The 282,237-nt window shown below is 43.4% G+C and overlaps 11 protein-coding genes across 17 annotated transcripts in view; 5 read left to right on the top strand and 6 right to left on the bottom strand.

Annotated features, from left to right (window-relative positions):
* The first annotated feature begins 48,371 nt into the window (after positions 1–48,371).
* Positions 48,372–50,639, top strand: LOC115055618 (fidgetin-like). The gene has a single exon (XM_029521559.1). The coding sequence runs from the start codon at positions 48,375–48,377 to the stop codon at positions 50,637–50,639; it is 2,265 nt and encodes a 754-aa protein (XP_029377419.1). The 5' UTR covers positions 48,372–48,374.
* A 53,261-nt stretch (positions 50,640–103,900) lies between these two features.
* On the top strand, positions 103,901–156,167 carry LOC115051795 (potassium voltage-gated channel subfamily H member 7-like). 2 transcript variants are annotated; one of them, XM_029515466.1, is made up of 17 exons: positions 103,901–104,030; positions 104,833–105,063; positions 124,658–124,813; positions 129,942–130,415; positions 130,986–131,006; positions 132,993–133,207; positions 136,973–137,398; positions 141,665–141,896; positions 142,006–142,173; positions 142,848–143,047; positions 144,978–145,230; positions 147,474–147,679; positions 148,486–148,570; positions 149,211–149,489; positions 150,529–150,691; positions 153,087–153,276; positions 153,353–156,167. In XM_029515466.1, the coding sequence occupies exons 1-17, from the start codon at positions 103,955–103,957 to the stop codon at positions 153,635–153,637; spliced, it is 3,660 nt and encodes a 1,219-aa protein (XP_029371326.1). In that variant the 5' UTR covers positions 103,901–103,954; the 3' UTR covers positions 153,638–156,167. The 2 variants fall into 2 exon arrangements, with proteins under 2 accessions (XP_029371326.1, XP_029371317.1); XM_029515457.1 differs by lacking the exon at positions 130,986–131,006 and having other exon boundaries at positions 129,936–130,415.
* Positions 156,168–156,248: 81 nt separating this feature from the next.
* Positions 156,249–160,542, bottom strand: LOC115051804 (grancalcin-like). The gene is made up of 8 exons (XM_029515478.1): positions 160,396–160,542; positions 159,487–159,729; positions 158,664–158,733; positions 158,255–158,298; positions 157,943–158,090; positions 157,572–157,685; positions 157,403–157,461; positions 156,249–157,021 (listed from the first exon to the last, which is right to left on the bottom strand). Exons 1-8 carry the CDS (start codon positions 160,417–160,419, stop codon positions 156,995–156,997), a joined length of 729 nt encoding a protein of 242 aa, XP_029371338.1. The 5' UTR covers positions 160,420–160,542; the 3' UTR covers positions 156,249–156,994.
* Positions 160,543–161,977: 1,435 nt separating this feature from the next.
* Positions 161,978–172,046, top strand: LOC115053270 (dipeptidyl peptidase 4-like). The gene is made up of 26 exons (XM_029517858.1): positions 161,978–162,042; positions 165,143–165,230; positions 165,621–165,719; positions 166,552–166,643; positions 166,774–166,848; positions 166,938–166,990; positions 167,073–167,145; positions 167,274–167,394; positions 167,903–168,057; positions 168,170–168,267; positions 168,515–168,644; positions 168,841–168,879; positions 169,005–169,103; positions 169,199–169,269; positions 169,392–169,445; positions 169,539–169,651; positions 169,761–169,808; positions 169,885–169,983; positions 170,285–170,354; positions 170,444–170,638; positions 170,798–170,852; positions 170,956–171,055; positions 171,152–171,210; positions 171,287–171,359; positions 171,579–171,652; positions 171,750–172,046. The coding sequence occupies exons 1-26, from the start codon at positions 162,037–162,039 to the stop codon at positions 171,840–171,842; spliced, it is 2,232 nt and encodes a 743-aa protein (XP_029373718.1). The 5' UTR covers positions 161,978–162,036; the 3' UTR covers positions 171,843–172,046.
* A 1,153-nt stretch (positions 172,047–173,199) lies between these two features.
* LOC115055243 (glucagon-1-like) lies at positions 173,200–175,050 on the top strand. Its single transcript, XM_029520907.1, has 5 exons — positions 173,200–173,297; positions 173,609–173,764; positions 174,210–174,326; positions 174,792–174,935; positions 175,026–175,050. The coding sequence occupies exons 1-5, from the start codon at positions 173,200–173,202 to the stop codon at positions 175,048–175,050; spliced, it is 540 nt and encodes a 179-aa protein (XP_029376767.1).
* A 3,872-nt stretch (positions 175,051–178,922) lies between these two features.
* Positions 178,923–191,594, bottom strand: LOC115052921 (sodium-driven chloride bicarbonate exchanger-like). Its single transcript, XM_029517401.1, has 20 exons — positions 191,406–191,594; positions 189,389–189,477; positions 188,977–189,134; positions 188,798–188,885; positions 187,779–187,925; positions 187,118–187,218; positions 185,611–185,785; positions 185,011–185,144; positions 184,667–184,912; positions 183,931–184,036; positions 183,000–183,161; positions 182,422–182,535; positions 181,986–182,147; positions 181,645–181,896; positions 181,077–181,145; positions 180,818–180,991; positions 180,621–180,743; positions 180,459–180,532; positions 179,241–179,354; positions 178,923–178,942 (listed from the first exon to the last, which is right to left on the bottom strand). Exons 1-20 carry the CDS (start codon positions 191,590–191,592, stop codon positions 178,930–178,932), a joined length of 2,688 nt encoding a protein of 895 aa, XP_029373261.1. The 5' UTR covers positions 191,593–191,594; the 3' UTR covers positions 178,923–178,929.
* Positions 191,595–208,206: 16,612 nt separating this feature from the next.
* stk24b (serine/threonine kinase 24b (STE20 homolog, yeast)) lies at positions 208,207–215,742 on the top strand. Its single transcript, XM_029514562.1, has 11 exons — positions 208,207–208,947; positions 210,931–211,161; positions 211,412–211,468; positions 212,270–212,378; positions 212,911–213,068; positions 213,757–213,942; positions 214,020–214,168; positions 214,341–214,464; positions 214,566–214,634; positions 214,803–214,939; positions 215,026–215,742. Exons 1-11 carry the CDS (start codon positions 208,906–208,908, stop codon positions 215,060–215,062), a joined length of 1,299 nt encoding a protein of 432 aa, XP_029370422.1. The 5' UTR covers positions 208,207–208,905; the 3' UTR covers positions 215,063–215,742.
* Positions 215,743–217,863: 2,121 nt separating this feature from the next.
* slc15a1b (solute carrier family 15 member 1b) lies at positions 217,864–224,956 on the bottom strand. 2 transcript variants are annotated; one of them, XM_029514559.1, is made up of 23 exons: positions 224,516–224,956; positions 224,342–224,376; positions 224,149–224,233; positions 223,604–223,745; positions 223,321–223,440; positions 223,141–223,240; positions 222,488–222,578; positions 222,320–222,403; positions 221,968–222,050; positions 221,758–221,844; positions 221,588–221,677; positions 221,463–221,507; positions 221,336–221,368; positions 221,126–221,214; positions 220,930–221,011; positions 220,701–220,817; positions 220,460–220,600; positions 220,047–220,093; positions 219,644–219,751; positions 219,447–219,561; positions 219,215–219,352; positions 218,944–219,051; positions 217,864–218,741 (listed from the first exon to the last, which is right to left on the bottom strand). In XM_029514559.1, exons 1-23 carry the CDS (start codon positions 224,520–224,522, stop codon positions 218,493–218,495), a joined length of 2,196 nt encoding a protein of 731 aa, XP_029370419.1. In that variant the 5' UTR covers positions 224,523–224,956; the 3' UTR covers positions 217,864–218,492. The 2 variants fall into 2 exon arrangements, with proteins under 2 accessions (XP_029370419.1, XP_029370418.1); XM_029514558.1 differs by lacking the exon at positions 224,516–224,956 and having other exon boundaries at positions 222,320–222,578; positions 224,342–224,483.
* Positions 224,957–225,750: 794 nt separating this feature from the next.
* Positions 225,751–258,030, bottom strand: LOC115050891 (dedicator of cytokinesis protein 9-like). Of its 2 annotated transcripts, XM_029514019.1 has the most exons (53): positions 257,869–258,030; positions 255,674–255,679; positions 250,887–251,003; positions 247,929–248,018; positions 246,502–246,584; positions 245,591–245,660; positions 244,836–244,931; positions 244,521–244,655; positions 244,204–244,378; positions 243,895–243,950; positions 243,418–243,492; positions 243,164–243,304; positions 242,307–242,648; positions 242,130–242,212; positions 241,800–241,922; positions 241,617–241,696; positions 241,327–241,514; positions 240,800–240,865; positions 240,566–240,658; positions 240,172–240,283; positions 239,830–239,948; positions 239,087–239,173; positions 238,568–238,657; positions 238,334–238,449; positions 238,125–238,194; positions 237,895–238,020; positions 237,730–237,801; positions 237,489–237,635; positions 237,234–237,317; positions 237,018–237,129; positions 236,730–236,908; positions 236,543–236,628; positions 236,219–236,361; positions 235,931–236,061; positions 235,011–235,125; positions 234,850–234,916; positions 234,565–234,612; positions 233,499–233,635; positions 233,097–233,212; positions 232,849–232,986; positions 232,584–232,766; positions 232,382–232,495; positions 231,974–232,189; positions 231,821–231,878; positions 230,871–230,977; positions 230,032–230,154; positions 229,211–229,324; positions 228,327–228,473; positions 228,018–228,228; positions 227,492–227,682; positions 227,320–227,420; positions 226,905–227,043; positions 225,751–226,578 (listed from the first exon to the last, which is right to left on the bottom strand). In XM_029514019.1, the coding sequence occupies exons 1-53, from the start codon at positions 258,028–258,030 to the stop codon at positions 226,471–226,473; spliced, it is 6,288 nt and encodes a 2,095-aa protein (XP_029369879.1). In that variant the 3' UTR covers positions 225,751–226,470. The 2 variants fall into 2 exon arrangements, with proteins under 2 accessions (XP_029369879.1, XP_029369887.1); XM_029514027.1 differs by lacking the exons at positions 255,674–255,679; positions 257,869–258,030 and adding an exon at positions 253,441–253,776 and having other exon boundaries at positions 236,219–236,330; positions 236,527–236,628.
* A 9,261-nt stretch (positions 258,031–267,291) lies between these two features.
* LOC115057655 (leucine-rich repeat-containing protein 3-like) lies at positions 267,292–267,987 on the bottom strand. The gene has a single exon (XM_029524845.1). It carries the CDS (start codon positions 267,985–267,987, stop codon positions 267,292–267,294), a length of 696 nt encoding a protein of 231 aa, XP_029380705.1.
* An 8,612-nt stretch (positions 267,988–276,599) lies between these two features.
* LOC115052809 (poly(rC)-binding protein 3-like) overlaps positions 276,600–282,237 on the bottom strand; it is an 8,304-nt gene continuing 2,666 nt past the window's right edge. The window contains exons 7-12 of one of the 4 annotated variants that reach the window (XM_029517161.1): positions 281,721–281,864; positions 279,820–279,861; positions 278,908–278,986; positions 278,319–278,377; positions 277,374–277,543; positions 276,600–276,654 (exon numbers count right to left, since the gene is read on the bottom strand). In XM_029517161.1, the coding sequence (XP_029373021.1) occupies positions 276,600–276,654; positions 277,374–277,543; positions 278,319–278,377; positions 278,908–278,986; positions 279,820–279,861; positions 281,721–281,864 (549 nt within the window). The remainder of the gene's footprint in view (positions 276,655–277,373; positions 277,544–278,318; positions 278,378–278,907; positions 278,987–279,819; positions 279,862–281,720; positions 281,865–282,237) is intronic. The other 3 variants (XM_029517171.1, XM_029517179.1, XM_029517188.1) reach the window with 3 other exon arrangements.

Here is a 282,237-nt window from a genome sequence, read left to right as displayed (position 1 = left end):
TCGTAACAAGTGTTGACTTTGATTAATAGACTCTGCAGTTGCCTTTGTACATGACAAACAATCATTAATCTGTTTTTAAATGATTTTAATCTTAAAACTTGGCTGTTAATGATTTTGACAACATAAATATCTGAGTCGCGTGCCGAAAACGTAACGCAACTGCTTCAGGACGGAAAGATTTATCAGCCAAAAAGACACAAGACACAGATATATCCATCAAAACCTGTATGTTTTCCTACTTGGTGTCAGGCTATTGTGGCCGGGCCGGCACAGGAAGTATGGAGGGGAAAAATAGAGAGAGGGATTTATTATCCTGTATTGAAGTTCACCCCAAAAGAGCTAGCATTTCACAGGAGCCGCACGCTGACCTTTCCGACAGCCAAAAATGTCATTGAAGGTTTAAGGCAAAGAAATCCAGTCGTATTTAACCAAGCCTTCAAAATCTTTGACATTTCTTCTGATGTTGCCACAGGATGGCACCCTGAAGACTAAGAGCTGGCCTTCTCATAGAGACCTATAGCTTTCTACAGATACAGGCTTCACATGGAAGTGGCCCCTGTGCAAACAGCAGACTTTACTATGAAAAGGAGCGGATTTAGAGATATGACATCGAAGCTGATAGAAGATATGATTTGGCCCTTTTTTTTAAAGCTGCTCTTTAGCTGCTTATTCTCACACATGAATGGGTTATTAATTAGGAGAAGGCTCGCAGGTCACATAGCAACAGTTGCTGAAAGATTATAAGGGTGAAATCAAGATATTGCTCAGAAGCTAATGTACCTTTTTTTTCTTCCTTGCACACATATTCGTGCTTAAAATTCATTCACTTTTACATTTTTTTTTTTACCCCTCTCTGTCTCTCTTTGCTGTTCCTCCCCCATTCGGTCAGCCCACAGTGCAGTGCCAGCCCACATCTTCCCCGCCACTCACTAAATTGGAGAGAGAGCCGCTCTGCGCTCAGGCAGAACTAAACTAGGAAGTGCTAAAGCTGGAGGCAGAAAGAAGGGACAAGGATGGGGGTGGGGGTGTGTGGGGGGTTGGATTGTGAAAGGGAGCACAGGGGTGGAGGTAGGGGGGCTGCCTTGTGCATGCACATGTGTGTGTTTGTGTGTACAACGCCACTAGATACCACCGCGGTGGTCCCTCACTGATTCACATTCCCATAATCCCAGTTGGCAAGCCCTTGGTCAGGCACACTCGATCCACACATGCACAGTCACAAACAAATGCGCGCACACACACACACACACACTCACTACCCCCACGCCGCTCTAACTCGCTCACTCTTTTAGAAAATGGACACAATGGTGTGGATGGGTTCGGCTTTAGATGAGGCACAGCCGCAGATTGAAGCCTTTACACTTGCCTAGTCATCTCGGTGGATTGACATCACCTCCAGCAAAGAGGCTGAGCTACTGCAAACATCCACTGAGGAGACAGCAGCTAGCCCACATTCAAGGAAACAACCAAAATCACCAAAGCGAATCATCAACCAACATAAATTATTTCAGGGATATTTAAATAACAGTTGATAACGTCAAACTTTCATAGTTACAAGGGGAAGGATGCGACAGCTACCATGACATATTTATCACAACTGATCTCTGGCTAGCTGGCCTGTAATATTTAAAGCTGAATTAATGGTGTTTTCCACCAGTGTGTGCCTCTTTACTTGCTAAATGCACCACAGTTGCTGGTTCTCTGCTGGTTGTGTCGAGTTAAAAACACTGAAGAAAGTGTTTTTATTGAACCATCATGGTATAGATATTTATTTACCAGTGCTGAAGCATGGACATGTGGTGACGCAGGAATACGTTTTGTTTTTGCCAATATGGAAGTGGTTGCTGGTGGAGGAGAAGAAGTGCAGAAACCTTAAACTGCTCAGGCTGTCTGAAGGCGAGACTCGCATGTCAGCTCAGCAAACCCAAACGGGCAACAAGCACAGAAAAGACAGAGATATATCTTTTTATGTGAAGCCGGTCGGACGTTAGAGGTTAGAGGGATGAAAACACACAATGTGCAGAGATGGCGGTAAAACCTTTCGTATACAAAACGAATGGATGCACGGATCCACACGTGCAAGCACAACCTGTCACGCGCACACACCTGTGTCTCTGGCCAGCTGCCAAAAGTTGTGACATGGAGGCAGACGATCGTTTTGTCCATCTGGCCACGCTTTCACATTTCACTTTTCTTAACATTTACATGTGCATCGTTATTCACACTCTCAAACCTGTGTGATTGTATTCAGGGCCCAGCTGCGTGCGAGCTCTTACCTTGAATCTTGAACAGCATGCTTAATCAGAAACGTCCATATGAGCTTCAGAGGGATATCCGTTGGCCTAAAAAAAAGAAAAGAAAAAGAAAAAATGTTATGATTTCATTTTATGGGGGTTTTTGATGTGTAATTTCATCATGTACCACTTTGGTTTGTGCCTTGCGTCCTTTCACAGAGACAATAGCAGTTACCATTTGCTATAGACTGTTCACAGCCAGTCATTTGGAGAAAGGTGGGAAAGATTTTCTATATGAATTAATTACAAATGCTTCGAAATGTCAAGTATAGATAAAGCTTAATACCCTGTCTCCTCCCTTCTGCAACAGAGAAGCTTTTAAATGGCTCTCTGCCAGCCCCTATCTGCCAAACGACACCAAGGTTACTGGGAGAAGCTGAAATATTCATAATATATGCAAAACCACCGCTGTCCATGGACAGTGTTCATTGGAATTCAAGAGCGAGCTTCAAACCTTTGACAACTGCTTAAGTAATTAGTTGCTGGGAGAGCGACACCCTCCTCCTCTGTCGCTCCCTCCCTCCACATAGCTGCTGAAACAGGCCAGTAAATATTAGAGAATTCTCATTTTGATAATATAATTGAATGTGTTTAGGGGAGGTTGTTAGATATCTTCTAATATTAGTTCATCTAAAAATGGTTTCATGTGCGCCAATAATTGTTGGGGGAGAGTGAATTGCATACATTTCCTCACTTGACTTGAATTATATAAGCGTGCTGCTTGTTTTTCTTCTTTATTGCATTTCACCAAATTTTGCTAAAAGACCTCTTTTTTTTATTTATTTGAATATTTAGGCAAAAGGTTGAATGTCCAAAATTAGCTGAAAATCGAACATCTGCATGTAATTTTCATCAAATGTCTTACATTTTGCTTGGCAGGAAAGTTATGTAACACTCGGTTTGGTGCGTTTTAGGTGTTTTTTTTGTTTGTTTGTTTTTTTTGCACAAGGTGCCTCATGCCTCATTCTGCTGTATTTGACTTACAGATTTTGGCCGATGTATTATTAATAGCAGACAACAAAGAACAGCATGTTTTGTGTTGAAACAAAAGCCCAATTTGGGGTTGGACATAGACCCGAACTGCGTCTCTGCTCCGTCTTCGCTCTCCCCCTCTACCACAGCTACAGCAGTCACTTCGTCAAGGCTGGGAGCTGCTGCACAATGAGAATCATGCCCCGATTGGAGCGGAGCCAAAGCCCATTCAAAGCAACTCCCCATGCCTAACGCATTACCCCGGCTTATTAATCTGAAGAGACCATGTTTTTGTGTTTACTAAGCATGATTCGCTTCTAATTACACTGAAATAATTATACATCAAAGGGACAGGGACGCAGGATAAGTGTTCAAAGACGAGAGCACCTCTCGTCACAGGGAGAAACTGCTTTCCAGAACGTTACAGGACAACCAAATTAATCAAATGGGTTGCAGATACATTCAAGTCTTTTCATATGGTCAGTAATTTTATATCCATAAGAGTTATCAGTTACAGTTACAGCGAAGTTCCAAACACACCAGCACTGCGCTATTCATCATAGCTAAATTATTTCACAGACATACTGTTAAATTTACATACGCCATGAAATATTAATAGCACGTCCTTCGGTTTTTGAAGGAAATTGAACTAATTGAAACTCAATCAGTTGCACGTTGAGCTTGGGAATGTAGTGGAATACCAGCTGACCAACTGGGTGTAATATGAACATTTAAGGCTGACTTCAAGGCTTGGTTTGCAGCCATGGCTGGTGTGAACAATCGGACCACCCCTTTTTTACGAGCACAAGTGTCCTTGTCCATGGTAAGGCGAAGGTCGGTGTGTCCCCCCCCCCACCCCTCCTCTCCCGCTGTGGCTTCCACCAGCCATTCATTTGGGCCTGTGATCGCTCTAATAACGTCTCCATCACATTAAAACCGAACCAGGCTGAAGAGATGTTAATACTCCCCTGCACTCACTGCCGGGAAATTGGTCATGTATTACAACAAGTGCTTTTTAAGAGCCTCTGTGGCCAAGTCTACGGAAACAGCAGATATTCATGGCCGCCTGCATGTGAAGCTCTTAACACGGTGGATTTTCAAGTTGTGACAGTTCAAGGGAAGCAGCGCTGTTAACATATTCAGAATGGTCCTGTAGCAAGGCCAGTCCTCCAATTCCTCTTTGCATCTCCACTGCTCTGCTGACAAGGTTGCCTGTGATTTTTTTTTTTTTTTTTTTTTTTAAAGGCAGAGATTAGAGAGGAATGCAGCAAACACTCAAAAGCAGAGTCTACTGAAGGGATAATACAGAATTTAAAACACCTGGTGAATAGATGGGAATGCAGACATCAGCAACATAGACAGATGTAAACAGGAGTTAGTGTTAGCTATGATATGTATCTATTTTCTTTCAATCCTCCCAAAAAAAAAAAAAAAAAAAAAATAAAATATGTGTCTGCACTGCTCAGTGATCATATAAAATTTTAACCGGGAGCTAGAAGATGAAGTTTTAACAGCTCAATTCAAGTCAGAAGTTGGATTTCCCATAAAATCTCGGAGGTTTGTTTGAATCTAAAATGTCCACGATAAGAACAAAGTTATGGATACATAATTGTGTTTTAATGGCTCACTGGGCCACGCTGTGCATGCAAGTCGGCTCGAATAAAGTCAGACAGAGAAATGAAAATGAATTAAAAAAAAAAAAAAAAGAATAGAAGAATGGTTTGCTTTTCAGCTTGTCAATTCAGTATTGGATCACAAGCACCTTTTTATGTGTGATTATTATTATTATTTAAAAAAAAAAACATGATTACGGTCATGATGTCATTACAGTTCATATTTGGAGAAGAACTCATCAGCAGGGAACAAGAACCTGTTCATTTCCAAATAATGGATTTGTTTACATACTGAATGGAGAAGATAAGATGGATAGATGACGGACAGAGGCAGCGGTCCTCGGCTGGCTGTCACCGCTGGTCACCATGGTGAAGCAGGGATTGATGGCTCCCATTGGCTATTTAAGATGTATACATCATGTTGGTCCAGGGCTGCTGCATCCAGATGGACCTGGGCCATCCATTGTCTGTCAGGGACACAGCTGTGTGAGAAGTGCCGGCCTCCTTTCTCCTTTCTCAACAGCGCTAACAAGTCTTTCAACCCACCACACAGGATGATGACGTCCATCGGGGCAGGAGAGCTTTTCTGTCAGCACACTAGGTTTTCAAACACTGAGATGGGGATGAGTGCCGGACCTCATGTATAGTCTTCTGACACCACATCAGAGCAGCAAAGCTCACAGTGGTTTGTTATTCCCTTTTGTCTGAAAAGAGGGAAATGATTTTCGGTGTTATATTTTGAAGTGCCAGGACTTGAGAATCTAAAGGGAGTATTGTGAAAAGGTGAAGGATGCGGTGAAAAGAAATGGCTTTTGCTGCTGTTTTTATTTCTTAAGTCAGTAAGACTGGTGAAGTGCTGGAATACTTACTTTTGTCTTACAAGGACACAGTTCACTGAAATATCAGTTGTTGATTTTTTTTTTTTTTTTAATACTTTGCTTCACATAATGGTTCAAAAAGTAACAGGTCTGTTGTTGTTGTTGTTTTTTTTTTTTTTTTTTTTTTTTTTAAATCAAACATCCTCATGCATATGAAGAAGATGCCATTAAGTGATTATTCACTGTTGGTATGTGTCTGCAGGATCGCTGTAGCTGATGACAAAGGCTCACGATAAAGCTTCCTGCTAATCTGGGTTTTCTGACATGGACTAGCAGTAAATCCAGAAAGTCTCTATAGCAGACATTGTGAATGTAAACTGGCCACGGCAATCACCAATGTTGAGAGAAATGTAAAAAAAAAAAAAAAAACACATCTTAATTTTGATACAGAGAAAGAAACATATAAAGCTGGAGCCAGAAGCTGGTTTCCTTACATGCATGCATCCACATGGCATCTTTATTTTGTTTGCTGCTGCATAAAGGAAGTGGACTCTCTTCTCTGCAGTGGATCAGTCGGAACAAACAGCTTCATCTGCTGCAACACAAAGCGCTACATTTACCTGTACAGCAGCCCAATCAGGGCCTCATTAGCCTCAGGTGTGACGACACCTTCATTCCCAGGTCTCTATTTTGGCCACTCTGAAGTTCCATCAACTAAAATGGCTCCAGCAGTGTCTCCTAATTGGGGCGTTCAGGCCAAAAACTCACACGCTCTCCTGTTTCTTTACACTGTAACTTGTTCTTCATTGCATCATCAAGCAATAAAAAAAAACAAAACAAAACATTGCAGCACTGAAGACCTAAAGGCTGGGAGTTCAGGAAGTCACATGACCGCACCTTCATCCTGAACAGGCCATTTTTAAAGGAGACAAAAGAAAAGGAATGAGTCCTTTGGCAAAACCAGAACCAGAACACACACACACACACACACGCATTCCTTCCAGCCAGCCAGTTCATCTCTTCCCCCTGTGGTGTGAGGTAGGACTAGGGAAGCATGGAGTTATTCACTGTCTGCCTACTTGGTTCTAATAGTCTGGCACAGCGTGACTGACGCTGCCCCTCTCAGCCGTGATTGAGTGTATTGATCCTGAGCTGCCGCCGCCGGCGTGCTCCCTGGACAGCAGGCGGGAGGAGACCAACAATCAGATCCTTCACAGAGGGAAAAAGCCCTCCTCATCTGCCTTAATCATCCGATCGATGATTAGCGTGCCGGCCCACTCACGTCTTTCTCACACAGACAAAGACGTCTCCTCACTCCCTCTTTTTTTTCTTTTTTTATCCTCACATCTTTGTCTTTATTCTGTGTTTGAAAGCTGCATTAGCTTTGTTGTGTGTGTGTGTGTGTGTGTGTGTGTGACTGATGCCGAACAGAGAAATATTCTGGAGAGAGAAGGCCATCTGCTGACCATCCAATTTTTTTGAGTGAAAGTGAGGAAGACAGGAAGAGGGCTTGATTAGAAAGAGGAGAGATAAAGGTGGAGAGAGGAGAGGGAACGACAAGGAGGATTGGGTGAATGGGGCTGTAATGGAATCCAACAGTAGGAACTGTTGAATCACCAGCTGCTTTTTGGGGTTGGGATGTTTTCCAACCCCCTCTCCTAGCCTTGCTAACCCCTCCCTGCTGTCGTCAGTAGCCAATGGCGCGGTCACACCAACCCCCCTCCCCTTTCCCCACCTCCTTCTCTACGTTTGCTGTTGATTGGGCAGCAAATTGCTCCCATCACCTGGCATTACTCCAAGTCTCACCAGTCAAAGCTTTTAATCTGATCATTATCCTGGTGCTAAGCGGCTGCAACACAGCTTCTGTTTGCTGGAGCAAGATATTGTGGCTGATTGAGTGCAGCAGGCGGCTGCAGGGTTTCGGTCCCATCGCCGTCCAACCGTTTAAATGTGTGGATTATCAGAACTGGATCACGTGACCTCTCTGTCTGTGCGCTCTTCTTCTCAGTCAGCTCCTGCCTCTGACTCACTTCCTTTTTGTTTTCTTCTCCCTCAGCTTGAAGTTGCTTCCACTACCAAGGTTACCCCAGTAAATAGATTTTCTGTCCGCACACCCTCAGAGAACACAATGGAAGAAAACTGCAGCATTATTTTGCCACTTAGCAGATATTTCTGACCATTTCACCATCTTCCACTCTCCCAACAACGTGTTCTTCAGTGAGGTGATCATACCTCAGCTCAAAATGTTTTTGAAGGGTTTATTCTTTGCCTTTAGACTTGCAGGAATGGAACCACGACGTGTGGTGTGTAAAGCATCCACTCTAAGCCTATAGTGGCTGTTGAAATCTATCTGAAGGTGGCAAAAGTAGCTCAGGGTAAGTGTGCCATTTGTCCTGACAGCTATAGACAGAGGCAGGGGCAGACAAGACAGACAGAAAGTGAAAGAAATACTGAGGTGAAGGCTCTCTGGGCGAACCACTTCACATCCCCGAACTGCCTACTCGTTGAATTTTGTCACATTTCAGTAAAACTTTTCAAGGCTGCAACAAGAAAAAGTTGAGCACTATTGAAATCTCTTGGCAGCCTGTGTAACGCGAGCTCGGGACCTGTTTCGTTTTGGCTGCGTGTGCGTGGATGTATGTTGGACGCCCATAGAATGCAAACTATCCTCAAGCCCTTCGATTGCATGTTGAGTACAACGGTGTCTAGCACATGATTACAGCGGCCCTTCATCGCACACAAGGATAAATTCCAGCCAACAGCTCTGAAGTGCTCATTTTCAATTATGTCCTATTAGAAATTCCAGCATCTACTGCCCCTCGCAGAGAACCCACTCCTGCTGCCCACCCACTAACCTACACACACTCAATCCGACACCCAAATGGGCCAAGAGCCTGCAAAACATGCCAGGCGGCGAAACAATGCATGATGTAAGTTTTGAGAGCGTCGAGAGGCTCTTCACGCAGAGAATCAGCCCTGCAACCGTCTCTCGAGATGGAAGGGTGGGTGCGAGGGGAGGGCTGGGGGGAAGAAGCAGAAACAAAATGACTGTTTTCAGAAGATCCACTTCTTCCTGATGAAGAGAAAATCATTCTAAACCCCCCGTTCTCCTCTTTCTCTCTGAAAACGGCTCTTGTGAACACAGAGGATAACTAACACTACAGATTGGTAGTTATTGTTCAAGTAGCATTCTCTAAATCGCAAATAGCCCCTCCAATCTGCGTGAAGAGCTTTCCTTTAATATAAATACTGGAGTGCTCCCTCAAAGTAAATGAAATAAAGAAATTAGCAGATTAGACAATTGGACGATTGGCAGAGTGTGAGAAGTTAATTCTTCACCTGCTGGTGCCAAAGAACTTTTGGTTTGTTTGTTTTATGATAATTGAAGAAGTTTGTAGTGTGCTGTCCGTGGCTCAGACTGTAGAGGAGGGAAACACGGGCGATGGACAGAAATTGATTCCACCTCCTGTAAGTGACTAATGCATGACATCAGTCTTCACTAATGCCCGACTGACAACTGGTCTATTCGGCGTGACACAAAACAACCACCCTGTTGTTTCACTTCCCCATTCCTGAGGAGTTGATGGAGGGTGTTGATTGTCGTGTCGTTCCCATGACAAACAGGAGGCAGGGGAACCAATTAGTTGGAACGGCTTTAAACATTCCCTTCAAACTGGGTGAAGTGTGCAGAGGTTTGCGCAAAGGTTTGCTCGAGCCTGCCAACGGCTTAATTATAAAGAGGGGATGTTTTCCCAAGGCCAGCACATGCAGAGATATTACTAATTTACTCTCCCAGCTTGAATACATTGAGTGCTGCATGCATTGTGTTTAAGAGGCACACTGCACTGCTATATGCCTTTGCAGACTTTAACTGTGCAGCATTCAGGACAGGAAAACTGCACAGGAAATCTGATAATTCAACAGGAAAAATAAAAAAAATAAAAAAAAAAAAAGGAGAAAAATTGCTTAATGATGACAGACTCAACCTTACGGCAGCCTTCAGTCGCAGAGCTCCTCCTCCTCGTAATCTCCTCTGAGGGGTCGTGAGAGGCTGACGTCCATATCAGCATATTTTCTGCAGTCGGCAGGAAGATCCCACAGGTCACCAGTCTGTCACAGGGTCAATGACAAGTCTATTAATTACAATGATATATTTAAAATGAATCCAGAGGTACCCCAACCAACCATGTTCCCGTTTACAGGTCTGCAAATGTGCTGTCACACGCAGATACTGAACACAATCCAGGAAGTCTGAACTCATCTTCGTCCCACTGAGACGAGAAAAAAAACCTCTCTGACCTTTTTCCATGACAACACAAAGAAAATGATGAAAGCCAAACAAACAGAACTTGATTTGATTGGAATTTTGATTTTAGTTTGATAATTCGAGCTAAATGTAAACGTAAACATGAGAGAACCTCACATTTCTCATATCTTTATGCATTGGATAAAAATAGCCAGGGAAAAGTATTTTACCATTAGCTGGTTTTCGAGCAGCGGCTTGTTTTTGCTCCAACAAATCATCTGGCGGCTGCAGCTGACTTGTTGGACTTAACTGTGTAAATGGTTCACCACATACGGCAGCTGCAAGCTTTCGGGCCAACTTGTTGAATTTGATGGATAGTGAAAAGGCCTCCGGGCAGCATGTGTTGGCCCTCCCTACCCCATGCTTTCTTTCCTTCCTTCTGCCTTTGTTTCTTCCTCTCTGCGCCTATTGATTACCAGAACTTCCTCCCAACACTCAGATACATCACCTCGTCTCTTCAGCGTGTCTTCGCCCCACTCTGACTGTTGGAGGTTCTCCAGCACTTCCCAAACAGGTCTGATCCTTAACAAAGGTGAGGGGCTGGAGCTCGATGTGTTCCAGCACAGCAGAGGTGAACGCAGAGAGGTCTGTGTTCCTGGCACACGGTTCCTTCAGCATGCTGTCACGTCTCTTCAACTCTCTCCTCCTGTGATGTTACCTGACAGGTGAGGGTGTGTGTGTAGGTGTGTTTGTGTATGTTGTTTCATGCATTGTGCAGTGGTGAGGTGAGGGGAGGGGAAGAGGAAACAAACGGTGTATGGATAGGGTGCAAGGGAAGGGATGCAAGGAAGAAAAGAGGTGGGAGGTAAGTAAGTAGGAGACAAGGGGGGAGTCGGGTGTATATGTGCATGGTGAATCTGTGTGTGCCTGTAAGTATGTAGGCATCTGTGCTCGTGTGTGTGTGTGTGTCTATTGATTTGTGTATTTGTGTGTGTGTGTGTGTGCCATGGACAGGGAGGGTGTGTGATGGCAGTGCCTTCAGGCTCCTTCAGGCGTAAGAATCAGTGAGCAGGTGGAGCGCACCGGCAGCGCTGTCTTCTGACGAGTCCCCGCCGTCTCCTGTTTTGTCAGGACCCCTGGAGCGAAGACCAGGGAGTGTGTGTGTGTGTGTGTGTGTGTGTGTTTTGCGCGGCTGGGATGCACTGTGATCATTAGGATTCACAATGGCTTTGACAGCGGGGCTCTGGAGCAGTGGACACAGCATATGCCCAGGGAGATAACTGGTTGACTGACTGGTTATTTTACTGGGTGGCTGATGCACTAACTTCATCCACTAAATCCAAACCCTTTAATTCAAACAGACTTCGGCCTGGATTCGGGGGCCCCCGCTCTGCAGCCGGCTCACTACGCTTGCATCAGGCGGGACCCTGAATTATTTGTTGGCTCTCAAAGTTGCGGTTCATTTTGCATCAGTGTTGTTTTTATCCAGGTGAATTTGAACCAGCAGAGAGAGAACGTGCCACCGCTGCAAAATAATTCTTGTCCGTGGTGATAATTCTGAGGATGAATAACATACCTGTTTCTGGAAAAGCTTCGTTTGTTCTTCCTTCTGACAGAGGAAGAGTGAACCTGACTGTGTGTGTGTGTGTGTGACTATCCTAAGTGTGTAAGTGGCTCAGGTGGTATAGAAAGGACTTCCTAATAATAGGCCCCTGTCTCCACACTGGTCCACAGGCTGTAGCTGTATCGATTCTGCCTCTCCATCTTCTGCGCAGCCCGGCATCGTTATAGACCAGATACCGAGGGTTTAGTTTGGAGTCTTGTGCAGCGATTTCTCCGACCCGAGCTGGATAAAGCCGAACGCCCTGGGGGGGGGAGGCAGCAGTGGTTTTTAATTGTTTGTAGTGTTAGTTGGCCACGCTGGAGGCGAGCTCTCTGGGGACAGGCCTCCAGCCGGGGTCGTGACCCCGCTACTTACACACAAACACCAATGACAAACTCAACGCACACACGCGCAAAGCTTCGGACAGGTACGCCGAAGCAACAGTGCCTGAATGCACACAAACACATGGACATACATGGGAGCTCCCGGTTTATAATGAGAAAACCAATTAACGTTAATGCCGAAGATTCACGTAGTTTCTGAAATGTACTGAAAACATGATTCTTTGCTCTAATCTACTGATCACCCAAACTTGGATATTATGTTCAAGCTTCACTTTACATTTAACAGGGAAGTTAATGAGCCCAAACTCATTAATAATTTTATATTACTATGATAGCTCGACAGACTGTATGAGCTAAGATAGAATACAATGAATGTGCTTTGATTTTTGCTTAAGTGCCTTTTAATCGTTTGTAAGACTATAATCACTGGCCACAGTGAGAACCCAAATGGACTTCTCATAAAGAAAATCTAAAATCTTTTTTTTTTCTCTCCCTATTCTGCAGAAGTGGTTGTTTTATCCTTTGATCTACAATACATTAAAGTAATACTGTGGGTTTGAAAAACCATTAGGTGGCCTTTTGCAGGGCAGCAGGTCTCCTTTAAAAGCACAATGAACCTCTGTACAGATCAGGTTAGAAACTTAGTTAAAGGCACAATAACACATAGTCTCAAATTAGTCTTAAATGGTGTTAGCCCTCAAATAAGACCATTGACTCCTGACCTGTGCTGCTGCGCTCCAATTACACCTACGGCTTTTTCCTGTTTTCAGCCGTTGGGAGCGAGATGGCGATTCCTCCGATTCATTCGAGAGTTAAAATATTCGCATGCTTTGTCTTTTGTCTCTCCGCCCGCCTGTCTTACTGTCTGTCATGCTCTCTGTCCGTCCGTCTGTCAGGGTGGCAGGTCTTGTTGAATAGAGAGTGGGTCATCTCCCTGACAGAGCTCAACTGGTAGTTATGGCAGCCTCGCCACGGCTGGCTGGCTCCGCAGTCACCAGGAGACAGGGGAATCATCAAGGCTGTCCTCCTGCTTCAGCACACACTCATACACATCCATGTTCCGCACACTCTCGTGGACGCACAACATGCACCTATAATAACAGCAGGAAGATAAAGTTGTAAGATTATAATGGCGTACAAGGACATATCAGTCAATTTTCTAACCTGATTTGGAGCGAATGAATGCCAGTTGAGGTGTAGCCATTTAGCCATGAGCAATCTGACCATGCTACAGTTTTTTTTTTTTTTTTTTTTGTTTGTTTGTTTGTTTTATTTGCTGGGTTCATGTCCCTTACTGCACACCTTAGCTGCTTCGTGTCATGGTTTGATTATTTGAGTCTATAGAGTGGAAATAAGACAATTGATGTCTCAGCCAGTGTTGAAATAAAGTGAGCAACAAAAATAAATGCTACAGAGAGTCGAGGTGTTCAAGTAAGGAAGCTTTCCAAGTCCAACACAGTGGGTCAACTCAAATGTTTAAAGAGACGGACAATTTCAACCTCAAGCTAAAGCTAAAGTTTGAGTTGCCAATGCGCTTTGGGTTGTTGCACCCACAAGCAGCTATATTCACTTTTGAAAAATCAATAAATATGCAAAACAATCCCATTATTATTTATATCAAGAAAAATTGAAATGTGATTCAGCTTAAATATATTTCACTTGCTCAGAACGAGAACAGATACAGTTAGGTCGGAGAGGAAACGTAAAATAAAAAAAAAAAAAAGAAAGAAGAAGAAGAAAAAAAAAAAAAAAAAAAGAATTAACATCGTACCCGTGAACGTCCCAGTTATTCCACAAAGCCAATAGTGTTTTAATCTTCTTCGCCACTTAATGTCCCATTTAAATGTTCTCCAGCCTTCAAATATGAATCATGAATATCTGCACCCGGGGGTTGGCCAGCACAGTCTATTAGAATACATCACTACCCTACCAGGGGACCACTTTGCGCATCCCTGTAAAATGTATCATATCTCCACTGTAGAGAGGGAGACATGACTTCATGTGTCTTGTGATGTAAGTATTATTACAATTCATGAAATTCAAACACTTATGGCAGGGCCATTAATTTGAACCATAAGCTGTTGGGGAGAGATTTACAGTGGAGTTAAGGGCGATCGCACCATTAAAGGACTTAGGAGGAAGATAGAGTGAGCGAGAGAGAGAGAGCGAGAGATAACTGGATGGTGCTGGAGCTCAGCAATAGCAGCAGCTGTTTGAATTTTCTTCATGTATGAATGCAGCAATTAATATTTTTGTTTCATGCTCTCAGGTCAAATTCGCAAACATTTCCTTCAGAATGAGAGGGGGAATAGTCGAGTTCTAAAGGTTCACCAGTTAAAACATAACCCCTGACTTCTGCCTCCGCTCCAGCTCGGTCTACAAAGTGCTGAATTTTGCATGAGGGCCTGAGCGTATAGCAACTGGAACCCTATAGCGTTGTTTACTGATACTTCCTTGAGGCGTCTCATTCCGCGGAGCCCATTCTGATAAGAGTGCGAGCAGCTGAGACCTGTCTCCCGTCGTTGCTGTGTGATGGTCTGGTTATACAGCGGAGCATGAAGAAACAACTGGCAGAGGTCAGGACATGCAGACATACTTCTTTGCTTCAAAATGACCAATCAGGAAGTCTGCTCCCAGCCAGTGTTCATTTCTCAGACAGAACTGACATGGCACTCACAGCAAAAATTGTCTGGGTCGTCCTTAATGCTGTAAGTGCAAAGAAATGTATTTCCCTGCTTGGAGAAAATCGATGTGAACGTGATATAGAATGATAAATAGGAACTCTTAAACTTTATTTAGTGAAAATGATGCAGCCTGCTGTACTGTATTTGGATCCCTTAGCACGGAAAAGGCAATTAGCTTTGCTCCAAAGGGAAAGCAGTGGGATTTAAAACTAAATCTATGCTTACTAATGGACATATATAAACCAGTGGTGTCCTAAAATATCAAACTCTTCCCTACTTCACTTGACAGAATTAAAAATTGGTCCCTGTAAACTGCAATGCCTTGAATCATGATTGCAAACACAACAAACCAGACAAAAAACAAGAAAAAGAAATCAACCCTTTTCTAGTCGAAGTTGAAACTCTGACTGTAATCTGCTACGTGCAGCTCAGGAGCTGTGTTTGCTATCATTTGTCCCATGGCCACAGTGTTATGGGTTCAAACAGAAATTTGCAATGGCTCATTGCACTCCAACAGCACACTTTTCCATCTCCACTCTCCCCTGGCCCAGTTTCATTATCCTGAAGGTATTCAAGGAGTAATGGCCTCTAGGGGCAGAAACCTATTGGCCATTTCAAGTTCTTTGGCCAAACCTTCACAGCTATTGTTCAGGAGCTGTGTGTGTATGTGTGTGTGTGTGTGTGTGTGTGTGTGTGTGTGTCCGCAGAGACTGGACAGAATCCTGGAAAGTGTTGTACAGTTGAATGCAGCTGTGTTTGCACACAATCAGCCCCCCTTTTTAAGCTGTTAGAAATCAGATTTTGAACAGTGGATGATTTGAATGCGCATCTTTAACTTTAAAATGGGTAGACATGTTAAAAAGCCCCTGCGTCATTTATTTTACGTGTAGCCTTGATTCTCTCAAGCGCGGTCAATCAAGAAATCTTCCACATGGACTGAGAACCAGAAGTGTGAAAAAAAACAAAAACTGTGCCTAAAACATTTATTCCAACAATCAAGCACGTTTCCATGCGAGCAACAACTAAGCAATGTAGCAGCACCGCTGCATGTCAACAAGTCAGAGTGACTTGGTTGAAATAAGTAAAATTCTGGTTCTCGGTGGTTTCTACAGGGTGAAAAAAACTGTCTTTACAAGTAAACATGGTCTGAGAAGCAGGCCGTCTTTTCTCCGAGGAGCCGCTGTAGTGTAACTTCAGCTCCATTGAGCATCACCCTTCACTGGGTTTGAGGTATCTGATTGAGTCCATCCATGTGGAGCGCTATTGAATAAAAAGAGTAAACCTCAAGGACATGGTCCACCACACACACTACGGCTGTGCAGGAAAGCTTAGGAAAACCCTGACACGTACCAACTACGGCGCACACAAAAGCTGCTCTTGGCACAGGTGCGCCCATTTAATAACAACAGCGGGCTGAAAATCTGTCCTGCCATAAATAAGCAACAGATTAAAAATGTCTTTTACTGTGCAGTCAGAGAAAACCTGGGCAATCTAAAGTTAAACAGACATTTCGCTGTCACAATTTATTGTGTTTGACTCAGAGGCTGTAATGGAGTAGCAGCCAGTGATTTATCATTTAATCTCAGCATGTGTAATCTGTTCTCCACAACCCCGGTGAGATGTTTTTCTCATAATTATATCGTTCTCGATTGTCAGGAAGTTGATTCACATTAATGGCGGGGGGGGGGGGGGGGGGGGGTGTTCTTGTTCGGAGAGAGATTTGTCTCATTTCAAGGAGCCAGCAGAGAGAGATGCAGAGAGCTGGTGAGAGATGGACTGGTCAGCAACAATAACCCCGCACTCACCACTGCAGGAGACAACACTGGACTGCTACTACTGAGCTACACCTCTCAAGTGGTTAATTAAATGAGTCCAAACACAGTGCTGGAGCACAACGCTTGGTTTACCATAAACAATGTGATTAAAGTGTCCATGGGCCGGCCAGAATGTAGAGTTGGGGAAAAAAAAAAAAAAAAAAAAAAGAAAGAATTATTCAGATCACCATGGAGATGTGTGAGGAGAAGAAAAAAATGTCTGAATGCAGATAGGGATGTCATTATTACTTTTTTATTCATTATTTTCATAATGACAGTCATTATGCGCAGGCTCTGATTGAATTCCATTTTGTGCGTCAGGTTTGTGGCGAGCGGAATAATTATCACTTAAGTGATATTAAGATTCACGCTGAACATTTTCATGGTCAGAGCCTCCACATGTTTTGCAAAAAGGATATGCCCATCTTTGAATATAAAAAGAACGGACAAAGAAACTGCATGTTTTTTTTTTTTTTTAGCTGTAGAAATCAGTAGTGACTGATTAGGACGGGGACGGTAATGCTACAATCCGTTTTAAATGCCGATTAAAAGCCGTGAATATCTTCATTTTATTTATTTATTTATTTATTTTTTTAGTGTGAACCACTCGGAGCGTGACTGCAGCACATACGTCTCACTTTAATTCACGCAAATGTAAATTGTATCACATTAGCTGAATTGTAATGTTGTATAGGTTTGATTGCTGACGAGCAGATGATCCTCGATGAAACAACTTAACCACCGGCTTCATCTGCTCGACGTGCCGAACTCTGATATAGTCATCAAGTGTTAGAAACTGAGGGAAACCGATGATTACATCACTCGAAGTGTAATTATCTGTGGGCTAATGCATTTACAGCATGTGAAATATAAGCATTGATTAAATCTGGGCAGCCATTAAAAAGCTTTTCCTTTTTTTGTGTAAGATGAAAGATAATATGGATTTTAGCTACATCGAGACTCAGCTCTATTTTTTTTTTTTATTTACTTATTCAATTTCTTTGCCGATTCCTTCCTGGATGTAAGAGAAAAGCACTCCAGGCTCTGACAGAGCTCCAGTAACAATCACGCGGAATTCGGCGGCAATTACCCGAGTTGTGATCACACCTGTGGGCAGGGCCGACGCCACACTGATCATCTGTTCGAAATAAAACCGACACGCCTCCCCCGCCATGTGCCTGTTTCACATTCACAGTGTTTACTACCTTACTTCTCTTGGCTAACCCTTTTATATCCTTTAAAGCTCATCTGATTCCAAAGTAAGTGAAGTATTTATACATCAAAGCCACATGAATACACTGCTCGAGAGATCAGTGAGAAGAACGGTATACACCGGTTCCTGATTAATAAATGATATGATTAAAAAAAATAATCATGGCCAAAAACTTACATAGAACAATAACAGAGGCTTTTATTTTGGCACTTGACTGATTAAAATTCTAAATTGTAATCCAGGGCTTTAATTTTACATCTGTATGAAGCTAATTCAAAACCACACTCCACCATCAAATGTGCGAATGCTCGAGATGCTGCGTGCATCTTCACTTGCAGTGAAACAAAGGTTTTCTAGAGATGAAGGGTTCGTTTCAACTGGTGTGATGGTTAAACTCCACGCTCCTCTTTACCTACTTGATAATAAACTTTTCTGAGCACCTTCGTATTTGATTGCTTTTAATTGTTTCCCAAAAACATTTTTTCAGATACAAAGAGCGGCCACACACGATCTAAATCTGGATTATATTTGAATTCATGTTGCCAGGGTGTTGTTAAACTAAGAAGAAATTACAGGCTGAATATTATTATTATTATTGTTCTTTGCATAATTGACTACAGAAATCTAGTCAGTGAGGAGGAACCTTGTCTGCATATACAGAGGAGGAGAAGTGTGTGTCAGTGCTTGTCTCTGTCTGTTGCTCTGCCTCCGTCTCTGCCTCAGCACAGCAGCAGGCGGGCCTGCAGCCTACCAATGTGTTCAGTGAGGGGATTTGGCCAGGCTCTAATCAATCACTGACAGATTACCTCCAAAGCCACTTCCACAGCCATTAAAGCAGGACAAATGCAGAATTGCAACTGAACAAGTTGGAGTTTTTAAGCCAACACCAGGACTTCCTGGTTATTTGTCAAAGTCACTGCTGCTGAGCCGCATGAGTGGCTGCGCGAGTGTGTGGGGCTAAGAGGAAGGCTGGTCAGGCGGTCGCTGTGTGCGTGTGTGTGTCAGGGAGAATGAGGGAGAGAGCAGGAGACAGTAACAGAGTGAGTGAGTTATTGTTACTGTATGTGTGTGTGTGTGTTTTATGCTCTCAGGTGCATGTCTGTCTGTGTGTGTGTGTGTGTACACATGCCGTCGGCTGTGTCGCTCTCAGCCCAGTGGAGCTTACAGTAAATCACATTCCCTTTATTGCCAAATTTAGCAGCTTATGCTCAATAGGCTCTGCTCAAATATACGCCGTGTCCCATCAGGGCATTAGTCTGGGCTCATAAAAGAGGACCGGCCACACACACACACACACACACACACACAGAAGCCTCTGAGAGGAGACGACTCATTCCCTACGTTATTTCCCCTCTTCTTTATCTCAGCAACTGGAAACAGTCTAATCTTCTCCTTTTTCTTCCACTGGATTTCCTGCTTTGAGACCCCCACACACACACACACACACACTGCCGCCACCACCGCCCCCACCATTGTCCCCATTCACTGTGGCTTTGTTTATACCAGCTTACACTTCATAGGAGACACTAAGAAATTGGATATCATCATTTTCACAGCCTGTACTACCAAGGGACCAGGGTCTATTCTAAACGTATTGTACACTTTCTAAAGAGTGGACATTTCATCCTATACGCTTCCCTCTTCGCTCAAATTGATTTTGACACTTTTGCGTTGTCGCAGACATGGCAGGTTAAGCGATGATAATTATTTGGAAGAGATGAATGAAAATATGAAATGTGGCTGGTAGGGGTGACATCAAAGCTGTGGGTTTTTCGTTGCATGTTTTCTCCCTCTTATACTGTGAACGTGGAGCTTTTGCACCAGAAGGTTTTGATTAGCGCGACGTTCAATGAGTGCTTTGATTGTGCTCTTATTGTGAAAAACGACTTGTTTTCTTTTCATTTTTCTGTCCTCCCACATGTTTAAGAAAAAGGCTTGGATTTCACTTGTGGTGAGTGATTTAATGAAACCAAATAACACATGGACATTAAACCCGGTGTGTTTGCCCTCTATTATTTTTATTTTTAGGAAGGGGGTTATAAAGAAAAAGTGCATTGTTGAAGTGATGAGGGCCGACACTGAAGTCCGCAGGCAGTGGAGTTGAAATTTAGCTGATCATGTGACTATTACCCCCCACTCCCCCACCCCAAAACACACACACACACACACACACCCCACCCCCCGATGACCCTGGAGAGAGAAGGGAAGAAAAAAAAACACCCCATACCAACACAGGAGGTGGGATTGTATTTGTAGGTGTGTGTGTGTGTCTTTGTGTGTACATCCTTTTGTGCGGGTGTCCATGCTATGTAATTTGTGTGTGTGTGTGTATGTGTGTGTGTTCCTCCACCCCCCCCCCAATACCCCTCCCTCCTATTCAATTAAGAGCTTAAGCTCATTAGTGGCAGACTTACATCATTACCTCTCCAATTGCTAATGAGTTAAAATCTATTTAGATTTATGTTGCTGTTAAATCTCCGCAAACACACACACACACACACACACTGCAAACATGCAGGTTGTGGCAATCACAAATCAGCCATAGGTGTTACAAAATTAAACCTGAAAGTGTCCAACACTAAGATTTTTTCCATATCAGTGTGGGAGCCCTTTATAGAAACACTGCATATTCAACACACTTGAATAATACCTTTGCCTTCTGTATGTAAATCAGAGCAGAGCATGGCAACGTGTCTGCACTCTATTACACACTATAACACACTATAACACAAAGCCCCGTGTTCCTCACTTAAACCGTTTCAGGAGTTTCTAATTACTAACTAATAATTAGCGCTGCATTACAAAAAGAACACTTCTTTATGAAGCTATTACACAGCAATTATTTGACTTTTCAATCAATTTTAATTACAAATCCTTGATTGCGTTGCAGGCTTGACAAATTTAATGAATTGATGGAATTACATATAAATCTAAAAACCAAAGACAATTAATTATAGACAATTGTAGCCCGGGCCTGCAGGAGAGTCTCATGTGCTGCAGTAAACAAAGACTGGGATTAAGAGCAGGTGGAGGGAGGAAGAAATCCACTTGTGTGCACGTGCTGCTCCTGTGGTGGCGACTCAAGGACATCATGTGTGACTGTTGGGACGGGATGCACAGTTGACCCCTCCAGTGTGTGTGTGTGTGTGTGTGTGTGTGTGTGTGTGTCCGTGTGAGACATTACTTTCCCTCCTCTCAGATGGCACTTTTGTTCAACCTCTCCAGTCTTTTAGGTCTGATTTGGGATCCATCTCCACGCAAACTCGGTGTGTGTCTATGCGAGTGTGTTGTGTGGTTGTTGGGAGGTGTGTGTGTGTGTGTGTGTGTGTGTGTGTGTGTGTGGGATTAGGAACAATGAGCTGACACTTCTTCCATCTTTGATGTCTTGTTTGGTCCCCCACCACCACCCCCCGACGCTTTGATAACGCACTAACTGGGACATTTTCATCCTAATTAGAGCTTCCATTGCTAATTCCATATTGCTGCTATAATTATCACATTTGCCCCCATGTACCCCCTTTTCTCAGGGGGGGGGGGATCTATGGCCGTGCACGTACACTCTCCTAACGTGTGTTTATCCTCCTCCTATGATCTGATTGGCTGAATCAAGAGACACCAACTACCATGAACTGATTATGAATTAACTGATAAGACCACCAGCACGTTTAGCACTTCCTGCTGCTCAGAAACAAACAACACAGCAACAACTACACAAACAAATAAGAAGTGTCAGCTTTTATTTCCTGATGTCAGGTGACATTACACATTCCTCTCTGGGTGAACTCCCTTTGACCACTTCACCATACAAACCAGACAGCCCATAATAACCTTACGGGAATAATTGGAATTTTTTTTTCCTGCTCTTCTCTCCCCCCACATACATATATACACACACACACACACACACACACACACACACACCACCACCACCACCTCCACCCCTCTCTGGGCGCATGCGCAGTGGGGATCGTACTGGTCAGTCTGAGAAGCAGCTGTTCAGGGCTGGTGAAATTCCAACATGGCAGTGGCTGTGGTCAGTGTTTCCTGCGTTAACTTGGGATGGTTTCAGCTCGCACGCAGCCCGGCTTAACCTCCGCAGCGCGTCCGCCCGCCGAAGCCCGACCCGGGATCGATGCGACTCTAAAGCCCAAAGTGAGAGGTCGACCTGTCGCTAAAAAAGCAGGTAAGGGGGGAGGAAAGGGAAGGCAAGGCAAGGCGAGGGAAGGGAAGGGAAGAAGAGGGAGGGAGGGAGGGAGGACGGTCCGGGGGATCCGCTGCGTCTGCAGTCCGGCTCCGCGGTCGGAGCAGACGGCGCGTCCGCGTCTGTGCGGGCAGACAGACAGAGCCGTGCACGCCGCTGCGCTCCCTGTTGTGCGTGTGCACTTTGCGATTTGGACAAGTTTGATACCTGAACGGTGATTTGTGTGTGCGTGTGGGTTTTTTTTTTTTGTTTGTTTGTTTTCCTATGCGTGTCTGCCCCCCCCCCCACAACCATCTTTTTCCAATGTGATCTTGAAGGAGCGCACCTGCGCCGCGCTCTGACCGGAGCACACGCAGGCTGCTCTCCGTCCGCTGCGCCCCTGTGTCCACTGTGCGGCACTCACTGGAGACAGCAGGGAGGGAGGGAGGGGGTCGACAGCGCCAACTTGCATGCACACGGAGGCTTTTCCTGCCTTTCTATTATCAGTTATTATTATTATTATTATTATTATTTCTCCACAACAACTCGCTTCGTGGGTGCGTCTTTTTTTTTTTTTTTTGTTTCTGCAAAGCCGGGACATTTTTAGGGCGTTATCAACAGATTAAACTTCTCTGGGCTCTAAAGGCATCACACATTATTGAGCTGCACTAGTTGATTGACCCCCCCCCCTTTCCCATTTCTCCCTGCCTCCCTCCCTCCCTCTCTCTCTCTCTCTCTCTCTCTCTCTCTTCCCTGTCATCCCAGGCTCTACTTTCTAATGAGATGCATGTAGGTTAGATGCCTTCTCCTATTGAGTTGCTCGCTCCGAGACTTGAAGGGCCCACCTTTCACACGACTAGGAAGCCGAGCATTAAAGGAAGTCCCCCCCCCATTCTAAAAAAAAAAAAAAAAAAAGAATAGATAAAGTGTCTTATAATGTAAATATTTTTTTTTCCCTTTTTATTCAAAGGGAACCCTTCCGCTTTTTTTTCCTGCAGAAATTAATTCCAATGCCCTCATCTCCTCTTCCTCTCCCTCTTCCTCTCCCTGTTCCAGCACGACATGATCAGCAGCAGCAGCGTCTATGGTAGGTTGATCTTCCATCAGCTTTTTCCTTTCTATTTCATTTTAAACTGATATTAACAAAGCTGGAGTGCACTGATAAGTTTCATTTGTTGAATTAGACAACAACAGCAGCAGCAGCAGCAGCAGCAGCAGCAACAACAACAACACAGGCCAGATTGTGTGCACTTTCAGCATGAACCTAAATTCTGCATTATTTAGTTTTTGTCTAGGATGTGTACACAAGATTGTACCTGTCATGTTGTGGTTCTTTTTCTAGCTTTATATTTTGCCCAGCAATGCAAACATGACATACACACACACTAGCTACACTACCTTTTTTTTTTTTTTTTAATTTGATGTCATATTTAAAAACAGTGCGTTTTCATTTTAATTTTAAATTACAAATTGTTTTTGCAGATATCAAAACACAAAATATTTTTTATTTAACTTTTGAAATCAATCCTGCAGATTAATAATATGAGTTTTAAGTGTTTTTTTTTTCTTATATTTATATTTGTGCTGTCACACACACACACACACACACACACACACACACACACAAACACAGTTTTTATTGAAGAGTAACAATAGTCAGATTGAAGGCATTTGGATGTAGTTGTGTAACAGCGAACGAGGCCTCACTTTGCTGCAAAGTCAAAATGCTAATTTGCGATTCAGATATAATTTGACATTAATTGCACTTTTCAAATTTGGGAAATTTGATGCTTGAATTTACGTTATTATCAGAGATTTTCAAGAGCTGTCGTAAAAACTTCCTGCAAAATAATCTGTTGAGATTTGAGGTGCTGGGGAAAAAAAAAAAGAAGGAAAAAAAAAAAAAAAAGGGAGGTTGTGTGTGAGTCGTCTTTCATATTCAGGCAGAACAATGGCAGATTGTTGGAATTGGAAATAAACGTCCCACTATGTTGCAAGTACAGTTTTCTAATGAATAATCATGTTGTAAACCCACAATGTGGCGCCTGTACACACACACACACACACGCACATTGAAGTTCCACAATTGCATTGTCGCAGTTATTAGTGAAGAGTCAACCTTTGACCACTGATCTCTCTCTCACTCACACTCACACTCACACTCACACACACACACACACACACACACACAGTTATTTTCCTCAGCTCATGTGCTGGTTCCTTCCTTTCCCCAGCTGATGTGTGTGTGTGTGTGTGTGTGTGTGTGTAGCCTTTCCCGCCTTGCATATTCTAAATCTACGCATTTTTGTGTCCGGAGGTGTGTGTTTGTGTCCAAATATCAGGCAGCATCACATCATACATTGTAATAATTTACCTTTAGCCGGTGGGATGATGAGAACTGACACAGAGACACAGGTGTGTTGTTATTTAAATAAACAAACCTGCTTACACCCAAAACACCACTATTTATTTTGATCTTATTCTCCCAATAATTTATGGAGATGAGTAAAGACGTGCGGGGTAAATGCTTCTGAGAAGTTTCTGTTTTTGTCTGGATAAAGAGGAGGATTAACTTAAAAGCTGAACATATGGGGAATGATGGGGTGTGTGAGTTTTGAAATTCAAGTTTTCATACGTGTGTGTGTGTGTGTGAGAGAGAGAGAGAGAGAGAGAGAGAGAGAGAGGAGGAGGCGAAGAAGCTCGGCCCCAGTTGTATAATGTAAATAATGTAGATGCTCAGCAGTTTGTTTATTCCTCTAAGTCTATTTGTTTGCTACAGTCCTCGGCTTCAGATCCGTCCCTCTGCAGCCGCTGTCTGTGCGTGTTGCAGTGACAGTAGCAATAATCCCCCTCATTATACACATAACGTATCGCCTCACATCTCTGGCAGCCCCCCGGTACAGCTAATAGGGACTGAGAGAGGAGAGATAATAGGAATAGAAGAGAAACTGCTTTACAAACAGGCACCTCTTTACTCTTCCTTTATTTATCTAAATGTGGACCTCTCCCTCAAATGGATAGAGAGAGCCGGTGTGCTACAGGGGTGGCTAAGCTACTCCCGGTGGGACCGTATAAATAAATTATCCTGACACTTTCTATCAGTCTGTAATGTTTACCATTAAAAGCTGTTTTACCGTCCCGGAGCCACCGGCATGCGATCTGGCCCGCCTCGTGGGACTTCTGCCAGATGTAAGGCAATGTGGGGAAATATTGTGCTTTTCATACACACACACTCTCACAGAGAGAGAGAGAGAGAGACATACACACACAGACATTTGTTAGTCTCTGCCGCGTCCATATCAGTGAATTTCTCCTGTCTGCACGTCCTGACAAAGGGCCTCTTCAAACGAGATCCAGGCAGGGTTGTCATCTTTTAGCAAATATGTTAAGTGTTATCTTTTGTGCTCTCGGCTCGCCGAGCGGAGCCGGACCCCATGGGAGCCCGGCGCATGCAAATAGAACAAATCCCTCTCGGACCTGTCTGTCTGTTTCACTCTCTCCATTTCTCCCTCTTTCTCTGTCTCCCCCCCCACCACCCCACCCCCCTCCTCCTCCCTGCCGTCTTTTCTCCACGTTTTGCTCGACAGTGCGTCAGCCTGTCTTGTCTCCTTGCTCTCTCATCTATTTCACTCTTTGTCCACTTATTTCCCCTCCTCTCTCTCTCTCTGTCTGTCCCAGCAGACAGTGCTGGTGCTGCGTGTCAGCTAACTGTAGTGGGGCTGTGTAAGTCTTTGTGTGTTTCCCTGTATCCTCACTGACAGCCCCCCCCCCAACCCTCTTTCTTCCTGCTCCTCCTCACTGAACTAAGTTCTCCCAGAGACGGCGGGCAGCTGTCGGTTGCGCCGCTGCGCGAGATGCATTTTCCCCCGTAGATGAGCGGACGCCAATTCCTTAAATCCTTGACACCATGATGCACTCAATCCCTCCTCCCCTTCCTCCTCCTTGCCCCCTCCTTCATTGGTACACTCACTCCATTTTTTTTCCTCTTAAATAGGGGTTTAGGGATTTTGTGGGGCAGTGTTGGTGTGAATGACAATTGATGGTTGACAGATTTTTCTCCCTCTCAAACATATATTCACTCTGCCCTCCTCCCTCTCCCACTGCCGGCTGATTATTATCTAGTCACAATCTGATGGGTGTACTTAAAATGAGGGGTGTCCACACACAACTGACTCTGAGGGGAAAAACACTTCCAGCACGAAGCAGTGATCGACTGCTAAAGACCAGGATCATGCTTTTATGGATCAGGGTGATACGTAACATTTGCTTGATCAAGTGTCTGTGGATCAAATTCTCCTCAAAAGTTTTAGCTTGGAAAACAAAAGCAAAGAATGAAATGGACATTTTAGTCTCTCATCAGATGAGGATAAATGTCAGAAGCTAACAGCAGGGTCAGCTCAGGTCCAGATCACAGATGTGAACCGAATGAGCCACAAGAGGCAAAGCTGATCTAAGATCAGTGTCACAAAATTTCCAGACTCTTCCACCTCCTGCTTCCCGTTTACTTTCATTCATTTCCACATTAATTCCAAAATTAAAAGCTTTATCTCACTTTCTTTGAACTCCCAAATGTTTGAAGTTTCTTCATTTTATGTAATGTGTCATATTCATAGGTTTTTAAATCAAATCAAAGCTGCGGATTTTTTCTTTCGTTTTCTTTTCTTTTTTTTTTTTTCCCCCTTTACTCTTCCCTCCCACCTTCTTTGCGAGCCGCTGCCCCCCCTTTTTTGAATTTTAAGCAGACCCCCGCTCATCTCCCTTTACTCCTCACCGGCAATCTCTGCCACCCATGGCCCGGATTCTCGGGCAGATATTAAAACATTCAGTGTGGAAGCGTTAAATATGCTAAGGACTTATTAAAAAGGGTCGAGGGAAAAAAAAAAAAAAGAAAAAAAAAATCCAACTTCCACTTTGGAATATTCTGCACCATTAGACCTCAATAGACATGGCGGAACACAGCTTATCCTTTACATTGTGCCTTCAAATGAGAAGGCGCCGTTTCTAATTAGGTTATTGCCATGGAAGTCTCAAGTTAAATTGTGCATTGATGTGCGGAGGAGCTTGCCACTCATTTGGCCCAATGATGGAAGACACAGACGAGGGCCTTTTTTTTTTTTTTTTTTTTTTTTTTTTAAAGGGGCCAATGAAAATGACAGCAACGAGAGAGAGGAAGGATTCTGTAATCTCTTGCCACTGCTGCTCTTCTCTTGCCGGCTGTGGCTGGATGATCTGATTTTGTTAACAGCGAGCCTTGGCTAGATCGTGGCCGTCTGCTGCCGCTGACCTCACACCACCCTTCCCCACCGCCACCCATCCTCACTCTCTCACTCCAGCCCCCCCCCCCCCTTGTCTGCAGCTCAGTTTGAACGTCTTGATTAGCGAGCGGCGAATAAGTCGGACACTTTTATGCCATGCGAGGCAGCAAAGGTGTGCGTGTGCGTTAATGAACAATGGCTCGCTGGGTATGAGGGAGAATTTCAGGATGTGTTGCTGTGTGTGTGTTTAAGCTTGGCAGGCTGCCAGCGGGATGGACACAAAGGATGTTGAGTGGCTGGGCGTGTGGCACAGCATCACTGAGCTGCCTGTGGCCTCTGGGAGATGGACACAAACTGAGAGCAAACTGCTGCTGCTAAACACCTTCAGATTTATTGAAGGTCTGTTACTGATTGAATGATCTTTTTTTTTTTTTCCTCCTTTCCAACCGATTAACTTGTTCTGTTAAATTTCAAGGAATGCTGAAAAGATTGAATCTAGTCCTCGACATGAAGACAGTCGTAGGTTGTCACATTTAAGACCCTAAAACTTGAAAAATTACAACATTTCTTGACTCGTGCTGGTGGTTGCTTAATTACTGGAACAGACATAGTTGGAAATGCTCCCAAACTGACACGAAGATAGTTTATAATGAAATATAACTAAGATGAAGAGCAAATTCTCATCGGAGGAGCCAGAGAAGTTTATGCTCATGCACCCGGGCTTGTCAGGAAACAAAGGTTTGATTATGTTGTACATGCTTGTACAGTGTGTGTGTGTGTGTGTGTGTGCAGGCCAAGTTCCCCCCACTGGAAGCAGGCGAGAGCATTAGGATGTTGTTTGTACGACTCTGTTGGCAGGATGGACACATGTGGTAGATAACTAATGATAGCATGCAGTGTATAATGAGATCCTACTCTCCGTCTGTCTCCCCTACCTGGCATCATGCATTAACCATACAAGAGGAATAGGAGGCACGCATGGTATTGACTTTTGAGTGGGTGTCTGCTTGTCCGTTGTTGGTTTTGTTTAGTACTCAGAGGTCAGCATGGCTGCAAGCGCCGCACATTTATAACAAGTCTGTTATTTTTTAAAAATCTTATTTTCATGGCTCTCTTTTTTTTTTTTTTTTTTTTAAGGCAAGACTCCTCATCAGCACCCCTTGAGCTCTGTTAAATGGTTGTAAATTGATTTTGGATGTGCTGCAATGTATATGCTTAACAAGCCAAATGGGTTCAGTTTGTGGGTTAGTTTGTGCGAAGATTATTCTATTAATGTATTCCACACAGTATGTTGTGTGAGGGAGGGAGACACTGGCAGTGGTCCATCTTCTTGCCCAGTAACATATATTTATCCTCTTCACTACACAATCCTCTAGGCTGCTCAAATCCCCCAGGGGGTCCCAATGACATGCTTACTAATGTGTGCTTTGAAAACGGAGTGCTATTGTATCCCCTAAATCTCACAAAGCACTGTATGATTTGCCCATTGTCGTTAAATCGCTTTGCTTGTGCCAAGTACTTGCATCTCACAGAGGCTTAATGCTTTGAGGGTTTCAGGGACAGCTTCGAGATCCTCTTTTGTTGATTTCAGGGAAAAGTGCCAAGACTGCTGCGCTGAATATTGTTTTGAGTATGGAGGAGGGAGGGGAAGACGGGCCATTGCCAAGCGACTCCATTGAGCCCTGTGAATGGGCCATTCATATTTAGGAGAATCACCCAGATGCCATATTGTTGGCTCAACAACGCTAAATATTCTCCAACAAGGATGTGATTGTAACAGGTTTTTGAATTGTGCAAGTGTGGAAAAGGACATTGGGAAATTTGGGGCGAGTAAGCAGGGGGGCACAGTTCCTCTAAAAAGGGTGAATAGTAAAGCAACGACCGATCGAGCTGTAACGTGATCATGTTCCTGCTGCGAGGAAGAAAAAAAAAAAATCCAATATTTGTTAAAATAGTCATCACAGTCTGTGTGTTTGTATTTTTCTATTGAAATTAATTTTGGAACTATATTAAAACAAGTTTAATCATAATATAATCTGCTGTTACATGTTTTATCATATCCGTTTCAATACATGATTTCATTTAATCGAGTTGTATCAGTTTACAGCAACTTCATAGTGTGTTTTGAACTATTTATTGAACGTCTTAAATACTACTGATAAATGCTAAAAATGTATTATGTTACACTAAACTGAAAATTTCTTCAGCTTTTTGAAGCTACAGATAGAAAACGCTTTCAGACTTGTGTCTTTTATGGAAATCAGAGGCATGGCGGCCTCGGGACAGTGGGTATTGGTGGGCTTCCTTCCCAGGCCCGCGGGGGAAGGCTGTGTGCCGGCACTGAGGGCCACAAAATCTCATTCGGTGTGCACGGAGCTCCCTGCCGCACTTAAACTACCTGGAAGCTGTCACTGTAAGCAGTCAAACTCCGTCAAAGGGTCCAAGACAGGACTCAGTAAAATGTCATTGCGGTCCTTTATGTCATGCATCCACTGAGTATTAATCACGGCTGGATCTGTGCCTGAGAGGCTGATCAAATTTATTGTTTGGCTGCATGGGACAGTAATGGGTGTTTAATTACTCAATAAAAGCCCTTTTATAGATTCCCGGGCCTCCTGTGTGTTGAGCAAATGGTATTGATCTGTCTCCGGGCTGCAACATGATAGCCTGTGAAGGAGAATTAGAGCCGTTAGCCTGCTAGCGCTTTCTCATTCATTAGCTGCATTAGCCAGAGGGTGGTTAAGACGTAGCGATGTTGTTAATACCAAAGTCTCGGAGGTTTTTGTGTCTGCCTTGTGTTGTAAAGCTTTGTGCAACCTCATTTACACAATTATGGATTAGGCGAGCAATGCATAACATTGACCCCTTACGGAAAGTGTCTCAATAACAATATCCAGGAGAGTTGTTTTTCTTTGGAACGTTTCCCTCAGTGCGGTTTGTCAGGGCTACAACCGAAGCATAATCCACAGGACTCGGTTTGACAACGCCCTTAGCCGGGCTGTGAGCTGCATTAGTCAGGCTACTATCTAGACCGCATGTTTAATCCCACTACTTCCCCGCCTTCTAATCTGTAATCTGACGGCTCCCCCTCCTCCTCCTCCTCCTCTTCGTCCTCAAAGGCCTAATTCTGGATCTCCCTTCTTCTGCTCGCAGCTCTCGAAAGGAGGAAAAGGCTGAATGACGAAGACAGCGAGCCGCACCGTGTCTCCATATGGCTTTCCATTCATGCATTCATGCAAGGATACATGTTTGGTGTTTATATTCAGGCCTGCGCCCCCCCCCCCCCCATATCTGCCCGTGTCCATCGTTCTTTTATGTTCAGAGCATATTGTTGTTTCTGTGAACCAGCCCCAGTCCTCTTGATGCACGACGAAACCGCAGCAATATCTCCCTTGATGTGTCTATATCAAGTGAATGTGGCCTATTACAGACGTGGTGGAGTCAGTTGGGCGGCTTTGTGGACGAAAAAGAGCCTGCAAGGGACCATGAAAGAGACATTGTCCAATATGGGCCGTACAGTTCCTTTGTAGATAAAATGGATTTTCATGCTTATCAACTTGGACAGTGACATGAGTGAAAACTGTGGAAAATGTGGAATTATTCTCACTGCACGGCCATAGACACAGACAACTGTAGTTTCCAGTGTGTGTGGTCTTTCATTGTCACACGGCGGGGGGGTAGGGGGGTAAGATTCATTTAGAAAGAATATGCAGCATTAATTCCACAAATGTGCATCATGCGTGGACTCCGCTTTAACCCTGTGGGAAAATACACTCACTTCATCGCCATAACGTCACTTCTTTACGGTTTGATACTTTTCTCACGTGTCACCTGTTACGTGTCGCATTTTGAGATTTTATTGGCATCAGTAGAAGTAAGACAGCGGGTATCTCATTTAGTGTATTAAGATTAAAATGTTTTAAAACTGAGACCTGCAGGATTTATAGCTGGGTTGTGGTTTAATGTTAACTTAAATTTTATCATCAGTTCCAAGTGTTGTGGGCTATATTGTTAATAATAATAATAATAATTCAGAATTATTCATAATTAAAAAGGATTTATCTGATACCTTGATTAATAATGTTAAAGTAGCATAAGTTCGTTTTTTTATTTTAAATACAGGACATCTAGATTGTGTCTTGTCTGTAAAATCATGATTCAAGTGAAACCCCTTACAAAATGTTTTCTATTTTTCTCCACATTTGAAGCGTACAACTTGCTTGGAATTGGTCATTTTCATACACAGTTATGTAAAGAAATAACACAACTTTAACCCAACTCCACCCGGAGCGTTAAACGCAAAACGTTGAACTCTCGCGCCAAGTCAATAACGACAGAAGTTATCTCAGGGCACTTTTCACACAGAGCAGCGCCCCAGCATACGACCATCAGCTAGCACCTGGGAACACTACTGAGGACAAACTGGCTTTGAAAGAGAGAACCCACGAAAAGGTCCGGGTGGGGGGGGGGGGGGGGGGGCGGCCATTTAAAGACAATGATCAGCAAGAGAGAGAGAAACTCTGCCTTGAGATGTTGATGGAAAAATAATAACAATAATGATAATGATGATGAGTCTAATGATAATGATTGGAACAGTGGGTGTTGCCTGGATCGCAGAGGCCATCGAAGATCCAGCCAGAGAGGAGACAGAGTTAGTATCATATTGGTGCGATGTGAGTGTGTTCAGACAGAGGCAGAGAGGGAGGAGAGAGGAGCTCGCTGCATTGTGCAAAGTCTCCCAGCAACAGAGACCAGGGGACGGTTCAAGGCTCACCCGAGTCGGCCCCAACTATCAGCTCCATCAAAAAGTAAGATGGAAGATGGCGCTGCAGTCGAGGGGGCCAGGTAGCTCAAGGCTCTGCATCCTGTTCTACTTTTGGAGACTCAGGGAACCAAAAGCATTCTGGGAGTGCTGTTTTATGGAGGGGTAATAGGGTACCAAGAGCGCTTTAAGATACGATGCTGCCTGAACGTTGTTAACCAGTGCCGAGGAGCTATGTTTTTACCTGACGGCGACAATATACAAGTTGACCCCCACGGATGTAACCTGGGCCCCTTTTTTCATGTTCTAATCGCAGAGACACGTGTACAAATATGCAAGCACACACACACACACACACATTAAACCTAGTTCACATTCCACTGCCTGTGGGGCGCGAATGAGAAGCGATGTCTACTCGATGCAGAGCCAGTGATCTAGGTAATCTGCCTGTGCAGTGGGACAGGTCTATTGGTCCACAAATCAATTGGCTTCATGTCCATGCCATTAGGCTAACATGGCGCTGCTGAGGCGCTGAGATGGTAAACAGACTGTTTAATTCCCTCGGACACCGGGCAGGTAGACACTCCTCCTCCTCCTCCTCCTCCTCCTCCTGCTTCGTCCTGATCCCTCTGTTTTATTTTTTTTCCTCCTCTCCTCGTTCTATCATCCTCTTACATTCCTTCCTCCTTTCCACTTCAGTCAATGCGGCTATTCTCGGTGGACGAGTGCTTACAGGAATATTGCTTGGAGGGATTGTGTGTGTGTATGTGTGTGTAAAGAGGAGAGATTTTGGCCAATGAACCCTTGTTGTGCTCTGTCCTCCAGTACTGTGTCTATACTGAGTAAGTGATCCCTCGGGATGCAGCACATCCAGCATCCTTATCGCTCTCTCTTTCTCTCTCTCTATTTCTATGTCTGTCTCTCTCCCCCTTTTTCTCTCACTTTATGTGTTCGTCTCAGTCTTTGTTTCTCTCCCTGTGAATCTGTTTCCCATTCTGTTTCTGCCTTTATCTGTCTTTCTACTCTGTTTGTCCCCCCTCCCCTCCCCATCCTCTCTGTCTCCAAACACAAGTGGCAAACAAGTACAGTCATTTAAGGAGCTGCATAAGAAACAAACACCCTCGTGATTAGAAAAACGCGGATTCTTGTCTGCATGGGAAGAAGTTTACCACTTCCTCTTGTGCGCGGATCCATCAAAATAAAAACAAAACCTCTGTCCTCATATTCTTTTGGTTTCCCTATATGGTTGTGACTAATGACTGACTTTGCACCGCGTCAGCAATTCAATTTATCCCCCCCCCCCCCCCCAGCCTGGCCTGTTTTGTGCACGTCTTCGCGCAACAGAGTGGTAATTGAGCCAGTGCGTCTTGACAGATGAGTTGCTGTTTGGTGGCATCGCCGTTCTGCGTCTCATTTCCTGCGTGTTGCTGCTGATTGGCTGATAAGATAACAAGGCTGTGGGCACGTTCGAGAGCTTTGTCGCGACTAACAACCTGAAGAACGACAGCATTAAAGCCGTGATCTGTGATTGGTGGGGGGAGTTGGTAATCGGTGCCCAACACCATGTGCGGCATGATCACAGCATCTCCTCAAGACAGAAAGGCTGTCTTATAATAAATTACATCAGAAATGGCACAGTATAGAAATCTGTGTTTGTGGTTTCAGATTAGCCCAAAGCGCCATAACATTTCACTGTTGCTAGGAGACACTGAAACCCTTGGGCACATCTGGTCAGCTGTTAGTACAAGCATCCACAACACTATGATGGTGTTTACAAAATGAAAGTATCTAGACTTAATAACCAATCAATTATTTTTTTTGAAGGAGACATGAGGCTGAAAGAAAGCTTGAACCAACAGTAGTCTCAGAGTGAAGGCAGCTGTGTTAAAATACCAGGCGTCATCTCCCAGAACACGACAAACACGGCAAGTTTCCAAAATGAAAATATCATGGCCTGAATTTCAGGCTGTTCTGTCGAGCCCTGCGTTCCTGGATCGTGAGTCATCTCCCTCCTGGGACCTCAGCGGTGGAATGACATTCACTCCCCGACAGGACAACACAGTCGGCCCTTATCTCAACTCATCACTTCGGCAGACGCTTCACGCCCTTTCTCATCCCCTTCCTTCATCACCGCTCCTCTCCTCTCCAACTGTACACACCGTTTCCAGGTTTCTTCATCTGCTTTCTATTTGAAAAGACAGAAGCTGCACAGAAACTTGCTGCTAACTAAAACTGAATCATCTTTTGGAGATGCAGGACTACGTTGTGGTTTTTTGTTTTTTTTTTTCCCCTCCAGATGACAAACAAGTAGAGACCCTGTGTTTCCCTCAGGCTCCGAGCTGCAGCCCCACAGTAATAAAGCTGTAATTATTTATTTAGTGAGAGTGAAAACAGGACTTTCTAACTGCTGCTACTGCTGCTGAGAAATATTGAGCTGAAAATATGTGAAAGTAGATGAAGTTGCCAACACACACACACACACACACACACACACACACAGACATTGCTGTTATCAAGGTCCTGGTGTTTCTCACTCCAGATCAGGAGAACTGGAGGGTGAAATGCAGAGTAGTGAACGCAGAGGTTTGAACTGCCTCTGACTGGAGATGCTACAGACTCTGGGGGGATGTGGGAGCTGCTGCTGGTAACGTCGGTGCAGTCGAACGACACTTGAACTCAGTCTCAGGTTTGGCTGGGTTGTCAAAGTAAAATACAATCGACGAAATGTGCATTTCATTTAGTAATAACTGTCAGCGTGTACACTGGCGCATTGGGCCCTGGAGCTAACTGAGATGGGACCGCAAGGCCGCCTGGCATTAACAGTCACATCAACTGTTAAGCCTGTTGTGAGTTGATCATATTGTTTAAACCAACAAGCTTGAATTTTGTCGTTTCCTATAGGAGGGCTCCTCAAGGAAATTAGACCGTGACCACACTAATTCTGTCAGTATGAATAGAATTACAGTGAAAATTAGTATTATTATTGCCTGCTTTGCTTCAGGACCCCCCGTGGGTTGGACCAGATTGCTCTATAATACTGAAATTAATACATTCAGGGAGGGATTGTTTTTTTATTCTTATTTTACAATGAAAATTAATTAATAAATTGTGAAGATGAACAGCTGATGGTTGAGCTGACATGAGTGAATCTTAACCATTGCTGTAAAATGGCCAGACGTTCCTCCAACTATAATTTCTGAGTGAAATCTTGAATACTGGTGGTTGAAGCTAAGCTAAGAGGACAAAAAGGGTTAAAAGGGTCCATGTATTTATCACCCTTTCTATTTCAAATCAAAATCCGTAACCACGTTGCCACTTCGTCGTTTTACTTATATTCTTGGGGTTTTGTGAGAATGTACTTCAAATATAGCATCTACTAGAAAACTCCTTGACCATTTTGTTAAATGAGGCAAAGGGGACTGACACACTTTTTTTTTTGTTAAGGTGGGATGTGGCGACACAGCTGCATTATCACTGACCAAAATGTAACAGGCTGTGTGTCATCAGCAGACACAGCCTGGCTCAGCCCCCGAGACTGGGTGGTAGTGAAGCCTAAGTGGTCTGGACAGCAACAGGCAGAGTTGTGTTTACTTTCTAAGTAAATGCTGAGAGCGTGTGTTGTTTTTATTACCTCACAAGCGTAGTCGACAGATTCTGCCGGTGGTGGTGGCGGATGATTTTTTTTACCTGGGAAAACTGCCGTCGGAGGCCTCCAAGTGTTCACGGTGCAGAGCCTGCCGCCATGTTCATCGTCCGTGAATGTGATTACAGTTATTGATCGATAGACAATGGCACGATGTCACCTGAGGAGAGAGAACGAGTGTGTGTGTGACAGAGAAAAACAGGCATACAGAGAGGAAAGAGAGCGAGTGTGTGTGTCCATATGCCGGTGCGTGTTGGTCCATATGCTGGTGTCCATGCATGTACATGTACACTGCGCACTCGTGTGTGTGTGTGTGTGTGTGTGTGTGTGTGTGCATGCATGTTAGAGGCAGATCCAGTGTGGTAATATGAGATCAGACATAGCCTGTTAGCCGGAGTCTTACATCTGCTGTCAGCCACTCGCTCTAACTCTGTTAAGGACGTTATTGATTGCTCATTATTACCCCGTTCCCTGAAAGATGAGCGTCCCTTATGATCACATTAAATCTCTCCTCTGTCCAATCCTCCTGAGATGCCTTCTGCTCATCGGTGCCCATCAAATTTCTCCTCCGAGATCTGATATCAAGCAGCCTGACGTGTTACATTGCCTCTGGTTCTCTTTGCGTCCTGTTTGATTTACTCCAAATAACTGTCTGTTTTCTTTCTTCTTCTTTTTTTTTTTTGGTGTTTTTTTTTTTTTTTTTTTTTTAAGTCTTGAACTCTGGATGCAGTTTTGCTAATTGATGTCTTTAGTCTGTGTAATGGAAATCAGCAAAACACAGATGAGCTGCATTTGAAATTATGATTTGTTTTCTTTTTATTTTCCCGAAGAGACGCTTCAGGTTTTCATGTTAACTTTGTGATCCTTGTTTATTGACTTGATAGCAAACAAGAGGGGCTGACAAGCGAGTCATAACGTGTCCTTTTATTTTTCAGAGCGTCTATTTTAGCTATGTGACGTTTTATTTAATGGGGGAGTTAAGTCCTCAAGTGTACAACTGTTTAAAACCTATGAAATGTACGGGTCGCCTGCCGGCCCTCGCGCCTCGCGTTGTCATTTTTGCTGACGGTAAACAGTTGTCGAAGGTGTCACGCGTCCGCCAGCCCCTGTAAAGTTTGGGGTGGTTGAAATCCAGCCCTCAGTGAGAGGCCATCTCATCACCTCCCCTCCTTCTACGTCCTCATGAATAATGCAGAGCTATCGACTGTGTCAGTTGAGTGTGAGGAGACGCGGCGGCAGGCAGCTTGATATTCAGCTGCTGGAGCTGACTGGATGCCCTCACTTTGAGACAAACTGCTGGCAGACTGTTCTGACTCCAGCAGACAGGACCTGAATCTGTTCCTATGAGATGAGTGCCGATGTTGTGTTGGTGTGTGCTTCCTTTTTTTTTTTTTTTTTTCTTCTTCTTCTTTTTTTTTTTTGTCCCAAGGAACTGTGTTTGTGTTCGACTGGGTAGAGAGACAGCAGAGAAAGACGACAGTCTAAATGTGTGTTTGCATAAAATCTGGATACATGTTTACCAATATTTGCAGGTCATATCCCTCTGCATATACACTGTGTGTGTGTGTGTGTGTGTGTGTGTGTTCTCCAGCTGGCAGTGTGCAGAGAGCTCGAGTGAGAATCTCCTGCCCCCTCGACACAACCAGTTCAGTCTCAATGCCACCGATCGATGTTCGTATTGATCCACTGTTTGACTGTTTAGACAACCTGTGTGAATTCCAGCATAATGCAAGTTCCACAGTGGATTTAAGAAGATGCACACGTAGGTTTTTAACCGACTCGTGTCACTAACACCCGCCGAAACGCGCCTCACGTGCGGCGCGCTGTCAGGATCGCCACATATACGTCCTGAGGACTCAGTGTGGGCTGGGTAACAGGCCACCCCCCTAACCCTAACCCACCCCGCATACTGCACTGTCACACAAAGCCACCAACACATTAACGTAGACGTGGATGAAGTGTTTTTGATTTGATACAATTTTTATATTCATGGATCTGTGACCTTTAACCACCCTTGGCTTCTGAATTTTCTTCTGTGCTGAAATTAAACTGTAAAGACAAAATTCTCTTTAAACATATTCTTGAATTTAAGATTAATCTGCTTCAGGGTTTTTGTTTTTGTTTTTTTTCTCTTTCTTTTAACTGGAACAGCGAGAGAAGGCGTTGAGGTTGGCAGATCTTGTAAGAATCTATACAAAGTGTGCAGGATTTGGCAGTTCTAACTTGCACCATGAAGGATCCTGCAAGTTCACAGGCTGAAGTAGAGGTTATCCCAGCCAGGGCCTCTTCAGTAATCCACGCATACCCGACAGGCAGGTACACACACACACACACACCCTCGCACGTGCGCCTCTCACGGCGGGCGTTAATCTGCACCAACTGCTATTGAACTCTAATCTCACCGGCTTGCCAAGTGTTCATAGTCTGCAAAAATCCATTTCCTTTTTTAATGCCTGATTTATTTATCAGCCCTGAAGATGAAGTGACAGTTTTAAGTCCGGGGGTTTATTTATGTGTTTGGGATAAAGAAATTCACTTTCCTCAGATCTAGATAGTTGTGAAGAAGAAGAAGAAAAAAAAAAGGTGATGTATAGTTTCCATCCTGTATTACAGTTTAGTTTTGATGAAGCTGAGCTGGCCTGATGTTTGGAGTTAGAAACTACAGAGCTGTGGTCCAGTTGACTGTCTGAATCCAAAACCCCCCATCCCCTTCCAAACCACACACACACACACACACAGCCAGCCCAGTGCAGACAGATATAAATGCATCCACAGATGGTGACACTCCGGCAGTCACTCCTGGGCTGTCTGTCTATGTGCCAGCGATGATAACACAAACTCACACATAAACACACACACACACACAGGCAAATATACACACCCCGCCTGGCGGCAACAAACACAGTGATGCATCATTGAGCATCGGCTGGTTTCTCTCTAACTGCTGAGGGGAAATCAGTGTGGTGTTAAGTAACCATTCATGTGGAGCAGAGACCACACACAAACAAACATCACACCTACACTTCTAAAAATACATTTACCTCGGCTGAATAATATCATATGATTGAAAAATGTGACAGCTCCCTCACTTGTATCCGGATATTACTGAGCTTTTCAGCCGCTGGGATCATTGATATGTTAATAAACTCCACTATCACTATTTAATTCCCATGACAAATATCTCTTGTGCTTTCAAACTCTTACTTGGATTGTGATATATTCATTTGTTGATGCATTGTTAATGCTTCCACTCTGGACCAGAGTATGCTGTGTAGGTAATCGCCCACTCCGGGGCTGCGGCGCCACTGTTTGTGATGTGGATCTTCCTGAGGATTGTATTTGAATAATGAGGGACGCTGGAGCGTTCTCTTTTGCAGAGTGTCTCCGTGCTGCTGCAGTTAATGACCTCTGAATAGTTGTTTTGGATTAGCCATCAAAGTCTTCTCTCGAAGTGGCCAATAGATAGGTACTTCCAGAAATGAGTCACTTGAAAATGATCATCGCCGCCGTTGCCGTATAAGATAATGGATAACCATTACACTCCATTTTCCCCAGCTCCTCACCCACACAACGCCTGCTCTTGAAATATGATGCATCCACTGTGCTTAGTGAGCACTTAATGTCCAAAAGCACCGTGTTTGTTGAGATTTACAACTGCGCCGGCAGGAGGGGGGTAGAAGAAAGAGTGCGTCGTTGGCGTATAATGTTGTTCACTCAATAATTATCTCATTTTATTTACGAAGACAGACAGCTTTAGACGAGGTTAGAGGCTTCCTTTCTATTATCTCCACCTGCCACCTCTCTACCACAAACCCACCCTCCACCCTCCCTGCCTGGCCCGAAATGACGTCCTTCATGTCGAGGACTTTCCAAAGTTTCAGCTTCGAGGAGGAAGGAGGGTGGAGGTGGGAGGTGGGGTGTGGGTTGGGCACCCTCAGCACAGCTCAAGAGAGAGACAGAGGAAAAAAAAAAAAAGAAAGGGAAAAAAAAAAAAGCCAAAACTGAGCACAGGTTCTGGATCAATGTCATTTCTAAAAGGATTAGGCCTCCTCTCAGAAATCTATTTTAATTACTGAACACACAGGTAAACAAAGTGGTGGTGGTTCACAGGTATGGATCCGGGCGTCAGGGGAGTATTGACAGAGTGCAGCCCCACGTTAACCCCGGGGCTGCTCTGTGAAATCGCGTCGAGCGCAGCGCAAGTAGAAGCGGCTTCTTGCAGATGTTGGGCTGTCGCCGTCGTCACAAACGCGGACGCTGGCAGACGGAAGAGGATGTGAAGTATCGACACGCGCAGCTTGTTTTATCTGAACCTGCTCGTGTCCTAAATTATATTATTATTCGTCATTAGTACTTGTTCATCTCCACTTAACATGTTTTCCTTAAGAGTATATTAGCTGTTACTAACTGCCTAATTACTGACTTAAAACAGCTTTCTTAATGTTTACTAATGGCTAGTTATAATTTATTTGTCCTTAATAAAGCAACAGTAGAAACTAATTAATGATTCATTAAACTAGTAAAGGAATTAGTAACAGCCTATAACTGATAAGTAATGCTTATAGATCACTAATAAGGATTAACAGGTGAATTATAGACTGTGGTAACAACTTCTACAGCCACAATAAAGTATACCTGATTGTGTTTTGACTTATGTGTTTATTTAGTTTGATGTTGAATGTATTAGTGCTCAAGGCTCAGTGAGTTTATTAATGAATAAGCCATTTATAAAGTTGCATTGTCAGTTGCTGCTAATAGTTTTTTTAATGGTTTATAGATCAGCGTTATTTATTTGTTGGTTTTTTTATTGGTTAATAATTTAAGATTAACATAGGTATTAGTACCAACATATAATTGATGATAGATAATCCTTCGCAAAGGCTTTATTAATGATGAGAGATCAGTCACTAGGGTTAATAAATGATGAGTTAAATAGTACATTTGAGTAAGAGCTAATTACCTGATAAAGACATAATAATAGCTTAATTAGAGTTTATGTGTTGTAACTAATAGATTTATTAAGATAATAATTGGTTAATTGGTAGTTGTGACTTTTGGCTGAGTTTAAAGTCTTCTTTTTGGGAGGAGGGGGGGTTTATTTACATGTGATACAAACAAACGTGTAGCTCGGTGATCATACGACTTCCCTGCAGACCAGCTTGTCATTCACTTTATCAGCCAAACGTACGAGGTCTGCCTTTTCTTCGCACTGCTGATGTGTGTGTGGATTTCTCCCTTGTGTTTGAAAGGTTTCCTTTTCTCTGTGATGAAAGAGGAGATGTTGAGATGCTGTTGGGGTTATGACACTGTTAGAGCGCAGTGGTGGTGAGAGTCTTTACAGATGTTTTGTTGAGCAGATAAGAATAATCTGTTTGCCTCAGCGGGGCCTGATGCCTCTATGCACATTGCTGTGTCCTGCATGTGTCTGTCTTGTGTATGCATAAGTGTGTGTGTGTGTGCGTCTGCAGGGCTGTCTTTGAGGAAGGAACCCTGCGTCGAGCCGGGTGATTAGGCACGCTGCGCTAGTCACAGGAAATGGAGTAGCTGACGGACAGGCCGAGTGCATTATGGATGAATGCCATGCGTTAGCAGCTCCAAGCCCCCGCCGAATATCTCTCAATTTCCTCTCTGAATGACAAAAGAAGCCACGCACAATTTCCTTGATCCGGAGCATTTGTTTAACTGCGCCCTACCCATTTAACCCGCCCATTCAATAGTCTGTCTAGTGAAAGGAAATTTAGACAGTGTCAATTTATCCAGCTCTAAGGAAGATCTGATACTGGTGGGCAGGGGCGGCGATGATATGCCTCTGGAATTTAGTTTGAGATTTATCACAGCGATGCCTGGTTTCTCCTGCGAGCTAAATTTAGAGTCAATATTAAATATACCTTAATATATTAAAAGTGTTGAAATATTCACGCAGCATTTGGGGCTTCTATTTGTTTTACCTCTACATAAGCTTCTTGAAGATTTGATGGTCAAAGCAAAAAAAAAAAAAAAAAAAAAAAAATCGAAAAATAAAGCAAACTAGTCGGGAGGTCAAAGATCACAGAATAAAATGAAGATTTGATTTTTTTTGTTTTAAAGATGCCGTCATTTGTCAAATATCCTTATATCGCAGCTCTGAGCTGTCATCTTTACAGCAACCCCCCCACACACACCCCACCCTCACTGTCTTTGAGTTAGTGACAGCTCATCTCTCCCGGTCACTGCTCGCCGTCAGACTTTGAACTCGCTCTGTTTACTCCCTTATCTGCCACTGCTGCTGTTGTTGTTGTTATTGTTGCTGTTTTGTGACAGACTAGTCATTGTAATGGTAAACTGCGGCTCAGCTTGAACCAAGGGCTTCAAAGACAAGGAGTTGGGCTTGTTGGTTATTTTCAGAGAGGAAGTCTGGCATGGACCCGGGGGGGGGGGGGGGCAATTTTGCTGTCTCACATGGGGTGAGAGAGAAATTTAGTCTAACGCACATTATCTTGTTATTTTTGTGTAGTTTTGACTCACTTCTAATGAATACACTTAATTTATTTTTAGTTTCTGTCCTACAATTGTTGCTCTGCCTTACAGATGTGCACGTGCGTGTGTGCGTGTGTGCGCGACACCGGCTCATGACTAATTTCATAATTAATTGCCTTTTGGAGGACCTAATCACATTATTTGACTCTGTACTTTAGGTTGTGTGCCAATACAGCATCGCCCGTGGCTTAGTCACAGTGTGCTGGACTCATTAACATGGTGGTCCAGAGGTTGTCAAATACACACATGGGGACCTGTGTGCATGAGAATTTGCGCGCGCACACACACACACACACACACACCTACACAATAAAACAATAGCTGCATATTCAGGTTTTTCCGTGCAGCAATTTGGAGGTTAAAAGATGCCCCCTGGTGTATTTGATAAGGATTTGAATAACTCACTTGTGAGATTTCCCCGGTGGTGTGAGAAAACAGGTCTCTCTTGATGAAGTTATCGCTTGTCATGTGCTCCTCCTCCTCCTCCTCCTTCGACGAGACTGGAACAGATTTCTGAAAAGGACGCGACATGTTAGTTTGTTTTTGAAGGTCTTCGGTGTCTGCTTATGTTACAAAGTAGGCCTCACACATTGGTGCATCTTATTTCAGAAAGTGTGTGTGCATGTGCGTGTGTGCATGTCAGCATCTCTTCCCCGCATTCACATGGCTTAATTATGACGTTACCAAAATGGGCAGTTTGCTCTGACACCCCGCTTGCAGAATCACACAGCAGACAGACTTAAAAGAGCTCATTAGCTCTCTCTAAAGAGCTGTTTACTGCACATACACACAGGCACAGTAATAGGCAGCTCTGTTGATGCAGATGGACGCCGAGTGTAATGAGAATGATTAGGCTTCTCTATGTGGAGGCTGGAGGAGAGGAGAAAAAAAAAAAAAAAAAAAAGAAAAACAGTGCTGGCAGACTTGACACTTCAGAAGGTGGAGAAGATTTCTGTTGGATGTTGTTTCAGCTGAGTGCACGATCTCTCTCCCTCCTTCTTTCACTGCAGCACAAACACGCGCATCCACATCTCTTGCTTTCTTTTTTAAACTTTACTCCATGTGTCCGTCCAAGTCCTTTAGAAAATTCCCCTGGGCTTCAAAACCCATTGTGAACCAAATCAAATATCCTGCAGTTTTTGCAGCTCCACCAAAGAGTAACATTTAGAAAAAGTGAATGGAGGACTCTAAACAAAGCTCTTTACGGTGAGCGGTACCCTGTAACCCTGATGAAGGCTGTTGCAGCCAAAACCGACTCATTTCACTATTAAAGCATGGGAAAATTGGGCTCCACAACTAACATCATTCTTTTCATATTAGAAAGAAGAAAAGGGCCTTGAAAGTTTTTGAAACAACATTCAGACTAGTTGATATTTTTAGTTTTTTAAAAAAGCCCCCTCCCCCCCCGCCTCCCCAGTTTAACTTGGTGAGAGAAAAATGAAACCATTTGCAGTGAGATCGGCTCCCCATCAACCCGCTATAACCTCCAAAAACAGGATGAACCTCGGGCAGCGGATGGTTAAACGCCGAGACACTGTGTTGGCAGAATTTCTTAGGAAAAAAAAAATCTGACAACTTATTAACGGAACTGGGTGTTTTCCAAGAAAAGCTGACTCAAGGGCAACTGAAGCTGGTGGCACCAACAGCCAAGTCCAGTTGCCCTTGATTCAACTTCTTTTTCTTTCTTTTTTTTTTTTGATAACCATGACCTGGATGACTGAGAATCTAAAACAGGTTTTACTGACTTTATCAGGGCGCTTAGATCAGGGTTTGGGGTTCATCACGGGATTGTTAAAGATATTTCTTGCTCTGGACGGTAGCCAAGCTGATAGGAAGGTAAACATGTTGCTCTCTCACTTTACCTCCTCTGTGAACTTGCTGTTTTTCTCTTATGTCCAAGTTGATTATGGCCATTTTTGTCCCCAGACTCGAAGCTAACGGCCATCTTGCTCTTTGCGACAGCAGCGGCGGCTGTAGAACCAATTGGAAACACAAGTGGTCTTTTGATCTACTTTGATCTGTTCTCGCTTTTGACTTTGACCGTGAATTCAAGGACTTCCCAGGGACTTTCACTGTTTTCCAAAGTGAATGAAGTGTAGTAAGTTGAGCTACCTTGACTACTCTGTTCCCTATTCAGCACCTCCACATTAAGTGACTTTGCTCATTGCCCTTGGTTTACATCACATTGAATTAGAGGCTACATCCTCAATGATACCAAAGTCAATCCTCCTCCATCTCTTCCATATGTTTTGGAGAAGGAGCAGCGAGTTCAAAGCACTCAGTTCAAAGCATCTGTCCTCATTTGAATAACGTAGAGTAATCGCTATTACCTTATTTAAATAGTGCAAGTTATCATTTGGCCTTCATTTGCATTGCAGGGGTAATCACTGCGTCTCTGCATTAACCTCATTATAGAGGAGATGAAAGCCCTGATGGAGCCTGACACGCTCTTTTATATATGTTATCTTTATTAATGATGGAATTAGAAAGATTCGTGTTTCTTTAAATGGAGGACATACCAGAGTTTGATGGAGTGTCAAACCTTTTGTAGGGAAGAGTTTGTTATTCACTGAACTATTTTGTTGTGTGTCTCTGGCTTTTCTCTCTTTCAGCTTTTTTCCTCCTTTGTCTTCCTTCCTCTTTTCATTGTTTCTGACCTCTCCCTCTGTCGTCCATCAGCAGCTTTTTTTAACGGGCTAAATCAACTATTAAATGATGTTGAAACAGCCTATAGTCACTCTCTTGTCTGGCTGCTTTTCACCTGGACCTGCAGTCAACGAGCACTCGACTTTTTTGCTTCAGAAATAGTAAAAATTTGAAATTTTCTACGCTGATCTAGTGATCTGTGTCTAGTGGCTGATTATTAGACCTCAGATGGACAGATGAAATTAGATACTGTAACTCTGAACAATATCAAAGGCCTTTAATTTGAAATATTGAAAGTCCCTGCTAATAATGAGTCATCGCAGTGTTCTAAGTTTGTGTCTGTCTGTCTAACTTTTTTTTTTTTTTTAAATTTACACTGAAAATGCCACGGTGTCATTGATAAATTGCCAAACATTGCACACTGCTGAGATTTTCCATAACTACCTTGTCATATACGGTGATGAAAGACATGACAGTAAAGGTTGAACGATCCTCAAGTTAAATCCCAAAAATCATGATTGTTATTGTTTTTGGCTGTGGCTACTTCACTCCATCATTCTGTCAATTCTGCTTTATAAAAATAGCATTTTATGTTATCAGTCCCGGATGATGGTCTGTGAAGCTTAATTGGGACACAGAACGGAAGATTACTCCAAGTAAATTGTGACGGTGGATATTTCTGCAGCAGACTGAAGAGACATGCTCTTGACCGACCCTGCTGCAGCGAGACAGGGTCATCTCAGACTTGGATGTTTGCAAATCCATAAGACCAGACACTATGAAAAGACAACATGCAGCGACTGCAGCTGAAGCAGGTGAGGGAGTGGACTATAGATCAGCAAGAGAAGGTGCATACTGATGTCTGGACGCACGGCCTTTGCCACGTCTCTTTCGCTGTATGTCATCACCTCGCTCAGGTTGCCGTGCTGAAGAGATGGTGTAGAAACAGCTGGGATTTCAGGCGCAATGCACAAGCCAATATTTTGCCCGCGGCCACAGATTAAACAGCTTGAGAAAACAATTCTAAGAGCAGACAACCTGAAGATCTCTTAAAAAGTAATTTAAATTCTTCCATGAGACTACAGGTCAATAGGATGTTACTTATTCAGTCGTACTTTTCGTTCGTACCAGCTTAGGATCAAATGGTAATAAGGAAAAGAACCCAAATAAAATCTGCCGCCAGTCCATATAAATAAATGGCTACACTGAAAGTTTGTTCTAAAATAAAGGATCGCACATTTTTTCTAGCACAGACTTACATCCTATGAATAACTGAGAGATGACTTGATTCTAATCTTTAAAGTACCGGTCACGTGGCACATGGTCAGCCAATCACAGCAACTTAAGTCAGTCAATCATTCAAACAAAATGTGTTGAGATTGTAAAGGAGAAAAATTAAATATAATGTCCAGCAATAAATTTTTTCCATTAAGACTGCTTTTTAAGTTCTTAATTGTTCAATTCCAACAAATGCTAAAACAACATATGGTTCTTATGTTATTATCTGCAGATTATATGATATATTCATCACCCTGTGCTACCCGCAACCTTTGTCCAACCTTTAGCCGACCTTTTAGAATTTGAACCGCTGCTGTAGAGAATTGCAGTCGTCTTGGTGGAAGACATTCAGTGCTGAATAAATATTGTATGTTGCCGGTTAAATGCATCCTAAATATTGTTGTTACTTTTGTTCCAAAAGCTCACAACAGTGTAAGACTATAAGAAGAATCATTAGAAGGGTTGTTGTGAAGTGTGCGTTTAGCCTAAAGCCTTATGATTCTCTTCCTCTGTGCATTTTTCCTGACTTGTGAATTTCTCCTTGAAACACTGCCCTTTCATTGCTCTGTTTCCGCTTAATGTATTTTCAGTTTTAAAGGAGCCTTCCAGCTAATGCGAAACTTCCCTCTGCTCAGCTCTTTGTCTGAGGCGTTTCCCTGCTCGCTGCACTGGGAGGGTGACAGGCTTGCCAGCCCCTGCTAGACTCCCCTCGGCTAAAATGTTGTAAATTAACACAATTAGCAGATCGCCATTCTGCTAATTAGCCACTGGCGTCTGCCGAGAGATGGCTTGAGAGGAGAACCAGAGAGGAAATAGGAGTCTGGGGATTCCCCCCTCCCTTCCCATGTTGTTACCAAACAAACACAGGGCCTCGGAAAAGAGAGCAAGAGAGTGTGAACGCGGATGTGTTTGTGGATGCATGCTATGTTTTGTTCTCGTTTTTTCATGTCTGTCTTCAGTCGCGTAAATGGATGGCAGAAAAGGAAGATTTGCTCCTCTGTGAATGGATTTTATTGTGCATGCCTGCTTTACTCAAACAGACACACACACGCACACAAAAAGAAAAACACACGTAAACCAATTCCAGGGCAGGTATTGCTCACTAGACCCCCAGCTGTGGATCTCTACATGAATCCACTGCTAGTCAATAAGTCCGAGGAAGCAGCCTAAATGACACCGATATTATCCTTTATTTGTGTGCACTAAGTCAAATCAAACGGGGTTCAATCTGCCGTGCGGCTGCTGTGATTACGCCCAGTCCAGCCTTTGATAGCGCCACGGCTTTGATAGTGAGACAACGATGGAGTCGCTGTGTGACTGTCAGTGTTTGCAGATGGCATTGGCTGGGATTAAAGGAAACAGTGGCTCTCCAGCCTCCCGAGGCAATAAAGGGGAGAGCCAGGTGAGTGTGTCTGAGATGAGATGGAGCAAGGAAGGGAGGGAGGGGAGGAGGTGAAGCAAGCACAGAGGGAGTAAATAAAAAAAAAAAAAAAAAAAAAAGGTATGGGGGGTGGTCATGAAAAAAGAGCAGAAAGGGAATGAAAAGAAGAGATATATATCGAAATAGATGGAGTCGGAATAAAAGGGGAGCGAAGAGAAATAAAAAAGGATCTAGGAGGAAGAGAGGTGGAAAATGAATGACCAAAAAAAGAAAGAAAAAATACCAAAGAGGAGAGCGAGTTAGAGAGAAGACAAGGCAGCAGGGAGGCATGAAGAAGAGATGCAGACAGAAAGGTAAAGAGAACGGTGGAGAGAGGAGGTCAAGGTGGAGCTGTGCAGACAGGAACTAAGCTTGAGACACAATGTGTTGTAATTCATAGCTCGCTACAGCTCCTGTGTGCGTGCCTGTGTTTGTCCGTCTGGGTCAGTGGATGTGAGCTTGTGTGTGCGTGTGCACGTCAGCACGCTTGAGTGCAGGCACAGATAGTTTTTTTTTTTTTTTTTTTCTCGCTCTCTCCTCTTCTCTTTAAACGCCAGTGTGTCTCAGGCTTCAGTGTGTGTGCGTGATGAAAGAGGAGGAGGGCGAGTGTATATGGGTGTGTGGGCTTGTGCGTGTGTATGTGTGTTGCTTTGAGGTGCTCGGCAAGGTGCATTTTCAAACCCATCTCCAGCCACCTCAGATGAGCCGGGGATTATAGAATGACCCTCAATGCCTCTGTCTTATTGGTCTGGCCAGGGTGCATTAGGCTGCAGTAACCAGCCTTCCCACAATCCCTCTGTACAAAACTATACCCAATACACACTCCAGCACTCCTTATGATTTGTAGAAATTACCAACTCATGTCTAGTTTGACACAAAACCCTTTTGTGATAAATATAAGGAAGGAAAATAAAAAGAAGCCTCCAGATCAATCTCACCTTTTTAATTAGGCCAATTTAAAGGTGCTGCCATTTTAATTCTTGCTGCAATGATTTTAGCATGTCAGCGTGTTCACGTCCCATTTTCTTTTGTCTTTTTGTTTGTTTGTTTGTTTGTTTCTCTCAGGCTTAAAGATGCAGTGGACCCCCGAGCACAGCCAGTGGGCCGAACAGCATTTCGACATCTCCTCCACCACGCGCTCGCCAGCCCACAAGGCTGAGGCCTACAGGGCGGTGCCCGGCCACCTGCAGCGCTCCGCCACCTACCAGTACGCCTGGGCCAATGATGACATCTCGGCCCTCACCGCCTCCAACCTGCTCAAGAAGTATGCTGAGAAGTATTCAGGTATTCTGGAGATGCCGGGTGCGTACTCTGAGGCTCCTGGGGTCCCTGGAGTGATGAATGGACGGAAAGGTGAATCGGAGCCTTGGCAGGATGGCGTATACCCCATGAGCTGCATCCCCGAGGGGGTTTCAGTCAGAAAAGGAGGGGTGGCGGCCGCTTCCGAAGTGGTGTCTGGCATGTGCAGCTCCCCAGGCCTGGCCTCCAGCACCCTGAGTGAGCCCAGCTACTCTAGCAGCAGCTGTGGGAGCCACACGGCCACCGCCCTCCACTCCTCCTCCATGCCCTCTCAGGAATATGGCCCGGCATACAGCGGCTCCTACTTGCACAGTAGTTACAGCTCGCAGTCCGCCCCCACCCCAGCTCTTCCCTCTCCGTTACACAGCTCTGGGCTCCTGCAGCCACCCCCCCCACCACCTTCCCACCCCACTTTAGTCCCAGCTTACAACGGAGGCTCCCCCAACTTGTCTAGTTATAATTACCCCCCAGCAGGCTACCCAGCTCAGAGCTCAGTTGGGCCAGGATACAGCCCTGGGGGAGCGCCCCCTCCTTCCTCCTACCTCCCCTCAGGCATCGCTGCACCTACACCCCTTCCTCCCTCTTCTGCTTTACCTGGATACCCGTACCAGAGCCACAACCTGACCCCAATCGCCCCCACCCCTCTCAGCAGCAGCTCCTCCAACTCTCTGAAGAGGAAAGCCTTCTACATGGCAGGCCAAGGAGAGATAGACTCCTCTTATGGAAATTTCGGCTATGGTCAGGCCCGGAGCTCTGCTGAGAGCCCCATGTATCGGGTAGCAGACAGCAGCAGTGCAAACGGGGGCTCCAGCAGCAGCGGCTTTGACAGGAGTGGTGAGAAGTCGACTGTACCTTTCAATCCTCAGAAACAGTCCACAATGTCGTCGGAGCAGCAACAGAGGAAGTACAACAGCCAGGCAACAGGTGGGCCACTGACTCCACCAGCCTATGTCTCCTCCACCCTCGGGGGGTCTCGCTCAGCAGACTCCCTCGCCAGCTTCACTTCCCCCTCCCTCAGCGAGCAAGGTGCTGATGATCACCGTCTCCACCTCTCCCACTCTGCACCAGGGCCTACCTCCTCCTCGTCCACTTCCTCCTCCCGGCCTGCTGAGGAGCAGTTAAAAACCAGTGATCCTCACCTCCTAGACATGGTTACCTCTGAAATCGTTCAGCAAGGCCCCCCTGTGGACTGGAGTGACATTGCAGGGCTAGAACTGGCCAAGGCAACTCTAAAGGAGGAGGTCCTGTGGCCCATCCTTCGCCCAGACATGTTCAGCAGTTTAGGACCAGCCCCTCGTTGCGTGTTGCTGTTTGGCCCTAGGGGCAGTGGCAGGACGTTGCTGGGTCGCTGCCTGGCCAGCCAGCTGGGGGCCCCATTCCTCCAGCTCAGCGGCTCCACGTTGGCCACCAAGTGGCTGGCTGACGGAGAAAAAATTATCCGAGCATCCTTCCTGGTGGCACGCTGCCGGCAGCCCTCAGTACTCTTCATCAGCGAGGTCGACATGCTACTGTCAGCCCACCTCAGTGAGGAGAGCCCCATTAACCGGCTCAAAGGGGAGCTCCTCGCCCAGTTGGACTCGCTTCTCATGGGCTCCGGTGATGATGGAGGCAACCAGGTTTTGGTGGTTTGCTCCACAAGCAGACCCCAGGACATGGACGAAGGGCTGCGCAGGTACTTTGCTCGTAGGGTCCTGGTGCCCCTGCCAGATAGCACAGCCAGACACCAGATCGTGAACCAGCTCCTTGCCCAATCTCAGCACAAATACTGTGTGAGCGAGGAGGAGCTGGCGCTGCTGGTCCAGCGTACAGAGGGTTTCTCCGGACTGGACCTGGCCAGACTTTGCCAGGAAGCCCTTGTGGGTCTGTTACACGCCTCTGCACAGGGCATGGACATGACAGGTATGATGTCCAGGGGACAGATAAGGCCCCTCACCTACCAGGACTTTGAGAGTGTGTTTTGTAAATTCCAAGCCAGTATATCACAGAAAGAGATTGACACGTACACTGAGTGGAACAAAATGTTCGGCTGCAGCCAGTGAAAAGATAGATTCCGCCCTTGAGAAAAAGAGGCATCCACAATTCCTTTCCTCAGGGCAGAAGCATTGTGCTGGAGGGAAAGGCACGTAAAGGCCAACACAAGCCCACCGAGTTCTCACAAGCAGGGGTGAGATGCTCCAAGAGACGTGGTTTGATGAGACAGCTGGCAGTTTTGCAGTTAACGACCAAGAGATTTAATTTGAATGCTTGACACTCTAGAAAGCCAGGCATAGTTTACACATTGCAAGCGAGTTGGCTTCAGAAGAAACATGCCCCAGTGTCTGTGTATATATATCGTTACGTTCCTGTTCTTGAGATTTAGTTTGGCTATCCAAGTGCCTGAAGTGGTGCTTTCTGATTTCCTTTCTTTATTTGCCTCACAATCTGCATTCATGGCATGAGCTGATGATTATCAAGAGCTTTAAAACTTCAGCAGCGAGTCTGAACAACAGATTGACAGTCACTGACAGTTTGCTGGTGGCCAAACAGTCTGTATTGTCTTGCGTAAAGCAGTAATCCATCAGTAGTCTGGGCCCTTACACACACGCACCCTCTCTCTCTCTCCCTCTCTCTCTAACACACACACGCACACACACACACACACACACACACACACACATCTCTCTTCTAATCCTGTGTCTGCAAAACAAACGTAACAAACAAAACTCAGGAAAGCGTTTGTGAATTGTACAGTACCTCAAGATATCTTGACGAAAAGCACTAAGATCTAAGAGGGGAATCCATGGTGGTTTGGCAGTTTATGTCTAGCAAAGCAGTGTTAGGTGAACCTCAGCTGGCTAGGATAAATAGCAAAGAGGTGACAATGAATGTACTAGATTTGTTCTAGATTGAGGGGACATAATCTATAGTGAGTGTAAAACATTATTTCTTTCAATTTTTTTCCTCCCAGCAGGTACTTTGATTGCCTATTTCTTCGTTTTAACCAGTCCTGAAGCTTATTTCCATTGCTCTTGAAAAATGTGTTGCCCAGCTTTGTTGTTTGGGGTTGGTGGTGGTGGGGGGGCGGGCAGGTTATTGGGTGTGGTGGGAGTTGTATATTTATTAAAACAACCATAATCAACATTGTTTATATTATGTGATCTAGGCTATATGTCGAAGCTGCATAGAGGTTCCATCAGTCAGCTAACTTCTGCGTAAAATACCTCAAATAACTCATTTGTCATGTAGTTCAGAAAGGGAAGACAAATTCTCTGGCATGGAGGGCCTCGATGCTAAAGAGACCTCCAAAGGAATTAAAGGAATAGTTTAGGAAATACAGTTATTTGCTTTCTTGCCTCAACCTAGAAGGGAAGATCGTAGCCGCAGGAAAGAAAACAGGGAAAACACAATAGAGCTGGCTTCTCCCAGAAGGGAACCAAACCTACCAGCACATCTGAAGGTCACCAAGTGAAGCTGGGAAGGTAGAAAAAGCACACAGGCTAAACTACTAGCAACATTCCACATTGGGAAACAGAAAACATTACATGTCAGTTCTCTTGGTCTCTGAAATGCTGGCTGAAGTTGGCCAACACAGGCTATTTTTTCAACACTCGAGCAAAGAGTCAGTGCAGACATCTGGACGTATAAAAAATATATATATACACAAGTGCTAACTGCCTCCTTATCTCAGTCTCCGCAAGAAAGTAAAAAGGCCTATTTCCCAAAATGTCCATCTATTCTGCAAAATCACAGTTATCAAAATTTACTGTATCTCTCTGTGTGGGTCTTCAATTAAGTGTTTTGCGTCACGTGAGTTTGTCTAGTTTACTCGAGTAAACGCTGCATTGGACAAAAAAGGTCAATTCTGATACATGTTAAATCCAGATGTGCTCCTAGTTTTTTTTTTTTTTTGTTTGTTTTTTTTTAAGTTGCATTCGAGCTGGAATGGAAGTTGGGGTTTTACAGAGTTGCCTTGTTACTAACACTGATTAGCGAAGTTTGAATTGGATTAGCTATAGAAGGGAGCTATCACTTGTCATTTTAATTACAGGTTCATCCAGCAAACATCTCACGTGTCTATAATTTTGCGTGAAAAAACAGAGACTCAAGATTAAATGACAGAGGTCAGAGGTCACGGATTGACATCTCTCTTACCCAGACTGTATTATAATTATCATTATTATTATTATTATTATCATGGCGATTTCATCGTCCATCCAAGAAGAAAATACATGCATTATTTTTTATCAGGTTGCATCATAAAATTGACTCAAAATGTTCAGAGCAGACTAACTAATCCAATTCAAACACTTAAGTGATTTTTATCTGTCTGTAACTGTATTTAACTATTTTCTTTGCCACTATATTTAAACAGATGTCATGAAGCACATAGTCAAAGTGCATTTTCAGATCACTGAAAAGCTTTTGTAACACGATTTGGGAATTCTGGCACTAGTCTTAAAGTCCTTCATCCCTGAAGGTTATCTGTTGCCCATTGTAGTGCATTGGAATGTATTTTTATCTTTTCCCTGTCACTGTATGGGGCTCTACTATTGTGGCATGGGAGTATTTAAGATAGTTTATTGTAAGTGCACTAAAGCATTTTTTTCTGTGTAATATTGTTTTTGCTGAAATGTCTCAATGCCACTGACGGCGCTTGTTGTTGGTTTCCGGTGTTCATCCCGAAGGAGATTGAATTTATCTGAACGGATGATCAGTTTTACACTGTTATTGTAAAAAAAATGTTTTTATTATTATTATTGTTACATATTATTTTTGATGTTTTTTTTCTTAGACTATCACTGTTGAAGTAGGAGCTACATACAGGACACGCAGGCACATTTTGTGTTGTGGGCACCATCAGTGCGGCACCTGATGCGGAAGAGGGGGGCGGGGGGTTCTGCTGAGCGTCAGCAAAATTGACGGAAAGGAAAGACAGTCAGGCAGCGTGGCGGCAGCACAAGGGGAAAAGCAGAGTGGTCCGTCAGAAAATCACCCTCAAAACAATCTGTACCAGAATTCCTTCTGTCAGCAGATCCTCTGGAGAGAGAGTCCCTTTAGACAGAAAAACCTACTAATGCACTTCAGAGCACACAACAACAGCACAGGCTTTCTCTCTCTCACCCCATTCTCCACAGACGACTAAAGACACTCTGGTCAATGCTACGCTTGTTTGTTACATGTCTTATGGTCCTTCGTTTGCGTCTTGGGTCTTTTTCTACATGGTGTTTAAATCTAGCTTTTTTCTTTTTTCTTTTTTTTTTTGGAAAACCTTTTCTTAAATGGAAGCTAGAATTCTTCTTTAAAGCATTTTCTACCTCATGGCTACAACAAAACACACGTGATATTTGATTTATGTCTTTCCAAATGTCAGACATTTGTGAAAAATGCTTTGAAAAATAATAATTAAAATAAGGGGGAGAGGGAGAGAGAGAGAAGAAGAAGAGGTGAGGAGAATAACACCATAAAATTTTGCGCAGTCTACCTCAGATGACTGTACTTAAACATTTAGCTGATGGTGCAACCGCAGGCTGCAGCATAGCCTAGTGTGTGTGGTAGTGTGTGTGTGTGTGTGTGTGTGTGTGTGTGCGCGCGTGCATGTGTCTGTCACTGTGTGTCAGATCCGAGCTATAGGCAAAACACACACACACACACACACACACACACCTCATAACACTCGTCAAAAAACACACAAGCAACTTGTGAGAGGGAGGGAGGTGGCAGTCGGGGTCAAGTTAAAGGTGACCTGGAAATGTATAATCCAATACATTTGCTTTAATCTTTTGTGAACTACTGTGGTTGTGCGCGTGTGAATGTGTATATACGTGGGCACACAATTCTTTTTTTTATTTAGTGTGTTGAATTTTATAAATTGTTAGTATATATAACACACTTGCACAACTTTAAACCAGAGTGTAACGTGTTTCTGTTGTACATACCTATACATACAATACAAATGCACCACTTGTTTATATGTGTGAATATGTTGCCATACTTGCAGTCAACTTAAATGTATTTTCATGTAATCTGAGGTACAAGCAGCAACAAACAATTCATTAAAGACATTTTCTTGGGAAATTATATCTTGGGATTTTCTTTTCTGTCACTGGTCATTAAGGCTAAAATATGAAAAAAAAAAAAAAAATACTATTATCAGAATGACTGTATGATGATTTATCAGTAGAATGGAAAAATAAATGCATTGTCGTGCCACAAAACAGCCCAGCTGAAAAATCACCTTAATAAGCCTTGAGTTAGTCACCCTTGTGTGCAATTATAAAATCATCCATGTTGCACAGGAAGCCAAAGCTGTCGCTTCTCTCATTAAAATGTAACAATTCATTTCTCTTGCTGTGGTGAGAGTGGCAAGACCAAAACATTAAAGCATTAATTATCTTCCTCCATAACAAAGAATTTGGATTATGTGAGCACTCTTAATGAAAATGATGTGCATTTTCCCACTACATTTCCAAGGTATCATTATATATCCGCTGCTAAGGTGTGGGAAGCTGCCGTATAGCCTCTATAATTATCTGTGAAAACTTGGACGTTTCGCAAGAGGTCAGAGGTCATCAGGGGTTGCTGTTTTCTTTATTTCTACACTCGGAAACATGCCAAAGCCATGATCAGTAATAATTTAAAGTACCAGCTTTTGTTTTGTCATAGATAGAGCCGTTTCGTGCAGCTTTCTCTTTTACAGATTTGATCATATTCTTCTTTTTCGCGCTCTGAGCTGCATAAACACTGAGCTACACCTGTATTCAAAGGCTGCGTTGCTCTTTGACATGGGAGGAGCGATACAGGAAATATTCTCCACAAATTGGGGGGTGCAGCGGCCAGACTTTTATTGAATATCTTTAGCTTTATTCATAATTTAAATGTTTACATCCTCTCTCACAATTCACAGATGGGTGTCTGATACAGCTACTGTGAGTGTACAAATATGCTTGTGTGCGTGTGTGTGTGTGTGTGTGTGTGTGTGTGTGTGTGAACTAGGAGGATATCAGCCACAACACAACTGTGTCCTCTTCACTTTAAAGGGTACTCGTTCCATAAGCTTTGCCTCACACCTCCGCTCACTCTTTGCACGACAATTAAAATATGCTAAGTGATCATTTTCCTTAAGTAGCCTTAAATGTGCAATCTATTCAAATATGAGAGGAAATTGCCCACAGCTCGCAAAAAAAAAAAAAAAAAAAAAAAAAAAAAATCAGAGGTGGTTGAACAGGGTGGCAAAGCCGGAATAAATTATGCAAATAACACAAAGGACTTTACCACTTGAAAGCCTAATTTTCCTATAATCAGCACACTGTCGCCTAATATTTTTTTCCCACCTCTTATTAAAAGTGACTGTTCTTTTGCTGATCATCAGATGGCTCTATCTGTCACTGGACTGTGAAATGACTGCAGCCTGCCAGACTAAATGCTAAAGCATTTTGCTGGAGCTTTTAGATGATGGTTACATTCCCACACAAGTAATTATGCGCCAGAGAGTCCAGAAATAAGGTTTAATTATACAGTAATCGTCAGTGATGGACACTAGGAAGTGGTGAGTACCGCCAGACTGCAATCCATCAATGACAAACCTCTGGCCAGTTTTAATTCCTCCTCATTTGCATCCTAACCTCCACACCAAGTTGCGCAAACGCTGTTAAATGTTAATAGGACCTGTCTCGCCACTCAAAATGAATGCTTAAGCCATTTTTTCGTCACTCCTCCACCCCTCCCAGCCTCCATACCACCACTCACTCTTCTCTCCCTTTTTGTTTCATGTCTTGTCCTTCTCTTTATCAGTATACCTCTCCAACCCGTTCCCTTCTTTTATTTCTCTATTAAGCCCATCATCTTCATGCCATTCTCTCTTCTCCTGTCATCCTACCTCCAACGCCCCACCCCCCCACCCCCTTCTTCCTTTCCTTCTTCCCTATCCTCTTCGCAGGCCTCGCTGTGGAGGAGGCACAGAGCGGTCACTGATGCACTAATTGGGAGCAACACTTACAGTTTTATCTCCCCCCACCACTAATGGCAGTCTGCACTGAAGCAACTCACCTTAGGGTGAGGAATGGATGGATGAGCTGGAGGTAGGAGGTGGGGGTGGTGGGTAGGAGGGGAGGGGGGGGGGGGGGGGGGGGGGGGGGGGGACGGGCTGGTCGAGGCCTTGAATGAGAAATTCCTCCATGCAAACTGCAGCACAGACTCTGTGTGAGATTGGGCCCTCAAGCCATCATGGTTAATCCATATCCCGCAGGACCTCGGACTCAATTCCCTGCTTCATTAATTGAAAACGATGGCCTTTTTTTGGTGTGAGTGAATAAAACAAGGAGCCATTTATGAAAAAAAGAAAGAAAAAAAAAAAAAAAAAGCGCATTTTGTCTGGTTTTGTTCCTGAAGAAGCTGCAGTCTCATTATGCCTCTGTGCTGCATTTCAAAATGTGCTATCATCTTTGTCTTGATTGTCTCCCAGCGTCAGCGAGAGATAAATACTCACGCTGCTTTGCTGTGCTGATGCCAGGACTGTTTTTCAGTGAATCATTTGAAGTCTTATCAGCCTTTATGGAAATAAAGCCTTTGCTTAATAAACTGTTCCACAGGCTTTAGGAGAGTCGCACATAAACACCTTTTTTTCTCCCGACAACGCCATCATTAGCGCATCTTGTTCAATGCTTTACACATAATTGGAATCAACATCTATTGTTCGTGTTCTTGACCTTCCACTTGTTTTCCAGCAGACATTCAGAAACATTGTATTACTGCTGAGAGAGAATCTTAACTAGGAGAACACATGCTAAGTGCCTTTGCTTTATTTTATCAGGGGCACAATGCTTCACTTTGAATATAACTTGAAAACCACTAGCTTTCCTGTTTAATGACAAAAATCCCAATCCAATTCTGCATATTCAAAGTTACCAACGTAATAAATAATATTGTCATGTAATTGACATATGTGCATTCAGGGAAATAGGCTCATACAGTACAGTAGAAGAATTCCTTTTAGCTTTTAGCTGCGGCTACAAATTAAATAAATTCAGGGGTTTTTGAAAAGGACAAATTTGTCTGTTTCTTAAACCGACCGTCGGCGCTACATCTTCAGTGACGATCAGAAGAAGCCGTGTGAAAAAGGCAAGAACCAGCATTGATGTCGTGAGTATAGGAACACAGCTTGATGCTGAACTTAAGCAGCAACAGCAAAATGTACGCACAGGTCCTTTAAAGTAAAGGAAGGGAATTCAAGAAAAGTCTACATTTAAAACTTGTAGTCTAAATAAATAGAGAAGCAGCAGAGGAATTGGCTGAAAGCGACAGAAGTCAAGATAAGAGGAGCATCAGCAACTCTCTAACTGGGAAGAGGCAAAAACAAGGCTAAAGGAAACATCTTCGGAAGATTCACGCATAAATTTCAAGATGAAAGCAAATGTGGAAATAAGGTTTTGAAATATCACACATAGAATGCAATCCCTGTAGCCAACAGACATGACAACTGTGTGCACTGATACTTTTAATTGATTCTGTCTCGTAGTTTCTGGAAAGTTTTGAGCCCTTAACATTGCAAAGACGGAAAAATGGATTCCGCTAAATACCTTCAAATTCAGGATGCAAATGTCCTGCAGTCAGCCAGACAAGTCAGAAGAGTCTGGCTCTTGAACAGGGCAATGAACCATGAACTACTTCAAGAAACACAAACTGAGGCTTTTGGCCTTCACAGTCCCCTGACCTGAGCATAACTGAAAATCCGTTAGGAGATATTAAACCAGCTGAGCACCAAGGAAAGACTGAAATATCCCAGAAGCTGCAGAGAGCTGGAGAAAGAGGGGGTGAAATTTCCTCCATCTTTCTGCTGTCACAAAAAGTTGTGCGATCTGCCACTGGGGTGTTACCGAACTTTTGCATGCAGAGGCAGCTTTCACTGTGGCCTGAAGTGACATTTATGGGATGCTGTTTGATGCTGAAAGTCTAATGTAACATTAGCACAAGTTGAGAAGGCTGCTGAAATCAATGAATTGACTTCGTAATGTCTGCTGCGGCAGTGTTGCTTGCATCAACTAACTTTAGCCAACACCTTAACCTACCGGTCACAGCTACAGCGCAGCACCAAGAACCCCCGAACGCTTGGACTGTTTCTCCAAGCTCAATGTGCAATAAGCCACATTCACGGCAAACTCAGTGATCCACACTGCTGCCAACATTCGATGCATTTAATGGGGCTTGATTTGAGGGAACAAGCTTAAGAGGAAGACGAAGACGAAGTCGCAAACACCAAATTAGCTTCACCTTCTGCTGATGCATGGAGATCCTATGTGGCTAAGAACATCGCCCATGCAAATGATGGTGTTGATTATGCTAATATATTATTATGTTAATGGGGTCCAGCTTTAATAATGCATGATGTTGGCATATTGATAATGTATTGCATTTATTCTCATGCAAATTCTGTCTTAGAGGCCTATTAATTGACACTTATCAGAAAGTCTAAATCACAACATGAATAAGATGCAATTCCATGTAGAATAATGAATAAATCTGGAATGTTCTAATTAAGATGAAAAGTCTGGGAACTAAAGTGTCAGCCACAAGCATCACCATCAGAGACGTTCTTTGGGTTCAACAGCTGGCTGTTACCAGTCCAGTTTACCTCTTAGGAGGGTTTTTCGCCATAATCAAAACTCAGCAGTAGCCAAAAAAAAAAAAAAAAAAATCTGATCCATTTGATCGCTCAGCCACCTTGCTAACAGAGAGTCAGACTCGAGTCGTCCTCACTCCCATGCCCTCCTCCTTTGGCAGAGGAAAAAAAACAAAAAACAAAAACAAACTTAAAACAGCCTTTTGGGGCGTCACAGGAGGGTACCTTCAGAAACACTCTCCTTTTTGTGTGTGTTGTCAGATTGGCGGTGCTTGTGGAGTGTTCACAGGCACTGTGGGACGGGCTGTCGCGTTAGCAGTGAGTGGCAGACCGACCGACTGACAGCCAGCGAGGTTGTCTCTGGAGGATTCCTACTGAGGAGGTGTCGCTGAGTGAACTATCAGGGACTGTGATGTGCATTAGGCTGTGCAAGACCTCCACAAAGACAGGTTTTTCTTTTTTAGGAGGTGGGGTGGAGGGGGGGGGGGGGGGGGTTGAGTGTTGTTTGTTTTTTGTGGCTGACACGATGAGATTCATTAGCTGTCACCCATTTTTTCAGATCATCTCTCATCAAAGTCTTTCATCCTCCCAGACAGTGATGGACAGGCTGAAATAATTCATTTTCTGTCCGTGTGATTGATTTCATCACAGCACACACTGTACCAACACCATCATCTGATCATCATGTGATATTTTCTTTTACTGCGAGGTGCGAGGAGAATCCCTGGCTGCTGCGCTTGTTCTATTTTCTCCACAGTGAATTGTGCTGAAGGTGTAGTTTTCTATGTGATTTTCTCTCGGCTATAATGCCACATCGTGTATAACTGCCGATGGAGACATCCAATTAGTAGCCAGTCAGGCTGTGTTAGCTTAGTAAAGAACACACACCTACACACACACACACACACGCAGGGAGGGAGTGGATGCACACAGAAAATGCACACAACCACTTGCTGTTTCCACATGAGTACGCTCAGAGGAGATGGGGGAGGGGAGGCCCGAGATGTGTGCAGGGAAATTGGGGATTGTGGCGGCGGCAGCACTGGAAGCGGAGAATGTGGTAAAGGTGGTGGTGGTGGTGGTGACAATCTCGCCCAATCATGTGTGCTGGGAATGACTTCATTAGGAGGCCCTGTTGAAGTCCAGTGCCTGGGAATTGCGTTTGCAAGCAGGGATTGCAGGGAGGGATGGAGCAGAGGGGGAAGCACGAATGAGTCCTGAATCCCTCTTTTATCTGGCGCGTGATGGAGAGATCCAAATCAACAGCTGTCAGTCAGGTGGGCCCCAGGGTGAAGACCTCCAGCAGTGGGGGAAGGATAGGAAGGAGGAAAGGATGGGAGAGAGGAGAGCAGCAGGGGAGGAGGGAGCAGGCCCTGAGTGATGAGCTGAGTGTCAGCCCTGGGGTCCTCCACAGGTTGATGCTCATTTGCATGTTGACACATCAAAACTACATACAAAAAGGATAAATCTTAAAGCTAAACACTGCTACTGTCAAAAAGTCACGTGATCACTTTCAAGGCTTGGAAGATAAATCAAGTGCTCCTGTCTGGAAATTAACAGCCCTCCCCAGGCGCCACCACTTAACCAAATTATATATATTTCTCTTCTGCTTTGATATTCAGTGGACCTCTGTCACAGATAAACAGACAAATGCTGCAATATTTTGGGTTTCCCCTCACACACTATCCGTTTACCCACATGCTTAATGTGGACAATATTTCACACACAGAAAAGTGAACAGGGTTTTTAAGTCTCACCACATAGTTTTTTCTAAATCATAATTTTGAACTAATGATAATTTATTGAGCTTCCTCTGTCTAGCAGCCGCCAACCGCAGAAACACATCCTGAGTCAAAATTTCCCCTGGGTGGGGATCAATGATCTATTTTAAATATGCAAAAAAAAAAAAAAAAAATGCCTTAAATCTCAAGGTGATATTCATGCGTCTTTAAAAATAAATATACTGGCGCACATAACTAGAGGTTTATCAGCTGCTCACTCACTTGTGAATGTGTGCAGAGCAAATTATTTGCAAAGCAGCTAATAGCCACAGCTATGCTGTGATTCAGGGGCAGAATCATTTGGAGCAGCGTTCATGAAGGTGGGTCCTCGTATCTGATAAATTTGATTTTTTTTTTTTTTTCCCCTCCATGACCGTGCTTTATTCAGATTCACTCCAGGCTTTGAAACTACAGTGAAAAGTGTGTCTGCTGTAATGTTGCTGTTAAGATGGCATTAGCAGTGTGTGATTTTGCCTCGAGCCTCACGTGGAAACCAAATCATCAACACGGACATCATAAAGACATATCCGGCCTTCAGCTGGAATCGGCTCCGGATGCGGAACCAGACTCAGGCCAGAGGTCGCACAAGCCAGTGTGCGACTGGCCTTCTCGTGGCATCGCAAAGCAACCTTCACAGGACACACCCACATTTGAAGGTGCCTTCAAAATTGCGGCCTCTTCAGGAAGCAAACCCTGATTCAGGACTTATTGTTGACAGATAAACCAGGTTGAGCTGGTCTTCCCTCGAAATTGGAAATAGCCTCACAGCTGAAGTTAAATACAGCAACTAAAGATTAATCTTCCACTGTTACTGAGCTGCAACAGAGCAAATTTGTGTCACTTTGAGAATTTCCATCCTCTTGACCTCATTTCCAACTCTAGGACACTGGACAAATACTTGTCCTCACCACACAGATCACCTTTCTTCTTAAGTTTGTTTTTATTTCCAGGATTTCACAGGCAACATCGCAGCCCATATTCCTCATTACTTTATAAAAGCAGGCTATTATGTAAATTGTACATTTCTGGCCATCAAATCCCTGTAATAAACCCAAACATCCCTGTGCTACCGGCGACTCCTGCTCAGAGATGGGGAGGAGTAGAGATGCAGAGAGAGAGTGAGGTGAGTGTGTTTGAGCACCACGAAGGTCACTCTAGATTGAGAAGTTTGTCAAAATGTGATGACATCAGCAGCCTGTAAACTGTTATTGGCCCGAGCTGAGTGTCAGCCACGTCCAAACCATCGAAAATTACAAAAAAAGAAAAAAAAAAAGAAAGAAAAAACACACGCTCATACTGACTGCCACCACTCTGCCAGAAATGATTGCCTCCGAGGTTTCTTTTTTCTTCTCCCATCTCCGCTTGTTCACCCATGCCTTTCCTCCCCCTCCTCCTCCCTACCCGTCCTCACCAACAACACAACTCATATCCCCATCCCCCACTGTTTCTCTGCCTCGTCCTCACATGTTTGTACTGTAGAAAGCTGCCAGATATGTGTAAGCTTCGAGAAAAGAGGGAAAGGACGCAGGCAGGGAGAGAGAGGGAAGAGGAGGGCGAGGAGCCTGATCTGGACTTAATGACATTAAAGACGGTTTTTATGCTCAATAATAGGCCCGACATCATGTTTGATCCTAGGCAGCCAACACTTTATTTCGACACAAATGGAATCGCCTGTCAGGGAGTCTATTGAGTCATCAATATCTGCTGTAGTTATCCCCCCCCCCCCGTATCGTTTACAGTGAGTAATCATCTGTCTGGTCGCCTGCGTCTCAGGGGTTTGATCGGATAGCACTTTTGAACACCGGCGGAAACCTGCCTGACAATCCAACAAGCCACTCACTGAAGATTGAGAGGGCCCCATTATGTCGGCTGCCTGTGGCCATATCAGAAGGCTTTTCTTCTCCCTCCTCTCGCCTCTACATAACACACAGCGGTAAATAAATCACAGCTCCGACTCTGTTTATCGATCGGCCCCGCTCCAAGCTCCTTCCCCCCCCACCCCCCCTTGTCTGCTCGTTCTTCTCCGCAGGATGAATTGTTGCTTCGTGTATTGAGGAGGGCGAGATTGTCAAAACACGGAGGTGCCGGGTCAAAACAAAAAGGAGACTGAGGGAACGGGAATGCGCGCAGACCGCGTGACCCTCTGTGATGCTACGTGGTTAACCTTGATTAGGCTTCATTTTAATCGAAATAACTTCAATTAGTGGCAGCATTTGGGTTTGCTTTCCTGCAGGGGAGGCCTCTGTCCTGCTGGGACTTCTCCAATGGTGCCATTGTTTCAGGCAAGATCAATTAGTTACAGATAAGTAATTGGAGCCATTCTGGATACTTATTTAAGCAAGACGTTCAAACAGCTCAATTACGTGAAGCCACGAGATTCAAGGTGATTTGCTGTTTCACAAGAAAAAAAAAAAGATTCTTTGTTACAAATTACGGCTAATTATTGCACCTTATTCTGAAATTATTTCTGAAATTAAGCTTGATCCGTGTTAGGCATTTAATATGATTGAACTGATACGTATCGATACGTGATGGAGCGATAGGAGCTACAATACGGAAAAGGCCTTTTTCAGCTTCAAGGCAAATTAACCTGTATTTCCTCCCATCTACAGCATGACTGTCACATCAGGAACAATTCTGGCAAACACACAAAAGCCGACAGGGCTACCTGGTTAGCATCCAAACTTCAGTAGAAAATAAAGGGTGGGGTTAGCTGATTACAGCTGATTATTCTCACATTAGATATGTTGCAAGAGGAAAACTTGCACATAGCTCTGTTTCGTATAATGAATTACTCTTAACCAGCCTCCCTCTGTAACCTTGGCCACTCAGTAGTGAGCAGGAACTGCACAAATGTTGTCACTGAATAATAATCCAGGGTTTTGCTGAACTGCCCCATGTTGACATTCATGTCTGGGAATGGGGTTAAGCCTAAAACCGGTAGATTGGATAAGGCATTTGAAAGGATTCAGATATGATAAAATGCGATCAAACCCCAACTCAAGTCATGATATATTCCCTGTGCATCCTTGAAAGGGTTAAGTAAGGTGGGTTCCCGAGGCAGAAATGGCCTATGACTAACAATCAGCTCTAATAAGATCCATCTTCTCTTAAAAGACTCAGTGAAAAGCCCTAAATCCATTCTCAACACATTCAAAGCGGAGATAGGGGAAGGAGCCGCGTGCTATGATGTTTTCATGTCCCTCGCTCTCTCTATCTTTGCGCCTTATTCTGTCTCTTTCTTTCCCCTTTCACTTCATTATCATTCCCAGGTTATCCAACAGCCAAGTGAATCTGGAGCACAAATGAATTAAAGGAGAATTAAGGAGCCGGTGCAAAGTGAAGCCTTTCCAAACCTCAGTGCAGAGGAAAGCAAAACCTGCCCATACATGTGTACACACACTACAAATGTGGACTATGGAGCAGAGCTGTAATTTTGTGGATGTCAGTGAGTGTTTGTTGGGAGTGTTTGTCCTCACCTTGCTTCTGGGCCTTGTGCCAAGCTGAACTTCCTGCAGTCCTCGGCCGAGGCAACACAATGGCGCTTAACGTAGCCCTCCGCCCTCTCAGCATATTATATCATCTGGGGGTGAAAAAGAAAAAAAATAAAATAAATAAAAAGTTGTTCAAAGACAGCAGAAAGAACTGGGCATTACCTTCTGCAGAAATGCACAAAGGTACAATATACACACACGTGCACGCTGATATCAAACGTGAACCGAATAACAGCGACTTAAAATGCAAATATTGTTCTTTGTGAGTGCAAAGTGGATTTAGTGTATATTTCTCCTCTGTGCATGATGTGGAGGACACGGCAGAGTGTCTGACATTGAAATGCTTCAGTGAAATGTGAAAATGACCTCAGTTTTCATTCCCAGCTGATAAAACTGGTGCAATTTCTCTACCACGGGGGCAAATGTTTTCCAAACTTGCGTGTAAACGGCTTCGACCTAAACAGCTATCATTAACATCTTAGGAAGAATTTTTGGCTTTGAATGAGTTTGTGTTTTGTTCTTATGCTATTATATTTTTTAAACGCCATTCTTTTTAGGCTTTGGAAATAAAATAACAGTACGTGGATTTTAACATGTTTAGCATAGTACAACGACCAATATGTGCATCATCTGAAACACAGACTGAAGCTTCACTTCATATGTGACATGAAGCTAGTTCATTAAAATCTTTTTATATCCATCTATTTGTGTCCATGTTTCACTACTGCGACATGTGTAGGGCAACATACGGATTGAAAACAGTACAATAGTCGGCATGAATACACTTATATAGAGAAAAAGGCATTTAGCTTAGCATAAAGTCTATAATAATGACAGTAGAGGATTTAAAATTTTTCTTGCTAATAATCATTCAGCTGGTTTAAATCATCTAACTCACAGAATCCAACAAATTCACTGCACTTTGCTCGAATAAAGTAGCATTTGTTAATTTTGTGTACTTTCTTCATGGTGTTGGAATCTCAGCATCAGAGAGCTTTTGTGTGTCACGCGCTGCACACTTCCCTTTGCCGTTTAATAGTTTCAGCAGCAGAATACATGTGACGCCCAGTTGTCAGGGGACCCAGCCACCTCTCTCACATCTTTACCCTGCTCAATAGGAATCAAAGGCTGTGTGAGCAGAGATGGGGATGAGGGAGAAAAAGGCCTCCTTTTTGCGGCTTTTAAAGCTCCACACAAGAAGTTGCTTTTCTCTTGCTTCAGATTCCTGCCTCTGTCTTGAGAGGCTGCAGAAAACAGAAGTTACAAGCTCATCTCTTCTTCTTTCCTTTGTTTTGATCTAATATAATCTGTTCTGATCCGCTGTTATTTCTCCATTCGTTACCATCTCATCTCCTAATCATACAATTGCCTCTGGAAGGTCTGGAAAAGCTGTTGCATTGATTGCGCGGGAAGGCGGATTGATCTTGTTGAATTTGCATGGGAATCTATTCGCTTTGAGCCGAGAGATCATAATCGATCAGATGGGATAAAGCCTGTATCTGGCCTGCTTGCCTTTCAAAGGTTAAGGTGAAAATTAATTTGCTTGTTCGTTAGTTACATTTCAATCCTGTAATTAAGTCTTGCAAATGATTAAAATGTAAAACAATGGAGCAATGAATGTGACTTTGATTGCTTGCTTTTTTTCCTTCTTTCTATTCGATAACATGATCTGCTGGCCTGATGTCCGTGCTCACAGAATCCTAATGAAGGTGAGCGAGGTGTTGATGGAGAACAGAAACATGTCCTCCTCCATGTGGTTTTGTTCTTACTTTTCTCAAAGACAATCCAGCTTTCCAATAATGTGCAATCATTGTAAACACCAGTCATTTTAATCCTAGAAATGCATTAGAATAGCACATATTGTCCCACATAAACTAAGTGGACAAACCTGATTAGGCTGTTTTTACTGCAGACAAATTTTTATTTTTTTGTCCTCCCAAAATGTCAAACTACATATTAAAAGAGAAGAAGTGGATTATGTGGATCTGCTTATATGGGTTTAATTTACATTACATCCATGTAAAGTCTTCCCTTTTTTTCCAAGGGCTGGGCTCTGATAGCTGCTGCTGGAGTCAGAATTAAAGGAATAATTTCACATTGGGAAAATATCTGTCTGTTAAGTACACAATCAGCAAGCAGTCAACCTAATTACCATAAAAAGTGGAGGCAGTTAGTGGGAGAGAGCTAACCTGCTTCTGTAGCTTCTGTAGAAGTAAAAGCAAATGGAAACAAATGCAAAAAACACCAACAATCAGCTAAAATGTAAGTTTATATCTCATTTATTTCATTTGTAGTTCTAATGTGTATTTAAACGGAACCAATCTGCTCGAGCAAATAAGCATATTCTCTGTAACATCTGTTTATGCCTTTGAACGCATTTCTCCAACAGCTTTTTTTTTTCTGTGTGTGAAACTCTTACACAACTTTTATTTTTTTCCCCCGGTTGTCCGTGAGTTTTTCTGGTGAAACAACAGCAAACTTTGCTGGAGGTGGATTATGCCAGAACTGGCTGATTAACATTATTTGAAAAAAAGAAATCAGTTTTTTTTTCTGAGCAGGCAGGAATATTTCACATGCTCATTCTCGTATGAGGGGCATTTGTGGTATTGACTGCTGGAGAAATGCCACATACACACGAGGAACTTCTCTTCTGTGCGGATGTGCATCCCCGCATGTCTCTGTGTGTGTGTGTTTGTGCACAAGCTCCAAGCCTTCTGGACAGGGCCGAGGGTGAAGGGGAGTGCTAACACACTCTCCTTGTCAACGGCAAGGGTAATTACTCCTGGCTGAAATTACTCAACATTTGTTTATAAGCTCCCCTGAGCACACTGTAAATAGATTGTCTGCTCAAGCCCAATGCCATTGAAGCCCTGCTGTTCCTGTCAAATACACACACACACACACACTTATATTCACTTCATCTTTACCTCATCACACACATGAAGCCAGTGTATTTTTAATGCATCTTCTTCATTTAATGAATCAGTGATGTTAAAGACCTTGTGGAGCAAAACGTTGCAGCTCTCCTATTGTGTCAAGTGACTCCCTTTATCTCCCACTGGAGAGCTTCAGCGTGAGGCTGGAGCCCTTGATATTTTCACTCATATAACTTCGCATGTGGTCAAGTTGAATCTATTAATCCAGTATTGATCTCTGCTTTATCGTCCTTTTCATGGCTACGCTCTTGCCTCTCTCTCTCGTCTCACTCTATCCTTCTTTCTTTCTATACCAACAATGGCAGCGATCTTTTTAGCATGCATATGAGGGAGGTGGGAGAGAGAGAAAGAAAGAAAGAAAAAAAGAAAAAAGAAAAAACGAAAGCACTTCAAGTCAAGGTCCATCCATGTAGTTACTGTATGAGATGGTTCCTGTCAAAGATGACAGTTTGAAACACTTGACCCACAAAAATGAATTCTTGGCCAGGGCCAAGTGACAGCCCAAAGTAATTCATTCTTTTGAAATGTTGAGGGAGATGGAGGAGAGAGAAGTGCGGAGAAGAGGAGTGACATGGAGAGCGATAGAGCAAGACAGAGAGATAGAACGAAAGGGGAGGAGAGAAGATGAGGGAAACAAAGAGAGAGGAGAATTTATATATTTAAAAAAAAAAAAAAGAAAGATGAATGAACGAGAAAAAGAAATGAAAAGAAATCAAGGCGTCTTGTTTGTCTCGTTCCAACACAGAGAAATGGGCTCACTGTGCAGCGTTACGTCATGTTTTTAGCCACCACGAGCATGAGCAGGTTTAAGAACCTTGGACTGGATTCTTCACCAAAGCAAATCAGTTTGACACCCAGAGCACCGTTTCAGCTCTTTGTCAGAGATAATCTCTTTCGGAAACAAACGCACCAGGAGAGAAAGGTGATAAATCAAGTGAAGGGGCATATTTTCCGGTACAGTTCAATACAACCTTACTTATTTGAAACTGCAAAAGCTGCATCAAACAAATTAGCACAAACTAAAACAGCGTATCTTAAAACTACAGCGTATCAATTTGTTTGATTTGGAAAATAACAGAGAAAGAAATAGAAGAGAAGAAGATGTAAAAAGGAGAAAGGAGATAAATAGATAAAAAAAAAAACAGACAGACATAAAAGAAGTCCTGAGAGTTTGACTGTTAGCATTAGCCCACACCAGCTAACTGTGGTTGACAGAATCTAATTTATCATTTCAGCCACTGACTGAAAAAACTGACGACGCTTTTGTCTCCCCAAAAATGAAATAACCAAACCTCAACGTGGAGCGTGACGGAGCAAGACAGAGGGATGGAAAGCAACATGATGAAAACCAAAGAGAGCAAGAGCACAAACAAAAAAAAAAACGACAAGGAATGAGAATCACGCACAAATTCAAGACTTGGTATTAATCTACAAAGGCTCGTGTGATTGTGTTTGTGATAAGTGATTTGCTAATGATGATTTTGATTGTATTCCTCTGTACACAAACCTCCCAACATATGTTGCTGTTACTGCAAGCTGCCATCCGGGCTAATTTGTCTTAATTACGCTGAGTGTGTTTGCTGCCGAGAACCGCCGTCCACTGAGAGAGACAGACACGTTAGATCGAGTGGAGGGTGGGGAGCGCAACATCTGTCTGCTGAAGAGTCCAAACACACACACACACACACACACACGGTTATAATTGCTTGCAAACACACAAATGTGGACACACACAAGCATATATAGGAAAATACATACACACACTCGCACCTCTCTAATAAAACCTTGGTCTCGCCGCCTCACCGCCATCCCTTAGCCCTTACCTCCCATGTCCTGCTAATGGCGGCCACCACAGAGGTGACTGTGTGCAAATAGGGCCGTAGCGCCGATGGCCATTCATCACAAGGCCCCGGAGCAACATTACACCACTCTAATGGCCCACTCTGGCCTTCCTTATGATATTAATCCACAGCCTCACAGCACTGATTTCATTTGTAAAGTGGTGGGGGGAGACAAACTAGGGGCTTTTTCCCTCCACAGGGTGCTAACGGACGTAGATGCAGACACCTCAGTTCCGACATGACATCACGTAAACATGTACGTCTGCACATATGCTGTATATGTGATGTGCGGCTCACCTTGGTCCCAGGTACACACATACATACACACAAACATGAAACGAGGATCAGCAGATGCCCACGCTCACTTCCTCCACTCTGGGTTTTTTTTTTTTTTTTTTTTTTTTTTTTTTTCCTGCAGACCTTCAACCTGCCATTACAGGGAGTCTAATTATATAAAGTAACAACAGGCTGCACACACTGATCAGCCACAACCGTAAAAACCAGCTACCTGTTTTAGCGTTGTGGCTGTTTGGAAACTAAGACTATTAGTTTTCTTTGGGTGAAAATGTCATGAACAATAAAACTGTTCAATGCACCTGCCAGACTGCAGGATGCACAAATTCTCACATCCACGTCTCAGAGATATTGGCTCATGCACACACTCACTTGAAGGATGCTGTAGTGCACTTAACACTTTACATTGCAGCTATTTCTTTTTTCTTTTTTTTTTACCTTTTTACCTGAACCACTGCACCAAAAATATGAAAACATTTGACACAAGCTAAATTTACCACGTGCACCTGACACATTGAGAAACCCAGCAGCTGAAATTAACTCATCCCTGCAAATACCTTGGCAACAAGGCACTTTTAATTCATTGGTCACACAGATATAGTCACCTTTTATTGTCATTATTGGCGCTTATGCTGCAAACATATATGCTTTCAATACAGCACGTAAAGAACTAACGTCTGAATGACATTTCTATAACTATAGTTTGGTTGTATAGTTATTGTGAAATACATTATATAGCGACGGTTTTAGCCTTGCAACATTTCGCCAAGCAAACATGAGTTCATATGTAGTACATGAGAAACTAACATCAGCATATTGCTGCAGTTTGTGTTAAGTACTTGTTGCTGTTGTGGTAACACAAAAAGCTGAAGGTGGTGAGCATACTACTGTACCTCAACAAAAGAAAAAACATAAGCATGTTAACACGCATACAAGCACTTCCATACATCTAGTATTCAAGGAGTCTTGTCTATATAGTGACCTTCTGACAGCAGGAGGACGAGCCCCTTTGTTGGTTGCATTTCATCATTGAAAAGTCAAGAAAACGGTGTGCGTGACTGCCTAACAATGGATGCTGTACTAGACAACTACGTGCACAAACACACTAATATAAAAACCACAACGCAGAGAAACCTCTGACTTATTGTCTGCATATTCCAAAAGAATGTTTTCCAGTTTTGCTGGTGATAAAGTTGGATACATTTGTTCCAAATCTTTAGCCAGGAGCAACTTTATCCATAAGTGGCATTTCTGCACGGAAATGTCCAGAAACATTGCAGAATCCCTTGCAAAACACATTTCTGACCAATTTTCTCATGATTAGCATTTGCGGTGTATTATTCTACCCCTCCAAGTATCAAAATAAAGGTGGCCCGTGGTCGTTTGACTCAGTTCCACGGCCCAATTCTGGCCACACACAGAAAATGTGGCAGCTATGAGACAATAATGGAGGATAACAACTGGAATCTGCCCAGACATTGAAGTGCACGGATCAGACTGAGGCCCGAGGACCCAGGCGGGATGTCCCTGTATCTCTAAAGTTTTGATGGTCAAGATTTTGAAAGGTTTTCATTCTTCTTCCTCTCACCGGTGATAAAAAGGTGTTTCTATTTGTAACTGCTGGAAAAGAGCAGGTCCTGCGCTAAGTGTTGAAAACTGGCTGTTTGCGGACGTTGTGGATATAGAAAAATCACAGCTCCATCTCTTAGTGCTTCACACATCAGTGCATACGGAAGCAGTTACTAAGCTTGCGGGCAGCAGTGGGGGGGTGGAGGAGTGGAGGAGTGGGGGAGTGGGTCTGGTGACCTGGGGAGCAGATGGTGGGCTGCGAGGAAGGTCTGCTGGATGGACGTCAGAATCCAAGATGTTTTTTTGTTGCTCCCCCCCCCCACAGCACAGACAACTGCAGACACAAATGTAGACGCTTACTGTACAGCCACACAGACACACACACACCATATGAATGTCAAAAGCTAAAAGTGTCAAACCAAAAGGACAAAGAGAAGCAAGCCTTGATGTTTTCCTCAAATACCATCGTACATTTTGCAAAGGGAACATGTTGTGATTCAATCCTGACACGCATGAACCCAGATATTGTCTCTTCCTGTGTGTCTCATGCAAACACACACATTCACGCTAACCCCTCCTCAGATCTGACTGCTTTTAAAACCACAATGACAACCCCCTCGAATGCAGCACAGCTCTTTCATCAAACATTAAATGCATCCCTACACCATGCTACTAGCTGTCTGCTCCTGCTCTTCCACACATTGTGCTAAATTATAAAATATTCCAGTCTGTCGTAAGTAAAAATTTCATCGCTTGCCGCGGATGAACAGAGCAGTTGCAGACAAGCGGAGGAGTGGAAATGAGGAGAGCAGAGGAGCAGTGATGTCTGGCGCTGAACGTGTTGAGCCAGAGGTCAGCCTAACTCTGGCGAAACCCAGAAACAATAACACACACACACACATATACAGAGCCATATTCACATTGGGTGCATGTAAATTTTTGTATTCGCTTACTGAAAAACACTAGAATGTGAATAACCCCCGGTCATGAAAACAAACTTTGCAACTACTGAAAGATTTTGAGGCTTTTATTAAGGATTGACTACACTTTGAGTTGATCCAAACTGTCTTGTATGATGTCCATGAAGTGTCTATTATGTTGTGAATATTAACGGCTCAGTTGGGTGTGTGTGATAAGTGATGAAACATCTTTGAATCCTTGGCTGACTGGTGGGTGCTGTTTCATTATGGATATTCACTGTACTTTGACAATTAGCAAAACCTGGCAGGTATCAAGAGCCTGAAACACTGCGTCTTTGAACGCTCCTCTGTGTTGTTCGCAGCCCTTGAACTTAAAAAACAGTGCGGATTGAAGACACGTAAGAGATTGAAGTGATATAGGTGAGGAGAAAAAAAAAATTATATTAAAGTAAAACACTTAAAATACAAAGCTACGTTGCCAGAGGTAAAATAGCTGTCAGGGATGGCCTTCTAGCCCTCATGACAGACTGGGATCATCAAGAGAGAATAACAAAGACAAACACAAGTGGAGACACAGAATATTTCTATAGATACGAGCTGATGAAAACATGAAGGGAATAACTAAAGATGGAACAAGAGGAGGAGTTGGCATTTTACTGTAACGTACCCTATTAAAGGCGCACGACAACCATACCAAAGATGCTACTGACAAGTGGGGAGGAGTTGGGGGGGGGGGGGCAACAACAACTTCAAAATATGTAGAAATCAGGCAGAAATAGTGAAGGAAATTAAAAGTTAGAGTGTACGATTGAAATCAGAGAAACCCTCTGCTGAAAGGCCGGGAGGGCAAACCAAATATTCCTTGACTTAGTGTCTAATTCTGAATCTGAATATTAGCCGGTGAGGAGGTTTTAAATGTAAATATGCCATTATGCTGTCATTACAGTGCTCACATCCGCAGGCCCACAGGTCAGCCCAGCCACTGTTAATTTTGCAGGCAAAAGCTTTTTTTTTCTCCACCCTGCGCTCTTGAAATGTTAATAACTTTCTATTAGTTAATGTAGCGTGACTAAAATTCCGATTAGATATAATTCATTTTAATATCTGTGACTGGCCAGCCTGATCATTTTCTGCCGCGTTCTGCCCGCTGCATTACATGACTCTAAATTGGACTCATTTACATTGGCTGGTTAAATCAAGGCCTTCTCTTGCAATTTAGCTGTCATCAAATCAATTTTGTAATTTTCTTTGCTCTTTGAGGTACGACTGTTTCCGAATTGAATAATACCAGCTATCACATATAATTAGCCGTTATAGCATGTGTCAGAACAGGAGGGGATGCAGCAACATCTCAAATTCAACGAGACAGCATTGCCAGCCCAATCTCTGACACATTAGATGCGATATTGCGTTGGACAAGCGTTCCCAGATTGCAAAATGACACTTCTGGCCCATAGGTCCCTCGGCCCAAGTCTGGCCCAAACAGTTCCAAGTCTGAGTATATCTTCGCTGGTTAAATTTTCTACGTTTGCCAAAAAAAGGATCAAGATGTGGAAGCAGCATCTGAAAATCATATTGTACATGCAGCAAACTTCTGCCTTACAATTGGAACCATTGCTTTAAAAGTGACTTCTCTGAACACACTTGACCTTTAGCCTTCAGCGGGTCAGTCTTATTGGTTAACTCAGCTCAAAACCAACCACGACTCCTCTTCTCAGGTTGTGCGAAAGAACAACAAACTGCACAGTGAGTGCACAGGGAGTTTCTGTGGAACCACTGTGGGTTGTGCAGTTGCTGGAGTGGAGCTCCCATGTGGCTCTGCTCAATGGTGACTGAACCATAAGAACAGAGGGACAGGGGGCCGTACACCACGGGGACTCTGGGATAGCTCAACCTTCTCCTGGAGGACCGCTGCCTGGGGTAAGTGGTGGTGTCGCCTCAGATCAGAGGACAGCCAGGCTCTTGAGGGGCACGGGTGGCAGGAGTTGGAGGAGGAGTCAGGGGGGAGATGAGGGTCGGCCGAGGCAGTGAGGACTGGGGATACAGGGGCAGATCACAGAGGGAATAGCAGAGAATAGGTTGGGGTTTTCCCTGAGCGGAGAGTGTGCCGAGGCTGGCCGATAACAGGGCAGTCAAAAATTGATATTCAGGGGTGTCTTGTTGGAGCATAATGCATCTTTTAGAGACAGTAATAATTCAACATTGTGTTGACCCTGTTTAGCCTCTGATGGGGGCTTTCCTTCTCAAATGTCACACTGAAAACCTCCTTTGTCACGCAAACACAACGTTTTGTGAAGGCAGCGTCGATGGACCAAATAAACCAAAGTCAATACCTTAGAAAGATCACTGCCATTTTCATATCAACCCCATCTTGTAAAGGAAGTTTATGGTGGGAATACCAAGGCCATGTCCACTGGGATAAAATGCACTTGTTGAGAGTGGGGCAGGAACATGAAGATGTGGGATATGTGGGATGAGGGTCCTGTAAAAGACGTCATTGTGCTGACCAAGTAGAAACATGTGAGCGTGTTTTATCGTGAGTCCCCAAACTCCAATTCTGAAGTAGCAGAGCGGCCTTTAAAAATGACTTTAAGGCCAATGAACAAATACATAGCATCCCAGTCAAAACAAGCTTGACTTGCAGTTTCATGCGGTTTATCTATGTCCTGTTCACAAACACACCGAAATAAACAGATAAGTGTTATAATTACTCACTAATTGAAAGCGACCTCTCATTCTTTTCTTTTCTTTTCTTTCAGCATCACAATGCCCCTCTTAAAAAATAAAGCATGTTGTTGTGGTTTATTTTTCCCCCACTTAACTTTAAATTTTTGTGAATGACTAATTATTTCTCTGTCTATGTGGGTGTGACCTCTGCTCAGCATCTGGGTCTGAACGCACCACCACCCCTCGATGGGCTCACCTCTTTCGTCAAGATGTTTGACCCTCTAAAGCACGATTCCCCCAGCCCGGGTCTGAGAGCATTTCTGCCCTGATGTTTCAAACAAACAATTCTAACAAAATGACAAAATGAATAAAAACATAGCTGAAGAACCATCCTGACACGTCCAGCAAACTAAAGCTAGCGGTTACCTGAACCAGGTGATGTGCTGCTCTAGGAACCGCCCACTTTCGCCTATCTCACTGAGAGGCTGCATGTCAATCAATCCAAAAGTCAAGACAAATTGAATATATTAGCAACAGCAGCCCGCACCTGAACATGAACACCTTCAGTTCAACGACCCCTCTTCCACCTGAGCTCAAAGGTTGCACACCGAGCCCCCAGATGAAGCAAACAAAGATATTCAACAACAAATAAGCAATAATAGGCACATGGCCGATTGTGTTTTTCAATTCATTGTGCAGTTCCCCTTGAATGCATGATTGACGTATATGAAATGCCAATATGATAACTTTGGCCATTTAATTTGTTTTTATTAGCTCTCCACTTAATGACTGGATCTTAAAAATCACTGAAACGTGTCGACATTTCAAACCGATCATAAAAACTACAGATACTTTATTTCATCATTTGGAGAAAACTGTCTTGCACTCCATACATAGTCAGGCCTTTCTCTCAATGTGCTGTCAGCTAACTGTGAAAAAAAACCGCCTCCTCACTTATATTTTGAAGTATGATTGCATGAATATGCCTCATATTTCAATAGTCCCATTCCCATGGACCTTTAAAGGACCTGAGGACTCAACAACTGGTATTAAAGATTGTTTGACTCGCTTTTGTAGCTATGATTTAGTTACTTCAAAGGTTGTGTCCTGTTTCAAGTGCCATTGCAGTTATTCTGACCATCTCGCCGAGCTTTCTGAATAGTATGCACCTTGGCTCAATGAAAAACTTGAGGGATTTGTTATCTAAATCTCTCTTCACGGAGATACATATCAAAGCCACAAATGTCAAGAGATAGCACCATCACAGGAGTGGTAATCCACTGACTGTTATAGTCTGACGCAAAGCAGCGCTTGTGCAGGTTTGAAGCTGTGAATATTTTCACATCTTTTAGGGTGAGGTCACTGTTCAGGAGAGCAGAGCTGCAACGCTTTTCTTCCAAACTCAGATAGGACTATTTAATTCGGCCCTGTATTGTGCGTGTCCTATGAATTGTAAGGAACATATGAAGCCCAGCCCCCACTGATGATGACTTTTTCCAGCTCATAAAATGATGAACAAACACCTCTTTTAATCAGGAACATAGGGAGCTGATAGAACTAAACTCTCAATCCCTTCATCCTTTTTCTTTTCTTTTTTTTTTTTTTGTGATCCCCCTCCTCCTCTTCTCCTCTCTCCTCCCGTCAGCGTTGCATAGAGAGTGGCTGATGTTTTAATCATGGCCGCAGGGCTCATTGTGATGTGCAGCCACCTCTGGGGTCTCTAATTGTCTCAGGCCAGGCTGGCTCTGCTGATCACCCTGCGTCTGGAATGGCTAATGACTCACAGTGAGGTAGAGGGACAGAAATGCCTCATATATAGAGCTCTGTCTGTTTGGTGTGTGTGCTGAGGTGAGTGGCTGAAGTGTGTGTGAGCACAATCATTCACTGTGTGCCTATGCATGTAAGCCCATAATGGAACATAGAATTAACTGCACACAGACCTTGATTACTGCCACTCTAAAATCAAGGCCAACTCATCGTCAGCCCCGGCTTTCACCACAAAGCTCTCACTGAATCACCAACATCGTTCAGACCAACCTTGCGTTGCTTTCGTGATGTTCTCAACTGTAAAAGTAAAACCGTTTACATGCTATGTGGAGAAAATCTTTCATTACCAAATTAAATGCTGTAGGATCTGAAGGACAAACGTACTCCAGCCTTGAAGTGGTTATATCATTCAAGTGCATTGAGTGTATATCTATCTATCTTGAAATTTTCTGTCTGTCTTGCTGTCAAACAGCAATGTGCTGCATGCTAACACTAGTAATAACTTTAATTACTGTTAATCAGCAGTTCCAAATCTCAGGGTCTGGACCGCCAAAAGTTTTTCTAAGATGCATTTAAAGGGCCGTGAAATGATTCCCAGCGTAGGGAATAAAGAGGAAAACGAAATCCTGCCGCACAAAACAGTGGATGCTTTATGGATTTGTCTCTAATCTTTGTTTCATACTTAAAAAATCATCGTGGGTGACCTCAGGGTGCCCCGAGCAGCGGGTCCCTGATTTGACCTCTGCTCCGGCTCGACCATTAGCTACGTGTCATTGTCGTGCTCTCTCCCTGCATTTCCTGTCTGCCTCCGTGGTCACTGTCTGACAAAGGCATAAAAAGGCTGATCAGAACTCTTGATGAAAAACTTTCCAGGAGCTCTGGTTTAATCTGGTTTGGATCAGATTAAATTCCAGTGTTGCTTAAGAGCAAAAATGCAAATCGAAAATGTGAAATATATTGGGACTCAGCCACCAAGAGAAGCTAATTTAGTTCAACAACTCCACGAATGTGTTCGTCCATCTCTCACTAGTTCAAAACCACTACAACAAAACTACTGGCCCAGTAATGTCTAGTGAAAAAAAAAAAAAAGGTTTAATGATTTTGACAGATGGTCACTGGAGTTTTTAACAACGATCAGCCAAACAGGAGGAAATGTTGAATTTGTTCGGGAATAATTTCTCCTGTTGTATGAATCCATACTGGGTTATATGTGGGACTAAAATATTCTAAGTATTGAAAAAATGTAGATGAGGTTTTAGAAAGACAACTGTAGAGATAAAAATCACTTGAGCACGAGCTGTTGAACTGAGCTGATAGAGGCTGCAGGATGCAATTTGTTTGACAATCTTAAAAATCCTGCACATCCTGTGAAATCTGTACGGCACCACTGGACAGGAAATTCATGTGAGCAAGAGGTTAAACGGTTAAGACGTTGCGGAGACATCATACAACATTAAGAAATGTTGCTTTATGAATGATACATTTCCTCCTTCATGAGATTCAGACCTTAATCTCCTGCTAAGCTCTGAGCGGCACCCTGGGTCTGCATGGCTGGTCCGCGGATGATGTGGTATTAGGGTAAAGGGCCTATTGCTTATGTTGCTGATTGTACACCTGTGGATAAGGCTTTCAGGTGCTGTGGACAGAGAGCCGTAAGCCCTTGGCGAACCTCGCTCCCACAGAATACAGATCCAGCTTCCTTTCAGGTGCAGGCACAATCCCGCATTTTCCCAATCGTGTCTCCTCTGTTCATCAGCTTCTCTATCTGCCATTATTCACCGCCGGCGCATCTCCTGTAGCTCTTTTCGTGACTCCGAGTCACAGTTCAGACAGCACTTGACACGTTCAGCTAGCTTGGAGACTCACCATCTTGTATTCAGCATTGAATTGCTCTATATTAAGTGTTGAGTGTCCTTCAAACTGATCTTCACTAAGTGAAATGAATTTGGTGGGAAAACTTCTGTTGCTTTGTGCGAAATGAAGTCTTTTCCCAGACGACATTTAATTCCTTTGAACTTTCCATATTCATCCTTTAGGGACAAGCCTTATGTGTCGTATCATTCTGTAAAACTGTTGAGGTGTTGGACCCTGAACATTAATAAGCAGCGGCAACTCAAGTGCTGCATACACACTTAATAACAAAGCATGTCTCTGGTTCCCCTATCCTCCATCCGCTGGCCTTATTAGCATACAATCTGAATGCTGAGAGCACCAACAATGGTGAGGTCAGTGCCGCTGGATGGGGTCAATTCTGAGGACGGCCTGGCAACATGCTCTGTATGTGTCTTTGCATACTGTAGGAAATCTATTGCGGTGGGTAGTTAAGTGGCGTTGAATGCCAATAGTAGACCTTCCAGACTGCCTTCTTGAAAATACAAAGCATGGCCCCCGCCAATGGCGTTCTGCTGCGTTTTACCTTTTGAAGAGGCAATCCAAGAGTTTAACCCCAAGAATATTATCTCTCCCTCTTCTCCTATGAGCAGACTGGCCAGCACTCATCACTCATAAAAAAAAAAAAAAATACAATTTTGTTCTGTCGGTCTGGTCCAGCCTGCGATAATCCAAATCCACTTTTGAGTGCTGATAAGGCAACCTATTAAATGTAATTATAAAATGGGTGGTACAAATTGTTAGTGCTGTAGCTATCTTCAAAATGTCTGAATGTCTGAAATGGCCCTGGTGATTTAAATCATTTTAGCATTTCCTTGCAATTAGCGTCCACATAATAATACTGAAGCTAATTTCTGCACCACGTTTGACATTATAAATGTAATTGGCTCCCATTCACGTCCCCACTGTGACACATCTATCAAGGCTCATGGGCGACATTTATGTGTAAGTGTGTGGTCACAAACACATGCGCTCACTCTTGCATGTGAGCCACTTTTGCATCTCCACCATAAATGCTCATTGTTGTGGTATTTTCTTTTCTTTTTTTTTTTTTTTTTTTTTTTATTTAATACCCACATCGTTATAACAACTTGCACATTGATTGCAGTCCCTCTTTCAATTTAACGCTCTCAATAAAAATAAGAATCTACAATGCATTCTAATTACACTTCTTAGGTGACCTATGTAATGACTGTTTCCCAATGAAGGCTCATTAATTGGACTGTCACAGTTCAGTTGGAGGCTATTGTGGCACTGTCCTTTTCATAGGCGTGCCGGCATGACCAGCATCACTGAATGCTCATATATAAGAGCTCCAATAACAGTTAAAACGCTATTAAAGTGGATGAGGCACAGCTATGCCACTGCTCCCTTTAATTTGAGACACTGACTGGAGGGCTGTGTGGAGACTCTCTGGGGAAAACTATTCCCCACTGACTCTAGCATATGTTGTGACGAGACGTACACACACACACACACACACACACACAGAGTTGCAAGCCCATGCACATCAACAGTAAGAACATACACACACAAGCAGATATCCTAATTGCTGCAGGAGTGTAAACCGTCGCTGATAATATTACGGTCATAACAATCTCCCTCTTAAACAAATACACCCAAACATGTGTGCGCTGGTACGCACACACACACACACACACACACACACACACAGACTTGTGGCCACCGCATAGCATGCGAGATGTTTCTTTTCCTAAACAGTCAGCAGCAGATTTATATATTACCTGAATAAAAGACACACTGAAAGAGCTGAATACGCTATACAATAAGTGTATTCATATACAGTAGCCTTTGTTATTCTTTTCTTGATAGCCATTTATGGTTCAGGGACAGCACAAATTGGGTGGGTTTTCATGAGTAAATAAGTGATTTTTCGGGCACTAGAATACATCTTTTAGAGATTTTTATATCTTCTAAAAGGTTTATTCTTCCAAAGAAATGAATAGTCAAATAATGCAGGAAAATTTGAATACAAGGCAAAGTAAGCCTTTGATACAAGGCAGCGCGCTCTGAAAAGCGGAGGCTCTTGATGGATTATTTGGTAATTTCAGACCACTTTGTTGATAGAAACTGTCCTTACAGGGATAACAAAGCAATGCCTTTGGCATATGAAAAATTATTTTCTTTAAGGGCAATCAATGACCAAGTTTTCAAATGAAATGAATAAGAGAATAGAAGGTTATTTCTCTTGGCTAGATGCCAGTTTTCAAGTAGCTCTCCTTGCTCGCCAAAGCTCAATTCTAAAAGACTTTCTTTTATTTAGAATTTGAATGGAGCTCAAATGAGTGGACGTCGGCCAATCGATTTTAACCAAAGAATCTGAATAACTTCCAGAATGATGGGGAAAACGTATTATGAAGAGCGAAAAAACTAGAAGAAACAAAGAGACAATAATCAACATTAAAATCTAACCTTAGTTGCACTTTCATATTTAGCTCAAGAAAAAACACACAGAACTAATTATTTTTAATGTGTATATGCTCTGTCTCATTCAGCATCATCTCTTAATAACAACGATTTAATGGACTGGTATTTAGAAAAACGGCTAAGCCATACATACATTATAGCATTACTGACCAAATTAACCTTGAGTAGATCTTAATTACATTTAGTTCCATTTGGTTGGTCATGCGAATCACACAGCTCAGGACGATACAAATGATCAGAATTGTTGTCTGACTTTTTTTTTTTTTTTTTTCTTCAGGAAAGTTTGCTTTCCGATTAGACCTGACAGTATAAGGACTTCCTTTTAAACTGCAAGTGCTCTTATTGTCAATAACATAAAAGACCCAAACCAAAAGTGAATGTGCTCCAGCGTCCAAAGACTAGTTTTTACAAAAGGACTGTGCTTGAAAATAAATATATTGACCTGCTTCCTGAATTGTTCACTATTGTACCAAGTGTGTATTCATCCAACAAAACTGACTAGCCTATCAAGATAAAGCTACAGGCAATGTATAATGCAACACTGTACAACACAAGATAGTTTTACAAGGTAAGTTTGATTTTTTTTTTTTTTTTTTTCCCTACACCAAAATCTATAAAATTTCATCTTAGGTTGAATGTCATAATCAGGCCGTGGAAAAAAAAAAAAATACACCTCAGTACTTATATTTTACAACAAATGATCACAAGGAAAAATCAATTCCCACTGAAATACATCCAGCTTCTTTTTAAGTGAAAAGAAACTCAGCTTGAGTCAGTGTCATATTAGCTCACGAGCAATAGTCAACATCTGCAACAGCACTGACAGGAGGATTGCGTGGGTTTTTGTTTTGTTTGTTTGTTTGTTTTGCTTTGCTTTTTTATGTATAACCACGCAAAATGAATGAAGAAACAGGAGGTTTCTATTGCAAATTGGACCAACCAATGGGCTTGAGGCTGGAGTGGTACACAGGTTAGAAGAGTCAGACTGCATTTCAGGACACAGTGATGCACAGCTGGCTATGGACAGACAGAGAAAATGGGCTTTATGCTTTATAGGGGCTTACATGTGATGTAAACCTGGATTTTATGTGATAAAGATTATGAGACAAAACAGGAACATGCAGTGTCAATGGTTTGATATAGACACATCAATTTATGCCTGACACTATCCCCTCTTTTGATTAAAATTCACTCCATGACAAGCTCTCAACTGCCACTCACCCAGTCATCTGTCAGTGTGATTCAGTACTATACAATATTATTCAAAAGCATACTTGAATCCTAATGAGAATCCCATTGACAAGTTATTGCTAGACTCGCTGATGAACATCGATTGAAAAAGGGGTCCAGTTTGGAGTGGGGCCCCTTCGGTCTGAGCCTGAGCTGGAACAACAGCGGGGGTGGACGCAGATTGTGTGAAGGCAAAAAGAACAGCCATCTGAATGAAGAGTGGCTCAAAAATTCTCACTATGTGAGAACCAGGACTTGATGGGATCAATGGTCTGTCCACCTGAATGTTTGAAGATTCAATTCAATTCATTCAGAAGTCCTGCTCTGTGTTCTTTCCCTTCATCCCCTCCATTCAGGCGTGTTCTTTGCATTTTGAGACTTTCTGAATGCATAAATGTCCGTAATTTCAATGTGCATCGGTCCTGGTGCCTTTACAGGTATGTGCGGAAGTTTGTGTTTGTTTGTGTGCAAACAGCTTGTGTGTCTGCCGTCGGGAACAGGGTGTGTCCTCATACTTATGTCCCCTCCAACTCCAAGGCTGGCATGTAATAACGAAGATAGCACTTTCAATAACCTTGACAGACAGATTAAAAAGAGGATTCAATAGCTACTCTTCCCATGAGCACTCCATCACCGAGGCCGCTATCCTTCAACGCCGCTCCTCTCTCCCTTTATCGTCAGCTCCTGTCAGTCACTCGGTGGCTTGACAAAATGGCCTCTGCTACTCCTGGGAAGAGCTGCTGTGTTCCCGTTTATTCTCTGGTTGCGGGTTAGAGAGGTACAGCATCAGCAGGAAGGGCCTCATTGTTGAGCTGAAGGGCTGCTGGTGATTTGGCGGCCATGATAGCACCCCACTTACAACACACGGGGGGGCTTGATGACATTTCTATGAGAAGGTCGCCTCAGGACTGTCCTTCCCTCATGTGGGTGGCCTTGTCAATCACCATTACATCCCGCATTTCTATGGTTTCTAAACAACCCCAGCTAAAAAAGAGCCTCCGCCCATCTAGCATCCCTTTCAGCCGCCAAGCTCCTGAGCTTGGAGGCTTTAGATACCCCTCTCACGAGTTTTCACAGCAGCTTTACTCACAGCCTTTCAAAGTTCACAGCCTGGCTTGCAGGCACGGAGAGGAAAATCAAACTGCTCAAGGTGGGCTCGGCTCTCAGGTGAAACCCTCTGACACCCAAAAGGAGAAGGGGGAAAACAGAAATCCTGATGTGAATTTAGAAGACACGTTGCCTGGAGAGCCTTTCCCAGTGGCAGGTGTCGTCTCTGAGAGATTTACTAACCAATCTGCTGTTCTCTGGATTCACCAATGTGTCCTTAATTCGAGAAATGAACTAAAAACAAGGACGGAAATTATTATTAAGAATTACGCCTAATAGGAACAGATTGAGGAGGGAAAGTTGTCCAGAGGTTATATAGAAAACAGTCTATATCAACAATATATCAGCTAATTAAGGCTTCCAACTGCTTCCTAATTGCCGCGACCCCTGACCTACTGTTACCTCCTAGGAGCTGGTTTCCTCCCCAAGGGCAATGGCGATGCCTGTGCTCACGCAGACACACTAAGGCACACACACACACATACACACACACACACACAAATGCACGCACAGCAAGCTACCCCTGTGATCCCTGAATGTCAGGCTAAGGGCATCCAGAGGCCAGCAGTCCTCCCAGCCTAGCATACCAGGAGTTGATAAAGAGCATGAAAACACACAGTGGGCAGTTTAGCCACTATAATCTTGGGGATTACGGGTCAAAACGATTCCAGACGCAAGGGAGAAAAAAAAAAAGAAAGAGAGAGAAAAAAAAAAAAAAACCCCAGAAACCTCCCTGTACAGAGAATGATTTTAATGTGTGCTGCCACATCCTTCATCCTATCGCTGATTTTTACATGTTTAATTCAGATCTGAAACTATATCATATCACTGCGCTTCATAATGTCCTCTTCCTTTTTTTTTTTTTTTTAAAGATAAGAGTGTTATTTTACCTTTTTGCAAAGCTGCAAAATGAGAACAAACACTGGATTTATATTTGTTGTTTTGGCAGAAACATTGGCACGCCTGTTGCATTAATGTGTCTGCTGAGCAGGTTTTAATGTCGTGCAAATATTTTTGTAGCTTGTTGTGCTTCCCTCAAGCGACTAAAATCATACAGATGTAAGTTAAACAGTTGTGGCTTAGCATGTTAGCATCATAGCATCTTAGCATGCCATTTAATGAAGTTGCCATCCTTATTTCTCCATAATAGTCAAGTTCCAGCTTCACATGTGGTGACAGACAGATGAGTGGTGTTGATCCTCTCATCTGACGCCTTTATTGTTGAACTTTTCCTCTAACTAAGGCCCGTTAATCTACAGCAGCCATATACTCATGAAGTCTAATTATCAAACAACAAACAACATGCAAAGCAGTAGAAAGACACCAAGACATTTAGCGCAATGTTGAAGTTCTGTTTAAATTGAAGGGGAAAAGCACTTGGTTGTTAAAATATAGATGTCTGTGTGTATTTTCAACCCCATTAGATAGCCACTGACTGATCCTATTCTGCTGTTTATTAGAGCACTCATGGGATTCAATGCATTAAACCGTCCCTTCAAAACTTAATCTATCGCTTAATTAAAGTTGTCGAATATGAAAACAGAACCAGCCTGCTAAGAATTAACTTCAACCCTCCATTGTCCTTCCATCTAAGCTGCAGGCACTTGTGAACCGACTAATGAAGATGTGTTAAGATACAGATTCAGGTCCATTTGCATGCAATTACAGCACATTGCTTAAACGCCAGAGCTGTCAGCATCCATGCATCCACATATCCCGCATCTGCAGTTCTCCGGAGAATTACGATCGACCTCCACCACCACCGCCACCACCACGCACATACACACACACACACACACACACACACACACACACACACACACACACACACACACACACACACACACACACACACACACACACACACACACACACTCGCTGTCCCTCCTCCCGTTTCACCAAAGTCATTGCACTGCCTCTGCAGTTTTGTGGCAAATGGCTGTAGTCCATTCAAACGTGTGAAATTGTAATCATAGCTGTCTCTGGATGGGTGTAATTAATGTGCTCTATCACAGAGATTTTGATAGCCAGTGTGGAGCATGTGGGGAGCCAAGCCAGCGAAGGACATCGGCTAAATGATGTGCTATTATATGGAGTGTTTGGTCATTTGTAATAGCATGCAGTGCGGAATGCGTGATGAGCAAAAGAGGATTGTCCTCCTGGTGCTATCATCATTGTGTTCATTAATTGCATTGTTGATGGTGGTTGGTAACACAGCAGGTTGGATGTGATGAGCATTTATGTGACAGAAATAGCTCACATTCTGGCAAAATTTTCATTTTGTGAGGGATTGGGAATAATGTTTGTTAAGAACGTCTGCTGGGAAATTTGCCTGATACAAGTTAACTATTTGGGTTTTGTTCCTCCACATCTCCCCGGACGTCTCTGATTGATAGATTTTACCACACAATCATTAGTTGAATAGATATAAGAGGATGTTGTGTTTAGCTGATGGTGTCAGTAAACAAGAGGCCAACTCAGAGATAAGAAGCAGCGGAGAAAGAGAGAGCAAGCAAGTCGGGAGAAGACTGATAGGATAACATGCGTACAGCAGTGTTTCCCATCAGTCTGCATGTCGAACCTGTCTCCGCTCAGACAAATTAGGACTGGAAACGTGGGCTGGGCATCCTGACAACAGAATAAATACATCCTCTCTTTGTGATGGGCTGAACATGACAAACAGGCTTTCGTGTCACCAGAGCCAAAGCAGGAAGAGAGAGTAGATCAGAGGGGCTTTTTTCTCTGTATTTCCAGACTTTTCTTCTTATTTCTTTCTTATTTCTTCTTACTTCCTCCGATTTTGGGGAAGTCTGGTGGGTTACAGGGTGCCGACTGGCTCTTACTGGTTAGAGAGAGTGGAGCATTTACTGCAAAACACCCCTCATTGTCAAGGAGGCCGAGGATGGAAGTCATTCATGTTTATATTCTGTTATGTACTAATGCTTTACTCTGCTACATTAAGCTGGAGCATGTGAATGGTGAGAAGGTTAAAGGTTCCTGCGTGGGTTGGATTTAGACAGCACAAGGTTTTTTGTTGAAGGTTAGGATAACACTGCACTGGCAGTGGTGGAGTTGCTCATATTGCTGTCAGGTTTTGAGAAGCAAGACAAATACATCTATGGAGTATGTAATTTGGCCATATCTAAATTTCATAAGCTGCATGTCAAGCAATCCCCTTCAGTTAATAACTTCCTACATTTCCCACAATGCATTCATGCAACGATTAGAGCAGAAGCTTCCTCTCGTCCAGCTAAAGTGAGAGACGAGGCCAGACTCCTCTTAGGTCTGTGTTGTATGGTGGATCTCTGAGTCTTCGCTCAGCAGAGACATTTCATCTCTGCCTCCTTCCTGATCTATTTCTCACTGTTTGATTGTTGCATGTTGCGGCAAAATGATGAAAGTGGCCATTAGTCTTTGATTCTGAAGGACAGAAGACCAAACCTAACATTTACTGTTGATGGTGAGATGGATGCAAAAGTTAAAAAAAAAAAAAAAAACTCTCTCTCTGTGCTGGAAATATCTCAAAGTGAAACTTTCTACATTGGCTGAAGGACTAAGAAAAATACAGACATGAAATGGCAAACGGTGGTCTGGTCCTTCATTGATGCTCCCCGCACATGTCATCTGTACATTACACATGCACAACTATTATATAATCAAAATGGATTGCTGGTTAACAACAAGAATTAAAAGAAGAGCGAGAAAAAGTCAAGTTCGAGTGCTTTTTTTTTTTTTTTTTTTTTTCACATCTTTAAGTTCTTTGCATTTCCTCTCTAAACATCTGACGTTATTTTTGGTGCAATATTCTAAAAAAAGCTGTTATTTTAATTAAACAAAGATTACGGCAATATCAGAAACATTAGTCTAACTTTTTACCAGCAGGTTTCATTTGCGAGGAGTTACAAAAGGCAGAGTTAAACCTACTCTTTCCCCCAGTTTCTGCTTTGGCAGTAACAAGTGACACGTATGGCAATGGCAATTAGGATACCTGATCTCAATTCTGCTAATAAAGACGGTCTCCAGAAGGTATATAGACTTCAGTGGGATTAGGAAGATCTTTGTCATGTAGATCTCTGGAATGCCCCTGGCTTCACAGATAAAATGAAGATGAATCCTTAGTCGAGGAAGAAGCATAAAACAGAGGGATGGGAGTGGAGGACACAGAGCTCTCAGCTAACGACAGGGCTACTCTGCATCACTGCACTGACTAATGAGCACTCCAACAAGGGTGAGCTTAAAGACCAGTGCATGTGTGTGCGGCCGGCGTGCACGCACATGTGTGGAAGTGGTGTTTTGATACGTACAAGGCATATAGTATGTGTACATGCATGAGCAGGGCTGTGTGTTCATGTGGCGGTAAATGAGGAAGCTCGGGGAAGGGAAATGAAGGAAGAGAAAAAGAAAACAAGAGAAGGAGGGAGGGAGTGTATCTTTTCCAGAGATCCACCGTGCGTGACAACAGAGGAAGCGCTTAATAATTCACATGATATTGATTTACTTACCTGACTTCCTTCTCCACTCCCACGCCCCCGGAGAAGAAGCCCACCTGTAGGTTCCCGCTTCCCTCTGCAATGTTAAACACAGACATGCAATGTAAATAAGAGGGGTGGGGGTGTCAGATCTATGAACACACACACAAACGTGAGGATTCTTCAGATTGCAAACCATCAAGTTAAATGTGCGAGAAAAGTGGATGATATCCGCCGTAGCAGAAATCATTTAATCGTAACCGTTCAGTGACATTTCTGGGTGTGAAAGTTTAGGAAAATAGGATGAAGACATTGTCCCATCTCACTATGCTGGTTAAATATTCATCCAACGCTTCTTCATCCTGTGTTGAATCCATTGGCCTTCTCTCTCACATCTGGCTTCAGTTTAAGGAGGAATTAAAAAGGTATCATTTGCCTCAAGTATTAAGAGCTCTTAATTTCATCCTGTCCTTGATTGCACAGGAAGAGCTCAGGGAAGATTTATATATTTATTTATTTATTTTACTTCAAAAGAGTTTCTTTTTTCACTTTTTTCCCTGTAAGAGAAATGAGGCCGGCTCATCCATGCCGGTGATTTGGACCGTCTTTGCTGAGCTTTATCGCCACCCTGAGGGCATGCTGGGTAGAAGCTCCTCTCTGTCAGAGAGAGGCCTTGTCCTCACACACCAGATCATCCCAAATAGATGTGACATTACTGAGAAATGGCTGGAATTTATTATGGAGAGACAACACATGCTACACGCTGCAGTCTGCCGATGCTTTTTAGGAGAGGAGAAGAGAGATAAAGCTGCATAACTCTTGATGTGAAGAGGAGTACAAACTGTTCATTCGAAGGTATTTGAGGTGTCCAGGAATGAAAGATTTTTTTTTTTTTGTTAAATCACAGAAACACCATTGGTTAATTGAATAATTAATCAATCAATAAACTATTTTCTTTATACAAGTAGTCTCACAAATGCAAAATTTTCTTTAAGCAGCTTTACTAAGATTTTTTTACTTGCACCAACAGAGCTGAAAGCAAAGTTTGATGCTCGAGAAGTTAGAGAGTGGAGTAGCATTCTGTAAAAAATGCATTAAAATAACAATAATATTGATAAATTTAATTGGTGCAGATACACATTGGGCCATTCCTACTGCACTCCTATTAATAGGTAACCTTGAACAAAAAGCTAAAAACACTCAATTATACTTTTTCCTCCATATTTTTAAGATTGTATATTTTTGTGCAGAAATGTTAATCTCGGAGTGTTAGAGAATCGCTGTATGGACTGATATTTGTGAGTTTTACATTACAGATGCTTCCAGTATTTATGAAATTTTAACTATTTTGATGCAAATAATAATTTACTTTTGCTAATTTGTAAATAGTTATTTGTAATTGACTAGAAAAAAATCTGCATTCAAAAAGGCATATGTTCAAAATATTATTTAAATGATTTACATTCTTTTTAATTGAAGAGGTTTAGTTTTTTTGTTTTTTTTTTCCATACTATAGCTGGAAACCAGACAAATCCAATGAAATTGGATTGAAACCATTTTGCAGCTGACTTTTTTAGCATTAATCCAAATTGCCAGTGATAGACTGACTGATTGAAGTAACCGGTCGGTGGAGCGTTGCTGTGTGGGATCGTGTGTCCTCCAGTTTAATCATCAGTGCAATGGGACTGCCCTCTGCTGGTTCTGGATGCGAGGAACATTTTCACGGGCCTTCACATTGAATCATAACTGACAGCCAAATAGTTTTACCTTCTTCATTAAGTTTAAACATATTTTATTAATGTGTCTGTTTTTGTTTTTCACATTTCTGGCACTTTAAACGTAACCTTAGCATGAATGTGTCCTGTTGCCACTGCATGGCGTACGACGGTGTACAGTGTTTTAAATGGCCTCCAACTGTGAAAGTATTGAGTGTAGATAGAAATTATTTGATCACGTAAAGGCTTAAGGCATTTATCAGTGCTGTGCTATTATTAGACAGGGTTTTGTTTTTTTGTCATCATGCACAGAACAGTCCTTTTCCTTTGTTCTATTCCGACTCCTGTGATCAAAATTGATCAATTTTTAATGAGCTGCGACTCAATCCAACTAAAAGTGAACTGTGATGTGGAAATAACCTACAGGTGCCCCGGGACTAGAACAGTTTAACTGATGTGACAGTGAGACGGTGGATTAATTCAGCCATATATTGATGAAACACGTGCTGGATTGTGTCCACGCAGGGTGGTAATTTGATGAACGTGGGCGTTTTGTAGATAAAGCCAGCCAGGCTGAAAAGAAAATCGCCAATTCTCTCCTTATAGAGTTTCTCCTGTAGCGTAGATGGTATAAATATTTAAAAACTCTCGGGCAGAAAGTGTTCTTTTTCCATTTCGACATCCCCTACTCTAACGCCTGCCTAATGGGACGCAGAGCCCCATAAAGCAGACGTTAAATACCTCCAAAAATTAAGTCCCATTAAAAGTGTCAGGCTGAAATAAGAACTTCTCCTGCTCTTTAAGTTGGAGTCTGAAGTTCAGCCATGTGTTTCTGAGCTTTTCTCATGAAGGGAGTGTCATTCTGAGATTCCCAAAGAAACCTGAACAACATTCAGTGCCCAGCTGGCCCACGCACTGAGTTGCCTTTCACCTCCATCTCCATTTGCCTGAAGGTGACTCCTGTTGCGTCAGATCAGCAGATACACATCATCCGCTCTCTCTAAACTGAGCCAGGCCCTGGAAAAGTTACAAAGTGGGGTCCACTCAGCATTCCTCCAAAAAAATCTTTAACCTCTGGTCAATTAACACACATAAGCCAGGTGTATTAGTGTCAGTGAACCTATAGCCCAGATAAAGTTGTCCATGGGGAGACAGAGTCAAGTGAGCTGGGCCGGCAGCTCAGACCACAGACTGTTTGCTCACTCTCCAAGTGAATAGAGCTGTAATTTTAAAAACAACATATTATTATTTATTTTTTCACTCGTACATGATGATGTACAATGATTGGCAGCCAAGTCACACAACAACAAAACAAACTTTCACTCCCGTTGTCAACAAATGCCATTTGTAGACCCAGACCAACAAAAGATGTGTCCTTCCATGTATCATAGACTGCATTTCCAATGACCAGACTCATCAAGCGAAAGCACAAATTAAAATGAATGCATTTTCGTCTTTTTTCCACCAATAGCAGGATAAAAACTTGAGTAATTTAATTCTTAGTCAGTTACACATGGAAACATCAGATAAAGAACTAAATGTGTGTTCTTCCACAGGGGAAAGTAGTCCCTCCCAAATGCCCTTTCTTTTCCTGTTTGGCCTTTGCTAAGATATTACAGCTGGACTGACTTGTTTTTTGTTTTTTTTTTTGCTTTTAGTCACTTCACGAGATTTACCAGTTCAAATTTTTATACAGGAATACAGCGAGCTCATGAGTGCTCTGCTGGGTGAAAGAGATAATACAAGAGAAGTGCTTTAATTTAATGGCTTCATAAAAAAGTCGCCTGTGTCTTTAAACTGATCCTGTACGGGGAGGATGATGGGCTGTAACAGGCGTTCATACCTGTAAAGCTCCCTGGTGTGACAAATGTGTTTTTCTCAGCTCAGCTGCTTTTTTCAAGCAGCCGGGGGGGGAGTGTAGCTGCACAGCATCTCTTAAGAGGCTCTTGGGAATCAATCTTGAGGCGTTGTAGATAGAGTGAACTAACAGGGCACTTACTTGCTATCTGTGGCTAAACAGGGCTACTCTGGGATCTTATTCTCCGCAGAATGCTGCGCGAGGATGTCTGAAGGGAGCTCAGACCACTGCTCATCCTCTAAGTGGTTTAGAGCTCTCCAGACACGACAGGGCTTCTCATCTCAACCCGGTCCTGCTCGGGGTCTTGGGTGCAGATGCACACACTCAGACACACGTGTTATTCATCCTGTGTAATGGAGAAAGGGGGGGATAAAACTGGCAGATGGGCAGCTCTGGCTACCTCAGCTGGTGAAGTCAACTCCTCCAGTTTCATCCCTGTGTTTAGTTGTTATATAGTTAATGGCGGGAAGTGATACCCGGCTATGCTGGCTTTACACACTGGCTTTACTTTGACAACTGGTGCAGAGCGGTAAATGATTGATTGAGACACAAGTCATGTCAGGAAATCAAGCCGCCCTCCAGTCGTGACCTTACACCTGAGGTCAACTGAAACCTGCGATTGTGTCTTTGTGCTGCCTGAGACAACGCGAAAGTCCTGGCTCCTCTTTCAGCTGGGTCACATAATGGCTTATTATGTTCCCTCCCCAGAGAGCAATTAATCAAATGAACCTGAATACCGGGCTCAGATGTGTTTGATTGCTTCAGTGCGTTTTCATGGTGAGATTTTGTATCAGGCGAAAGTGTACGCTGATGTTTTAAAATCGGCCATTAAACTTTGGTCTGTCTAAACTGACCATCGGGAGAGACTTATATTTTCTACGGTAAACTTTTTAGTGATTTCTTACCTCAGTAAATATTTTCCAAATGAGTTTATGGTCTTCAGTTCAACAGGCAGAGTCTGAGGTCCGAGTCCCTGATATCACATTTTTGTTCTTTTCTGAGGTTTGACATGAAGCATCTGATCTCTATCTGCTTGTTTTTCTTCATCACACTGCTGCCACGTGATTGACTCTTATGGTAATTGTATGAATTCAGAAGTGTTGGAGACTGAGGGAAACATGCTTAATCCACGACAGCAGGACATAAAAGAGCTGTATTTAAATAACATCACCAACAGAGGGCGATATGAACTTGGTAGAGCTTTCCTTGAGGATGAGATGAGCTCATATATTCTGGACATTCAGTTTTCTGCCATTTTAAGCTTTTAAATTATTTCATTTGACAGTTGCATTGCTTCACTTGCAGTTCAGTTATACTTTATATTCCGACCGAGGCCTCTCGTCATATGTACACTGGCAACAAGCTCATAAAATATTGAAGGTGGGGATAACACCATACAGTACGTCACGTATATCAGCACCAGGAGAGTTTCTTTGAGATTTCAGCATCACAGCAAATTTAGCTGGGAAGAAACTCTGACATTTGAAAGCCAAAGCTGTGGTGTAAAATTATCCTGGGTGATTCTCCAGGTAATGTCCCTCTTTACCTCAATATAACTTTGTGGTATGTAATGAGGGCAGCTGCTTTCGGAGGTGCCTTATAAGAGGAACTGAATCCTGCCAGCACTGTAGGAGTCATTGTCTAAGTTTATAGGACGCTTCTATAGTTTCTGTTGCCCTCGATAAGCAGCAGCTGACTGACGGGCTACTGTTACAAAGAGGCCGTACGAGACGCACTGATGGCGTCACAGCATGAGCCGCTGAAAGCTCCAGCTAATTGTGTTCAATTAAGTCATTATAACTGTAGTGAGCTCAGACCCGGTGTGGATGTCTTTGCTTGTTTTTCACCCTTGTTTAACTGGCAGCAGTTCACTGTGTTGGCTTTAAGAAGCAGGCAGTCAACTGTTGCGGTGGGAGGATAGCGCAGAAGAAATGATGGCAGTTAACAAACAGCAGCGAGTCTGGCAAAACGTCTAATTGGTTTATTTAATTAGAAATCTACTCAGGCTTGGTGTCTTGACTGACTGAGTGGCACTTGTTACAAGTCAAATGGGAGTTCATTGGCTATCCAATCGGCATGCAGCAAGTGCAAGATCTGACCTACAAACAGCCTCTTTAGAGACATATTTTCAAGTCAGTTTGGGAAATTGGCCTTGTTCATTCACCCGTCCAGCCTCTGATTGGCTGAGCTTATCACACTGGCTCATTCTACTTGGGAATCAAAAATGCTTGATTGCAATGTAAATAACATAACTAATCACAAAAGATAACAGGTGTGGAGAATAGCAGGATCAGTAGTGAAAGCAAAAAAACAAACCCAAAAGCTGCGGAGTAGTGGAGCCGAGGAGTGTAGAACAGCGTACTCAAGGAAAATGTTTTCTCGCCCTGTCCTTTCTGTTCGCACACAGATTTCAGCGCCTCTGCCACTCATCCAGGTACATTCAGTCCTTTGTACCATATATACAGAGAGGTGGAGACGGGGAGGGCAAAGACATTGTAGACCAGATGACGACTTATTATTCAGACTTTTCTGGATGAAATCATATTTGTGTGGCTCTTCTGTTTTGCTCTTTGCTGTTTTGAGTCACCTCATCAGTCCAGCCTCTTTTTGTCAGATAGCGGGTCGTGCCGGCGAAGGACGTCCTCCCTTCCACCTCATGCATTTGGATAAAGCCAAGCAATCAATCCAGCCACTGATTACATTTTAAGGAGGCGTTCAGTGGCGCTGCTACAAATAGCCTTAGATTCCTATATTTAGCCCTTAATGCTGTCAATTAGCTGGTGGGAAGCCTGACTATCCGAGGAAAAGATTCTCAGTCATCAATCCGTCATTCGATCCAGCGTGTCAATAAGCTAAATGCAGAAGCTTTTTGCAGCCATCTTTCAATGTCATTAGCCATAACTCAGTGGAGGTGATTGATCAGTGGGCAACTTCACCTTGTATGACATCTTTTAAATGGATTGTCCTGTCAAGATATTAGGCAGGGCTGATGATGTATGTATGTGTGTGTGTGTGTGTGTGTGTGTTAACTATATTCAAGCATTCCACCTGAAATCAGTCATGATTTCGATCAGACATTTAGTTGTAGCGTGTGTTAAGGTTAGAAAAAGAGATTCGGCCCAAACGAACACTGTTGTGTAAATGTGCGTGTACGCATGTGCGATGGCAGGGTTATTCAAACATTGAGGGAAACTGTGGCTGGATTTAGAAACTTTGCACGCTCCCCAGGTGACTTGATTTGTCAGGCGCAACCAGACAGAAATGTAGCTGTTTTATTTGGACTGTGGGGAGAGATGTGTTTACTCCCCAGAATTCAGCTGGTAAAGGCGCGTGACTGATGCCAGCGCGCGCACACTCGCAGTACTGTTGTGTCTAATCGAAAGTCAAGTGGTGATCACAGCGCTTAATACGCAGCGCGGCCTTGTCTGTCCTCTAAGACCTGAGGGCAATTAGAGATATATTCATGGACAAATATATAATATCACCTGGCCACCTCTTGCAAGTCTTTGACTGGCCAAGCGGCGTGATTTCTTAAAAACTTGGCAGCGTCAGTCTGGGGGCAGACTTGGATGGTAATTAAAGTCTGAGGTTTATATAAAGATCGATTTGAATTATGGATGCACTTTAGCTTGAGCTGGCAAGCACAGCGTCCCTGTACTTTTGCCAAAGTCACCGCTTTGGTTTGAATGGAAATATCTCAGTAAGTATTGAGTGGATTAACATGAAATCTGCAACGGGCATTCACGGTCCCCACAGGGTGAATCCTTATAGAGGCATTTTCCTGCTCATTGAGTTGCACAATATGGCTGACTGGATGTTCTCTGTAAACTGTTTTGAGTGCAGGGGTTTTTAATCCATGTGTGAAAATTTAGGCTGGACATGCACAGGTATCAGTCCTGAAATCCTTTTTTCCTCATCCGCTTCATATTCTTCCCAGGAGAATCTCACCCCTGCCAGCCAAGGACATCACGCTAATGTCAATTTAGGAGGCACGATGGGAAATCCCACCATGGAGTATGACCCTGTAGCCTCATTTCATTTTGAAAGAAGCTTATTGCATCTGACTCTACCACACTTCATATCATGGTTGACTGTGAAGAAGAAAAGAGAAATCAAGGAGCATTCTGTCTTAAACTGGGAAAATCTGGAAGGTGAAGAAGTTGACTTATGTCGAATTTGTGTTTGCATTGTAAGGTAAGGTTGAGGGGAACGCAAGCCAGAGATTATCCATCCAGCGATATGGGGAAGGACAAGTTGCCACGGCAACCCTGGCTCCTGATTCCCCCCATATCGGTTGGAGCTGGCGCAGAATGAGAGAAAGCGAGAGACAGACCCGAGGAGAGGGATGGAGGGGGAGGAGAGATGGCTGCGCTCGACTGGAGGGCTGCCAGAGCTTTTGACAACAGCACGGTAATGAACAGGAGAAATGGAGCCATTGCATAGGAAGCCAGAGTCTCCAGAGGGATAACCTCTTAACAGTTAGGCTGTCAGAAGTCACCAGCCTTTCATGAGCTGACGAGAATGAGCACCCCTTTAAAATTCATTTCTAATGGAGACAGTTGGAGGAACATAGTGTAGCCTACAGAGGGTGACTGAATGTGCTGCAGTCTGCAGGGAAAACTAGATGGCAAACTCCAGGTTGTGAGTCAGCGATGATGAGAAAAACACTTTGAATGGCATCAAACGTGTCCACCAATCATCTTGAACATTTTCCCTCCTAACTCCACTGGCTAAATGTTTATTACTAGGTGACAGGCCAGTCACGAGGGACAGGAAGCACACAGCTTCTTAATTTCCTCTTATTTCTCCTTATCTTCACTGTCACTCGCTGGGTTTCAGTTCCAGCATAGAAATCTCCGAAGCAAAATTACCACCATGTGTAGTGAAAGCGTAACTATTTCAGCATCACAAAATATGGCTTTGTTGAGCAACCTCAAAAAAAAAAAAAAAAAAAAAAACATTCTTCAAAACCCAATACTTCCGTTACTCGTTTTTAAGATAAGCAGGGATACAGAAATGCACTTGGTGTCAACGATGGCAAAAAGAGCAACAGTAAATCTCTTCATCTCAGCAAAACCTCTGAAAAATCTTTAATTGGGGTCACGAGTAAACAGCCTGAAGCCGAAAAGTCTTGGTCGAGGTGATCCTGATCAATATTTGCATAAAAATAAATGGGCGCCTTGGGAAAATTTGTGAACACTTACAAACTGAACAACCTCAGCGTTTCATACATTTAAGCTGCATTTCTGGTTATATATTACCACCATGTTCTAAAGCTACAAGAGGAACAGATTTAAACCAATTCCACAAATCATCACAGAAACACGAGGGATTACCAGGTTAGAAAGTCATTCAAGAGTAAACAAAGCCTAAAAACATCTCTATCCCCGTGTGCTCTGTCAACACTAATCACAGTACATGGTAACGTTGGTCCAATCGTGTCTGTGTGCAGTTTGCACAGCAATACGATCCTCGTTTTAATCTCTCGGACAGAGTCAGTCCTGAACTGTAAACAGAAAACAAGTAGAGCCAGTTGTGCAAGAACTGTATAAACTGCTTCACATTTGTGATTCTATTCATGGCCAATTTTGCTGAAAGTAGGATATGTTTAAAATTTAATGCAGCCCAAACCTGCTCGGCAGCCAAGTGATATTTTCATAAGACTTGGTCGCATTATCATTCCTTAGATTCACACGCCAACTCACTATTACTGCCAGGAGATGATTAATGTGACCTGTTTGTGATTCCTTAGCTGGGTAATACCCAGCTGCTCTCATAAATAGATGCAATTGTCACCATCTGTAATGGCAATCATAGCTTCATTTAATTACACACATAGGTGTAAGGTAACTGCAAATCTCAGGTGTGTGTGTGTGTGTGTGTGTGTGTGTGTGTGTTTACAGGTCGAGCTGCACGTGAGAGGTACACAGCGAGTTGTAACATTGGAGCTTTGGCACCACAGCTGTGATTTTAAGTGACAGGATTTCATTGAGGTCTCTGAGCAGGAGTCATTATAGGGCAAAGAAATGCTAAATGCAGAAACAGGACTGGGTGCTATGCTCATGGGCTTGGTGGGAGGAACTGGCACAAGGAGCTCATCTGAGACACTTTATAAACAGACACTGACATAAGAGAGCAATGCAAATGCAGAAACACTAAATCTGGTCCGGCTTTTGGTTACAATTTACGGTTTTTATTTCAACCAGCACATAATTATCCGTACAAATGCAAAGGTCCCAGTGACTCTGACCTTTGGCCTTTGATTACCTCCGGGTCTTCCAGATATGATCATAGCAGACTGATTATTGATGTTTAATAGAAAGCATTATTGTTCTATTGATTTTGTTTGTTTTTGGCCTTATTCTTGATGCAGACAATGATAACATCACTATTTCTAGCTGTGTACATTTGACTTATTAAGACTTTTTAGGATCCATCAAGAAGTGAAAACAAGCCAAAGAGGCCTCCTCACAGTGCATTGTTATTTTCTTATTTGTTCTTGAATGAACACAGCTACACACACACACTGCCCTGACTCAGAGTTGCTTCATTTTGACACCTCGAGCGGCCTTGCAAAGAGACGGGGACATGTGTGGGGTGATACATGTCTGAGATGACACCTCTCTGTGGCGATGAGCTGTGCAGTCAGAGGCGTTTAGCTGTGATGGCGACACTGACAGAAGACAAAGCCACGGGCTTACACAGCGCCGCCGGCTGTATCTCGGAGTGACACGTGGGTTATCGGAGGCACGCCAACACTGCGTCCCCAGCGCGTATTTCCCATGAACCACTGAGCTCTCAAAAGATAGCAAGACAGGAGATGAGGAAAGGTGAGACATTTATCTGCTTGAGGGGCCGTAGCTGTGGAAAAAGTCTGGGACAAACAGTGCACAATAACAATAAGGCCCATAACATCATTGTCATTCTTCATTTAGTTTTAACTTGAACTCTGCCCAACTCATTTTCGGATACTTTCCCATTCTGCCCCATGTTGTCTGTGATCTTTCTGACGGTTATTCTTGTCCCATTGTCTTTTCTTGGCACTGGGCCAGAGCAGAGAGCGAGGGCCAACAAAAGCATGAACGGGCAGAAATAAACCGGGAGTGAATAGAAAGACCGGGAGCATCATTGCTGGATGTAGGCAGCCGTTTGCCCCGGAGTCATCCGTGGATTAGGGGCCAAGGCCTGGCTGTCCCGTCTAAATTGCTCCACATACTGAACAGATTAAGCTAAAAATGAATGGACCAACTGAGCTGATAGCGTCAGGCTTATGGGGGGATATTCTCCTTTCAAAAACACTTCCCAGCAGCAGCAGCAGCAGCAAGGAGGCTGAAGCTAGATGCCAGTTGGGCAATTAACACAGAGGAGAATTTATTTTCCCATGAAAGCGCACACTAATCGGACTACGATGGGTATATTCTCATTAACGCTATTGTTCAGCATCATCGTTATCTGGCCTGACATACTGCTGTATCATCATTATGACTTTCATCGTCATCATTATCATATTCGCCATTACAGTATCAGGAGCACCTTCATCTTTGTCTGTTTACATGGGGGAATGCTACTTTTCGTTGCCTCAGGTCAACAATGTGCCATATGGGAATGTGGGTGACAGAAAGCAACACTGCGTCAGTATTGCTGCACTGGAGCATATGATCCCTATGTAATAATTTAGTAGCTTTCAACCAACCCGCGGTTTATATATTCTTGCCTCTGGTTCTGTTTGGAGCCTGGGGAGGCAGCTGATTTTGCTCAACGGGCGTCATGTCTTGTTGAATGCAAAACACTCACTTACTAAAAGCAATGGTCAAATATTCAAATATTGCAGTAGAGGGATATCCTGACGCTCCGGATACATATAAATATGCACACGCTCCAACACTCATACTGTTTGTTCCTCGGTGGAGTCATGAATGAGCTGATGTTGAGTGGATTAGACTGTGCCGGGTTTATTTAATGACAGCTTCACAAGCTACAGTACACTGAGCCTCTCTCATGGGCTGAGGTCAGAGAAAATGCCACGTAGTAATGGAGATCCTTTACCACTACCAGGGGAAATCACTGCTGGTTTGTTGGCAGCCCGTGTAATTAACCATGTTAGCTTTCTCACACTCTCAGAAAGATGGAGAGTGAACCCCTTTCAGGCCCTAACCTTTAAATCCAGAGTCGCACAAAGTGGACAGAGGCTGTTCGACGGCATCTTCAATTCTGCATGACAAAGCCAATTTGAAGTGATTTAGTGCTGACAGCAGAGAGAAAATTGTGCGTTTTTGTATTGATTGAAGAGCGTAGCGTTCATGTGGCTAAATGTCTCAGGATTCAGTATCTGCTCTTGGTCTCAGACGGTTTAGCAGGATGGATGGTTGCTATCAAGGGGCTTGAACCAAGGTTGAAGGACAGGCTCCCCCTACACTCAAACCTCCCACATCGCTGTATTACTCCACCTCATGCGAGGCTTAATCTGGACCTCCTTGCCAGAAGAGCGACAGTCTGTCACAAGCGGGCAGTGTTTGGTATTAGTCCACCTAATTAGCAGGGCCAAAGGCAAGGTTACAATCTACAGTAATGACCATTTTTCTTTCTCCAATAATGATGGTGATGATCCCACAGGGAAGAGTTGTAATCACTCACCTGCTGACTCAGCCCCAATTATAAAGCTCTATCCTTTTTCAAGTTTGGCATGTCCCACTGCAGCCCAAAGAACAGCGTCCATCGCCGCTAAAACAAAGATATTCCTCCAGACAAGCTTGATTATATTTGCCCCTCAAGACCCCGTTGTCACAGACTAGTGGAATTCTCCAGCAAATGCAATTCATTTTCGCAGAATTGCTGCAGTTTGCCTGCATGGAAAAGTAATTTTTGTTGTGAGATCAACAGATACTTCATTCATCTTTAATCTTCCTCTGTTAGGGCATAAACTACGCCAATTAGGAGGAATGCAGCAGCGATACTACTCTGGGTGGGCCCAGGAAGAGAAGCCCACTAAAGACGACAGCACCTTACATACAGACTTCTGACTGAACAATTTCCAGAAGTAACATGTAGACTATTGGCAACGGCAGTTCTTATCAAGCCATTAATCCATTAGAATGGAAAGCTTTTTGGTGCTCTTTAATAACTCTACAGCAAATGAAATGAAGTCAGTTCCTGAGAGCAAATTTCCAGAGAAAAGTAATAGTGCCAGAGAGGAAGAAAAAAAAAAAAAAAAAAAGAGAGAAATAAACTCACCAGCTATTGTAGCCGGCTCATGCTAACATGTGATAGGTTTGATAGAATTCAGTCAAACATTTTGTCCCCCATCGCCGTGTCACCAAACTTCTACAATATTTGTGTCCAATATATTCAGTGATGTGATATTACAACAGCGTCACTGAGATAAACCACTGCAAAGATTCATTTGGCCATAAAATTGCGGGCAGAGTGACTCTCCTGACATGAAGCCAAAGGCTGTAAATATTTATGTATGGTGGAGATGATCACTTGGTTGCAGTTTATGAAATACAGCGGCTCATAACACAACAAACATTTCTGAAGTAATCTCAAACTCTCTGGATTTACACCAGCGTCTCTGTGTGTATTACAAACAGTGCTTAATAATTCATTCAAGCTTTTACAGCATTTTAGGGATGAAACTTAATTTCCTTCTCTCACCATAACTCATTAACCTGGCCAGTAGGATGCCCCATAAAAAGGCATAAACACATAAATGATGTTCCAGATTAATAGAGAGTAAATACAGTATTATCTATTTATAGCTCAGCTATCTGTTCCCGCAAAGCACTGAGCTTGCGTGCCAACAGCATCTGGTAAAAGCTGTTCAAGGAACACATGGAAAAGACATGAGCACACGGTGTTCTCAGAAACGATCAAGTGACCGAACTGACAGACAAATCTCATTCTGCATGGCAAAAAAAGTATGTGTCGCTTCTTTGTGAGTAGCCAAAGTGGTTAGGAGTTGAAGTAAAACCTCATGTTTGGCTGAACGTTTCAGGAGAATCCAAGCAAACTTGACAAAATAAAAGGTTAAATGCTAATTTTGCCTTTTTGAGTACCATGGATAGCGGCACACAGCCAGACCATTCATAATCATCAATATTAAGAGCAAATAATCTCAAAATGCAGTGACTGGCCAGTGGGAATTCTGGGAGAAATCCCAGCGGGCTGCCAAACAGACACAGACAACTATTAGCTTCTGACATTGAAATGCAAGAAGGCTTTGAATTTGAAATGACTACAGGAAGTTCCAGAAAGTAAATAGTCCCTGTATGATAATTGTAAACTGTGGATCCTTTGTAAACCCCCCCTGCTGACGTAATAAAAACAATTTGTGCCAAATTATTTTGAAAGGGTAACAGACAGTAGGAGTCCAACACTCGACTGAGCCGATGTTACGTCAGCGGAGAGAAAATCTTTAATACAAGGGTTAAGGCCGAGGAGCTGTCCACTGTACTGAAACGGTCTTGTGGATTGCAGCTTTCTATGTCTTCACTGTTGTTGTTTTTTTTGTCTTGGCTCCAAGGCGGTGTGCGTCTGTTTTTCCAGTTTCCCCACAGCCCTTGTTTTGTAGGTAATGAAATAAGAAAAGTGTAAAATTGAGGTCTGGGCATGATCTTGTATATCTTGTCGAGGTAGGAAAGGTTTTGTTTGTCCTACAGAAAGGAAGGTTGATACACGCAGGTTCTGAACTTAATTTAGACTGTAATACTTGGTGTCCTTGGAAGTACATGTATTTCTGTAATATCCCAAACTGAACTACACATGGGCAGGTGCTACTGACTCCTTAAGGACTATGTTTATCATCTTTGTTCTTTGCCACCAGCTGTCAGTCCAGTGCGCCCATTATGAGCTAAAATACAATTAATTAATGGTGTCCGTCCATCTAGTAAATATGACTCGAGGGCAGGCGTAGCCTTTCCTGTTTCACTGCTGTGAGTCAGTGAGTCGTGCTTTCTGCATGACAGAGATGGAGAGAGGGAAGGCAGGCAGAGAAAATTAAAAAAAAAATAAAAAAAAAAAATTGTGATGTGGATTAACTTGTTTTTATGGATTGAAATATCATTACTGGGTGACGAGAAAGTAGATGGTGGCAACAAAACGTAGATTAGGGGCGCCAATCGAATCTATGCAGTAGATCGGCCGCAGGCTGCAGGGGAAGCTCGGTGCGTGACTGGGAGAAAAGTGTTGCGCAAAGGGCTGCTAAAACAAAAGGTGGTAAAAGCAGCATATGGCACCTCCTTTCGACCTCCCCCTTCCTTTATTCCCTGCCTCGTCTTTATGTAGTGAATCGTTTTCTCAATGGACCAGATAGAGGGAGAGTAAGCATAAGAACAGGACAGATGTTTCACTAGACTCTGGGTGTGTTTGTTTATCTGTGTGCATCTGAGAGTGAGACCGGGCATGAATTCAATCCGAAAGGCAAATGGAACGAGTCGGGAATAAATTGAGAGGAGGCAGAGAGCACGTTAAAATGTCCAAACCTCTGGTCCAGATTACTTGCAGTTGTTTCAGTTGTAACAGGCCTGTCAGTCCACAAAATTGGGATTCTGGTCTCTTGTCTTTAATGCTTTACGCTCCTGAATCAGAGCAGGACCAACCCTCTCTTACTCTACTCCACTTACACTGCACTTTGTGCCACTTTCTGATATGGTTTTAATGGATGTAATATTCATATTTAAGAGTGTACACATTGATAAAACAAAACTGTTATTTCAATATCATAATAGTTTTGTGTTTGTTAACTATGTGTTTTTCAAACATTTAACAACATGATGATCACACCCTCCCATATCCTGCCTATTAATTCCAGTGTGTCCTGCCTCCTGCCGGAGTGTAAACAAACGCAAACTTCAAACATTTAAAAACACCATCCAACCAAACAGAGCCTGGTGTGTATGTGGTGTGTCGGGGTTGTTGGTGGGGGGGCCTGTCAGCGGAGGTCACTCTCAGCGGGCACAGGTGCCAAAATGTATTACGCATTTTTATTTGCGTCTTAGAAAAAAAAGAAAAAAAAAAAAAAACTCATGAACAGCGAAGGTCAGACTGATGTGCTTTAATTACGACTGACCTGTTGTGTTAACATTAGTAAAAGGCTAATCATGTAATTATAAGCCAGCCATGAAGGGAGTAGCGCGTTACAGTGATCCGTTACCTGCCGCCCTGCCTCCACCGCTTTGTTTGCTCGTCACCGGCTTCTTCCCAGAGCGCAGTGCGCGTCGCGCCGCTCCTCTCTCAGCCCATTGGCCTCACACCATCAGCCTTCTCCCTCCAACAATAGACCCCCCCACGCACGCACGCACGCACGCACGCACGCACGCACGGGTCCACTCACAAAACGCGCACGGCGCTTTCGAGGAGCGGCGGTGCGATGTCGGACGGAGCGCGGCTCGTCGCTTTCTTTCTCTCCAGCTTCGCGGCGGCCAGGAGCGCAGAGACGCCTCTGCGATGCTTTCAGCCGGGGACGCGTCGGAGTTGAAATAAAGGAAACACCAGCGAGGGGGGGGGGTGGGGGGGGGGGGGGGGGGAGGGTGGGAGGGAAGGGGGAGAAAAATCAACAAAAAGCGGAGAAGGGGGGGACATTTGCCTGCGAAGATGACTGACTGGTGACAAAGAAAACGGGGAGCCCCTCTGGCTACAACTTGACGGAAGGCGTTTTTTTTTTTTTTTTTTTTTTTTTTTTAAAGGGGGGGTGGGAGGGTGGGGGGGGGGGCACCGGCTTTGCTCACAGTTGCACAGCCAAACGCTTTTCAACACCTTTATTCCTGGAGGGGAACCATGCCTGTCCGGAGGGGTCATGTGGCGCCACAAAATACATTTCTGGGAGTAATTATTCGCAAATTCGAAGGACAAAGTGAGTAGCTCTCCCTGAGTGGGTTGTGTTGTGTTGTGTTGTGCTGCCTTTTGTGTCTCCTGCTGCATCCTGAGAACAGTTCTTCGCTGGTTAGGAACCCGCCTGCCTTCTCAACAGGGCTTTTGATGTTTACAGTGATTTGATTTGAAAGTATACTCTAGTAGAGAGCCCATGAAAGTCATTATAAGTTCATTACCCTGCTGCCTTATCGCACACCTGGCTTGTCTGATAGTTGTGTAGTGCTGCTGTGGACTTCTTTCCTGCTCCACTGCAAATTGGAGTTCATAAAGCTGCTTATAAGAAACAAGATTAAGGGCTTTAATTGCTTTCAGATCATATCCCCAAAACACTTCAATTGCACGGTTGTTTAATTCCTCCAGTTCTGTTGTTATAGTTTCCTACTGGATGAAGCAGAGGAGTCTGAGTTTTCTTTCTGAAAATAAATAAGGGAAACCCAATTTAAGTGTAAAATGTCAGGAGGAAGCTTAGGACAATCTTAGAAATTGCAATAATCTAGCTTTCATGATTGCATTTTATTTATTTTTTTTACATTTATAAAACAGCCCCAATATTGAGGGATGTAATGGAGGATAATCCCATGTAAACATATTACACTCACCTACTGCACCTGTATTTACATGTTATTTTGATTTTCTTATTGTTTTCTTGTTGTTTGTTAAAATGTACAGGTTGATCTATCCATGTCTTTACTAACAAGCGATTTACTGCAGTAAATTGGTGTTTATTTAATAACCTGCTCATACACAAATTTACGTCTCGACCCTCTAATCTCTTCTCACAGATAAGAAATTCATCATAGCTAATGCCCGGGTGCAGAACTGCGCTATTATCTACTGTAATGACGGCTTCTGTGAGATGACGGGCTTTTCCCGGCCGGACGTCATGCAGAAGCCGTGCACTTGTGACTTCCTACACGGCCAGTTCACCAGCCGGCATGCGGTGGCCCAGGTGGCTCAGGCACTGCTGGGATCGGAGGAGCGCAAGGTGGAAATCACCTACCACCGCAAGGATGGTGAGTGCCATGGACTCAAGCTGCTGAGGTCGTTGCAGTGGCTCCCCTTTCTACAAATCGCACACTGCCTGGAATAATCACAGTCAGAGTGCTGGGGGGGGGGGGAACAAAACAGTCCAGGCTGTGAGGTTTGTGCTGCACAAGAGAGCCACTTGTGATCCTCATGCTAGACACGCTGTAGGACAAATGTGCGATAGGTGACTCTTATAAAGTCTAACGCTCGACACAGTGAGTAATTTTTATTTCTCAGTCAGCTCTATCTGGAGCATTTTTGCAGCAGCAAATCACCCAGTGCACCCATTTAAAACCCTGGGGTGGGGGGAGGAGAGCAGCTATGATGGCTTCCTTTGCCTTGAAGTCCAGTTTTGAACTGATCCAGGCGCTGGGTGGCTGAGAAGGATGTTCATTAGCCTGCGCTGTGTAGGCCACCCTGGGATATGGGGTGAGAGATGTAGCTCACGTCCCTAAAGACTAACGCTTCCTCCGTTTCAGTTCTCCTCTTGTTGTTTTGCAGAGACATCACTTTGCATTAATTCAGCTTTTACAGCATTTTTACCTGTGAGTGCAGGTCTGTGTCTGTGACTGGCTTTCCCGTCGTTTAGATAATCTACCAGCGTGCATATGCTGCTTATGAATACTTCATGCAGATCATGACTTGGCATGACAGCTGCTATTGTTTTTTATGAGTTACAAGGCGAGTTCCAGACTGAAAGTTTAAACCAGTCACATTGACTGTGCTGGCTCAGGGAGAGTGACCTCTAACAGTGACATATGTATTCAGATGATGAAGCGACCCTTGCGTAACAACTGAAAGGCTGCTGAAGTTTCACCGTGGCAGAAATACGGATTAATAGTTTTATAAGATCTTTTTGTGGCTCACCCATGGGTGTAAAAAGCAACCAGATTTGGAGGAGATGAAGGAGGTGAGGACGACTGGTTTGGTGATGCTGTCTGTCAGTAACACAGTAGCCACGCCCCCATAATGCATTCTCTGCTTTCTGCTCCGTTTCCCTATAAATGGACCATTTAAAAAAAATAAGCACCTAACTGTATTGAAGACTTGACTCCAGACTCTAAAACTGAGACCAAAAACCTGTTCAGAAAATGTTTACTGATGTAATTAATCAAGTGAAAAGTAGGGCCATTTTCCCAATACACACTGACTTCTTTTTACAGCTTCAGCATTGGCTTCACTTGTCAGACTTTGAGTGGAGGTCTTGTGTCCATCAGTGAATAATTAATCACAACAGCTGAATAAACCACTTAGGCAAACTCCTCCAAAGTCCACTTAAGGCCTGCCTCCAGCTAACTTGACACCAGAAAAGTTTCGTCCTTGAGTCCAAGACCATGAGAGGAGTCCATCAATACCCCAAGAAGCATCCACAAGGACTGCAGTTTGCTCATAACCCGCAAGTGCTGCAGGGCAAACACAAAGCTCCTTATCTTAAGAACGGGGTCCAACTTATCTCTCCTCACAAAAGAAGGGATTTTCTCATGGGTAATGAAACAAGATGCTGTCTGCGGGATTTGTCTGACATGTGATGTGTGACAGGACCTCCAGATCAGCGATGACGATGTGGTTTTCAAAGATCGATTACTCCGGTGCGAGAGCGTGTAATTCGCACTCAGGCTGGTAACAAAAACCCAGAGGGTGAGAGGTGACACAGATTGGCTTGAAAATGGTTTGCAGAACAGTTACAAATGATAGTGTCCTTGGAGATGTAGATGTGTGGGTCAAAGGTTGAAAGAGTGAGATAAAGTTGCAGAAAAATGCGTGAGGGGAAAAGCTAAGAGAAGATGTCACTTTGTGTTTTGCTTGTTCCCTTTGGAAGTGTCAAAGTGGCTGGTTTGGTTTGCCTTTACTGAACTTCGACTCTCCTGAGACGGCAGTTTGTTTCCATTTCTCCAGTTCTGAGAGCAGAATCAGGTGATACCAAGTGATGCTCATCCTTACATAGATGGAAAAGTGGAAGGTGGATTTGGAACGGAGCGCAAGAAGAGGAGAGGCTCTCCCAAGCAGATCATCAGTCATGTTAATGAGTAATCAGCTCCGCATTTCGTTGTGGTTCTGGTGTGGCCAATATTTCTCATTTTTATAGTAGAACCACCCAAAATGAACATGGTTGTAACATTGAGCACATCCTCAGCGCAGAGTAACCATGAATGAACAGCATCCATAGTGAACTGTATTACGTAACAAGAACATAACATTATGGAGAGACCCTGAGGGAATGTTTGTCGAGCTAATTAACCCAACAAAAATCTTGTTTGAAGATACCACAGTGCTGAAAATATTTAATCAGTTTTTCTGAAGCTGGGTTTTGAATGGGGGACGAGCATGTAATATAGTATATTACAGGGTACGACGAGCAGGGTCAGGGAGCTACGTACTTCAGAGTAGGTCCTAACAGGTCTGATGCCACTCTGGGCCACTGTATTGTCAGCCAAGCCGAGCTGGGTGCTCAGTCTGCATTGATCCGCTGTGCAAACAGCATTAATGAGGACACAAATACTTTCATGTTGCATTGATCTTCAAAACTGATACATCTCAGAGGGGAAATCAATGTCAGGCAAATGCTCTCTCCCACCACTGGCCAGCCACAGGAGACACGGATAAAAAAAGAGCTGGAGGGCTTCTGACTGTTGGACCCGACAGCAGCACAGAGGGCCTCATTATCATTCTGTATCCAGTGCCTCTAATTACCTCCGTGTTTTCCTCTCACCTGACTCAGAGTTTCTCCAGGGAAGGTCATACACCTGTTTCAAGCAGGCCGACAGCTCGAGCAATCTCCTTTTTGTCATAAGCAAACGTGGCTGCTCAGTTCAGGCTTTATTTCCTCTCACCATGCCACCACAGACTCCACTGGTCAGAATGTCTTGTGTAAATGGCCCCTACTTCTCCTTTGATTTAATCACCTCAGTTTTCCTAATGAATTTCCAGCGTCAGCCTGCAGTTCCTTTTTCAACGGTGGTCCCATTTGGAGCAAAACGGACCATTTAGTATGACATGCATTAGGGTGTGGTTACTGTGTGACTGACCTCACTTTCTGCAGAGGCTTTCAAACCAACCACACACACCAATGGATGACGTCACGGAGGGTTGTCCCTCGTGGGACGCATTGCTATACAAGTTCAAACTGCGTAAACAGTCAGCTCTGGTGAGAGAAGATATCTTTATCATAGCTCAGTGAAAATTAATGGACGGCAGTGAGACTCGAGCAGAAGTGGAATGTGAGGCTGAACTAAAACATAAAATTACATGGAAAATAATTTATTTTCTGCTGTCACTGCTAAAAAAAAAAAAAAAAAAAAAAAAAAAATCAATTAAATGAAGCAGTAACTTCTTCCGTCATTTCCTCTGATCCAACACACACACACACACACACACACTCTCGGCCTCTATCTCTATTGTCTGCTGTATTGGAATTCCAGGGGAATGTCATTGCGGCAGGCTGATTGCTCCTGTACTAGTGGACCATTGGGGGTTTCTGCAAGGCAATCTTCTCCTTTGTAATCCTGTGACCCAGGGTCTTCATAAACACATCACCCACAGTCCTCTACAGTCCGTGAAGGAGATTCTGCTCGTCAGCACAATCTTTTGGCACAATCTTAATGCTTTATGATTTGTGGCTTTGCTAAAACTGCCCCCCCACCCAGTGACCTCCACAGGCAGGCGAAGTCGCTCTCATTAAAGAGGCAAAAATGTATTCTAAACCTGCGTGCTTGACATTTAGAATATGAGCTGTTTACTGCATTTGCTCCAAGAGCAATCTCTTAAACCTGGAATGACTTTTGGGTCTTCACTCACACTTTCTGTGTGCGTGATTTTCCACATACGGTAGAGTTGCATGTAATGTAACAACAGGTTTTGTATTTCATAATGGCCTGGCTATATTGTCTGAACTGTGTCTCCATTTAACTCCTGGAAAGAAAAAGTGAAATGTTTGTGTGTGATTTTGCTCCCTTGCTCAGAGTTATGCATATGTTTCCATTTGGACATAACAAACCTGGGCCTGTGTGAGAGATTTAGAGGATACTGCAGTGCTCTTTGGGCATAATGTGTTGTGTGTAAGACAAGCTCTCGGGTGTGTGGGTGTACTACGCGAAATGTGTTTTAGACAGATGAAAAAGGAATAGAAAGATCTTCGCAGACCAAATGTGTGCTGGCTAAATGAATTGGCTCACAGAGGTAAGAAGAATAAACAGCTTATCCTGTAATTATACTGAGGACAGATATACGGGCAGACTTAAGTTGGAAAGGTGTATTTGACGCATCACTTTGCAGGTACTGCATTAAATTTCCAACCAGAAACACAGCAGGTTATCTGCGTAGACAGGGGAGCATCACGTCGAGCAGCTTCAGCTCAAACTGCAATGTAGAATTGAAAAGGGAAATGATTTCACAGACGAAAAAGTCAGTCCATTATGTGATTTTAATTTATATGCTGGAATAGTTATGGCAGCGTGTAGCAGAGACACGACTGGTCACGCTGGGCTAATGCTAATGCTGTTATTGTGAATTGACAATAAATTGCTGAGGAAATACGATTTTCAACGGCTGCTGGGAAAGAAGTACCCCCTTCTGTCTTCAGACCAGATACAACAATCAGCTATAACAGTATGGCCACTGAACAAAATTGATCATCTCATTAGATGTCAGTGGGTGAGACACATCAGGCAGAGAGAAGGAAAAATGAAGTGGAAGAATGTGAGCAGCTTTTAAGGACAAAACTTGTGATGAAATGTTCCCAGTCCGGTGACAGGGTCTGGGCCAAACCCTGGAAAAGGTTCTGCGGCTGAAATTGCTGTAAAGGTTGATCCTGGTACTGATAGAAAGGTGTATCACAATTAGTTTCTAACAGGACTTAAAGGACCAGTCCAGGCCTTGCTGTTTCGGCAATAAAACGAAGGAGGAAGGTGGTCATGATGTTCTGGCTGACAAGTGTGTTTCAGATCTTAACCGACGCCATCCAATTAGCAGCTACACTCAGGGTTTCCTTGTCCGCAGCCTTTTATTTTTTAATGAATACACCAAGCACTGCAAATAAATCACCTGAGTTAAAGATTAAACTCTTAAATCCTCGTCCTAATGAAGGCTTCAAAAGTCACAGGTCTAACCAGCACAACACGTAACTTCTCCACATCACTCACTCTGTCTGCTGCTTCTACGTTCGCTGATTCAAATGGAATAATCAGAGGCTCGCTCTGCATATACTCTGGGGGGATTCTGGGTGTATGAAGAAATCCATATGCTCAGCACACAGTTAAAGCTCTGACTTGCAAATAAGAAATAAAACTGAAAATGTCATGCTATAAATAGATTAAAGTTGGTTGTGCTTCAGCGATGCTCGTCGAGATTTGCGTGTTTTGTTGTTTTTTTTTTTTTGTCTTCTCTTTTCCTTTAAAATCAAAGTGGAAACTTCAGAATGTGGCGAGATATTAAATATGTCACCTTCTCAAGAGAAATCTAAAAATATGCAAAAGGTCTCTGATTATTCCTATTCTTCGTCAGCATCATTTAGTTCTAGTTAAGGCTGTCACAAATGCAGCTATGAATTAATCTGATTGGGGGGGGGGGGGGGGGGGGGGGCGTCATTTTTGAACCCAGCCTCGTCTGGGGCCCCGGTCACAATAACAGGCTGTTGGCACCAAATCATTTGGATTCCCAACACTGTACTGAGCACTTGAGTGGCTGTAAATGCAGGTGTTAGCATCTGCCAGTTAACAGAGGATTTGATACCATTTTTATGGAACCTGAATGCAGCTCAGAATCTTTTATTGAAGCTTTTAAGGTGCGTTCGTTGCAACGTGAAGATGCACAATTTTTAGTTTTTTATTATTATTTTTTTTAACCACATCCTTTTACAGTCTTTCATGTCCATTGACTCTTCTCTGATTCAGACCTCCACTTGCTGCTCCTCATTGAGATGCTGTGCTGCTACAGCAGAAGATGAAAACACTAAAATCTACTTTATTATTCAGCAAATATCTACTAAATGGTTGTTGCACTGCGACAGGTCAGAGAAAATGGCACCAGACTGAGACTTGACATTTCTCTTTCCTTCTCAGGCTCCTACTTCACTTTTCGCCTTCCCTTTTGTTTCACAGCTCTCTGACTGACTCCAGTGAAGTATATTCAGACTTTGAACGTTAAATCGGGTTGCCACATGTCAGCCTTGTTGGCAGCTGTGTTGCTGAGTTTGCATATTTCTCGATGTCAGTACGAACTTATCTTTTCTTTGCCCGATGTCACGTGGCAGGAAGCGGCAGAGGCAATGCAGAGAGAATTTGAATTAAGGCTACCCAGTTAATTGAAATATAATCCAAAGCACAATATGGCCAAGTGCAGTATCCAAATTGCAGGGGTTACAAAAAGATTGTTGTGCATTATTCAGATCATAAACATTGTGATGCTACAGACGGCCACAAATCATTATCTGCACATGAAAAGGAACGTTTTTAATAGAAATATGATCCCATTGTGATCCTGAATTGGATTTTGTCTGTGTCATTAACTTTATGATCAGTTTCATTCCTCCTCCTTGTCAGGGACAGCTATAAAGACTGAAAACTATTAGTGGACAGCTCTTACTAGTCAATGAGACTCAATAGGCTCAGACCAAGCTGCACATGGGGACAGGTAGTGATATGACCTGAGTTCGACGGCGTGTGTCGTGATTGGATGGACACCTTCCTCTGCTAAAAACCAATCCTTGTGGATCTGCTGCTGCGAAAACAAGATAAGATCTTATTCTGCAGCCTCTTCCACGTCCTCAGGTTGAGCTGTGTTTGAGAGCGGTCTGTATCTGTGACACCCACACGCATGAAGGCTGGCAGAGTGGCCAAAAGAGAGCAAAAGGCTGGGAAAAACAGAGAGCCAGAGGAGGGAGGGAGCAACACAAAGACAAAATTAGACACATAAATCAGGGTGAGAGGACGTGAGGAGTGTTCAGCGGGAACTAAGTTTGACATGTGTTGCTGAAGGATGAGGTGAGTGAGCAGGCAGCAGAGAGTAAATGAGGGTGTCATAGAGATTTCTGAGTCGTTTGATGAAGGAACGCCCTCATGAATCTGGTCTAATAATGGACGGATCGAGCTGTGCAGGACGCTGTTACCTGTTCAAGACCAAGTAAAATTATTCTCAGCGGACTGCCCTAAAAATAGCGTTGCTTACTGCCGCATCCAGCACAGACTGAGGCCAAACAGGATAAAATAAATAAAGGAGTGGCTTGACAAACGATTTAAGACTTTGAACGGGGCCATCCAGCTCAGCTCGCGCTCATCAGTTCTTGTGAGGCGGGGACAAAGCAGTGTAATGAGCAAGCACCCCGCTCTCAATCTGAAGTGACAGGGACAGATTTGTGTTGTAGAAAAGGCTTCGATTTCCTCTATGCGCATGCCTCACAGAGGATCTCATTTATAATGAGTCTGTTTAATGGCTTCTCCAGGCTGCATTTAAGGAGGAGAGGCTCCACAGCAAGCTGAAAGGGTTTGCAGTTACTGTCCTGGTGGTTGCCATTATAAACTTGAGTGGTTTAAAGCAGACAAACTGGAGGCCTGCACAGTTAGATATAAATACCACCGCTGTACTTTTCCAGTCACATTTGAACTCAGATACAGTCACGACATGCACGTTTCTCCCATCAGTTCACATGATCTGCCTCCCTGTTTGTCACACCCTTGTGCTCGCATCTCGATTAAAAAATAAATAAATAAATTAAAAAAATGTCTCTCTGTGAAGTAAAGCAAAGTGTTGTCCTGGAAACCACTGAAAGAGCCATGAAATATCATCGCAGCTCGAAAACTCATCCTGGCATGTCTGCCAATGGGCGCGCAAAGCTGGAGAACAGAGCAGACTGCTGGGACCAAGTCACACAGGCCTGATGCCGCCATCAAAGCACAATCTGAGTCAGTTCGTTTGCCCAGAACAACTACAGCAGCTTGGACTTGGCGACGCTGCTTTCGAGCTGCAGTAGCAACTGTGTCTCATTTTGTGACACGCAGGGAAACCCTGCAGAGGAGCTTATTCACCAACTGATTTGCAGCAGTTACATGTTACATTTCTCATAGCAGCATTCACAACACACATTTCATTGAATAACAAACAAACAAACAACTTATTGTGGCCTTACCTTTACTTGTGTTGTTTGACATGCTGTTTGCTTGAGATTTATTCGGCTGTGGATTGTAGATTCATCCAGAGCCAAGTCCATCCAGGGCTTCCCCAAAACGTGGTTGGTGTTTGGTGAGCCTTCTTTTGCAAATTCTTCAGGTCACAAATGTCACATGTTGAGAAAAGCAGGCAAAGAAAGGACACAGCCAGTCCGTTTGGAAAGAGCAGGTAAACTTCTGTAGCCTGAAGCAAACCTTCCAGCTCCCGGCGTTTGGTCTCTCCTCTTAATTATCTCCACCTGCTTCAATTGAAAGTCCAGTTTAGGAAGTAGCTTGAGCATATAAATTTAATCCTCCATTTTGAAAGTCAGGACGGGCCCAGAGGAGGGTGGGAGGTAAATGAACGCACTTGACTGGCTAATGTAGGTTGAGAGCTAGCTTGTTGCGACGCGGGATTGTGTTTGGAAGGAAATTATCGCACACCTGTCGGAAACCAAATGAACAAGCCTGCTGCAAAGCTAACACAGCGAAAAGACACGGCGGGCTCGCTTTGTCTTCCATAAAGCGCGACGTGAAAATCAGCCAATAGCGCTTGTCGCTCTGAGAGAAACGTCACGCGTTTGTAGCGCGCATCAAAGCGTGATTGGCTGGAAACGTGTCACGTGGGACCAGAGGCCTTCACGGTTCACAGAAGAACTCCGGCAGACCGAGACGTTCACAAAATGGTCAAATTATAATATATATATTTTGTAATTTATTAAAAAAAAAAATATATATATATATATATAATTTTATAAACACCATCTGTATCATTCGCTTGGCAACTCTGCTTACTCTGCAGTGGCGTACTCGTAAGAAGGGTTCACAACTACCACGATGGAACCCTAACCCATTATTTTTTGTTAATATAGTTACGTATTATTTCATTTTAAAAACAACTAATACAAGATGGATTATCACCAGCCATCCTTTTGGACACATTGATACCGGAACAAGTGTTAATCCACACCGTAATATTGGTGAGATATTTTTCAACATGACGTTGCTGATCCCAGGGCAATGTCATGGGAGTGAAATTAGCCAGGAGGTAAGTTTATTTTCATTTCGTGTAATTGTCAGGACTTATTGATATATTGACAGCCAGTATTTCTGCACCCTAACAGTAATTACACATTTTATTTGACATGACAATGTGGCTATTCAAGATTTTCAAAACAAAGCGTTTTAAGGACATTACACCAGTGGCTGCCTTACATAAAAAAAAATAATTGCTCTTAGACAGATAAATTATTTCTTGCTGTCCTATCTTCATCTGTCCGTACAGGAATTAGTGACAGATTGTACTTAATTTGTAAGAAGGGATCAATAAACCATTTTGTCGATGGCCTTCCCCTCTTCGATCGCTTTCTTGCCAGGTCATTCTTTAGAGTCGCACATCTTGCTATCATTTCCTTCAACAAGGTCAATTCGACAAGTTAAATGAGCTGAAAAGGCTGCACATTCTGCACTGTATCTGAAAATCACTTCAGATCCAGCAAGCTCCTGCGCCACTTTGCATTTCATTTGCATTTCGTTAAGCAGCATTTCTAAAACACAAACACTTTTAGAATTTCATTCACACCCAGCGAAGGAAATTGAGTTTTCTCTTTACATAGCTATCTTTGGGTAGGGGGGGTGATTTTATTTGATGCTTTCCAACATGTAAAAATTAGTGGAGATGGTATTTTATGATCAATCACACAAACCAGTTTAACCTGCCCGTGTATTAATGAAATCTATTTCACAGCCACAGCTGGCAGGCACTGTGCCAGTGACTAAATTTGGGTCATTCAGATGTTGGATCTATGGATTAAGCCCACACACGATGCTATTCTGTGATGGTATTACCACAAACAGACAGTAAACAGTCTGACAGCCCCCTCCCCCAACCCACTCCGGCTCCCCTCTCTCCTCGGTCATGCCTTATTGCAGGGATCACACCCCCACCCACCCCTCTGCAGCTGCACACCAAACGCCTCCATTATGAGACACCCTTCATCCTGCTTTTATCTCAGACAGAATGACAATTATTTCCACCCATTTTGTAGAAAAAAAGATTTCTCACACGAGTGTAGTTAAAGCTTTTATTCAAAAACATGTGGAATTAAGCCCCCCCAGTCAACCAATCATATTTGGCAGTATGTGATTTCAGTCCATGATCCTTTCTTCTCTCCCATTCATAGATTGAATATGCAGAGAGCACATCTGTGAATGAACAGCCATTCATTTTTTTTCCTCCATCAGATCAAATTCTGGCCTGATTGTTTTCATTCATGCCTGGCTTTTGGTCAATTTCTTGTTTCCTAGATGTATTTGTGTAATTGAATTCAATAACACAAATATTCAATCTCCTTTTTTATCTTAAAGATATTTATTGGCTTTCAAAGCATATCAGAGCTGATTCTATGCTTGGTGAGGTCATTTATATGGAAATGTAAGCACAGTATCTTCGTCCCCGGTCCTGCAGCAGCGACTGTTTGACTGATCATTTATGGCCGAATAATTGTTAGTGAATCAGCTGAAAGCCTCATGAGTTAGAAGCTCCATCAGGGAACAGAACCCTGCGCAGCTTGTAGTCACGTTGGTGCTGATTGAATCAACAAGACCTCTGAATCAGAGCGGACAGCCTCCGGCCACTGGCTTGTTTTATCACAGCTGGTAGTACGATTGCATGTTACCCTGTCTTCAGGACACGAGGGTCCAGCTCCGGCCGAGTGCCTTCTGTCTTTTATGGTTATCGTATTTTTCGCAGCTCTCTCTACCGGGCTGCAGATGGATGTACGGTACAGATTGCTGCTTCTTTGACAACTTGACAAAAGTAATTTAGGTTCCCAGTGCAGCAATCAGACAAGGCTGACAGCAGCCTGCACCCATCAAGCTTTTACACTGTTCTTCATCAAATTTCCTTCAGCTGCTGCACAAAAATTCCCCTACATCCCCGTGCTAGTGTAATTGTGTTTGCTTTTATATACACCATGTCATGCTCCCCTGCCTCTATGAGTGTATTTTATGACAACAATATTCATGCTGTGGCCACCTGGGTGCTAAAACTCGAATTCAATCCTGATGTGCAGGAATATTTTATGAGGATATGCAGTCTGTGTATCAAGATGTGTTTCTTAGCATATTTATGTTTATGTGCAAATGTGCATTAACAACAATGTTGTGTTAACATCAATGTCAAATGGAGCTGGAGCAATGTGGCCCTTACAGAGTAACCTGGGTCTGAGTGCCTTTTTCTGTTTAAAAAAAAAAAAAAAGAAAGTGATTTGATTCAGTGATTCTTGATTTCACGTCTCTGCTTCTTCCTGGTAAAAGTCATTATAAAACGCAGATGGGTAGCAAAAACTTCCTCAGCAGATTATTTAATTTATATTAAAATCATGGGGCAATATAAAGACTCCAGACAGCGATCTCAAAACCAATTAAGGTGGTTGTGTAATAGCTTGTGAATGAGCAAGAAATGAAAGTGCACACTCGTGTTGCACGGTGAGAAGTGAGGAAGGTCAAGGAAGATGATTATGGAAATGACAAACCCAGATCAAACTAAAAAGCACCAGAAGGAAAAACTGTCATTTAAACGTAGTCATTAGTAAAACAGCAACTCCACTTCATTTTCCCCTTTCTCTGCTTTGTGAATGTTTCAGTGTTAGCAAAGTCGCGTGTCCATCCCAAGTTTGTTGCACCCAAATCTGAAGTATGATTTGCTTCAAAAACTTAACAAGTAGACATCTGTTTTTTTATTAATTTTCTAAGACATCCAAGTCACATTACGTGGTATCTTGCTTGCTGCACCATCTGTCAAGTCGTTATTTTTTCTATGTTCCTCATGATAAACGTTGTATTGACGTTGTTAGTCACAGCTTGCCATGAGCCTCCATCTCCCAAATAACCTGACGCGTTCGTCGTGTTATTTTTGCTGTGTCAATTAATTGCTCAACACTTGATCCATGGCCTTAGATTATTATCATTCAGCGTCACAAATGTCAACAAGAGTCAGCAGCGATTGGAAAGGTCTCAAAGACCCCTGAGCAGTGTGGACACGAGGCGTAATCGCAGCAAAAGAAATAAAACTTATCACCTTCTGCCTCGACATCTGTTCGGAACAGGACACAGTGACTTTCGGGTTTGCGAGACCTAAAATCTGCGATCATAAATTCAGTTGGAATGTCCGTGTGCTCTCTACAGTGATTTTGTTTATCTAGTTTCCCAATGCAGGCTGTATGGGCCTCCCCCGCGTCCTCAAAAGGCTGCGGAGTATCGCTGCGGCACACCCACAGGTCCGGCAGGAACACTGTGGCACAAGTTGATGCACAATATGGATTTTTGACCTATAACCAATCTCCTACAATTCATTAGCTCTTGTAAATTTTAGCCGAGGACTATCCGTTATATTGTATTACAATAGAAGGACTCTGAAACTAATGATTTCTCCATTTGTTTCTGCTTGGATGTCTCTTCAGCTGTAATTGCTCAGGACAGTATGGAGGAATTGAGCTGAATTCCCATACTGAGTAGTAAATATATAAGAGTCCCCTCTACAGCTTGGGAGTAGCCTATAGTCCAAAGGGATTTAAACGATCAATTCTCCTCACAACCAGCTTGTTTTAAACCTCTTGTTATAATTTGGGGCTTTTACTTTAAACCTTCAGCTTTTACAGTAACAGTCAGTGTGACGCTTTTTTCAGGGTTCTGAGACATTTTTCTATTTTCGCAGCGTTGATGGACAAGCGCTTTCACATGTGACCTTTGGGTGATGGGTGACGCCACTGATGATATTGTAACCCCGGGGATAAGGTAGCACTCTCCCTCCTGGATTAGAGTGTTAAACAGCTCTTGGTACAACTGAATGTTCCCGGGGGAGAAGGGGGAAAGGATCACATTTCCCTAGAACAGGAGACAAAAACATAAGCCCTCCACCCTCTGAACGAAGGTCAGTTCTCCTATTGAGTGCTTTATTTTCCCACCATAATAAGCTCGCTCAACATAAATGAGCCACTTTATATTTGAAATCTCTAAAAAGTGTTCATGTTCTAAAGAAGTCACCGTGCAGCGATGTCGTCTGATGTCTCACTCACCTCGTGAGAAAATGACCCAGATGAGTTGATTTGATGGCAATTAGCTTTGCGAAGCTGAAGAAGCTCCCTGCCGTGCGTCTGACAGAGAGAGGAGTGAAAGGGAGACAGGGAGGTGGCGGTGTCACCGTAACCCCTGAAGCACAGCAGCAGCAACCAACAGTTTCCTGCTGCAGGAGGCTCAGCTCACATCAGTGTCACTGACATTACGCACGCTCGCTCACACACACACACACACACAAGCACACTAATTTTTTTGAAGACACTCACATTTGACTTAATGCATTCCCTAAATCCATGTCTTAACCCTCCATTAGGTATTTAGAGTCTAATGTCCTTTAGAATTTTCATCCTCACTATATTTATTTCCAAGTGCACACACACCATCACTATTAGGCTGGAAAAAAAGAATATCACAGGCTGCAATTTAATATGATTTTGACGGCGACTCTTTGGCAGCAGTTGTTCCAAATGAGAGCTATCAAGATTCCCATCTGCCACTCACCCACAATCACTGTCACACAGAACCAGTCAGCATATGTTAAACTGCAGGGGGGGGTCCCTTACTTATGTCACTTTTGGAGGCCGAGTTCAGATGAAGGACCAGTAAAGTGGAGACGGCTCATCGCGTTTCTGTGAGAAAGAGAAAAGAATGACATTTAAATGGCACTAAGTGATCCTTGTGTATGTGTGTGGTCTGCACTTCAGCTCCATTGTCTTAATTATTGATAGTGGAAATTGAATCTAATGAAATTTCCAGCATCTTGAAACCAAAACTCTCCCTATGTGCATGCACCCCCACGTTCAATAATTCCTGTTGTTCAATTATTAAAATTTACCTTTGGTGTGTGCAAATGTAGCTGGAACAACAAACAAGGAAATGCTGCTTTCAGGAGTTAAGGGGAAGGTTACCCACAACGTTTGAAGCCCTCTCCTATCTGTCCAACACTGCGATATGTCCTGCATTTACCCCAGAACATCAGCAGCCAGCCGTGGACAGAGAGACTCAGCCGTCAGCAGGATTCCACAAAGAGTTCATTTCCACCAAAACTGGGGAGGAACCCAAATCATTTACTTTGGCTTTGACTTTCCTGTCTGAAATCTGGTGGATGTTGTTTGATTTTGTTTTACATAAGCAACAGTGTAATGATGTCCCCTTGACCTTCATTTGATATTGATCTGTTGCGAGTTGCAATGTCTACATAGCCTCAAGTATTAAAACCAAAACTGAGAAACTCTTAGAACTTCATCTTGCCGTGTTAGTTAATTCCAATACAGATTTCAGATTGCTGGTCTCATACAAATTTGTGCTTTTTATAGCCAAAGATCTCCCATTAGATTTGGTGACACACAGTTCTAACGGCCTTTGAAAGCAGGTTTGTCATTGTGACTTTACCGTAATATCAAAGTGGATCATCATTGTGTTACCTTCAGTAAGATCCTCTGATTTCATTCAACGCCTTTTATCAGCCACAAATAGAAATTTTATCTCCTTTTTAAAATTAGAAAAATGCGCAACACTCCTGCGGTGTCATTTTTTCACCTCCACCTCATTTCCATAAAAAAAAACAAACAAACAAAACAAAAACTGGTGTAAAACCAAAACAAACCCATCACTATGTAACAACTGATTGAGAAGAATGAAATGAAAGTAAGAGGAAGATGGAGGAGTGAATCACCTTAACCACAGAGGAGTAGGGAGCTCTCAAGCTTAAAATTAGACTGAACTGACATAACCTGGATAGAGTGTAATTAATATAACTTTAAGAGAATGAAGGGGGGGGGGTGAGAGGAATAGGAGCAGTCAACTGAGGTGAACAGGAAGGTATTTTCATGGGTGTGTGTTGTGTCGGTGGTGTATTGGATAGCTCAGTTTAATGAAGACACAACTCAGTGGGAACAGTTGGTCAATGTCGTATCGCATGAGGTAAGCCTGTCCTTATCTGAACTTTGTCGTCACCTGCCAGTCCAAACCTGAAGGGTGAATGTGCCAAAAGAAAGCCTGGATATATTAAAAAATAAATAAACAAAATTACCTCATGAATGCAGAATATCAGCCTGCGTTTTGATCTATGCTTTGGATGAGTAGCCACATTTATCCATCTGTCTGCCGGGATAATTGTGTTTATTCCATGACTAATGTGCTTGGTTGGACCATCCAAGTGGTTCATTGGAGAGACGCGGTGAAAAAGCAACTGGCGTGGAGGTGACTTTGTGAAATTTTATGCTTTTGATTTGTCAGCGTTAAAAACCAAATCCCCACGGCCCTGTCCTGTGTTGAAAAGACACCGCGAAACAATGCCGCTTTTGTCTGAAAACATTAATGAGCGTTCAGCGTGCTGCGACTTGGCATGGTCCGTGTATGGATTTGGTGCCATACTGCGCGGTCACACTGACGAGCCATCTGCGCAGCACCAGATTACCAGGTAGTCCTGTTAATCCAGGTAGGCTGTGAGGAAATGAAGCTCAGTGGAAAATGTTTAAATCAATAAGACCCACGTTTCCACCCAGGCTTAAGGCTTGTGGCTCGACTTTGACACCCCTGACTCGTGCAGCAGTGCACTACCAGCGCAGCTTATCAGCCCCAGGTGTGTGTATATATATATCTCTCTACATATATATATATACAGACACACATATATATATAGATATAACATGCAACTTCTCTCTGCTCACTTTCATCTCAACTAAGTTTGCGAGTCTTTGCCTCTCTCACGAATTGCAAGTCAGCACTTCCCACTATCTTCCACCCTCAGAGGACCAGAGACCAGAAAAGACCAGATTGTTTTCTGTCTTCCATGTTTCGGTCCAACCATCTATGGCTGTAGATTTGAGCCGAGGGGAGGGAAGATGCTGACTCATGCCATTTTTTCCCACTCTTCCTTTTTTTTCTTTCTTTCTTTTTTTTTTTTTTTTAGAGACAGAGGAGGTCATTTGTTTTTCTAAATGTATCTCCAGCCAACACGAGCTGGCACCTGATGTATCACATTAGGATGCTTAAATACATTTTGCTCTGCAGCTCCGTATAAATATTCAGGTCAGACATACTTTAAATGTTGTTGGTTTAATGCTTTTCAAAGGTGCATTCCCTCATTACGCTGCACCGTGTAAACCAGCTCCATTGCCTGCTTATTAGATTTGGTTGGACAGAGAACATTCTGCTAATTAATGCTGCCGGCAGGCTGTGTGTGAGGGACTGTGTGTGTGTCGGGCTGAATCTGTCTGTGGCTGCTGAACTGAGATCTGTGAACCCCATTAGTGTTTGTCTGCGTGTCCATGGCTGTCCTTGTCAATGCCGATGTGCAACCGAGAAATGTAAATGTTATTGCTGCTTGCGTGAGAGTGCGCGCGCGTGTACGCATGTCTGCATTCGTGGGTTTGTGTTTGACCCTCCGCTGAGGCCGGATATGCAGGTGGACAGGCAAAAATTTGCATCAGCAGCAGCAGCTCTGGGGATCTGTTTGATCTGTCCACTTACAGCACATCAGGTGTCCTTCCTGCAGTGGGACGAAGCTGCTCTGTCACTTCTCAGGGAGAAACACTGAGGGTCAAAGATGAGGAGAGTAGCAAAGGAGGAAGAAACAAAATAAGGAAGAGAGGGTGAGAGAGACGAGGACATGGAGGGACCAAATAGGGGCGAATAGTGAGTGAAAAGAAAAAGGGGTGCTGGGAAATGGAGGGGAAAGACACTGAAATGGAAAACGAATCATACGAGCAGATTGGCTGTCTTTGAAATGGCTTCATTCTGGTGTGCCTCATCACGCCTGTATGAATGTCTGCAAAAATGGCATCTGACTTGTAGATGCTGCCCTGCAGATTTAAAGCAAAGTCAGAGTGAGTTAATGCAGAGAACACACACAAACTGGTGGTTATTGATCAACCCCATGATGAACAGCCATGAACAGAAATAAAGGAATGAATCCACACACACATTAATCAGATCATTTTGGGACCCCGTCCCTGTCCTATCTCTCCTGTTGTGTCCTTCACGCACACACAGATACAAACAGAAAAGCAAACCAACGAGCCTCCTCTCATTCTCATCTTGCCTAAACATGTCTGACCATTATGTTTTCTAGAACATAATACCTCCAATGAATTATAAATGCCGATGGATTCCGAGTGGCTTATTTTTAGAGTGCACACACACAAACGTGTGCCAATACATACAGATCACTTTACAAAGCCGAGGTATGTCCCCTCCTGAGGGATGCACTAAGCTCTGTGTCGTATGTCTGTGTGTGATTTTATGCCTTTGCATTAGACTTATATTTGTATTAATGCTAAATGTGAATGTGCATCCTTCGGAAGAGTTTGTGTTGTGTCTGTGTGTCTCGCCTCACACGCTTGGCAATAAGGTTGAACCAGAGGGAAGGCGTTCAAAGCCTTTAGCTGTAGCGCCTCTGTACCTGTGAGCAGCGCTGCAGGGGAACTGGCTGTAGGCTGGTACGTACATTTGCTGTAATTTAATGTTTTCTGGTAAACCAGCTTGAAATTTAAATGGAGCTGTTGAGTTTCCCATGAAGTGACAGATATCTTCAGCACAATAAAGCTAAACTCTGAAGATCCTCCAGAGCACTCAGGTTTCCATGGAGACAGACACATTTATATTTTCTATTTTTCTTATGATACTGAAATAAAGTCAAGGACTTCTAAAGCCTTTTCACGGTGAAATATACAAAGTGATATATACAAGTGATGCTAAATCCTGTAATTACTATTATTATTGTTTTAATGCAGTTTTGATGTAAACAAGCTACAATAGTCCCTGATAGTCCCTGATAGTCCCTGAAAACCAAACCCCTCCTCACTCTTACCCAACTTCCTCTGACTGAAATTAATGGCTGAATCCACTCATCCTAACACTGATCTACTATGAGGGGCACCATACCCCTTCGCCCAGCGGAATCACTGCTCCCCAATACATAAATCAAACCCCGGTGAAGCCTTATGTTGCTTCACAGCAGGATTTGAGACGTAAGGCTTGAAAAATCTGACATTATTTGCGTTTGCATGTTGAAGTGTGTTCGTGTAAATATACATGGGAATATTTGGCCGTTTGTGAGCGGAGTCAGAGTTTCAACGCGAGCCTGTTTGTGCAGCAGCGCGTCTGTGTCTCCGTGTTCGCCCAGAAAAGAAACGCTGTAGGCCGGGTGCCTGCACGGCGAACTATAAATAGCCTTGTGGTGACAGCAGGACTTAGAGCCTCATGTGAGGGAGAGCATCTTCCTGAGATGTTCATTATTTAAATCTTAATATGCATTTCATTTTCTACGCGAGTAGCCCCAGTCTTAGCCTTTGCACATTCCATTTAGCTAATGCTGGCGGCCAGCGGTATCACTGCGCTCGTATTTATTTGTAGCTGAAACAAGACAGCTGCTATAATCTGTACAACTCCTTTCTTCTCCGTTAACCTCTTCTGTGCTGTTTGATAAATGAAGAACATTTAGACAGGAGGCACAAGCAGATTTACCTCCCACTGTGGGGCCAACAGCGAATCCAGTAATTGAGTTTAAAGACCAATTAAAAAAGCATTCACAGGAGAAATTGTGAGGCTGATAGAAATTGACAAACGGCTGGTAGTTTTTTTTTGTTTTTTTTTGTGGAGGGGGGGGGGGGGGGGGGGTCTTTGAAAACCGAGCAATAATTGTTGCAGAAAGGCACTGCTGACTGTTTGGGAATCTGACCATAGTGAGTGGTTCAATGGGGCGCCCAGACTGAGATGCAGTGATGGCTGCGGCGTAGGAGAACGAGATCTGCTCGCCCTGAAGCTGCACTCTGATAGCCACTGACTGTGGCAGCTTTGCTCTGAGGGGGTTTGCGATTGCTAGGCGGGTGACTAGCATGTGAAGCTATGTGCCACTGACTCACCTCATTGACCGCCCCTGACATGGAGATACCGAGAGGGGGCCCGAGCGCAGTGTGTGACTGGTCTGCAGGCTGAGTGACTGCAGCTGCTGTGCGCTGGCACTTCCGCTGTCATCTTTGAGGGTGGCAGTATAAGGCATGAGGGACTGTGGTAAGCTGACCTGATGGCCTTGCAGGTGTGCTGGAAGCTGTCGTGGCCTTCAGTTGCTGCTATTCTCTGTGTGTCCATGGCACCGTCATGGGTGAAGTACATCCGGCTCGAAGGACCAATATTGGAGCATGTCTGTATAAATGAAATCATCAAGGCTCTTCTCTCAGTCAGCCTTTCCTCAAACACACACACAACTTCATGTGCAATAAGATGTTTGAATCTCAGAGTCTAAATGGAAAGCTCCAGGGTCACACTATCCGAAAAGCCGTAATAAACGCTAGCAGCTGTTCACTTAACAAATCACTAAGTTTATTACCCGTGTCTGATTGTAAAGTTTCCTCTTGCTTAGGTTCCAACTTCCTCTGCGCCACACACATCATCCCAGTGAAGAACGAGGAGGGCGTAGTCATGATGTTCATCCTAAACTTTGATTACATCCTGGACGAAGCCAGCAGCGACTCGTTGGAGAGATTAAACCACACCTCACCCTCCAAAGCTGACCAGCGTGAGTAAAAGCCACTGAACCTTTTTTCTTACAGGTCCATACAGTCTAAAAGCAGAAAAAGCTGGGATCTTTAAGAGTTTGACGCAATTCTAACATTATTGCCTCATGCGCTGACATTTGCCATAATTGATTTGTAGCGTAAACTCAAGCGTAACTTGTAGCTTGTGCATCCAGTTGGACTTGCAGCAGTAAGCACGGCTGCGGATGCAGGACTTGCTCAGACAGCTCCTCTGGCATGTTGACACCAGCGTTTACCAGACGCTGATGTGTTAGCCAGCCATCATCTCAAAGGTCTGGCCCAATTATAGCTCATAGCCTGCCAGGATGGCCTGATGAACTACTGGAGCTGCGCTGGGGGAGCGCTCGGCTTCCCAGAGCTGTCGGTGTAATAGCGTACAAGGCCATTCCCCAATGGTGTTCTTGAACACATTCGTTCTTCCTCGTTCTGTCTTTGGTCCTCCACACACCTACTTTATATGTCAGAGAACGTAAACGGAGAAAGAGAGAGATGCCAGAGGTCACCTCTAGATGACTGTAATTGGATGAGGCCCTAAACACGCTGTTGCCTTATGGTGTGCTTGTGGAAAATAGTTGGAAAGTGTGTGTGTTGAGCCTATTAGTGAGTCCTGTCCTTGTGCACTGGATTGTGTGTGCCCTCACTCTGATGAAAACAAGCATTAAGCATATAAGCTTTTCACTTAGAGTGTGTATTTGTGAAGGTGGCAAAAACAGCGGCCCCGAACCTTTTTTGTGCCACGGACCAGTTTAATGTCAGACAATATTTCCATGTACCGGCCCTTTAAGGTGTGGCGGATAAATGCAACAAAATAAAATGATACGATTGGCATAAATACTGTGCTATTTTCTAAATATCATAATAAATGTGCACTCGTATGGAACTTCATTAGCCCCGTAACATCGCGCCAACAACATAACATGAGTAACATCCTCTCTGCCCCCTAACCCCGAAGCTAAATGCAGTTTCCTTTTTCATGGAAGTCGCAGGCTCTTCTTCTGTCGCCTCACTGGGCCTTTTGCCCTTCACAAAGAAACTGTCCTTTTCATTTCGCTAGCTTGTGGGTTTGATGTTAGCGGTAACGTATCACACGAGCGAGACAAACGTCTTGAGAGCGTCAAGAGAAATGCGTCAAAATAAAACATAGTTCAGATTCAGATAGTAAATAAAACGTAAATAATGTAAGTTATTTATTCTTTCTGTGCGGCCCAGTTCAAAAGACCCACAGACCGGTACCGGTCAGTGGCCCGGGGGTTGGGGAATGCTGCTCTAACACACCAATGACTTAGCGGTAATATGAGGGCAGTTCCTTGAAGGAGCTTTCCTCTGTGAATTAAAGCTTCAAAATATCTCTCTTCATTTAGAAGGTGTCCACCATCTCTCCCCCTCTGTCCCAGACGACCAGATGGGGCTGGTGTTTCCTGCCTTCATGTCTTCAAAGCTGGCTATCAGCGAATTCTGCAGACCTAGTGTGACACTTAACCAGCACATAGATAGAGGTCACAGATTATGAATAACCCTGCATAATCCGAGAAAAAAAAAACCCAGATGTAAATTGAAATCAGTGAAGCCTGGAGTGTTGTTATTTGAAGTCTCCACAGCCTTCATACCGTGGATGGAGCGTTTCAATGATCCATGGGTTGCATTATCTCAGCTCCTTCTGGAGGAATGAGCAGCCATGCTTTCGCTACCACTTATTGATTGCTTTTGTTGCTCAACGATGACCCATTCAGTATGAAACCAGCTAGGATTCTCCTGCTTTGCTCTGATGTGGCTGAGCAGGACCTTTTTCGCTGGTAATTTAATTCATGGTTCTCAACATGGTTCTCAACAAGGGGAAGTGTGAAATGCCTCACTGATTTTAAGGGAGCACCAGGAAATTGATGGCACTTCATATACATTATAATGTTGGGTGTTCAGAGATTACACAAAGGGCAGACCTGGGGACCAACTAATATGTGTCCGTTCAAACAAACCCAATCCTGTGTTTATCCACCTGAGTGCTGCAGCTAATTTGTAAGTAATAACTGATGCAAATGAGAAAATTACTTGTGAACTCAGGTGAAAGACTCTGACAGTCAAACTGTCAAGATTCTTTCATGCCACCTCTTTATTATAGGCTTTAGAGTACCGGCCTTTCCACCAGCACTGACAATATTGCAAAGAAAAAACACAATCCGTCTCATCTTTCCCTGTTGACAACAACGACACACTTCAATACAGTTCGATTCCAGCCATTACTTTCTCTTCTCCCTGTGTTTTCTGTCGCGGTCAGCCTGCAAATATTGTAATTAAAGAAAAGTACCAAATTAGCTCTGGCCTACTGCAATCACACTTTAATTTTCTCCCTATACAAATGAGCGCCGAGCAAAGTGGGGACACAGCAGAATTATCCTCCACAGCTGGTGAGTAATAGGAGAACTGGGAGCTCAGGTAAACACTCCTTAAGGTAAAAGAACACCTCATGCAAATCAGTTAGTAAGCACATTAACTGCCCCATTGCTTTTGAAAATATTATTTATTTATTTATTTCATTTGACGTCAGCAAAACCACAGGAATAAGAGACGGAAACAAAAGGACACAAAGCTGTTTGTGTCCCACCTCTACCGCAGGGCCGAGGTTTATTGTTCCCTCGCATCTTCTCCCCTGACATCTGAATCATGCTCACATTACAGGAAGACATTTCACTCTCCAACATGGGGATCTGAGGGCCCAATTAATATTCAATGCAAATATTACTATCTGGTATCATAGCAACAAGGGCCACTCTGTGTCCATGGGTTGTGTAAAGCCGCTGGTGAGTTTTTGCAGGGAAAGAATGAGAGGGCTGGAGAGGGTGAGGTGAGCGAGAGGGAACACACACTCACATGTACAGCACTCAGCCCTTTCACTATCACAGCTAAATATAACTACATTCTCAGCACAGTGACTGAATTATGGGCTGATTAAAAGATTTATGGCTTGTATGTTTATACCCGTGATTATATGTCTGAGCACGGACCTGCGCTGAGAATACTCGGGCTTCCGTTTGTTATTTGTTCGTTTCAGCAGCGAAGGCTGGTGTCTAAATCGAGCTGTCAGAAATGTGAAATGCCGTCGAGCTGCACTCGATGATGCATGAGAGAACAGGTTTCTTTCAGAGGGGAGATTATTTGACACTGCATGCTAAGCAGGGTTTTTGTCAGCTTGTGCAGACACACTTTCAGCAGCCAGGTCAGAAACAATTAAATGCAAACAATCTTCAGCATCTGCTCAGAGACTTAATGCAAACACACACTGCACCGACCCAAACACAAAGAGCATTTTGTCTAAAATGAGCTTCCTTCCTTTCTGCCTCTTAAGGTGCTGCTCTTATCCAGCCTCAAACATGCACTCGTTTTTCTATTTCCACACCTATTGTGTCTCTGAATACTTCCTGAGCTGCTCCACTCTGCAGACAGCAGGGTCCAACATGGTGTCAAAATACAAAAGGGGACATAATGATGTCGCATGAAAAGTTTGCCCACGGGCCATATCTATTTTAGGGTACTAATTACTTAACAAACCGTACTTCACAACAAATCAGAAAAAGACTAGAAGTAAGGTTGTTTATTAGAGAGAAAAAAACAGCAGTCACGCCCGCATTAGCGACCATACACCTGAATTAGGCTGTAATTCTAAACTGCATATAATCTACATAAAAACAACCATACTTATTACACCAAATATTCCTTTATTTAGAAGCTAAAGAGTCGTGTCCTTTCTGAGTGGATCACTGCAAACTGTGCAGGAGTGGAGTGATGCCCCGTCTTTCCTCAAGAATCTCTTGCACTCAACTGAACTCCTTGATATTATTGAATAGACTCGCAGCATTGAAGCATTAGTGAAGTCGCACATTGCATAAAAGCATCTACTTTATTTGATTTAATTTGAATTGTGCCAAATCATTTACTGGGTAAGGTCCAGACAACGCAATATTATAGAGATAAACACAGCAAGTCCCACAGTGAGCAATAGCTTGGGTACTTCTGTATATATTTAGTGTCTAATTATGATTTTTTTTCAAGTTTGCTGTAGACTTTTTCATTGCAGAGTAATGCAGGTGTATTTTATTTAATTCGGGTATGAACGGGTTTGTTTCTTTTTGTCATATTTCTCTGATTTGACACAAAGAACAAAAAAAAGTTGTGAGTTATCGCTGCACTGTAAACTGAATGCAACTTCTTTAGATCGAGTTTGCTCGGTTTTCACTACGCCTTGCGGCTGAAAGCCTTCTCATTCTGACATGTACGACATATGCTCAGGCGACTAAATGATTCACAACGTGCAGACCATGGTTTGCAGTCCATATGTGAAATCCTGTGAGTGCAACGGTCGCTCTCTGACATGTTTGCAGATATTGATAGGTGCAGCGAGGCCATTTGCGAATGAAAGTGTATAGCACATCATTCATTTGAACAGACTTTGATTAAGTGCGACTATATTCTAATGGATAACCTCCCCTCACAGCTACCTCCTGTTAATGAAAGCAGCACCCTAAATATCACGCTGTCTCTGCTGCACTCCCCTTCATCTCCCCAGGAGCTATCAATCACCCATTAAAATCCTGCACGTAATCCTTTACAGGTCTGACTCCTCAGCGCACCTTTTTTCACCGTTATATTTCAGCAAATGTCCTCCTTCATGAATTATTGAGGGAAATCGAGAATTAGACTTGGGCCTGAGGCGGAATGGGCATTTGTTTTGATCTGCCAGGGTCTTTCTAAGAAAGCTGCACTGGCAGACTTGTGAATGCTTTTGGCAAACAAGCAGGAGATCTCAGCAGGGATGTTAAGGACGGCAAGTGAGTTTTGGTATAAACACATCGGGAAAACACAACACAAGGTCAGCGGTGGTTGTTGATCCCAGTGGGACATTAAAAATCTCAGCACACTCTGGTTTTCTGTGAGCAAATAACTTATATGATAATTAAGGGACTTCGCCATCTCCTGCTTCAGACTTTATGTTTATATGCTGCCAGAGGGCTCCCCGTGCACAGCTTTATTGTTCACCATAAACTCGTCATATGGATTAACATGAGCATAATAGATTCACTCTGACGCTTTCAATCTCATTCTCCTCATCAGGGAAAGGGAGATTCTTTCGCTTCCGTTTCCCAGCTTTACCTCTCCTGGGGATCAGCAAGCAGTCCCTGCCCCAGGAAGACCCAGACGCCGTCATGGTGGATTCCCCCCATAACAGTGATGGCTCAGTGGTTACGCATGACTACCAACTCCCCACCACCCGCGAGAGCTGCAGTCCTTCCTATGCCAACGACACCCGCGCCCTCATCGGCCCCAGTCACTGCTCCACCCCTGTGTCCGGGCCTCTGGACCACTCGTCACCCAAGGGACCGTGGGACAGGGTATACCAGGACCAGGCCGTTGCCCAGACCCAGCAGCAGAGCAAGGAGGACACGTTCATGGCGGCTCCGTCAATCCCAGGCCTGACGCCGACCGCCTCCAGAGAGAGCGTGTGCAGTATTCGCAGGGCCTCCTCGGTACATGACATTGAAGGCTTTGGGTCCAACTCCAAGATGGGGTTCAGAGACAGACATGCCAGCGAAGGTAGGAGAATTTTCCCACAATTGAAAAGAAAGCACAACTTGAAACCACTTCCTGCTGCTCTGGTGAAAACGCAGATACACAGATGTTGTCTTTTAAGGGACCTATGAAAAGAATCTATTCCCCATGACACTCACATTCACTATAATTTAGCTTTATTAATTACCAAACTCCTTGTGGGCCCAAAATAGGAGATGGTAGATGTGATGTCTGTTAATCAGCATTATAGTGAGTCATCATCCACATTGGATGCTATTGATCTTCCCCTAGGTCTTAAACGCTTATTAGCCTTTTGGCCCTTCTTTGGTTGAAGCTAGAAGTGGCCCCAGACTGGCCTGGTTTCCTCCAGGCCAATTAGTCTAGAACCACCCCCCTATCTCCAATCCTCATTCAAACAGCTCCCGGTGGCTGACACGGTCATACATCTTCTTCGCTGTAATGAATTTTTCATGGGGACACTAGTGGCGGTTTAATGCCAGGCCCCATTCGTCATTACAGAAAACCAGACATTCCTCTCTCATTTCTACTCCCGTTTGTCTTTGTTCCCTCAATGCCATGCCGCTGTCGCCGCAGACAATGGTCGCAGTATCAAAGGTAACAAACAGCAGCCTGCTGCATCTTGAGTTGTAAATACACGCCGCTTTGTGTGCTGCACAAAGCCTGCCTGCTGCATGGGTTTTCCTGCATCACAGAGGTTTATGTTGAATGCAAATGACTGACAGTGTGTTTGTGAAGGTCTTGGTCTGGAGCCTTAAAACACTGGCACCATACTAAATGACTAAGTCCCAGCGCACATGAACTGCTGAACCCCAGCCATTCGCCAAGGGTGGAAGCTCAAGAATAAAAAACCAAAAACTGACCTCTGCATGTGCCTGCATGAAGCAACACATTAAATTCCTCTCCTGCTTTTGTTTATTGAAGAGAATCAATGAAGCTACACAATATAATGCCTCCCACTGTCTTCAACCTCTGTTTATGTTTGTGCAACCTCCGGATCCCCAGTGAGTGGTGTCTTGGTGAATGAGAGGAAACCTGTTTCCATTTTAACGCTACACACTCACCCGCATCTTCTTCCCTTATGAAATGCATTGGACCTGGAGCAGTGCTGCATGCATCTGTCACGTGCTGACTTCTTGACCAGAAACAGCCACTGCTTCTATGGAAGTCCTGTCTGTTTACACCTGATGCCTTCACGTTAAATTCTGATTATAATCTCAGAAGTTTTAGTCCTACAGCCTCCAAAGTGCTTTTAAGTCCTGATAAATGCATAGCAATGATATTTTAAGTAATGTTGTTTCGGGGTCGACCAATGTGCTTTTTAATGATGATCAATTATTCATCAAATCATTTGAGACCAATATGTTTTTTCCAGAAAAAATAGTGCAATTACTGCCTTTTTTTTATTTTTAGTTTGTTTAAATAAGTAAAGGTGTTTTTGTTATTGTGTCCACATCAGTGAAAGCCTGCCTGTACATTTAACAGTAGCTCAGCTCAGTCCCTCAGCTTCCTGCTCATTTAAGATAAGATGAATTTTTTACACACTATTCAGATAAGCTATTTCCTTTATTTTAGGATTTAGGGCTCTCTGGCTGGTTCTGTGGGCAGACGGTGCTCCAGACCACTATTGGAAAATGCCTATTTCATGTCCGATACTTGGTCGATCCCAAATAATGTGTGTAGCTATGACTGCTGACACTGCAATCCAAACACCCCTCCATAATCCCCTTTTCCCCTTTACCCTGTATCTTTTCTCTCCTGGTTTGCTAGTATCTCGCTCCTGGATGGCTGGGGGTATGGCTTCTGCTTTTCTTTTTAAGTTATTCTTCACGACTGCAATGATGTTTCCTCACTGTGGCATGTATTGAAGCTGCGCATGCAATCGCTCATCCTCAGCTGTCTGGTCCTCCGTCCTTGACTCTCAATCACTTTACTGTACTCTGTAAAAAAGAGGAGGAAAAAAAAAAACAAAAACAACAAAAAACAAACCTTCCTCTGTTGGCTAACACTGCCTAAATCAGCATTTCTCTTTTTTTCCACTTCCAGTCACCTTCATTGGGCCACATGTGTCGTGTGTGCGCTGCTGTCACATTTTGTTGCAGTGTTGAATGCTTTCACAACAGGCAGAGTCAGATTTAATGATGCTGTGAACCTGTAGGGAACATCGCATACTACAGGAAGATCTTATTAGCACAGTGGCACACTCATTCTGTCCAGGCTCACTAAATGTGTGATGTCACATTCTTTGATTGTGCATTGAATCATCCTTTTCTTCCACCAACAGTGTTCTTCATCGCCGTTTTATGAGAAACTGTAAAAGGCCTGTTCATTGTAGAAAGGTCGATCAGAGGATACATTTCAGCATCTGTGCTATTCTCAGTGTTATATTGTGTTTTAATTCACTCCAAAAGCAAGGGCCACTCCATCCTCACGAGCCATTTCACGACTATCAAACGAACACGCCTCTGTTCTCTGATGTCAGCAAATCACAAAGCCTGTTAGATCACCAGTAGCCCAACTGCAGCGCGGCATGCGACGGCCGCTAACGATGACACCCTTCCTGACCCCCCCTTTCTCTTTCAGGGCCGCTCAGCCAGATCAAATCCAGCCTGCTTGGCTCCACCTCCGACTCCAACCTCAACAAATACAGCACCATCAACAAGATCCCCCTCATCACATTAAACTTCTCTGAGGCCAACAACGAGAAGAAGTGCCCCTCGCCCCCGTCCTCCGAGAAAACCATCATCGCCCCAAAAGTCAAAGAACGCACACACAATGTCACTGACAAGGTCACACAGGTAAAAGCTAGTCATTATTGTCTACGTTCATGTTTATTTAAAAGACAAATAGATGGTCTGCTGTTGTCCCTGCAGGGAAACACATAAGCAGCAGCACATAGATCTAACTGGGGACCCCAGTACAAACATATTCATGCTTTTTCTGAAATCTACTGAAGATAAAAAAAAGTTAGTAAACCAACCAAACATTGAAAAGACTGAGGCAATGATCACCCATGGACCATGGTTGAACTAACTGACTGCAGCTAATTTTAGTTTAATCCGAAATGCACTACTTTTGTTCTGCATGGTGGGAAGTTTCACTTGGTCAAATCAATTTCTCACACACTCATATAGTATATTATTAGGATCAGTGCTGCACCATCTGTTGGGTGTGTTCGAGTCTTTCCTTTTCCCTGCAGCCAAAAATAGAAAACAATTAAGTAGTAACAGGAGTAAAACTTTCTTCAGACGCATTTATCAATTTTTCATTCCACCATTTTATTGACCATCTGAGGTTTCACAGAGTGTCTGATAGTAATATTCATTATACTGTAATATGAGTTATCATCATTACAAATCACACTTTCATGAACATTCACACCACACACACACACACACGCTGTCCTTTGTGAGCCCCAGAATGATTAATTGAAACTCTAGGGGTTGGATACGTAAAAGGTTGGAGGTGTCTGTCTCTTGTGGCAGATAATCAGTGATACTCTTACGGCTGCCAGACCGCATCCATAAATCTAGAGTTACTGACAGGGTTAGAGGTCATTCTCACCTTCCCTGCCAGGGCTGAGTAGTCAGGGACTGAGGCCCAAACAGCCGATTAGGTCTCACTTTTGCATTTTGCCCCTTCGCGGTGTAACAGAGGGCACAGTTTGGACCAGAAGCCAGCTCCAGGTGAAGGCCTAAAACCGCAGCCTGAGGCAGAGACAGAACTGACCTCTCCATGCAGCATGAAAGTCAGCACAGAGGGCAGGCCTGCTAATGCGGTTTTAATGGACTTTTGTACAACGCAGCACTGTGCTGTCTGCTAGCGTACTGTTTAATGTGCTGTTAGGCCGGTTGCTGCTCCAGTCTGACTGGTTTTATAGCAGGAGCTCTGATGAACACAGAGGAAGAGTCCCGGGGTGCATCCGAAACCACCCCCCCCCCCCCCACCCCCTGCACCCTCTATAGCGAGATGAATATAGTGGACCATAGAGTGGACTCATTCACAAAATGAACAATAGTTTTCGGAGCTACTTTTGGCGCCGTTAATTCGCTGTCACTTTGCTCTCTTCTCACTGCTCCTTGTTCTGCTGGAGTAGCCTTTTTTTTTTTTTTTTCTGCTAACGCAAGGCATGGTGGGATATCACGTGTACATGCTAACGCCAACACATGCTAACCGAGTTACAAGCGCGCTACACAACGCAAGAAAAATGATCGGTACCTGAAGAATTATTCGTCCCGTCAGCTCCCACGGCATAAATGACACACTGAAAGAGGACAACAATTGTACATTTCACCGTCGGAATAGTGTTTTAAAAATGTAAATTGTGAGTCAATTTACCACGAATCCCGCCCTTCTCCAGTCTGTGTGTGGCGACGGGGCGCCCCAGTCAAGCCTACAGGGGCTCGTGGTGAGGCATTCAGGTGTCCGCAGGAAAACAGAGGTCACTCACACGAGCTAATATCACACAGGTAGGAAGAAACGACAAACATAAATAGAGCATAAGGATGACAACCATACAGTCAGCGATGGCCAGCGGAATCACCACCGTATCAAACCAATGCTACACTGTTATGTGCTCCTCGTTTGTGTAGGCTGTCAGTGTCAATTCTGTCAATGGCAGCACCGCCAGTAACAGCCAGGGTGCAGCCTGTGAGGCATTAAAATGGTGATACGAACAAACCGATAAATAAGCCATGGACGGATTACTGCTCTGTGGACTCCTGAATGCGAGGACCTCAACCACAGCAGATGCCCTGAGCCAGGATCAAGACAAACTCCCTCCTGGCCTCTGCTGATGGAGAGTTCCTCACATTTTCCCTGAACGTGCGTCTCGTGTCCGATGCCCACAACTTTCCATTAATGGCCAGATTCAAACGGGTTATCCGAAGCTGAATGATGTCATTTTTTAACAATGGAAGCCAGCAGATTGACCCCAGAAATATGAAACAGCCCTCCTCTTATAAATAATAGCCCAGCCCCAGCAGAGCAGAGCGAAACGAACCGGAGAAGGGGGAGAAAGCTAACGCTCATTTGCATGTCGTCTGAAGCCGAGCCAAACGCAGAGTTTTGCATTATCCCACAAGAGAGTTCATTTGCGCCAAGTGTGCATAGCTACAGTAGGTAGGTTAAATAATTAAGATGAGATCTTTTATTTAGACACAGATTGGCTACAACACGTTTATGCAGAGCTGTCCCTCTGCCAACCAAAGGAGTCCTCCCAGGCTTCCCAGCAGGCCGAGGGGTAATGTATCCATGCGTGCTGAGCACTGCTGCCGTGGTGCACAGTTACCATCTTCTTTGGATCAGTGCTGTCGATAAGAAAGTGCAAGAGAACGCAACAGCTTTTTTTTTTTTTTTTGGAAAAAGAGGGGGAAATATCGAGAAATAATTCCAGAAGAAATGTAGAGCAAAGTGCCGAAATCAGGTGCAGAGAAAATTGCTTTCCATAGCCAAGGCGTAGAAGCTCCATCCTAAATTTTCTTTGGCTGTGGCCTGTAGATGACCTCAGTGTTGTTTAAGGGTGTGAAGTTAAGAATGCACTCATTTGACCCCAGTTGACCCCAGTTTCTTATAACCAATTAAATAATTTACACAGCTGTGCTATACATCATCAGCTGCCTCCTCTCATTCGCCAGGAGGTTGTGAAGGTGAAGAGTCCATAGATAAGGCGACGAGGAATACGTGATGAATGCCAAAATGCCAAAATCCTCATTTAAGGCCCCCCGCCTTCTGCTTCATCCCCTCTCTCACTGGCACTCATTAATTGTCTCTCTGCCCTTGCAGCCCATGCACTTCACCTGCCTCTCTCTCTTTGCGTTCCCCCTCGGAGCCTCGATAATCAGTAGTGAAGCCGCCACGGCCTGAAAATTCCTTCCTATTGAAGTGTCAGACATTTAGATGAATAGATATGTCCTCTGCCCGCACCTATAATTACCTCCAGGTCGCTGAAACGCTTATCCGAAACGGTCCATGATGCTGCTATAATGTTGATGTTAAAAGTCATTTGGGTATATATGGTAACTGCAATAACAGAGATAATGACAGACACAGTTGGGCTCACTGGAGAAAATTTTACTTTCATCTTCAATTCAAAGCATTATTCCCTACTTATTTATTTACCTGAAGTTACAAACAACTTTCCTACCCAGTCTCTGCAGATTTTGTTCCTGGAGGAGTGGCTCTAATCTCAGGATTTTGCAACGCTTCTGAAATCCCGGCATTAAGGCGGCCTACTCCTGAATAGATTGCATTCATTGGCTCATTGGCTCGTATTGAACTGTGTTGACATTTGACTGAATTTTCAGTCAAACGGATCAATGACTCCAAAGAAAGAAGTAGATGCATTAATGTATCCCCCTCGTGTCCCCCCCCCTCAGATCTGAGGTCCTCAGCCAATGGCTTTGTGGCTGCTTTCTGCTGCAAACACAATTGGAGTTTCCTGTCTCAAAGATATGAATGTTTTGTCTGGCAGCAAAAAAGGATTGCAAGCAGAGCTAACACCGGTGAAATGAATCCCTCACGTTGATGGAGTGATCTGATAAACTCTCTGTCTTCCTCCTCAGGTTCTGTCTCTCGGAGCTGACGTTCTGCCGGAGTACAAGCTCCAGACGCCACGCATCGACAAGTGGACCATCCTTCACTACAGTCCCTTCAAAGCGGTGTGGGACTGGCTCATCCTGCTGCTGGTCATCTACACGGCCATCTTCACACCCTACTCTGCTGCCTTCCTCCTCAACGACATCGAGGAGCAGAGGAGGCGGGAGTGCGGCTACTCCTGCTCGCCTCTGAACGTGGTAGACCTGATTGTGGACATCATGTTCATAGTGGACATCCTCATAAACTTCAGGACGACCTATGTCAACACCAACGAGGAGGTGGTCAGCCACCCAGCCAAGATTGCCATCCACTACTTCAAAGGCTGGTTCCTCATCGACATGGTGGCCGCCATCCCGTTTGACCTGCTCATCTTTGGCTCAGGATCAGACGAGGTGAGTTGGGGGGGGGGGGTGGGCTTACACACACACAGCCACAGCCCACATCTGGACCAATTCTTGACAGTAACATCTGAATCTACCCAGATGTGGGCTGTGAAGACAGGATGTTTTTATTTTGCTTTCTGGAAAAGTATTCAGATTCCTTCACTTAATGTTTTTTAATCAGCAGTAATCCCAGAATCCATGATTCATGACGACTTTCCCTGAGTTTTGTCCAGGACCTGACTGAAAGTCACGTGTCATATTAAATAGTTTGGATAGAGTTTAGAGCCATAAACTCACATTAATCCAAACGGAGTTACAAAACAAAAAGGGACTTGGTGATCAGCACCTCAGTGGTCATGACCAGAGTTTCTGAAGTTGAGCAGAGACGAAGGACGTGCCAGAAGGACAATCATCTCAGCAGCACTCCATCGGTCAGCCTTCATGGTAGAATGGTTGAACAGAAGTGTTTCATCAGCCTGCTTGGAGTTTGTCAAACAGCATTTAAGGGACTCTGAGAGCATGAGGAAACAGGCTTTTTGGTCTGATGAGACAGAAATTGAACCCATTGGGCAGAACTCCAAACACTATTTGGCAGAGTCAGGGAGCCATAATGGAGGGAAGGAAGCAAAGAAAGAGAGAAATCAGCCAAACACAGAGAGGTGTTTGAAGAAAACCCTCTCCAGACCTGAAACCAGAGCGACTGTTCACCTTCCATGACCTGAGGCGTACCGCCAGAACAACACTGGAGTGTCTTCAGGACGAGTGTCTCCCTGTCCTTGAGTGGGCCAATCATAAATCTGCCAGGAAGAATGAGATAAACGGCTCAAACACAGGTCTACAAAGCCTTTCGCGACAGAATATGACGACAGAGAAGCCCAATTGAAGATTATAAACCCGTCTGCATTGTTGCTGAGCTGCGGAGCCCCTCTGATCCTCCTGCATCACCACTTTCCAGCAGCCATATTTCTGAATGTTTAGACTACCAAACCAATGTGACGCTCAGCTGTCACATCTGCTTCCCCCTGCAGTCCAGACTGGAAGGCCCTGGGCTATCCAAATCTGCTAGAAAGGTCTCAGCCTCCCTCACTACTCTGCCTATGAGGAACTCATTTCTTCATGTGCATCTGAGGGAGATGCCTGGGCAGGTTATCTAATGCTCAGAGAGAGCAATAAGAACTGAACAAAGCATGAGCCTCCACTGGAATATTCTGCGTGTAGCTCGAAAGCACAATTTAGTTTTCGAAACTAAAGTGCACATCAGTAAATGTGTGTGAAATGCCAGATGTCAGGATACGTGACGTAAGACCACTACCGAATACACACACATCCTTGATCAGTGCGTGCGTCAGGCCCCTGATGTTGTGAGCGTGTGTTGGTTTGCAGAGACATTATTTAGCATTGGGTGTGTGTTCCTCTTGACCGGAGGCTGGGAGCGAGTGGCAGGTGGAGTAAAGAGAGTGGAGCTGAACCGCATGATGTCCTCATCATACGGCTACACGGCTGCTGCAGTGATAGGACATGTGTCCCCGAAGTGCCGTGTCACAGCAAGCACGGGGACAGAAACGCTGTGTTTTCACATCCTCAGGAGGAGACTGAAAATAACACAGCCATGAACCGTTTTAGCGCTCCTCTTTAAGGTGTGGTATTTTAGCTCTGTGCAGAGACAGCGACTATTTTTAGACGTAATCTCGTGCACCTTTGTTGCCTGGAAACCATCTCCAACAATATGTTAAGTTTTTTTTTTTTTTTTTGCTGATTTCATTAGAAACATAACAGGCTGATCTCTCCCCAGAGACCTTCTTTTTCAGATTCAGCATCGCAGGGTGCCGTGTGAGAAGTACTGTGGTGGTGAATTTACCTGCAGGAGCCATTTCAGCTCCTCCATCATTTTCATATCAATGTCCTGCTATGATAAGATGAAAATATTTGCCTGTCACGTGCATCAGCTTCTCAGTTGAGGTTATTGCAAATTATGGAGGTTCCATGAGAAAACGTACACCAAACCAGAATTTAAATATTATTCTCCTTAAATTCTGCACAGGCGAGGGTTGTTTTGTGCTCATAAACAAATTTGAACAAAGAACTTTACAGCCCTGAGCTATAAATTAATAGAAATAAACATTGGTTTCATGCTTTTATGGTCGATCAATGAAACTGTTCCAGAAAGCTGATCACGTCAATAAATTTTATTACATTCATACATATTGAATTGACCTTTTGAGCTCCATGCACAAATCATCCGTTCATGCAAGCAAAATCGGTTTTATTCAGTTGGTGTTGTAAAATCTGTTTTGTTTTCTGTCTGACTGTTCCGACGCAGACTCCAGCTTCGCTCTGCTGCATAGCAGTTGTGTTTTACATCCTCCTACAACCATTCCCCAATCTTTTACACAGTTGTGTGTCCTTCTCTGTTTGTTCGGTGTCTTTTCAGAATAAGAGTAAAAGACAAAATTCTGTTGGGACCTGTGGAGCGGAACGAGGGAGGGACTTAAGGAGATGAGAGTTAGCTCGAAGCTGCTGGAATCAATAGTTTCAGACTGATGATGGATTCAGGGACCTCATATACTGTCTGTGAAAACTCACACCTTTTCTGTGATGGGTCACTCTTGCCTCAATTCGTCGAGGTTTATGATAAAGCGTCATACACTATCTTCATTTGTATCCATAAAGGGGATGATGCAAACATTAAATAAGCAGAGAGCAAGAAAACCAAAATTCAATACTTAATAAAACCAAAAGAAAGATTTAAACACATCTAAATTGTCCCAGTGAAATCAATCTCAATTTGAAATGAGGAGCTGAAATTACCATGTAGTAATCTGAATTTTAAAGTCCACCACGTCTGCATTACAACCTTGGGTGACTCGTGGTGTTTTAAAGTGGCCATGGGAGGCTGAGGAGCCACAGCGGCAGATGGCCGGAGGGATATTCAGGGGGATATGTTTTATACAGCTGCTTCCTAATGGGAGCTTTAGCTTCACTCCCCTGCTCAAAACGCCCCCGACTTACTGTAAGCCCAGACTTTAATCAACATTACACTGTGGGCCACATACAATGTGCGCCGTGTCATCTGCGCAGGTCGTTCAGATGCACTCCACCTAAGACGGGAAGCGCTCACAGACTCCATCCTTATCTCTTCCCATGTGTGATTTATTCACTGTTCTGGTTGTGAGTGAAATGGTGAGCCGGACGGATGCGTGGCAGTGAGTGATGCCGGTGATTTCGGGGGTGAGATTGGGAGGACGGAGGCTCTTTAATGGACCCATCAGAGGCAGATACAGCACTCCTGCGCACCATGACAGAGACACACACCCTCCCTCATAAATCATCCCTCTTCAAAAGCATAAAAACCAGGCAGCTCCCTTCCTGCTTTTACGTTGTGCATATAATGTTTGCTCTCATCTGCTCCACACCCGTAAAGTAGGAAGTATAGACAAGGAGGCTGCAGGTAATGATTTCCCCGAGGATATTAGGATAATTGTCTGGTAAGATGGGGAGTGGCTGGACCTATTGGTATTCTTAAAGTCTCATTTATTGTGTTTACAGACTAAGCGATTGGAACTTTTGTCCCCTACTCTTCAACTCCCCTCCCACTGTCTGAATGTTAATTTAGTCGGGCTAGAAAATGGAGACAGGAGGATTAATGTGCTTTGAATTAAATGGAGCAGAAGGCAGTGTGTGTGTATATATTGCAATGTATGCATGCAAGTCTGTTTGTGTCTGATCTGTGTGTGTGTGCGTGCGTGCGTGCGTGTTGCATTTTGACAGGCTGCTTAGATGTGGGTTTACTTCCCTGTAGCTTCGAGGCTTCGACAGAGGTTCCAAGCTGCTGATATTTTTGTTTTTCTGAACTCATTTTGCCGTCATCATATGCAGTTATTCAGAAGAGCCTTATCGGCAGCCAACAGATGAAACAACAAACTCTCCCCGCACTCTCACACGAGGGCTTATATACCAGGTCCCCTTAGAGCCAAATCCATGCTGACTTTCATGATTTGCTGAGCCACAGGCGTCCAAGTCATAGTCAGTGGCTTTGTGTTGACAATGAGGGTCGCCGAGCCCTCGAAGGATCTGTTTACACCAGCAGGATTGATCCATGATGATGCACTGTCTGGGTTGTGATGTGAATATGATCTGCATATGTGTCTGAAGTCCTTAATCCTGATCTGGTTTTCCTCCTGAGCACATTTTCTCACTCACACATCCACGTGTGGGCAAAGGTGACACACACTCCGAAGTGACTAACCGAACCTTTTATATTCCTCTGTTTGTCAGACCACCACTCTGATTGGGCTGCTGAAGACAGCCCGTCTCTTACGGCTGGTGCGCGTTGCCCGCAAGTTAGACCGATATTCGGAGTACGGTGCCGCCGTCCTCATGCTGCTCATGTGCATCTTTGCCCTCATCGCTCATTGGCTGGCCTGCATCTGGTACGCCATTGGCAACGTGGAGAAGCCTTATCTGGAGCACAAGATCGGCTGGCTGGACAACCTGGGGGTGTCAATAGGTGATCTGACTCATCTGAGTGTCATTTTAAAGATTGGAGGAAAAAAAAAAAAAAAAAAAAAAACATGTGGTGTATTTTTTATGTGTTTTATTATTGCGATTCCTTGTAGGGAAAAAATACAACTACAGTGACCCCAGCTCAGGCCCCTCCATCAAAGACAAGTACGTGACAGCGCTTTATTTCACCTTCAGCAGTCTGACCAGCGTGGGCTTTGGGAATGTCTCCCCCAACACCAACTCTGAGAAGATCTTCTCTATCTGCGTCATGCTGATTGGATGTGAGTGACAACTGAGTCAGAGCACAAACAGAGAGTGTTGAGATCCTCTTATCAATGAAACCCTCTGTGGTCGGGGTTGGAAGGAAAACACACATTATTTGCAGGGAGAGCAGGGGCCGGTGTCCCAGCTTTTCTATTTAACTTGTCTGATATTTAAGGAATCACTTAAAGCCTTGAACAAAAAAGGAAAACGAACACATCCCAGGAAGATTTCCACACCCCTTTCAGAGTAAAGGATCTGTCCAGGTCCAACGGTCCAGAGTTGGATCGTTCGTGCTGCAGCAGCTACACAGATCAGTGGTGTGACAGGTCGCTTACCAAGCTCCTGCCAAAACAACAGAAAGTGATAACAGCTTCCGTAAGTGCGAAATCAACAGTCACCATGGAAACAGCTGTAAAAGCTCTTTCACTGCTGCACAAACCTCAGTGTTTTTCTTTCACGGGTTCTGCAACTCCCTCAGCTAAGGTGCAATTAAAAGTGGAAGAAAACTTAATATTTTTAAAGATTTTAACAAAAACATTCACATTTGTTTAAATGCTCATATAAAAAACTAGAATTGATCGCATGCATGGTACATTGAGGCTTTTTCACTGCGCCAGGTAGGTGTTTCCTTGAGGGGGGGGGGGGGGGAAGCATTAGCTTCCACAGCTGAAACGGTCGTCTTCTCTCCCAGCTCTGATGTATGCCAGCATCTTTGGGAACGTGTCCGCCATCATCCAGAGGCTGTATTCAGGTACAGCCAGGTATCACCTCCAGATGCTGCGTGTCAAAGAATTCATCCGCTTCCACCAGATCCCAAACCCACTGAGGCAGAGGCTGGAGGAGTACTTCCAACACGCCTGGACCTACACCAACGGCATCGACATGAATATGGTACGAGAGGAACGTGTGTGTGTGTGTGTGTGTGTGTGTCAATGTCCATTTTATTTCTCACACTATAACCAAAAGATGTTGAATCTGTTGCTTCTATTCTCCTTTGCAAACTCATTTGTGTGAGTTTGAAAGTTTGATCACCATTTGTCTGCTCAGTTTCAAATATCCACCCCCCCCCTACAAAAAAAATGCTCTTACCATTTCAATATGAAGCACTATGAACTCACTATGTGACTGGCATAGTGTAACATTCTCATCATTTTTATACCGTGCAATGCTCGGTCACACCACAGCTGAAGTGAAAGCTACAGTTACTGCAGCGTTTCTCATCGTGATACTGTTCATGGTACTTATATAAGTTTGTCTTTTCCATGTCTGCCTCATGTCAAATGGAATGACCCCACCACTCTGGTAAGAGCAGGAGGTACATGTGTCAACACAACTAATGTCGATCTGTTCCTCAGTGGTAGAGCTTCATCTAGCTGTGTCTGATATCAGTAGTTGAATGCTCCAAGCTCTTCATTTCAGCGTTAATGTGCAGCAAACCAAAGCTATGTAATGTTAAGGTTTTAATGTGTAACGTGTTATCATTGTCCCAAACATGCATGTTATTAGAGAGCACGTTCCTGTTGTGTTTTTCTACTCTCCATACATGAACACGATGCCACTTTGTAGATTTACAGGACAAATTGGTGCATGCCGGTTAGTGCAGAGGACACACATGCAGGCCACAGTAATAGTCTGGCAGTGGTGGAACTGCATGTGGCCTGCCTCGTGGTCCCTTTTTGCATGAAATTTGTGTATTCAAACACAACGCCATGATATTCATCTGGTACCAGAGACAGAGTGAATCATGCCTGTGAGAGTGGGCACAGCCTCGCCGGGCACTGCCAGGTTTCCCTCCCACTGTGGGAGGCTTGGCTGCACGCTCCGTGGTGGCACCTGCGCTTGCCAAATGTTGTTCAGTCTTTCCTTTCCAAATCTACTGATCAGTTTTTGTCCTGAAAGAAAGAAAAAAAAAATAAATAAAAGAGCCCGTCAGACCCAGAAAACCAGATCAGGCAGCTTTTTTTTTTTTTCCTCTCTTAATGCTCTTGTCATCAGCACATTACATTTTATGTGTAAATGACAAAAGTTAAGAAGTGTGTTTTCTTGTTTCGACTGTTCCTCGTGTGTCTTTGAAGGCCTTCTTCCGGCAATTCACTTTCTGTTGTGTTGAAGTTTGAAAAGAAAATGTTATTTACAGTCAGTCCATGTTGTCGCTGGATCATTTGTCAGTGGTCTCTGTGTTTTTGTTTTTTTTAAAGGGTAAGTCGTTTCTTATACATCAAGAAGTGCTCTCAAACTAAATGTTAAAATGTCTTCCAGACTAATTCAGATGGGTAGGAATGCTGGTCACTTTGAATTATTTATAATATTTCTTTCTTTTTTAACCAGATAGTAGAACAAGGGTCAGAGACGAGATTGACTATTATTCCCATATTCCAGGTAACGGTTCATAAATAGTTTCAGCACATAAAGAGAGTGAAACTCTTCAAAACCTGTGCCAAAGTATCACAAACAGACAGAAAGCTGACAACAAATGTTGAAGCTGTGTTCGGAGTTTGAGCTGTCAGTTAATCGCACCCTCTCAGTCACTGAATGTTCTGTCCTGTCTCTCATCTAAAGTTGCTTGAAGCCTAAATTGTAGCTGCGTAGAGGAACATCGGAGGCTATTTTTACTGCAGGATGTGAAAGGTTTTGAGAAGAAGGAAAGAACACAAGTGGCAATTGTACCAAAATTTCTCTGGAAATCCGCTCGATTTGACCATCAACTTCACTCCAAATCGAAAACACACTGATTTCCTGAAAGATTTCATAAATGAGACCTGCTGTTGTGCCACCTTTAATCACTGTGCTCATGTGCTTTGGCCCCATGTTCCACATTCAGGTGCTGAAGGGTTTCCCAGAGTGCCTGCAGGCAGATATCTGCCTTCACCTTAACAAGAACCTCCTCCAGGGCTGTAAGGCATTTCGCGGAGCCACCAAGGGCTGCCTGCGGGCTCTGGCCATGAGGTTCAAGACCACCCACGCGCCCCCCGGCGACACCTTAGTCCACAGCGGGGACGTGCTCACGGCGCTTTACTTTGTCTCCCGCGGCTCCATCGAAATCCTCAAAGAAGACGTGGTCGTGGCCATCCTGGGTGAGTTCTCGGTGCATCTCGACAGCATCGCCTGTGACCGTGAACTTTGACCTTTCCTGAGATATTCCTCTCCTCCCACGTCTGTCAAAATGCTAAATCGAAGTGGTTTGCGGCAGAAGTAGGGTTCAGGTTATAACCAATCAAGTACAAACTGTATCTCAGGGAACGTTCAAGAGCTTCACAACAGTGAGCACCTTCTGCATCATTAAAACAAACAGCTGACAACTTCGCTCTGCTAATGAACACACCGAGACCTCAGATCACACCTAAGGATGCACATCTCATGATTTAAATAAACGAAACTCAACTCTGCTCGCGTTTACTTCAAAACGCTTGTTGTAGATGTCTCCCTGATTCAGATGAGTCATCCCTCAGCAGAGTGTGATGACAAGCAGATCATTTGAATCAGGTGTGTTGGAGACCTGCAGGGCAGAAACCCTCTGGGACTCCTGCATCACGTGATCTAATTTGACTCACTGTTCTGAAGAATTTCCTCCCAAACTTTATTTACTGTATGTTTCATGCAGATTGAAGCCGACTGTTCAGTTCAATATGCAGTAAGCATTTTTAAAAAGGCAACTGAACGAAGAAACTTCGTAATGGTTAAATTTCAGGACCTAATTGCAGCAAAACACCGGACCAGAAAGGATTCTTTTGGACTCTTTATTGAAACTCCAGTCGGGCAAGACAGCAGGAGGAAAACACGGAGGATGAATTCGGAGTTTCTCACAGATGAGCGAGGAATGCAGAAGCCAGGCTTCCACTTGCTTGAGACAGATTGTGTCAGTGAGCAGATAAACACAATACAGTCCAAACCTTCAATCCAGCAGAAGCACCAGGAGAGGGAACACAAGGCAGGCAAAGAAGGAAGGCAGGTGTGTTTGTTGAGGCAGAAAAGAAGCAGGCTGATCAGGGGTGGGAGAGGTCGGCAACGGATGGGCGCTGGATACGAAGTACAATCTGAAGACTGTTTGAGGAGTGGAAGAGTCTTACTGTTGGACGGGCAGGCCATAATCAGGAAGATGAAGGTGATGGAGCTGAGGAGGACAACGTGAAGGGGCAGCTAAAATCTGGGACCTGAGTAGCTCTGCCTGAAGTCACCTCTGTTATAACACACCGCCTAAATAAAGACGGCTCTGTCCTGCTGTGACCGCTGAGATCCCCGATGGGGATGTTTCAAAAACGTACTTCAAAGAACACGCTGATTGTTGCCCCACAGATGACAGGGATGAGTGGGGGAGGACACATGTTGGGACAAGAGTAAAAAAAAAAAAAAAGGAACATGATTGCTTTCAAATGGAGACGGATGACAATAGAAGCAGGTAGGGGTGAAGAGTTGAGCGAGCGGGTGGGGTAGGAAGAAAAGACGAGCGACGGGGGAGAAAGAGTTACAGAAAGGGGGCTGATTGAGGAATTCAGGAGGGAAGTGAAGTGACGAGAAGTGCGTTGTGGTGTAATTCATGGCTCGGTGAGAGGAACCGCTGAGCCGTACGGCGTTATCAGCAGCACCCAAATATAATCCCAGTAGCTCTCCGACTACACCTTTTTGTATTGCTTTAAATGACTGTTTGCTCTGGTGAAAACCAGAGACACAACCAGGTCACGATGAGCAAGAGCCACGAGCGCTGCAGCTGTAGGTTAAACTCAACTCAGCATATTTTCTCCCCGGCAAGCCAGAGAGCTGCTGATGACTCCATTTCCATACCGTCTTGTTTATCCACCGTTTTCCTTGCGGTCATATATTACATTAGCATTTTTAGTCCATGTGTGATGTAAATGATCAATTCCCTACATGGCTCAGTTTGCCAGAATTATATTAATTCTACACCAGCAAATGAATTACTAACCCTGATTATACAGCACTACAACTAAACATTACAAGTAGTCGCAGGAATAATTACATTTATAAAATGCGAAGGAATGATGTGCGAGGTAACAGAAGAAATCAAATTAAAACACAGTCCATTCCTATAAAAATGGGACTTAATAAATGTAATTACAAATTGGTTTGATTTAATTAGAAACCTTTTAAATAGAAAAATATTGTGTAAAAAGCATGTAGAACAGTTTTTTAAAAAATTGAAATGAAAAAATCATGAAATGTCTTTTAAAGGTGATTAAAACACAACTCACTGTTTCATCATGCTAATTTTTATAAAGTCTATTATCATTCATTTCTGTAATATGGAACCTCTGAGCATCCATGACGGTCACTGACTGAACTGTGCCCGTTTGTTCCTCAGGTAAGAACGACATCTTCGGTGAGATGATCCACCTGTACGCCAAGCCGGGGAAGTCGTGCGCAGACGTCCGGGCGCTGAGCTACTGTGACCTTCACACCATTCAGAGGGAGGAGATCCTGGAGGTGCTGGACATGTATCCGGAGTTCGCCGACCACTTCCTCACCAACTTGGAGCTGACCTTTGACCTCCGTGATGAAAACGCAAAGGTAGCTAGCACGAAGGTGACAGCGCCGCTTCCCGTTTGTGCTTACAGCATTCAAGGAAACAAAGACGTGGAGTTCAGGGTCTTATATAAAGTCAGCTATCTGCTAAAGCCTATTAAACTGAATGAATCTGTGCCCTGTCCATTAAAGTCGGAGGAGGAGCTTCATTATTAAGTCACTTTAAGCTTCAGTTTGACCATCGCTGGAATGAAACCATGAGGACTAATTTAGACATTTTTCCTTAATGCACCATTTGCTGGAAGACGAGTTGGAGCGTATTAGCGGAGCACAGATGAAGGCCGATGTCAGCTGTAATTATGATGAAGTAGGTGAAGCAGAAGGATGTGATGTTGGGAAGAATCGACAAGCGTCAGTCAGTTGTTTTATTTATCTTGAGTCAGTGTAGTGTAAGTGCACTTTGTACTGGCTGCGCTCTTATTTATTTAGACAATTGGAAAGGAGAGATGGAGACACAGGAGAAAGTTTCTGGAAGGATTACACCCAAAACACGAGACGCATGCTGCTCCAACAAGACAGCCAGCAGTTTATGTTCCTATGTTCAATTTTAAACGGCGAAATCTGTCTCAACACAGGCAGCCAGTGGGCTCAGGCCAACATTAAGCAATAATAAGAATGGAGAATGGTTTAATGGAACTCAGAGGCATCTGATGTGTGTTTATTATGAGCAACATAAACAAAAATGTCTCATAATATGGGAAAAAATATTCAGAGTGTGATCACATTGCACACACTCTTCTGTTTTCATTGTGACACGGATCCGTCTGATATATGTCGTCCCTTATTTACAGACCACCTTCCCACTTACTACTGATTCTAACCTGGACGACAGCAAGTGTCGGAGACGGGTGTCCTACAAACGGAAATCCTCCACAGGTCAGTTTCTTTCGCCGAGGAGCTTTTCAATTATTTTTACAATTGAAAGCACATCATTGTCTCTCAAGAAACAAAAACAGTTGGTCTCCCGTAGCCGCAGCAACATATTTCCCATCTCGCCGGTCAACCCTTCAGCGTAATCTTTGTATCCTCGTAGCTGGGCGAGCCAATCTCTCTTCAGATCAGCTGCTCTGCAGATAAACACAGCAGCCTGGGGGGAGGGGGGTGACTTCGAACAACCAGGAGACTTGGGACGTAGGGACAGAGCCTCCACACAGGGGCACTCAGCATTTCGGCTTTGATTCAAGCAAATGTAATTGATCACCATGGTTACAACCATCTGAATACAGCTTTGCCATCTCCCATTATAACGCGAGCGAGGACAGGGGATCTTTCGTATCCTTCCTCTGTCCATCAGGTGTGAGGATGTAGAGCCTCGGCTGATGAGCGCAGTTCATTGACTGATGATCAAACTCGGCATGTAAACACACACTGTTTGTCCTCACCTCAACTCGGAAGAAAAAACACTTGCTATGTGTTGTCAGAAGATAATGAGACAACCCAGACGTCCCCAGAGGACGCCTGAGCACGGAGTCAGTGATCCCTCAGCAGTCCTCCTGATTACCTCTTCTCCCTGTAGGCTCCCACAACAAGGAGTCCGCCGCCACCTACTGTGACGCCAAGCAGGGGAGGCACATCTACTCAACTGAGGAGAGGAGAGAGTCGGTGGAGGAGGGCGAGGGCGAGGACGAGGAGGAAGAGGAGGAGGAGGAAGGCAGAGAGGAGGAAGAGGAGCAGAGGCCCTTGTGTTCTGGTGTGCTGGGCTACCCAGTAGTCAGGGACAACTCCCTGGGCTTTGGGCTGAGCAGCACAACAGACACACAGGCCGGAGACAGCACACAGGAGCAGGTCTACAAAGGTGAAAAACATCCACCTCACTTATGATCCACTCTTATTTAGCTTTAATAGTCAGATTTTTTTTTTATTTTATTTTATTTTTTCAGATTTCCGCCACACCCCCTTAAAAAGCAGCTGATTCAAAAGAAGCAAATGATGACTGACTGGCTTTCTGCGTGGCTTTAAACTGCAGGGCTGTCCTCTAAAGTTTCGCTTCACAATGAGAATTGGCTCAGAAGTTAATTTAGAGAAAGAAAAAAACCCCAAAAATCCCTAAGCTCCAGAGGAGGAATGTCACACCTATTAAAAATCCAAACAAGGATTATGCATCATTATTGTGGAACCGAAAACCCGCTCAGAAATAAAAATGTAAGAGGATTATGTGCAGCAAGCAGCCAGGGGTCACCCCCTTTGATCGTAGGTCACGACCAAGTAAAGGATTTACAGGAAACATTAGGTAAAATCACGTTGTGTTGATATCTGCTGAGTCAGGTCACATTAAATGAGAGCGATGCGGTTTAATTATTGACTCGGTTGCTGTGAAATTGAAATGCAACCGAATGCTGCCGTTCAGGAAAGAGAGGGGTGACATGCCCCCAGTGCAGGCTCCACTGAGCTGCGTCTGCAGCGCAGCTCCTCGGCGAGGTCGCACAGCGGGACCTCGTTTGACCTGGCATCAGAGGCGAAAATCATCCAGTGTGAGGAAAGTTCCAGCACACAACCACCTTTAGTGGGGGGGTTTCCCTCCTGCCGAGTGAAAAGTATCCTTAATTCACCGCTGGATATTGATTTCTATGAACAGCCTGGTGAGATAGAGGACAGGAAAGGCCAGTTTAATCTCCTCGCCCGCATACGCAGGTACAGCACAGCATTGGGGAGTGTGATCCCTCTGAGGGTGGCTGTCAGCGTGCATTCCTCAGTAAGATAGATGTTAGGATCCTGATCAGAGCTCTGTAAGGCTAAGTGATGAGACAGCACAACGCAGGAAGAAGCTTCCCCCGAGGCGCCGCTCTAATAACACAGATCATTATGTGTTTGCCCACACACGTCTCTCTCTCCAGAGCACCATGCAGATGAGTGGGCTTGTCAGCGTCCCGGCCAGAGTGCGGCGGAGCCGGCGCAGCGTCAGGAAGTGCCAGGCGGCGGCGAGGACGACAGCGACACAGACCTCACCTACGGAGAGGTGGAGCAACGGCTGGACCTGCTGCAGCAGCACCTCAACAGGTGTGGAGGGCCAGAGAGCAGCGGTGGGATCATGTCGGGCTCAGTCTCACATTAATAGGCCCTATTATCCATTTTTCAGAGCTCGCCGTTCCAACCCGTGTGATTGCTCCTATAATTGGCGAGAAAGTCACAGACACATTTCAGGCCAGACTGTGGCTGTGCTAACGCAGGAAAGTGGACTGTGAGCAGCTCCTGTGACTCCCTGCTGCTGCTCTGATACAGATGAGGGGGAGGCAGACAGTCAGTGTCAGTCTATTTATAGCGCGCAGCCATGAGTTGCAGGGACTCTTGACGTCATCCGGTCCAGTGAGGCTGGAGCGGTGTCACGGGGAAGTTGCAGGGTTTTGGTGCAGTTATGGAGGACAGGTAGAGCCCTGCGTGTGTGTGTGTGTGTGTGTGTGTGAGACGGCGGGGGTAACCATGTGGATCGTCCCCACAGCCGGACCTCACTCATGAATTTATGCTGTTTTGTCTCGGTATTTTTCTGAAGCAGCAGGAACGCCCTGTGCTCACCTCAGCCTCAGTTTACGGATCAGGTCGGAACCAAAATAGCTGATTTGCAGTTATTATCCCGTAAAGTGCAAAACAGGCAGCTGGCAGAGCGACAGGGAGGCTTTCCCCTCAGTACTCAGTGCCGCCTCACGCTTTCTGCCATTTTGTGTGGAGGGAAAAGGTGATTCACCGCCTCAGACTCTCCACACTGTGATGCAACCTGCTGCACTACATGATGACACGGTGCAGGTATTTAGGATTTGACTGACATGACAGCAGAATCTTTAACGGAGGCTCAGTAAAAACCCTCAGACTGGTCAGTCTCTTCTGTCCACTACACCGCATGCACATTCACAGGCTCCACCAAAACAGTTTGGCCTGCCTGATCCAACAGCTCAGTCAGGATGCTCCCTCCTCCTGCTCTGGCCTCCTGGGGTGGTGGGTTCAAGTCCTGCCGTTTCAAGCTGCTTTCTGAACTGCAGTACACCATGAAGTCGCTCAACTTCTGCAACGAAGGCTGTTGGGCTGTTGCCGAGATTAGCTCAGTCAGAAACAGGAACGGTTTGTGGGTTTGAAACCTCTCCTCCCCATTTTCTTTTCAAGTTCAAAGACACCATGACGACGGTGAAAACCTCCAGCAGAGAGCGTAAGCCTCTCAGGCTGAGTGGCTCAGTCAGATGGAAGACTGTTTCAGCTGTGGTGGTTGTGGGATCAAGTACCTGTGCTCCCATCTCCTTTTCAGCTTCAATATGCCATATCAGAATGCTTAAATGCTCCACCGGCGTCAAACCAACTGTCCAGTTCCTTAGCTCAGTGCGATAGAGGACTTGTTCGGCTTCAGTGGTTGTGGGTTCAAGGCCTGTGTTTGCCAGTTTCTTTTCAAGTTCAATATGCCATGAGAATGCTTTAATGCTCCACCAGAGAGCAGCAGCCTGTCTGACTTGTTAGCTCAGTTGGATAGCAGACTCTTTGGGCTCTGTTCGTTGTGGGTTCAAGTGCATTGCTCCCCAGCTTCTTTTTGAGCTCAAGACACCATGAGGACGCTTAAATGCTCCACCGGAGACAAACTGCCTGTCAGGCTCATTAGCTGAGTGAGATAGATGCCTGTCTGGGCTTCTGTTGGTTGTGAGTTCAAGTCCTCTCTTAACTCTTTAAATAAGAGTAGCCACATTTTTTTAAAAAGAGAGGTGGGTCCTGTTTTCACTCAACTGACAGGCAGTGTTATTATTTGCACACCATCTGTATCACTTGCGGGATTCAAACCCAAAGCGACTGGGTCACAGTCAGCGTGACTACACACTGAGCCATCTGACATTGGAGAGCAGCAGCCTTCTGTGGAGCCTTTCAGCGTCCTCATGGTGTGTTAAAGTGGAAACTAAAGCAGGTGCACACCGGATTTGAACCCACAAACCACAGAAAGCCCCAACTGTCACCCAACCGGCTGAGCTATTCTGCAGCACAGGCCACAGCTCTCTGGAGGAGCCTTTGAGGATCCTCTTGGTGCGCTGACCTTCAAAACTAAGAAAATCACACAGGACGTGAACTGCTGACGGCAGCAGTTCGCCACAGATGCCCAGCTCACTGAGCTAGTCATCAGGACAGAAAAAAAAAAAAACAGCTCTTATGGAGCATTCTTAAGTCTAAACTCACCCAATAACCACAACAAACAGCCACAACAAGCAAGCTCCTCAGTTCTTCACATTTGATATTTGTTATTTCAAACAGGTTGATTAGGATTTTTATATTCATGTCATGCTGTTTATGTAATTAATCCAACTGCTGCAACATGAAACTGCAGCCATCTCCAAATGTTAGGTGTGAGCCTCCCCCTAGTGTTTAAAGCCGGTGACTGTCAACAATGATCCCTTCAGTCACTCATTCCTCCTCCCTGTGTGTCTGTCAGACTGGAGTCCCAAATGACTGCCGATATCCAGGCCATCCTGCAGCTCCTCCAGAGACAGAGCACAGCCGGCCCCCCCGCCTACAGCACCGTCACCTCCATCCCTGAGTACCAGAGGCCAGCTGTCAGGCTCCAGCCAGTGTCTGCCATCCAGACAGACCTCAGCCTCGGCCCGGCTCCAGCGCAGCCTCAGGTACAGCAGACGGCACATTCATCAGGCAGCGTTAGAGAAGACTGTAAAACCTAACAGCCTCTCACTGTCTCCCCAGAACTCCTGCCCAGAGGTGGTCCAGAACAAACCCAAAGAAGCCTCTCCAGTCCTCCTCCACACAGAGACCCTTCCAGACGGGGACTTTCGCGGACTCCTGGAGAGCGACACAGACACGGAGCAGAGACACCAACCCAACGGCGTTCCCGCTCCAAAGCAGCATCCAGACCAACAGCCGCCACGGTTCCCTTCGGCCCGGCAAGCCTCCCTACCCGACGTCCCCAGCAGCTCAGGGATGTCGGGACTTCACAGGCCAGTTTCTGACCCGGGGCTTCCAGGAAAGTAGACCTCCCCTCTCTCCTTCTCTTACAGACTCCCCCCACCCATCCACAGTGACTGAAGGTCTTCTCTCAAGCTTGACTCAGGGTCTAAGAAAGAGACTGAATATGCAAAGGAAAACAAACTGTAGACTTTCTTCCATTCCTTTGGGAAGCTCTCCCAGCCCCCAGCACCCTGACCTAGATGTATAAAGTCAGTTTATACAGAGCTATTTATACACTATATTATTACCATGTGTAAAGTCATCACTCCTGTGTACATACTTCAAATAGAACACTGCCAGCAACACGAGGCACCTAATGTGCTTTTTCGAAAAGAGAGATGCATGTTTTGGTTTCCCACGTTTTTCCTTTCTGTTGCATGTTCCTCCCTCACACTGATGCTCAGCAGGTGTGACTCGTCATGTAGCTCCCCTCTCAGTATCTCCTCCCTCCTCGCAGGGACAAAAGCTACTTGAATCCTCTTTTCTTCTGCATTTCATCTCTTCCCCAGCAGCTCGAACACAATTTGAAGCAAACCCACAAGCTGGAGATCTGTTTGTATATTTAGCTGTGCCTACTCTACGCCACATTGCCACAACGCAAGTAAACCACTTCCCATTCAGCTCAAGTAGAAAAAAACTAAAATACACAACACAGTGTAATAATATTGTGTCGAGGCTGCGTGGACATGCCATAGCACAAGGCTTTTTGTCAGCCCTTGAGAGCAATAATTCTGAACCAGTGCAGGAGATACATCGAGACACGGTGTGTCTCTGGAGTTTAATCCACTTTGGAAATCATTTTATACGAGCTGCTCAAAGGAAAAGTTTGTGTTTGGATTTCATTTGCTTGCAAATATCAAACTTGGTGTTGGGTCCTCCATAAATGGTTAACTGTAAATGTTCAAGGCACAAACTTAGACTTACATTATAACTGCTTGCATAATATTAATCTTACATAAGCATGGTTTTGGGGTATTTACAGTTGTAGTTAGAACTTTTAAGGGACATTCATGTCCGGGCAGTTTGGGGAATTTTAATGAAGAACAGCTTGTTTTTCTGTGACAGAATAACTTTTTGCATCTCCTCTGAAAATATACCAGATAGTCTTTGGTTGCCCTCGTCGCCCTTAATCAGCCACTTTAGGCAGCAAAACACGTCCACAGCTCTCCACTTTAGTTACTGCGGCCAAATGTGAGTCTCTCTTCTCATCAGTGGATCCATTTGAAAGACCCCCCCCAAAGATCAATAAACAAACCAAATGCGCTTCAATTTCTAAATGATTCTGTGACAGAAAAAGAGAAGTTGTAATCATCGCGATCCTCATTCTGCCTCGAGGTCAACGTCTCTTAAGTGGACAGGAAGTAACATAAGTAACAACAGCCCTCCTGAGCTGGAGGGAACTGACTGTCCAACAGGGTACTTTTTGGTTGCATGCTTCAGGTCTTCCATTATCTTCCTGAAAAGTACTATCTGAAATATCCTAAAAAAAAAAAAAAAGTAATCATCACTAACAAGCATCATCTGGAAAAATACACGAGGAAATAAACAAAGAAACAAAACAAAAAAAAAAAAAAAGAACAGTTGAGCCTTCACTAGCCTTAGCTTTATCAGCCTGGTATAGCCTTTTCAAACCACATCGCTGTAACGCTTCCCTACTGTCACCGACGTATATGTACCAAACCACGGACTGCATGAGAAAACAAATTAGCCCTTTTAGTTTTCTAACTCCACAGATTCCAACTCGAGCTCGATTATTGCATGGAGACTGCAGTCAATTATCAGAAGGTCCCAATCAGCCGTGGTTGATCCGCTCATCCGCGCAGATTTAGAGAAAACACTTCAGACCTATTTTTCTAAAACAAAGTATTTTAATTTTGCCATTATTTTTCTATGTATCTGATTTGTTCTTAACCCCCTTAACCCCCCCCCGATGTTAGTATGGACTGCAGTCAGCGTGATGGGAAGGTGACGGATTCATAGCCTCTCAATGTAGCAAGTGAGACGTCAGCGATGGGCGGCACTTCCAGCCGGGTGTTTGGACTCTTTCTCTTGAACTGATACTGCACATCGACCCCCCCACCCCCCCAAAACGCTCCCACGCTGAAGTGATGACACTATCGGATGTCAAGAAGAAGAAGCTGAATACAGGATTAAGACTAGGTAGAAGAGAAACCTTTACTTTACAGGACAACACGATGTTTCCGGCAGGACACAGGGTGCTTCGTTTGGTAAGCTTTCTTTCCCGGGCACAGATGTAGAACAAAAGTTGCTAAAGCCGAGCTCCGCGCGTTCAACGCCTGAAGAGTCATCTCCTGAACTTTCATGGGATTCGCAAACTTTTGCACAGAGATTAGAAAACTCGCTGTACTGGATATAAACGTCACTTTTTAAATCTAGTGCTGTTCACAATTGTTTTTATGCATTTTTTTAAATGTTTGCCACTGTATTTTATACAATGCAACACTTAACAGCTAATTTGAATGTTTCTGTTCTTAACTATATTTAAATGAAATATATTGTGTAAATAGACTGGGAGAAAATGCGCAAGTGTAAAAATGAATAAACAGAATGCATACGGATTAAAGTGCTTATTTTGGAGCGTTCCCCATAACGCAGAATTCTCCGTCACAAACGAAACGTAGCCGTGTGATTTTACTGCTGCTGTGACAGCACTTTAATATCTTTATATTGTAAAGAACAGGCATCAGTGTGGACTCACATCAGCTCACAGTCACTTTGGCTTGTTTTAGTTAGACATCAAGCTAATGCACATCTACAATCTACTGTTAGGCTCAATATATGGTTTATAAAACAAGTGTACAAGATTTTCGTCCATATAAAATGCCATTATCAGATCATAGCTGTGTGACTTTCAGTGTAAAAGTAAATCAACACCTGAAAATGCTGCTCACATTGTTCATTAATATGGCAATCTATAGAAGTGCTTGGAATATATTTGACCATACATTCTTGATTATAATGGCACATATCACGACTTCCTACTAGTATTAGTTCACGTATTGTACTTAAAAACAAAAAACAAAACAAGAGATTATAGTAGCCAGTAGAGTTATTTCTAATTGAAGGCATAGCAATATTAAAGTGATGACAACATTTTTAGAATTAGTTTTGACACAATGCTGTTTAAATTTGAACGTTGCTGATTATATTCATTTCTAAAGTGGATTCAAAGTGTGCACATGTGTTCAGCACCCCTGTGTAAAGTATGATGGCGATGGGTCTTTGCTGCTGCAGCTCATTGCCGCTCAGCACAATTTACTGGCCTCCCTTTTGTGTTCCTGCGAGGCGCCAGTCCAGAGTCAGCTGCCAGCCAGTTGGTCAAAACGCTCCGACCTGACGCTGTGCGACACACCGCAGCGCTCAGATGGCCATCGTGCAGAGGATGAACTGTTCACAGGAGGAAGAGAGAGACACAAAGTGAACCACTACATCCTTCTGTAAATGAAACGGAGGCAAACTCCAACGGCAGAAACGTGAAACAACTTCAAACCACATCATAGTGTGTGTGTGTGTGTGTGCGCGCATACTGAACAATGCAGCGCAGAACAACAAAAGCTCAGTTGACACACTTCCTCTGTTCAATTACACGGAATTAGAGACAAAAAGGAGTAAAGTCACATCAAGACTGGAATCAACGTGTCCTGACACCCGAGTCCTCGGGGGCCCGGGGTCGGACGCACGCTTATCCTGCAGGTTGTGACACGTTCACGGCCCTGACTCAGTGTGAAATGTGTGAATGAGTGAGAGCTGAGAGGAAGGAGGACTCACATCATCATACTGGAAGGTGACGGACCCCTGCTGCATGGTATCCCTCCGCCGGAAGTTCTCTGCACCAGGAAGAGTCAACGTTATAAACCAACATGTGGCGTCGGCACACAATGGGCTGTTTGCTAGCCGTGTGAGGGGCGACACAGCATGCTGGTGCTGTGTTTGATACCTGTGAGTGCTCGCAGTTTGACGCAGCAGGCCACGTAGTCATCAAAGTAGATCCTTCCACCTTTATTGTAGCGCTTGACGATGGCGTTCAGACCCTGAGGACTGACCCGGTAGCCTGAGAGAGACGAGAGTCAGATGATTTTTATGCTCTTATGGCAGATATACAAAATATAAATATATCTGATTTATAAAGTATCCCATTTAGAAAAAATTCTCATTGTGTTTTTTTTTTTTTTTTAAAGACATGGTAGGAAGATAATTCCCTCCTCTTTTTCCTTGCCCATAATAATTCCACTCACAGCCTGAGACAGATGTGTGAGCTGTGGACTCGATAAAAAGACACAGCTGATCTGGGACTTTTGAGACGCTCACCCATAGCGTTGATTGCCTGAGTCATCTCGTGAGGTTCAACTGTTCCACTCCTGTCCTGGTCAAACATCATGAAGTTCTGCTTCCAGCCGTTCAGAGCCGTGAACAGCTCCTTGAACTCGTTGAAGCCCATCTTTCCTGTGTAGTCCCTCTGGTGACAGTCTGGTTAAGGCCACTGTGTTCACCAACAAGCAGTCACAACAGCAGCATAAAAAAAAATCAAAACAAAAACTGCAGAATCGAAGCGCATCTACTTTTCTACAGTGGGTCTAAACTGACAGATCACAGAGGACACAAAAATCAGACAAAGGATACATCAAGCATCGCAATCATGATCCTGCACGTGTCCAGGCTGAAAGCTGTGGAGATGATAAACACATAAGACCAGTAATTATTCCAGAGGAATAACACCACAGAGGCAGATAATTCACCTCCACTGAGGTCACTGAAAGGAACAAAACAAGCTCCAAACATCAACAAAGAGCAGGAGCTGAATGACCTGCTGTCACATGGAGGGACATAATCCCTAAACTACCAGCTAGTTGAAAGTCAGGAGGACAAAGCTCATCTCATACTCAGCATGTTTCATCCAAACTCCCTTTGGATGAAGCAGTTCACTGCAGAACGAGCTCCATATTTAGAAAAGCATCATAAGAGACGCACGCGCCCGCCCTGTTTCTCAGTGACAGGAAGCGTCCCTGTTTTAACACCAGAGCGAACTTACGGTTGTAGCTGCCCGTGAAACCAGCCTGAGTCAGACACCTCTGGAGCTCCTCAGCATCGACCTCGCCGTCCTGCACACACAGAGCAGACCCCCGTTAAACCAGTCAGCGTTTAATGAACACGAGCTAACTAACGCCAATCAGCTGTCAGCACGTCTCTGGGGGCTGTGTTGTGCCGCAGGAAGCTGTGCAAACACGCAAACAAAAGTGTTGACAGTAAATCACAAACAGAATTAAATGTGGTGAGCAGAGAAGCAGCTGCTGTGACCGATGATTTGTTTTCAGACAATCGGAAAAACATGTGCTTTAATTTAAACTGGAGTACTAATGTCAATTAAATCCAAAAAGCTAAATAAATCCCCCTTTAACATGTCTTTCATTTCTTTAGTTGACCCTGTAACGGTGTGTGGAAAAAGCGAACACGAGAATATGTATTTTATTTGACTTTGTTTTTTTTTTTTTTTTTTTTTCCATACATCTAAATCTTCCAGGTTTATCACGTAGGATCAAGTTAATACAAATCCCTAACAATCTGACAGCTTTAAAATGCTTGCATTCTTATTCCTGTCCAGACTTTCCTGTCCTGGCACGCTGACGATGGCTGAAACATGTTCGCTCCGTCTTCCATGGAAATAAGACAGCAGTTCATCTATGGCTGTCAGCATTGTGTTTCGACAGCAACGCTCGTGCACCTGACACACTGCTGGAGCACGCTGCCACCGTCTCCGAAGCCTTGTCTAAACTTGAGATGTGAAAACCGACAGCAGGCTACAGCTGCGTGCAGCATTTCTAATTCAGGACGAGCCGAGTCAATGACACCCTTACCTGGCCTGCTATGGCTGTAAAGTAACCCCACATTGGGTCGTTGGCAGCTGGCGGGGGGGCGCCATATGTGGCTGGGTAGCCTCCACCGTAGGGGGCGTATCCTCCCTGGGGTGGTGCGCCTCCCATTGGCCCACCCATGTGGCCAGGCATGGGACCTCCCATGGGTCCCCCTGGCATCCCTTGCGGGGGCATCCCCTGGCCGGGCATCCCTGGCATTGGCCCCCCTGGCATTGGCCCCCCGTACTGAGACAGGAAACAGACAGGACTGATGTCAACGCAGCTGCTCACAGTGACAGTTCACACTCATGCATTTCGTGTTGTCAAAGAGTCCAGTGTTTATTCTTAGGTCTCACAAAATGAGTATACTAGACTGAAGTACGATGATGGACCGGAAAAACAACTTTGAACAAATATAGCTCAAACAGCACAACACAACGTTCACACCTCTGCACACACTGACACACACTGAGCAAAGGTCCAGGTGAGTCCTGCAGTGACTCACTCCTGGGAAATGACAGCGATCGGGGGTTTTTCTGAGGAAGCTTTGGGCTCAGGTGTTGAAGCTCACATGGAGCAGATCTAAAATGGATCTGCATTCATCTGAAATAAGTGAATTCCAGATCTGATGGGCAGAACAAACTGCTGCTCGCGCTGCCTGTTGATACCGGAAGCCATTACTTCTTTTAAAGAAGATAAAGCTGCGACAGAAATATGGCTGCAGATTGAGAGCACAGAAGCAAAATGGTTTAAATAAAGAGGACCAACACCTTGTTACATTAAACAACAACAACACAACCCTCTACATCATGTACACAACTTACTGCAGCAGGAGCCTCGGGCTAGCTTTACCGCTAAGCTAATTTAGCTCATTTGACGCGATAAAAATTCAGTTAGACGTCATCGACTCACCCCGCCGTATCCTGGATAAGCCATTTGGTCAAGTGGAGCGTGTGATCCGGAGTGTAAAAGGTTCAAATCCCGACTGACACTTGATCCGAGTTACTGTGGGAAAGATTGTAACTTCCGATAAGTCTGCCTGAACTGCTGTTGCGTCATATCCGGTCCGGAAAAGCGCTATCGGAAGTGCGTCGACTGACGGCTCAGCTGACCAATAGGAGAGGATTTGAAGAGGGCAAGACCCGCCCCCCAGGTGCTTGTGCCTTTAGGGTCATTTGAGATTTTATTACTGTTAACTGTTATCTGATCACACACACGAAAGGGGATCATTGTATGTAAGAACATGTTGATGTTGACTGTCTCGAAAAACAAACCTCTTTAATAACATTATACTCAAAATACATGAACAGTATAATATGTAAAAGAGCTGTGATAGAAGACCTTGTGGCCTCACTAAGTTAAAGAATTCTTAGGATTAGATTTCACAAGAAGAAAGTTCAAGTTGCATCAGAATTTAGTGAAAAGCTCGATGGATACAACACTTTTTGCAGATACTTCTCAGATACTTCTTTCTATCAAAAATATAAAATCGAACCACAAGATTAGATAAGACAGAGTCAAAGTCCTTTCTTCCTTTCACACCATTTCCCACCTTGTTTGAAAGGCCCGACACAAGCAGCAGGAGTGAAAGCGCAGGCAGAGCAAAGGGGAAGTCGTGATGCGTTTCAGCCGAGTTCTGGTTCACGGTTCACTTTTCAACGCCAAGTGTCTGCAGCCGGCCTCGGCCTCGGGTCAGTCTGGCCCTCCAGCTCAGCAGCATGTGGCTGAATCACCCCTTCAGCTCAAGTGCTGCTTTTAAAGAAGCTGCAGATTGATTCCACATTCTCCTGACCTGTGCATCTGGTGTCTGCATAATATGACTTCTGATTAAGTTATATGATATGATTGAGGCGCAAAACACATCAACATACTTTTAATCACAACAGTTTGCTTCTAAAATGGCAGCAGTTTGGTACATTAACTGGATTTGAAATTATATTTAAACTGATTTCTTTTGGATTCACAGTCATGAGACAGATCTCTATTGTTTGATTTAATCCCAACTTCTGTTGGAATAACATGTATGATATGTTGTTCTGTCTTGCATGGCTTCCCTTCACCACTGGGTGGTGCATTTGAGACTTTTGCTGATGCCATACAAAGAAAAGCAACACAATAACAAATGTGTGCATGTTTCGATGCATCTCTCACTTCCTCCTACAGCTGTCCACTTCATGAACCTCACAGAAGAAGGAAAAAAAAAAAAAAAAAAAAAAAGATGGGCATAAATGTGAAATGCTCACAAATCATTCATGATGTCACCGTCTCAGAGCCGTGAGAGAAAATCATCTGAAGTTCCAAGGTGAGAAACCAGCATGGACACCAACAACGTCTTCATTCCAAGAAAAAAAAATAAATAAAAAAGGACTAGGTAAGCAGGAGGAACTGCAGAGAATACCACAACTTCCTGTTTCTCACTGCAGCAAACATGTGGTAGGTCATCACAGTCTAACCACAGTGATGCTCCAACACACAGCCCGCCTAACGGTCACATTAGTGCAAGTGTGCACGCGCTGATAGTGGTGCACATTCAAGAGGGCAGACACAGCAGCTATGACGGTAAAACTGTTTCATTCTGAGTCTAACATTTCATGGCAGCTCGGCTTTGGTTGTGGTCTGGGTCATTAACCTGCAGCTTTACCAGGCTGGCGTACGTAAGACGGCAGCGCACGCAAACATGATTCCTGGATTTCACAGCTGAACAAAACCACACAACTTGAGAATATGTCTGCCAGGAGATCAGGGACCGTGTTCTGACCTCACCACCAATTTAATGTTTTCATGGGTCAAGTTGGAGGTCATTTAAACCACTGTGATTGATTTATTGCATAACAGCCATGAAAGGATTGTGAGTATAATTTAAGTATCATTTCCATCAAGAGTGCAGTATAAAAATAAAGCATAAAAATGAAAGCTGTATTAAATAGCAATGATTGTGTCTGGGCCTTCCTGCTGTGAGGCAGAAGGAGCAGGAGTAACACTGGTACAGTGACTGAAGTGTGTCTTTGTTAAGCAGATACACACATTCAGATGTTAATAGAGACACCACTGACCCATTTCTAACATCAGTGATTCCCTGAGGACCAAACTCAAACAGCCTTCAACCTCAAGCCAAGAATTCCATTATAACACGGACTCATACAGCACATCTGCTGTGTCTCTGTTTATCCCTGTGAATAAACACTACGCGCTTCCCTTTAGAGAGGAACTGGTCACACTCAACGATTTTTCAACAGCAAATGCCCAGCTCCACTCACAGGATTTAAAAAAAAAAAAAAAAAAAAGGAAAAAAGGAGAAGAAATCAAAACAGCTTCATGCATGGAAGCTCTGCGTCTTAATGAGCTTCCATTTATATTGAAGCAATCGCCACGAAGTGAGAAAGCGTAACCCACCGGGGAAATGCTCAGAGCATGGAGAGCGTCCATCTTTAACGTGGACAGTTTGCTGAAGGTAGCAGCTTCTGAAATGAGATCTGAGTCATGTCATCCGAATGAGTGTCATTCACTTATTTTCCAGCACAGCTGACAGCCTGTTGACGTTTGTGACCTCATGAGATCAGACGGCAACAAGTTGCAGTACGATTTAAAGTGCCTCTGTGTTTGGTTGTGTTCTCTGGTTTTGCAGCATCAGTTGAAGTGTAATTTATCTCCCAAATTAAGAAGAGGTTGGAAAATATTCCAGTAGTGTCCCTCTCTGTCCCTGCATTCGTCCAAAAAGGCCCAATGTGTTTAAAGTGACACAAATAAACGGTTTTAGTTGCATTTAGCGTCAGACAAATGGAGGCATCTGCAAAGTGACACTCTTCAAACAAGTCGTGCTGCATTAGGGAAGACATCCACTCTCTATTTGTTTGCTGAGGATGTCCGGTGTGCGAGGAAGAGCAGAATATGATGTCTATTCCTCATAAAGGCACAGCTTTATATTTGTTAAGCTTTTAACAGGCTTTTAGCTTTTTACTATGACTGGCCGGCACTCGGTTTGCACAGAGAGGGAAACTTCCACCGTCTGTGGCAGCATTGGCTAAAATGGAGTTTCATTTCAGAGTCCTGATGCTCTAAAAAGTTCTCACTGCTGAAAATACTTTTGAAGAATCAGTCCGAAGCTTTGACATTTGAGAATATCTGCCTTTGTATCAGTGACATGGTTCTCATGCTGCCTTTGAGCTGTACGCTGAAATAGGAGGGAGGATGATGATGATGATGATGATGATGATGATTCTGTAGATATGCATTGTATGGAATTTATGACAGCGGATTTATTAGCCTTCCACGTTGGCTCACGTCCAACCATCCGAGTCATCGATACGACAGCAGAGAATAGCTGCAGTTAAAGTACTGATGCTAACGTTGATGTGTACAGATAAGCAGAGTTGTTTGTCCATACTGATGCCGAACTCCAGTGATCCAAGCACTGCTTGATACGTACTTTGCGAAACTTTCTATTAATTTGGAAATTCCTCTGCGTTAACTAGTCAACACAGTACGTATGAATTCTCCTATTGATTTCAAATCCACCGAATGCCACAGTTTCCCTACATGGTGATCTCAAAAGGTCAAGCAAGAACAAACTGATGGCAAAAAAAAAAGTTGGCCTGCACAAATAGTAAAGTACAACATAATTTTATTTTAAACATTTAATGTAGCCCTGGTTATTTTTTTTTTAAACTCAGCCAAACAAAGTTACAGTTTAACAGCAGCAACACTTCATTAATGTGTAACTTAAATTCGACAGAGCTGCTGGTGTGGTACTGTAGCCACACCCCCGACACAAACCCTGACTGAAGGTCTATTTCCCCCCGATTTAAAAAAAAAAAAAAAAAAAAAATGCTGCTTTGGAGAAGACGTGGAAATACAAACATTTGCTGAGCTACTAAATGAAGCGAGTTCCAGGTGCCGTTTTCCCATAGACTTCAACACAAACTGACTCTTTCGCCCCCTGATGGTCAGGGAACAGAAGGCAGGTGCAGTCTGCGGTCCAGCTTCAGGTTCATGTCTTTAGAGAGTAAACAGTGAAACTCCCTCATCAAACCGCCGCGTTTGTTCATGGACAGCAAACTTTGTTGATTCTGTCTTTGGACAAAGAGACTATTTACTTGACACAGAGTGAAGTGGGAGAATAAAAAATAAATAAATAAATAAATAAAAAACCCAGCTGCATCGGATTTATCAGTGGAATATCTGGTCCTGGTCTCCCTGATCAGCTGGATCAGCATGTGGATGAGGACCCGTCCTGAACCAAGGAGGGGGGGGGGGGGGGGGGGTTACTTCATGGTTTTGGTTCAACAGCTGTTTCTCCGCGCTTCCTCAAAGCGCCAGAGCACCATGAAAAGTTGACGAACTTTACTCGCCTGTGCATTTATTGTCCCACCTTTGAAACTTGACTTGAGGTAATATTTAACAGCAGAGGCAGCGTAAGTTTAGAGATCCGTGTGTGCGCGCAGCCGAGTGGATCGATGGAGCAGTGATCGAGCACATCACCATCCGCGCACTCTGAGCCCAGCAGCCACAACAAACAATGGTCGGTGGGGCTCCCATGTCGATGTTATGCCGGGATGGATGTGGGGAGGGAGGGAGGAGGGGGGGGGGGGGGGTGTCGGGGTTTTTGGTTTTTGGAGCAGCTTCTCACTCTGCTGTGCTCGCTCTCTCTCTCTCTCTCCAGTTCCCCATCGCCAAGGTGCTCCTCGGAGTGTTTGGTGTCGCGGTGGTCGCCACCCTGATCGCGGTGCCCACGGCCATATACCTGAGAGGTGAGACTTTTGTGTTTAAATCCACTCCCGTGTCGCCATTGCAAAGCGCAGGCGCGTCACAGAGTCGCGCACTTTACGCACGCGTCTCTCAGCGGAGTCTTTTTGGAGCCTCGTTAAAAAGGCAGCACTTCTAAATACGGCCAATAAAATGTGAGGCAATTCAACTCAGGGACTTTATTTTTACACTTACAGATGTATCTGAAGGGACTATTTATGACTAGGATCAATGCTATTTCCTCAAGTGGCTTCAGTCGTTATGAGAATATTTTATCATCTCTCCCTGTTGACAAACCTTCTGCATCAGATCCACTTGTCTCCTTTTCTGATGTCATATCTGTGACCTGTGACCCCTGAGCCTGGCGCTAACTTCCTGCTCAACATGTGTTTCAGAGGAGCAGAGTGGAAACCATAACCAGAGATCTTTCACCCTGGAGGATGTTTTCAACAGCACCCTGAAGCCGAGGTCTTATAGCCTGAAGTGGATCTCAGGTAGGGGGGGGGGGCAGCTCATCTCATTATGTTCCTTTTAAAGCTGTGATAGGAGCGATAGCACTGGGGGGGGAAGGGGGGGGGGGGTCAGACAGGTGTTTACTGGCATCTGATGCGTCACTGCAGATATTTTTTACTGTTACTGTTACTGATTCACTTGAATTCATCCTCTCATTCCAGTGTCACAGACCTGCACGTGCTTTTGTGCATTTACACGGAATCATCTTTTAAATATTAAATATTAATAAGCAACAAATATATTAAAAGGCCACAAATGCTTCAGACATCTAATACAGGAAACATTTCCGTTCTGTCTGTCTCATTCTGAGTTTTGAGGGTTTGTTTTTTTTTTTTAATGATTATGGAAAGTCACCTCAAGCTCTGTAGTGCTGTGAAAGATAATAGCTTTTGGAAGAGAACAGTTTATAACACATGTTGCTGTGTATTTGGTGAGAGTTGCACATTGTTTATTTTCACATTTGAGATCTGTTAAAAGATATGAACAGTTTAATCTTTTAGTACACTTACCGACTGTCAAGTTCCCCAGATCGGTCTGTCCTGATGTTGCAGTCGATCCAAAGTCCCACTCTCGTACCAGGAGAAGGCTCAGATCCTTTCTTCTGATTGGCTCCTGTTAGTAGTTTCAGAGAGAAACCCAGAGAGAGGCTTGATTTCATAAAACCACAAATATACTGTCGTATTTTAAAATAAAAACACAGGAAAAGTTCAAAGATGGATGATCAGCACGATTCATCCTGCATTAAATCAAACTAACTTCGGAGTGTTTGCGGATTTGCATCGTTTATCCTGGTGTACATTCATTTCCCCGCAGATTTGGAGTATCTCTATAAATTCCAGGACTCAGTCTACCTCTACAACGTGCAGACAGGAAACTCCACAGTGTTCCTGAGCGAAGACAAGTTCGTAAGTCAATCCCCTTCGCGTGCATCTGTTCCTGTGGTGAAAGGCAACACAACCACCACATGAAAGCGCCACACTCATCCACACAAATGCAGTTGTCTGCCAGGTCCGAATGTATCGTCTCTTCTGACAGAGTGAAAAGGAGGCTTATGATTACCAGCTGTCTGCTGACTCCAAGTATGTCGCCTTCTTAAGCAACCACTCCAAGGTAACTCAACTTCTCCTCACTTCAATGTGATGCCAACTCAATGCTTCTGCACGATCACACGACCGCTTGTCTCATCTTTGTCCCATTAGCTGTGGAGGCATTCGTTTACAGCCACATACTCGCTTTATGAACGGGCTTCAGAGTAAGTGTGTGACTCGACCTTAAATACGGTAAAATGGTGGCTGAAGCTGAAGGGAGTGACACATTTCCACCATTTGTTGCAGGAAATTTATCCCGAACTCTGGCATTCCTGATGAAGTGCAGTACTTCGCCTGGGCTCCCCAAGGAAACAAACTGGTAAGACTAATGTCTGCTCCACGTTGACTGACACCGGGGCTGTGAAGTGTGTGATAGATCGACCTTTCTCAAACACTTCAAAAATGGGTCAAACCTCTTCTTGAACTTGTGTGTGTTTGTGTTTCCAGGCTTATGTTTGGGACAATGATGTTTATATAAAGGCGAGTCCTGCGTCCCCACCCCAGCAAGTCACATTCAATGGACGGGATAATCAGATTTTCAACGGGATCCCAGACTGGGTCTATGAGGGTAAGCGACAGATAATTTCCCCCGGAGCTACACAACTTATTTTCTGGAGGAGGCTGACCTCGGTTTGGTAAACACTTAAATTTGTATCAGCGAGTTGTCCCAATAAACCTTTAAACAAAGTGTGTTTTGCTGGAAATTCTCCTTCACTTAAACTTGAGTGTGGTCTTGTTTTACTTTTAGGCATCCGTGTAGTTTAATCCGATGAAGTCTGAGTCAGTTTAGGAATCTTAAGAATGTTTTTGTCAAGTCAGAGTTTCTCTCGTATTTCACAATTCGCTATAGAAAAAAGGAAAAAAAAAAAAAAAGGGAGGAGTTGTATAACACTGAGTAGTTGAGCAACACAGGACTGACGTTCTCATCCAACACACATTTCCAGCAGATGATGGGATCACATCTACCATCGTTTTTTTTTGTGGTTGTTTTGTTTTTTTAGCAGCAGCCGGAGCTTGGACTTGAACTCGGAGGAAGTCCCGAATGCTTAACCAGTTTCACATTTTCCCATTTCCAGAGGAGATGTTCTCGTCCAGTCAGGGCCTCTGGTGGTCACCTGGGGCGAAGTTTGTGGCTTATGCTGAGTTCAATGACACGGAGGTCCACACTATTGAGTACACCTGGTATGGAGACAACCAGTACCCCAGCACGGTTTCCATTGCATATCCGAAGGTGGGGCGATCATTCTGTCATCGACTCCAACCTGGGGGGGGGGGGGGGGGGGGTCAGATTTGTTGTCGCAGCCATTAAAACCTGCTGTATTTTATATGCCCTCCTTTTGCAGCCAGGTACTCCGAATCCTATTGTGAAGGTCTTTGTTGTGGACACCGACAACGTAACAAAAATTACTGAAGTTGTTGTTCCTTCTTCGTTTGGCTCGGGGTAAAGTAACAGACTCTATTATGTCATGATAATAACAACGGAGTATCTTTCGGGGGTTTGGGTTTGGGAAAAATTTGTAACAGCACAGTGTGCATGGTGACACAAAGTTGTTCTTGCCAATATGTTTCCAGATGGCCTTGCATACCTGCCTGATTAATACACTGTTGGGATAAGCCAGTCAAAGGGTCAGGCTACATGTGAAAACTTTCCATTCAACATATTTTCCTTTCCTTTTTCTTACCCTCAGCGAGCACTACTTGGCCTCTGTTACTTGGGTGACAGACGACCGGATTGCCGTCCAATGGCTGAAGAGACTCCAAAACCATCTCATCCTCCAGATTTACAACTTTAATGGCTCCAGCTGGGATCCTGTTGAGGTAAAATATGATGTATTGTCATTATAGGCATGAGGACAATATATCATCTGAAGCATTAAGGCACCACACGGAGAAAGCCGCCTCTGTCTTTCAGTGGTTAAGTATTCAAATCTTCCTTGATCTTTCCTGTGCATCAGCCAATGTCATTATTGGGGAATTTCCCACAGTGGTTAAAATGTTGTGTATCTTTCTGCAGAATCTGGAGGTGCACAGTGAATCAGGCTGGATTGGACGGGTAGGTCCAGTTATAGGAAAATGTTTCTCTTGAAAAGGCCAGAACCAACAGTGACCAACTGTGACCTGTTTCATTTAAGACCCCTAAGTCAGAAAACAAGTTCAAGACATTCTTGCTCTTCCTAGTTTTCTCCACCGGAGCCAGTTTTCGCTGCGGACCAGAACAGCTATTACCTTTTGAAGAGTGACTCCAGAGGATACAAGCACATCCACCATGTAGAAGGGGTAGGCAGCGCGGCTGCATGGCCGCCACATTGTCGTTATCTAAAAGCACAACGGATGACGTCATCCGCACACTTTGTTCTGCCTCACTGATGCAGGGAAACGCGATAGCAATCACCTCTGGAAACTGGGAAGTCATCGACATCCTCAAAGTCACAGCAGATAGTGTGTAAGTCGAGCTGATCGATTCTATGTCCATAAGTTTATGGAAGGAAAAAGAAGAAGATGATAATGATATTTACAGTTTGGGATGAGTTCCTTCTTTACTCATTCATGCCAAATATTTCACAGATATTTTTCAAGTAACCAAGACGGTGATAGGCCAGGAGGAAGGAATGTTTACAAGTAAGGGTTTTCGCTGTTTTGTGTAAATTTGTAATTTAGATTGGAAAGTATATCTGTAGGTTCACTGTGTGTGTGTGTGTGTGTGTCTGTCAGGTGGACCAAACAAGGGACTACATGTCTGACATGCACATCGCATGGAGATAATTGTCAGTATAACTCAGCTTACTTCAGCCACAATGCCTCCTTCTACCTTCTGAGCTGTAGGGGTGAGTTTTACAATTTCTCGTTTCTTTGTTTTTTTCCCCACTTCACCTGCTGGTTCTTGCACTCCAAAACTGCATGCAATAATTGTGATCTCGCTTGTATTTAAAAAAGGTCCGGGTATTCCTTACTATGCCCTCGTTGATAACAAGAATAACCAAGGTAAGCTACGCATGAAGCACAAAATAAATAAAATAAAACATCCATTCCAATATGGCTTTTGTTTTGATATCTACAGAGATTAAAACCCTGCAGAACAATACCGTATTCTCTGACCTGATATCTGGCATTCAAATGCCCACCATGCGTCGTGGCACCATCACAGTTGCTGGTTACAGTAAGTACATTCTGCAATAACAAATGAATAATTCACTTTTTTTTTTCTTTTTTTTTAACCACCAACAATGCTCAAACCACCAAAACATAAAGCTGAAGCAGAATGCAGAAACAACCGTGTGAATAATAATAAAAAAGTAAAAAAAAAAGTAAAATACAGTAAATAGAGAAAAATGAAAAATTGTACTTTAAATAATATTACTAGAGCTTGAATTTATTGTTTTCACTTGTAATAAAAAGTTTGTTGTTCATGCAAATGCATAAAATACTAAGAATAATTAATTTTCATCTTTCTGTGACAGAACTCTGGTACCAGATGTTTCTGCCTCCTGGCTTTGATGAATCCAAACAGTACCCTTTGCTGATAGATGTGTAAGAATATTTAAGCTATAAAAAAAGAAAGAAAAATGGAGAGCTTTCACAAAGGAGGGCAGCTACAAACTGCTTCTCCAACCTTTCAGGTACGCAGGTCCCTGCAGTCAGAAAGCAGACTTCTTGTACAGGGTGAGCTGGTCCACTTACCTGGCCAGCACGGAGAAAATCATCGTGGCCAGCTTTGATGGAAGAGGAAGCGGTTTCCAGGGCGACAAGATAATGCATGAACTCTACCAACGTCTGGGAACCTATGAGGTGGAAGATCAGATAACAGCAGTCAGGTAAGAAAAAAAAAAAAACAACTTCTGAGGAAAGCTTGTTCAGGCTGGATCTTACTCGTTTCGCTGGTCGAAACGAGCGTTACCGAGTGACGGTGACCGAGGGAGCACCTAGTCATCCCCCCCCCACTCGCCCTAAATAACTTTCATTTTTATTTTTAGGGAATTTATCAAAATGGGCTTCATTGATAAAGAGAGAGTTGCTATTTGGGGCTGGGTAAGTAGTTTCATTGTTCAAAGGGCAATAAATGGCTTTAAAATGAAGTTAATGTTTCACCTTGCTGTCAGTGTGTGTGAGCAGAGCTGTTTATCCTCCACAGTCTTATGGTGGATATGTAACATCTATGGCTTTGGGATCTGGCAGTGGCGTTTTCAAATGTGGAATGGCGGTGGCTCCAGTTTCCAAATGGGAATATTACGGTATTCTTCCTAAGTTCTTCGTGTAGACAACCTTCTGTAGACTCCTGTCCGCTCACTGTGACACACAACATCTGCAATGAAACCGTTTTGTTTCAGACACCATCTACACTGAGCGTTACATGAGGCAGCCTTCAGAGAATCCCGAGGGCTACGCTGTAAGTCACACAAGTGATTGATGATAGCAGCTATTGTTTGTGAGCACCAATAAACACACATCTGTTTTGTGCGCAGAACACAACAGTAACTGCCAGGGCCAAGAATTTCCACTCAGTGCAGTATCTGCTGGTCCACGGCACCGCTGATGGTGAGTCATTTATTTATGTGTTTAGAGTTGTTTTTCCAAAAATCTGATCAGTTTACAATGCGACACTTTAATTAAGTTTCACTGTGTTTAAACAAAAATATATTGATTTTGTCAGATTGTTTAACTTCAGTCTAAAGCCAGGATTGAACCAATAAACCAAAAAAAAAACAAAACAGGGATACACTTTTTCATTTCTATTCATTTTGCCTGTTTTTCCAGACAATGTGCATTTCCAGCAGGCAGCTGAAATCTCAGAAGCTCTGGTGGATGAACAGGTCGACTTTGAGGCGATGGTGAGCGATCTGAGAAAGAATCACAGATAAACTGGAGCGTAACTTCCAGAAGTCATGCCTTCATTTTCAGTGATGTTGCAATACGTTTTCCCTTCAGTGGTACACAGATAAGGATCACGGGCTCCAGGGCTCGGCCTATCAGCACGTCTACACCCACATGACTCACTTCCTAAAGAGATGCTTCGCCTGAAATCTGCCAGATCACCAACATGTTATTTAAATGTCTCATGTGAATATTAAACATTTTCGGGGGGGGGGTAAAGGACTTCAATCATGAATGCAGGCTTGACCATCAGTGTGAGTGGAAGGTGGTCCAAGTCCAAGTCTGTGAAATTTTATGTTAAAAAAGATAAAAAAAAAAAAAAAAAAGCTTCTCTGGAAATGACAAAAATAACTCACCTGGAATTTTTACTGGTATGTACCTTCGAGTGAAAGTGAAAATCTCCGTGAAGAGTTTTATATTGTATTAAATGATGTAATGCACTTTTGTGGTTTTACAGCATTACCAAAATTGTGATTGTTCGATGTAATGATTGTTTTATAAAAGTAATAAAGATTTAGGTATTAAAATGTCTCGTAATTTGAAACATCACATGCAGCTGTACATTAAAGGGATACACACATTGGATGTCACTGGCACAAAAAAAAAGGAATGACACAGGTCTGAAGACAGTAGTTAGGAATTATGTGGGGGAGCAAAGCAACTCTTTCAGGACCAAGATTCAAAATGAAAAATCGCAACAACCACTGGTTAGACAACTCTATCAATAGTGGGGCTAACTTAGAGGTGGGGATGATTTAATTTTGGAAGTTTAACTGACTCAATAAAAGATGAAATGACTTCATAGTTCACATAATGGCAGTACGCTTTAACCTTGACACTGTAAAGATTCCGCGTCAGAGCAGTATCAGCAGGTGAACGTTTATTTTTAGTGTCTTAATCTTTGCTGCACAATGGCCCTTGTAAACCAGAGATAGCTGCGCTGATGCAAAAAGAAGTCAATACTTCCCACCTTTTAAATTTGATCGGAAAGAATCCACAAATACTGACTCATGTCCCAGATGTGACCGCACACATCTCACTTTCCGTCCTGATGACACAGTAGCACATTAAAACGTCGCCCATATTCTCTGTTTAACAGGATGAAATGCGCTTGTTTGATCTTGACACCTAAGTAGAGCTGGCATCACGCATGAGTGACACCTTTCCTTTCATTTGAACAAATGCTCTGGTTGTACTTTGGGGCCGATGTGCCGGGGGCCGTGTCTAATGGGTTGAGAGTAAAAGGGAAGGATTTGGCGGAGTGGTAAAATTGGTCCACCTGAGCAGACCCGTCCTCCTCCTCCACCTCTTGGGGTATAAAAGACCCCACAGGAGGCGAGGACAGAGTAGGATAGATACAAAGCACCGGCAACAAGCAGAGGAACTACCTGCACAGAGGAAGGAGAAGAAACGGTGAGCCACTGACTTTCAGCTTTCTCGTACAATATGTGCTTTCCTTGTGAAGCGTGGCGTGACGGTCTGTCCTGTGGTGCAGGCTATCACCATGAGAAGCATCCACTCCCTGGCTGGCATCCTCCTGGTCCTCGGCTTCGTCCACAGCAGCTGGCAGGTTCCTCTGCACGAGGCCGAAGACAGCTCAAGGTAGAGAGATGTCACATCTGAACTTCTGGCTGTTTCTCCAGAGGCTCTGATGATTTTAGAGGCTCTCTGAAAACTGCGGACAAATGTGAGGAACGGCAAAAAGGAAGAAAGGGGATTTGCAGGAAAGACAGAGCATTTAGGGACAAATTGCAGCAAATTGGAAAAAAAAAAAACTTTCATTCTTAAAAAAAAAAAAAAAGTTTCTTTTTGTATTATACATGCAACTGTTGAATCGGGAATGTCAACCAATAGTGTGAAACCTTGAGAACAGATGCAGCCATGTGTGGTATTCATACGAAACTGTGCTGCAGTTTTGAGGAAGATGACACGTTAGCGGAGGAGCCGAGGGAGCTGCCGAACATGAAGAGACACTCAGAGGGGACTTTCTCAAACGACTACAGCAAATACCTGGAGGACAGGAAGGCGCAGGACTTTGTGCGGTGGCTGATGAACAACAAAAGGAGCGGGTCAGTGTGCGCTGAGTTGTCTAATTACTGAAGGGGAGAAGCAGCAGTGGTGGAAAAGCCACCCACTCTGCAGTGAAATGTCTAATGTCACTGATATTTTATGACACAGCAGACATTTGTTTATTGCCAGTGCATGCGCAGCAGTTTATTTGTGATAATAGAGGTTGTTTTAGCTATTCCACCCTCCAAAAGGTGACAAAATAAATCAGAGGGATTGACAGATAAAAGCTCTGCTGGTGAAATTCTAACTTTTGTCTAATCTCCTATTTTTTTGGAACTGCTGGATAGTCCTACATTTTGGAACCATAATGACACCTATCATATATATCACAGTCTTTACTTGCTTTGTAAATTTGCTGGAGTAGAAGTATAAAGTAACATAAAGCGTAACTAATAGAAAATATTCACGTCGCCTGACCCCGTGTGTGTCATTCTGCGTTTCCAGTGTTGCCGAGAAGCGCCACGCAGACGGGACCTTCACCAGTGACATGAGCTCCTACCTCAAGGACGTGGCAATGAAAGACTTTGTCGCCAGGCTCAAGTCTGGACAAGTCAAAAGAGAGTAGGCCCTCCCTCCATCCTTCCGCTTCCTCCTCCTCCAATACCCCCCTCACAACTAAAGCACCTAATGACCTGCCTGCCTGAAACTGATTCCACTGTGACACACGGCCTCAGAGGGAAAGAGCTAATCAACTGCTTCTTGTTGTCAGCTTTTTTTTTTTTTTTTTCCCCCCTCCCCCCTCCTTTCTTTGCTTTGTGTCTTGATGTTTCTTGTGGTTGTGCTGAAATAAATCACCTGAACTTCTCGCACTGCGTTGATTGTTGTGTTACACTCTGTGATGACTGATTCTGACACGCAACAGCCGAGACGACAATCACGAAAAAAAAAAAAAAAAAAAAAAAAAAAAGACAGCGGATAACGGATTCACGAATCACCCAAACAGCAATCAACGAGGTTTCCACACCGCGGGCCTGCTGCCTGCGTTAATGGGCAGTGTTTATATTGTGTGCCTGTGTACATACTCAGATCTGAGAAGGACAGGTGGGGTGAAGCACTGAGCAGGAGGCATGTAGATGGAAGCTTCACCAGTGATGTGAACAAGGTGCTTGACTCCATGGCTGCCAAGGAATATTTACTCTGGGTCATGACCTCCAAGCCTTCAGGGGAAAGGTAACACAGAGTCACATGACTGATGATCAATGCCTGAAGTTTGTTTTTACCCATCAGGCTCAATGTGATGATCATTTTCTTTCTTTGCAGTCAGAAAAGACAAGTGGACCAATGAGTCTCCTCGGTGAAGCCCCTCTGAGTGCTGCACATGAAGCCATAAACAGGAGGAAATGGAAGCCATACTGCTCTGCATGTCCTAATGCCAATGCTATATTTAAATTTTTTTTACTTCATAGCTGTATGTAATACAAACACATTCTCCTGTGGTGTATATAGTGCACAGGAGAGAAGAAATGAGATCCAGGGCATATTTTTTCTACTAATTTAAATTATTTTCTATATTTTTTAGGTGAAAACAAGAACACAAAAAGTGAAATCTCAGGACGGCAAATAATAATAATGATAATGAAAAAAAGACACGTGTAGTGTAGTATATTCCTAATCCACTCTGCAAAATAAAGATTTTCATTGAATTTGTGGCGTCGGTGTCATTTTCCAATACAGAGATAATAAACAGCACAGAAATTACCAGCCAGACAATGAAAAAAAGAAATTTCCTGTGTTGTGGTAACATCTGAACATCACGCTGCTTATGTTTATGACAGACAGACACACAAAAAAAACCAAAAAAAAACAAATCACGTTTTACCTCAGTCAGTCCTCCACCCAGCTCCTGGTCTGGCTCAATGAATCCTTCTGTGCTTCAATCAGCCCTAAAGGTCACATGTAAATCCACTACTGATCGGCCTACGCTGGTTCAAGTCACTCAGACTTACCCTCACAGAGATTTCTGGGTCCGCACCATCTACTTAAACTCAAGTCATTCAGCCCTACGCACTGACATCCCCGCAGACAGAGCAAGTGCAGTCCAGCACCCAAAACAGTTACACAACCTAAAACAGACGGTTGCTGTAGTTACCGCTATTCTGACACGAGGAAATGGAGAATGTGGGAGTCTTTTTTCACTTTATTTTTTTTACCTTTTTAAAAAGGGTCTTTGCACAGGAGCGTCCAGTCCACGAGAGGTCCTTCACGATTTTGTCTGACATAAAATAAACAAGAGCCCACACCAAAGGATAGCAGGGTTGTAATCTGAAAAGCATGACAGTGGTTTTCATGACATGACAGTGACTCTTAGCAGTCATTCATTTTTTTTTTTTTTTGTCTCCCCTACGTCTTGACATCAGGAATAGGAAAACAGCACGTTACAGGAAGTGCAACAGTCTTTACGTGCTCTCTGGTCATCTCGGGTCAGGGATGCTGGCATCGGAGGACAGAGGAGCATCGGCCTCAGAGTACGGCGGTCTCTGTTCTCCACCTCCCGTGAGGCCAGAAGGTGCGGCGGTCCTAAGGTCAAAAGGTGGAGAGAGATACACAACAACACTGCGGCAAAACAGAACTGTACAATGACGGACATGCAGCAGCACAGGAAGGACAGAAAGCTCACACGTGATGCTTAACCGTTGACCTCTGAGGTCTGAGGAAAAAAAAAAAAAATAATTAAATAAATGCATAATTTCAGCAGATTTGGTTCAATATCTTTATTTATGCTCTCACTCAGTCTCTCGCTCTCGTTCTCATGAAACAAATCACAATTCAACAACGGATCTGAACTGATGGTTGCCTATACAGGTGACTTAAATTATTAAAACAGAAAGTGTACAGCTATCACTACCAAATTTAAGGCAGAATTCCACACAGAAGTGGTCAAATTATGTGATATCGATATAATTTTGACCCTTTTATTAGTTTCTCTACTCAACTAAGAACCATCAATTAGACAATGGGAAAAGAACATCTACAACAAAATCCTGCCTTCAACACTGACTTCATGTTAGTAATATATTAGTAACATTTTACATGAATAAAATATACTATGTATTATACATTGTTAAGACTCTTTACCATTTATTACATGTTGCCCTTCCCAGAAAAAAAAAAAAAGATTTTATTGCATCTGTAGAAGTAACCATGATCCTGCAGCGAGACTGTCAGGTCCGTCTCACCAGCATGCAGGTATATGTTTGGAATTTTTTATTTATTTATTTATTTATTTTTAAAAATAATGAGCTTCAGATGCTAACACACCGAGGCGTCATTTTGGAGAGGAGAGCACATGTCCATGGATGACACTTACTGACAAGATGACGAAATATGCAGGTGGAAACGAGAAGATGGGCTTTCTGTACAGTCACCAAAGTTGAGCATATGCGAATTTTATAGTTTTCTTTTAAAAGCCAAGGCCAAAGTAGAAAGAGGTACTGAAAGTCCCCGAACTATGCTGCCATGCTAGCTTGCAATGTCGTCTCCCAAGAAGCTGCTCTCCGGGAAAGATGTCGTTCGTAAAAGGAATCGTTTGACATTTCCAAAAATACACTGATTTAGCTTTCTTTTCCCGAGTTAGAAGAGATGACTTAGTATCCACCTAGTCAAGAAATCTTAAGGTTCTTTTGGAAGTTTCCTCTGTTAAATAAAGTTTTGCCTTTACAAGACAAGATGTTGTGATCATGTCCCATCAGCTCTAGATTTCCAGAGCAGATTGGAGGCCGCGCTGAATCCAGATTGGAAGGTTATGAGACAGGCCTGGGTTAGTTTGATGTTAGTGACGCGGACAAATGCCATAATTTCTCAGATCAGAAAAGAGTTATTGTGCAGGTTTTTAACATAATTTCTAAGTCAGGTCAACTCTTGAAAAGAAAGGGATACGCATACTTTCCAAAATGATCACCTCTCCTTTAACTGGTGGGGGAAAATGTGTTACTGGGGGGAGAGGCATTCATATGTAAAATACAAATGGAGAAGACTCTGGAGTGATATGAGCTATCACTGTCACAAAAACATTTAGATATACAGAATATATAAAATGTACTTAATACTTTAATACTTTCCAAAAAAATGTACTAGATTCGCTATACAGCCAACTCTTTAAGATACCACTGAAATAGACTAGTATTGGCAAATATCTACTCTTTAGTTTGAGGTCCATCGAGTCGACAGTGACATGAAATACTGCACACAAAATCTACACACTTGCAGTTCCCTGTGGCAGGTTTTTAAAAGGTCAACTCGCAGTTGTTGCTAGATAAATATAAAAACATACAAAATACAAATAAAGTGGATTTAAAATTGTTTAAAATTTTTAAGTAGTTGGCCCATCGACACAGCAGTTACTGTAAGTGTCATATAATTCTGCCTTCCCTCTGTTGCTGGTATCACCAAACACTGAAACACATAGAAAAAAAAGAAGAATGTGTCTCCGTTCCTTGTGTTAATACCGTTGCTAACAAATTTTTCTTTGTTTTTACACAACTTGCACACAGACTTACATGACAAAAGAAAACACAGTGTAGCACAGTACAAAGGTGGTTGAGTGTGGCACAGTATAGATTTTTTTTGTTTTTTGATCTACTGTTTGACAGCACAGTGGCACCGCCAGTATGTGTCATCACAAACTTGTCTCTCTGTCCAAGCTCTTCTCATGCCTCCGCCGCTTGTGTCGCTTTTCACCGCCGCTGGAACAACTGCACAGAAAAAAAAAAAAAAAAAAAAAAAAAGGGGGAAGACAAAACAAAATGTTGAATGTTGAAAAAAGCAGATGCGTTTATTTTATTTTTCAACGCGGACTGCATACATGTTACCTAACAGGCCAACTGTCAATCAATCCAGCTCGAACAGCATGCAGCCATAAAGCTTAACAGCGGTCTGTGCTAACAGCAACAGTAACAACAGAGCTCTCGGTGAGAATCACACAGTGCCATTAACTTTACAACATGCACAACATGCCGCAATTGACTTCATAAAATGTGTCATTAAAGTAACATGCACACAGAGGCCATGCTGAGTCAATCCACCAACGTCCGTTTATTACCAATTCATTGATCTCAATGAGGACAGCGCCCTTTTCATCATGCAAAAAAAAATCAGCTGTAAACACGCAAGACATGCTGGCAGGGACCGGGAACCACCTACCTTTGGGATATCAGCTTCAGAAAGGTTAGGACGGGGAGCTTTGGGGTGGAATGAAATGAGAGATTGAAATGTTAGTCTACTCGGTGGGGAAATGTGCGAGGGCAGCACTGCTCTTCCAGAAAGCCTTTCATCTAAACACGCCGACTCCTCAGAGTCCTGGGAAAATAAATACGCCAGAGCTTTTCACTAATAATCACCTGCCTCGCGTTGATATAACACCCGAGACGAAAAACTTTGCCTTGAAATCGTACTTTCAACTTCGAAAATGAACACTTCGGATGAAGAATCTGCCTGATGTTTTACTCCTTATCTGGAGATGATGTAAAGAACACCTACCTTTTAGCACTTTGTTCCTTTTTAGTGCTCTCAGCAGGGCTGACGCTCTTCCAAACATTCCCAAATGATCCTTTAGACATCTCATCAGTGATGTTCACCGTGGCCGGATCACTCCTTCAAAAACAATGCAGAAACATAAATTGCACAAATTTTAAAGACAGAGCTCCTGCTTTTCTTTCCACAAACCACGCAAGTTCAATATTGTTGTATTGTTGTCCAACACATCTAGAGCTGAAATCCTCATTACAGAAATACACCTTTGAGTCCACTTTTGATTTGAACTTCCAGTAAAACAAAATGCATATTATTTATTTAAAAACACGATGCATGATTGTCTAGTTTTCTAATTACACGTTTCTTTGCCCTGTAAATACAACACACACACACACACACACACACACACACACACACACACAAACACACACACACACTTCTTACAGCTGGGAATATCCAAGAACTGGACTTTTGAGGACTGAGATCTATGGTGGCATCGGTCATTTCTCAAGAGTGGAATCTGCTGGAGCAGAGACTACACGGGCTGTTCTGGGATGCCTCCTTGTCCCAGTGGAGGTGGTGGGAGAGTGACAGGAGAATGATGGCTAAGCTATTGTCCCTGTCAGAGAGCATGTCCTGTCCAATGCGGGACACTGAGCAGCTTCCTCCGTGACAGGCTGCTGTAACCGCGGTGTGTGAAAGGGAGATCCCACAAGTCTTTCCTCCCTGCTGCTGTCAGATAGTACAACAAATACTGTACTTAGTCCACCACACCCACACCAAGAACCGGCAACTCCCCATCTGCAGTTCTCTAACACAAGACCTGTGCGCGCGCGCGCACACACACACACACACACACACTTTTTTGCTGTATATTATAATTTCATATCAGTCAGGGCTGAACTGTATCTCTGTGTTTTAATATTTATGCTGAATAGGATGAGATTGGCTACAGCTGCTAAGGCATTATCTGTTCCCGTTTCCTGCTTCCTGCGTGATGACCTAAAGAACTAGATTTGAGCTGCTCTCTGTGCAGCTCTCCAATCCAGATGATGTCACCATCTAATCCGATCTAATGCGTCTCTTTGGAAAATGCTCGCATAAAAAGTGCCACAAATTCTTTTTACGTTTTCCTCTTATTGTTGAGATGTCACACTAGTTGCATTGTCTTCAAAATGACTTTCCACAGGAAACTCAAGTTGTAGAATGTGATTAAAGCCTTACTTAGTTTCCCCATAGTGCCCCTCCAGTGGCACTTGTACAATGCCTTCCTCCTCTGCAATAATACTGTGCTCCTCCTGAGGAAAGAGAAAAGAGAAAAACTAAGACACTGAAATTAAAGTCTTATTAGGTGGCTTTTGGTCATCCGTTGTTCTATTACTGCACCTCTTGTGCCGCATCCTCCAGCTTCTTCTTCTTCCACTCTGGCATCAGGTCGTCCAGCCAGCTCAGTTCTCTCTTGGTGAAAATGAAGTCCAGCAGCTTTCGGATAAACACCAAGGCCAAGACCTGCAGAAGCAAGCACGGTTACAGTCACATGCATGACGTGCAAAATGTGCAGCGCAGGCAGCCACTCGGGTTACCATCATGGGAAAGACGATGGCCGCCTTGGAGGTCTTGATGATCCACAGCAGGACCAAGCAGCTGAGCTGGATGATGGTGAAGAGGTGGACCTTCCTCAGAGGGACATGGCGAAGGTAGATGAAGTCCGGCTGGTGTTTGGTCGGCATGCCAAACAGCTTCAGTCGGTCGAAGAACTGCGCATAAACAATCAGATGTCCCGTGAAGAATTCAACCTGAATCTCATGCCTCCGTCTACCTGCCCAAAGTAACTGGACTTACCTGAATACCTCTGAGTGAGGAGGCCCCCATGTACAGAAAGACCCCATACAGCACAGGCATGGGGATAAACTGGAGAGAGAGCATTCAATTCAAAGTGTCACAATTCAAATGTATACCAACATTAGACCAAAATAAAGTAGTCTCACTTTAAGTTCAGACAACAAAATATTTATGTGGAATTAAATGTCCCCCCCCCCACCACACTTGATTCTCAGCTTTTTATTCATCTTTTCAGCTATTGCTAACACACATTAATAGGAGGAAATCTGTACAGGTTTAGTCCTCTTGTGATGCGGTTCATGGTGCACTTCGGCCTCTTGTGGTGAAATTAAATATTACAAAAATTGCACGTTTAACTTATGTTTTCAAATTTCCCGCCTTTCTCTCTTCGTACACAAAGAACTGCCACAAAAATACTTAATTATTATTTTTTTAATTATGAAAAACACCACCACCACCGGTAATATACGGGCAGAGGTTTACAACATTTCTCCAAAAACCCAAAAAAAAGACAACCTCATCCTTTCCTGCACTTTAACTCATGTTTATCATGTGTTTTTGTCCTGACCTTCAGCACAGACGTCATGAAGACGGAGCAGCCCATCAGGGTGAAGATCATGAGGCCAGTGAAGCGCTGCTCTCGGATGCCCAGGAACTTGGGCTGCTCTCCAGGGGCCGAACACTCTGACTCCAGCTTCAGGCTGTTCACGTGGGAGATGGAGAGCACGGTTGCTGCCACGAACCACGGCAGGCCCATCACTGAACACAAGCCCAGCATCACCCCGACCACAAACAGGTCCAGGTGGTAGCCACAGCCTTTCTGCAGGGGCCAGATGAATTTGGATATCATAAATCTACTGTTAAATGGTCCCCGAAGGGACGGTTCTGCGTCGTGTTGGTTTGAAATACCTTCAGTTTGTGCTCCTTTCGGTTGATGATCACGGCTGTGATCTGCTGGTCCATAAAAATGAGGATGGTGCAGAGCAGAGCTGGGATGAAGGTGATGATGGTGGTCCACCAGGGGTTGGGTCCCACTGGGTTTATTACCCACCCACGGTCATCCCTGGTTGGCTATGGGGCCAAATGAGAATGTGGTTAAATTAAGCAAATTCTCTGAATATAATTTGACTGAGTTTTGCAATAATCCTGTAATCTTACTGGTCTAGTGTGTTATTATCATATCCTGGAATCAGGAAAAGTATATTTTTATTTTACAATATTGCAATTTTGACATGTAAAAACAAAAAAAACCTCAATAAATAAATACATTTTTGACCTAACATCTATGGCATTTTGTATGAAATTATTTTACAGCATGTTTTTACAGGCCCTCCTCTGGACTTACTTTGAATTTGCTGGGAACCTGTAACTTAGGGGAAGGGATCCCCAGAGCGTAATCCACAAGAACCATGGTGAGGATGGTGATGAAAACGGCAAAGTCACTGATGATGGACCGAACCTGAAAGAAAGAAAGGGACATGTGGCATCTAAATATTGGACTATAACCTGACCACATCAACCACACGGTGGCGCTGGGATGCTGCAGATAAGTGGGGGCAGCATCACGCCACACATTACGCACATGAGAGTCATCTCAATGATAAAATCACAGAAATTTCTCACACAGAGCAGCCACGCAGACTGTGGGGATGGTGCAGTGCCATAAAGCAACCAGTAGATGGCAGTATAATCTAAAATTACACACAGGCAACTTCAGGGAGATTTCAGGCCCATGGCAATGGGAAGTAAATGAAGAGCTGCATAATTAATGAGGCAGAGTCAATTTTGCAGCTATTTCCTGAAAACTGTGTCAAGCAGCACCCTAGACTCTGCAACTGTGAGTGCTCTAAAAGGAACAATGATTATATGGATTCAAAAAAGGACGACTGCGTTTGTGCAGTGTTTGGTGAGGATGACACGTACTTTGGTGGGGAAGTAGCGGCTGGTCTTGAACTCCTTTAGGAAGGCGGACATGAGGACAGTGGAGAAGAAGAGAACCACGCACCAGAAGAGGACGTCGGGGATGTAAGGGCCATGGGGACCGCAGGCAGACCCTTCAAATTCCCCGTGAAACATCTCGCACTCCTACTGGCATCAAAGGACATGGCGATGATGATGGTGATGATCATGATAGTCAGGAGCGTGACAAGAAGGCGGAGGGAAAGGGTGCCAATAGTAGTAATTGGAATGACAGTGGAGATGAGGAGGATGGCGGGTGTAGGTGATGAATTAGTGTTTGAAAACAGCAATCTGACAAATTCAGCACTCAACGACAGAGATATTTAAATTACACAGTTTAATACATCAATTTGCATACAATGCTAACGCTTCCCCGATGCCTGAGATGAGCGCACGTGGGAGGGATGCAACAGGCCACCGCTGGCATGACTGATCGGAGCCTGACAGTGAGAGAATCCACTATTCACACCACATCGCCATGCTCATTCTGCACAGTTAAATCCTGTGAAATCCTGCCCACATGTTCTTAATCCTCGCCTAGACTTATGACGCTTCTTGATAAAGGGAAGCGCGGGGTAAATGAGACACAACGCTGTGCCAAACCGGAGGACATATCCCTTACTTTCTGGGGTATTTTGTTTGTGTGGTTTAACTGCAGGGTAAGCGGCTGTAATTAGAAGTGTTATCTGTCTTCTCTACTGTACTGGATCGCACTGACGGACATGATAACAGTGTACTAATCCAGATCCTCTTACTTAGGTTTACTTGAAGTAAAGAAATAGCAAAATTAAGCTTATGGCCTAGTAAAAGGTGGCCCACATACTCCAGTTCTGACTGAGCCAGATTTTCAATGCTTCTGTGCCACATTTAACTGCCAATATCAAGTGTTCCTTACCTTGACCTCCAGCATGGTCCAGTTGACCTGTGAAGCCGTGATGTTCCTCTCCTCCCAGAAGAGCAGAGTCTCATTGCTGGGGTGCCTGGGCTCCACACATGCACACCTACAGAGAGGGGAGAGAGGAGGAGGAAGGAGGAAAAAAAAAAACAAAAAACAAAAAGGTGGATAGCAGATTTCATTCTCCCAATATATAATTTTTGTGAATTTCCTAGCCATCTAATATTGATCTAAATTGTTTTGGGATTTTTCTTTTACAAGTGGTAGGAAGAAAAAAAAAACAAAACAAAACTGTGTAGTTTGGACATATTTTTCACACTTTACAAGCCAAACAACTTGAAAATGGTGAGAATGGAGAGAATCCATCAACATGAAATGACTCATTCTCCTGGCATTTTATGAAACTAAATGTCAGCATCCCCTGCTGTTCATTACATTAGAATAGAAGACGACATGAGGAGCTCTTGGCTTGACATAACCACTCGCCCACCTATGCAGTGGGCTAACGCATGGCACTCCTGAGACGCTCTCAACATGGGATTATTCACCATAAAGCAAAATCCATTACCACAGGACAGGTCTAGCATAGAACTCCACCATCTGTCGTTTCATGATGCGGAAAACCGCTTGAGTGAGCGTGTGTAAAATGTACTCATCTTACTACAGTATGTATGCAACAACAAACAAACAACAAACAAAAAAAAGACCACTAGTAGCTTACAAAAAAAGCACTTACGAGTACTGCGTGAGTTTTTGAGGGTTGTTGTTTTTATTGATGGGGTAATGCACTCCCAGGTGGATTAACTTCTCCAGGGCCTCGTAGATGAAGATGATGCATATCAGTGCAGCAAAAGCTTCTTCAGTGAAGCGTGTGATGTAACAGACAAGTGAGCTGGCATCAGTGGCCACCAGCAGCAGACAGAAGAAGGCTGTCCACAGGCCGATACAGGCCCTCAGGGAGAGGTAGGAGAGGCCGTAGTCCCTGAGAGAGGCAGGACTGAATTAGATAAGGCACTTCTACTCAAGCAGAAAGGACATACATCCGCCAAAAAAAAAAAAAAAAAAAAAAAATGAACCCACTTGCAGAACTTGAAGAGGATTTTCTCAAAGACAAGAACTGGCCCCGTGCTGCCCAGGATGGTGAGAGGCTGACCAGCAAAAAGAGAGTAGGCTATCCCTGTCATGGAAGCCCCAAACAGGGACTCAATCGCACTCTGGAAACACAGAGAACAGAGGTCTCACCTGATCTTACTTAAATAGCAGATTACCAGAGTTCATTCGGACATGGTGTCTGGCTACCAGAAATGTCTTTGGATGTCTTTGGAAAAGTTTTCAGCAACCTATCTTGTGGTTTTTGAGATATTTTCTTGTGGATCAAACAACAGACTCACATTTAAATTCCGAAAGCTGGCGCAGCGAAAACAAAGTGTGGAAATAAGTGGGGCAACATCAGACGTTCAAAGGAGGTTGTGTTTTCCTTCTATCAGCAACTTGTTTCAAGGTTGGAGGAAAAAGTTTGGGCTCTCAGTCACAGCCTGCTGGGACTGTCCAATAAAAATCATCTTTGACTGTGTCAAGACTTCAAACTTCCACTCTCGTGAATATAAAGTCCTTCACTTTGCAACAGCAGCCAAACTGACATATCATTTAGATGCGATGACAGAGTCTGGTGTTCCTTACCACTCGTCCCTCCGTGGCTTCCCCAAGCAGTCCTCCAAAGGTGATGACAGGTGACATGCAGGCGCAGTAGAGGAAAAGGAAAGAGGCCAGACACTGCAGGCTGATGGCATCTGTGTAGTCGGAAAGGTAGTGGGGAGCCTTTCGCTTGATGTCCAAGACTAACCCCCCAAACAGTCTGTGGGGATACACACACGTCAACAAAACATATACAATATATAAAAGAAGTGACATAATGGCACATGAGAAACGGTCATTCAAACATTGAATCCCCTGTGTGTGCAAAAGCTGCAGTTTGAAGCTGTAACGGAAGACTACTTCAAATCCATCTCTGGGAATTCAAGTCAATTTTCTACTTTCCAAAAATGTGAAACTGGTGCTTAAACAGTGCATCACAGTCTATTGCTGCATTGATTCAGACTGGCCTCCCCTCGCTGCAGAACAAATGTTTGAACAGGACTCCTTTGACCAGTATGTTTGCCACGTTACACCTGTGAACCACAAACCCCCACCCCACCCTGCTGACTGCAAATGTGTGTGCGTGCGCGCGTTTGTCGACTCATGCCTCCTTTGTATGACTCTCAGCCAGAGTGCAGGCTCTCCTGCTGCAGCGAGCCTGGACCAGGGTGAACTAGCTGGAAGTGGTTGCTATGGAAACGGTGGGCGGGAGATGCCACGTCCTGGGAGATACTGGCAGTGGGAGGGTGTGGATGTGCGCGCTGGTGGGGGGAGGGGGCTGATGGCTGGGACTGGGTCAGTCTGAGCTGGGATGTGAGCCTGTACTGCAGGATACTGCATCTCGGCAGCAGCACGTCACACGATGAAACCACACAGCTCAGCCAGTCAGCCAGCACCCGCTGTTTGTCATGAACTGTGCTCTACAAATCCCATGGAAGCCTGCGGGGGTTTGTAGTTGATAGCAATATATGTTGTTAGCTCTTTGTCCCTGCAGATTACCGCGAAAATCATTTTCTATTTGCCGCATTTCCAGTTTTCATTCTTGAAATGCATTTGTATTTTCTCTAGACTTGGTTGTGTGAAGTCTTTCCCAAGTTCAAACAACTGGAGAGTTCATTTTTAAGAGGGGTTGTTATTATTATTATTATTATTATAAGCAACTTTAGCTGTCAGATAAGTGGAGAAGGTTAATAAAGCATCGTAGAACAGATATAAGTGGCTGTGTGTGATAAAGAATGTGAATCAGTTGTGCGTGAATATACTCACTTGGCAAAGTGTTGTTAAATAATGTAACATTTTTTTGCAATATTGAAGACTTTGAGTTTTAATTCATTTTGAGTTTAGACTCAATGCCACACAAACAAACAGGTCTTGGTGGAGTTGAAGTGTGAGGAATGATAATGGCCCAGTAGGGTAGTCTGATTCTTAAGAGAGCTAAATTTATAGTTCAGGGACAGGGAGCTCACAGGCGACAGGAAGACGGGGACAAAGTAGTGCTTTGAGAGCTCAAAGCTGTACATCACAAATTATGCTATGCCTCTCGAACACTTACTTGCCAGTGCGCTGGAGCTCAGGGCCGCCGTGCCCTCCATGTTCCTCTGGCTCGCCGAGATCTGTCACGCCATTGGGAACAGGAGGAATCTTCCGCTTTTCCTGTGCGGTTAATGTTGTTGTCAGTATACTGTTTGTTCCAGTGCATCACGAAAAGGACAATACCAAGCATCAGTTTCACTGAAACGTCTCACACTGAATAAAGTGGGGGTTTTTTATTGACAAACACCGTCCAACTTTGAAGGATTCACTTTCTCAGGTTACCTGAAATCTACTATATCTTTGTCTACTCAGAAAACAATCAGCCCTTTAGAAGAGGCTGTAATTCGTACTTCAGCAGCATGCCGCAATCACACAAACCTTTTATTTTATTTATTTTTTGTCCTGACACAAAATTTCTCTCCCAGATAAGATGGCGGATCACTTTTCAGAAAACACCAACATAGCCAATGGAGGAAAAACAGCTAATGTTTTGGAGAGGATTGAGAGCAGAACCCCGGGGAGTGGCATTAAAGCAGAGACGAGAATGCAGATGTTTAAATATTTCTGAGCAGAGGGGACTCACAGGCGTGTTATGACAGAATTGGGATATAGAAACTCAACTTTAGCGTCGTCGATTCGTTCTTACCTTTTTAACATTATTGTGTGAAAGAGAGACACACCTGAGAGGGCACATTTTTAGGAGGCTCTATTCTGATGGAGGGGTCCCACTCCCCAGGTGGCAACACCGTCACCTGGTCCAGAAACTCATCGATGCCTGCCACCAGGTCGTTCCTGTCTTTGGCTTTGTAAGCAACATCATGGAAAATCTGTGGAGGAGATGATGATGATGACGACACATGTAGACATTGCTGTGTCCCAGAGTGTATTCTCGTGGATTTACAGTTGGAAGCTCATGTGCCAGAATGACACAGGCTTTAACTAGGAAAGGATTATTCAGAGCGTTATCATGCCATGTGAATCTACAGACAAACGAGGCTCTTTCATTTTTCATTTGACATTTGTCTGTTTCTTTCTTTCTATTAGGAAAAAGTTCATTTGGATGGAATGATTATTATACTCATTTCCGTATATGATGAAGCAGGCAGACATTCATAGGGTTCTATTTTCATAGATCCCTGAGGACAGTTGCCAATGAAAAGAGACAGCATCTGGCTCTGATGCTGGACAGTAATATTAGCTCATAGCTGCACTGTGGGAAATCCTGTCACAATTTCACATCATACTCTGCTGATCTCCAAAGGTCAGGCTTTTACTGAAAAACAACCCTGGAATCACCAGGTGGACATGTGGACTGAGAGGATACTACCACATCTAAATATAAAGCCAAATATAGTAAATTTCACATTTGGATTGCAACTAGTTTGTATTTTCAACCTCCTGTTAAAAATATATCTTGGATTTTAAGAAAATAAAACATTATTATTGTCTTGCTCTTATTGAAGTGGGTGATAAAATGAATGAGAGGCAAAATTATAAACTAATAAACATTTACCTGCATCATTCTTTGTTGTTTATCAAACACTGACATTAAGTATATTTGAATTAAAAGCAGGCTGATGCAATGGAGGCAGGCATGCAATGGAGCAATGCAATCGAATATCTTCAAGGAAAAGTTTTGAATGCTTTGTCCATTCCTGCTGGGAAGTTTGAATTTCTTCCTTCATGTCCCTAAGCTCACCTCATCCGTCATCAAGGTAGCAATAGAACGGCCGATTTCATGATACTGCGGACCTTTACCCAGAGGACCGAGCAGGATGAAAAGGAACCTGAACACAGAAGACGTGATGTTATTTTGTAATGAAGCACTGGGGGAAGAATTCTGAGAGAGATGAGTCTTTTCTGGGTTTTGTAGGTTACCTGGTGGTGATGGGGACCTCAGCCAGGCCGTTGAGCAGCACAGCCGGAGCCAGACGGACAAAGGCCACCACAGGGCGGTCCAAGAATTCCAGTTCCCCCACGAGGACGTTGGATGCCTCAGCTCCAGGTGGGATTTTCTTCATGAAGTGGAGGTCAATCTGTGAGCCAGAAAGAACAACTTGGAAGTAAAAAAAAAATCAGCTAAAAATTCTGAGTAATGTCGAGATCTGACTCTGGTGGTTCGTGCACGAAAAGAAAATAAGCTTCAGTCCTATTAATTCCAGTCAGTTTCCCAGGGCAAGAAGCTTATGTCGATCATTTCACACGTAACCCAATCTTGGATAAATATTAGTTACAAGTTATCAGTGTCAGTAGATAAACAGTCGGAGCAGCGGCGGGTCTGGCTTCTCACCTTGCTGAAGTCGACAGCGCTGTTTTCTCGGCTGACGTCCTGTTTGCCCTCGTGGTTGGCCGGCTGGGACTGAGGTGAGACTGTTTGTCCTGTCAGGCAGAGCGGGAAAACCAACAGCACGTCAATTTCACAATACAACTTTCCCACACAAAGACAAAAGGTCTCCAGTGAGCGAGTACAGGCTCAAGTTACATTCTCTTAAAAATGTGATACAACAGTGGACTTTTGTTGTCAGAGTCACAAAAGATACAAAATTGGACCTTTTTTCAGAGAGCGTTAGTTTAATATTCATCTGCTGAAAGATCACTCGTGCAGCAGGGATTTTGTCTAAATCTTACTCTAAGGCTCTCCAGATCAAATCCAGGAAACTAAATGAGATGCAATCTTTAACTTTAATTAGAAATAGACACAATTTGAATCATGGTGCTTTCACCTCAGGTAGTTTCTGCTGGAAAAAAAGTCAAAGGTTGCATCCTTTAGTAGTTTAGTTTAAAACACTTCATCAAGATGCAAATACACCAGCTTCAGCTGTTTGACCAAATCCGAGCACCTGGGGGAAAAGCTCAGGGAGTGAGATATGGCTACCTTTAAAGAAATAGTCTGACATTTCAGGAAATATGGCAATTTACTTTCCTGAGACTTAAATGATGTTCACATACACTGCAACTGTCAGTAGGAAGCAGATTATTTCCTCTGCACTTAATTATCAGCAGGGAAAAAAAACAAAAAACAAAAACAAACATGAATAAAGAGCAGCAGAGGCAGCTGCTGTGTTAAAATTCAGAGTGCAACTCCACAACAGCTGCTAGCAAAGAGAACAAGGTCAGTGATGGCTCATGGTGCTTTCACCCCTGATATTCGAGGCTGGTCAAAGCTAACTGATCCTGGAGGGTCGACATCATTGTTTCCAAAGGTCTCAGTTTTTGCCCATCCACACTTCAAAGCAACCATTAAGTTTTCAAATTTAAAGCAGAATTGTAAAACGAAAACAGAAATGAAAACTAAAATTGAGTGGGCTCAATCTTTAGATTGAGTGCTCTACAGGGACACAAATTAGAGTATTTCTGGAACTGATGAAGTATTCCTTTAAATCCCCAAAGTGGAGATTATGTATTGTTTTATGAGGTTAATTGATAGTGAGCAGTTTCCATTATTAGTCTCGAATTCCCTGTGGTTTTTAGTCAAAGACATTGAAGCGAAGAGCATCATCATAAAATTACTGCACGCCGCCCTCCTGGGCCACACACACATAAATAATCCCGCATGAATCGCTCCAACTTCCATTTTTCTAAGATGCTTGAAGTCCAAAAGGAAGTTTTGGACTTAATATTATAGTTTTCTTTTTATTCCCTCATTTTTAATTGTCAAAAATAGAGCAGCGAGAGGGAGAGTCTCACCTCTCATGATGATGCTTTTCTCTTAAATGTCCTCCTTTATATACTATCACAAGCACTATCTCTAGATCATAGTGTTTAGCATAATCTGAGGCGTCCTGGTTGCCTGGGAAAATCTCCCGCTCGTCCTGTGCGATGGGAGAGTAGCCTTGTGCAACTGCCTGAAGGACACTAAGACGTTTGCTCTTGGTTTTGCCAAAGGGTATGTCTGGGGTCGTGTTGCCGTGGCTCCTGGAGGAGCTTAAAGGCGATGGAGGGATAGATGGACATGAAATGCAACATACACGCTGTGGCCAAAATGCTTTTTTGTGCAAAGGACTCTCGGGTAGTGCTTTTTCAGGCAAATATTTGTGAGATTTTATGGTTCGATAATCAATGCCATTTACTTAAGTGAAAGTTAAGTGTTAAGTGAAAGACACATGCGCATACACACAGACACACACACACACACACACACACACACACACACACACACACACACATGCAAAATACAGCAGACAAGAACAAACATACACAAACATGGAGAGACACAAACAAGAGAAAATGAGATCAAACAGCAGTAAAAACAGCAGACAACAACATTTATAGTCACCAAGGAAAAGGAAATAAATTTGGAAATTTACCATTCTTGTCCATGGAATGAGGCTCAGACTGCTTCTTGCCAATATCAGCGAAGGAGCGTACAATGGGGATGCGATTGGCCAGTTTCTTGTGATTTTGGTGGTGGTGCTGTTTGAGCAGAGCCTCACGGATCCTCCTCCTGGCATCCTGGCCCACAGGGCCCGACACTTCGTGCTGATCCAGCACCATGTCTGGGGAGTAAAAAGAGAAACACACAGATGTGGCTTTTTGGCATTGCTCTTTAGATAGTGTGTGTTTTTGTGTGGCAGCCTGCAACGCTAAGCTGATTATTGTGAGAGAAAGAAAAAAAAAAAAAAAAAAAAAAAAATTACCCACTGCTGCTGATTTAATTGCACCAAACCAGGTTAAGGTTTGCTGCCCTCAAAAACCCAAGCACAGTTCTCTAATTCCTTCCTAAACCCAGTCAAATGAAAGCGAGAAGTATTTTAGATTGTTGGACGGCAAAATTTCTGGACATAGTAGCCTTCCTGGCCCATGTTGCTTCAAAGCTGTGACATTTTATACGTCAAAATTTATCTGGGACCCTACAATCAGACAATCAGAAAGTTGTGGGTTCAATTCCCGGGCCTGGGGGGGTTTCCTCCGGGTGCACACAACAAAGACCAAAGTGCTTTTCAAATATGCACAATTATTAAAAAAAACTATGAAGAACTCCTAAAGAGACCTCTTGAAAGGATAAGGTGATATAAATAAGATTAAGATTAGTTTCACTGGGATGCGGGAATAAATATTTAGTTGTCTTGTGATCGACAATCTCTTTGTTTCTGCTTCACGTCTGCTGTTTGGAATTCGATACGCTAAAATCAGCTTCCATCATTTAACTACTGAGTGTTTACCTGCAATCTCCTCCAGCGAGTTTGCCCTCATGTCCAGCATCACAGTTCCATTCATGATGCAGCTGCGGAGCTCGAACAGACTGTGCAGAGACAGAGTGGCTACGTATGGTTTACTCCATCGTTCGCCGCCATCCTCAACATCCTCCTCAAACTTAAGCCACCTGCACGGGGGGAAAAAAAAAAAAAAGATGATGAAGGTCAAACCCTGATGGATGTGGAGTCATCCTAACAGTCTCAGGATAAAAGCTAGTCAAAAACAGAATCCAAGTCTCAGGTGGAAGAGAGGAACAAGGCCACAGCTGGCCGACTGCAGCGGCGTACCTGGCTGTCTCTTTCCATTCGGCGTCCTCGCCCTCCCTGAGACAGATTTCATCCAGCTCGGTGAACAGGGCGTGCGGGATGTGTTCCTCATCGCCATCCTCCGTCCCCAGGAGGAACTGAACCCTCTGAGCTGGTGTGTCTGCTGCAGCCAATGGGACGCCGGGATAACAGAGATCGATCAGGAAATTGGAAGGGCGAAAAGAGGAAATATAGGAATTGCAGGAATTGATTAGTGAAACTGGTTTTTGAGCGAGTTCTTGCATAAAAATGTGTTTTTTCATTTATTATCGAAACGACAGTTTACGCCAGGCCATCCAACACCTACTGTGTGAGGGGGATTCTCGTCCATCGTCAGTGGTAGAGTCCCTCTCCTTGGACCTCTTCCTGTGTCTGTGTCCATGGTGACGGTGGCGTCGGTGTGACCTCCTGCCCAGGGGTACATGAACCCCGATGTAGAGAGTGCGATGACCTGGAGGTAACACAGAGGAGGCAAATGCAGACTACATTTTTTTTTTGCAATAACCCTCAATGTTAGCAAAAAGCACTATTGAGACATTAACACTGAATTGCCATGATACAACTTGGAACTACAAGCAGAAGAAAAAAAAACAAAACAAAAAAAAAACATTCATTGCAGTCTTTATTTATAGTGCAGATCATTTGAAGACATTTTCTCGAGGCGTGCAACTAGAAGTGGCACTCGTTCACTTAGGGTAGCTGAAATTTATTTTGAAATTGGACAACTTGTAATTAGCTTAATTTGAATAAAGAGGAAAACTAATTAGACTGGGATTCGGAAAGCACATGAATATTTCTCTGCTGTTTGTGTGCGTCTCTGTGATGCTAATCCGAGTTGACTTTCTCCTGTTATATTGCGGCCGTGCTGCCTGACCACTGCTTCCTTCCCCCCGGCCTTTGGCTTAGTGTCCGGACACGGACAAGACTTTTGGACTCCCTGCTCTCTTTATCTGCCTCTTAAACCATATGAGTCGCCACAGTGTCGACCATAATGTGACACCCAATGGATCTTTGCCCTGGGACATTTGATGCTTACTGAAGGATCAATTAGCAGCGGAAAGCTTGGCTGATATTTCCTGTTTTTATATTTTTGAAGACACAATGAAATATTACAAAGTGATCGTTGCTCATATTAGATTTTCTGCCTGCGCGCACATCTCACATTTCATCATCCTTTTTCTGTTCCAGGCTCATAAAATAGTGTTGTTTTACGGTCTAACCATCAAAATCCTGATGAGAGAGTTTATGAGTTGACTAAAATGTGAAGACGCGCACGTCAGCTTCCCTCGGCGAGCTTTACAGCCGTTTCTGCCACTGATTTTCTCTCTGTGTGAACATTAAAACTTCCCGATCTTCTCAGCAAACGTGGCTGATAATATATAGAGCGTCCTGTGACTGTAAATAAAATCATGGCTGAAAGAATCCCTTAAGCCCGTCTGCCTTCATACACTAACTTATTCTGTTTAGCTTTGTCAGAGTCGCCATATGAAATAGCTGTATACCTTTTTTCCCCCCAACTGTATTTAGTCAGAGAAATATCCCAAATGAATGGCTTCAATTATTTTCGCTTGGTTGAAGACATGACTAGTCACATTGCAGCACGCTAATCAGATTTAAGGGATGCACAGACATAACATGAATCACTTTAGACTGCAACGACTTGACGGCATTTGAAGAGGCAGATACACTCAGCACTCATCACCAAAAGAAATCCGGGATAAAGGTTAAGTGAGAAAGGTAAATGAGATTCTAACTGTATGTCAAAGTGTATTAGCAGCGCTGGAGTGAAGCTCGCTCTGTTTCACCCAAAGCAAATCACAGAGTAAATGATGTATGTTGAATGTAGAGGAAAGAGTAGAGACTGACTTTGCACAACTAAGAGATTTCACAGTTCCAGCAGACGTGAACAGTATGACAGCAGAGCTCCGCATACGGATGGAGCAGTAGAGCTTTAAAGTTCATGAGTCAAGATTTGTGAGCAGAGGAGTCTACAAAAATAGCTCTGCTCCTCCAGGCCTGAACTACCGCTAATGTCAGAGAGTGTCTTTTCTCTTTTCATCAGTGGCTCTCGGTCCATCCAAGCACAGCGGTGTGTGACGTGCTCAGTTATGGTGTCCTATATCCTTGGGAACTAGTGTGGGCCTTCGTGTATGGATGGCTTTACGTGGTCATATAGAAAAGCTACAACCATCTCTGGCTGTACAACTGCTGCACAAGAAGCCAGACTATTGATGTTTGTCTGAAAATGGCCTAACTCGCTTTATTTATTAGATCAGAAGTTAGTGTCAAGTCCCCTTCTTCAACATGATGTTCATTTTTTAAATTATGGTCCTATCTTGAGAAAAATAGACCATAAAGCAGGGTTGAGTAATTGGTTTGAAGCCAAGTTAAAAATCTAATTTAACTGTAATTTATCTGTTGAACTTGGCTTCAACAGAGGCAGCAGAGGGTGAGATGTGAAGAAAATGATTTATCCTCTGGAGCCACTGCTGCTGTTTTCAAACAATATGCTGCAAAAAAAACAAAACAAAAAAAAAAACCCCAAAAAAACAGATCACATAGCGCCAATCTCATACGTGAGTGCATGAGAGTGGACAGTCAGGTGTATGATGTAGCAGACGAGAGCAGGTTTACAGGACAATAACTTCCTGCGTGGTGCAAACGCAGTCCCAGAGTTACCTCAGTGCCAGATAGAGAACTATTCATTGAAGCAACAGTCCCCCAAATGTCAGGGTGTTTGAAATGAAAGCAGCATTTCAGTAGGGGACTGTCACAATTTAAAAAAAAAAGGGGGGGTCACATTATGGCCCGTTGGCTTCATGAATGTTGCCTGGCAACAAAAATACTGCATATATTCATGGAGAAAGCAATTATTTATTTTGTCTGAGATTTATTTGAAAGGGTATTGTCCTGGTTTTTTTTTCTACTCTCGTTATTTCCTGTAGATAGTTCTTTGATTTCTACCCTAAGTTAATTTCTCCACATTAAATATATTTTTTTGGTACTTTCCAATACAAGTTGCTCTAAAATTCTAATCAGAAATAACCCTGTGAATGCCTTCTTTTGGGACAGTTTCCTTATCTATTCAGGACCAGTGGATGCAGAGCAGGTCATGTGTGTCTCCTTTACAATGGATGAAACGCTGTTGAAAAACAGATGCGCGGAGAATAAAGCCCTTGTTCTCTCAAGCCGCAGGACTTGCATCAAAAACTAATATCCGTTAGTAATTATATACACGGCTGGAGAGACGTAATTTTCTTTTTTATGATCAATGAGCACCGCTGGGTTTAATGCTGCAAGTTTCCTGCAATCAAACACAACTATTAATTCGTGGGGGCACATGTGACCACATCCCATCAGTGAAATAGCTATTGAATCGCATTTACAGTCAAATTTTTTTAAACATGTCACCTGCAATTTTAATTATTCGTAGCAATAGTACGAAATGCAGCTCTCATGGGTTTTACCTTCGAGTTCTTCCTTCTCAAAGTTGGTGTTGAGCATGGAGCGTGTGCCCCCGCGGTCCACCACTGCCTCTTCATCGGTTCTCTGTGGGAGAGACACACAGACAAAGTAAACAACAGGTAAACACAACAACACACGGGGACGGATATGGGAAAGTTTTAGAAATATCCCACCCTTAAAGCTCATCGGGCTTCATGGTACATGTATGTTTAAGGAGCCTTTCTGTCCTCAAAAGAGCAAAATCCATATACTCATCAAGATGCTATGTTACATAAGAGTACACCGCCACCTCCTCCCTGCCGAGTGGGAGGATGTGTCTCGAAATAAACACACACACACACACACACGCTCAGAAACTCAGCATTGCAAGGCTAACTTCCAATGACTGTCACCATGGCAACTAAAAGGCAACCTGCTGCAATGTGGGAAAGGCACGCTCATCTGCAGAGTGGCAGATTACACAGGTTTTGACTCATGGTTTTAGCAAGAATGCTTCATTGTGCGTAAATCATGTAAATGCTCCGCCACCCACAATCACTGGCAAGGCCGAGCCTTGGGATCTGGAGCAGCGGCACGTGCTGGATGTGCAGCTTCTGGGGAAGAAATACCGCTGCAAATGGATACGACATAGTCATTCCCTGATTATTTCCAACTGTAAACAACATTTACCTTAAAAGAAATGGGGGGGAGGAAGGCTCCTGTGGTTGCTCTTATCAAAATTCAAAACCTTGCTGCCCAGGGAGCTGCACGCCAACACCTCCGGGCCACGAGCAACACAATAAAAAGTTGTCATGGTGATGTCTGGACAATCATCCTAGTGTGCTATCTGTGTGTGTGTTTTTATCTTTTAGCTCTGTGAATTTGTAACTGTCCCTTATCATGTCATTCTTCGTGCAGCTGCTTTTCATTTTCACGCTGATCGCCTAAATGGTCTTCCAACACTAGTTACTGATAATCCATGCTGGACGTTAGCACTGGTGCCAGGTACTCCACAGGTTACTGCTTATTTTTTGCATTTATGAAACGAATCTGCTAAATAACCAGCTAATAAACTATGAGCTGTAACGTCAGTGACGTTCACAGAAGAATTTTTGTGATACTTCAACATTTACCACTTAAACTCGGATCAAATTTTAATTTAGATTTGAACCATCTTTATTCTAACTGTAAGAATAGGGAGCATGTTCATGATTCTTTCATTAATTTGTGTTTTGTTGAGGAAGAAATTGGGATTTTTTTCATATAACTGAATCTATGCTTTTTTCTGCCTTGCTGAACTGAACTTTTTTTAAAATCAGCAGCTTTTAAATTAAAGATTGGCTTCTGCTTCAATATTCAGTGCCGTGAATATAACTAATAAACATTAAAAGCCAAGAGTCACAACATATGCTCAAGCTAAAGATGACTAACACACCATCAATCTCTGATCTTAAGCGATTAAGCGACACTCTCTGTCGCATAGACACGCATGTCCAACACACATGGACAAACATGTGAGAGACAAGCCAACGAATCAAAGTGTGTGGACAGATGCCGAGAGCTGACATGGTGGGTTTACTATATACAGGGACAGTTACCGAAGCAAGTAAACTCGCTCAGATAGACATGCACGCAGACTCAGTTGGGGATTCATTACCCAGTCCCTGCAGACAAACATCCCTAGATTTCCCCTGCCAGATGGCTGATGGTAATCTGAAGGATTTTGACATTTTGTCATGTGTTAATTTTGTCATTGCCAGCGAATCGGCCAGTTCACGCTGATTTAACTTCCACAGACTGACTAACTGCTCAACTCTATCTGAGCACTCCATACAAAAGGAGTAATATTCAGATTTCACTGTGGCCTACGTAGCCAAAGACAAACCAGACACCAAAGTCTAACAGCTAAAGACATCATTTTGTCTTCTTTTCCCCTTCTGAGAATGACAGCAGCGAAGATGCTGAAGGTTTTTGACAAGCCTGGGAGAGCAGCGGAGGGGGTGGGGGGGTTTACTCAGTGCTGGAACTGCTGGTTGGCCCAGCAAGTCTCTAGGGAAGCTCCCTGGGGAGTCTCCTGGTCGACAACCCATGAGAACTACATGCCTCTAAATTCAGTTGGTATGCAGTTCAAAGCTCCGGCATGAGGCCAAGCAGCTGGAAAGAGGGTGGGGAGTTCAAAAAGACAGTGTGTAACCTCCACCAAGTCATATGATGTATATCTGGCAGCACAAATAAGAAAATATTTTTATGAACACAGAAGGCCTCAGCAGCCTCGATGTACTTCTTACCCAAAGCAGCAAACCAGAGAACAATTAAGAACTTCAAAGACATTGAAGTTCAGATATTTTATCATCCCAGAGCAGATATGCTGAGAAACCTTCCCATCATGCCCCAGTGTAACAGACTTCACATAGGTCTGGCTGTATGTTATTCTCTTCTCTTACTGCACTTTTTGTGTTTTACACAGTTTCGACACATCAATAGCTCCCTACATTAAAGTCTGAGAGCCAGGAATAAAATCGAATTTCATGAAACCGTCACTGCCTCATAATAAAAAGCTTTAACCGGCATCCCACCTATTAACAAGAGAGTGAGACATCTAAAAAGGTAGAGAGAGCCCTTTCCCAGACAAAAATCCCTCCCTGGGAGCAGCTCAGTACAGGAGGAGACTTGCATTTCAGCCAGAGCAACTCACAACAAACGCCTTATTTGGGTTATCTGTATAAATCAATGAATATTTCCATGAGCTTCCATTAATTTCTATCACTGGGATTATAGTTTGACCAAAAAAAAAAAAAAAACAAACCCAAAAACAAAGCACTTCTCCAGTCATAGAAACAATCGTTAAGTAATGGCTATCTCATATCTCTGTGGACCTCTCAGTTTCATCCCCAAACAAGGCTTTACCCCGCTCGGCATCACAGATGAGCCAGAATCTCCTGCCTGCAGGTTCCTGCTTCTATTTATAGCCACTGGTTTCTCTACATCACACTGCTGACCCCAGACCAGCCTAGAGAGCCGCATCCCTGCTCACCAATCTGGGTTGAGATTAATCTGCCAGCCTTCACGGCAGGATAAAGCCTCGTCTCTGACCATGGGATCAGTGATGGAGGGACCTGCGTGGTGGAGAGAATTAAATCAGCCGTTTCTCTGTCGGTCGGCTGGTTGGTGATGAAGGCTTCTGGGGGGGGGGGGGGGGGGGGGGGGGGGGGAATGGGAGCGGAGAGCATGTGACCATGACTCCAGGGGAGACAGGATGGGAGGAGAGGTGGAGGAGGGGTAGCCATGTGACCAGGGCATGATGAATAGACCCACTAGAATGTAACATGAACATATTTAGTCGACATTTGTACACATTTTCATCACAAGTTTTCTTTCCCTCACAGGTAATTGATTTGTTTGTGTCTACACACACACACACTGCAATGTACAGCTTCATATAACACATACAATACACACTGGGACACATCATGCATCCGCCTGGCAATGCACACAGTTCCTTTGTGTGCAGTGGCGTGGTGGGGAGGAGCAGTGTGGATGGATGACCATACGGGGTGGGGCATGAATCCTGGACACGAGTTTGAGCTAATGTCTTACAGTGCGAGTGCTCATGTTCATGTGTGAGAGCACAGGCATCTCTGCAGTGATGGAAAGTGGAGCATCATGACCTTGATGAGAAGACATTCAGCTCTTTCATATCCTGCTAACTTTGGCAGCAATGACATCTTCGAGTCTTCTTGGGGAAACGTCTACAGGCTTTGTGCATCAGGATTCGCGACGTACCATTCTTCGAAGCAGATCCTCTAAAGCTCCGTCAGACTGCATGAGAACTGCCATGTTCAGCTCTCTCCCTGAATGTTCAACACCGCCAGACCTAGTCTCCCTGTGACACCAAAAATCACCACTGCTCTACTAGACCAAGAGTTTCCAGGCAGGTTAGGCCATCCTACAAATTCGACAGGTTGATATGTCACTAACCCTTAACCCTGATGTAAGTGCATTTTTATTATTTAAAGGGCTCAGCAAGAGAAAAAAAAAAAAAAAAAAAAAAGGAAAAAAAACACAAGAACAGTGGTGTACAAATTACTTGCAAGTATTAATTTCTCATCAGCAAATTTTGGACATCAACTCACTGCAGAAAATGTTGTAGAAGCTGTAACACAATTGCTACATTTCTAATAGTTGCCCCTTACACTACTAGTTCCTGCATTATTAAGTGGTGCACTGAAAAGGAAACACCGGGTGCATTTCTAAACCCATTTTTCCTGCCACCTCTCAGCACCTGATCCCACGCCTCGGGCTGCTACATGTGTGGTCTGCGTCCTGACCACTCTTCCTAATGAGTTTCATGTCTGACGTTGTTTACCTGTGCCTGCAGAGGATGGAGTGATTGCCCTAAAAGGGGCCACCAAAGCCGCTGTGTCCTCAGGATCACTGCAGAGCCAACCCTGACCCTGGCTTTTGTCAAAACACAACTGATGACAGCAGGTGGCTACCACCATTGTGGGAAAGCAACTCTCAAAAACAGCAGCAGTCCTGAGCTCTGAAATATGCATTGAATCGTTGCTGAGTTGACCTTGGACAAGAACTCCTGCAGCATTATTCTGCACACAACATCCCTGTTGCATATTAACTGATATGGTCCAAAAATAAACCTAGAAAACAGTGAAAGTGACCTGAAATTTGTCTGAGGGAACTCTGCTGTCTGAGCATCCTGCTCCAGAGAAGTACAACTCTGATGAGAACAATGCCACAGGGTGTCTGAGTCTCCCCATGACTCTGACCGCCAGGTGATTCAAGTTGAAGGTGACTGCCGCTCAACTCCTTCACATTAATTTTACCTCATTGACCCAGATAACTCAAATCTAATCTTTCGCAGACACATTATGCAAAAACGAGAGTAAAATCTCAGGTATTTTCATTTTCCTATAGTTTGATATCTGCCAGAGCCTGGGAATGGAAACAAAAGGACATAATAGATGTCAGCAAATGCAACACTATGCTATCAAGTGATGTTATTTTTCATGCGTAACTGGTCACAAAACAACTGAGCGGATGTCTTCAAGTTTCAACAGCACATTTGTGTGAGAGCTTATGTTCTGCCTTCTTGGCCAAGATAAATCACGGATCTATTGATTCTCACCGGCTCATTTCCAGGAATCAGTGTACATCATCACATCTCTCTCCTGGAAGCAGGGAGGTGACCTCATTTCTGTGTTCTTCAGGGATCTCTCCTGAGGCCTTTCACAACAGCATGGAATATGATTATTTGCATTGCTATACTTTTGAAATGTAGACCAGGATGTGCACACTAAAAACACAAGATGAAATCAGTTGCAGCCACAGCGTGGCCGGAAAAAAAATGTGCCTAGCTGTGTATAGCTTGTAGCTAGCTAAGAGGGGAGATGGATTATCAGAGCTGTGCGAGCACTGTGATTGGCCAACTGCCTCTGTTCTCGTGGTTTTCATCCCTACAGATGGGCATGGTTACCGTGGCAATGGCAGCACATCAGCACCATCACAAAGAGGACTGTGCTACACCAGAAATATCTCTACCCTGTCACTTCTATCTAACTTCACTTCTCGGGACATCAAATCAAACACTGCCGAAGGAGGTCAATATTTATTTTTAAAGCTACTCAGTGGTGATGTATAAAATGTAGTAAAACAGTCAAAAAAAAAAAAAAAAAAAAGCACAAAAAAGATTAAGAAGAAAAAAATAAATAAATCGATATCTGTGACAAAGTAATCAAACACAAACTAATCCAGAGTTACTTGCTGTTGTTCACCCATTTCTGCCTCAAAGATCATCAGCGGGTATAAGCTCCTCTCTCGCGCCCCAGAATGACAGTCCCATCTGTCAGCCAACCTCCGCGGGACCTTTTGCATGCATATCAGCACAACTGGTCTTCTCTGCAGCACAGGAGGCAAGCCTTCCGCAGCCTATTAACTATACATACACTGACATTACAGAGGTCGTAAAACAGGAACACACAAAGCATCGCAGACAAGCCTCTTCCAGGGGATCTTGTTCATCTAATTACAAGATAACCTCAATGTCACAACAGTAACAACAGAAGTGTATCTGGTTCAGTCTGTAACTAACCTGAAGCGAATGGAAAAAAAAAATAAATAAAAAAATCTATAAAACTCAGTGGTGGCTGACTAATTATTATGTTCAAAGCAACAAAGTCACCCTCCAGCAGAACAAATGTTTTAGTGCTCAGCAACCTACCTGATAAATAAATCCTGTATTATGGTCCACTGAAATCATGATGTGTCTCCTTAAGGATGGGGCAGGATGCCCGCTAACTCCCCTTGCGCTTGCAGCAGTGGTAAGACAAGAGGCTAAAGCTCAGGGCCGGAGCCCTCTGAGCTCGGAGTGTGCGTTAGTGATTGGAAATGAAGAGTCAGAGAGAACAGCAGAGAAAGGCAGAGTCAGCTGAGCTGTGGAGCTCTCGGTCAAACCCTCTCCACTCCCTCAGACACTCTCCTCGGCTGCTTTTCCCATGTTGGAATCTGCGAGCAGCCTCATTCCGAACGCACCGCAATCACTACGTGAAAAAGGAAGCAGGGAGCTCAGCACAGCTCCAGCTCCAGCTCTGCCTCTAACGGCTTTCATCCAGAGTGGCATCAAATGTTTCTGACAACCGTCCATCCGCCAATCCCTCCAGAGAGATTAGTGCTCTGACATCACCGATGCTGTGCCATGCATAGTTCTGCTCTGCTGAGCCTGCAAGCTCTGTGGCTCTGTTACCTAAGAGAAGCCTGAGGTCGCTGGGAGTCAAACAACACCATCCTGTGTGAGGGGCTCCACGCGGCTCCTGAACACCTCACAGCTACATGCGCCGCGGTCACTGCACTCCTCAAGAGGAAGAAGCAAGTGAGAAAGGTTAGCGTTTCAGTCTGCACAGCACATGCATCTGTAAGTGCAGTGTGTCTGTGTGTGTGTGTGTGTGTGTGTGTGTGTGCGCGCGCACACCCTACCTGAGGCAAAGAAGCTCCTCTCTGGCTGTGGTGCATCGTAAGCAGAACTGTGAACGAGACTTGGTGTGCTAGAAACAGTTCTGGAGGAACAAGCAGCTATTCCTGCTGCACTGCCTGATTCGAGTGTCAAATTACAATCATGCTGCGTTTGCATTTTGTGTCAGTTGATGTTTCTTGAAGCTGTCATTAGTGAGAATGACACTCATCATTACAGGACGCCCAGGTGAGGATCAGACAGCCCCATCACACTGAGCCTTGTCTCATTTTCCTCTCTCTCCTCATCAAACAATGTATCTGTTACGTTCTCCATCCCGCTCTGGCCTCTTTACCTTCAACCGTGCCTCTTCTATCCCCCTCTCCACTGACACTGCTATAATTACCCATGCTCCTAGCCGTGGTAGAAAGCCTTCCTGCCTGCACAGTTGGATCACCAAGTTGGAGAGAGATTTCACGCTGATCTGTGAACACTATGCTCTAAAAGGACGAGGCAACTCCAGCAGGCTCCTTCTGTCTTCACTGATATTCTCCAAACAAGCCAATTGACCAGCTCTAACTGGACAGCCTGGCAGACAGCCTGCTGTTATGTCAGCGTTGTAATTAGGACCACGTCAAGTGGAACCCAAGACCAGGGCCACTGGAGTTCTAGTGAAGTCTAGACCTAGAGATCTAGTCTAGAGCGATATCGCTCCGACTTAACCAATATGTGACATTTTAGCTTTTCTCCACGTAGCATGTAAAATTACCCACACCATCATTGAATTACATATTTGGAAAGTAGATTTTATATGAATCCAAAAGTGGTGACTCAAGCCCTCTTACAGCCAGACCACCGTCAAGTTTTAAGTAAAAAAAAAAAAAAAAAAGACCAAAGTCGCAGACGTCAAGAGAGGAAAGACAGTAATTTGTTTTGCGAAGTGGAGAGTTATGATCTGCGGCTGGTTACGGCACAATAGTCATGTAGCTGTGACCGGTTTAGATTATTTCACCACAATGATAGCAGAGGGGGGAAACAGCTAGCCTTGGTTTGTCCATGCTGCTGTCACTTTATATGAAGCCAAAAACAAGCACACATTGCAAACTGACACACCTTGTAAAGAGTAATAGTCCGGAAGGGCAAAATAAAGTGAAGTAGTTTGTTTCGGTTTGGTTAGTGGCGCACACTTTGTGCACGGCCTTGTCCTCCTCAGCTTGGATTACATCCCACAGTTGCATAAGCAAAATTTTGTCAGAACAGATGACACGAATGCATCAAATGGCTCTGTTGTCTGCTCACACCTAAACCCTGGGAGCCTTCCAAAGCCATTTCAAACCTGGAAAGCCGTCTCCATTTAATTCCCATTGTTTATTGCTATTAATTTATCCAGCATGCTGACAGCCCAGTGTGTCTGCTGGATGCATGGTGACATGTGCTTCTGTTGTGATCTAAAAATACACGACATCTGCTAAACAAGCTGGCTATAATTAAAGATATACACCAAATACAGCTGTTCAATATTACTGTAGATTATAAACACATGGATTAACAGAAATCGGACCATTTTCCATTCGACCGATCGAGCTGCTTCTGCATCTTTACAGCATCTGGTGTCTCTGAAACTTTTACTAAATCAATAAATTATATATATTAAAAAAAATAAAAAAAAAATGGTGCCGGCTAGTTTTTAGGTCCAGTTTCTGATTACAGGCTGAGAGCATTTCTCAGTGTATTAATATCAAACTTAGACCTCTCTAATCAGAGAGGACGTTTATACAATACGGGATAGATAAACTGCAAAAGCAAGTCTAATAAATAAACAATGCTATCCAAGCCCAGTGTTTCACTGAAATGATTTAAAATGTAAATATGAATGAGGATATAATAGAAACTACATGAATATAATATAGTCATGTAGTTTCTTTCCACCACTGCACAGCTCAAACTCTTTAGTCTTGTTTTATTTTCACTCAGCCCATTTTTTGTGACCTCCCTTTCGTTGACCTTTTCTTGCTCATTTTATTACTTTTAGGATTGATCTTCTTTTTCATCCCATGTTGTAAAATTCTTTTTTTTTTTTTTTTAAAAAAAGGTGCATCTGCTTGGGTTATTGTTAGTACTGAGCTGAGCAAATGAATATGACATTTTTGCAGGGCAGATTAAGATGAAGGCGAAATGTACTCACCACTTCTTTATTTTCTTGGGAACTTTGTTCCTGCAAATCAAAGAACATGAAATCAGTTCAGCCTGTAGATACGGACGCTCAGTTGTGAAATTCCTTAGCATGTATATAATCTCAAGTATCTGAACTGAAAGGCAATATGGCATGAGCAGTGATGCATTCAGGTACAGCCCTTCTGGACATAAATAAAAAAAAACCCTCATGCTTGACCTTGGGGACTTGGTAACCTGGTAGAATGAGGTACAGCGGGCAATTTTTTCCCCTAGTCCCTGAGATTCTCACCATACTTACACCTCAAATACCAATACACATCCTGGTGAAACCATGACAACACAATTGCTTGTTGTGCGGGCGGTGGGGGGGGGGGGTATTGGGAAAGCAGCAATGAGTTACAATGACAAGGAAGCCACCACACTGCATTGAGACTGCAGAGGAAACAGAGGAGCCATCCTGCACCACATCGGACCATCAGAGCTTACTGTACACTGTAAGCTCTGGAAAACAGAGTCCTCATGTAACACGGCCACAAATAGAACAAACAAGGAGAGTATTGATTTGCCTCCAGAGCAAGCGTTGCTTTTAAAAACAGGGCCAGAACCCCCCCCCCCCCCCAAAAAAAAGCAATACATTTCATCTTTCAGTGCATCCAAAGCAGCGGACATGTTTTTTTTCCCCCCGTTCGTTCCCAGCACAGCCTCACCTGAATGCTAATGAGGTGAGGTTGACTGCAGAAGTCAGCTCTTGCCTGCAAGTTGCCCATCGTGAGATGCTCGAGACATTTTGCTTGTTTGAAATTCTGCCAGCAGACTTAGACCTGACAGGACAGTTGTGTTGCCTGTTGTGCAATCCATCAATATGTAATGCAACCTGTTCTCAGACTGGACAGAGGACTGCACGTCTCTGCTTGGGCAGCATATTTCTATGTCACAGGTGGATGGATGGTGAGTTCAAGAGCATGTGAAAGATTTTTTTTACGGTATCATGGTACGCATTATCACAACACAGCCAAACAGTTTACTAGTGGAAAGATGTAAGGACAGTAATCCAGCTGCTGAGACAGACCACCCTCTGCCTCCTCACTCCTCAAACACTTAAATCCTTATCTCAGGGTATCATCTAGGAGCCGCAGTACTGTACACAAGCAACAGCTTGGCAGCAGGTTACATAAATACTATAAAATCTGGGTCGACTGGGAAAACATACGATTTGGCTGACAGGCAAAATATAATGGGCCCGTTCATATGCAAGCGACGAGGATAGTCTATACATGAATTCAACTAGCTGCTGTGAAATATTGTCTTCAATCTGCATTAATGCCTCCTGTGTGAAGGCGTAGGCGTTTATAGTCAGAGGGATATCATTTCTGGCTTAAAGAAAAAGAATTGTGCGCATGTTGAAAAGACCAATTTGGTCAAATTTTGGAACGCAACATCCATTTTTGCAATGAAAGCCAGGCAGCAAAATATGGGTCACCTCCAAAGCACAGTATCCGTATTGCAAATGAATGACACCTTCGTGGGACGCTCGTTCCTGATTGAGCTTTGTTCTGAGGAGAAATAACATCGGCTGCGGACCAGCGGTGTATTCATGCGGCTCTACGCAAAACACCTGTGCATGGAACTCATTACAAAACACGGCAGATGTTTGTGTGTGTTGTTGCCTTACCGTCGGTAAGAGCGGCTCCATTTGAGCTCCTTGATCCTTGATGTCCATCTTTCCTTCTCCTTGGTTTCGCTGTGGACGAGTCGTGATGCGTTACTCCGCCTCTGCCAAACGCTGCTTCCAGACGAGGACGGCTTTTTTTCGGGGGGGTTCTTGTTGTGGTTTTTCTCATCTCTTCCCCCCCTCCTTCCCTCCTCCTCCTTCTCGTTCTTCACATTTAATGGCCGGGTTTTCTCAAATGGAGGTAGGAAAGCGTTCCCGTCCTGCCCTACATAATTTACGCACGGAGGAGGGAGGGAGCGTTTCCCACCACACGCGTTCAAGCCCGGACGCGGCGTTGACGAGGCGCACCGGTGACAGCGGCTGTGCGCAGCTCTGCAGCCATCACCTCGCCTGTGAGGGGCTGATCCTGCACGGACGTGGACTCGGATCACCGCGAAAGAGTGGAGGATTGTCGGATATTGCCGGGGGCGTGTGCGCAATCATGACTTTTAAAGCGACCTGGCGTCTCATTGACATGGCATGTTTCCGTTACAGGCCTTTTAATCAGACTCCATTTCAAGGGCAGTAACACCAGCAGGGGGGGTCTTGATTATGTCCGCCCCGTGTGGATTTTCTCCACCGCCGGCCTGAACCACAAGCACACGCGAAAAACATGAAGCCGCCTAATCCATACATGACTCATGTCTTACTAAATGATCTAAATGACTGAAAACAGCCCTGCTCCATTGACCGCAGCCCGACGGATGGATGGACTCAAGAATGGAGCCGGGGAGCTGAGGCACTGGCGCCCCCATGTGGACAAAGTCCAAAACACTGCCCTCGTTAGGCAGATGCGGCGCAATTACTGTTGCTGCAATGCAAATTGGATTTGGCTGGGATATCATTAGAGCTTGATTCAGGCTACTCGGGAGAACGATTGTGTTGTCAACCACAACATCTTGCATCTTGCATGTGCATGAACTGAGATGAAATGTAGAAGGCACAAAAGAAAAGCTGCTGTATGCAACTGGAATAAAAGATGATGAATAAATGCACAAAAAGTGTGTTTCGGTGTGATAATTAGCACTGAGCCTGGCTCAGTGGACATGACAGTGCTGATCTAATTAGTTATTTGATTCAGCCTATTGTTATTTGGTGTTATTGATTATCTTAATAACACTCAATGGGACCTCTCAGGAGATCGCAAATCAATCAATTACCAATCACATGGTCTTAATCAAATAGGAGTTAGAGGTTTTTATGTCACGACTGTGGGGGGGGAAGCTGAGGGAGACCCCCTGACTTTAGCACCTGAGCGTCTGAGGAATCAGGATGTTGTGGTTGATCCGGATCCGGATCCGCCCGGCCTGGCGTCACAGCAGCACCGACAAGATGGCCGAGAGTACGGGACGAAAGTGAGAGAGGAAACAAAAACACTGGTCTGCCTTCTCTGCCGCAGATGTCAGACCTGTAGAGCCGCCGAGGGCCGAGCTAGTGCACGGATAAAAACCGCATTATCGGGTGACATTTGCGGGGATGCTGACAAATTGCGGTCGGAGTCCGGTCGTCTGCGTTGGCTAGTTAGCTCTCGGGCTAACCATGTTAGCTAGCTGACAACAGCGCTAGCGAGTGCAAACGCGTCCGGAAAGTGACATATTGGGGGGGGGGAAATAAGAAATCAAACAGCTAGCACCGCGTCTTTGTGTCAGAGAGTTAAGATCGACTGCGGCCAAATCGGATTTAAGTGAGTAGCTGGCGCTAAGATAGCCGGTTGGCGAGCTAACATTGCGGATTTCTTGTTAGCATTAGCAGCCGTCTGTTAGCTTGCTCAGCTGTTTTGGGTTCGGACTCGGCTGTGGAGACGCATCGGGGCGAGTGGGAAGGACGATTTCCTCCGTGTTTTAAAGTACCTGCGGCGGCTGTAAACACAGAGGGTGGACGGTTGGTCACACCAACCCCCCCTCCCCACCTGCCCCCACCCCCAGCCTGGACTGTAAACAGACGGGACACAGAGGAGATCTCAGCCCCGTGTTGTTGGACCCGGATCGGATCCAGGCAGCAGCAGCAGCAGCAGCATGGCCCATTCACCCGTCCAGGGGAACCTTCCCGGGATGCAGGTAAGCCCGGCTTCTCGTCCGCAAGACGTTGGCGAGGTCACTGGAAGACTGAAAATACACACATCTTAATCACAAGCCTTGAGTTTTGTGGACTGTGATGGGAATAACGCAGAGATTGTGCTGCACCAGAGTAGTTATCTGTGTCCTTTCACTTGTATAATTAATTTTAATTTGCCACATGTACGCATTGATTCCGAAAATTCCGGTTATTTCCTCGGCCACTTGAAGGAAGCCTCCAAATAAACTATCCTGCACACACAAACCTCCTTCTTGCCCCTGTCTATCTTTGGTATTGTCCCCAAAGGGAGGGTAGTTGTGTTATTGATGTAAACTGCTCCATGCATCAGGGTTGTTTGCAGCTGATTCAGACTTTGGGGGGAGAAATGCATCGAAACTGTGGCCTTCATTCAGTATGAATTTGTTGTTGCACGCAGATGAAGCTTGGAATCGAAGTTGTTCCCTTGTTAGTTGAATTTTCCATCAATATTTCAGATACTGATTTGAGAATGAGCGTTGCAGTGGAGATCAGTGTATATATCTGCTTTTAGACTTGAGGCTCTTGTTCTAGTTTGAACTCTTGTTCCCAAGCAAAGCATCTTATTGTTTTGTTGAAATACATCTCTTTTCAGTCACAGTTTAGTTTATTGCATAAATCTCTCCTCCGGCAGTAGAAGGGTCTCTTTTTGGTCAAACAAGGATCCCTTCTTTTGGAAGGCAGCCGTCTCATTTTTAGCTATCTTAAAATGTGCATAATGAGCCTTTCCCTGCTCAAAAGAGGTCCGAAAAGGAAGTTGTTTTTGTCAGCGCCTGCTTTTGTGTTTCCCACATAACAGCCTCTGGAGAGTTAAGTCATTTTAGTTCACTTCCTGAGGCATTTTAGTATTTTTTTTTTTCTTGTTTATTTGTTTTGTGTGTTTTTCTTTTTTTCATTTCACATTCAGTCATACTTGCTTTGACGTGTTAAGCCAGAGAAGTTTAAAATATGCTTCAGTGGTCATTGGATTCACTGAACACATTTTCAGCTTTTCCCCTGACTTGTGAACACTTTAGGCATTGAGCTGTTTTTTTTTTTTTGTTTGTTTGTTTTTTTGGGTGGGAGGGTCCATTCTAATACAGCTTGAACTAACTCAAAAATAATGACTCTAGAAACTTCGAATTACAGCATCTAAGCACAGACCTATTGTAATTTATTTATAACTAAATAATCACTGCAAGAGAATGAATCACAGACCGTTAAAGAATCTGTAAACCTTCAACAGGAATGCTTTATTTTAAGGTCAACAGGTGTTGAATATTCTTCAGGTGTCAGGGAAGATGCCAGCAAACATGTTTAGCCCCTGATAAAGCCTGAGTTTCATATTATGAATAACTGAAACAGTTGTGTCCGGACAGCATTTAACAGGACTTTCACAGATATGAATGAAATGCTCTTTATGTCATTCTGATGACAAGAATAATAGCCCAAAAAACGTACATTGATGCAGTACAGTTGTAGCATATAAAACAGTGGATGCAGCGAGTGATGGGTCCTCTTAGTCATGAGAAGGTGTGCATGAAACTGTGATGACGGATGTGCTGCAGCCACGACCACCGCGACCTGTTCAAGTCTGTTAGTTCTAGTCTATAAATAGGAGGGGAAAAGACCCCAAAGATGCAGTTGTACCATCAAAGGACTAAATTAACATTCAGGTACATGATTGTGTTATTTAAATTTTCTTTTAATCTGCATGTTATCCAATTGTTACACTCTTTCCCTTTCATTCTCCTGTCTTGTTCTTTCTGTACAAAAACACAAGGTGTTGCAGTGAGTGAATTAATGCATCCTGTAAGAATGGCCCCCTGCTGGTGTTTCCTATTTACTCCCCAACATTCAGTTCTTTTCACACGTTCCTCTTTTTTTGTGTGTGTGTGTGTGTGTGTGTTTTTTTTAATCCGCCTTCCCTTTCCTCCGTTCTTTGTTACCTCCCTCTTCATCACTGCCAGAATGCCAAAGTGGACCCGGAGGAGCTGTTCACCAAGCTGGAACGCATTGGCAAGGGTTCATTTGGTGAGGTCTTCAAAGGCATCGACAATCGCACCCAAAAGGTCGTTGCCATCAAGATCATCGACCTGGAGGAGGCGGAAGACGAGATTGAAGACATCCAGCAGGAGATCACAGTGCTGAGCCAATGTGACAGCCCCTTTGTCACCAAGTACTATGGCTCATACCTGAAGGTGACACACGTGTGCATACATGTCATTATAAAATGCATTTAATGCTCATTATTTTGCTGTTATGTCAAACCTACAAGTACACAAACGGGATGACACACCTAAGGATTTCTCGGCCTGTACCCTGAGTAATCTGAAATTAAACAGGAATTAGCCTCGGATGACTTTAGACACCCACCAAGATCCTAATTCTGTAATTAAAACTTGTTTGGGAATGTGCTTTAATCTCTCCTGTCTGTCTCCACCACTCCAGGACACAAAGTTATGGATCATCATGGAGTATTTAGGCGGAGGTTCAGCATTAGACTTGGTAAGTGATTCACTGCGTCCTGCTTTTGTTAGACTGAGCTTCTGATTAGCTTTCTGTCCCACAAAAATTCCCCTGAGGAAATTGGGACAGTAGAACCGGTGCTAAGAACCGCCCACTACCATCATTATCCAATTTAAAAAAATTAATTAAAAAAATAAAAATAAGTTCATGATGTATTAGTAATCAAGTGCTTCACTGTTGTGTGAAGCAGATTATGTTTGTTCCTCAACATTTAGATAACAGAAATTTCCAAAAGTCATGTTTTTTTTTTTTAATTTGACCTGATTGTTATCAGCAACAATAGCATTAAAACACCCAAAGCAAAAATGTTATCATTGCAGTTTTTAGCAGATGTTACTCAGATAGTGACAGATTAATCCATATTTGATGCTCTGGTCATTACTGTTGGCATTTACTGTGTGTGTGTGTGTGTTTTGTTTGTGTGTTCATGGTAATGAAGTCACCCAATGCAACAATGTGACTCACTGTTGTCAGACAGCAGTGAAGCTCTGTGACACAGGAATCACACCAGGCTCTGGAAGCACACGCATCTTTGAAATGAATTATTTGTGATGCAATCAATAAGAGACTTTGAGATAAGGACCGACAAAGAAAGCCTCAGTTAACCAAAAAAAAAAATCAAGATGAAGAATCTGAAAAAGGTGCAGGATGAATCTTCAGCTCCATCTCACTCGGCTACTTTCAACTTAATTAAAATTGTCGCGAGTGTAAAACTAACAATCCTTCACCCCGAGGCTCAGACACCCACAGCTCTCTGGTTTTGTTTTTTATCTCGTAAAGATGGAGCCTGGAGCTCTGGACGAGACCCAAATTGCAACAATCCTGAGAGAGATCCTGAAGGGCCTGGAGTATCTGCATTCAGAGAAGAAAATCCACAGGGATATCAAAGGTAACCGGCCGACTGAGAGGATGCAGGTTTCAGCGAGCACACAGAGATCACGTAGCACGTTAATGGTATTGATGTGCACTCACGGTTTCATTCATTATGTTGTTTGGGTTTCGCTGGGGAGTTGAGGGAAACACGGCAGCACATCACTAAAAGGCTTTTGACAGTTCCCTGTTTATTAAATGAATTGGTGATGACAGTATCTGAAGATGAAGCATCCAGTAAGTCTACAGAGCCCTCCACATTTTGTAATGCTGCAGTGTTATGCTAAAATGTTCTAAATCCATTTTTCCCCTCATTAACCTACACTCAAGGCCTCATATTGATGAAGCCAAAACTAGATTTTAGAATTTCTTGCACAGTAAAAAAGAGAACTATCAGATTTGCTAGCAGTATCCAGTGTGATCAGGATGTCAGAGTGGAGTGAAAATTCACGCGTCCAACAGTCTGGACTGAGCAGAAATGTCTGAGAGAGAATGACGGAAAATTCCAAACACACAAGACTGAGTTTTGTCACACCCTGTACCTCCCACAGCTGCCAACGTCCTGCTGTCCGAGCAAGGAGAGGTGAAGCTGGCAGACTTTGGGGTAGCCGGGCAGCTCACCGACACCCAGATCAAACGCAACACCTTTGTTGGCACACCTTTCTGGATGGCCCCAGAGGTCATCAAACAGTCAGCATACGACTCCAAGGTGAGATACACTCACACTCAACACTTGATTACATCAGCCACTCAAGATGCTGTAAAACTAAACATCTATCCACCATGTAGACATGTTTGACTTCTGTCGGGTGACGATTTACAGTCACATTTTTGTTTGGCTGCTTCTGATGTGCGTGCACCAGGATTGTATTTGCAGCTTAAAACCACAACTGTTTCCTGTGTTTCACAGCAGCTATTTTAAAGATGGTCACTTTGAATGCAAGATATGAAAATGCATTTATGTTCTGATCTTTTTCAAGATAAATGAATAAATGAATGAAATCAGCCCTTGGCTTGCCTGCAAGGGAGCCATGACACCACTGTGATTTACAGCCTGTGTTTGTTCTGTTGATGCACTGTCACATTCAGGCAGCCCGTGACTATTAAAACCATATACAGCTGCCTTTTCACAAGTTTTCCCCCTCTTAGTCAGGTTGCTATTTTTAGCGCAGTTTTCCGACAGCTCAACCCACCTCTGGTCAAAGGTTGTGGATTTCTGCTTTTATAGTCAGTGCATCCAAACAGGAAAGCTTCGGGATTCAGCAACGGTGTTAATGTTAAAGCTCAAGTAGCGTCAGGCTTATTCAGAGTAAGATTTTGACAAGTGGAGGTTTACAGCAGAGAATTCAGGCGAGAAATGGTTCTGACTATAAATAAATTGTTGCTGCTCATTCAAGGCTGACATCTGGTCTCTTGGCATCACGGCCATCGAGCTGGCGAAAGGCGAGCCACCTCACTCAGAGCTCCACCCTATGAAGGTTTTATTCCTCATCCCAAAGAACAACCCGCCGACGCTGGAGGGAAACTACAGCAAACCGCTCAAGGAGTTTGTGGAGGCCTGTCTCAACAAAGAGCCCAGTTTTGTGAGTCTTTGCGTTGGAGTATCTGCAGCCTGACAGCACAGTGCACAAGTTTCGCTCACTCTGCTCCATTTCCACAGAGGCCGACTGCCAAAGAGCTGCTGAAGCATAAGTTGATCGTTCGCCATGCGAAGAAGACCTCCTACCTGACCGAGCTGGTGGACAAATACAAGAGGTGGAAGGCAGAGCAGTCCAGAACCACAGAGTCCAGTTCTGATGAGTCTGACTCGTAAGGCTGACGCTTTATTATGAAAAATACACCAATCATTAGTAATCCATTCCTCTGTGAATCATGCATGTCTTATTTTGAAAACTGCTTGTCCTCCTACATTTGTTATGAGGTTTTAAGCCCCCTAATATTCACCATGAACACTGAAATCCTCTTTAACGTGTTGAATCAGAGAGCAGGATGGCCAGGCGTCAGGAGGGAATGACTTTGGCAGTGACGACTGGATCTTCACCATACGAGAGAAAGACCCCAAGAAGCTGCAGAACGGGGAGGGACAGTCAGGGGCCACAGATCAGGTGAGATATCAGACTCATCACACACACAGTGCGTGAGTTGAAACATGTGACGTAAACTCCCCCTTTCACTCCCAATCTCGCGTCTGTTTTTGTGTCCACAGACAAAAGACATTCCAAAGAGGCCTTATTCGCAGAGCTTGGCCACAGTCATCTCTCCTGCGCTAGCTGAGGTGAGGTCCTGTCTCATTCACACTCACCTCAATTTCCCCCTTCTGACAGTGCGTTAGAGCTTTTTGTGTCCAGACTGTACTTGTGAGACCACTAGGACCAGAGAGGGTCCTTTTTAAATTGCACAGACTCTGAAGTTAACCAGATCTCTGCCTCCTCACCTGTCCCAGCTGAAGGCGCGACAGGAGCAGGTGAACGGAAACCCCATGGTCCTGGATGAGCTGAGGGAAGCCATCCTGCTGGCTGAGGAGGCCTACCCCGGCATCTCCGACTCCCTGGTGGCCCACATGGTCCACAGACTCCAGAGGTAACGCCAGAGCAGACTCTGATCACATGATCCAGGCCTCCTTCAGTGTATTTATCTGCCTGTGCCATTCTGATCTTGTCTTGCAGTTTCTCCACGAGCAGGACATCCTCCTCCTCCCCATAGTGATTCGCTCTCTGCCCCAGCCCTGCTCTCCCAGGCCCCCGAGTTCTCCCCAACCCCCCCACCCCAACACCACAGCCAGGTCAGAGTCATGTGTCAACTCATTCAAAACCAGCTGACCTCTCGTGTCTGGGTGGGGGGGGGGCATAACCCAGCCTGTAAAAATGACTGCACTCCAAATAGGAGGACAATAAGAGAAATTCTGGAGAGCTACTTTCTGAGAGGGGAGGGGGACAGCAGAACCTGTGGATTCTGCAGCAAATGGGGCATGGCACACAAAGTCAGAGCAGCCGGCTAGAAAACGACATCAACAGCCCAGTCAGACTGTGGACATAAGGCTTCTCCGGCCTCACAGCATGAAGCCTCGACGGGGAATTCACTCAGTAAGGAGCTGAAAACTCCCCCCCCTCCCCAAATCCAAGACAAGACTTCAGTCCCCTCTTAATGCAGGCGTCATATCCCCAGAACCTCGGAAAGCATGCTTGATGAACCTGCAGGGATATTATCTTAGTGTGCAAGCTGCGTGTCTGTGTGTGTGAGTGCATGTGTGCTTGTGCGTATGTAAGACTCCCTGTTTAGGCAAATTGCAGCATTCTTAATGAAACCTCAGGTAAAGTGCTTTAAGTGGATTTTGTCCTCCAAGGCAGTGGGAGGAGGAGGAAGCAGGGTGTTGGGGGGTGGGGATGCAGGGGAGGTGGGGGGGGGTTCGCCATGCTGTACATGATTTCAAGTTGTCATTGCGGGAAATGAATCACTGTGTACAAAATGGTCATGCGCATTTTGTAGATATAGAAGTAGATATTTAAAAAATTTGAGAAGTACAGAAAGAACAGGAAATGCCTTGCCTTTTTGAGATACACACACACACACACACACACACACACACAACTGCGTTCTGCGTTTCATCACAAAGTTGAGTTTGTTTTATTTACTCGTCAGTTGTCGAACGAACGAACTTCAGTATTTTTCAGTGTTTTCTTTGGAAGTGACTGAACTCCAATCTTCCATTTCAATCACCTGCCGAAGCAGCCAACTAACTATGATACTAAGCTTATTTCGTTTAGAGGCTTTTCCTTTGTTTTTGTAGTCGGGGCGGGCGGGGGAGTGGGGGACTCCGTCTGTACTTATGTTTAGACAATTTAAGTCAGTTTTGAATTTGTTTAGAACAAGAATGAAAGTAGTGGCTCTTGCATAACATTACTGAGTGGAGCTGAGGACAATTACAAGAAGGAACCACAATGGACAGTCGAATGCTGATATCATGTGAAGTGTTTTTTGTTTTTTTTTTTGTTTTGTTTTTTTTGTTTTGGGTTTCCCCCCCCCCCCCCCGACTTGTAATTTATCCTCAGTGTTATGTTCAACAGTAAAAATGGCGGTGAGGAATAACTTGCAAAGACCATTGCAGGCAATCACCACACTGACACTTGCTCATGGCCAAACGAAAGCATACGCTGCAGAAATCAATGCCATCCGTACTTTCTCACCCCAGACGTGCGTTCGAACACTTCCACGCCATGCTATAGAAGTGCCATGTCCTCTTTTATGCTTTCACCAGATGTTTGTAGTATGATTTGCACCTTTTTTTTTTTTTTTTTTTCCTTTTCTAATTTTCAGATAATTTTTTTGCACTTTGAAAGTGTTGAGTATTTAAAGAAACCTGTAAGAGGAAAAAAAACAAACAAACCACAAAACGAAAAAAGTTGCTAATAGCCATGTTTTACTATATGTTTACTTAAGAGTTCCAGAATTTACTACTGTGCTAATGCAGCAATAATGTTGAGGAGTTGCATCAAGACGCACTTGTCAACACAGGGATTGAAAGAAATTATGAAATATCTGATATTTTTATAACTGCAAAGAGTTAAGTATGGAAATGTTGAATGCTTTATGGATATGGGCACCTGCCTCCGGCAAAAAATATCTATACCTTACAGAAAACATATGCTACGGAAATAACTACGAAATGTGTACATTTGGTCTCCTTTATCATAGCTGACAGTTTATAGTACTGTATATAATCTTTGCTTGTGTCATTTCAGAATTCCCAAGTTAAATGTAAGCTCCTTGTAAGCTTTCAAAGTGACATGAGAAATAAAGATCTAATGGTAACTGAGGACTTAAGCATCTCTTTCATGAAATGATCAGTCAGTGTTTCCCTTACTGGTGCTAATTTGAAGCTATTTTTTTTTTAATGCCTTCTATTTGTTTTATGGCTTTTCTTCCATTGAAGATGATTTTTAAATGAGGTATGTGTTGAGCAGGAGCTGTCAAACCTTTTGATTGGAGTCTCCATTTCCGGTCGTGGAGGAACACTTCCCTGCTTGTTTCAGCTGTTCCCCTGCTCCTCTTCCAACTTTAACTCCATACATTCTGACAAAAAGCATTATCTTATCTATTCCGGTGTTTAAATGTGAGGAAAAAGACGAGCTTTAGCTTTGCAAAAAGGAGTTTGTTTACGGCGGCAGCCATTTTGAATCTCGCGCCCTATCGTGATAATTCCAATATCCGGTAAAAACTACTTCTTCGTTGTTTGTTTTTTTTTGGGGGGGGGGGGGTAAGGGGAGCACACCGCCACCTGCTGCCGGAGTGTATAACAACAAAACATTAAATGATAATCTATTAGTTAATGATGATTCTAAATCATAACGTTAAAATGCATTGTTACATGATCTATAAACATCTGGCTTGTATTTAAACCCTTAATCACGTTATGACGACTTCTTGGCCGCAGGCACAACATTTCCGTGTGAGATTTTTGAAGTTCCCCACACACTCATAACTCACTTTGTATTGAGCAAAAGGAGTTTATTTGAAATTGTGTCATTACATAGCTCGAATGGAGGCACTGTTTATACAGATGTTTCCTTACAGCTTGCCGGCATCCTTATCAAAATCTTCGATAAATCTCAGTGATTACAGGATAGTGTTGCGACCATTATATATAAAATAGTGACAATATATTACAATACATACACTGTCCTTGAAAATAAATACAAGTGGAATGGTTTCTTTGCATGTATACTCAATTACATGACAAAAGACTATGAAACAAACATCAAGATGTAGTTACACAGTGCAAAAACTAATTTACAACAGTGAAATATCAAATCAACAACCAGAAAAGGTCTACGGATTTAAATAGTAAAACAAGAAATATTCTCTCAAGAACTGGCAATCATAGTGTTTGAATAATTCCTCCCAAGAGCCTTCATTAATACTGTCCACAAAGAGCTTAACTGACCAAGCCCCATTTCCGTGTTTTCACAAGCTCTGTACCATTTCACTCATATCATCCACTCATTCTAAACACTGCATGTTCAGCAGTGCTCCTGACTGCGCTGACAAAGTGACCAAAGAAAGAAATGGAGCAGGCACTCTCAGCCGTGAAACGCAGAACCAAAAGAAGAGGTAAGAGCCGTGGAGAAGGGTCACGTTACAGCCTGGAGTTTTTAAATTTGTTCTCATCAAAGTTGGAGTCGGAGCTCCTTCGGTTTTTGTTGTGGTTCTGAAATGAGTCCTTCCTTACCATTTCCACGCTTTTTCTCTTCTTTTCATCATCGTCATTGTGAGCAAACTGGGCTTCTATCTTGGTTGGGTCAATGTAGGTATAGAAATAGGCCATGAAGGCAAAGATGATGCACACTAAGATGAGCAGAGAGGCAAAGAGGATGTACTCGGCCCACTAGTGAACAAAAAAAAAAAAAAAGACATTCACACTGTTAATTTGGAGCAAAACTAATCGTACTCATTTACGCAGAGATTTAGCTGAGATGGTTGACACCATTCTGATCCTCCTGTCCATCAAATATAAACCTGGACCTTAGACATTAGAGCACCTTAGCATGACCACAAATACAACACATGTTTCAGTATAATCCACTCACCTGTTCTGAGAGCGTTGCAGCTTCAGCGACAATCAGCACAATGATGTTCCCGACAGCAACGGTTAACAGCCAACCAGCCTGCAGCACAGACTTCATGTTGCTGGGTGCCTGGAGAGGAAGAGGAGATTCAAATCAAGCCACATTTTACAGAAAATGATCAAAGACATCAAGATAAAGTGTTCACGAACTGACAGAAGAAGCTCGATAGCTTTGATAACTGTATTATCCGCGAGCTGACTCAGAACAAGTGGATGAAGAACATATCCGCTACCTGTGAGTAGGAGAACTCCAAGCCAGTGACAGAGAAGACCACCTCTCCTGCAGTGATGAGGAAATACTGAGGAATCTGCCAGGCCATGTGGAAACTGTTCGGGCTGATGTCCATCACAGGCTGGATGCTCTCTGTACACTACAGGACGCAGACAGACAGTCGGATGTGCTAATTCAGGCAAAGAGTCACATTCAAGATTTTACTGAGCCTGAAAATGGCATTCATGACTCACATTTTGTCCAAATTGAAATGTTGGTTTGATGATCAAGGTGTAAGAGCTGCCAAAGCCCAGGCTTTGAGTGTACAAACATTCTTTTCCAGCATTATCCTTGATCCGGTACGCAGCCCTGACAAGAAAAACAGCAATCAGGGCGACGGATGTTCCTCGAGCATGAATGTATGAGACGTACAGAATGAAATGCCTCTTACTGTCCCTGTGGCACCAGAATATAATCCGACATGGTGTTGGTGGCAACGGGCCCAGTGTCCTCAGTTCCCAGACTTAAATTCATAGTTGAGGAAAAACCATTGAAAAATCTGAGGAGAGAAAAGTCAGACATGAATAATCAATGAATAATTGAATTGAGAAGCAACAAAACTCATCGTTGCCTCGTGACCCAAAATGAATGGTCTTCATTATATCCATGGAATTTAAAAGAGCAAGTTGGTTTTTTTTTTTTTTTTTATTAGAGGCTCAATAAACAGCAAGCATATGCTTACTTTACACCACAAGTAACTGGAACTCCAAGTGCAGACAACTAATTTGCCAAGAATTTTTTAAAAACACCTTGTACCGAATTCAGTCTCATTCACCAAACAGTCGGAGACTTACCTGATGCTATTAGCTCCCTGCTCCGGCTTTGTTTTGGTGTCAATGAACTGTGGGAATGAAATATAATTTAGATTTTCCACATGCTGATACTGGAAACTTAAATCACATTTCGTGAGGGCTTTTTAATCATAAAAATAATGCTGATGTTGTTGGCAGTTTAAAATTATTATTAAGGAGGAGGATCTTAAATAAGTAAATCATAGAAATGTTTTTTTTTGTCTCACTGGTCACAGCAGATGTATGTGGAATGTACACACCTCATGGTATTCTGACAAATGAGCATAAAATTATTTTCTATTCTATATGCTATCATTTGAGAGTTGACGCAAAATTTCTCCACTTTTTTATGCCGGAGCAGACAAAAAAAAAGTCCTTTCTGTTGGATTTAAACCCAATCTGGCAGTCGTGCTCACAGTGAGAGGCCTCGGTGTGGGCCCGTCCTGAATGATGACAACGGTACTCCGATTTCCCTCCGAAAGAGACAGCACGAAGTTGTTGCTATAGTTCACGTTCAGTTGAAATGAGTCTTCAAAGTTCAGGTAATCTCCGTTGGACTGTGGGAGAAAATAAGAGTTATCGTCGATATGTCCTCCAATCTTAACTCTAAATGAGTGTGGAGATGCACCAAGTGTCAACACAGTTTTGACAGAGTACCGTGAAAGGATCCAGGGTGAAGTTGTTGGCTCCGGCTCTTATGGGCAACTTTCTGTCCAGCATGTTGATGAACTTCGCTTGGCTCACGGTGTCTGATGGGAACTGGGGCAGAGTTTGCTAGAAGAGGAATGGAAGTTGATGTGTGTTGTGATCATAAGCTCTGGTGTGTTTAAGTGTTAAGTGTGTTTAGTTAAGTGTTTTTCTTAATTTACGTGTGTGTTCTCCTTACATCAATCTGTATCTGGACCAGACCGGCAGCCACGAATGCAAGCGCAGCGAGGAACATCCCCACAGTCATCCTCTTCAACGGACTGCCAAGCAAACAAACGATAGGCTTTGATAAGACACACGATACGCTCAGCGACCTTTTCATCGTGAATGGTTGACAATGTCATGAATAAGCTGTAATAATAAACTTCACTCACCTGAAGTTTAATTTGCACTTGGAAATCAGCGGGTAGATCACACTGTCCATGATCGGCACCAAAATCAGGATCAAAATAGGGTTGACAGTCTGGTGGGAAGAAAGAGAGCAACTCTTTTAAGCCTTATCCATCAGCAGATAGAGATACCACTCAGAATTTAAAAAAAAAAAAAAAAACTAGCGAAGGTGTCATCAGCAGCAAATGTCTCACCTGCATCTGATCGGGCTGAATTATGAGTATTCCCTGTCGAGGAGCAAAAAGGAGAGGTTAGATTGCAAAAGAGTCTTCTCTGTGGTTTGAGCAAACAAAGAGTGATTCTTAAAAACAGGACACTCACAAAGTCACCGTCCATGGTGGTCGCTTGGAGGGTCCATCTTGAGCCCTGCAGAGGAGACGCAGCTCTTTAATCTGTCTCTGAGTTCTGGCTACACAGTATGAATTCGGTATTTCTATTGTGGGTACCTGCTGGTCAAACAGAGCCCAGAACATGGGCAGCGGGATGTAAAGGAAGAGCACCTTCAGCACCATCTTCACCTGAGCAATCAGCAGTTTCTGGACAAAAACGGAGAAGGATTAGGAGAATGATACTTTTTATACATGAATGTGCTTCTGCGTGTCTCCACTGCGCTCACATCATATTTCTCCTCGGCCCAGTCCATCCAGTGGCTCCTCTTGGGGTACTGAGGAGAACGATGCTGAAAGCGGTTCTTGATCGCAAACTACAGAAAGCAAAAAAGACATTTCATGCACTTCATAAATTTTAATGCTCAGAGATTTTATTTTAAATCTTCTCAAATCCACCCTAAAGCTGAAACACATTTAGAGAAATATTCATATCTTACCCCGATGCATTTGCAGACCTTCACCAGGATGTTGCCCTGAGGAGCAGTCTTATTGTACATACCACTTCCAACAATGAACACAACTGCAGCCACAAAGAAAGAAAATAATTTATTATTAATATATTATTATTTACCAAATTAAGGCGCTAAAAGATGTACCATGTCATTATGCTTTTGTCCTCTGTTATCTTTGTTCACCTTCTTACAAAAATAAATGTTTTATATTATCATAAATCATGAGTATTTACAGTCAATAAGGTTATTTTAGGATTTCAGACAACTCTATTTATCCCAAATGGACAATTCCTCTGCTTTGAACATGAAAGTTTATCGGCATGTTCACGGTTCTTACTCAGAGCCACCACCATGAGAGCTGCAGGGACTCCAAAGGCCAGAGGGTAGCACTTCTGTGGGACGTGAATGCCACATTCCTGAGCTGGAAAGCGCACAAAGACAGAAAGACAGATTTTTACATTTGTCCATATTTGCTTGTCATTTATATTTGATGGTCCTAACTCACCTCTGAGGATGGGGGTGATGACTGTAGACAGCAGGCTGCCAGCGTTGATGGACAGGTAGAAGATGGAGAAGAAAGTGCTTCTCTGCTTCTCCTGTTAGACACAGGCAATTAAACAAAGTGTGTGCATTGACATCATATATGATGGCTTTTTTCCAAGCTCTTATATAACATCATGTGCTGTTACCACGAAGAGATCATCTGTCTCGGTGGCCTTGAACAGTGTAATAAAGTGACTGAGACAGATGGACTTGCGGCCACTAGTTAATAAACAACAAACGACGAGGAAGCAGATACAAGAAACGCTGACAGCTATTGTTTTTTTAATTGCTGCGTGTGCAAATGTGCGTACAAGGGACAGACTTAATAGACTTGTGTCCCTGATTGTGTTATTAAAAATTTTACTTTTAGGTTAAACCTCCATTTTGCAGAATCATCCAACATTTCAAAAAGGAAAAATAAAACTTTGTTGTATTATGTCTTGATAATTGTCTCAATTTTTCCTAATATAGCTATGAATGACACACTATTGTAACACGAATGTCTTTCCATTGAAAGATAGAATCTTTTATCCGTATTTATTGTGGAACTATCCTGTTTTTTTCACATTTAATTTTGTGTATGAACAGTATGTGTGTGCTTGAGCCACATCTAACCTGATGGTCTTCAAACTGGTCTCCGCCAAAGGCAGCCACGCAGGGTTTGATGCCTCCTGTCCCCAGGGCAATAAGGACCAAACCCACCATGGACAGAGCTCTGGGAGACAAACACAGCGTCACTATATGTCTATGCTCGCTTCGCTGTTGTGCATTTATTTCTGAGAGCGCTCAACTCACACGTGGAACGTCATGTTATCAGGAGTGCCGTCTCTGTTTGTGTCTGTGATGTCATGAATGGCGCTCACAGCCATGATGACTTGTCCCAGTGCATAAACGATGGACAGGTAGACAATAGTCCTAAGCAGAGGAAGGAGCAGAGGGTTGAACGGGTGGACGTCAGGTTCACATATGCATCAGATAGTGAAGGGTCAAAAACCATATCACCATATCAACCATACCATATGAATCAAATGTCTGTTTTTTTCTTTTGCGCTAAAGTTTCGCAGATTCTGAAACTCACTTGAACTTGCCGAGCCACGAGTCGGCCACGATGGCTCCCAGGATGGGCGTCAGGTAGCAGAGGGCCACAAAGGTGTGGTAGATGGTGGTGGCGAAGTCATCGTCCCACCCCAGGAAGTACTTAAAGTACAGCACCAGCACGGCTGCAGATGGGGAGACGGAAAGGGCGTCAGAATTTAAAAAAGAAAAAGAAAAGAGGTGGATAGAAAAGTAGCGAAGTAGCAATAAATCTGTTCAAATATTCATCTGCAGGTAAAAGTACAATAGTACCGCCACATATAATGAGTGAAACTATTCCTGATACAAAACAATGTGAACATTATGATTACTTATTCATGTTTTTAGAGTTGATATTTATCTGTACAGAATGTTGGATATTTAAATATTGGTTGCACATGATTCATATGGTACTCTGGAGAACACCATATATTACAGATAGGAAAAGCTTAACACGCAAGAACAATGACAATGGGATTAATCTACCTTCCACCACTGGGCGCAAGTGGTGTGCAATCATGAATAAATGTCACGAAAGGTGCAACTCACCTCGCATGCCATAGTAGGAGAAGCGCTCGCAGAACTCATTGACCACAATGAAGAAGATACTGACTGGGTAGCCAAACACTGTAGCCTGCAGGAAGAAGTTGTTTGAATGTTATCTCATCGTAAGCGTATATGTGCTAGTTATTTTCTTTACTCCTATGAATATGCATTTCTAGATTTTGTAGATCAGACTTACGCTTTTGGCCCTGGGCTTCTTCATGTCTCCTCTCTCTGCAGAAAGATATTACACATCATGAATACAGTGAACAAAGTGTGACAGCTGATATAAAGATTATTCCTCTATATATCTGTAATTTTAATTTCCAGTTGGACACATGGCCCCCCCCCCCCCCTCCAGATTGGATCTCACCTTCCATGGCTGCTGTTTCTCCAACTGTATCCTCCCCTGTCAAAGTTTAGGACAAGAAGACCAAGTCCAGGCCCAGCCACCTTCATATATAACCTCCCATCAAAGCTCCTTAGACACCCACAGGTGCTGGACTCGCTGTATCTTCTCTAGCTCCTCCCAACAAGCAAATTATTCCAACCTGCCAGAACATTCTTGTCATCTTTATCTCATGTTAGCGTGTATGTGTGTACATTTGTATCACTGACTAATGACTTTATGACTCTGGGAAAGGCAATCGGTCTGGTGAGTTGAAAAACACGACAATTTTCAGTGTTTTTCTTGTTTCTATGCTTTCTTATTATAAGCATGCCTGCTAATTCACGGCAAACAGTAGTTAGAGGTTTCAATAATATGCTGTTGAAAAATATTGTATCTGTACATATCTGTGTGATATGTCACTTCTGCAGTAGTTTACATTTCTGTATGAGATTTTTATTTATTTATTTATTTATTTTTTGAGAGACCTTCTATCCTAAAATGTAAATGACTTTTCTACTACAGAAAAAAAATTCTTGGAAATGTGCTTTACAATCTTCAAAAAAAAAAAAAAAAAGACAAACACACTCACTATGAAAGAAAAGCACAACTCACGGCAGATACATGATGATGAGCCCCCCAAATGTCCAAAACTGTGGCAGTTTGGGTTTGTTCTGCAACCTGACAGAACACAATAAGATGTAGGAGAGTGTGTGTGTGTGTGTGTGTGTGTGTGTGTGGGGTCAGTGATACGAGGTGGGATTAGCCGGCCTTTTACATGGCAGTGAGCACAGCGCGGGATTTTACTGGAGTCAGCATCCCGATGTCACTCGTGTCTCCATGGCTAACTACAGCACAGCTCCATTCACTCTGACACTGACGAACAACGATGTTTTTTCCATTTTCCAAAGCTCATCATCTGACTTTAAACTGGGGTTAAAAGAGTTCATCTCAGAGGGACGAAATAAAACTCATATTCACATTCATGCATCTAAACTACTTTACATTTTGAATTTTCTACATTCATATCAACACTAAAATGTGAGTTATAGGAAATGACTCTCAATAACTATTACCTAAAAACTGATATGATATGGTACTGAAATGATAAAAACTGATATGCCACAGTGTTGTGACATTGCTTGCCCTAAATGTTATACTTCCTTAAGGATGAAAGCAAAATGGGGAGAACGATAGTCAGTCAACCAAGTCATGGAAAGTCTGTTTTTCCAGATTTATTCACTTATAGGTTTTAAACATATTTACAGGAGCTGTCATTAAGTAAAAACTTTTGGCTCACAGATAATAAAAAAAGGCATCTACATGACACGAAAGAAACAAAGGGGTCGATTTCAAATAGTCACACGCTGATCTTGCATTGCACAGTCGTCTTTCTAATGTCTTTGGCAAGAGTGGTTTTCTGTGCAGCAGGTAGCCTTGGGAACAATAGAAAATATTGCACGCACTTCTATACAGAAAATAGGTTGAAACATCGTGGTTCACTTGGCTTTAGACAGTTTATATTCATGTCTATTGTCCTAAAATAGAGAGATTCATCTTTTAAATGTTCTCGGTGAGCGAAGAGATAAAATGCGTCTGCTGTAGCTGCTGAGAAGAAAAGAACACAAGACATGTAAAAATACTGTGCATCAGTAACAGAACATGATACAGTTACAGCAGCAGCATTTTTCTCAAAAAACCCTCCTGACACGCTCTCACTAACAAAACAGAGCCCTGGGTCAATGCTGCATGTAGTTCCTCTTTTTCAGAACAATTAAGATCACATAAGCTCATAGGGTGAAACAAAACCTTCTTTATGGCTTCAACCTGGTTCCTTAGTCTCCATAGGAAACAAGAACAATGGGCCTACTGGTAGGGTTTGGGTCTGAATTGTTTCCTCTGGACTGCCAGGTAGTGTGAGTGGTCATCAGAGGTGGAGATCAGAGGGAGCCATGAAGGTTCGCACTGGTTGGCGTGCCACTGATGGCGTTGAAGATGCCCATGGAGTCAGACAGAGTGCTCCTCGTACCGTCCTCCACAGGGTTTATCTAGAAGAAACGGTCATTTCTAAGGATCGTTATTTTAAGAGATAAACACATGCATGTAAAGGCTGGAGGGGGAAAAAAAAAAAACATCAGGAGGGTTAGGGTTTGTTGCATTTTCCGATAATTTTTTATTAAAATCTATATAATCAACACTTTCCAGTCTGTTACTGTTCCTTAAGGAAAAGGAATAACAAAGACACAGTGTTACCATCCGATCTGTTCGGGCCAGCACAAAGAGAGGAGATAAGAGTTGTGGTTAGGAAGAGGATAGGCCATTTAACATGACACATTTAACACAAGATTTGACTGATCGCTGATCAGGTTCCTACCTGTTCGTGCATGATGTTGGACAGCTCCCTGGTCAGATCTCTGTAGTTGGCCTTCATCTCGTCATGATACTCCTGCTGGTCCTCTTTGATCAGCCGCTCGTTCACCCCCAGCCCCTGACCGCAGGCGTCCACAAACTGCCTGGAGCGGGGGAGAAAATCAGCATTTTCAGCACCGCATCAAACATTACAGCAGATTTTTCCACTGTGAAATTGTGAATTATGTTTTCATGCAGTCATTTATGTGAATCTTGATTTATTTGCTCAATAAATCAGTTTATGGTTTGAGTCCGGAGTTTTAAGTGCAACATGATGTTCAAGTTTTTTTAATGAGGGAAACAAATACACCATAAAACACTGAATGTGGTGTGGCTGCCTGCACGTTACATGTACTGATGATTTTGACACCAGTCAGTACCTGAAAACCTCTTTCAGCTGTTTGACCTTGTTGTCGGGATATTTCTTGGCACTGCTGTCATCCAGGAAGGCTCTGGCGTAAGCAAGAGGGCCAGCATTTACCTGGAAGACAATCCAGGGTCATAATTAACACTAGAATGCATCTTGAGTAACGCCTGTGGCCTTATTCCTACCTGAACACTGATGCTGCCTTGCAGTTTGAGCTGGAGCCGGATCATGTCCACCTCCGAGGCTGAGCACAGCAGACGCAGCTCTGCCACCTTGGAGCTCATCTCGTCTATGGCCACCTCGATGGGGCTCAGGTCGGTCTGGTGTTGGTACATGACCGCGATGCGCTTCTTCACATAAGGGAAACAGTGGGTGGCTGCACAGAAATGAGACAGCGTGGTTTGTGGCATATGAACAACTATTCAGCATGTAAAGAATCACTTCGCAACTGGGTCTAAAGCCAAGCCAAGCCAATTAGTCAGCGTGTTTATTAACAAGACACCTGAACTTTGGGATGAAGGAGAGAGTACAGTTATAAACCTCTATCTGATCAACGCTTCAGGTGGTTAACATTACTGAGAGATACACCGAGAACCAGGACGACAGTCTTGTTCTGCACTTCATGCCATTACTACAGCGATAAGACTGACCAGAAAGACTTGTTTTTGTTGCATATGCTCACATTAACATGGTTATCTACGTTTGACTTACTTGTGAGGACTGTCCGTCGTTTACACTGCTCCTCCACTCCTCCCTGCTTCTTGCCCGAAACGGTGAACGGCGTCTCAAACACAAAGCGCCGGATGTTGTGGCTCTTCTCAAAGTCCGTCTTCCTGTCCTCGAGCTCCTTGTCGTCGATGTACGGTGTGACATGCGTCACCTGGATGTAGGCGTACTTGGAGTCTAGGTCTTTTGGGTTCACCTGCAGATGAACACAGAAAAATAAAGTTGCTACCTCATGGTTGCATGTCTCACCCAGTTCCAATCCAGACCTTATCCCTAAAATACTGTCACAGCCACCTTGCCAGAGTCCTGGATGATCTTGACATTCTCCTGGCCAAACTTGTCAGAGTAGAGCTTCAGAAGCCTTTGGGAAATCTCAGAAAGCGGCGTGAACTTTGGCTCCTTGTAGATGTATTCTTTTCCATCCTCATCCTCAAAGAAACCCTGTGGAGGAGAAATCATGACCTCTGTCAGTGTGAGCTTCTTTTCCACCCCAAGCTAACTTAAAGTAAAAAAAAAAGAAAAAAGAAAAAAAAAAGAATTAATTTAAAATCCTGCATCTATGCTTTTTTGTTTGTGAAAATTTATTGTAGCATGCAAATACAAAAAAATGAAATACACAAATACAGAGATGGGGTATACGTGCAGCTATCACCTGTTCACATCCGTGCAGTTTAGGAGGATATTAAGTCATATGTGGAACATATATACGGAGAGGTAAACAGACAAGTGTGTGGGTGGAAACAGGCCATTACTGATGAGGGCAGATTCCCAGAGGTGAAGGGAAAGGTTAATGTAGAGATTACCCAGTGCTTTACAGAAAACAGAGTTTCAGCAGTTTAGTGAAAACTGCAGGTGAATCAGATATTACATTCAGTTCTGCTAAGGCTTTCCCAAAAACTACAACTATTCACCCACTTTCGGGAGACTAGAGTATGTAAATCTACATAAAGACAAGTGTACACTACTACACCATTTGGATGCAAGGGCACGGAAACGCACACCAGGCTAACACACTTACCGCAATCTTGGAGGCGGAGGGAGAGAGAGAGAAGCCTTTGTTTTAGTTCAGGCTAGATTCAGATTCTCTGGTCCATGTGTGGTGTGTAAATTTGCACGTACGTTTTTATTATATTAACTTTGCGTTAATGTTATTTTAAAAGTTACTCGTTTCTCCTCACCTGTCCGAAGAAGGCCACTCTGAAGTACGTGCCCAGCAGTCTCTTGCCAGTATGCATCACCTCCATCACTTTGGTGTAGGCACGGTGGAGAGTATCATACAGGTGTGTGAGTTTCTGTTCCACAAAAATGGAGTCACAGACCAGTGCGGATCAACATGAGGTGTCAGGGCCCACATCAGAGCTAAATATCTAAAGTTTAAAAGAAAGCTGTAGAACCAAGTTGCTCATTTGTTCAGTTTAAAGGATAATCAAGGTCTCATTTCTAAAGAGAGTTCCCATAATGCCTCGACAGAACAGGGAGTTACATCTTGCCACTGGATCGGTTATTAAACCTACGAAAATCAGTGCAAATGTAATGGACATGAACCAAACACATGATACTTTATGCTGACCAAAGATGACTTTGCAGATTTTCCATTCTGTAGAAAATGCCACAATATTAGAGTATCGGAATTTAAGGGAGTCTTTTATTCCATGATTTCAGTCAGTTTTAACTGCATCAGAGTTTTAAGGGGCAAAAAAAAAACCTCAAATTGTAGCAATTAGGCACCAATGGTTCCTCATAACTTTGCCTTTGTGTCCCCGTTTAGACTCTTGTGGACAGACCTTTGTTTGAGAAGCAGACTATAAAAAGCTCTGATAACACGATGTATTGCTGACAAATGAAACTTGGTTTGTTAATTCTTCTTGCAAGAATTGCGGTATTTCTTTAAACCATTTCAGAACGATTAAGAGGGTCTTCTAAATACATAGTTATGATGTTAAAACCCAAATGTAGGACTTGCTGTCGTCATTAAACAGTGTCTAAAGGTGCACATTACCTCAAAGTCTCTGCGCTGTTCATAGATGGGAATGATAAGCCTGTAAATATCAGCAATAAGCTCATAACGCTCTGCCTTCCAGAGGCCATCAGCACACTCCTCCAGCAGCTCCATCAACACCTCCTGTACAAGCACAGATAAAGATAAACCAATTTAACTTCAGTAAACCTTCCCCTCATCTTTGCTGTTCAGTTCACAGGATTAAAATTGTTGCAAAGGGGGGATACTTGTGCTCATCCTTATTGGTCTTGAAGGCCACATTTGACTTAATCTGACCACAGTCTGTGCAAAGAGAGCAGATGTGGGAGGAAATGGATGTCTCATTTCCCTGGTCTTTACCGGCAGATGACATCCATTCCATCTCATAAAGAGAAAAGCTGCACAGAGCAGATGGACCATAAAAGCACTTTTCATTGAGTACAATTCATTAAATCTCAAACACTGACTATCAATTTCACAGTGATATAGGTTGACCAGAAGAGCTGGTCGTCAACAACAACAACAACAACAAGACAATGCCCCAACTTGAGTGTCTGTGAGCAGGACAGTGAAAGCTCAACACCCCTAGGAGTGCTGACCCTGAATCCTTGTCAGATTTTGCCAGCTCAGTGAAAGAACAAATCTACCAAGCCCTGTGTCAAAGTCTACAGTATATTCATTTGGTGCACTGCTTACAGCAATTGATACTCTTTACAGAGATAAGACATAATGTGACATGTGACTCCAGGAAAGAACAACAAAAAGAAAAACATCCAAAGTGCTTGGTCAACATAAATGGATGAACAAAAAAAAAAAAAAAAAAAGAAAACCCTCCCATATATACATATACAAAGTCTGACCTCATTAAAGTGAACATCCTGCATCCCTACATCCTCCATCATGGCCGCCTCCTCATCAATGTTTGGAGTGATGACACGGAAAGCAGAGCATCCCTGTCTGAACATACCTAAAAGTGAAGTGAAGTTAATGTAAAAATCTATATTACAAAAAAAAAAAAAAAAATCAACAAGAGCTCATCTACATGGACACTAAATTACATTATATATTATATTTAAAGACATCAAGGGTTCTTCATACTTTGTTTATAATTATGTAAAAGAACGGGACAGAGAAAAGCTGTGCTGTTCATAACAAATCCACAACATCCAGCAGACAAACACCTCTGAGGGGAGTTCACTCTGAAACATGAGGACCTGACAATGAACTGTGAGGAAAAGAAAAAAAAAAAAGAGAGAAAATCCCCTGTAATATTACACAACAGGTCCTCTGCTGAGTCTGAACACAGTAACCAGTTTGATACAAGAAGAAACACTACTGGGGGGTCTTATCTTGAGAATGCGTTGGAGTGTTAAGCTGGACAGATGACCCTTGGACAATTGTTCAGGAAGCAGATGCAAAGGGTATATTCCTCTGAGAAGGTGTGCGAAGGTGTGTTGACTTTATCTGACCCAGTGAAAGAACCAAGCAGCAAAAAGCCAGGACATATTAGATTGCCTCACATCTGGTCATCAAGCAAATCATTACTGGTGCATGGATTTATTGTGTTATAAATCTATGAGTGAATCATGTGTATACCGTTCTTGTTAACACATCAACTTTCTCCTGAGCATCAGATAAATTAGTTTATTTAACTGCCATTCCAGGATAAGCTTCTTCTTAAAGTTGTAATAATGACCAGTGACTTATTCAATTGCCTCTGTAAAGTTGATCATAAAGAGAAAAAGGGGAGTCAATAATTTACTTGAAGAAAAACATTACCAGAGCACATTCTCCTACATCCATGACTCACCTTTTCTCCACAAGTACTCCGCCACCAGAGCAGCAACATGGACGTAGCACATGGCTCTCTGCAGGTGAAGCACACAGCAACCTTTAAAACCATGTGTCCAGTTTCCTGTAGCTCTACGTCAGTAACTCCTGAACTTTAAAATGGATTTCTAACCTCTGACATATCGCCATTCTTGTTGTGGATGCGCGCCATGCTGTCCAGCCAGGTCTTGCGGAGCTCGGGTGTGCTGGTGTAGGACTTGGCTAAGCTGTACTGCAGGTCCACCAGCATCTCCAGGTCGTTCTCATGCTCCTTCATCTGCTCGGTGGCCATCAGCACCGTCCTGATACGCTTCGTCAGGTCCTTCACATCTGACGGAAAGGCAGTGTGCTGTGAAATACAAGACGACAAAAACCCCCCCCAAAAAACAAAAATATTGAATTAAGTTAATTTAAAACTCATGAATGTGGCCACATGGATAGATAATGATACAAACCCTTGTGATAGTCCAGAGGGTGATTAATGTCATATACTTTTAAACAGCTTGAAACTACGAAATGTCCACCACCTCTACTGCCTCACCTTGATACTTTTGTCACTGTTGGCACAGTTGTTGATAATAGAGAGTGACTGCTGGAAGCGAGTACCCCCGATCCCAATGACGTCAGCTATTAGCTGACTGACAGCAATAACCACCTGCGAGGAAGAACAAGCTCTAAAACGTCACTGGAAAGCAGAGCGGAAAACACATAGCATCACAGATACAGAAATCAGGAATGCACACCTGCAAGTGCGTTCGCACAAAAGACCTGCGGCCCGTGTAGTCAAAGTTACTCTTCATGAGGAAGTAGAGAAGATGAGCGGCGTCACTGCGTATGGAGCTCAGCTTGAAGTTACAGCACTTGAGGATTTCGTAGCACAGGGAGGCACACATGTCGGCACGGCCGTCAAAGAAGGTGCAAGGGAACTGGGGGATGTACGGAGAGAGGCATGAGCAATTCTAATGAGGCTTGGTGGACATGTATGTAGAGAGGGAACCAGTCTGTTACCTTGTTGATGAAGGTCCGAAGCGATGTGAAGACCTGCTTCAAGGCAGCCTCAGACTGAGGGATCTGCAGGAAGCACAAATGCACCTGGAATACTTTCTTCATCAAGGGGTTGTGACCGAGGTCTGAGGTCAGCTGGGTCTGTGGACATAGAGAGAATGTGAGAGCCAAAAAAAAAAAAAAACAAACAAACAAAAAAACAAAACAGGACACACAAGGCCATCTGTGATGGTTTTGTGACCAGCTGGTACCTTGAATCCCAAGATGAAGGTGCTGAGTGTGTCCAGTACAGTTAGACAGACTTCTGTGGACACGTTGGCCTCCAGCAGGCACTGACTGCTCACATCTGCTTCGGAGTGCGTGTACACTGCACAGAACGCACAAGATCACCCATTTCGGATGCTTGCTTTACTGGAGTAATAGTGTGATGTGAATATACGATGTTATTGCTGTTGTCCAAGTATGATTAAGGATTCTGGCAGTTGGTCATTTGTGAACTATTACTGGCCGTCAGTAGAGGTCAGCAAAATACACTAAAAGCAATCAGCCAATCTGCTCCCATCTGTTCTGCTGACTGAAGCCACGTCTGTGTGGAATAATAATATAACTACATGGCTGTTTCCTATACAACTCTTCTGCAATGATAAACCTACTGTTGTTGAAGGTGTGAGCATTTTCCAGAGCTCCCAGCTGTTGGAGGCGGGCGTGCAATATCCCAGTCCTGTTACGAGACACAGGTAGAGTAAGAGACTTCCTGTCTGCAGCCACAGGCCCTGTCCCCTCCTGGCTCCTGTAGGGAAGAGGACAAAGCACTGTTGGGATTGTATTGGGCAGGTGATGAGCAGTGCCTGGTTTTCTCTACATATAAGTTCTATCTTGGTCTTATTTCTTGTAGTCTGGTCGTCCTTCATGTTTTTTTTTTTGCATACTCTATGCAGGCTTTCATGTGTCTTGCACTGAGGAGAGGCTTCGTTTGAGCCACTTTGCCATAAAGCCCAGACTGGTGGAGGGCTGCAGTGATGGTTGACTTTTTAGAAAGAAAGGTGTGTGCCTTTCCGAATCAAGTCCAATCAGTTTAACTCAACAAAGTTAGACTCCAATGAAGGTGTAGAACCAGCTCAAGGATGATCAGAAGAAATGGACAGCACCTGAGTCAAATATAGGAGTGCCACAGGAAATGGTCTGAATACTTATGGCCATCTGATATTTAAGTTTTTGTTCTTGAGTATATTTAAAAAAATGACTAAATTTCTGTGTTTTTCTGTCAAAATGGGGTGCTGTGTGTTAATGAGGAAAAAAAATCATCTGAAATGATTTTAGCAAATAGCTGCAATGTAACAAAGAGTGACAAATTATAAAATTTTATTACAATTAAAATACTTTCCGTACCCACTGTATGCTTTTAAAACTGAGACCAAAGACAGTCTGGACTTGGTAATGGAGACAAACGGAAGCATCATGCATTTAATTAAGGAAGCGAGCTCTTACCCATGCAAGAGGGGCCTGGGGCCAGGACATTAACCACAAAACAACTTGGCAGCGGTGTTACAGATGAGAGAACAAACCAGAAGCAAGAGGTTAAAAGATTCAGCAAGAAGTTATGTTTGTAAGTCTGCGCTTTGGTGCAAGTTATATTATTGCATGGATGTTAAAACATATTTGGTTTTCTGATGTAAAACAATTTATCACATCATGCATATTCTTGCACATGGACGCTACCTGGCGATGGACCTCTTCCCCATGTATCTGAACTGATGGAGACAGACTCTGCAGGACAAAACACATCACCAGAATCTTACTTCACTCCGCACATGCTTCAACAATGAGATAAAGACAGATAAAGGCGGTGAACTCTAATCACTCAGGACAAATACAGTGAACTTCCTGTTTTTCTAAATATCCATCTATTTACGCACAATTGCAGTGATTATAAAGATGTTTTTTAAGATGATACTAATTACTCTAATTTTAGAATCATTAAGACATTTTTCTAGTTATACTCACTCTATTAATGTAAAGAAGTCCATTAGTTCTGAGGAAGCTGCTTTATTCCAATAAGCAAACAGGGCCTCTGAGAAAGATGAAATGGAAATAAAAAAATATATATTTTAGTGCTGTGTGAATACCAACTAGCGTCCAAATCTAGTGCAAACAGACTGGCCTACCCTCTGACATGCTCTTGAGGATATGTAGAAAGCACATGAGCAGGTTTTTGATCTCATCCCTGTCGAGTTTGTCGCAGCGCAGCACAGTACTGCCCAGAGCTGACACACTCTGGTTCTGATGCATGGGAAGAAATGAAAGAGAAGACCAATCAGAAAAACGAAAAACATTTCAGAGATACGGAACATCAGGCAAAATGTCAGAAATGAGACATGTGAAGAAAAACCTTGGAGGAAAGAAACATTGGTAGGAGAAGGTCTGTGCTTTGAGAAAGAAACATTAACTGAATATATTCATTCACAGCTACATTATTGCATCCACGAAAAAAGGCCAGTTCAACCTCTGCATGGGTAAAAACACACTCCCTCGTGTGGGAGACTCAGAAAAAAGAACGTTGGGAGGCTTTTGGACATATTGTACAGAGCAATCTATATTTTACTAAATGTAATTGTTTTCTGAAATGAATCTGTTCATTTGCAGATGGAAGCTGTAGGTGGAGGAGTCACAGACATGAAACAGGATACTTGTATAGTTGTGTTTTCCTCATGATCCACACTCTGGCCTGGTGCCTTTTGAGGGGGAGGGGGAAGTCCCTGGTGACCTGCTCAGCGGCACAGAAATTCTCAGTCTGTCTTTTATATGAAATTATCTGTCTGTAGCTCCTTTACTGGAAAACTGATAAAACTGGTCAGGATCTCTGGATTTATTTACAGGTACTAAAGATGATTACAGCCTTTTTCCTCTTTGTGTTTGCTTTGCTTTTTGCTTTGTTTTGGAAAGAAGTGAAAGGCCTCGGCAGAATAGAAGCCACAATGTCTCAAAATCTGCTATACTTTTTTTTTTTGAATCAGTGAATCACTGTGCTACAGGATAACCATTAAAATGCAAGTTTTGATACAGCACACAGTGTCCTTTAGTTTACCTTCTCCAGGGAATTGGTCTTGTCGCTGCTCTTGTCCAGCAGGCTGTTGCCAGAGTCTGTGGAGACCAGGGAGCCTCTGGAGTCCGCATGGCGGACCGAACTGACATTGGCAGTAGAGCTGTGAGGCGACGCTTCAAAGACAAGGCATGGCAAAAATGAATCAATACTAGAAATTTCATTGGCTGTATTTGCTAACAAATAACAAAAGAAGCCGATGCAACCAAAGGATTAACAGCAGAGTACAGTTCATGTTTAAGAGAGAATCCCACTGTGTTAGCTCTGAGTCACCTGTTGCAGAAATGACGCCGAATACATCTTTGTGGAGAGCGTTTTCGATGCAACTCCCGGGTTTCTGAGGAGTTAATATCGAGCTCTGCGCCAGAGAGTCTTCCCTCACATTCTGGGACAGAAGGCAACAAAGCATTCGGGAGCTTTTATTGTGAAATCAGAATAAAAGTACTAATGTCACTCACTAATGTTTAAGCAAGTGAGCTGTCAGTAACCCACTACTATATTTTTTGGACGGATAACAATTCTGCCACTTGGTGGGAACAGAAGCTGATGTTCCATTTCCTACCACTTGGTGTCAGACTTACGCTGCTGAGGGCTGACGACTCCTTCATGTCGAGTCTGTGGACGTTTTCCTGGAGGAGGCCGAACAAAGGGAGGTAAAGGGTGGCGAGTCTGGCCTGTCGGCTCTGAGATGACACAGGAAGTGACAGGTAGTTGATCCTCTTGGTGAGGAATTCAGTTAACTGAGTGACTTGATAGTAGAGAGGCTCTTAAGTTTGTTGCTCACTTTTGCAGCGTAGCGGTCATCAAATGTGTGTTTGATCATCAGTCCCTTGAGCACCTGGATGGCGATCTGACGGATCTCTCTGAGCTCCTGAAGAGCTCCACCCACCTCCCTGAGCAGCAGCCCCACCAGGAAATGGTTTTGACAGAAATCATCAGTCAGGGAATAGTCCAAATGGAGATCTGTGGCGGGCATCAATAAACAGATATAACTAAGTAGTCATTAAACACAACAGGAAGCAGTGAGTGGGGATAGAATCAAATACAATTCATATACAAATAATATTTTTACCTTGAAATCTTTGTATTCTGACCTTCCCAAAGGGCATGGGTAGATTTAGAGGAACATAATGCTCATGGCTGCAAACAACCCGAAGGAACTCAAACTTGAACTCGTACAAAGTCTGGTGGGAATAAAGACAAAAAAAAAAAAATAGATGCATGACTTCAACCTCAAATGAAAAAACCTGGATACTAATGTTAAGTTATTGTAGCCGAGGCTTTAAACCTTTGGATCTCCAGGCACAAAGCAGTTCATGTAGTTGGTGATCTGCTTGAATACGAAGCCTCTATCCATGAAGGTGAAGCAGCGCTGAGTGAAAAAGGAACAAACACAATAAATGTCAGGAATGTCAATGAACATGAACAACATGGTTTGGTGAGTGCGGATGATTTACAAATAACGCTTCACGTCAGCTTAAAGTGAATTCATCGACATATTAAATCCCAATACTGCACTGCAGGAGCTGATAGGAGAGCCAACCTTGATGAACACTGCCAGGCTGTGGTTAGCATTGTGAGCCGCGTCCAGGTTGTCCTTGTATTTCTGGGTGATGTGCGGCATCAGCATATTGACCAGAGTCTCCACTGCATGGTAGAAGGACGCAGAAAAGCGTTGGTTCCTGGACAGCTGGACAAGAGAAGCAAAAATAAAGAGTGGAGCTGATTTAGGCTCAGATGAGGACAGTTAAAGAGAACGAGAGAAGATTTCAGCCAACACTGACCTTGACCTTTCCACTCTCCATTAGATACTGAGCCAGTGATTTCACCAAAGCTTCAAAGAAGAACCACGAGTGCTGCAAAGCAAACATGTTTATATATTTTAAACTATTTTTATATTGCAAATTATTAGCTGCCCTAAATAAAAAAGCATAAAATCCAGAGTTTACCTTCAGCAGCTTGTTGCTAGTCAGGAAGTCAGTAGATGGCTTGAGTATGGCTGTCATGGCTTTAGCCAGCTCCTCGTGAACAGTTTTAACATTAGTGGAGGAATAAGGCTCTGGCTTAAACACATACTGAGAGTAAAGAAGAAGGAAAAAATAAAGATTATATCATTTTAATATCAAGTGTGACATATAAAGCACACTGTCTGCACATGGAATATGGTAAATGACTGCACCTTGACATAAGATCTCAGGTAATGTTCAAGTCCCTCTTCATGGCATTGAGCCACAACATGAACCATCACCCTGGGGACAGAGAAACAGTAAAAGAAATTATATTAAAATATAGAAGAACAACACATTGGCCACAGGGTAACACACACAAATGAGATATTAAAGACATGGTGGCCGTTGTTTCTGGTTTCTCAGTGTGCATGTGGCTTGCCTGGTTACATTGACCGCCACATCTTCATGCGTGGCTCTTGTTAGGACACAGAAAAGCTGATTGAGGATGGTGGGAAGAAAGTTGACCATCACATGACCCTCCATTGCGTGAAGACTCTGAGGGGAGGAAAATATGAAGTATGAAGAGGTGAAGAGATTGCAACTAATGGGGCATGAAAAACAGGGTGTGTTCGCTGCTCCTGAGGGCATTGGAAATAAATGCAGCTCCACATACCTTCAGGTACTTCACCAGCTCCCCCTCTGATGCTTGTTCTGACAACTCCATGTTTTGACAGTGGTGGAAGAAGTTATGCAAGTGCTGGTCCTTAAAGGAAACATATTATTCTAATAAATATTTCTCCTTAATCTTATTTATACTGTGGCCCTGAGCACTCAATGTGCTCCAACTTAAGCGCACACATGCAAACAGACAAAACAAGCGTCTTCATCAACCTATCAACACATATCCTGGAAATACGCACAACACAACCAAATCAAGAAATGTGCTGCAGGTGGTGACGGTAACAAGACACATGTTTCCAGGAGACATAATAAAGTAATGAGACTGGCTGAAACCGCACTTGTCCTTCAGCACTTTAACTCCTTCAGTTACAAAACGCAGAACATGATTCATCTTTCTTTCGTGTGTATGTGTGTGTGTTAGTTCAATGAGTACAATATCTCTTTTGTTGTGTGTTGTCAAATGCAGTTATGTTGCAGCAACTGGGATAAATGGACAAAATGAAAGATATACCTGAGTGTAAACTGTGGAAACAAGGTGAGTTGAGACTTTGAACAGCGGTTTTCCTCCATCAACCCATTTGATCTCTGAGGTTGAGTTCTGCAATAACAAGTAGACCATAATAACTGTCCTGCATACTAAATGAAAACAGCTCTGTTCCATTATTTTCAATCCTTTTTTAATCTAACAATGTCATACTGTACAGTGGAAACAATAAAGCTTTTCAAAACAGGGTTGTTGTGAAAAATGGAAGAACATAAAAGATACAACTTTGTGTGTGTTCATCAGTGTAATGCCCCCGACATGTCAGCGTTAGTCTAATTATCTCGCGCAGAAGAACTGAGTACCTAATGAGCCACTTCTGGAAATATTATAAAGGATATTTGAATCGTATTACCCTATTAACCTCATATCGAAAAGACTAGTTGAGCTTGTGGAAACATGCTACTGGTTGTTACCTTCCACAGATCACTTTTTAATACTGATCGGATTTGCAAGAATTCTATGTCAGAGTATTTCTGATCTGAATAGCATCCTATTCCAATCATCAGATAATTTGATTTATCCGTTAAGCACCGCTGTAATGAATGAAAATAATTCACCTAACAAAACAACTGAGGTCTAAAGCTCTCACAAAACGTGAGAGCTGCAGTCAAACTGTTCCTCGAAGGTTTAGGGTTCATGGAGTGCTGAACTACTATATCTTAAAAAGAAAAAACCCAATGTGAATAATATTCATGTTTTTTTTCCCTCACCTTGGTGACACCATCCTGAGTACCGAGGTAGCCGGCAGGCAGATTGGCTGCCACAGAGAGCTGCTGTTCACTCATGATGACTCTGCCATCCCTCAGCAGAGGCAGCCAGGCTGAACCCACTGTGAATGCAGACCAGGCAGAGCTACTTTTTTTGGAAAACTTCAGAATTTCAAATATCTGCACCTGCTGTGTCAAGTGCGACTGGATCAAACTGGCTTTGCTCACATTCTGCATGACAGATACTTGCAATAACTAGTTATTTTGTATTTTGAGAGACACACAAAAAAAAAAAAACAATCCCTGCTCTCATCTGAGCAAGAAATAAGGAGGAAAAGCTCCCACCTGGAGTCTCTACGAGGTCTTTCTTCTTGCTGTTGCTATCACAGCTAACGTGATAGAAGGTGAAGAGAAGGTGATGCTTCTCATTCAGCTGGGTAGGCAGTTCTATCTTTATCTGAAGGTGAGAAAAACACAGATTCATGGGGTTGGTTCCCTAATACAGAGGAAGCTTTGTTCAGGAAAATGAAAGCCATAACTGCCTGAGGAGTGTTTCCAGTGAGAATCCAAAAAGGATGAGAAGGGGTGAGAGATACCCTTCATATTTCAAAACTTACTGCTCATGACTCTGTGCTCATGTCATGGAGCATATTTATATCTCTCTACCTTTAATCAGCTGCAAATAAAAATATTGCAATTTCTAAGTCTCTGATTATGAGAAGATGAACACTGATATCACCTCGTCATAGAACTCTGGGTTCTGCTGGTGGTGCAAGATGGCTGCGTAAGCCTCTTTCGTGAATAAAGGACCTCCTGGGCGACCATAGATGCACTGCAGGAGACAATCAAAGAAAAGATGACGATATGCTTTCACACTGGCCCGTAAGGTTTTGGGTGTTAGTTTGAGATGCACATGTACAAAGAGATTTGTCCTTTTCCTGTGGAGTGTTTTAACATGAATATGGAAGTGCACCTTCAGTGGCTGCGCTTCGTCCTCATCCGAATCCTTGAATTCAATGCAGACAGCGATATTCCTGGCCTAAAAAGGGAGAGACAAAAGTGAAAAACGGCCGATTATAGTGGGAAAGCAGGGATTAGTTCCATGACGTAGAACCAATTTCATGCCAGACACCTTCACTACTCCAGTTCTTTTCAGATGTCCCATTAGCTTCAGAAAAAGAGGATAACATTTTTTCCAGCTGAGGATTGCCAGCTCCTGCTAAAGTGAAACAGGGCAGGGAGGCGGACAAGGCTATTCCTGTATGGAGCTGACCTCCTGAAAATCCCACTATTATAATATTAATCAGAAGCTGCTGCTACACATAATAATAGTTTTATCCAGCTCTGTTGCTCTGTTGCCAGTTGTTCCACACGATAAGCAGGAACACAAAATGCTATGTGACTGGCTACCAAATGATTTGAGGTTTCCAAAAAGATTACTCCATATGCTGTGAAATTATATTTTATGTTGTTATATAAAATGCTCCCAAGTATCCTCACCTTGGCAAAGGATTTCTGCCCGTCGTACTTGAGTTGCTTTGGGTAAACATAGAGGTGGTTTTTATAAAAGGTGAATGGTTGGGAACACTTAGCGATGCAGGGCACAAACTCCTCCACCTCCAGAAGAGCACTGCCTGGCCTGTCGGCTTCAAAGTTCCTCACAGGGATGTAGGAGGAAGTGACACAATCTGCAGGCAGGAAATGGGAGGAGTTGCACGGTTCAAGCCGAAGGTCTTACCATTATAAATAGATGTTTTCAAGTGATTTTGTTCATATTTAGAAGGGGTTACTTGTTACATCCGGGGCCACACTATCGATGGTTACATCTAAATTCCCTAAGAGCACTGGGAGTTTGGCCATTTTCTCTGGTCTGTTGGGAAAACAGAGATAGAAACAGTGATGACAAAGATGCATCAAAACAAATGATAGTGATATCTGAAAAACAGGAAAAGAGACATGGGAAAATGACTGACTTTCTGAAGTCAGTCAGAAGTTTGAATATGTCATCATCTGACAACTTGCTGCTGTCTTGTCTGTAAAGAGCTGAGAATCGAGCACTTTTGTCCAAAGTTCCAGACGCATCTTTGAAAACCGGCCTGCAGAAACAGAAAAATAAGAATTATTTAACACCCTGAAGAAAGAGCATATGTGGTTAGTGGTAAGTGGTTTGAAGATTTGCTACTCCAAGCAGGCTGTCTGTTTTTAAACAGTTTCCATTTCCATCAAATTTTTGTTTTAGAGCTTTAGAGTGAAGTAGCAGACTGAAGACTTAAGACAATAAAGGTGCACATTGTTTTTCATACCTTGCAGCCCAAGCAAACGGCATCCTGTACTGTCCCAGTCTGCTGCAGGCTGTCTTAGCATTCTTTAGCACCTTTTGAGCCATCTAGACAAGAAGACAGGAGCTTTATTTTGAATTTATCATGCAAGATGGCCGTTATTCACAGCAACACCCTCTTCATCCCTGCACATATGCATACCTTTGTAGAGTCTGAGCTCTTCATATAGGGTTCACTGCAGTGAGTAATTCCTCCCTGCAGGACCTTCTCAATCCTGGCCACAAGGAAGATCTCCGGATGGGGGCATGTGACTGAAAACACCCCCTGCCTGGGGTACTGGATAGCGGCCTCTGGGAGCTCACTGGCCAGCCTGCAGCCTCCCGGCAAGCTGTCACCTTTGCTGCCGTTGATATGCAACCCGTTACCAGAAACTGCGGTCATCTGGCGGACCAAAGGATGATTGAGATCCACGTGGAAGTCAGCTGAAATCTTTCTACTGTTCTGGACGTCGAAGAGGGACAGGACCACATAGAAAGGTTCCACCTTTAAAGAAATAAGAGTGGAAGGAAAATATTATTTGACGAGATCATACAGATAAGCAAAAAGAGCTGGGGACAAGAAAAAGTAAGTGAACTGATCTAATGCATCCTTCCACCATGCCTGTCCATTATGAAAATCCATTTGTGAGTATGTGGGAGTGTACTAGAGCTAATAGCTGTGGTGGAGGAGACTCCTTCTACAGAGTCAGAGATGCTGTCCAAGTGACAGCAGGAAACTGGGCTTGGGCCCTCATTCATGGTGTGAGGCCCAGGCTGGTTGTCATGGTAACAACAATATCCATTGCCAACGACACCAGTTTTGATGGAGGAGAGCCAAGTGGGCCATCTGAACTGTCTGTGATCTTCTTATGTGATTATACCTCGCCCTCGTTTGCTAGAGGACTTTGCCCAGAGTTATGTAGAAAACAACAGTAAATACACATGAAAGAGACAGAAATAGATACGAGAAATACATCAGTAAAACTGCAAGCTCTGTTTGGGGTTTTCAGTGGAACATACATTAGTTGTTGGCCCCTCTTCATTCTCTGCAACGCAGCCCTGCAGGTTGAAAGTCAGGTCGTTACAGCTGACCAGGACTCTCTTCCCAAACTTTTCTTCAAACTGCCGCACGTCTGGTTCGATGCCAGAAAAGTCCAGTTTCTGTGGAAACAGGAGATGTTGTCAAAATACTTCAATCTCAAAAAAAAAAAAAAAAAAAAAAAAGGTCCTGATTTTGATAAACCACAGTGACAGTCAGGTATTTTGTTGGTCACCTGTGTGTAAGGGTCCAACAAGAAGAGTTTCAGGCGAGCTTCACTTCTCATTTTGGACTCGATATCTCTGGCGGTCTGTCAAAAAGAAACAAAAATATGATTCAACCTCACTGTGTGGGGGAGAGTTCAAGGAAGAAGTAGGATGTAATTGATTGTCGCATTTCTTATGGAGCAAACAAATTGTTCAACCCTTGAAGAGAGACTTTCTAAATACAGACTACACCCGCCATGTTCCAGTGCCAGCCTCCTGCTTCTACATTTACAGACCATACACCGTAAAACAGATGTTTGCTTGGTTAGCATTGACATGAAAATGCAGGGATCCAGCTGCAGAAAATAACGTAATGTACGGTGCTCCTCCACCTCAGCACAGGGACCAAGTGATCCATACACAGTTATTAGCAGCCTGTTTTGTGTGCAAAAATGAGCCCTAATCATAATTTTAACATTTTCCTGTTGATGGAAAGAACAGGCTACCTGAAAGCTGTCTTGAAAACTTCCGGAGGAGAGGTCTGTTTTTCCATGTTCCTCATCTGTCGGAGAGATCAACATGAGCCCTGTGCTTAAGCAATTATATAAAAACATGACGTGTTAGTGTCTCCATCTTTACAGGAAGGGAAGGAGAATTAAATGAGAAAAAAATACCGGCGTAAGTGATTTGCACGAGGAAACACCCCCTCGCTGAAGTGGTGAATGAGGGAACAACGTGATGACAGTGCAGGTGTTTCAAAAGATACGGAGAGAAGACAAATACAAGGAAAGCAAGAGTGAGCACACAAAACACACCATCATGGATATCTCCATTCCGCTTCTCCTGCATTGCCTGTTCAAAGCTGCTGTGGAGAATCTTGTTGAGGGTGCTGATCCACTCCTCCATCTCTGCTTCACTTTCTGCAGCCAACAGGAACGTGCTCTTATCCTGCATCTTAAGCTCAAAGGCAAACCGACGCACTCTGCTGTTCTATAACATAAAAACAAACAAGCCAACTAAAATATAATTTAGCGCTCCTGATTTACATTTGGGAAGCCAGTTTCTGCTTTATTATTCATAAATTCAATAGTTTTTTTTGCTTTTTTGCTTTCAAAGGCCTCAGTACATTTACCTGAACAACTCCCATGCATGAGTCTAGAAATATGGTTCCTTTGGGTTCTTTGGAGGTGTTTTCATCTTTGTAGAAGTTGAGGTTATAAGACCCATCTCCAAGCTGAGCCAGATGGAAATACCTTCTCTTGAAGGACTACAGGACAAAAACAGAAAGCATGATGATCACAAACAGCTTCTTTGTCTCTAAAAATACCACGAAGTGGAGATTGGGGCGTGGGAAAGCTCAAGGGGGAAAGAAAAACTATGTCAAGTTATAAGCAAAGCCTAATTCTTGCAGTGCTGTGTCTTCAGTTTGTCACTCTCATGCACTCACCCGCATTGTTACACTGATTGCACTGTTCATGTTGCCTTTGTACAGCCAGCCATGTTTGGACACTCCCCCCTTCTGAGATCCCAGGGAGGCCGTGTCCTGCAGGAAGAGAAGACAAGATGTATGTTAACGCATGTTACAGCCTTTAAATGACTGACATCACAAGAAACATGGATGAGAATTACAAACATTTATATCTCTAGTATCTCATCTACTTCCATTCATGTTCAGAACATATACACAGTTTAAAAACCTTCCCTCGAGGCAGAGAGGCCTGGAATGACTCCATTCATTCCTATGAAGAATCCTCTTCATTGAGATCAACTCTGCACTTCTCTGATCTCAGGGGATTTTAGCCATGATGTGTGTCCATTAAAGGTCACTGGCCTTCAGTAAATCAATGCCTAAAGGGGGTAATTATGAGGAAGGGCTGCCACTTAAAAACGCTGCAAGAAGATGTGAGCTCTTCTCGGAAATGGATGTAAAGCACTGATGAAAACAGCCAGAGGTGGCGATAAAAGAGGAGTGAAATTAAATAAAGTAATATATTGGGCAACAAATTAAAAGATCTGAGCTGGTGCTCTTTTTGAACAGACGTGGACAAAGGTCAGCCTTTTTGCCCTTGAGGGTCATTGTTCGTTATTTAAATAGAAAATGCACGTGCACCCATCTGAAAGCATTCTTTGTAAGATTTAAGATGTTTTTATGCGAGCAAACAGAAGAATGTGAGCCAAACTGGGTTTACTTCGTCCACATACCTCATCTTTTTCCACATCTTCATCAACTTCAAACAGATGAGCAGCCAGTTTCTCCGGTCTTACCACTTTGCTGAAAGGAAAGGGAGAAGACAGCTTCTGTAAGAGGCCACAACACCAAACTTTAAAGATTTGACTACCAAGACAACACAGAGACTTACCAAGAGAATTACTAAACCTAATTCTTGACTTTATGGCTCTATGGCTCTTTATGGCTATTTTTTAAATTTATTTCAGGACTATTGAGGAATGTTTTTTGTTTTAGAGGATTTAGCTGAAATGCAGCAGCTGCTTCTCTTGTGTGCTGCTCAGACCCCAGACGGAGGGTTTGCCCTTTGACTTTTACAAGAATCCTGCTCTGGGGAACCGCTCACATCACTAGTCAAGGCCAAGGCCAGGGTTTGTCTAGTTTTAATTCTACAATCTTTACACATGACACGCAACATCTGTAAAGCGCATTCCTGTCCTTAAGGAAAGTGGCTCAACCTTTGGGCAAATAATGCATTGTGGAATTTCCTTGAGATATCAATCAGCAGTGGTCCCAGAATAACTGTGCTTATCCTTGGTAGGAAAACATAGGAAGCTTTCTATTGTTGTAGAGGACGAGCTCGGACCATCGGAGAAACAGGTTTCCGTGTTTCTAGGGTTCTGGCTAAAACATTCCCCTCGCTGTAAACAAAGGACCGCGTCACTGATTCACACTATCCCTTATAGGTGTAATGAGGTATAAAGTGCTGTGCAGTGGAATTCAGACTATAAATGTAAAGCTACAGAGAGGCACATTGCTTTGTTTGAAGTCATACAGTGAAAGACTACTGTACAATTAACACACACAAACCACAGACTAATGATAGAAAATGGTTTACAACTGTCACTACAGCACACACACACACACACAATTCCTCTGCACTCACTTTGGGAGCTGACGGAAGTCTCCAGAATAGTCCTCATACTTATAATTGACCACATGCCAGTCAGACTTGTAGGTTTTGATGCACTGCAGAGACAGAAATTGAAGCAGGGGTGAAGAGTCATTCTGACAAGAGCAAATGTGCTAAAATATATGATCCAGACACAGACAGGCTCGGGTTTCAAAAATGACCTTTGAAAAGTGACAGTACGTTTGATTTCCAGCCAAAAAAACTCTTTTTATAAGTAGAAATTTCCTTGGATGGAATTTTCTTTTCATATTTGGCTTTTTTGGTTTGACTTTAGGCCTTGAATGAGCTTCTGTGGTGAATACTTAGACCACATGCTTTTATTTTTTCTGGCCCTGCTTCCACAACCCAAATCTGTCCAATTCGCAACAGGATTGTCAGATGCCATTTCCACAAATGTGGTGCACTCATAGAAAATCTTCTGGCTGTCAGTGAAAACTAGAGGATAACAGCTGGAATATAGCCAGATGTGGAAGAATATGGGCTAGACTGGGCCGGTGGACTCAGGGTGAATACCGGGCCATGTTTCATTTTGTTATCTGGAACAACCTCTGGGGCTAAACTAGCAATATCATGTAGCACTAAAGCTTCTGGGCAAGTCCAAATCTTTATTTTACCTTTCCTTGTACCCACATATTCTTCATTCATTCTAAGAGAGGAAAGAGGAGCTGCATATGACTCAATTATAACAAGCAAACACCAGTTGTGTCACTTTGTGTGTGAGATTCCATTGTGTGTTGATCAGCTCCACGAATTCATAAACTACACATGTTGAGTGAGGCAAGGGGTGACTTAGAGGTGGAAAAATAAATTCAGAGCATCTGTATAAAGACACTCTGTTGCTCCAGATGTGGTGATGCCGTAACCCCTGGCTGAAATCATGGGGGACTATCGCCTATCAGGCTCTATCAGGCCGCACCCCGACCACTCCAAGCTCGCAGCTCGTCTGAAATAACATGACGTGAAGCAGCAAAAGAACTGCGGATTCCATCTGCAGCCAATACAACACACTGTCAGGAAACATGTGAGGGTGGAGAGCACAAATGGAAGTTCACTAAAAGGCTAACAGCAACATTTTTGTCATGCAGCATATCGGTTTTCCCTCCTCTCTAATTCATGCAAATGGACAACAAACATTTTTCTTTCTCTGAAATCTAATCAGACCGCTTCATCAATATACCGTAAACAAATCTGAATTATTCTTTGGCTGTCTTCATGAATAGGTGAGCTCCAGTATCTGATGGGTCTTCAGGTTGTGGGAAACAGAGGCAAAGCATCTGTGTGTCTGAACAAAAATAGTGGGCAAGACCGCGAGCCACAGAAGAGAGGCTGAGCATTTGGCCAAGGCAGACACTTAAAGAATGAACAAAGCAGGCTCATGTCCAGGTATGTATTAGCTTTACCTCTTGGACAAACAACGAGTCAGCTTCTTTCTCAGCAGTCTCTGGCACCGTCGAGAACAGGGTCCTGCCCTGGCGCCGCAGCGTGGAGATCTGAGGAGAGAGATGGGAAGTGGGCATGAAACACAAACTGACGGCAAAGAAGATTCGCTCTTATTTATCAGTGGAAAATAATCTCAGACTTCTGGGCTCCATTGTATTTAACATTTTACATGTGAAAAAACACTTCTTTAACATGAGTGACCTACAAGTCAAAAGTGATACAAGTGCGACTGCTTCAAAATAAAGCCACAAGCCACATAGCTCTGGTAACATGAATGACATCACGAGTGTTTCCCAAAGGATCAAACTTCTCTTTCAAATGAAGTAAAAAAAAAAAAATATAGATACAGTATATAATAAAAGGAGGTGCTTTTATTCCAACCAAGCACTTGCTGAACCTCTTCTGCAGCCTGCCCTTATTCCAGCCCTATTTATTCCCCTCGGTTAGCCTTATTAGACAGATACAGCCAAAGAGAGAAGAGCGAGGATCTGTAACTGGGAAGCAAAACGCACCTCGAGGCATCAAGACTGTTGGGCTGGAAAGTTTTCTGAGCTACTCGACACTAGCGTTGCTCCCACTTAGTGCTCTGCTTTTCTACTCAGCCCACAGAGATGAGTAGGACACAATGGCATATTGACCTAGTTTTGTCATCTAATGGTGGAAATATATATAGTTATTGAACCCCTGCCTCAATTTGTCCAGTCCACTCTTGCAATAGCAACCAAAGATGTATCAGCAGCACACATTGAGTTCAGTTTAATCGGTCCTGCAGAATTTGCACACAGGTGAAGTAAAGTTCTTTTATCTAAATCCCTGCTGCTCTTGATATGTTAATCATCCGAAGTGAGGAAAACTTGGTCATCCTGGCCAATAATGCAGTGGTTTGGCTCCAAAACACTTGGGCAGCTTCAATCAGCACAAACCAAAGGAAAAACAAAAAAGGAGCCTTTCACCAGTGAATTAATTACTTTAAGCCTTTTATGCAAGTCTAAGTAAGTTGCTTCCTGGCTTTTGTTTCATGCTGTTTTAGCATGCAGGCATGATAAAAGTACAAAGATACTCACACGCAGCTGTTGGCAAGAAAGAATATTTCCCAAAAATGTAAGGGTACTGCTTTGACTTCAATTTAATCTGGCCAGGGTAACATACAACAGCAGGGGTAAATTTGCCTTTGATCCATGACCATAAAGCCTAAGAATGATTAGATAATGGACAAATTTTCATTCATGGGTGAATCACTAATTAGCATAACCAACTAAAACCCAGTGAGAGACTTTCAAGGCACATCAGCTGTACTAGGTAGGGCAGGTTTTAGAGCTTACTTCTCCCAAAGCCAGTCGCTCACAAGACACTTTGGCCGAAGCAAAGAGCTGTCAAAAAACGGTGAGCGAGAACTGCTGGCTGCCAATTAACAGCATTCCTTTCACAGTCATTAAACAGGGGCTTTGATGGCTTCCACCGGGCCAGACGAGCCTGTTCCAGGCAGTAGCGCCGCTGCAGGGCAGACAGAGCGATGCCAGATAGGGATTCACTTTTCCAACATGGATATATGCGGGCAGAGTAAAGCAAGACAGTAGGAGAGAGAGCTGTCCTCTGAAGTCGTTCTATTTGAAAGATGAAAGTGACTGCAGTGACTGTTTTATGTGCTGATGTGCGCAGTGTCAAAACTTTGAAGACTCTGGATGACCAGAAGATTCATTTCATTCAATCTGACCACAATAAACCCGCCTTAAATTATGAACTGACAATTGGGAGGTCGTGAGCTGAATTCAAAGTGCATTTCATTTCATATCTATCAAAGGATGGTTCTATTATTTGGCATGAAGGGACAGATAACACGTCAACACATCACCTCATTTCACCTCCTACCATCATGCTCTCTTTGCATGCCCCATTGCTGTGTGCATCTGTGTGCGCGAATCTGTGCTGCACATGCACACACTGGACCCACATGTCTGCCTGGCTCCCCCCTTCTCCTCAGCTCAGCCCAGTGATGTAAAACATGTGGCAGGTTAGACAGATGGACGGACTGGCTGGACCAGACACACAAGCACCCACACCCACAAACCCATACACAAACACACACACACACACACACACACACACACACACACACACACACATAAAACTAATGGTTGTGCACTGTAGACCTTGTAATGAAAACCACTCATCATCTTGTGCTTGTGAAATGCTCTGAAAACAAACTGTATGTCGGACGTTTCCCACCACATACTCTATTTGTCATGGTCAATTCTTATGTTTTTATTTTCGTTTTAACACAGATTTGCTGCAGATTATTTTAGCGACAGATTAATACACATTTGATGCTCTACAAAGGCAGGATGCTGAATGTGGGATTACATCTAAAGTGCCTGAATGAAGGAACATGGGCGGCATTACTCTTTTTAGTGTTTTTTTGTACAGGAATAATATATCAGATTGTACTCATGAGTTGGATCAAGAAAGAGGTTGAATATTTCCAGTCTTGATCAGTTGTGATTTAGTTTTCTTAGACCACTTAAGGATTGACAAGCTTTTTCATGTTTTCTCTTTCTTCTCTCGGAGTGGGTCCCGTTCTCAGCACTGTGGTGATGTAATGTTGACACAGTCTTTGAACGCCATCAGCTGATCGACAGAGCATGCAAATGTTTGCAAGACGCAAGCCAACAATTACATGCAGTGTATGTATAACCAGTTTCTCACAGGGGTTCCCAAATGACATCATAATTTGCCTATATTCTGATCAGCTGTGCTACGCTGGACCTGTTCATTTTCAAGTCCAAATCAGATAGTGTAAGCGAGCCAAAAGAGGCAACTTATTGAAACTAAAAACGGATCTGTTGCATCTATAAGATACTTCAGTCTGAGTTATGTGTGTTTTTAACAAAAATTGTTCACTAACTCTCGCCATGTCTTACCTGGAAGTCATCAGAGGGGAACTGCAACATGTCCCGCAGAACGTCGCTGATGATTTGGGTCTTCCTCTGCACAAGCACATTCTCGTAGTCCAGAGGCTCTATGACCTTCGGCTTCACCTAAATGAGCACGTGACAGAATCAGTATAGCGCCTGGATCATTGTTTGTCAGTCATTTATAACAAGGCTGGAGTTTTTCAGTTATTTTTTATCCCATAGCTGTACAGATAATAAGGGTGTCATTGGATGGGCTGTTACAGACAACAAGTCACTATTGTTCTTTCACAGGGTGACTGGCTGACATCTACAGCAGCAGGAACTGGCACAGAGACAGATGAATGTGGGTTAAGAGAGAAGCAGACCCTGGACGAGAGACGCAAGGGGTGGATGAGCCAGAGTTTTTGTGTATCACTGTACCAGTCACTATCTCATGAGCTCACATGCAAACGCTGAACTAAATAATGAGTAAACATAAGTCCCTGCAGCTCTCTCTCTATATTTGCGAAATGCCTCCACCACATCAATGCCCACTCCAGGTGGATATACAGTCCAAACAGGGTTCTTCATTCCAATGTAAATCCTTCTAACAGGGAGGGCTCCGTAAACATCGAGGAGTACCAGTAGTGGAGACGGTTAAGATGTGATCTTGCAAAGATCCTCCAACGCTGAAAATATCAGCTCTCACATTCCTCAGAAAAGAGCCAAGCATGTCCTCCCTCAGAAAGCCTGACTGTAATATCAGTAATTAGGACTTGGCATATGACACACATGTGCAAGTGAAGTAAACAAAGCTTTGATCGATTTAAGTTTTAGTTTTAAATGCTTCATTATTTCAACAATTTATAACAAAGTATGCCTGAGACTGGCAGGAATGTGATTAGTATTAGAATTGGACATTCTGCACTAGAGGAAAAGTCAAAGGGAGTCAAGGAGTTAAAATAAATGCAAAATCCACATCCCAGTTACTGAGATATTTCACCAGACCTGGACGGAAAGTTAATTCTTAAAGGTTCATATTCTGAAAGCTCCAGACCAAAAGTGTGTCTTTTGCACTGGCACTGGCCCAATCTGGATGCCAAAAGATGATTATTAATGTGATAAATATGGCCAACATGTGGTCACATAGAATTCTGCTTTATCAGTCAACCTAAAAGAATCTAAGAATATCAGAAAATATCACCAAGACTTGTTTTGCATGTCTCATCTGCGGCTTTTTGCCAGTGAGTGGCCATTAGTTATGAATGTGATCCAGATTATTTAGATTAGCCTCCTGGACTACATCCAATGAACACATAACAAGCTAAGGCTAATTAAACAGTCATCTGACCATAGATTTATATTTTGATTCGTCCGACCAATCCCCCTGATGATGTAATGAAAACATCCCTGCAAGTCTCTCTGCCCATTTGAACGTAAAAGATCATCTGATAAGTAGAAAATCTTTTGCTCTAATTTCCAGATGGATCTTTGCCATTCAGATACAGGATAACAACAAACAGATGTGAACTGTGTGACTTGCCAGTAATTATCTCGCATGAATAAATTAGGCAGTTATTAGAGTGATGGCCAAGATCGTCGCAAAGGCTGCAGAAGATGTGGCTGTCGTTAAACTTTCACTGGCCAAATACTGTCAGTTTAATAATTTTGTTACCAGACGAGTCAAAGCACAGTCATAATCTTGATTTGCTGTTGAAAATAAAATGCAAACGAGCTAATCTGCAAGGAGCCAAAGTTTTGTTTTTAGAACCGCAGTCAGCAGGGGAAAAGGAAAAGTATATTAATTATCACAGCAAGTAAGATGAGTTAATTCGTCATTCTTCTTTTATAATGAAATGGTAACTGTAGCTCATTTATGCTACTTACAAAATAATAAACTATATTTGAGCAGAACTCTTCTTAGGAAAGGTAACAAGGTGCAGGTTGCATGAAATTTGGGAATGTCTCTGTTTCATGTTGCTAAAACAGTGTCAGATCACCCAATGGATCCAGGATCCAGTGCTGAAAGTAAAACTTTGCTTCCTCTTATCCATCTTAAAGTAAATTATGACACTGCTACATCGAACAGAGAAGTTGCCATAGCAACAGGATGATCATCTATGTGGGATCATTTTTTCGAAATCGGACTTTTCCTAAAAAATAAAGTCTGATTATAAACCATGTCTGGGCATTCTGGGCACTGGGCACAAAAAAACAGCTGCGGGTTCCTTTCACCAATTGAAAACTCCAGTGTAAAGTATTTATCAAAGACTAAAAAATAAATAAATAAAAAAATTGCTCCACAAACTTGGCAGCCAACTTGCCAAAGTCGCTGACTCTGTGCGCAGGAGCAATCAATGAACAAAGGGAGCCACAAGTGCTCCATTTCCTAAAAAAGATCAACATCCAACCCCCTGGAGAGGAGTACCCTGAAGCTGCAAGCTCCCATTTCCGTCCCACCCCTTTAAAAAAATCTTCAAAGCTACTCTTGAAAGGAAATCTGAGAGATTAACAAAACTTGTTTAAACAGTCAGATCACACCGAGGAAAAAAAAGAGTGGGTTGAGATGGCACAGACTTACCACTGCCACCTGTGACCCAGCCTCCACCTCTGCCTCAAACACGGCCTGGCTCTTGTACTGCTGTGGGGACTCTATCACCATCTCCCTTTTGGAGCCTTTGCCTGCCCGGCCCTGCATGGTGCTCGGTCCTGTCGCTGTGAAGCTTTACACCAGGTGTGAGGCTCACTGCACACGCGCTGCCATGGCAGTAAAAGTTGCCTGCAGTCAGTTGTGGGAGCTTCTGACGCCTTCCAGCCAGATTGCGCTGCGCTAGATCTGAATTGCCCGGCCTCCCTCTCCCGCTCTGCCTCTCATCAGAGGAGCAGGGCTCCTCCCACCCTCACAGCTGTGCGTTTATATGTACAGTGTGTGATTTGTGAGAGCAGGAGTGGAACAGAGATCGAGCACTCCCCCATTAAAAGCTTGGAGGAGGCCCAAATATAATCGCGTCACCCTCTGCCTGCTCCACCTGTCTCTTGTGTCCAAGTTGAAGGGAAATGTATCTGTCATATGTGTCACCAATGAAACACTGACTATAAATGAGTAGGTACAAGCCTGGAAATACAAAGAATGAGGAGGCACAAGCTTAAACGTTTTTGTTCTTGACAATAGTTGGAAAAAAAAAAAAAAAAGAGTCATTTTGTTTAGTTTAAGGAAGACTGTATTGTTTAAGCTGCTAATGTCCTTCAACTCAAACCCCCCACAACTTCCTCACTGATCTGACAGCTGGGAAATGGGTTATAGCAATCATAATAGACCAATGAAACTAACATTTGAGTGCAGATGTCACTGAGAGGCGCAGTTTCTCGCAGCTTTAAATGGTAAACTGTAAATGGACTGCACTGATATAGCACTTCTTTGGACTCCCAGAATCATCCAGCACACACTGGAGATGTGGGGTTTAAAATCCAGCTCAAAGACACTTTAACTACAGAAACTTGCTGAGGGAGGGTTTTACACAGCTTTACAATCCACAGAATTCAATTCGTTGTGTTATTTACAGAAAAGCTGGTCACAGTTCTTCTCCAATAGCAGTCTTCGATGGATCCATAAACCACATTCCAGTTTTACAATAAGTAGCCACAGTAAAGTTATTCAGGCACTCAATCTGTGTTGATAAAGTTCCACTCCCCACTGATATTTCGTTTTGCTTAGAAGTGTTCCTGCGCCGTATCCGCTGCAGCAGGCACCCACAGCAGGGTCCGTTAAAACACGCTTCCCCCTTATCCGGCTCTCTCCGATGCAACACACACACTTACACACTCCTGCTGCTTCAGAGACAGCCTGAGCTGCCCCTTGTTTCCCAATCCATTCGCTCACAGGCCTGTAATGTTTAAACAACGTCAAGAACCTCGATTCAGCTTAGTGTGTGTTTCAGGACGATGACATTTAAAGTTCTCAACGAGGGTAAATTTATGCTAAGCCCATTTATGATGTTTTTTCTTCTCCTCTTCTGTGCTGCATTACACAACTCCCAAACCACACTGATGTTTACAAGCCACTGAATCTTTCTGACTCAACAAGCATGATTAATAAGTCATCCAATTATGTGTCTGCAGTGGGAAGTCAGGATCTCTCTTGCACAGTCAAGAGTTGGGGGGGAGTGAACATGTCACAGGTTGGGATGACTTCAAAAGCCTTCTTCTCTCTCTTGTAGTTTCGGCATCATTTCGCTCCGAGCTAAATGTGGTACAAAGGCGGGAAAGGCTGCGTGTGCATGTGTATGAATTTCATTCTCCATACTGCAGGCTACCTGATGTGCGTCATTTGCATAAGTTGTTTTAACAATCCGTTCTTGAAAGGGACCTGCTGAAATGTACCATTCAGAGAAATGGCTTCTTTCAAAAATTCAGGAAACTGCATTCTGGGCTGTAAAATAAGTCTGTTCCAACACAATATCTGCAAGATGCCATGTTGGATAAGACACCGCCACGCAACCTGATCCCATTTACCCACCTATCCTCTCTGTATGTGCACCTATTTGTCCTGACTCACCAGGTTTTCAACCTTTCCAGCCTGTTGTTTCCCCAAACTTCCTGATTCCTCTTCCTGTCTGCACAAGTCCAATTCTGCCTGTCACTCTTGGTTAATTAGCATTTTTCAATACTTCAGTGAAGGGATTTTGATGTTCAAGCTGGTTTTTGGCCTGAATAAATGTGGAAAATGTGAAATGAAGGACATTTTGTGTTGAAGTAAAGTAGACCCTCTGCAGGTTGCTGGCTTGACTTTCCCCAGGCCTCGGTCTCCAGTGGACTGCTGACTGTACTGTGCCCCCTCCGTCCTGCGGAGGCCTCAGTGACAGCGTCACCAGCTCAGCATGATAATCAGCCTCTTGTCAAAGATCCTGGCTGCTCTGAGGTCATCCTGCTTCATTCACCCACATCTCTGCAGCCCTCTCATGCCATCACGCTTCCTGAATCTGTTGCTGGTCACATGCCAGCAGTACCTCAAGGATGTGTAAGTTGTGAGTTTGAGTTTGAGTGTGTGTGTTAAGGATGGGGGAGTGCAAATCTGTTCAGGGGGCCCATCTATGTAAGAGTTTGACGTAAAAAAGAAAGTTGTCAGTGAGCGAGAGTGAGAGATGAGGAGTCTTAATGCATCCAAGATGTGCTTTTACACATCTTGGATGCATTAAGACATGCGAGCCGTCCACACCCTTCCCAAGACTTGCACACACACATACACACTATATATATATATATATATATATATATATATATGTGTGTGTGTGTGTGTGTGTGTATGCAGAGTATCACACACGTCTGTGGAGAATTGCATAAGGGCTGGTTGACGTAATGTTTGGGAGCCGACCGTTGCAACAGACGCCCTGGAGAGAGGAAATGTGTCAGGGTGTTGCCTGAAGTCAAATAAAGTGAGGCTCCTCCCTCAGGTTGATCCCCCTCCTCACACAGATACAGCAGTTGCATGTAAGTTTGCTCTGTGCCTCCAAAACTTGCATTTCTGTCAAAACAGTTTTCTGTCACACAAACTAGAGCTGCCGAATGTCCTGTTATCAAAACTGAGATGAGCAGTCTCACATGTGATCGTTTTGTCACTTTCCTACAGGTGGTTCATGGAAAACATGTGGGACATATTAAATATGACACAGGAGAGGGGAGTTTCCGAAGTCTCAATGATGTCAGAGCACTCGGAGGTGGTCGAGACTGTTGCAACTTCAGCTGAAGCATAGAAAGATCCTGAACAGGAACTAAATATGGATATAAAACACGACTTCGAGATTCAGCCAGTCTCCTCCATCTGGCAAAGCAGTGATCCAGGGTTCACACCTACAGTAGAGTGGCCCATTAGGCACACCTGCATGCTGCATGTGATGACAACTACTCCCAGAAAGATCCGAGATCGACTGTGCTCTCAATTTATTTCCAGATTTTGGAAATGGGAAATAAATGCATTTTCAGGCACTCACTGAAGGATCCGATTGTGCAAATCGCTGCTGGTGGACGCTTCAAAATGCATGTTTTTCCAGGGAAATCTGCTTTTTGGAGGGACCAGGCCTCAAACAGGTGCACGTCATATGTTTTCCAGCTTCAAAAGAAGGCTTATTCATTTATAACTGCAGATGTAACTGTTGGGAAGGTTAGCTGAGGCCAGCTGCGGCTTCATGATTGCAAAGAAATCAGCATCCAAAAGTGATAATGGTTTAAAGTAAATGTCAGCGAGCCCTAGCAGTTCTCCTTAACCATCTCCATATTGATTCTCCATTAGATCTGTTTGACTTAACAAACGGCAGGTTGCTGGCTAATGGAGCTAACTTGAGGAAAGTGGCTTAATGTAGCTGCGCATAAATCTGAGCGTCTCTCATCTCATAAAGAATCTCAAGACCTAGAATCAACTTCCTCTGCTCAGTAAAAGCAAAACCCTGAGACTCATTTCATGTTTGCTTGCAGCCAAATGTGAAGCTTTTGATGTGCTTCACCAGTAATTGTCTGATGGGGGGCACTGAGATGTAATCCCAAATTCTACATACAGTTCCTCAGGGGACTCTATTAGGAAGATTATTACCCAAAATTCTGCTGATGTGCACAGTTACTCATGTTTAATCCGACGGGTCTCTAAATTATTCAGTCTTTTCAGCTAGCTTCCATTTTCACCAAAGATGAATTACATTATGTGGAAGAAAGACATAAATGTAATTCTGGCAAATGGAGTCACCGATGACATTCTTCAAGAGAGGCAAAGGACGTCTGCTTTAAAAATCAGGGGAAAATTCCACCAGATGGACTCAGACTCAGTTAATTCCACTAAATTCTCATTTTGTGCATCAATCTGTTGAGGAAAAACAGCAAGTATTTGATGGTATTGTTCTTCTTATGATTTATACACATATTTATCAATCTACTTTTGACTTGTAATGCTGTGATTTAGAAAATGAGGAAAATGAGCCACATGCATGACAGCAAAGAGGTTGGATTTTGAAGTGAGCCTTACCAGAGCAGTGGTGGGAATCCAGAGTTGCGATCCCCTGAGACTGAGAGTTTCCTCTTCCTCCTCCACAACCCCCAGCTCCATCGTCCCCTTCACGTAGCCACAGTTCCTCTGAAGGATGGAGCGCAGCCCCTCCAACAGAACCACACTGGTGGTGCATCCCATGGTGCCACCAAAAGCTCGCAGCCACCATGCAGGAGAGAAAACAATCTCACTGTTGGAGTTTTGTTTCTTGACCCTTTTAAGTGCAGCCCCGGGGATGCGCAGCGTCGTTCCAACTTGATCTCACCTTGAACTCCTCCACATTGAGAGAGAAAAAAAAAAGTCCTCTTCCAGGTGAACTCACAGGTTTCACTGAGGTGTGGGTTTATTTTCTGTGGACGAGGAGGATTCCCAGTCAGACACAGTCACTATCTTCGAAAGCAAATCTCAGCTCAAGCGCTGGGTTGCTGAGCCGAATCCTCCTGAGTGCGACTCAGCGGGGAACGAAGGAAGACTAGGGATGAACGCACTAAGCAGAGAGGCTGAGCTGCTCATTCACTCACAGCAGGGCGTTGACTCATCTTCCTTCCTCCTTCCTTCTGCTCGGGGATGAGGATGCTCTCTCCTCCTGCCTCCACTCACTGCTTCGCTCTCTCTTTTCTCAACCTTGCGATCACTCACTCATGCTTGTCCCTTTCTCTTCTCTCTCCCAGCAGATTCTCTTTCTCTCGCTCCCACAGCTCAGTCACTTCTCTGACTCTGCATGCTTTATCCACAGTACAGGCATACTGTTAGCAACAAAGACACACACACTGGCTCACCCACATGCACGCAAGCTGGCTGCTGCAGACAATGTTTTACTCTTTCCCTCCTTCCTCTTGCTCCTACTCCCAGTGAATTACAAGTGATGCAGTCATCCTTCTGATGTCATTTACATTCACTCACAGATTAAAAAACATATTTAATATGGCTTGACCCTTGTTTCCAGGCCCACAGCCATTAACACTTCATTGGTCGGACCCATCAGGCCTGCTACGTCATAGGACAACCAGAACAAGCCTGACAACCAGCCACAAATCATCTCATTAACGGCAAATGTCTGCTCTCCTCCACTAGCGACTGAAGGATACAGGCGTTTTATGTACAGCTCATTAAACCTTCAAATTCCTGGATTTTCCTATACATTTCATTACTTTTCATTGGTGGAAACATTTCATCAGTTCTTGACACACTCTCATAGCTACCTCGTGTTTGTAGGAGAAATGTGTCATATCGCCATCTCCCTACAGGAGAAACCTCTACAATGACAGAAATTGTGGTGAAAACGCCCATGATCCCAAGATAACTAAAATAAAATACTGTGCATTTAAAGAAGAAATAACTTCATCATAAACCTGTCCATAGCAACAGGTACATCACAAGAGTCACAGCTGACATAAGCTACTCCTCAATACTACTAGTCTTTCTGTGTATACTATTGTCGGAGTTCCCTTTATAGTCAGTCATCAAGTTTCTTATTTCCATTGCAGTATTTTTAGAGCAGTTCAAAGAGGGTCAGCAGTATTCTGCAGTCTCCATTACATTACTGCTGCTTTTCAGAGAATACATTAATCCAATTAAATCCAAACTGCACCCCGAAATGCACCCAATAACCTTTTCACTCAAAGACATCACACCAAATCCTATGACAGTTTTTTTCAGTCGCCTAAAATTGGAGCATGAATGATAAACTGCTCGTCTTTGATTCAACTAAACAGTGTAGTTTATCCATTGTTGCTCATTTATTTATCCCATAAACTTCATGAGCTTTTAGATTGGCATTGGCTTGGACCAAAATGTGGCTCTAAAGGGAAGAAAAAAGCTTTTCAGTGTGGTGAACCCACAACAACATGGAGACTTTTATTCTGGAAAAAAAGGGAAACAATTAAATAGAGTTCAGTGTCGGTTTCCTGGCAACCACAGTTATTTTAAAAAATTCTTCATGAATAGGGATGTATTTGATGGACAACAACCGCTCGTGCAAATTTGAATCGCTGCAAATTCTCATCTCTTAAACCAAATGCCTAAATTCTAACTGATTTATTTCCTTATTTCCATGACTAATTCATGTGAAAGTGCCAAAAGACAGTTTATTTCTATCGTCTGTATCTTATAAATGTTGATTCCTACAGGACAATAGTAGAGGACATGTATCACTGCTGCCTCCCACAGGCTGCCCCTAACCCTGCAACAACAAAGTCCTGATGACTCACGGGAAAGAAAGCCAGACAGTGAGTCTTACCTCATCCTTTCAAATATATTTTGAGAACTATTCATGCACTTCAAGTTGAGTCAGAGCAAGCAGAATGATGCCAAGCAAACAGCAAGCTTGTGCAAAAGGCTGCAAATATGTAATAATAGAGTAGCTTTGACAAAAACATAGTGTAGCCAGAAAAGCAGAGCAACCATTCTACCCATGGCATGGCAGCCAGGTTAAACTGGACTGGTTTGACGTAAGGAGTTTTATTTTTGTCTGCATAGTAAGGCATATATTTCTGTTCAGTGCAATTATGTAAACACAGACTGAAGAAAATGTACTATTCACACAGAAACCACATTTACAAATGCTTGTGTTCTTTCTGGCCCATTGACAGAATGATGGTCAAGTGCCACTTCCAGATTTGGGCTGTCTTCCAGCAGTCAGCCCACACCAGTGGATAGCAATTGGAATGTACTCAGATTTGGGAATACATCAGCCAGATTTGTGAAGTATACTGGGCCAGGATATTCATTTTGCTCAATGGTTAGAATTAACTAGCAAAATAACTTTATATTTGACTGTTTCAGGCTCAGCGCAACTATATAAAGGTTGGGGGGATTTTTCGTCACTTCGCTTTTGAGTAAATGACAACAGATGAAGACTACAAGACAACAGCCATTGCAGCAGCTTTGTAAGCTTAAGCTAATTCACAGTAAGTACAGCTGAGGCTTATATGCCATTAATTTTGCGCCTATTTGGTCATCAGGCAAATTTTGCGGGACTTGTGCTGCATTCTCTGCTTTTACACTGAAAAAAAAAAAAAAGCCCAAAGGATTTAACATATAATTAACTTTTTGCTGAATGAAACCTTTGTGTCACAGGAAGATGAGTCTCATTTGAAGGTAATTTGTTATTCTTCTCCTCATCTCAACATAATGTGCCAGTAGTTTCATTATAGGGATCTAGATCCGGGGCGAGCAATGAGGAATCTGGGTTACACTCATGTGATTCGAGTATTGAGCAGCTCCTGAAAGGCCTGCAGGTAAAATGGAAAACAGGAACAGGATCCTCATCCTCAATGTTAACTCAACACTGATTTTAAAACTGGCATGCGACTGCTGCTTTTCCATATAATGTTTTCTAACTAGGTTGGAAGAAACTAGTTAATGTGCTCTAATCTCTCTGCCTAAATCAGCAAAAAGGAAAAAGGACTATGGGTGTCTTTAATTTTATATAATTGTGGTACCGTTCCACAGAGACAGGAACATGACAGCACATATTCAGGATTTCTTAAACTTCATCATCACTATTAACTAGCTCAATCTCATTCAGTGACAGCCTCTGCTTTCCTGATGAGCAACCTCGAGCCCAGACTGCCAAGTCTCCGGTCTAGGCCATCACATTCCAGGGACCTGCAGAAATCCACAAGGTCTCTCCCTCAGCTGCCATAGAACTGCACTCACTTGGTATCACAGAAGCTGAATTTCCTCCATTCCACTAAGGATTGATGAAGGCTCTGGAGGAGAGGGAGGGGGGTCGACAGTTGACGGTCTTGAGGTCTACGCGTGCCACCTACTGGCTCACTCACACATCACACTTCCAATGTAATGCACATCCATTTCTCTTCCTGTGGGAACAAGAACAAACACGGTCTGATGTTTAGCATCTGTGTTGTCCTGTGTGCTACGCTGACTATCTGATCTCACTCTACTTGTACCAGACATATTTCAAATCACATCAAATCAGATGTATTTATATAGCGCCAAATCCTAGCAAAGTTACATGAAGGCACTTTTCACACAGAGCAGGTCTACACCAAACTCTTTATTAAATTATTTAAAGAGACCCAACAGATCCCCCGATGAGCAACCGCTTGGTGAAAAACTTCCTTTAAGAGGCAGAAACCTCGGGCAGAACCAGGCTCAGCGGGGACAGCCATCTGCCTAGACCGGTTGGGTTGACAGTGGGGGAGAGAGAAATATTGCTAATTAAACCAAAAACATTCAAAATACATTCAAGAAGTCATGCAACTTACACCTTTTGAACTAAAATTATTTGTCTTTCACAAACTTCTTGTCGTATGCCACTTTCATGTTAGTCTATGTTTCTCATTCCTTACCTGAGGGGACAATATGGCGCCTCACTCGACTGTTTGATGATTAGAAATGCTCTTTTTTGAAAATATATTTTAAAATATATTGACAAAATTACCAAATAAAGAAACAAAAAAACATGTTTATCGTTGTCAGCCCTGGTTGTCGGCGCGTTCCTTACCGAGTCACGTGACGCGTGCTTTTCAGGGTGCATCTTGGGTAAAGGAGGTCAGAGGCCAGAGGTCAGGCCAGAGGTCAGGTCGACAGGCTAATTTTTTTGTTGTCATCACGGTTTTTTCGCTCTGAGAGTTTGAGGGAAAGATATTTTGTATATATGGAACAAAAAGCAAAATATATATATATTATATATATATATAATTTATTTTTATTTTTTTTTTTTTTAAGCGCAATTTTGGGTGAAGCCGTGCGCGAGAGCTGCGTGTCGTTCTTCTTCGTCACTCTTCTCATTAATTCGTTTGCCCTGTTTACGGTAATTACTGCACACAAAACACTACAAACGTAGTGGCATAGGTTGTTAATAATCGCTGTCTCACCGGCATTGTTCGTTGATAGAGGAAGATGTGCACTGTGTAACTTTTATGACGTTTTCTTCTGATGAACTCCGTCGCGGTAAACTACGCTAAGCTAAGCTAAGCTACCCACCGCTATTGTCCGACTATTGTGCCGCCATGATAAGTTACTGACACACATGTAAAGATACTTCAAAACATAATTTCATTGACTGCAAGAAGTCTGTTCGTGTGTCAGCTAATACTTCAGTTAAAAGAGTGAATATATTTCATTTAAGGTACATTTCATGATGTGCATAGGTTGAACATATAACTGACATTATTGAAACAGATGTATAAGGAAATGTAGACGTTTGTTTGTGTAGCACATAACTCACTCAATACAGACGAGTCGAGGCCAGCTTTTGTTTTTATTTTTTAAATGCTTGTATCGGAAAGGTAAATCTACTCTATTCCTCTCCAGATCAACTCGGAAAATGAAAATATTTGCAGAAGCCTCTGGACCTGCTGGAGGTGCCTTCTCACGTCACAGGCACGTCACTTCCTGAAGCATGTACGTTTAGGCAAATGTTTGTGGTGTCTGAAACGTTGTTATTAATTTTATATTCATAATCATTTTATGAAATTATTAATATCAGATCTGAGCATCTTCTTGCTGTGACTGTACATCTGGAATGTTTTTGTCCATTTGCCCACACATGGATACTATGGAAATCTATTTTAACTCTTTGGCCGAACCCATTTTAAATCAAAGATGTACATCAGAGACTTGGAAGATTTTTGGTGTAACTGATTTCACCTCGGGCACGAAAATGTCTAAACCTGGCTCTGCTTGTTGATATTTCATAGACACACAGCGCCCTCTGTTGATCAAATGCTCCAACTCCAATGTAAGACGGAAAATAAAATACTACAGAATCACACACACGTCAATAAAGTAATTTCCTGATAAATTTTTACATCTTTCGCTGTATTTAGTTGATACAGTTGAAGTTTAAATCATCTTTTCTCTTTTTTAATGTTCCTGTCTATGGGGAAACACAGTGCCACATACTAAAACATTGGCTTGTAGCACATTATTTAGACTAAAGCTTGAAAACTACAAATGCTGAGTTTGTTTTTGTAACAGAAACAGGCAGAATAGGCTCCTTGTTCACCATCAGTGCAGCAGCAACTGGTATTTCCTTTAATATAATTGTGATTTTGAAATGCACTTTCAACCTCCTGTTCTTTGATTGTCACCCGCAGCCCCTCTTGTATCTTTTTCTGCTGCATGCACACGTGTTTAAACTCAAGCTTTTAACTGTGTCAGGGAATATTTATATCAGCCTGGGCAATTGTTTGCTTACTCAGCTTTGCATCTGTAATCATGCCAAGTGTAAGGGTGATTGGCTTAAGCTGCCCTCCCCAGCCTGCAGACATATACCTGCAAACTCAGTCCAATGGTCTCAGAGGAATGACAGGACCTGCAAGGGTGTGAGTTAGTTTCATTCAGCACTTTATCGCTCCACCTTTTTCAGAAATCTGTCATCTTTGCCCTTCGAAATTCTCTGAAAGCATGAACATGCAAATCAGCAGTGGATCAGGTCAAGTTACCTTCTCAGCTGTTATGTGCAGTTACTAAGTCAATTAAGATACGCAAGATACAATTTTAATTAAATCTTCTTTTTTTGTGTGTAATCTTGCTTTCTTCTAACTTAACTAGAAACTACAAAGTGGGGGGGGGAGGGGTTTTATCTGGATGTGACAATAAATCAAACACAACTCACTCATAGAGTTACATATTTTTATAAATACTTCTCTCACCGTATCGTTAGACAATTCTGTTTTAAAAGTTATTTCACAATTTATTTCTAAATTAAAATGAAAGAAATGCGTAGTGGATGAGACAGACAGGTCACTTAATTGTAAATGCTCTTCGAAATGTGTCTCTCCTGCAGATCTTTCGACAGTGACCTGTGATGGTGCTGCACAGCAGAGCCTGACCCTTAAAGGTGAGATGTGTGTATGTATGAGATTTGTAAGATGCCAATCCAAAACAAGCATATAATGGAGCAAAGTGTGACATTGTCTTCATCACACCGACATGTAGCTTTCCAACCATGAAGGGATTCAAACCCCTAGTCTCCTGATCCAAAGTCATGCACCTTGTCCATTAGGCCACATGCTTTCTCATCTTTTCATGGGAAATCTGAGAAAATGTACCTGATTACTCTGGGATCCCGGACACCCAGCCACAATCAGTACGTTTTAGATGACTTCTTGTCATGTTTTTTCTCAAGTTGCACAAAATGTGTGAATGAGCCTTGCCCTGGTCTTTAACACTTTCACAGGGATTTTGATGAGGCCATGCAGTGCAAATGCTGAAGAGCAGCACCCCACATGGTTTCCCGTTGCTCTGCATTGCTCTCTTGTTAATAGTTTTGGCAACCTCGAATGAATTTCACGCTGTAGACGGTGATGAGAGGGAAACAAGAAGCCTGTTCACTTCTTGAGGTTTTAATAAACATCAGTGTAAATGAGTGAAGACATAGTGTGGCCTTTGGGTAAAATATTAAAGAAATTGTAAATCTTCATTGTACTCTTCACATTATAAATGAATGTCACAGTGAAGGATTTTAGTCAATAGAAAACCGAATTATAAATCATGTACCAACAAAAAGATTTATTATACAGTATCTACTGAAGGAAGTGTCTTGTTTCCATTATGCACCAACCAAAGAGCAGGAAGACACTGTTGGTTTTGTGCTGCACTGCACCATTTCAACATCTCTTGGATAGATGCAAATATAAATTGTGTGTATTTTTAGTAAATCTTTAATCCTCAATACTTTGTTTTTCTGGATGCTGCTTGTTCGGCAATGCGGATCTAAAAATTTGTGGCCAGTTTGAGGACTGAATCATGTCGACTTGAAGTATAATAGTTCCTCCCGATTTAGCTGCAGCACTAATGAAGTGCCACTCTGAAAATAAAGACATTTAAAGACACACATTGACCTCAACTCCATATGACTCATTAATGACATTATATATGCACCATGGTTACATGCTCTATCATTAAGATTGCACCCATTTGACAGGAGGGAAAGGTTGAGTTTTAGAGACGACAGGGTCTGTATAACACTACACATAATCCTGTGTTGTGTGCTGGCTGACAGATTTTTGTGTTTTGTGTTGATTAAAAAAAAAAAAGACTGGGAAAGAATAAAGAAATAAATGACTTGAGCCATTCACACAAAAGCTTATTAGATTTATGAACTGTTAGCAGGGGGGGAACTATTTTCGGGCTGCAGGACACATATTAATATTCTGTCTCATCCAGATCTCAGCTGAAGATATATGACGTCCATATTTGGAGCTGTGGGTATTTTTCATAATAATCCAGAAGAATCTGGAGCAAGATCTCATTTTCAGGACTTTGTTCCAGCTTCACGAGCTGATACAGGATGGTCTCATTTCCTTTCCCTTAACCTTTTAAAATAAAATTTAAAAAGTCCCACTGCTGCAATACTCCAGACCCGGTGCACCAGTTTAGGATTTGCATTTTATTCTCAATCTTCACACCCACTTGACAATTAGACAAAGTTAGAAATTAATAAGTCTCGATGTGCCTAATTGTGCAGAGCTCTATATATTTCTGTCACTGTAACTTTCCCTACTTGCCAAACAAGAAGCTTAGAATTAGTTCACCAGTCAAATAAAGTGTACAAATGGAGGGAAAAGCCTGATATGGGGAACAACAGTGCACTTAGTCTTTTAATGATATCATTTTATTGCATTCTTTCTTCTGCAGTGGTTTAATGGCACCACATTTAACAGCGGTGCAAAGAAATGCTCACATTCAGTTAAAATTTGCTGATGTGATGTAACAGATTTCTCATCTTTTTTATTTCCATGGGAGCTTTTTTAGTTTTGTGTTTGTTGTGATGTTTGCAATGCGGTGAGCTTTCTCAGCCATAAGAGGTTCACAAAACAACTTCCTCCCATCTTGAACTTTTATAAAAATGTGTAACATGACAGAATTAGTTTAATATCTAAGACGAGCACAATCTATAAAGGTTTCCCATTATTTTCTCTCCCAAAAGTGACAAAGTCATTATATGTAAATGCAAAACATGAACGCAATTGTTCAAATGGGAAATTTAATTCCATCTCAAATGTAAAACATTGGAGAGTTAAGGGCAACCACACAGCATCTGCACTCCTGGCCCAACTTATTAACTATACGAACGCTGTACAATAAGAAGGAAACATACAGGTTTATAATTTGGTTTTGACAGTGAATTGAACAGACAATACATCCAAGTCCTCAGTCATGATTAGCTTTTTTGAAATGTATCGGAAAATATCACAAAAACAACTTTATAACTCTGTAATGAAGATCTCCTCGCTTAAGCTGTGAAGATTATTTCCCAGTTACCTCATTTCGCTGAACTCCAGTTGACTTTTTAAAGCTCATCCTAAAGTCTTTGTACAGCATATATTAGAGCAGAGTCTGCAAAGTTCCTGCAAAGTTGTCACTGATCACTGTTTTTTTTTTTTTTAAATGCTGTAAACATTCATTGGCATCTTTTAGGAGGGTCTAGAAGACACTGCTGTCTGTGTCGCAATCCTTGCTGATGTGGGAGGAGCTCGGCAGGGACTTGAGATACTCCATGTGTCTCCTGGCATCTTCCTGGTTGTGTTTGATGTAGTAAATGATGTAAGCCGTCACCATGGAGAACCAGCAAAACATGGCGACAAACATGGCCACGTCTGTTGTCTTGTGGTGGAAGTTACAAAAGTTGATCCCTGAGTCAAGGACCTGGATCACCGGCTGTCCCACGTACTGCTCTTGCACCGACGTGTAGCAGCTGACCTCGTTCACCGTCTCGGGGTCCAGCCTCAGCTCCCTCAGCACCTCCTGTAAAGAGCACTCGCAGTGCCAGGGATTGTGGGAGAGGCGGACGCGGGCGTGGAGCTTGGCGAATGTGTCCTTGGGGAGGCTGCTGAGGTGGTTGTTTGAAAGATCCAGCGTCCGCAGATCTTCTGAAATCCCCTGAAAGGCACCGACCTCGACGCTCACAATGCTGTTATGAGACAAATCCACGTCTCTGAGGCGGTGGAGGTCTTTGAACACCTCCTGAGGGACATGTCTGATCCTATTCGACGAAAGCAAGAGAACAACAGTGTCCTTGGGTAAGTTTGATGGGATGCTCTCTAAGTTCCGCGACGTGCACTGCACAACCAGTGCGTTCCCGGTGCAGTGGCAAGTCTTTGGACAGGCATGTGCAGTCATGAACGTCGACAGGAGCCACAACGTTCCCACAAAGAGAAGAGCAGCACAGGAAGAAGGTTTTATGGATGACCTATACCTTTGAGAGGCTCCCATTGGCGGGCATTCGGGGCTAAATTAGCCCTGCATTAGAGCAACACAATGGTCTCGTCAAGTCTCAGTGCGACATGAGCTACTTTAGTGAATATGACATCCAACCACTGGACACGTGTGCATGCATGTTTTTGGTTGGCCAAGGCAGTGTTTTGCTGGATGACCTTGTGTTTTATTCTCATCGTTCAAGCTCAGCACCGATCCAAGACAAAAGCACTTCGCAAAGGTTTACTTTTACAAAGAGCTGCACAGTTTAGGGAAAAGGAAATGTCATAATCCTGTTTCCAGGGCTGGAGGGAGCGTCTTCTTGGCTAAATGGAAAACACCTGTGAAATGAAAAGATGGAGGGAGAGAAATGTCAGATACAGAAAATGTCAACTCATAAAAAGAAAAATGAATGAATAATCAGGAATTTGTTTTGAGTTTTGCTGTTCAGAAAAGCTGCTAAAGTCTGGTAGGGTGTGTAGGATGTTTGTTTCCCGCTCAGAGGGGAAGCTTGCAAAGTTCAACATTATAATAATTTCTTGTTTCTAAAGCAGCTCGTGGATGCTTTCGCTGAAGATTTCTTGTGCAAAAATGAAAAAAGGACCAAGAGGGGAGCTCATCAAAATACAGCCGAGGAACTTTGATTAAAAAAAAAAATCACCCCATGTGCTGTTTATAGGATTATCAGTAATTTATGCGAAAGCAGCAGCGGGTGGAGAATACATGTTAAACTGATTATAGGACACAATGCGTTGGCTGCAAGATAACACAAAGAACAAAGCGATAAGCACAATGATAAATGTCAACCAGAAAAGTTTCTAATTCCTGCAGGAGCCTGAGGATGATATTTATGGTGATAAGCTAAATGTCTCAGTGCAGGGACATTATTGGAGGTGCACAAGAGTCAGCACAGTGTGAATAATTATCGGAATATTATTGGAATACCAGAAAGAAAAGATGGCATAACGGCGAACCTGATACAGCAAATGAGCTGGAAAAAAACATGCTGAGAAATAATATTCAGAAGAATCTGAAGTTTTCCTTCTTGAGAACAGTCTTCTGTGCTGCTCTACTAGCTGGACACATCGAGGCATTTAAACGCGTCACTTTGGGATCTGTTCCAATCCAAACAACATGAAGACGCCTTCGTTCAGGAGAAACGCGAACTCCTCTGATGGCTCCTCGGAAGAAAATCTTCAGGATTATCCGAGAGAAACAAAAATCCGTCCGTGAGGTTGAGCACTTTGCTGCGATCAGATTCAGCTCCGCAATGATCCGAGCTCCCTCCTGCTGAGAGAGGTGGACCCGGTGCCTTCAGTCCGCTTTGCCCCGACACCCGGACGGAAAACGTCGCTCCACGCCGCGCGGAATAACCGGTCAGAGCAGAGCTGGAGAGGTGCAGCCGGTTCAGCGGTCCGCGGGGGCCAAGCGCCGGCTGTTTGCCTCCTCCTGCCGGCGCGTGTGCGTAAAAGTGGAAGAGCCCTCCGCGAAACTTTCCACGCTGCGAAAAACGCCCACAGTCAGCGGGACCAACAGGCTTTCCACTGCTGTCCTTATACTTCAGTAAAATCATCATCTCATTCGCTTTATCTCAGCAACAATCTATGGCAGAGGGAGGAAACTATCTTACTGCATTAAACTCCACCACATGCCATATATTGTGTATATTATATACATTATATATCCTGCATAGCTTGGCTGCTGGTACCTCACCAATATAACTTACAGCTCGTTTGTTTTACTGTATTTTACTTCAAAGTAGTAAATAAAAAAAAAATGAAAAGTTGGATAGCTTAGCTTAGCTGTAAAGCCAAGAGGCCTGAAAAGCTTATTTTCCATTTTGTGCTTTTTTTTTTTTTAAGTACAAATGAGCTCCCAACTGGTCCAGCTGTGAGTCATTTAACCTTTTCCTGGTGACTTTTACATTCTTGCTCTTGCATCTCTATGCCAGGAGAAATGGGCCTTTACAGGAAACTTGTGATGGACATTTGACATAATATCTGGGGTTATGTGGCTAAGTAATGAGCGGGTTCCTCCTCCTCCTCCTCAAAAAAAAAAAAAAAAAAAAAAAAAAGTTGACAGTGAATTTCTGTTAGTGTCCTGTTCAACGGTTCATTCTGTCACACAGTCTGTACTCTGCTCATTCCACCTTACCTGCTGATGTATCAAATTGAAATTTCATGCTCACTTGCTCAGAATAATTTGCAAGACGCTTTTATGATTTCAGGACATCTCGTCTGCCCGCTGTTTTTTTTTTTTTTTTTTTAAATACACACCTTTATACACGTCACAGTAGATTTCACAAAATCACTTATAAGGTGTCCCACATCCAAACTGAAGTTCCTCAAGGACTCACTTGACCTGCTTTAAAGGTTCCTGAACCTCATTTTAGTCATCACGAGCTGGCTTATTCTCCTCATGCTTTGCCCATGTCTGATTGGTTGCCCTGCATGTCACGCTCTCTCATTTTTCATAATCATTGACTACACCTGCCCCGTCCTTGATGGAGGACTTCAGCTGTCACACTCTGGGTGACAAAAGACCTTCAGAGGTGCACCCAAGTCCGTGAGGAAGGCACCACTTCAAGTGCTTATTAAATGGCAGCTATGTGCGGAGATCAGCTCTGTTATTTTAGCTGAAAGGCAGATTCATTGATTTTTGCCAACCAGCAAAGCATTTTATGGCATGAGCTTGCTTCATTGTGACAGCACTTGTTTTTTTTTTGTTTTTTTTCCCTTGCTCATTGATAAAAAGGGTGATAGACTTACTTCCCATTCTTCACTGCTTAAGCTATGTAAAACCTGCCAAGGCATTTGTTCGACATCTTCACTCATCTTGTCTCACTCCTGGCAAATTTCCTGCCGGGGAACCCATTTTTAACAAATCCTTCCCCAGGATCACAATGATACGGAGCTGAGCTGAGCATAATAGACTGACTGATTCTGCCATAACACTACCAATGCTGTCGTAGCCTCGGTAATGGGTGATTAATTCTCATGATTTGCTTTGAACAAATTCATAATTTTAGCATCATTCAGCTCCTGACGGCTTTTGCTGTCGATGGCATTGTGAAGTTGCAGCAAAGTGCTGCTCCACAGTCTATACTGACCTCTCTGGAGGCGTGCTCAGGACATGCGATGAAGCTCTCCTGCTGCAGAGGCCGTCTGACATTGGACTTTTTTCTCCTGCCACACGCACTCCCTCCCTCTCTTTCTCCGTCGCGAGCCAGGACACAACGGTGCTGAGACCCCCGGTATCCAGAGTCAGATTGGAAACACGAAGAAGCCGCCTCGCACTTCCTGCTTCCAGACATAAGCAGCAACTTTCAGATTTTCACCCTGTCTCCCTAATCGCTGTGACATCAGTCCTTTGCATTACGGGGAAGGTTGTCTGTAAGCAGGTTACAGCAATGCTGAGTGATAGCATGGACTCGCTCCAAGTGGCACGCCGAGCCAACAGAGCCTGAGCATGCCTTTATGTTTTGGTAGACCCCAGTTTTTGAACCTGATTGAAGATGAACCGACTGAGGAAACAATACAGACCCCTTGATTCACTGATGTTCTTAAAGGCCAAGTTTGGAGCAGACAGGCTTTCATTGGAGGATAGAAACAAAGTTCGGAAAATGGAGGCCCGAGATGGAAAAGATGGAAAGATGGAAAAATGGAAAATTAAGTGAATTCACCGATTCGCATTCACTTTGCACGGGGATGATGACCTCAGTGGAAAGTTGTCACAGTTGAACTGAAGAAAATAAAAGATGCCATAAGCAGACTTATACTTGACCTTTGAGTCTGAGCTGTCAGCAGTTTGACAGATTTCTCTTTTCTGGCAGCTCTTAAGGCTGCAGGCTTTTCTTTTTAATATCAACATGCCTCACCTTCTTGAAAGCATGATGATCCAGTGCGGACCGTATGCTCTGATTCAAATCAATCTATTTATTTGTTTATTTATTTATTGTCTTACTGCACAAACCTGCATTCTAAAACTATTTATGATTTAAATTTCAGACATTTATGACTATGTGTTCTCGCTCTGGCTCTCTTTGCTGTTTCTTAACTGCTTCCTGCTGCCGCAGCTCAGCTCTCTGAACGTGGCACATCTCTGAATTTCTATTCTGACTGGATTCTTCTTATCAAAAACAGCAGCTGAGGCTTACGTTTGTTATTGTACTGAGAGCTACGTGAGAAATGTGTTAGGAACTGCCTTCACCCAACTTTGTTTTATCATGAAATGATTCAGGAGACACAGCAAATGGAATAACATCATTTAATATCCTTCATCTTTTTAACTTTTCCTGTGATAGCAATCTTTTCTTTGCAGTACTATGCCCTAACTATTGAGTGGCAGGACTTTGGCGCTATATAAATAAATCTGATTTGATTTGATTTGATTTTGATTTAACTCCTCTGTGTCAGGCTTCCCCACCTCACCAGCACAGAGGATGCATTTCCTGGCATCACCTTGTGCTTTGTTTCAAGCCATCAATGTGCAGAATATCAACTCAGTGGTATTCTTGCCCTTAAATTTGGGGTCACTGCCGTGCCAAACGCCATAAAATAAAACCAGGTTTCTGTCCTTGAGGAGCTTCTCAGCCTTAAAAGCTAATCTACACACAGACCAGTCTATTTTCCCAAATATGTTCTGCGGCTGAATTGAAAAAGAAAGAAAGAAAGAAAAAAAAAAATCCCACACCAATCCTTTCCTGTTCAAGAACTTTTCACCTGTTTAATACCCACAGCTGCGCGATTCAATTGGTATTAGCAGAGATAAAGAAAGTGAAAGTGGCCTCTTGGATTTGTATGTTTTTCTCCAGTCTAATCCCAGTAATGTTCCAGAGCAGCATAATTTACTAACGCAAAACAAGAGTTTGAGAGCAAAAGACTCTGAATCACTCGGTTTAGCTGCAGACTGGATGCCCAGCGTTCATCCTGGCAGAACAGTTTGCAGACAAAATTTTATTTAATCAATCATCAATATTCTAATAAATAGTTCAAATATTTTTCTTTAGTTTTTCCCCAAATAGGACTAACTAGAAATAAATTAGACTTAATGATATTATAATGTTATTCGTTTTTCTGCTGCAAATGAAAGCTGGTCCCTGGATCTTTCTTTGACAGCCACTGCTCTAAATAATACACATGCAGCAGCTCCCAATTGTATCATTTGTAATATTTAATTTCCCTCCACAATCTGATTTTAATGCCTATTCAACTGAAACGGCCCAGCTTTCTTTTAAAAAGGATAGATGAGAATCCCAATTAAATCTCCTAATCTAATTACCATAATAACTTTGCTGTGCAATAATTAGCTGTATTCAGAAGTTATCAGAAACTCCCCATAGACTCTGATCATCTGACGGTTCATCGGGCTTTAATATGGAGATATAATCTGAAGTGTAATCTGTGAGAAACAGCACAGAGAAACCAGAGAAAAACAAGTCACAGAAAGAAAAAACGAAAGTTTATTTGTTCTTATACTTACCAACACTTTCAAATTAAAACCTATGTAATTACTCACAACTAATATAGATCTGCACATAGCAAATAAATCAACTGAAAATAGTTCTGATCGCTTTTTTTCTCCAAACTGCAATACATACAAACAAAAGCTGAAAAAAAAAAAAAAAAAAGAAAGTCTTTTTTTCCCCCGCTCTTGCTGCCACGTGGAAAGTGGTACAATTTCGAAAAAGCATTTTTCAACAAGCTACACAGCTCTCTTGTATCTATCCTAATAACTATAGAACTGAATAAATAATTGCACATTGCACCCTATTATTGCATTAGTTGCAGTTTGTTTCAAAGTCGGTAGTATACTCAGGCATATACACAAATGTAAATACAGTTTTCAAACACTGAGTAACACATGAATATTGATGTTATTGAAATCACACTGCCATCACATACAACTCAATATTCCTGCTTAGCAATCAAATTCATATTACACAACAATAATTCGTCAAATGCACATGCTAATAACCATTAGCAAGCCGTGATTAGCCATGTTTTAAGCAAACATTTCAATGCTACACATGCACTGCTGCTGTATAAAAGCCATGATACCCTCGAGGATGTTCTTCTTTGTTACAGTGTGTGGGTAATTCAGAAAGAATGCCCCCTTAGGTAATAGCTATGTCTGAAAAAGCAAGTTTGCCAAGAAAAAAAAGAAAAGAAAAGAAAAAGCTGAATTTCAGACTGTTCATTTGACAAATATTCCCACTAAAATACAAGCTGTGACAACCCCCAAATAAAAATGAAACACAAATCCATAATGTCAATGCTAGCACGACTACTTGAGTTCACATCAAAATGTAAGAATTATTGCAGAATAATCTGACTATGCGTCCTTCAGTATATTTATACAGCTTTTGGTCCATTTACATAATCACATTTACGTCACTGAAGTGCTGAAGAGCTTAAACTTAAAAGAAAAAACTGGACATTTTGGTCATTTGTGTATTTGCTTTAGCTGTATCCAGTCTTACGCTGATTAACAGAAGTTAACAGTCCGAGAGCAGTGGCTTTGTGTTTAATGTACAGATGTGTGTGTGGTATCAAATTACTTCTCAAGAAAGCAAATTTCTCCAAATGTCAAACGTTTTTTCCTTCAAGCACAGCAAAGACTACTGGAAAACGAAAGAGAAGTAGCGGTATATCTGAAGAGAACGCAGAATGTTGCTGTGTTGGACAGGAGATAATGTGATTCAACAAGAACATTCAACAGCTGTTTGTATGCATCAAGACTTAATTTAGCACAGCTGAAGCTCGGAAATGAGATGGCTCAAGCTGTCCAATAGTATCTAGAGTCTCCTTGTGACAATACGCGTGGGGATCATACCATATATCATCCACGCCCCCCTCTCAAATTAAACACAACGCAACAAAACGAACGTAGCTTAAGTTTCATGATCAACAAACAAAATGTCATCTGTGCATTACCACATCTTAAATAAATACATGCTAGTTTTAACGCAAACCAGCAAAGCAGGAATTGTCGTCTGAGCTTTTTTTCCTTCTTCTTTTTTTCTTTTTTTTTTTTTTGTAAATAAAAACAATTAAGTTGCTGACATTGTCGTGACAATAAAAAGACATTCAAACCCAAAGCGTCAAATCAACCTCATGACAACGAAAAGAACATGACAAGATGAACAATCGTGAAAAAGAGACTGAGTGGTCACGTCCGCCCAGGCCCTGTGGGTTCCCCCCCTAATGAACCCCTGAACATTCCTTGGCCCAAAAAAACACCATCTGGCTTCGCCCAAACATTTGGGCCGCTGTGCCTTTCAGATTCAGCTTCCTTCCCTTGTTTTTGGCTCTCTGAAAAGCTTCCACAAAACCCGTAGCAGCCTAGCGAATACTTTCCGGCACAAGGGAAGGAAGCAGAAAGGTTTGACGCAACGCTTGGCTTTTAAGTCCAACTAATTCCTCCCACACCAGAGGCAGTCCAGAGTAAAGTGTTGAGTAGTCTATTGCATGAGCGCCGCGTAGTCGACTAATGTGCTAAGTCACAATAGTCCTTGTACAAAACAAATACAGTAGAATAATAATAAGTTAGTAAACAATCATTTAAAATTTTCAGTCAGTGTTTTTCGCCACTGCTTTTTTTCACTAATTCCCATTCATGCATCTATATTACTAATAATCGGTGTTGATAGAAGGAGGCTATGTCGGAAAGTTTTTCGTCTGGGCAGGGAGTAGGACTAGATGTGAATGGCCAAAAATGCTGAAAAAACTTTGCGGAAAAGAACAGGATCACGAAGATATAATAATAAAACGTGAAGGAACGCGTACACTGAACAGGCTTACTCAAATACACAATGATACGACACTGAACACATGCAATATAAGCAATAATGTAAACATAGGAAATTAACATGAGAAGGGAGGCTCTAGGAGTGATACCATTGGCTTAAAAGGGTCATGTGATGCAGCAAAGAGTCATGGGTAGACACTGGATTTGTAATTAGACAAAGATGCAAATTAGGATAAACGCAGAACAGTCCAATTTTTTTTTTTTTTTTCCTTTTCAAAATGTATTATCAAAATTTGATAATTTGGCTACATCCCACCACACACTCTGCCGATAGCATCACTGAGAAGCTGTAATAAGCAAATAACTACGTTCCTACGAAACTCTTCATTCTTTTACTAGTACTTCAAATAATTTTAAATGATGTTCTATGACGCAGCACTGACAGAGAGCAAGACAAAGTAATCGATAGAGAAAAATAAGAGAGAGAGATTAACACAAGTTTTCCTAATAAACATTCAACATGCTTCAACAGTTCTCTAAAAAACCTAATCAACAGAGAATTTCTTTTTTGTTCTTTATTTTATGATTTTTTTTTTTTTTTTCTTTTTATTTGGCTCTCTGAAATGGAAGTGAGCACCCGGCCTACCCTGGTGTAATAATGCTGAACCAGGGCAGGAAGGCGGTCGGGGTTTTCAGGGAGCCAGAGCCAGAGTCCGAAGGGCTTCATCAGGGTTGTCTGCAGTAGTCAGTCGTTGGAAAGGGCCAAACGGAGGAGCCAGTCAGGGATCTCAGGATGTGGTCATGGAAGATGGGTCGTTCCACATAGCCGCCACGTCTCTGAACCTAAAGGGGGATGTTGAAGGCAATATATATTCACTTTAATGTAGCCTCAATTCAATTTAACCAGCCCTCTAACTTTGCATCATACTGAAAACAGACTATTATTATTCTTAAAAACAGAAAGATCGCAGTGATAAGCAACACCTGATTTTGGTCTATTTGATCATTTTCACACGTCGATGTGTAAAGGGAATGAAATGAAATGAGATTTTACAAGGCAACAATTACGACATGAAATGTTTGGAGGAGCGTTTGAACAAAAGCAGGCTCACTGTTTTCCCATCTCTACGCTCAGCTAGGATAACTTCGATAACAGAGTTTTCTAAGATGTAAAAAAAATATATATATATATAAAATAATGGTGGTTATATATGAGATGAATTTCACCGCTGCTTTAAAAAAAAAAAAAAAAAAATCACAATAGTTATTGATTATCTGTCCAGAAGACAGAGAGGGCTCAAAAGCAGCGATATCAACAGCGAAAAGTAAGAATAGCGAAGATAAATGGTGACACGCAAGACATTTCAAGATCATTTAAACTAGAAACCACAACTCTTGTGGCTAAACTGAGAGCAACTTATGGGAAAGTGTTGTTTTTGTCGTTTTTTTTTTAATGCAGAGATCTGATTGATGCCAGTGTTCACAAGAAGGAGTGTTTTAACCTTTTCGTCTTGTTTGTCCCGTTTGATCACTTCTCACCAGGCTCTAACAGCAGCACTGACCTTGCATTGATGAGGTACTGGGCCAGGCTGATGTTGGCGGGGGTCCCTGTGATGGTGATCTGGCGCTCCGATGACCCTTCCATGGCGTTAGCAATTTTGATCTGCGCCCCAGACATCTGACGGATCTCGTTGATTTTGGTTCCCTGGCGTCCGATTATGCAGCCTATTAGCTGGGAAGAAAATGGGGATTGGACTTAGGATAGCCAGAACGCATTAAAGAGACATTGTGATCCAACACTACTCCTTAGATTGGATGGGACGCTGATTCCGCGTGATACGTGTGAGCATCGTCAGCTTTCAGCTCAAACTTTAATGCTTCTTTCTTGGCTCCAACAAGTCTTTTCCATTAAGGACATTCACTTTACACAGCCAGCTGCCTTTGGCTGTGCTACATTTCTGCTGTGGAGAAGGAGATCTCAATAGACGAAGTGAACCGCTGTCACACTGAATCGCTGTAAACCTCGACAGGAGGCCAAGTGTTCATAAACCACAGTTTTTGATATTGGGGTCCAACAACAATTGTGAGTCTGCGCTTTAAGAACAGTTTGCGTTGTGCCCCTTTTTTATTGAAATTTCCTTTCATAATTGAACCAATTAATGAGGAATCAATCATTATTTCTTTTTAAATGGACTTATTTGTAGCACTAATGATGTCTGCACTTTCACACTAACGCAAAGTATTTTACGCTGAAAGGAAAGGATGTTGGCAGTGGCAGTGAAAAATTGGCACAAGTGGCTGCAAATAATTCAAATTGCTGAATAGGTGTGAGAGTATGTCTGCTGCAAAAACAGTCCTCTCAGTTTTCAAATGACAAATCCTTCATTTTTAGTCACATAGTCTTTTGCAATTTCACCTCAGATTAATCTCTGTCAGGGGAAACTGAGCTCATTGCAGAAAAAAAGACAGTTGTAGTCAGACATGGACATGATGACAAATGTACTCACATCATTGGGAATGGTGAGTTCATGAGTACTGGCCTGGTTACTGGCATCCAGACCTGCTGCTGAATGCAGGAAGCAGATAGAAAGAGGGGAGGGAAGGGAGAGGACATAAAATAGAGTTTGGCACATTTAAGGAGTGAGTAATAATGATGAACTGCAGTCCTGGAGATGTTTCATTCTCTGCCTATTGACCGGTAACATTTGAGCTGGCCAGTGTGGTTCAGACCCCGAGCAGAGCCCTTATACACCACGTAAAACGTTTACCCACTGACCATTTGAAGTCTACTCACTAAATGAGAGAAGAAACACGCTGGGGCAATTGAGTCTTTAAATACAGGGATGCTAAGGGGAAACCGAAGAACAAACGAAACCTCAACATCAACAAGAGCAGACCACCAGCAGGCCATGTCAATGGCAGTGCACCACAGAGACCAAAAGGAGGAGAACGACGAGAAGAAGAAAAAGAGAAAGGACAGAGACAGGAAAAGAAGAGAAAGAGAAAAAAGGAGGAGAGAGAATGTATTTGTCTCTACAGGTAAAAACGAGAGAAGGAGCTTTGGTAAAGAGGGTCGTTGTGTAGGTGGGTACGTACCGGGGAAGGCAGGGGTGGTCTGTCCGAGGGGGGTAAAGGGGGTTTGCTGCATAGCCAACTGGTGGAGCTTGCTCAACTGCTGAGGGGGGGAGGAGGAGGACAGCAGAGCTATGAGGTCATCGTTAAAAACACACTCAAGCTCACGTACGCACACTCGCAGACACACGCTCACACAGGCGCACACACATACAGGTGTGTCCGTAATGTTACAAGAGTAAAGAGGATCTGAGGAGAAGTAACAACACAGACAGGTGAAGGACAAAGACTAAGAGAAAGACAGAAAAGGACAGAAGAAGAAGAAGAAGCTCATGGAGGACTTGGCCTGAGACTTGGGTGATGCTGGTTCCACGAGCCATTCGCTGTTGTAGCTCAAAAGCTCATGAGCTTTTGATGACTAAAATCAGAAACTTGAATTGGAGCAGATAAATGTACTGGTTGCATTCTTCGCATTTGCATTCATTCTTGTGTGTTTTTTTTTTTTTTTTTTATTTTGGATAGAAAAGAAGCTACTTAATTCTCTCAGCTTGAGAAGCTATAACTGGAAAATCCCTGTCATGATATTAAGGTTTAGAGTAAAGATGTGCTAACGATCCATGCTTTCATGTCTTTTGTCAAAGCTCTTTTCAGAAAGTGACTCAAAATGAAAAGATCCATGCTTTCTCAGGAGATTAGAGCCTGAATAAAATGGAAGCACCTGCCACCAGGCCAAGCCCCGTGAGATTTAACTCCAAACAGATGGCAGGGGGGCAAGAGTCAGAAAAGTTAGATAAAGGAAATACACATCAGAAAAAAGCTGTATTAATATTAACAATTAATATTAATAAGGGTGGAGAGAGAGTGAGAAGAGCCTGCAACTCAAAGAGAGAGATGAGGAGCGTGCAGTGTGGACTGCCTGGGCGGGGTAGCACTCACATCTGGATGAGGGATGGCGTACTGTCCTTGAATGGTATAAGCCTGCGAACACGAGGAGAAGAGCTTACTGTTATCACGTTACGTCATCAGAACAAGAACACAAAATTACTGGCTTCATCTAAAACACACACACACACACACGCGCGCACACACCGTTTTAAAGCAACGTACGACTAAACAGTTGGATTTATAACAAAATGAGGCCAAAAATAACAATAATTGACATTTCTACAATGTAATTTTGTTTTTAGACATATTTTCAGACATAATACGCATGCATTATAAATCTCCTGACACATTTTTGCTGTTATTCATCAATCAGATCCAGTTGAACTAAGCCAATAAGGGACAACGCAGACAGTGGGGAGGTCAACAGGAGGGGCGTGGGGGAAATCAGAGGAGGAATGTGCCTTGACCTATTGAATGTGTCGTCGGGGCCACAGAGGTCAGAACTGAGCTAAATTTCATTTTTGTAAGAAAAATTGCAATTAGACTGAAACATTTTAATTGATGAGAATATCCTCTAAAGCTTTCCCAGCTTGGGATCAATAAATTAAATCCATATATTATATGGATAGAACTTTATTAATCCCCAAGGGGAAAGTCACCATATTAATATATATACATATTATCATTCACACACAGTAAATGGATCACCATGCTATCCAATAAATTATGCACTTTAGCTAACGCAAAAAAAGAAAAGAAACATTCGGTGATATAGTCATTTCATGTGATCAGCTGAGTTGAGCGAATTTAAACAGAAAGGATGTCAGTATCACTATTGTGGCGGTCCGTGCCGATCAGCTGATCTCACCACCTGTCCACACACCTGCTGCTCATCGCTAGCCTCCCGAGCGTTTAGCTTCTTTAGCCGCTGCTAACTGTTAGCTTTCTCTGACGCAGGACTGACGTCAGCGTCCGCGCCATATTGGCATGCCGGAAGCAGCTCATCATCGTAAATGGAGCCACCTGTCGGGCTGCTCGGAGTGCTAACAGACTGTTCAAACCAGACACAGGTGGATCACTTTTCACAGGTAAGACCGAATTATTATTATTATTATTATTATTATTTCTGCTTGGAAGAAAACGTGAATACCGTCATGAGGTTATGAGCCGAAGCTGCCTCCAAACGCAAATCTGTATTGACTGTTTTCAAACGTCCATCAGAAATATTTCACGTTTTTAGCCCATCTGAATGAAGCTTGGACGCTGCATGATGGCAGGTTTAAAGGGAAAATCAAGCAAAATCTGGAGGTGTGTGAATAAAGTCATGTCATCTTCTTTCGTTGGGTTTGTCCTTTCACTGCTAAAAAAAAAAAGGAAAACCCACTCCAAGTGACAGTGTCTTGCTGTTCGACTTCACTTGGATATTAAAATTATTTGTGTAATTTCGCCTTTAAAAAAAAAAAAAAAAACCCCAAAAACATAACTAACAATTTATTAGCATTTCTAATAAATGTGTGCTGCTCCTGGAATTCTTTCTTTTTAAGCTGGGCTTTTTCTCTTAGCTTGGATGGAAATGTGTTTTTGTGCTTGTGTATGCAACAGACTGACTCTTAAAGCAGCTTACTCGCTAAAATCAGGCTTCTCTTTGTCCATTTAGGTTTAACGTGGTGTCCTGTTAATGAAGGAGAGAATGTCAATGTGCTCATCAATTAAAAGGTAAGTTGGCCAATTTCCCAAACAACTGGATGAACCCTTTGCAAAAAAAACACGACTTGACACCAGATGTATTTCCTGTCTCTCATCAAGACTAATGTCATTTATCCCAGTTCTGCTGTGGGTGATGGATGACAGTGAGGGCGCAGTAAATGGCAGTGATGAGGTCATGCTAATAGGAGGTGGGAGGCGGGGTGAGGGAGTGAGGAGAAGTGAGTAAAACCTGAGGCGACACTAACAGGCAGTGGCTGGTGCTGCAGTAAGAGGCTGAGGTTGGCTGTGGACGCCCCCAGTGGGTCTGCTCTTACCTGGCCACCTGAAAAAATGACAGGGGTGGAGGCAGGCTTGGGGCGGTAGGGGATGGTGGCACCTTTCGGTGGGGACTGAGGAGAGCAAAGGAGGAGAGAGTGAGGTACAGAAGAAGGGGTGAGATGTGGAGAGAGTGTTAGAGCAGAAAGAAAGAAAATGGGAAGAGAGAGAGAAAGAAGTAGCATAAAGTGAGACCAGCAGGGACAGTGCCTCAGGGAAGACGGCCTGTGATACTCAAAACAAAAGTGCTCTTCACTGTGTGCTCATGCTGACATGACAAAAAGTCCAAATCGTGGTTCAGTGCACAACTAAACTTGGATTCACCTGCAACGTAACTTTCAACTGGATAATGATGACTCAGTGTACTCTGTCTGAAATATCTCTTCCGTATTCTGAAGACTTACACTCATGTCACATATCTCCTAGTATCCATGGCTGGTGCCATCA

This window comes from Echeneis naucrates, chromosome 2, assembly GCF_900963305.1.
Source record: "Echeneis naucrates chromosome 2, fEcheNa1.1, whole genome shotgun sequence".
NCBI classification, from domain to species: Eukaryota; Metazoa; Chordata; class Actinopteri; order Carangiformes; family Echeneidae; genus Echeneis; species Echeneis naucrates.
This window is presented reverse-complemented; position numbering and strand designations above follow the sequence as displayed.

Bases quoted from the DNA above. Each gene is read 5' to 3' on its own strand.
- LOC115051804 (XM_029515478.1), bottom strand. From the start codon at position 160,419: ATGGCTTATCCAGGATACGGCGGG. The intron at 158,734-159,486 runs GTAAGGGTGTCA...CTGTGTGTGCAG, and splicing joins TTACAGCCATAGCAGGCCAG to GACGGCGAGGTCGATGCTGA. The intron at 157,022-157,402 runs GTGAGTCCTCCT...TCCTGTGAACAG, and splicing joins TCACCTTCCAGTATGATGAT to TTCATCCTCTGCACGATGGC.
- slc15a1b (XM_029514558.1), bottom strand. From the start codon at position 224,365: ATGAAGAAGCCCAGGGCCAAAAGC. The intron at 222,051-222,319 runs GTAAGAACCGTG...TTGTGGCTGCAG, and splicing joins TCTCATGGTGGTGGCTCTGA to TTGTGTTCATTGTTGGAAGT. The intron at 219,353-219,446 runs GTGAGTCATGAA...TGCGTCCTGTAG, and splicing joins CATTTCAATTTGGACAAAAT to TGTACAGAGAGCATCCAGCC.
- LOC115053270 (XM_029517858.1), top strand. The intron at 167,395-167,902 runs GTAAGCGACAGA...TCCCATTTCCAG, and splicing joins CCCAGACTGGGTCTATGAGG to AGGAGATGTTCTCGTCCAGT. The intron at 168,268-168,514 runs GTAAAGTAACAG...TCTTACCCTCAG, and splicing joins CCTTCTTCGTTTGGCTCGGG to CGAGCACTACTTGGCCTCTG.
- LOC115050891 (XM_029514019.1), bottom strand. From the start codon at position 258,030: ATGGGATGCACCACCAGTGTGGTTCTGTTGGAGGGGCTGCGCTCCATC. The intron at 237,130-237,233 runs GTTTAAAGCCTC...TATTCCCACCAG, and splicing joins TTGTGCCTGGAGATCCAAAG to ACTTTGTACGAGTTCAAGTT. The intron at 232,496-232,583 runs GTGTGCATTCCT...TCTTCCTCGCAG, and splicing joins TTGTGCGAACGCACTTGCAG to GTGGTTATTGCTGTCAGTCA.
- LOC115051795 (XM_029515466.1), top strand. From the start codon at position 103,955: ATGCCTGTCCGGAGGGGTCATGTGGCGCCACAAAATACATTTCTGGGA. The intron at 124,814-129,941 runs GTGAGTAAAAGC...CATCAGGGAAAG, and splicing joins ACCCTCCAAAGCTGACCAGC to GGAGATTCTTTCGCTTCCGT. The intron at 145,231-147,473 runs GTGAGTTCTCGG...TTTGTTCCTCAG, and splicing joins CGTGGTCGTGGCCATCCTGG to GTAAGAACGACATCTTCGGT.
- stk24b (XM_029514562.1), top strand. From the start codon at position 208,906: ATGGCCCATTCACCCGTCCAGGGGAACCTTCCCGGGATGCAG. The intron at 211,162-211,411 runs GTGACACACGTG...CCACCACTCCAG, and splicing joins ACTATGGCTCATACCTGAAG to GACACAAAGTTATGGATCAT. The intron at 214,635-214,802 runs GTGAGGTCCTGT...CACCTGTCCCAG, and splicing joins TCTCTCCTGCGCTAGCTGAG to CTGAAGGCGCGACAGGAGCA.
- LOC115057655 (XM_029524845.1), bottom strand. From the start codon at position 267,987: ATGACTGCACATGCCTGTCCAAAGACTTGCCACTGCACCGGGAACGCA.
- LOC115055618 (XM_029521559.1), top strand. From the start codon at position 48,375: ATGCAGTGGACCCCCGAGCACAGCCAGTGGGCCGAACAGCATTTCGAC.
- LOC115055243 (XM_029520907.1), top strand. From the start codon at position 173,200: ATGAGAAGCATCCACTCCCTGGCTGGCATCCTCCTGGTCCTCGGCTTC. The intron at 174,327-174,791 runs GTAGGCCCTCCC...GTACATACTCAG, and splicing joins TCTGGACAAGTCAAAAGAGA to ATCTGAGAAGGACAGGTGGG. The intron at 174,936-175,025 runs GTAACACAGAGT...CTTTCTTTGCAG, and splicing joins TCCAAGCCTTCAGGGGAAAG to TCAGAAAAGACAAGTGGACC.
- LOC115052921 (XM_029517401.1), bottom strand. From the start codon at position 191,592: ATGGTGCTGGATCAGCACGAAGTGTCGGGCCCTGTGGGCCAGGATGCC. The intron at 183,162-183,930 runs GTAAGGAACACT...TGATGCCAGTAG, and splicing joins GGACCATGCTGGAGGTCAAG to GAGTGCGAGATGTTTCACGG. The intron at 182,148-182,421 runs GTAAGTCCAGAG...TTGGCCCCATAG, and splicing joins AGGTTCCCAGCAAATTCAAA to CCAACCAGGGATGACCGTGG.